The 268,771-nt window shown below is 51.5% G+C and overlaps 3 protein-coding genes, 6 long non-coding RNA genes and 2 pseudogenes across 14 annotated transcripts; 9 read left to right on the top strand and 2 right to left on the bottom strand.

The window, feature by feature from the left end:
• Positions 1-44,544: 44,544 nt before the first annotated feature.
• LOC135292716 (uncharacterized) lies at positions 44,545-48,246 on the top strand. Of its 3 annotated transcripts, XR_010354895.1 has the most exons (3): positions 44,564-45,895; positions 46,399-46,582; positions 47,822-48,246. It is a non-coding gene; the product is annotated as an uncharacterized LOC135292716 (long non-coding RNA). The 3 variants fall into 3 exon arrangements; XR_010354894.1 differs by having other exon boundaries at positions 44,545-46,582; XR_010354896.1 differs by having other exon boundaries at positions 44,545-47,661.
• A 4,768-nt stretch (positions 48,247-53,014) lies between these two features.
• Positions 53,015-232,581, top strand: LOC135292702 (zinc finger protein 135-like; annotated as a pseudogene).
• LOC135292678 (serine/threonine-protein kinase pim-1-like) lies at positions 84,674-97,345 on the bottom strand. The gene is made up of 9 exons (XM_064406785.1): positions 97,319-97,345; positions 88,615-88,731; positions 88,445-88,495; positions 87,879-88,245; positions 87,055-87,231; positions 86,657-86,806; positions 86,320-86,438; positions 85,572-85,705; positions 84,674-85,286 (listed from the first exon to the last, which is right to left on the bottom strand). Exons 1-6 carry the CDS (start codon positions 97,343-97,345, stop codon positions 86,700-86,702), a joined length of 846 nt encoding a protein of 281 aa, XP_064262855.1. The 3' UTR covers positions 84,674-85,286; positions 85,572-85,705; positions 86,320-86,438; positions 86,657-86,699.
• On the top strand, positions 120,567-121,436 carry LOC135292662 (uncharacterized). The gene is made up of 3 exons (XR_010354882.1): positions 120,567-120,682; positions 120,769-120,870; positions 121,329-121,436. It is a non-coding gene; the product is annotated as an uncharacterized LOC135292662 (long non-coding RNA).
• Positions 122,469-125,179, top strand: LOC135292651 (uncharacterized). The gene is made up of 6 exons (XR_010354872.1): positions 122,469-122,582; positions 122,725-122,796; positions 122,884-122,982; positions 123,428-123,541; positions 124,170-124,335; positions 124,865-125,179. It is a non-coding gene; the product is annotated as an uncharacterized LOC135292651 (long non-coding RNA).
• LOC135292634 (uncharacterized) lies at positions 139,578-147,990 on the top strand. The gene is made up of 19 exons (XM_064406771.1): positions 139,578-139,659; positions 140,017-140,088; positions 140,454-140,510; positions 140,712-140,783; positions 140,883-140,972; positions 141,133-141,240; positions 141,902-141,973; positions 142,062-142,133; positions 142,220-142,321; positions 142,751-142,867; positions 143,187-143,258; positions 143,347-143,418; positions 143,506-143,607; positions 144,066-144,173; positions 145,262-145,318; positions 145,520-145,591; positions 146,181-146,294; positions 146,923-147,088; positions 147,619-147,990. Exons 2-19 carry the CDS (start codon positions 140,031-140,033, stop codon positions 147,779-147,781), a joined length of 1,674 nt encoding a protein of 557 aa, XP_064262841.1. The 5' UTR covers positions 139,578-139,659; positions 140,017-140,030; the 3' UTR covers positions 147,782-147,990.
• Positions 161,019-165,543, bottom strand: LOC135292677 (serine/threonine-protein kinase pim-1-like; annotated as a pseudogene).
• LOC135292644 (uncharacterized) lies at positions 176,721-177,741 on the top strand. The gene is made up of 3 exons (XR_010354865.1): positions 176,721-176,961; positions 177,073-177,275; positions 177,592-177,741. It is a non-coding gene; the product is annotated as an uncharacterized LOC135292644 (long non-coding RNA).
• Positions 184,842-216,029, top strand: LOC135292635 (hydrocephalus-inducing protein-like). 2 transcript variants are annotated; one of them, XM_064406773.1, is made up of 16 exons: positions 184,842-185,137; positions 186,856-186,972; positions 188,083-188,205; positions 190,954-191,073; positions 193,418-193,552; positions 194,990-195,189; positions 198,788-198,971; positions 200,051-200,150; positions 201,379-201,497; positions 202,625-202,848; positions 206,980-207,212; positions 208,006-208,106; positions 209,324-209,459; positions 209,906-211,039; positions 211,546-211,708; positions 215,092-216,029. In XM_064406773.1, the coding sequence occupies exons 2-11, from the start codon at positions 186,901-186,903 to the stop codon at positions 207,011-207,013; spliced, it is 1,311 nt and encodes a 436-aa protein (XP_064262843.1). In that variant the 5' UTR covers positions 184,842-185,137; positions 186,856-186,900; the 3' UTR covers positions 207,014-207,212; positions 208,006-208,106; positions 209,324-209,459; positions 209,906-211,039; positions 211,546-211,708; positions 215,092-216,029. The 2 variants fall into 2 exon arrangements, with proteins under 2 accessions (XP_064262843.1, XP_064262842.1); XM_064406772.1 differs by lacking the exons at positions 206,980-207,212; positions 208,006-208,106; positions 209,324-209,459; ... (1 more) ...; positions 211,546-211,708; positions 215,092-216,029 and adding an exon at positions 204,776-205,266.
• Positions 232,582-252,751: 20,170 nt separating the features above from the next.
• On the top strand, positions 252,752-264,838 carry LOC135292638 (uncharacterized). 3 transcript variants are annotated; one of them, XR_010354858.1, is made up of 4 exons: positions 259,211-259,398; positions 259,467-259,608; positions 262,058-263,381; positions 264,698-264,838. It is a non-coding gene; the product is annotated as an uncharacterized LOC135292638 (long non-coding RNA). The 3 variants fall into 3 exon arrangements; XR_010354859.1 differs by lacking the exons at positions 259,211-259,398; positions 264,698-264,838 and adding an exon at positions 252,752-252,895 and having other exon boundaries at positions 262,058-264,668; XR_010354857.1 differs by lacking the exon at positions 264,698-264,838 and having other exon boundaries at positions 262,058-264,666.
• LOC135292642 (uncharacterized) lies at positions 255,959-256,874 on the top strand. The gene is made up of 3 exons (XR_010354863.1): positions 255,959-256,108; positions 256,221-256,398; positions 256,713-256,874. It is a non-coding gene; the product is annotated as an uncharacterized LOC135292642 (long non-coding RNA).
• Positions 264,839-268,771: the final 3,933 nt, after the last annotated feature.

Below are 268,771 nucleotides of genomic sequence, written 5' to 3'. Positions count from 1 at the left end.
TCTAGTTAGCTTACTATTTCTAGAACAGTCTCTTTTAGTCTTTTTTAGAAAGAGTAATTTTTCTTGTTAAGGTTATGGAGATTGTTTTACAAGGGGAAAAAATATGTTTTTTTTGTGGTTCCTCATTTTATCATGGATAACAGTGGTCTGGGGAACTTTGTTATTGTCAAGTTGTTTTTATTGCTACAAGCTTTTTTACAGCTTATTGATGGGCCATGTCGACTTATGGGGTATTGTGTTAAAGTTGAGTCCTTTAAAGGTAAAAGTTTTTATAATTTTGAAATTATTTTTATCTCTGGATATAGATATCTCTTTGGGTATTGGATTACTTTTTTTCTGTTTAAACTTTTTATGAAGTTACAGTTATTTTAACATTTGTTTATTTTAGTATGGGGGTTTTTGTTTGATATTAATTTGATATTTTTTTTTTTTTATAATTTTGTGTGCTATAAGAAAGAGTTTTTTCTTTATAGTTTATAAGAGGATTTTCATTTAAAGATTAAGGTTTTGTTCTGCTATTTTGTTTGGGATTTAATTTCTTCTTTACTGAATTTAATGGTTTTATGTTGTTTTTAAATATGTTTGTATTTTCTTTTTTTCTTTTACTCAAGGGAAGATTGAAGTATTGAAAGGATTAACACCTGACCTGCCAGTAACTTCTGGTGGGAGTTGTGGTTGGGTAGTGTTCGGATTAGTTTTGTGGTTGGTTTTGGCTTATTTGTGTTTAATTTTATTTGTAGAGTTACTTTGTATGGGTTCTAGGTTGTAGGTGTTTTGGTTTTAGTTGTGCTGGGGGACGGGGACTTGCTGGTAAGATTTTAACAGCTGTGGCTGCCTTTGTTCTGGTTAGGGTGTTGTAGCCTCTTGTTTTCCTGTTTGGTTGTTGTTGGGGTTTTGTTTGGTCAGAATGGGGCCCATGGGGGCAGCCTGGGGAGGGGGAAGGGGCTCGTCCCAGGGCAGGGCTGCTTGGTTTGTTCAGATGGGGGCCAGGGCTGGGGCCTGCTGCTTCTTTGTTGACTGGAAAAGAAAGAGAAGGTTCCTCAATTTTGTCATCTTTAACACATGTGTTTTACAGAGGTGTGTTCAGTATCTTAGTGGTTTAACAGATTGTCAGTTACACAAAACGTTCTGTATTACTTTTTTAAACTCTTCTCATGTTAAACTACAACAGACATTCAATCAACAAAAAACACTTCTCAAAGCATTGACTTGGCCCGTTCAACTTCACAAACTCTAAGCTTGTTCAATTTAATGTTAATCAAAATTTGCAAGAGCACAGAAACAGAAAAAGAAGACACAGAAGGAGAGAAAGACAAGAAAGATACAGAGAAGCACACACACAGCTACCAACTCCTGGATTCCAGCGGTGTTCAGACAGAAACACCAAGAGGAGGTAGGGTCAAGATGTGTGCTTGCCCTGTGGTCAGCCTTATATTCCCCTTGGTCTTGCTGGGCCCTTCCCCCAGGCGGGATTTGGGCTCATTTGGTCACTCAGGAGCTGGGCTGGGGCTCCAGAGGTGGCTGTGGAGCATTGCCTGTGCTGTGCCAGGGACTGGCAGCCACTGCTGGGCTGGGATAGAGGCTCTGGGGGGATTGGGGTTCCAGGGCAGGGCAGTGCTGGGGTTCCAGGGCAGGGCAGGGCTGGATCTGCCACTTCCTCCCCTACACATGAAATGTTTCCAGCCAACAATCTCCTCCAATCTGTCACAGTAAGGCGATGTTGGAGGTGAAATCCCAATTCTGGCCATGGACACCTGGCTGAGAATGACAGTTCTTTTCCACAGGAAGGAAAGGACAGAACCCCAGTGTTTGGAAGGCAGGCGTGAGTCTCAGTGGGCCAAGGCAAATCAGACTTGTCAGTAAGGACAGGTTTTGTCTGGGAGCTATCTTTGCATGTATGGAATTTTGGAGTTGGAAAACCAGTCTTGGCCATGGGTGCCTGGAGAAGCAGGACATTTTGTTCCAACAGGAAGGAAAGCATGGAGCCTTTCCCAGTGTTTTAGGGACAGATGAGAGATGACCCTTGTGAAACCACTGGCAGCCAGACTTTTCCTGTCAATATTCATATGGGAACAATCCCTGGATATAAGGAAATTTGGAGGTGAAACCCCAGTTCTGGCCATGTGTACCTGGAGAAGAAGGACAGTTCTTTTCCACTGGGAAGGAAAGAACAGAGCCCCAGTGTTTCAGCAGCAGATGACAACAGACCCTCAATATGCCAAGGTCAGTTGGAACAGTCAGGCAGTCCATGAGAGGCCAAACCAGCCAGACGTGTTCTGTGTTCCCTGGGTTTTATGGTGCCCCAAATGTCACAATGACCCCTTGCTTCCATGAGGTCTTGCAGTGTCACAATGGTCTCCATGGTTCCACAGGCACCACAATGTCATGTCACTCTTCTATTCCAGGAGCCCTGCAATGTCACAATCGACCTTTGGACTCTGGGGGTTTGCAATGTCACAATGATCTCCTCTGGCTCCACAGTCTCACAATGCACAACTGATGATATAAGGCCCTGCAATGTCACCCTGGAGCTTTGGTTCCATGCAGCCCTGCAGTGTCACAAAGGCCTCTTGGTTTCACAATGTTCCTCTTGGTTCTGTGGGGTCCCCCAGGGTCACAATGGTCTCACTGGTTCCAGGAGGACTCACAGTGTCACAATGCTTTGCTTATTCCATGTGGCCTCATAGTGTCACAATGATCTCCATGATTCCATGAGTCCCCTCAATGTCACAATGCCCCCTGGTTCCATGAGATTGTGAAGTCTCTTACCAGTGTCTCCATGGCTCCATGACACCCCAAAGTGTCATTATTGTCTCCACGGTTCCATGAGATCCTGGGGTGTCACAATGGCCTCTTGGTTTGATGGGGCCTCTCAGTGACCCAATGATCCCAGCATTCCAAGGAGCCATGTGGCGTCAATAGTCACCACTTGGTTCCTTGAGGTCCAGCACTGTCACATTGATCTCCATGATTCCATGAGGCCCCAAAGCATCACAATTGTCTCTTGGTCTCACAGTGTCACCATGGCCCCTTGGTGTCACAGGGCCCCACAATGTCACAATGGTCCCTTGGTCTCACAGGGCCCCACAGTGTCACCATGGTCCCTTGGTTCCATGGGCCCTGTGCTGCTGCATTCCCCCCTCCCCTTCTCAGGCCGCCCTGCCAGCTCAGAAATGCTCCTTGGGCCTCGGCCTTGGCCAACAGCCCCTGGGCTCAGCTCCTCTGCAGCTCAGAACAAACACTGTCTGCTCCAGGCACTGCTGTGCCCAACCAGCTCCTGGTTTCTGGAGGAGCAGCCCTGGGAACTGGTTTTGTTCCCTCAGTGGCACAGCATCCCTGTTCTCACACTGCCAAAGAAAGCTGTTGATGCCAAGTGCGGCCAGGATGAACCATTGCTGTGACTGCAGCCCCTCTCTTGGGGCCCTACAAACAGCGCTCCAAAAGGAGCCCCTTGGAGCTCTCCTGGGCCAGCGACTCCCTCTGAGTGGGGCCTCTCCCAGCCGGGAACTCTCCCGTTTGCTGCACTCGAGGATCCTGAACAACGAGGGAGCCTGGGCCGATCCCCCCACTCCTCCAGGCTCAACCCTTCACCCGCTGGGGAGATGCCAAAGCATCCACAGGGAGCATTTCCTGCCCTCAGGGGAATTTGTCACAGTGCCTTGCACTGACTCTTTGTGTCTGTGGGCACACAGGAGTGCCTGTGCTGGGGAGATGTGGCAGAAATGCTGCTCTCGGAGGGGTTGGAGTGCCTTGGATAGCTGAGTCAGTCAGGCCTGTAAGTGAGGTTAAGTCACAAGGTCTAAGCTAAGTTAATTGCTTCTAAGAGTTGCTCTTTTGCTAATTTGTTAGGTTTAATTTAAGTTATTAGCTAAGATGACTATTGTTAAGTGTTATTCCACTGTTAAATTATTTAGTCATAGGTTATAAATGAGGTTAAAGACTGTTAATTGTTGTTCTTTTATTAAATTGTTACGTTTACGGGAGAAGTTTAGGTTAAGGTATTAGTTAAGTCCTGTTAAGTTTGAGCTCTGTTCAGCTTTTAGATCATATTCCTTTTATCCTTGTCCTCACTGTCCTTGTGTCACACACACACACACACACACACACACAGGGACCGTTCTTGGTTAATTTCTGCTTTATTTGCCTGGATTTGGTTTGGTTTTGTTGTTGCTTTGTTCCCCCGGTGTGCCTGAAGTGTCCAGTCAGGAGCAGAGTGACTCTTGCCAAGGAATTTTGTGGTGCTGTCGCTTAATATTAAATCTGGTTGTTGCTGATCTTTTCCCAGGGATTTTTTCAGCGTTCTCAAGCCCTCGTTCATAACAGGGTGAAGGAGCCCTGGCCCAGGCTCTGGCCCTGGGGGACACACAGACACTGCTGGGGGGTCCCTGTGCCCCTGTCTCACCCCCAGGTCCCCGGTCCCCCGGCCCCGTGTCAGGCTCTGGGGTCGATCTCGTGGAACATCCTCTGGGGGAGGCTGCAGCGCCGGGGGCGGGGGGACCCGGGGGGACAGGGGACCCCGCTGTGCACGAGCAGGGTTGGACTGCTCTGGGGGAGCTGTGAGGGGGGGCTGGGGCAGAGTGACCTCCCCAGTGACCTCACACAACCCCCTGTGACATCACACAGGCCCATTGTGATGTCACACATTCCCTGTGATGTCACAAAGCCCCTGTGATGTCACACAGCCCATTGTAATGTCACAAAACCCCAGTGATGTCACACAGCCCATTTGTGATGTCACAGCCCTCATTATGATGTCACAGATAATGTTGTGATATCACACAACCTATCCTGGATGTCACACAGCCATTCTATGATGTCACAACCCCTCTGTGATGTGACACAGATACCCTGTGATGGCAGAATCCATTCTATGATGTCCAGCCTATGATGTCACAGAGCCTACTCTATGAAATCACTGGCAACTCAGTGATGACACACACAGCTGCTCTGTGATGTCACAAAACCCCTTCATGGTATCACAGGGCCAGTGCTGGGATATCAGTCTGTGATATCACAAAGCTGCTCTGTGATGTCACAGAAGATTTGGTGATGTCACAAAGTCACCCTGTGATGTCACAGTCTGTTCTGTGATTGCACACCTGGCTCTATGATGTTGCTCCATCACCTGGTGATGTCACAAGCCACTCTCTTATGTCACAGAGCCACCATCCATGACGGCAGACTCTGCTCCATGGCCTCACACCCTACTCTGTGACATCACAGACAGCTCTGTGATGTCACAGCACCCTCAGTGATGTCACAAAACCCTCTCTGTGATACCATATTGCCACTCTGTAGTGTCACAGCACACACTGTGACCTCACAGCCTGCTCTATGATGTCATACAGCCATGCCATGATGGCACAGCCTGCTCTGTGATGTCACAGAGAATCCCCTCTATGATGCTGTAGCTGCTCAATGACCTCACACAACAAACTCTGTGATGTCATAGCCCAACCTGTGACCTCACACAGCCCACTCTGTGCTGTCACACAGCCCCTTGCTGACATGACAGCTGCTCTGTGCCTCTAGGACACAGCCACAGAGGTGCCGCTGTGACACAGCCCCCTCTGGGACATCCCCCAGCCCCTGCCAGTGCTGAGCCCTGTCAGCTCTGCCTGTGCCCTGCTGGTGTCCCTGAGCTGCCCTGGCAGTGCCCCAGCCCTGCTGGGCTGTGCCCAGGAGCTGCTCCTGGCCAGAGCTGTCTCTCTGCAGCGCTGCCCTTGCCAGCAGCTGCCTCTGGGCCAGGAGCCCGGCCCAGCTCAGCAGCACAGACACAGCACCAGGACTTTAATCACCCTCTGGGGCTTTGCTGCTCTTTGTGTCTGCCACGGCCAAAGTGCTGCCCAAGGTGGCTCTGTCAGGGCCTTGCAGCTGCTGCCCATCCCTGTGCCCTGTGCAGCCCAGGCTGTCCTACGGTGTCCCTGCCCTGGCCTCTGTCCCTGCAGGCTGTCGTCATCCCCCGCTGCCCCACCTGGCTGGCCCCTTCCTTTGCTGACAGCTCTGCCTCCCCACACAAAGCCTTGGGCTGCTCCAGGCTCCTTCTGGGGGATGTGTTGTACCACAGCCCTGCACTGGCGAGGGAATTCCTTTCCCCTAGTGTCCAGTCTGGGCTTCCCCAGCTGCACTTGGGTTCTGCTGCAGTAAGCAGCGTAACAACTCCTCCAGGCCCCGGAGTCTCAGACCTCAGGCAGGCACCGATGACCAACAGGGAAAGGAAGGCAACAGGATGGCTCTTGGTTTAGCACTACCCAGGATCCTTTATTGTGCCAGAGCCCAAGAAAAGAAATTAAGGGGGTGGGGTCATGGGTTTAGGGGTGAAGCTTAGGGTTGGAGTCCAATAGCAGGAGGAGCAGGGGACTGCAAAGGGGACAATCAAGGAAAAAATCTAAGCTGGAGACATTGCAGTAGAACATAAACCAATGAGGGTACAGAAAAGGAAGAACATTGTGAGGCCATTCCTTATTGACCAGATGGGGTGGAGTATCTTTTCCTGGGCTTGAAAGGGCACACCCCACAGGGTGGAGAGTGGGAATCTTCTTTAAATCACACCCCTTGCCCGATGGTGGCTCTCTGGGTAGAATCCCTGCCTCCTGGGGTAGGGACACTCCACACCCTTGGTGCCATTATTTCTTTCTCTGGCTGTTTTATACAAGGAAGAAAAACTCCAGCCTCTCTGAAACCACCCTTCAATCCCTCTCAGGCAACTCCTGTTCTGTCCTCAGTCTCAACACCACTGAGCCCAGAGCCATCAGCCTCTCCCTGCTGGTTATGTGATGAGGCCTCCAAACCCCATCTTGGGAGATTTTTGGGTCCTCTCCAAGGTCTGTGAAAATGGAAATATAGTGGTCAAAGGTATTTTCTCCCAAATCTTGCAGTGACAGAACAAGGGTCAGTATCTTTAAACTGAATGAGGGTGGATTTACTTTGTTAAAAGGAGGAAATACTTTACAATGATGAGAGTGGCCCAAAACGGCAACTTTTTCCAGAGCAGTGGATTCCCTATCACAGCAATACTCCAAGATCAGCAGCTTTGTGCAACTGGACCCATTGAAACGCCCTCATCCCCAAGGAGAGAATTCCTGTTGTGTGGGTTCTCTGCTGTGCTGGGTGCCCTCACAAAGCTTCTGGCCAGAATGTCTGCTGAGGGCAGCCAGGCTGCTGCAGGGGCAGTGACCTCACAGCCATCACCATGACAGCCCTGTCCCCTGGGCCTGGCTCTGCCCTTTCCTCTGCCCCTGCCTTGTCTCTGCTGGCATGAAGAGTTTTGTCATTCATATCTTGTCCCCAGGGTGCTGGGGCCAATGGCTTCCCAGGCCGGCTCCTGGAGCAGAAGTGGCTTTTCAGAGCCCAGGCAGAAATGAGCCCTGAGGCAGCAGCTCTGCAGTGCTGGCCACCAGGCCGGGCTGCCAAGGGAGGCTTCTGGCCATGCCCTGCAAGCAGCTGCTGCTGCCAAGGTGCCTTTGGTGCCTCAGGCTCTGCCTGGCACAGCTCCCAGCACGGCACTCTGCCCTTGTGCCCGAGCCCTTCCCTGTGCTGGGGCTGGCCTGGGGCTTTTCCTGCAGCGGGACCTGCCGTGCTCCTGGCACAGGAAAGGCAGTTCCTGCTGGAGCAGGAGGCTCTGCCTGCAATGCGCTCCAGCAACTCCAGCCAAGCCCTGTTGACTTCAAAATTGCTTCCTGGAGCAGAATGCTCTAATAATTGCATAGCTCCTATACTGTGGAGTAAATACCTCTTCTCAAAAAATATACTCTGTGGTGTAAATAAGCCATTCTGACTAATCATGATGGCAATCAATCAGAACTCTATTTATATAAATTTATCTAGAATTCCATCAATAATCCTGTGGGACAAATTGAATTAAGGTTCCATTCCACCTGTCCAATCTTTTACACCTTTGACAAAGTCTGGGGCTGGGATTGGATCCAGCTGCTCCCAGTGTCCTCTCTTAGAAGGAATTTTAGAAGTCTGGGGGCCCTGCAGGGGTTTGAGCATCCATGGTGGCTGTTGGGTGGCATTTCTTCACTTCATGATGCAGTAGGAGTTTCTCCAATAAAGCAATAAAGCTTTTGCTTTAAGCTCCCACTCTGCCCATGACAAGAACCCCTCTGAGTGTCTGGGACATCCCGGCTCTTTGGCAGCCTGGGGACTCCTGCGATGTCACCATGGAATGGCTGTGACAGTCTCTGACCACAGAAGCTCTTTACCATTCCCAGAAACCCCTGGGAGGTCTCCATGGAGCCCTTGTATCTGCCTGTGACATTTCAGCTCTTGAACAGCCTGGAGAGTCTTGGAATGTCCCCATGGAGCCCCTCTGAGTGCCTGTGACAAATCTGATCCTTAGCAGGCAACCATCCCCAGCCCCCTGTTGCTATGGTCAGTTTCCATGGCAACCATCCCCAGCCCCCTGTTGCTATGCTCAGTTTCCATGGCAACCATCCGCAGCCCCTGTTGCTATGCTCAGTTTCCATGGCAACCATCCCCAGCCCCCTGTTGCCATGCTCAGTCCCTTGGCAGCTCCATGCACACCCCAGGCCAGGGGTGGGTGCCATGGACACCAGCTCAGGCCTGCAGCCAGAGCCCGTTGCCATGGCAACCATTGGCAGCCCCATCCCCAGGGTCATGGGATCCCAGATCCACAGAATTGGCTGAGCAGGGAGGGACCCATCAGGATCCTGGAGTCCAACTGCTGGCCCTGCACAGGACACCCCAACAATGCCAGCCTGGGCCTGGCAGCGCTGGCCAAACGCTGCTGGAGCTCAGAGAGCCCTGGAGCTGGGAGCCTTCCCTGGGGAGCCTGGACAGCGCCCCAGCAGCCTCTGGGGAAAAACCTTTTCCTGAGATCCAGCCTGAGCCTGCCCCGACTCAGCTGCAGCCGTTCCCTCCAGTCCTGTCCCTGGGCACCAGAGGGAAGAGGTTCCCACAGCCCCAGCCAGGGACCCGCTCCCAAGGCTGTTGCCATGGCCACCAGGGCTGGCACCAGCTGGGATGCTCGGTTTCCATGGGCTGGGGTTCAGGAATGGGATTCCCCAATTTCCTGCTCCCGCTAAAACCGCGCTGCTGCTCGCTCCCCTCCCACCTCCCATGGAAAGAACAAAAGGCAAAGATCCCAGGCTGGGATAAGAACAATTTACTGGGAACAGCAATGAGATAAGGAACAAACAGGAAAAAAAGCAATATTGATAACAGAAGGGATAAGAAAAACTATTTACAGGGAAAACTACAACATCACCACTGAGTGGCTCTTCCTGGCCACGTATTGCCTCCTGCCTGGAAAGGACACCTTTCTCCTCAGGGAGAGAGAGAGAGTCCCTTTCCTGCCCCTGGCAATGACCTGAGGTGAGAGTGAATGTAATGACACGGCTCTGGCCAGAGCCTCTTGTTCTTCAATCCTACATCAGGTCACTAGCAGGGGCAGGAAAAGTGGCAAGTGTCTTCCCACCATGGATCACAGGGAACATGGATCAGCAGGTCTCTTCCCAATGCGGGTTCTCCAATGGGGGATGAAGCTGGAGCAGCACACGAGGCTCTTCCCACACTCAGGGCACTTGCAGGACTTCCCTTACTGGTGACTCTGTTGGTGTTTGGTCAAGTTAGAGCTCTGGGTAAAGCTCTTCCCACACTGGGGACACTCGTAGGGCCTCTCCCCGCTGTGGATGCACCGGTGCCTGGCGAAGTTTGAGTTGCACTTGAAGCCCTTTCTGCAGTCTGGGCAGCGGAAGGGCCTCTCCTCTGTGTGAATCCATTGATGCTGGAGGAGACTGGAGCTGGTCTGAAACCTCTTCTGACACTCGGGACAGTCATAGGGCCTCTCCCCGGTATGGATGCGTTAGTGAGTGATGAGCTCAGAGCTGCACCTGAAGCCTTTCCCACACTCCCCACACTCGTAGGGCCGTTCCCCAGTGTGAGTTCTCTGGTGCACGATCAGGCTGGTGATCCACCAGAATCTCTTCCCACACTCCAAGCACCTGTGAGGCTTCTCCCCATCAGGAACCTCCTCATGGACCACCAGCTCCAAGCTCTGGCTGAAGCTCTGTCCACCTTCCTGGCACAGGGTGGATCTTTACTCCTCAGAGCAACATGGGCTGTGTTTGCAGCCCCTCCTCGTGCAGGATCTCCAGGGCTTTTCCTCCCCGTTGGGTTCCTGCGCCGTGGAGCCGCTCAAAACGGCCTCTGCCACGAGGTTCTGCTGCGGGGATTTGTCCTCCCTGCTCTCCATGCTCAGCTCCTGCTCTGGGGGAGGAAGGACAAGGACAGGATGGCATTTGCCTCCAGGCCACAGGCAAGGGCAAGGAGATGCCCCCAGGCTGTCCTGCAGCCGGGGCCCTGCTGGGCTGGGAGATGGAGCAGGAGAGAGGGGAACGGGACACTGACTTCCTCCTCACCTGCTTGCATGTTCTGGGGCATTTTCCTCACAGCCTCAATGGGGGTTGGCAATGGAAATCCTGGTTTGAGGAAAACAAAGGGTGAGCACATTGAGTTTGAAGGTCCCTCTGCCCAAGTCCATCTCTACAAGTCACCGGCCATCTGGGCTCCAGAAAAACCTCCCAAACACCAAGAGTCAGCCCTAAAAAGCCTCCCAGGAATTCTCCGTCCCTCCTCCCTCCCCTCTGGTGTTCAGGGTTTCCCCCTGTCCCAGCTGCTGGGGTCACGCTTGCATTGGGGGTCCCCCTTCTCCTCGGTGCCCGCCCTCCCCAGCCTGCTGGCAGTCCCAGCAATCCCAAAAGCTGCCCCCTCTTCGCTCTGCCCATTCAGGGATGCCGGGGCTTTTTGGGCTCCCTTTTGGGCTCCCTTCTCCCCTCATGCTCTGCTCCGGGCTGCAGGGGCTCCAAGGAGTCCCCCCTGCCCCTCTCCAGCCTCTGCAGGCTCCCGCCCATGGCGGCGCTCCCCCCTCTCTGGGCTCCCCACTTTGGGCTCCTGGGGGACACAGGGCTCTGCTCCTCCAGGCTGCCTCTGCCGCCAGCCGCCACCGCCACCCCCCGATGTCCCCCCGAGGGGCCTTTTCCGCTCAGCCTCGCACTTCTTCATTCTCCAAACATCCCCCCAAAAAACCCAACTGGGAGGAACTGGGAGTGACTGGGAACATGCTGGTGGTCACTGGAAAAAACTGGGCTTCTACTGGGACCAACTGGGATCACGCTGGAGGTGACTGGGATCATCCTGGCAGTGAGTGCCACTGCACTGAGGCTGACTGGGAGTGCTTGGCAGCAAATGGGATCATACTGGGGAATAAGGGGAGGGACTGGGAACATGCTGGAGGGAACTGGCATACACTGGGAGATACTGGGAGTGACTGGAACCAAAGGGAGGGTGAAAGAGAGCCACTGGAACCATGTGGAGCACAACTGGTTCATACTGGCAGGGACTGGGAGCACACTGGGCTCATCTCTGGATCATACTGGGAGGGACTGGACTAATACTGGGAGAATCTGAGAGCGACTGGGAACACACCCTGCACATCATCCCCCATACTGGGCCCGACTGGGAGCAACTGGGATTATACTGGGGCCACACTGGGAGGGCTGGCATGTGACTGGGATCCAACTGGAGCTTACTGGGATTATATTGGGATTGAAAGGGAGTGACTGGGATCACACTTTGGGCTACTGGGAGCACCTGAGAGAAACTGGGATCATGCTGCAAGCAAACTGGAGGAACTGGGCAGGACTGGATGCATGCTGGAGGCAGCTGGGATATTCTGGGCATGACTGGGGGATCACACTGGGAGAACTGACACCTTCCTGGGGCCCCTGGCAGCGCCTGGAAATGACTGCAGACATGCTGGGACAAGGTGGGAAATGTTGGGGGGTTTTGTGGATTTTGGGGGGTTTGGATTTTGGGGGTTTTATTGGTGCTTGGGGGGGGGGTGTTCTTCTGGGGGTGTTTATTGAAAATTTTTTTTTTGTATTTTGGGAGGTTTTACTGGGATTTTCCTGTTTTTTCTGGGATTCTCAGAAATTCTGGCAGTTTTATTGGGGTTTCTATGAGATTTTGAGGCATTTAACTGGAATTGTGGGGGCATTTAGTGGGATTCATTGGGGATTTGGTTTTTTTCAGAATTTCCGTGGGATTTTTGGGGTTTTGTGGGTTTTTTTGGTGTTGCCATGATTTCTTTGGGTGTTGGGGGGGGGGATTTTATGGGATCTTTATTATTTAGGGGACATTTTTGGGGGAATTTACAGGGTTTCATCGGGATTTTGAGGGTTATTGAGATTTCAAAAGATTTTGTGGGCTTTTATTGGGATTCTAGAGTGTTCTAATGGGATTTTGTGAGATTTATTTCAGATTTCATGAGTTTTATTGGGACTTCTGGGGCTTTTAAGGAGATTTTGATGCCTCTCAGCCTTTCTGCAAACTCTGGGACAACCCCAAAGGTCCCAGACGCCCAAATCCCCCACAGATTCCACTAAAAATCCCAAATTCCTCAAGAAATTACAATAGGATCCTCCAAAACCCCAGAGAATCCCACAAAATCGCAGTGAAACACACCAAAACTCAAAAAAACTCCCCAAAATTTCACTAAACCCCTTCAAAAATCAACCCCCCTACCCCAATAAAATCCCCCAAAATCCAAAACTCCCCAAATCCACAAAACCCCCAAAATCCCATAAACCCCCTGAAACACAATAGTTCTCTCCGAAACCCCTATAATATCCCCTCAACTTCCATCAAAACCCTCCAAAGCTCTAAAAAAGCCCTCCTAAAATCCCCAAAAACCCTCCCAAAATTGCCCCCCAGAACCTCCCAGACTCACTTGGGCCGTCCTGGGTCAGGGGCACCGGCCGGTGGAACAGGAGCCACCTCAGGGGCCCTCGGAGCTCTGTGGGGAGGGGGCACCATGGGAGACCCCCAGAAACGGGAGGGGGGGGCCTGGGAACCCCCAGGATCCCCAAATCTCCCCTGGGAACCCCAAATCCCCCTGAAAAGCCCCCAAGGTTGGCCCAGGACCACCCTGGAACCCCGAAGTCCCCCCAGCACCCCCAGGACCCCCCTCGAGACCCCTCTTGGGACCCCTCCCCACCCCCAGATCCCCCCACAGTGCCCCAGGACCCCTCCCCAGACCCTCCCTGACACCTCACGATCCCCCAGCCAAGACCCCTCCCCAGACCCCGCCCCACACCCCGGAACCCTCCCCAAAGCCCCCCCAGCCCCCCGGACCCTCCCACGCCCCCCGATCCCCTCTCAGCCCCTCCCGGCCCTGTCCCGGCCGCCTCAGCAGCTCCCGGAGCGCTCCGGCCGCTCCCAGCGCCGCCCCCGCTCTCTGCAGCGCCCGGCACGGCACCGCCGCTGCGGCTCGCCTCTGATTGGCTGCAGCGCCGCGGGGAGGCGGGCGCTGCTGAGGGGAGCCGCGCCCTCATTGGCTGGTTCGGGGCGGGGCGCGCCGCTATTGGCTGGGGAGCCCGTGCAGGCGGCGGAGGCGGGAGATTCAGAGGCGAGCGCGGCTGAGGAGGGCGCTGAGGGGAAACTGGGGGGGTTTGGGGCGGTCTGAGGAGAAATTGGGGATTTTGGGGAGATTGACGGGAAATAGGGGGGTGTGCGGTGAGTTTGGGGGGAGTGAAGGGGTCTGAGGGGGCTTTAGGGATCTTTGGGGACAGCTTGAGAGAGTCTGGAGTGTTCTCAGGTGGGTTTAGGGGGATCTGAGGGGAATTGGGAGGGTCTGAGGGGATTTTGGAGGATTCTGAGAGGAGCTGGGAGGTTCTGAGGTACATCTGAGGGCTTTAGCGGAGTGTGAGGGCATTTCCCAGGGTTTGGGGGGGATTGAGGGGTCTGAGGGGGATTTGGGGCAGTCTGATGGATTTGAGGGGGGTCTCAGGTGGGTCTGGGGTCAATTTTGTGGGGAACTGGGGGGTCTGAGGGTCTCGGGAAGGTTTTGGGGGTCCAGGGTGATCCTGGGCCAACCTTGGGGGGGTTTGGGGCTCCCGGAGGGGTCCCGGGGGAGATTTGGGGGTCCCGGGGGGTCCCAGGCCCCCCCTGAACCGGGGTCTGGGGGTTTCGGGGCGAGGGGGCACAACAGGGGTTCCACCCCCCCCTCCCGTTTCTGGGGGTCTCCCATGGTGCCCCCTCCCCACAGAGCTCCGAGGGCCCCTGAGGTGGCTCCTGTTCCACCGGCCGGAGCCCCTGACCCAGGACGGCCCCAGAGAGTCTGGGGGGATTTTGGGGGGCATTTTTCTGATTTTGGGGCAATTTTGATGAATTTTAGGAGGGTTTTTGGGGATTATCTTGGGGCTTCTTTAGGGCTTTATTGGGTATTTGATGGAAGTTCAGGAGGAATTATTGGGGTTTTGGAGAGAATTATTGGGTATTGGGGGGTTATGGGATTTTGGGGGTTTTGTGGATTTGGGGAGTTTTGGATTTTGGGGATTTTATTGGGGCTTGGGGGGGGTGGTTTTTCAGGGGGTTTAGTGAAAATTTGGGGAGTTTTTTTGAGTTTTGGTGGGTTTCCCTGGGATTTTGTGGGATTCTCTGGGGTTTTGGAGGATCCTATTGTAATTACTTGAGGAATTTGGGATTTTAGTGGAATTTGTGGGGGATTTGGGCATCTGGGTCCTTTGGGGTTGTCCCAGGGTTTGCGCAAGGGCTGAGAGGCATCAAAATCTCCTTAAAAGCCCCAAAAGTCCCAATAAAACTCATGAAATCTGAAATAAATCTCACAAAATCCCATTAGAACACTCTAGAATCCCAATAAAAGCCCACAAAATTTTTTGAAATCTCAATAACCCTCAAAATCCCGGTGAAACGCCGCAAATCCCCCCAAAAATGTCCCAAAAAACATAAAAATCCCACAAAATGTCCCCCCAAGACCCAAAGAAATCATGACAACATCCAAAAAAACCCACAAAACCCAAAAAAGCCTACCAAAATTCTGAAAAAAAACCTCAAATCCCCAATGAATCCCACTAAAAGCCCCCACAATTCCAGTAAAATGCCTCAAAATCTCATAGAAACCCCAATAAAACACCCAGAATTTCTGAGAATCCCAATAAAACCCAAAAAAAACTCAGTAAAACCTCCCAAAAGACAAAAATCTAAAAAAAATCAATAAACCCCCAAACACCCCCAGAACAACACCCCCCCCCCAATGTGCCAATAAAACCCCCAAAATCCAAACCCCCCAAAATCCACAAAAGCCCCCAACATTTCCCACCTTGTCCCAGCATGTCTGCAGTCATTCCCAGGCGCTGCCAGGGGCCCCAGGAAGGTGTCAGTTCTCCCAGTGTGATCCCCCAGTCATGCCCAGAATATCCCAGCTGCCTCCAGCATGCATCCAGTCCTGCCCAGTTCCTCCAGTTTGCTTGCAGCATGATCCCAGTTTCTCTCAGGTGCTCCCAGTAGCCCAAAGTGTGATCCCAGTCGCTCCCTTTCAACCCCAATATGATCCCAGTAAGCTCCAGTTGGATCCCAGTCACATGCCAGCCCTCCCAGTGTGGTCCCAGTATAATCCCAGTTGCTCCCAGTCAGGCCCAGTATGGGGGATGATGTGCAGGGTGTGTTCCCAGTTGCTCTCAGATTCTCCCAGTATTAGTCCAGTCCCTCCCAATGTGATCCAGAGATGAGCCCAGTGTGCTCCCAGTCCCTGCCAGTATGAACCAGTTGTGCTCCACATGGTTCCAGTTGCTCTCTTTCACCCTCCCATTTGGTTCCAGTCACTCCCAGTATCTCCCAGTGCATCCCAGTTCCCTCCAGCATGTCGCCAGTCCCTCCCATTATTCCCCAGTATGATCCCATTTGCTGCCAAGCACTCCCAGTCAGCCTCAGTGCAGTGGCACTCACTGCCAGGATGATCCCAGTCACCTCCAGCGTGATCCCAGTTGATCCCAGTAGAAGCCCAGTTGTTTCCAGTCACTCCCAGCATGCTCCCAGCCACTCCCAGTTGCTCCCAGTTGGGTTTTTTGGGGGGATGTTTGGAGAATGAAGAAGTGCAAGGCTGAGCGGAAAAGGCCCCTCGGGGGGACATCGGGGGGTGGCGGTGGCGGCTGGCGGCAGAGGCAGCCTGGAGGAGCAGAGCCCTGTGTCCCCCAGGAGCCCAAAGTGGGGAGCCCAGAGAGGGGGGAGCGCCGCCATGGGCGGGAGCCTGCAGAGGCTGGAGAGGGGCAGGGGGGACTCCTTGGAGCCCCTGCAGCCCGGAGCAGAGCATGAGGGGAGAAGGGAGCCCAGAAGGGAGCCCAAAAAGCCCCGGCAGCCCTGAATGGGGAGCGAAGAGGGGGCAGCTTTTGGGATTGCTGGGACTGCCAGCAGGCTGGGGAGGGCGGGCACCGAGGAGAAGGGGGACCCCAATGCAAGTGTGACCCCAGCAGCTGGGACAGGGGGAACCCCGAACACCTGAGGGGAGGGAGCAGGGACAGGGAACTCCTGGGAGGCTTTTTCCAGGCTGACTCGTGGCGTTTGGGAGGTTTTTCTGGAGCCTCAATGGCCCGTGACTTGTAGAGATGCACTTGGGCAGAGGGACCTTCAAACTCAATGTGCTCATCCTTTGTTTTCCTCAAACCAGGATTTCCATTGCCAAACCCCACTGAGGCTGTGAGGAAAATGCCCCAGAACATGCAAGCAGGTGAGGAGGAAGTCAGTGCCCCTTTCCCCTCTCTCCTGCTCCATCTCCCAGCCCAGCAGGGCCCCGGCTGCAGGACAGCCTGGGGGCATCTCCTTGCCCTTGCCTGTGGCCCGGAGGCAAATGCCATCCTGTCCTTGTCCTTCCTCCCCCAGAGCAGGAGCTGAGCATGGAGAGCAGGGAGGACAAATCCCCGCGGCAGAACCTCGTGGCAGAGGCCGTTTTGAGCGGCTCCACGGCGCAGGAACCCAACGGGGAGGAAAAGCCCTGGAGATCCTGCATGAGGAGGGGCTGCAAACGCAGCCCATGTTGCTCTGAGGAGTAAAGATCCACCCTGTGCCAGGAAGGTGGACAGAGCTTCAGCCAGAGCTTGGAGCTGGTGGTCCATGAGGAGGTTCCTGATGGGGAGAAGCCTCACAGGTGCCTGGAGTGTGGGAAGAGCTTCTGGTGGAACTCCGAACTGATCATCCACCAGAGGAGCCACACTGGGGAACGGCCCTACGAGTGTGGGGAGTGTGGGAAAGGCTTCAGGTGCAGCTCTGAGCTCATCACTCACTAACGCATCCATACCGGGGAGAGGCCCTATGACTGTCCCGAGTGTCAGAAGAGGTTTCAGACCAGCTCCAGTCTCCTCCAGCATCAATGGATTCACACAGAGGAGAGGCCCTTCCGCTGCCCAGACTGCAGGAAGGGCTTCAAGTGCAACTCAAACTTCGCCAGGCACCGGTGCATCAACAGCGGGGAGAGGCCCTACGAGTGTCCCCAGTGTGGGAAGAGCTTTACCCAGAGCTCTAACTTGACCAAACACCAACAGAGTCACCAGTAAGGGAAGTCCTGCAAGTGCCCTGAGTGTGGGAAGAGCCTCGTGTGCTGCTCCAGCTTCATCCCCCATTGGAGAACCCGCATTGGGAAGAGACCTGCTGATCCATGTTCCCTGTGATCCATGGTGGGAAGACACTTGCCACTTTTCCTGCCCCTGCTAGTGACCTGATGTAGGATTGAAGAACAAGAGGGTCTGGCCAGAGCCGTGTCATTACATTCACTCCCACCTCAGGTCATTGCCAGGGGCAGGAAAGGGACTCTCTCTCTCTCCCTGAGGAGAAAGGTGTCCTTTCCAGGCAGGAGAAAATACGTGGCCAGGAAGAGCCACTCAGTGGTGATGTTGTAGTTTTCCCGGTAAATAGTTTTTCTTATCCCTTCTGTTATCAATATTGCTTTTATTCCTCTTTATTCCTTATTTCATTGCTGTTCCCAGTAAATTGTTCTTATCCCAGCCTGGGATCTTTGCCTTTTGTTCTTTCCATGGGAGGCGGGAGGGCAGCGAGCGGCAGCGCAGTTTTAGAGGGGGCAGGAAATTGGGGAATCCCATTCCTGAACCCCGGCCCATGGAAACCGAGCATCCCAGCTGGTCCCAGCCCTGGTGGCCATGGCAACAGCCTTGGGAGCGGGTCCCTGGCTGGGGCTGTGGGAACCTCTTCCCTCTGGTGCCCAGGGACAGGACTGGAGGGAACGGCTGCAGCTGAGTCGGGGCAGGCTCAGGTTGGATCTCAGGAAAAGGTTTTTGCCCAGAGGCTGCTGGGGCAGTGCCCAGGCTCCCCAGGGAAGGCTCCCAGCTCCAGGGCTCTCTGAGCTCCAGCAGCGTTTGGCCAGCGCTGCCAGGCCCAGGCTGGCATCGTTGGGGTGTCCTGTGCAGGGCCAGCAGTTGGACTCCAGGATCCTGATGGGTCCCTCCCAGCTCAGCCAATTCTGTGGATCTGGGATCCCATGACCCTGGGGATGGGGCTGCCAATGGTTGCCATGGCAACGGGCTCTGGCTGCAGGCCTGAGCTGGTGTCCATGGCACCCACCCCTGGCATGGGGTGTGCATGGAGCTGCCGAGGGACTGAGCACAGCAACAGGGGTCTGGGAATGGTTGCCATGGAAACTGACCATAGCAGCAGGGGGCTGGGGATGGTTGCCATGGAAACTGAGCATAGCAGCAGGGGGCTGGGGATGGTTGCCTGCTAAGGTTCAGATTTGTCCCAGGCCCTCAGAGGGGCTCCATGGTCACTTTCCAAGAGTCTCCAGGCTGTTCAAGAGCTGGAATGTCACAGGCAGAGACAAGGGCTCCATGGAGACCTCCCAGGGGTTTCTGGGGATGGTAAAGAGCCCTGTGCTCAGAGGCAGTCACAGCCATTCCATGGTGACATCCCAGGGGACCTTGCGCTGCAAAGGCACCCATCTGTCACAGGCACTCACAGGGGCTCCACGGTGACATCCCAGGAGTCCCCAGGCTGCCAAAGAGCCGGGATGTCCCAGACACTCACAGGGGTTCCTGTCATGGGCACAGTGGGAGCCTCAGGCAAAAGCTTTATTTCTTTATTGGAGAAACTCCTGCTGAGTCATGAGATGGAGAAATGACACCCAACAGCCACCATGGATCCTCAAATCCCTGCAGGGCCCCTAGGCTTCCAAAATTTATTTTAGTACAGGAGAGTGGGAGTGGCTGGATCCAATCCCAGCCCCAGACTTTGTCAAAGGTGTAGAAGATTGGACAGGTAGAATTGAACCTTAATGCAATTTGTCCCACAGGATTATTGATGGAATTCTAGATAAATTTATATAAATACAGCCCTGATTGATTCTGATCATGATTAGACAGAATGGTTTGTTTACACCACAGATTAAATTTAAAAAAAGAGAGTAATTTACTCTACAGTATAGGAGCTATAACAATTATTAGAATATAGTGATCTAGGAAGCAATTTTGATGTCACCTGAGCCTTGCTGGAGTTGTTGGAGCCCATGGCAGTTCCTCCTGCTCCAGCAGGAACTGCCTTTCCTGTGCCAGGAGCACGGCAGGTCCCGCTGCAGGAAAAGCCCCAGGCCAGCCCCAGCACAGGGAAGGGCTCGGGCACAAGGGCAGAGTGCCGTGCTGGGAGCTGTGCCAGGCAGAGCCTGAGGCACCAAAGGCACCTTGGCAGCAGCAGCTGCTTGCAGGGCATGGCCAGAAGCCTCCCTTGGCAGCCCGGCCTGGTGGCCAGCACTGCAGAGCTGCTGCCTCAGGGCTCATTTCTGCCTGGGCTCTGAAAAGCCACTTCTGCTCCAGGAGCCGGCCTGGGAAGCCATTGGCCCCAGCACCCTGGGGACAAGATATGAATGACAAAACTCTTCATGCCAGCAGAGACAAGGAAGGGGCAGAGGAAAGGGCAGAGCCAGGCCCATGGGACAGGGCTGCCATGGTGATGGCTGTGAGGTCACTGCCCCTGCAGCAGCCTGGCTGCCCTCAGCAGACATTCTGGCCAGAAGCTTTGTGAGGGCACCCAGCACATCAGAGAACCCACACAACAGGAATTCTGTGCTTGGGGATGAGAGGGTTTCACTGGGTCAGGTTGCACAAAGCTCCTGCTTTTGGATAATTCCTGAGACGGGGAATCCAATTCTGTGGAAGAATGCAGTTGCAGTTTTGTGCCACTCTCATAATTGTAAAATGTTTCCTCCTTCTAACAAATGTAAATCCACCCTTATTCAGTTGAAAGATATTGAGCCTTGTTCTGTCACTGCAAGATTTGGGAGAAAATAATTTCCACCACTATTCTTGTATTTTCACAGACCTTGGAGAGGACCCAAAAATCTCCCAAGATGGTGTTTGGAGGCCTCATCACATAACCAGCAGGAGGAGGCTGCAGACTCTGGGCTCAGTGGTGTGGAGACTGAGGACAGAACAGGAGTAGTCCGGGAGGGAGTGAAGGGTGGTTTCAGAGAGGCTGGAGCTTTTCTTCATAGTGGGAATGAGCCTGAAGAAATAATTGTGCTAAGGGCAGCTGGGGAGGCCCAGACAGGACACCAGGAGAAAAGCATTTCCCTGCCAGGGCAGGACTATGGTGCAACACATCACCCAGAAAAAGCCTGGAGCAGCCCAAGGCTTTGTGTGGCAGGCAGAGGCAGGCAGGAGGCAGAGCTGTCAGCAAAGGAAGGGGCCAGCCAGGTGGGGCAGCCGGGGGATGAGGACAGCCTGCAGGGACAGAGGCACAGGTTTGCTCAGCATCAGAAACACCTTTCCCTTGCTTCTCCCCACCTGTCATCACTGCCTCCAGTGTTTTGCTTTATGTGGAGCTTGGGGACACTTTCTCAGTCCTGTCCCTCAGAAGGATCGATTTAAAGTATGAGAAACGTCTGTGTTTCACTCTCTTTTTGAGTTCCTGAAAAGTTCTCTGAGCACACTCTGAGGGACTGAGTCTGATGCAAAGAGCACCAAAGCCCCAGAGGGTGATTAAAGTCCTGGTGCTGTGTCTGTGCTGCTGAGCTGGGCAGGGCTCCTGGCCCAGAGGCAGCTCCTGGCAAGGGCAGCGCTGCAGAGAGACAGCTCTGGCCAGGAGCAGCTCCGGGCACAGCCCAGCAGGGCTGGGGCACTGCCAGGGCAGCTCAGGGACACGAGCAGGGCACAGGCAGAGCTGACAGGGCTCAGCACTGGCAGGGGCTGGGGGATGTCCCAGAGGGGGCTGTGTCACAGCGGCACCTCTGTGGCTGTGTCATGGAGGCACAGAGCAGCTGTGATGTCAGCAAGGGGGTGTGTGACAGCACAGAGTGAGCTGTGTGAGGTCACAGATTGGGCTACGACATCACAGAGTTTGTTGTGTGAGGTCACTGGGCAGCCACAGCATCCTAGAGGGGATTGTGTGACATCACAGAGCAGGCTGTGACATCATGGCATGGCTGTATGACATCATAGAGCAGGCTGTGATGTCAAACTGTGTGCTGTGACATTACAGAGTGGCAGTATGACATCACAGAGAGGGTTTTGTGACATCACTGAGGGTGTTGTGACATCACTGACGGTGTTGTGACATCACAGAGCTGTCTGTGATGTCACAGAGTGGGATGGGAGGCCATGGAGCAGAGTCTGCCATCATGGAGGGTGGCCCTCTGACATCAGAGAGTGGGTTGTGACAGCACTGGGTGATGGAGCAACATCACAGAGCCAGGTGTGACATCACAGGGTAACTTTGTGACATCACCAAATCTTCTGTGACATCACAGAGCAGCTTTATGATATCAGAAACTGATATCCCAGCACTGGCCCTGTGATATCATGAAAGGGCTTTGTGACATCGCAGAGCAGGCTGTGACATCACAGAGCAGTTGTATGTGTCACCACTGAGTTGCCTGTGACATGATAGAGTAGGCTCTGTGACATCATAGGCTGTGACATCATAGAATGGGTTCTGCCAGCACAGTGTATCTGTGTGACATCACAGAGGGGATGTGAGATCCCAGAATGGCTGTGTGACATCCCAGGGTAGGCTGTGTAATATCATAATGAGGGCTGTGTCATCACAAAGGGGCTGTGTGACATCACAGGGGCTGTGTGAGGTCACTGGGGAGGTCACTCTGCCCCAGCCCCCCTCACAGCTCCCCCAGAGCAGTCCAACCCTGCTCGTGCACAGCGGGGTCCCCTGTCCCCCCGGGTCCCCCCGCCCCCGGCGCCGCAGCCTCCCCCAGAGGATGTTCCACGAGATCGACCCCAGAGCCCGGCACGGGGCCGGGGCGCTGGGGCTGTGGGGGTGGGACAGGGGCACAGGGACCCCCCAGCAGTGTCTGTGTGTCCCCCAGGGCCAGAGCCTGGGCCAGGGCTCCTTCACCCTGTTACGAATGAGGGCTTGAGAGCACTGAAAAAATCCCCAGCAAGGGATCAGCAAAAACCAGATTTAATATTAAGGGACAGCACCACAAAGTTCCTTGGCAAGAGTCACTCTGCTCCTGACTGGACACTTCAGGCACACCGGGGGAACAAAGCAACAACAAAACCAAACCAAATCCAGGCAAATAAAGCAGAAATGAACCAAGAAATATGTGTGTGTGTGACACAAGGACAGTGATGGCAAGGATAAAAGGAATATGGCCTAAAAGCTGAACAGAGCTCAAAGTTAACATTTCTTAACTTACACCTTAACCTTTACTTCTACCGTAAACGTACAATTTAGCAAAAGAACAACACTTAACAGTGTTTAACCTAATTTATAACATATGATACAGCAATATAAGAGATTAATAACGCTTAACAATATTTAATTTAGCTAATAACTTATATTAAGCATAACAACTTAGCAAAAGAACAACTGTTAGCAGTATTTCACTCAGCTTAGACCTTGTGACTTAACCTCACCTACAGGCCTGACTGACTCAGCTATGCAAGGCACTCCAATGCCTCAGAGAGCAGCATTTCTGCCACATCTCCCCAGCACAGGCACTCCTGTGTGCACACAGACACAAAGAGTCAGTGCAAGGCACCTGTGAGAAATTCCCCTGAGGGCAGGAAATGCTCCCTGTGGATGCTTTGGCATCTCCCCAGTGGGTGAAGGGTTGAGCCTGGAGGAGTGGGGGGATCAGCCCAGGCTCCCCCGTTGTTCAGGATCCCCGAGTGCAGCAAACGGGAGAGCACCCGGCTGGGAGAGGCCCCACTCAGAGGGAGTCGCTGGCCCAGGAGAGCTCCAAGGGGCTCCTTTTGCAGCGCTGTTTGTAGGGCCCCAAGAGAGGGGCTGCAGTCACAGCAATGGTTCATCCTGGCTGCACTTGGCATCAACAGCTTTCTTTGGCAGTGTGAGAACAGGGATGCTGTGCCACTGAGGGAACAAAACCAGTTCCCAGGGCTGCTCCTACAGAAACCAGGAGCTGGTTGGGCACAGCAGTGCCTGGAGCAGACAGTGTTTGTGCTGAGCTGCAGAGGAGCTGAGCCCAGGGGCTGTTGGCCAAGGCCGAGGCCCAAGGAGCATTTCTGAGCTGGCAGGGCGGCCTGAGAAGGGGAGGGGGGAATGCAGCAGCACAGGGCCCATGGAACCAAGGGACCATGGTGACACTGTGGGGCCCTGTGACACCCAGGGACCATAGTGACACTGTGAGACCCTATAGTGCCAAAGGTCCATTGTGACATTGCAAGGCCTCATGGCACAATGGAGAGACCATTAAGAGACTTCACAGCCTCAAGGAACCAAGGGGCCATTGTGACACACAATGGAGTCAGGGGATCATGGGGACCATTGTGACACTATGAGGCCCCATGGAATAAGCAAAGCATTGTGACTCTGAGAGGCCTCATAAAACCAGTGAGACCATTGTGACCCTGGGGGTCCCCACAGAACCAAGAGGACCATTGTGATCTTGTGGGGCCTTGTGAAAGCAAGAGGCCTTTGTGACACTGCAGGGCTGCATGGAGCCAAAGGTTCATTGTGACATTGTGGGGCCTGGTGTCATCAGTGGTCCATTGTGACACTGTGGAGCCAAAGGAGACCATTGTGACACTGCAAAACCCCGTGGTCCAAAGGTCCATTGTAACACTGCAGTCTCATGGAATAGAGGAGTCACGTGTCATTGTGGGGCCTGGGGAACCACAGAGACCACTGTGACACTGCAAGGCCTTATGGAATTGTTGGGACCATTGTGACATTCGGGCCTTCTGCAACCCAGGAGCCATTGTGACATTGTGTGACCCCATTGAACCAAAGCACCATTGTAACACTGCAGGACCCCATGGAATCAAATCACCATTAGGACACTATGGGGCCCTGTGGAACCAAGGGGACCATGGTGATACTGCAGGGCCTCTTAAAACCACGGCAACACAGAAGAGGTCTGGCTGGTTTGGCCTCCCATGGACTGCCTAACTGGTCCAACTGACCATGGCATGTTGAAGGCCTCTTCTCTTCTGCTGTTGAAACACTGGTGCTCCATACTTTCTTTCATATGGAAAAGATCTGTCCTTCTCCTGCAGGCATCCATGGCCAGAACTGGGATTTCATCTCCAGATTTCCTTATATCCAGGGATTATTCCCATAGGAATATTGCCAGGACAAGACTGGCTGACAACGGTTTCATGAAGGTCACCTCTCATCAGTCCCCAAATCTCTGGGGAAGGCTCCATGCTTTCCTTCTTGTGGAAAGAACTGCCCTGCTTCTCCAGGCACCCATGGCTGAGATTGGGCTTCCACCTCCAAAATTCCCTACATCCAAAGACTGCTCCCTGACAAAATCTGCCATTGCTGACAAGTCTGGCTGGCCTAGTGAGACTCTCACCTGCCTTCCAAACACTGGGGCTCTGTGCTTTCCTTCCTATGGAAAAGAGCTGTCCTTCCTTTCCAGGTGCCCATGGCCAGAACTGGGATTTCACCTCCAACATTGCATCCTGTGACAGACTGCAGGAGATTGTTGGCTCAAAACATTTCATGTGTCGGGGAGGAATGGGCAGATCCAGCCTTGCCCTGCCCTGGAGCACTGCCCTGCCCTGGAGCACTGCCCTGCCCTGGAACCCCATTCCCCCCAGAGCCTCTCTCCCAGCACAGCAGTGGCTGCCAGTCCCTGGCACAGCACAGGCAATGCTCCACAGCCACCTCTGGAGCCCCAGCCCAGCTCCTGAGTGACCAAATGAGCCCAAGTCCCACCTGGGGAAGGGCCCAGCAAGACCAAGGGGTATTGAAGGCTGACCACAAGGCAAGCACACATCTTGACCCTACCCCCTCTTGGCATTTCCATCTGAACTGCTAGAGTCCAGGAGTTGGTAGCTCTGTCTGTGCTTCTATAAATCTTATTTTTCTTTCTCTCTTTCTGTGTCTACTTCTTCTATTTTTGTCCTCTTGCAAACTCTGACTAGCTTTAAATTGAACAGCTTTAGAGTTTGTGAAGTGGAACAGGGCAAGTTATTGCTTTGAGAAGTGTTTTTTGGTGATTGAATGATGCATTAAACATTTTGACTAAATTTCTCTGATTTTCTAAAGTTGCCAGTAAAGGCTGTTTTGTTGTTTTGAGCTCCTCAGAATCTCTTGTTGGTATTGTTCCCGTGCACCCAACTCAGAGTACTCAAACAACTGTAATTCCTTTTGAATGTCTCCTTGAGAGAGTTTTTTAGTGGATGGGGGTCAGGGCCTTTTCAATCCTGCTTGGCACAGCCCAGGCAGGGCTTTCCCAGCCACATTCCACACTCCATTGCCCAGCTGGAGCCGCTGGTGCCTCTGAGTTCTGCTGGCCCAGCCCCAGGGACGCTCTCCTTGTCTGCCCATTCCCCCACGGTCTCTGGGCAGGGATGGCCTCAGTGGGGGCTGCTGACATCCTCAGCAACTTGGAGGCTGCTGCTGGATTTCACTGCTCCAGAGGCTTGTTCAGCCTTCAGCTCTTCAGTGCAGGAATTCAGTGTCCCAGGGCTCATTCACATTCAGAACACCTTAACAAGCCAAGCCTCTGGGGATAGTTGTTTTCAAATCAATTTTTTCAAATAAACCTTTCAAATAATTGTGGTTAATTAGACTGATTTCAGGAGTGTATTCAAACTGAATACATTCTACTTTCAAGGACAGTGAGAAAACATTTTTAGGTCCTGTTTAGGGTTTTTTTCCTCTTAATAAATGGATATGTGCAATCTCCAATTGATATTGAATCCAAGTACCTCCTCATGCAGATATGAAAATCAAGGCCCTCCATGGCTGACAATCAATCAGACTCTGTCCCTACCCCCACCCCACCATTTCCCCCATCCAAGCCCTGGCACTCAGAGCAGCCTTGTGCAAATCTGAGCTCCCTCCAGCCCAGGCTGGACCTGCAGCTTTCAGCTCCTTGGCTCCAACTCCCACTTGCTTTCCTTGGAGAAGGAGCTGCCTGAGACACAGAGGGATGTTCATTTCTTGTCAGCCAACAAAGCCAAGGGAAGGCACAGCTCCATCAAATGCAAAAGTCATTCTTCTCCCTGGCTCTGCCCTGGCCCTGATCCCCACAGCCTGTCCTGTGTCCTTCATCCCTCATTTGCCAGGCACTTTCTGGGACAAGGGAGCTCTGCTCTGGCTATGGAGGGAGGTCCAAGTGCAGCCACTGGAGAGGGAACCACAACTCATCAGGTTTGTGCCCTTTGAGGAACCAGGAATTGGTGAGACTCAGAGGCACATAAAGGTTTCTCTTCATGACCAACATAAAAAATGTGAATGTGGTAAAATTTATGAAACAGCAAAACACTTTCCTCAGCTCCATTTGATATCCCAGAAACATCTGACATGTTCACCACCAACAAAGGATTGCCATACAGGAAGGATTTTAGACAAAGACATAAGAAGAGGTGATAGAAAAGATAAAACTGAAACTAAGATGTTGACAAAGGAGGTATTTAAACTTCTGAAAGATTGGGATACTCCCCAAGTATCCCAAAGAACCTCAAAGCATGAAGCCAGTCAAGGCAGATGCATTGGAATGACCAGAGAACATCTGCAGGAGGAAAACTGGGAGCAAGAGGAAGGACAAAGCTCCAGCTGCTCTAAATGAAGAGATGTCGTTAGACATGGCCATTTAAACAACAGAGCTGAAAACACCTTAAGGAAGGTGGTCATGTAATATTAGAGTGAATGTTAGTGCCAAAAGTAGAGGGGAAGATCAGTATTTTTCGTCCTGCCATCAGGAGAAGAATCCATGAGATCCAGGAAATTCCTGTTCCTCCCAGGAAAACTTTGCCATTTTTTCAAAACTCCAATGACCCAGATAAAAAAGATTTGCAAGTATATTATGAAAGTAATAGGTATTAAAAGCTGTGCCCCTTTCCAGGCAGACATCAGTTGTGTGCCCATGAACAGGCAGTGCCACTTGTGCCCTGAGGTGCCCAGCTGGGACTGGATCTCTCTGAGAGCACCTGAGGGAGAGCAGAGCACCTTGCAAGCTGCAGGTCCTTGAGAGCCCCACAGGGCTCCTGTCCCATCAACATCTGCTCTGCTCCAGTGTGAAACAGGGCCCAGCATGGTGCCGGGATCATCAGAGAGCTGAGGTGTGTGCTGGAATTCAATGCCCTCCCCATCCCACAGCAGCCCTGCATTTCCCTGCTGCAGCCTTGGTCTCCAGCACAGCCATGGAGGCTCTTTGGGCTCCTGACTGTTCCTGCAGCCCCCAAGGGCAGCTGAGCTCTGCCTGTGGCACAGTCAGCCCTGGCCAGCGCAGGCCATGCTCAGCAATTGCTTGTGTGTGCCTGGCCTTGCTGTCAGCCCCGGCAGTGGCTGCGTGGCCCCTTGGTGGACCTGTGCTGGCCCAGCCATGGTGGCCCAGCCCCTGTGCAGGCCCAGCCCAGGCCAGGAGCATTGCGGCTGGGAACGGCCCCTGTGCCGTGCTGCCCACAGCAGCCTTGGGGCTCTGTGCCCCATGGCCTCCCTGCTGGGCAGCCTCTGCCAGCTCCTGCACAGCCCCTGGCACCTGTGGGCCTGCACAGACAGCCCTGCCCCGGGCTCTGCCGGCCTCTGGGCCAGCAGAGAGGCCGGCCAGGGCTGGCCATGGCCAGGAACAGGCCCTGAGCTCCGCAGGAGGATGGAGCTGGGCCACAGCCAAACTCAGCCCAGGGCAAAGCTGGGCTCAGCAGCCAGGGCTGCCAAGGGCTGGGCACAGAGGCTGGCGGTGACAAATGTCCTGGGCCCCCTCCCTGCTCTGTCCGTGCCCCCAAGGGCACAGAGCAGCCTCCTCTCTGGGGCACTTGCCTGTTTTCAATGCCTTGCACAGGCGCTGGCCCTGCCCCACAAGGCCTGGGCTGAGTCCTGCCCCTGCACACTCAGCCAGGCTGAGATGGATGCTGATGGTTTCTGGGGCAGGCTCTCTGAGCCCAGCCCAGCTCCCTGCAAGCTCTGCCAGCTGCCCTGAGCTCTGGGCAGCACCAAGGGCCTCTCCCCAGCCCAGCCCAGCCCAGCCCAGCCGGCTCTGGCTCCACAGCTCTGCTCAGGCCAGGCTGCTCTGGCCACTGGCCCCACGGCCTCAGCCCCTGCCAAGGGCACAGCACCAGCTGCAGCTCACACAGGACTCAGCCCCAGCCATGGGGGAAGGTGCTGGGCCAAGGCCAAAGGAGGCTCCCTGGCTGCCCTGCTCCCCTCTGGCTCAGGTGCTGAGAGCTCTGCAGCCCCTGCTGCCATCCCATGTGCCCAGGGCAGCACAAGAGCCCCAGCCTTGGGGCCCTCAAGAGCTGCTCCTGCTCCAGGCCCAGGGCCCATCACAAAGCTGGGGCAGCCACAAAGCTGTGCCCATTGCTGATCATTGCTGCTCTGATGGGGATGGATCCTCAGCCACTTGGAGGTTGCTGATGAATTTCACCACTCCAGAGACCTTTTCTTTCTTGAGCTTTTCAGTTGAGAAATTCAGTGAGAAAGGCTCATAAACATTTGTTCAAAACACGCAAACAAGACAAGCCTGTGGGAGTAATATAAGTTTTCAATTCTTTCATAGCTTATTAGATAGATTTCAGAAGTGTATTCAAAGTGAATATGCTATATTGAAATCAATGAAGAGAGAACTGGTTTTTCCTCCTTTCTTTTCCTGTTTATAGATTGATGTCAGCAATCCCCAATTGATATAGACCCCCAGCACTTCATAATACAGTCTAAATACAGATGAAAATCAAGGTCCTTTATGGCTAACAATCAATCAGACTTTGTCCCTGCACCCTCCCCACCATTTCCCTCATCCACCCTCTGTCACTCAGAGCAGCAGTGGGATGGCGTCTCATCCAGGGGTGTCCCCAGGGCTCAGGACTGGGGCCAGGTCAGTGAAATCTCTTTACTGCTGATCTGGATGAGGCCATCGAGGGCATCCTCAGTCAGTTCCCAGGTGACTCCAAGCTGGGTGGGAGTGTGGCTGTGCTGGAGGGCAGGAAGCTCTGCAGAGGGATCTGGGCGGGCTGGAGCCATGGGCCCAGGACAATGGGATGAGGTTCACCAAGGCCAAGGACCTACTCCTGACCTGGGCTCACAACCACCTCAAATCCCTGGCTGTGCCCTGCCCCTGATCCCCACAGCCTGTCCTCTTTCCTTCATCCCTGCATTGCCAGGGACTTTCTGGGACAAGGGAGCTCTGCTCTGGCTGTGGAGGGAGGTGCAATGCCGCCACTGGAATGGGAACCACAACTCATCAGGTTTGTGTCCTTTGGGTGTCAGGAACTGGGGAGACTCAGAGGCACAGAATGTTTCTCTTCATGGCCAACAGACCATGGTTGAACAGGATACAATTTAATAACAATCACACTCTTCCCTGAGCTATGTGCAACATCCCAGCAGTGTCTGATGAGTCCACCATCCACAAGTGATTTCCATACTAGAATTAATTTCAGAAAAACGTGTTTCTGTGATAGATCTAAACACAATTAGTTTCTTGTATCAGGATGCTCCCACCAGGCCCCCTGGTGAAGAGCCTGGCTCTGTGTTCTCCATCACCTCCTGGCTGGCACTGCTCTGGGCTGGGATGAGGAGTGTTGCTTTGACTTGGACTCTTGGTGCGAGGACACGAGGCTTGACTCCATGTTGATCAGAAGGTTGATTTATTATGATATATATTATACTAAAATACTACATTATAACTATACTAAAAAGAACAGAGAGAAAGAGATCAGAAGGCTACAAAGACAAGAATAGAACAGGAATGAATAACAAAAATCCTGTGACTGCTCACAGCCTTGGCACAGGTGGCTGTGATTGGTCACTGATTGAAAACAATCCACATGAACCAATGGAAGATTCACCTGTGGCACTCTACAGCAGCAGATAGTTATTGTTTACATTTCTTTCCTGAGGCCCTCAGCTCCTCAGGACAGGAAAAATCCTAGCAGAGGCTTTTTCACTAAAAATCCTGGCAACATCTCACCCTTTTAAATTATTAAATTAAATAGAAAAAGAAATGTTTGCAATCTCTTCTACTGGGCCCTTGCAGAAGAGAGAACAAGCACCTCTTGAGGTTCATCTGTTGCCAATCAAAATCTCAATCATCTGCTGATGTGAAATGTTCAGGGAAATTCTTCACCTGTAGAACATTCAGGGAAATTCTTCACTTATCAAACATCTAATTATATCATATCACTAAAACAATCTTAAAATATATAAGAAAATGCAAAAAACATGCAGAGAAAGTTCATTGTTTCAAGTCCAAACAGCTGAGTTTCAGGACAGAGTCCATGGACTGAAGATGTTCTTCTTTGACATCTCTGGAAGTCCCCTTTGGTCCTGAAACAGGCTTGCAGAATTCTGAAACAAAGAACTGCTAAAGAAAACAAGAATTATGAAAAATTAATTGACAGTCATGAAACAATTCAGAGAAAATTTCTGGAATGCCCTGGCCACAGCCCTTCATTGAACCACTTGGGCTGAGGCTAATTTTTGGCTTTTCAATGCTTTTGAGCTGCTAGCTCTTTCCACTTTTCTTTATAAAATTTTTTTTTTTTTTTTTTTTTTTTTTTTTTTTTGAAAAGAAGAAGAGTAGCAGCAGCAGAGGGTCTCTAGGACCCTTGGGTGGCCCTGGTCCTGGTGGATGGACCAGAGAACCCAGACCTGGCTCACAGAATGGTGGCCCAGGTCCCTGTGGGGAAAGCAAAGTCCCCAAACCCAGCACTGGACGGGGCAGTGGCCCCGGCCCAGGGAAATGAGCCAAACGGCCCAGAACCAGCCTGTGAGGCGGGCTCTGTGTGCTCAGAACCTGGCAGGACCATGCTGCCAGTGTCTGCAGAGCAGAAATGACCCAATGCTTCTTCCCCCCAGCAGCACCGGTGCACACCGGCAGCTCGGGAAGAGAAGCTTTCTCAGGAATTGTCATCCCAGATCTGAGGGTTTCTTGTCCCCAGAGCAAGCGAGCAATGCTGGCTTTGCTCTGTCTCTCTTGCTCCTGCAATGAAAGTGCCACTGCTCCTGCATTCTGCCCCTCGGCACCCCCATCCCCACTGGGCTGGGAACCAGAGGCAGATGCCACAGGAGCCAACTCCCCCACGCCGCTGGGGCGCTCGGGGGAAGGCAGGCACCCCAACCCCCAGGGAGAAGCCCCCGACCACACACGAAGCGACCCAGAAACCACACTGATTTTGAACACAGCCAGCCGAACTGCTCCTGCAGTTAGCTGGAGGGCCACGCCTCCTCCACGGAAGGACAGGCTCTTCGCAGGGTCTGATGCGACTGATGGAACTTCGGAAACCTGCGGGACAACTGGGGTGGGCGGTGCGGGCAGCACGGGCGCTGGTGTCGACTCTTGAGACGATCCCGTGGGCTCAGCACCATTCTCGGCAAGCTCTTGCACTGCAATTGGGTCGGCAGGGAGCGGCGGGACAGACAGGGGCGGCGGGCTCGGAACGGGGTCGGCTCTCGCCGGCGCCGCCTGCACCGTTGCGAATTCAGTTGCCGGCTGGGATGCAGAAAAAGAAGAAGACACGGAGGCAGCTCCTGCAGCTCCCGGGAGCAGCAGCACAGCCGGGGAATCACTGTTGTTGATCGCGCTGCCTGGCAACACGGGCGGATCGGCGGGAGGCGGTTCCGGGTGCCGCGGCGCAGGCGCAGTTATCAGAGCCGGTGGATCTGGCTCGGGCGGCTGCGGGGCCGCGGGCGGAGCCGGCTGAGGCGGAGCCTCCGGCTGAGGCGCCTCCTGCGGGGCTGGCTGAGGCGGAGCCGCGGGGTCCGGCGCCTCCTGCGGGGCTGGCTGAGGCGGAGCCGGATCCGCCCCCTCCCGGGGTGGGGGAAGCGGAGAGTTCCGCGGTGGAGCGGGCGGGGCCGGCCCGGAAAGCGGCGGGCTCGGCTCCCCATCCCCCCCAAGAGAAGGAGCGGGGGGGGAAGGCATATCTGTTTGCTCCAAGGGAGCGGAGAAAAACTTTTGCTCAGCTGTGGGCTGTGCGGGGGGGCAGCAAACCCGCGGTTCGTCTTCTTTGAGAGGCTTCTTTCGTGCTGAACCTGGCGGGGACAGCAAGCGACTGCGCGCCTGAGCCAGGATGTCCCTCGCATTGTGCAATGTTTTCAAATTAAAAAGATAAATGTATATGTGCACTAGAAACACCTCTGGGTAGTCAACACCCTGGCCTAGTGCCCAATGAAAAGCAGCGTCCATGAGCTCCCATAAATCGAATTCAAGGGAGTAGACGACATTTGTAAAAAATCTATGAAATTTTGCCCATTTGAAAAACTCATAACAATCTCTCTTCCACTGACGGTAAGGAATTCTGTTCCTGTGTCCCCATCTGTACCAGAATTTAATAACTTTCTCCTCTGACGCAGTAAACGGAACCTGAGCTTCCGAAGGTACCTTTTCCCAACTTTCCTCCCACCTTTTGCGAATGGCAGGATCTTCAGAAAGGGAAAAAATAACAGTACCTCTAGACAGTGTCCTTGTGGATCCAGCTGTGCAGCTCTGCTGCTCTGCGGTCTCTGGACACAATCTCCAGGAAAGTCCAACAGGTTCTCCTGTTTGCCTTGGCTGTGAACTCTGCCCATCTTCAGGGTCTCGTTTCTTCAGCTCCAGGCTAGATTCCATGGTCACTCTTGGGGTGACCATCAGTTTCACACGTCCAGGGGTCACCAATTGTTGCTTTGACTTGGACTCTTGGTGCGAGGACACGAGGCTTGACTCCATGTTGATCAGAAGGTTGATTTATTATGATATATATTATACTAAAATACTACATTATAACTATACTAAAAAGAACAGAGAGAAAGAGATCAGAAGGCTACAAAGACAAGAATAGAACAGGAATGAATAACAAAAATCCTGTGACTGCTCACAGCCTTGGCACAGGTGGCTGTGATTGGTCACTGATTGAAAACAATCCACATGAACCAATGGAAGATTCACCTGTGGCACTCTACAGCAGCAGATAGTTATTGTTTACATTTCTTTCCTGAGGCCCTCAGCTCCTCAGGACAGGAAAAATCCTAGCAGAGGCTTTTTCACTAAAAATCCTGGCAACAGAGGAGCCCCTCAGCCTTCCCTGCTCTGGGCTGGACAAGCCCAGCTCCCTCAGCCTCTGCTCACAGCCCAAGGGCTCCAGCCCCACCTTGGAGGCCCTTCCCTAACCCTGCTGCAGATGCCAGACATCCTTCCTGCCCTGGGGAACCCAAACCAGGCTGCAGTGACCTGGATCATTCACGGCCTTGATGTCCTGGTCACACAGCCCTCGCCTCTTGTCCCCATGTCAGGCTCTGGGCTGGATCCTGTGGAACATCCTTTGCTGGAGGCTGTGGCTCCAGGTGGACCGGGGGGATACCGAGGGACAGGGACCCCACTGGGCATGAACAGCCTTGGACTTGTTGAGAGAAACTGTGAGGGGAGCTGGGGCAGAGTGAGTGACCCGGTGACCTCACACAGCCCTCCTGGGATGTCACACAGCCCCTCTGGGATGTCACAGGCAGCTCTGTGATGTCATAGTCTGCTCTGTGATGTCACAGCTCATGTGCTCATGTGACACACCTGGACTGTGATATCATAGTCTGCTCTGTGAGGTCACAACCCCTTCTCTAATGTCACACAGATGGTCTCTGATGTCACAGCCAGCTCTGTGATGTCACAGAAGTGGCCTGTTATTGTCATAGCTTCTCAATGACCTCACATACCCCAGTCTGCGATGTCGTATCCCACTCTGTGACCTCATGTTGCCAGACGATCAGTTGTCTACACCAGGTGAGCTCACATCTGTAGCTTGTTCCCCAAAACCCCAGGCCTATGGAAATCACTCAATGCCCATTGTGTGAGGAGGGGAACTGGAAATTCACCAGCCTCAGTGTCCTGCCAGCTCAGCCAGGCCCACTGGAATATTGGGGTCCACAACCACCAGGGACCACCAGAGAGACCCCCAGGACAGAAGAACGCATGGGTAAAGGGGAGGGAAAATATGTCAATGATTCTGGGGAAATGATTACCGTATGTGTGATGGGAATATGACCTTTTTGTTCACTGAAAACAGGAGAAAACATAAGGTTGTGATGGGAATGTGACCTTCTTGTTCACTAAAAACAGGAGGAAACATAATGTAAATAAGTAACGGCCAACTGCCATGCGATAACATATGAGACTAAACATTGCTGAGCTAATCAAAATACAAGTTGTTCCCAGCCCAGATTCCCAGAGAGGGGGGCGCCGAGGAAAAGTACCAGAGGCCCTATTCGACGACCACCAGGAGGCAGAAGGAGACCCTCTAACAACCTGGTGGACATGCGCGGAGAAGCACCGGAAATGCGACGGGGCTAGGAGCGCAGGAGGGTACAAAAAGGGGAACGGAACAGTTTTCGGCGCGGTAGTTGGTGGAGCAAGGACTCCCCCGCCGCCCAGCGCTGCGATTTTGCTTTCTCTTTTCTGTATTATTAAATTGGCTATATAATTGACCCGACTGGCCCATTGCGCTCATTTATAACAGTATGTGTGTTTAGTCCAGGACAATCAATGAATATGTGTGCAAAATACAGAATATAGACAGAAACTATCCTGTACTCAGCCTGCATGGCTTTGGGAGGAGCTCTCCCCCGTGCATCCGCCTGAATAAAGAATGCTGCTTCTTAATGCTGCATTGGGGTTAAGGGGTTTTCTGTTTTACCAAATTTTGGTAACACTTCCACTGCCAAGGAAAGCTCTGTCTCCTGCTGTTCACAAACAGAGATGGGCTGGTGGCAGATGGGGTGGTCAGAGGCTGCCTGGGGCACAGTGAGCATGAAATAATCAAATTTTCAATGTTCTGTGAAAGGAGGGGCAGCAACAAAACTTCTACACTGGAATGAGGTAGGGCAGACTTTGGCCTGTTTATGATGCAGATTTGGGGAGTACCGAATTTTTTTACTGATTTTTTTAAAGGGAAACAGCCCTTAAAAACAAAGGGGTCCAGGAAGGATAGACATGCTTCAGGAAAGTAATCTTAAGGGAGAAGGAGCAGCCTGTCCCAGTGTGGCAAAAGATGAGCTAGAGAGGAAAACAACTGGCCTGGCTGCCCATGGAGCTTTTGTGAGAACTCAAGGGGAAAAAGAGGGTGCATCAACCTTGGAAAGAGAATCAGGCAACTCAGAAAGTGTTTAAGGATGTTGTTAGGTTATGCAGAAAGAAAAGGAAAGAGGTGAAAGCTCAATTAGAGCTTTACCTGGCCACTTCTGTGAAAAATAATAGGAAAAGTTTCTATACATAAATTAATAGCAAAACACTGGATAAAGAGAAACTCTATTCTTTATTGGATGCACTGGGGAATGGAGTAACTAAATCTAAATAAAAGGCTGAGCTACTTAACATCTTGTTTGTCTCAATTTTCAATATTAGGACAGGTTGTCCTCAGGACAAGTGTTCTCCTGAGCTGGTAGATGGGCACAGGGAGCAGAACAGCCCCCTGGAATCCAGGAGGAAGCAGCTGGGGACCTGTTGAGCCACTCAGATGCTCACAGGTGTATGGGATCAGATGGGATCCATCCTAGGGGGATGAGGGAGCTGGTGGATGAGCTCCCCAAGCTGCTCTCCATCATTTACCATCAGTCCTGGCTCAGCAGGGAGGTCCCAGAGGAGTGGAGGTGCCAGTGTGAGCCCATCCCCAAGAAGGGCTGGAAGGAGGATCTGGGGAGCTCCAGGCCTGTCAGCCTGACCTTGGTGCCTGGCAAGGTTATGGAACAGATCACCTTGACAGCCATAACAGGGCACCTAGAGGATGGCCGAGGGATCAGAGCCAGCCAGCGTGGATTTAGGGGGGGCAAGTCCTGCCTGGCCAACCTGGTCTCTCCGTTTATGACCAGCTGACCCACTGGTGGATGTGGGGAAGACTGTGGATGTTTTGTGCCTGGAATTTAGCAAAGCCTTTAACACCATCTCTGACAGCATTCCCTGGAAAAGCTGCAGCCCACGGCTTGGGCAGGTTCTCTCCTTGCTGGGAGATTTAAGAGCTGGCTGGAGGCTGGGCCCAGAGAGTGGTGGGGATGGTGCTGCACCCAGCTGGTGTCCAGGCACTGTCCCCCAGGGATCTGTGTTGGGCCCAGTTCTGTTTAATATCTTCACTGATGATCTGGGTGAGGGGATCCAGTCCACCATTCACAAACTGCAGATGACACCAAGCTGGGTGAGAGTTTGGATCTGCTGGAGGGCAGGACAAGAAGACACAGCATTAAGCTACAAGAGGGGATGTTTAGGCTGGACAATGGGAGGAAGTTCTTCACAGAAAGAGTGATTGGGCATTGGAATGGGCAGGCCAGGGGGAAGGTGGTGGAGTCACTGTCCTTCTCCAGTGGCACTCAGTGGCATGGTCTGGGTGACAAGGCAGTATTAGGGCATTGTTTGGACTTGATGATCCCAAAGGTCTTTTCCAGCCAATCTGATTCTGTCATTCTGTGATTGGGACACTCTGGGGCCATTGTGACACTGCAGGGCTTTGTGGAACTAAGAGGACCATGGTGACACTGTGCAGACCCAGAGAACCAGGGGTCCATTGTGGTGCTGCAGGGCCAAATGGAACCAGGGAGTGCACTGTGACACTCGGGGTCCTCATTGAACCACAGAGGCCATTGTGACACTGCAGGGCCTTGTGTAACCAACGGGGTTTCGCCATTTTGACAGTGAGAAACCAAGGAGATCATTGGGAGACTCCAGGGCCCAGTGGAAACAAGGGGCTGTTCTGACATTGCAGGGCCTCATGGAACCAAGGGGACATTGTGACACTGCAGGATCCTGTGTAACCAAGGGGCCACTGTGACATGATGGGGCCTCAAGGGATCTGGAAGAACGCTGTGACACTGTGTGGCTCATGGAAACAAGGAGTCCATTGTGACACTGAGGGCACTTGTGGAACCTCAGAGACGTTGGTGACAGTGTGGGACCTCATGTAACCATGGGGCCATTGTGACACCCTGGGGCCCCATGGAACCAAGGGGCCACTGTGAAACTGCAGCACCAACGAGATCATTGTGACACTGTGAAGCCCCATGGAACCAAGAAGAGCATTGTCACATTTTGGGGACCCAGGGAACCAAGGAGAGCATTGTTGCTCTGCATGGTCTCATGGAACCAAGGAGAGCAGTGTGACAGTGCAGGGCCTGGTATAACCAAGAGGCCACTGTGATACTGAGGGGGCCCCTTGAAACCAAGGACATCTTTGCAGATGACACCAAGCTGGGTGTGAGTGTTGATCTGTGGGAGAATAGGGGGGCTCTGCACAGGGACCTGGACAGGCTGGATCCAGAGACCAAACCCAACCCAAGGTGAGGTTTAACAAGACAAAGTGCCAGGTTCTGCACTTTGGCCACAACAACCCCTGCAGCACTACAGGCTGGGGACAGAGTGGTTGGACAGCAGCCAGGCAGGAAGGGACCTGCAGGGACTGAGGGACAGCAGGCTGGACATGAGCCAGCAGTGTGCCCAGGTGGCCAAGAAGGCCAATGGCTCCTGGCCTGGATCAGGAATGGTGTTGCCAGCAGGACCAGAGCTGCTGTGCCAGCACTGATCTGCCCCCAGCTCTGCACACAGACATTGCTGCTGCAGCTCCAGAGAAGGCAACAAAAGGGCATCTCTGCAGAAAACTTTGCTGGGAGATCCTTTAGTTCCTTTAAAGCCACCAAGAGCACAGTCCCTCATTGACACAGTCTGTTGCCAGAGGGAAGGTGGAGAGAAACAAAATGAGAAATGATACAAACAATGACTCTGTTTTGTGGACAATATGAAAAAAAATAAAACAAAGGAAACAAATCTCCAAAATTAAACTAACAAGAAGCATCAAAGACAACTTTTATTACAAGTGATTTTCAGAAATTGCCCAGCAGTTTAATGTTTCTGAAAGCATCCAGTCATCAGTGTCCACACTGCAGCCTTGAGCTCCTGGTTCCTCAGGCTGTAGATGAGGGGGTGCAGGGCTGGAGGCACCACCAAGTACAGAACTGACAGAGCCATATCCAGGGATGGGGAGGACATGGAGGGGGGCTTCAGGTGGGCAAATATCCCAGTGCTGAGGAACAGGGAGACCACAGCCAGGTGAGGGAGGCAGGTGGAAAAGGCTTTGTGCCGTCCCTGCTCAGAGGGGATCCTCAGCACAGCCCTGAAGATCTGCACATAGGAGAAAACAATGAACACAAAACAGACAAAACCTAAACAAACACTAACTGCAATGAGCCCAAATTCCCTGGGGTAGGAATTGGAGCAGGAGAGCTTGAGGATCTGGGGGATTTCACAGAAGAACTGGCCCAGAGCATTGCCATGGCACAGGGGCAGGGAAAATGTATTGGCTGTTTGCAGCAGAGCATTGAGAAAGGCAGTGGCCCAGGCAGCTGCTGCCGTGTGGGCACAAGCTCTGCTGCCCAGGAGGGTCCTGTAGTGCAGGGGTTTGCAGATGGACACGTAGCGATCATAGCACATGATGGTCAGGAGATAAAATTCTGTTGCAAGAAAGAAGAAAATCAGAAATACTTGGGCAGCACATCCTGTGTAGGAGATGGTGGTGGTGTCCCAGAGGGAATTGTGCATGGCTTTGGGGACAGTGGTGCAGATGGAGCCCAGGTGGCTGAGGGCCAGGTTGAGCAGGAAGAAGAACATGGGCGTGTGCAGGTGCTGGCCGCAGGCTACGGCGCTGATGATGAGGCCGTTGCCCAGGAGGGCAGCCAGGGAGATGCCCAGCAAGAGGCAGAAGTGCAGGAGCTGCAGCTGCCGCGTGTCTGCCAATGCCAGCAGGAGGAAGTGGCTGATGGAGCTGCTGTTGGACATTTGCTGTGTCTTGGCATGGGGACCTGTTCATGGAGAAAGGACAGTGCCAAGTCAGGAGAGGCTGCTTTGAGCCAGACCTGGGCCATTCCCTGCAGACTGTCCCACTGAGACTCACCAACCCTTGTTCCTGCCCTGGGAAAACCTTTCCCCATGTCCCTGCCTGAGCTCCAGCTGTGCTGGCTGAGTGTGCCAGGAGCAGCCAGGGCTGTGCATGGGGGCTCTCAAGGAGCCAGCCCTGCCATCCTGCCCTGGGTTTGCAGCCATGTGGCAGAGGGACAAGGCTGGATATTCAGGATTTGGCAATGGAATCACTCCTAATGCAGAAAGGCTTGGTTGCATCTGCATTCCCAAGTCTAAAGGATGGCAGGAGCTGGTTTTAGGAATTGTTTTCCTACCCACACATCATTGTTCCTGGCTCTCTGAGGTCAGAAATCCCCAGCATTCCTGCTGCACTCCAAGTTTGCCACTGAGAGATGTGAGAGACGAAAGATTCCCTGTGGCTCAGGGAAGGTGAGGGGCTGGATGGGCTTGTTCCCAACTGCCCTGGCTTTGCACCTTTGGCTGCAATCAGAGCACAGTCACACTCCTGGGTCACTCTGGATAAACCAGACCAGAGGCATCCCTGAATATCTCACCCTCACTCAAGGTCACCGGGCAAGGTCTCAGCACTCCCTTTTGCCAAGAACACTCACGGCTCCCTTGGCAAACCCAGCAGCATTTCCCCAGCTCTGCCCTTCCCCATGGGACATTCAGGGAATGGCCAGAGGCTCTGGCACAGATTTGCACCCAGGAGGGCAGCTCAGAGCTTGGAAGGGCACAGCAAGGAGATCCCTGGCTGTGCCCATGATGGGATCTCAGGGAGGGGGCTCAGCTCATTCCCCTTTTCCATGGACTGCTTTGCCCACAGCCCCACAGGTCCCAGGGAAGCTTGGACACCCCATTGCCATGGACACCCCTGCCTGGCAGGAATGCCAAGGGCAGTGCCGGACTCAGCTGCTGCAAATGCCAGAGCCTCCCTGAGGGCAGCAGATAACAGTGACAATACCAGGGTAGGGCAGAAACAAGAGAAGATGCTGTGGTGCTGTGCCTGAGAGGGCAGGGCAGAGACAGCCGGGCACTCAGGACAGTGTTCCTGTGCCCAGCTGTGCCCGGCACCTCCCACACACCAACAGTGCCCTCCTGCCCCAGCACTGCTCTGTTCAGCCCCTCTCCTTCCCTGAGCATCTCCCTGGGCCTGGACATTCCCTGCTGAGAGGAGCCTTGTCCCTGCCAGCGCTCACAGAGCCCATCCCACCCTGTGTGCCCTGGCCCCGGCCCTACAGAAAGCTGCCTGTGTGCAGGGCCCTGGCTGGGGCAGGCTCTGTGTGCAGGTGGGCAAGGGCAGCTCAGGAGAGCCCTGCTGGGCCCTGCAGAGGTGATGCTGCTGCTGTGCAGGGCTGAGGAGTGGCTGAGGACCCTTTGGGAGGCTCCCAGCAGAGACTGACCACCCAAAGTTACAGTTCTGGTGTCCCTGTAAATGTTCCAACATTCCTTTGGTGATCCTGTGTGTCCCTTTCAACTCAGAATGTTCTGTGATTCTGAGATTACAATTCCTGTTCTGCCTCTCTCATCCCCCTGTTGCATATAACCAAAAGAGAAAAAAACCCCTTGCAACTGCGTTAGAACAGTAAAGTAAAAACCAGACATTTATTGGAAGCTTCCAGGTGTCTTAGTGGGAGTGGGGCACACCCAGCCCCTGATTTCAACAATTATTAAGGTTGATTAATTAGGGTATTTAACAGGAACATCCAATAGGACATTCAGTTAGCCCAGTTACACACCCCTGGCTCATCCCATTGGAGTAAGTCCAAGGGTTTCTTCACTTTTTGCTATGACTGCTCACATTCTGGTCAAAATCCAAAACATTTGTCTTGTAGATCCTCTTCCTTATAATAAGACTATAGAGTATTTCAGGAATGTATTTAGAAAGTCAGGTTATTGTTCTAAAATCTGAGAAAAAATTTAGGAAACCTACCAGAGTTAATTAAGGATTATGGTTATATAAGCATATAATAGTAGTTTAATTGAGTTAATTAAGTGTTTAATAGAGTTAAGTAAGGATTATAGTTTTATAACTTTATAATAGTAGTTGTTTACAAGGCTACAAATATATGAAAAATGTATAAAAAGCAAAAATCTTTTTCACATCACCCCAGTTTTCCCATCCTTCTTCAAGCAGGAAATTGAAAACACTCTCAGGAAAGCTCCTGATCTTTCCAGCAATGCCAGGCTTACCTTCTTTGGGAATTGTCCTCCGGAGCTGTGACCAGGCTGCTCTGGAGCTGGGAGCAGCCCTGCCCCGCCCAGCCCCTCTCAGCAGCAGCACCTGCCCTGCTCAGGGTGGCTCCTTCCCCCCACAGCTTCTCCTCAGCGCTGGGAGCAGCTCCTGGGCCGGCTGAGAGCTGTCCCTGGCAGGCAGCAGAGTCCCTGCCCCAGCACAGCGCCCTGGGCTGCAGGAGCCTGCTCTGCAGGACAGCCCTGGGCACCCCTGGCTGCACCTGCGGCTGCTCAGCCCTGCAGCAGAGCCTGGCAACAGGAGCTGCCCTGGGCTGTGCCTCGGCTGGGGCAGAAGGGAAAGCCAGCCCTGCCCTGGGGCCACATCCCTGCCCTGGAGCAGCTCTGAGAGTGCTCCTGAAAGCTCCTAAAAGCTGTGGGATGTGCCAGCTCCAGGAGATCCCTGCAGGAACTGCAGCTTCTCTTCCACAGCCAGAGAATGACTGTTTGAAACCCAGGATGATTTCTGCTCTAGTGAGCCCTGAGTGAGCTCTGCTCTGTGCTCCCAGCCCAGGCTGAGTTTAACCCCTCTGTGCCTCTGGGTTGTGTCCAGGTGGCTGCAGGCAGTGCCCCAGCCCTGCTGGGCTGGCAGAAGAGCTGCTCCTCAAGAGAAATGTACTTTTGAAGCTCTTCTTGCTTACCAGGAGCTGCCTCTGTGCCAGGAGCCCAGCCCAGCCCAGCAGCCCAGACACAGCACAAGGACTTGAATGACCCTCTGGGGCTTTGTGCTCAGGCCCTGAACATCAGTCCCTGAGAGGCAGCTGAAGAATCCTCTCCAGGACTGCAAGTCAGAATCCAAATCCAAAGTTTCTTGGACTTTTAATGGGTCCCACTGAGGGACACAACTGAGAAAGTGTTCCCAGGCCCCAGGCAGAGCAGAGAACTGGAGGCACTGATGACAGGTGGGAACAAAGAGAAGCCAAGTCTTGGTGGCCTGGGGCACAGCAGGGTCTGTGCCACCAAGGGCTGGGAGGAGACACCTTGTCCTGAGGCCCTGGGGCCTCCTGGCACAGCCCCAGCCAGGCTGGGCACTGTCAGCCCCTTGTCCTGCCCTCAGCATCCCCCCCTAGCCCACATCCCAGTGGCCTCAAGGATCTGCTGGAAGGAGTCCCTGGGGAGCCTTGCTCAGCAATGGCCCTGGGGGCTCCTGAATGCTCCCAGGGACTGCAGGATTTTCAAAGGACTTTGGGTTTGGCTTTTGCCTTGGAGTCTCTGAGAGCTTTGTGCAATCATGGCCTCCAATTATCTGCTGTAATTAGTCCCTGGAGAGGCTTTGTCAGTAACAATACTCAGTGGGGCTCATTAATGCTTCAGGGTACTTCAGTTATTTTAAGGTACTTGGTGTTTCCCTTTTGAACAAACTCTGTGAGAGGTTTGTGCAATCATGGCCCCAATTATCTGCTTTAATGAGTCCCCTGAGAGCTTTGTACTGACACTTGGTGGGGCTCATTAATACTTTGAGATACTCAAGGTTTGTTAAGGTACTTTGGATTTTCCTTTCCACACTGAGTCTCTGAGAGGTTTTTGTACCATCCTGGCCTCCAGTTCTGTGCTCCATGAGGAGCCTGTGTTGGGGATGGACCTCAGTGGGACCCTTTCATGCTTTGAGACACTTTGGGATTTTCTTCTGACTTTGACTCCTGGAAAGGTTTGTGCAATCTCCTCTCAGACCCTGAGGTACCAGGGCTCAGCTCCAAATGCACCATGGGGCTCATTAGGATCAAGCAAGTCCTGACAAACCATGGCTCTGTCTTGATTTCCCTCTGCTCTCGTGGAGTTCATTAGGAATATTTCTGTAGTGGCTTTGCTTTGCTATGTTGAGATTACTTGGTGAATGCTTTAATTATTGTGGTAGGTTCAGTGTTGGCTAATTACCATTGCACTCACTAGAATATATTTAATAATTTCCTGCTGTGAGATAGGATTAGAGAAGGGCAAAGTAGGCTCAAAAACTTAAGAAATTATAAAGAAAGGTTTATCAATATTAACTAAAAGAAAGAGTAATAAGAATTCAGAACAGTTCTCTGCCTACAACATTTTCTTTCTTACTGACAATGTAAGGAGACAAAACCTAAAATTTTCATCATTTTACCACCTCTAGAATAATCTTTCTTGCTTCTACTTAGGGAGAGGAGTCTCTCTTTAATTATATGGAGACTTCTCCGTAAGAAAACAGTTCTCTCATGGCTCTCACTTTCCATGAATAGTAACTGCCCAGAAAATCTGCAGTGGTGAAGTCCCTCCCATTTGTTCCTCCACAGGGTTTCCCACAGCTGTGTTTATGGGCCATGACAGCTTATGTGGTATTAGTTTCAAGATGAGCTGTTAAAGAGCAAAGGTTCTCTTAATCTATTTCTAAAATCATCTTTGTCTCTGAGAACAGAGATCTTCTTCTCTTCATGAGGACCCAGGGTCTCATCACTCTGCTCTCTTTCTCTGTTCAAACTTCTCAGCTACTTCAATATTTGCTTACTTTAGCATGGTGGCCTTTGCTGAACAAGTCGTCTCCCCATAGTTTTCAATGCATTATAGGGAAAAAGAGAGTCTGATGGATCAATTACATCCTTCTCCATAGCTTTACAAGAGGATTTCATCCCCAAGATCAAGGCATATCCTCATCCCTCTCATATGGGATGCAACTTCTCCTCACTGACCTCGGTGTCTTCATGTTGATCCTCTGTATGCCTGCACTTTGTCCATTTCTCTCACTCCAGGGAGGATGGAAGCACTGAAAGAGTTAATATCTCTCCCAGGGCCTGCAGATGGTTCCGTGACCCCGGCCGGGTTTTTACGATGGAGGTTTCTGCAGAGGCTGCGCTGGGGCTGTGTCAGGATGGGCCGCGCTGGGGCAGGGCCAGGATCTCAGCAGCCAGGCCAGAGCACAGCAGCAGCACGGCCGGGGCCCATGGCTTCTCCTCCCCCTGCCCGGGGCTCGCGGGTGAAGCCCAAGGGTGGCAGAATCTTGGCCGAGCCGGCCCAGCTCAGGGCTGCGCCTGGGGCCCGGCGGATCCTGGCTGGGCCCGGGCTGGCGGCGGGGCAGGGCTCGGCAGCGCCCAGGTGTTGGCAACCGCAGCCATGGCCCGGCCCGGCCTCGGCCCCGCGGCCTCCCCTGCCCTGCCCGGCAGCCGATGGGGCCTGGGGGGCTCCCTGGGAAGGGGCCCGGCCCCACGGCAGGAGCCGCCCGGCCCAGCCCGGCTGAGACAGGGGCTGGGCCAGCCTTGTTACCTCTTTGCTGGCCAGAAGGGAAGGAGACCCTCCCAGGCTTTCTTGTCTTTAACATGTGTCTTCACAGAGGCATGTACAGTTTCCTTAGTGGTTTAACAGATTGTCAATTCTCAAAGCTAATTACTGATTGTTTTTTTTGTCAGACATGGAGGAAACTGCTAGCACCTTCTCTTAGGACATGACTTCTGTGATGCAAAACCACCACAACAGCACAGAGCACAGAACTCCTTTGTCCATATGTAGTAGTCATGTGCCAAAGGCCTCAAAACCCCACCTTTGGAGATGTCAGGGCCCTCTCCAAGGTGTTTTGAAATGAAAACATGCAGCTCTTCGTCTAAGAAAATCACCAGAGGACAGGGCCAGCCTGACCTGTCTGTCCTGGCTACTTTTGTCTGGGAGCAATTCTTGGATATACGGAATTTGGGAGGCCAAATTCTAATTTTGGCCATGGCCTTTGGACATGAAAGCCAGTTTTTTTCCATAAGAAGGAAGCAACAGAGCCCCAGTGTTTCCCAGGCGGATGAGAGGTGACCACCAGAGGCCAAGGCCAGCCAGAGCTGCCAGGTTTTGTTCTGAGAGATGCCCTTGCATAGAAGAAATTTTTTAGGGAGAGTACCTATTTTGACAATGGGCACCTGAAAAGAGGGATGGTTCTTTTCCATAGCAAGGAAAGCATGGAGCTCCAGCACTCCAGGAGCTGATGAGAGGCAGCCCTTGACATCCCAAATCAGCCAGACCTGTCAGGTGGCACCTGGGAGGCCAAGCCAGCCAGACCTGCTCCATGTTCCCTCGGTTCCATGGGGCCCTACTGTGTCCCAATGGTCCCTTGCTTCCATAAGGCCCTGAAGTGTCCCAATGCCCCCTTGGTGACACAAGGCCTTGAAGGGTCAGAATGGTCTCCATGGTTCCATCAGGCCCCATAGAGTCATAATGGTCTCTGAGTTGCATGAAGCCCCGCTGTGTCACCATGGCCCCTTGGTTCCATGGGCTCCAGTGGTGCCACAATGATCCCCTTGCTTCCATGATGTCCCCACAGTGTCCCAGGGATCTCCATGGCAAGGAAAGAACCCAGCCCCAGCGTTGCAGGGGCAGTCACCAGAGGCAAGGCCAGCCAGACTTGACAGTACTGGCAGATTTTGCCTGGGAGCAACCCTTGGATGTATGGAATTTTTGAGGTGGAATTCCAGTTTCAGACATGGACACCCAGAGAAGGATGGTTCTGTTCCATAGGAAGGAAAGCATGGAACTCCAGTGTTTCGGGGCAGATGAAAAGCAGCCATCAGAGGCCTAGGCCAGCTACACCTCTCTGTCCTGGTAGCTTTTGTCTGAAAGCAACCCTTGGATATAGGGAATTTGGGAGATGGAAGCCCAATTTTGGCCACTTCTGTGTAGGTAAGATAGATCATTCTTTTCCAAGGAAAGTACAGAGCCCATATGTTTCAAAGGCAGATGAGGAGAGAGATGGCTCCTGGAATGATAGTAATGATATCCTCAGGCCAGGTCTTATGAGCTCTTGGGGACCTATATTACACCAAAGATAGTTCAGCCACCTCAGATGGCATAAAATCAGCATGTCTTCAGTGGTAGTGTTGGAAACAGAAAAGTTTAAAAAAAAGATAAAATAACAAAGGTCTTTACAGAGAAAACCTACACCAGCGGCAAGAGGCTCTTGCTTCCGGTAAAAACCCCACAAAAGTGTTTAGTTCCTTTGTTCCACTTTTTCTAGTAAATTGTTTAGGAAGGACCTTTTTGCTTCTGTCGAGTTATCTATCCTTAAGTTTGAAGTAAGGTCCCCAAAGTCCTATGAGGTGTCTTTTTACCAAAGTGAGGAGAGAAACTTCTGGGCTTTTTCCCTTTTTAAGGAGACAAGGATAATTTGGTTACTCCGTCAACAGGGGGCACATTCCTACACTGGGAGGCCAAGCCCGCCAGACCTGTTTGTCCTGGCAGCTTTTATCATGGAGGAATCCTTGGTTATATTGAATTTGGGAGGAGGAATCTCGATTTTGACCATGGACAGCTTGAGCAGAAGGATGGTTCTTTTCCATTGGAACAAAAGCACCAGTGTTTCAAAAGCAGGTGAGAGGCAGCCCCCAAGAGGCCAAGGGCAGCCAGACCTGTCTGTCCTGGCAGCTTTCATGGGGAGAAATCCTTGTATGTATGGAATTTTGGAGGTGGAATCCCAGTTTTGGCCATGGGCACCTGGTCAAGATGGATAGTTTTTTTCCTACAGGAAAGAGAAGTGCGAAGTCCAAGTGTTCTGGAAGAAGATGAGAGGTGGCCACCTTCAGGCCAAGCCAGCGAGACCTGTCTCTCCTGGCACCTTTTGTCTAGGGGCTATCCTTGGCCATAGGGCGTTTTGGAGGTGGAATCTCAGTTTTGGCCATGGCTGCCTGGACAGGAAGAAGAGTTCTTTTCATTAGGAAGGAAAGCGCAGAGCCCCAGTGTTTCAGAGGCAGATGAGTGCCAGCCCTCAGGAAGCCAGACTAGTCATCCCTGGCAGTTTTTGTCTGGGAGTTATCCTTGGATATAGGAAATTCTGGAGGCAGATCCCCAATTTTGGCCATGTGTGCCTGGTTGAGATGGATGGTTTTATCCCATAAGAAAGAAAAGCACATGGTCACAGTGTTTCAAAGGCTGATGAGAGGTGGCCCCCAGGTGGCCAAGGCAGCCAGAGCTGTCTCTCCTGGTGGATTTCATCTGGGAACAATTTTTGCATATAAGGAGATTTGGAGGAGGAATCCCAGCTTTAACAATGGGCCCCTGGAGGAGAAGGACATTTCTCTCCCATAGGAAGGAAAGCCCAGAGCCCCAGTGCTTCAGGGGCAGATGAGAAGCAGCCCTCAACATGCCAAGGTCAGCTGGACCTGTCAGGTGGTCCCCAGGAGGCCCAGCCAGCCAGACCTGTTCCCTGTTCCCTTGGTTTTGTGGGACCCCACAGTGTCACAATGGTTTCCTTGGTTCCACGAGGCCCCAGAGTGTCACAATGTTCCCCCTGCTTCTGCAGTGTCACAATGGCCCCGTGCTTCCATGAGACCTTGCAATGTCGCAATGGCTCTGTGGTTCCACAAAGCCCTGATGTGTCACCAGGGCCCCTCGGCTCCATGCACCCTCGCTGTGTCACAATGGCTCCTCTGTGACACTACGGGCTCCACAAGGTCACCATGGACCCTTGGTTCCTTGGGGCCCCTGAGTTTCACAAGGGAGACCTTCCTGGATTGCCAAACAGATTGCGTTCTCTTTGCAATCTGTGTGGCAGTTGTCTTCTGTTAAGTGAGCAGTTTTCCTTATCTCTTCCACACCCACTCCTCCCTCCAGGCAGACATCTGCTGATAACAGGCTACTGAATGGCACTGCATGACTGGTAAGAACTACAACATCCCATTGTGAGATGATCCGCCCAGAGGGGAGAGCCAAGCATTCCTACCAGATATAATATTAAAAATTCTGGAACACCAGCATGGCTTTCTCCACTGGATTTCCCAGAGGAACAGCAGCTGCCTCTTCCACTGGATCTTCAGAGGAAGACTACACCTTTCTAAAGGACCCCTGCTCCAGCAGAACCACACCTGACACTCCAGGAGGACTGCAGCCACCATTCCAATTGGACTGCTACCAACACCCTGACCAAGAGGGTGTCAGGTTGTGTTCTGACTCTGTCAGTGTTGTCTTGGTTTACTGCATTGTTTATTTCATCTTTTTATTTGTTTCCCTAATAAAGAACTGTTGTTCCTGCTCCCATATCTTTGCCTGAGAGCCCCTTAATTCCAAATTTATAACAATTCAGAGGAATGGGGTTTAAATTTTAGATTTCAGGACAGGCTCCTACCTTCCTTGGCAGACACCCGTCTTTCCAAACCAAGACAGGGAGTGACATCAATCTTTGCTTAATAACTGGTTTTGCTTTAACACAGTTACTTTGAAATCACTTCCTAGTATATGATATATGATATATGATATGATATGATATGATATGATATGATATGATATGATATGATATAATATAATATAATATAATATAATATAATATAATATAATATAATATAATATAATATAATATAATATAATATAATATAATGTGATGTGATGTGATGTGATGTGATGTGATGTGATGTGATATAATATAATATAATATAATATAATATAATATAATATAATATAATATAATATAATATAATATGAGTTACAGCTGTTATACCTAGGAGCAAATTTTTCTGATTAAGATAATATTGTTTAATCATTACCATAAGAGATAGTATATATTTATAGAAATAGCTCTGGTCTGCCGTCTTTAATCCCGTGGGACAAAGTCTATAAAGCTTTCCTTCCACCTTTATAATTCTTTACATACAAAATCTTGAAAGTCTGGGACGGGGATTGGAAACAGCTACTCCAAAGCTCCTCTCACAAGAAGGATTTTAGAAAGCTTGGAGGTCCTTGCAGGTGTTTGGGGAACTGTGGGGGCTATTGGGGGTCCAATTTACTTCCCGATTAACAGAAGATAACTGCCCTGCCTCTGACAGATGGCAAATAGAATACACACATTGTCTTTCAATCCAGAACAACAGGATTTCAAATTAATAGAATGTAACAAAACATTGCTGAAATCTAACAATAATGAAGTTTAACTTTGCTTAATCTTGTCAACCCTGAATTTGCATTAAGTTAAACATCATAGAATTAAAAATTAATATCCTTAAATGTTATACATACAAAAAAATTTAACTTATTCTGATGCTATTAAGGGAAATAAGGCACTGAAAAAGTTGAACAATCTGAGATTGAAATAACAGCATGAAGGATTTACTGGAGGGATTAAAAGGATGTGATAAGTATGTCAGGTTTTTATGTAATTTAGTTTTGAGAGAAACCCATGGAAGCTACAAATTTTAGGCAAGCATGAATTTACAAAGACTTTTTAAAGTGCAGTTTTATTGAAAGAAACAACAATGTGGAATTTGGCAAACTGCCCAGCAAACCAGCAGCTTCTTGAAATTGTATTTAGTGTGACTCCAGATGGTAAATTTACCAGCATTTCTGTTAAAGTGCCTCTGGCCAGTGCCGTGGTGGGGGGGCCTGGCGGAGCCGCGCCGGGGGCTCGGGGGAACCGCGCCGGGAGCAGCCGAGCCACGCACCCCAAACCGCCCGCGGCTCCCCCTCCTGCCCCAGAGCCTGTGAATGTGCCTCCGTGCCAGAGGGAAGGGGCAGGAGATCCCCCAGTGCATCCCCAGCAGAACAGCATCAGCAGCGGGGTTGTCCTGCAGCCAGGGCCGTGCTGGGCTGGGAGATGGAGCAGGAGAGAGGGGGAAGGGGGCACTGACTTCCTCCTCACCTGCCTGAGTGTCTTGGGGCATCCTCCTCTTCCTTGCAGCCTTCTCCTCCATTGGGCCAATATTTGGGAATGGGAAATCCTGGTTTGGGGAAAAACAAGGGATGAGCACAGTGTGTCTGAAAGGCCTCTGCCCAAGTCCATCTCTAGAAGTCACCTGATATCAATAAAAACCTTAAAAAAGCAAAAGAGAATCAAAAAAAGCCACCAGGAGTGTCCCATTTCCATTCTCATCCCTCTGGGCTTCTGGTGGTCCCCTCTCTCATGGCTGCCAAGGATCCCAGAGCACCTGGGGTTCCCCCCTCTCCAGGGTCCTGCTTAGGGATGCTGCGGGGTTTTGGGGTCCCAGGGTCCTTCTCTCCAGCCTCCCCCCAGTCCAGGCACTTGGGGCTCTCTCCTCTCCCCACCGCCCTGTCCTGGTTTAGGGCAAATTTGGGAGAAAACCTCCAAAAGGGGTTTCCTCTGGAAAGCAAATTCAAGCAGCCTCTTCCCCAATCAGTTTGGGAAAAGATTTCCTTGGAGAAAAGTGGAAAAACCCTGTTTATTTAACAGACAAAGCATTCACGAGCACAGCAAATGACCAATATTAAACAATAAAACCTCTTGCCGCTCCAAAAGAGATGACAAACTCAGAAAATCCCTCTGTGGGCTGTAGCTCTGCTCACTCAGTCTCTTATCAGTCTCTTCTCAGTTTCTCCAGCACTGGAAATGCTGTGGACCAGGCTCGGACCAATGGGCCACAGGTGGAGCTGCCAGTGCTCTTCTGGATGTTCAGAGCAGGTTTAAACAGCTCTAAAGTAAAAGAAAAACCACAGTCCAGGGCACTTATCTGCCTTAGAGAACTAAAAACTAACTAAAACCAAAGGAGAGTCCTGTCCTGCTGTCTGTCTGTCCAGCAGCCAGAATATGGAGGAGTGCAGTTTCTTAAAAAACTTGCTCACTTCCTCCCTCCCTTCGGTCTCAGAACCTGCCTTAAAGGTGCAGAACTCATTTCTGGGCTACACAGATGAAGAGGGTATGAGCATGATCCCAGGTTCCGCCCTTCTGGGGGTTTGGGGGTGTCTCTGTCCCTCTGACCTCAATGATGTTTGGGTGCAGTCACATCAGGGCTGAGAGGGACAGAGACCCCCCCCCGGGCTCCCCAGGGATGAGAAGGTCAGAGAGACCCCCCAGCCCCAAGCACCCTCAGCGGTGAGAGGGACACAGAGCCCCTGGTCCCCAGCCCTGCACAAGCATTCCCTGAGGCCAGAGGGATGGAGACCCCCTGAGCATCCCCCAGGGCAAGGGGACAGAGACCCCTGAGCATCCCCTGGGCTGAGAGGGACAGAGACTGCCCTGAGCATCCCCTGGCACAGGAGTGACAGGGAGGGAAACCCCCCCAGGCATTCCCTGGAGTGAGAATGATGGAGACCCCCTGAGGAATGGCGTGGGGTGACAGGGACAGGAACAGCCCCCACAAACCCCTCCCAAGCATCCCCCAGGGCAAAAGGCACAGAGACCCCTTGAGCATCCCCTGGGCACTGGACAAAATAAACTTGGCAGAAATCAAATTCAACTCTGCATAAACCACTTTCATGAATATTTGATTTTCCCACAAGTCGCATGTCATGAAAACGCAAACCAATCCCAAGCATTAATAAACTGGCAATAGAAGCAAGTGTGTGAAAATTCCAAGTTCCATCGGTTCCTGCACAGCTCCAGCTCAGCTGCTGGCAGGTTCCCATAAAAGAAAAGTGGAAATTCAGCCCAGTACAGATTATAAAAAGCAAGAGAAAGCTTTGTGTAACTATCACAAAGGTGACAGGGATGAAGAGAACAGTGATTCTCACATTTGGCAAAGCCCCTAAGCCTGTGAATTTGGGAGTGATTCAGGAAGTTAGCTACCTTAGCTGGGCTTCCTGTGGCACTTTAGCAGCCTTGTGTTCCTCACCTTGGGGTGAATGAACCTTGTCAGCTTCACTGGTAATATTTGTTCCCTTTTCTCCAGTGATTTGAACAAACTTTTCAAGGAAGAACAAGAAAATATTTTCTTTACACTGGCTACCCACAACAACCATTTTCTCCCATAACTCGCTTAGGGGAAGATGCGTCCAAGTTTCCAAGAGTTCCTCCCAAACGATCTATGACCTCCTCAGAGGAGGGAACCATGCTGTTGTCAAAGGCACTTGGGGTCAGACAACAGTGCCTAAACTCACTGTGCCAAAATAATGTCACAATCTGGTTAAGAAAATGGTTAGAGAGATGCTTCTGCCCCAGTTAAGGTGCTACCAAGACCAAATCCAAAGTGGATTTTATTGAATAATAAGTGTGAGGTAGAGAGAGATGGAAAAAGAGAAAAAGAGAGAAAAGGGGTTAGGGCAAGGTAGTGACAGGAACAGAGACTTCCCCTGGGCCAGGGCAAGAGTGACATTGTCCCCTGTGTGTGTGGCCTTCCCGGAGTGGGGGTTTTATACCTGAGCCAGTTTGGGTAAGCAGAGGTGGCGTTACCCCCCAAGCATGGATTACCCCACTGTTTCAGGTTACAGTGTAAGATGTAACCAAATGCATGTTTTCCATCATCATCTTTACAAACTGTTATAAACAGGCGGGGCAGTGTTCTTTATCTCTTCCATGACTCAGCCCTGATAACGCCCTCCAGGGGCTATCTTCTGTTAATGGGCCACTGAATGTCCCTGCAGGACTGATAAAATTACATCATGCTATTGTGGGATGCTCCACCCAGGGGGAGGAGCCACGCATTCCTACCTGGATATAAGATGAGGCTTGCAGCCCCAGGAGCACCTTGCCTACTGGATTCCCAGAGGACAAGAGCTCCATAAGCACCACTGGACCTTCAGAGGAAGACCAGACCCTTCTACAGGATCACTGCTTCAACGGAATCACGTTCATCACTGCAACAGGACTGCAGCCACCATTTAATGGGATTGCTGCTACCACCCTGACCAACAGGGTGCCAGGTTAGATCCTGACTCTGTCAGTTTAAGGCAGTGTATCATTGCCTCAATCTTAATTTTCTTAATTAATTGTAATTCTGGCCTAGAATCTCCCCCTGGTTTGCCTTTAAACCAGTACAAAACTCAATGTACTCATCTCTTGCTTTCCTCCCAGAACAGAATTTCCCATCCCAAAATCTTTCCCAGATGGAGGAGGAAGCTGTGAGGAAGATGAAGATGCCCTAGGACATGCAGGCAGGTAAGGAGGAAGTCACTGCCCTTTTCCCCCTTTCCTTTGCTCCATCTCCCAGCCCAGCATGGCCCCTGGCTGCAGGACAACACCACTGGCAATGCTTTCCTGCAAGGGATGAACTGGAGGGATCTCCTACCCCTTCCCTCTGGCACGAAGGCAAATCCCATCCTCTTCTTGTCCGTCCTCCCCCAGACAAAGACCTGAGGATGGAGACCAGGGAGGACAAAACCCCATGGCACAACTTCGTAGCAGAGGCCATTTTGAGTGGCTCCACAGCACAGGAATACAACAGGGAAGAAAAGCCCCAGAGATCCCACAGGAGGAGGGGCTGCAAACCCAGCCCAGGGTGCTCTGAGGAGGAAAGACCCACCCTGAGCCAGGTAGGTGGACAGAGCTTCAGCCAAAGCTCGGAGCTGGTGGTCCATGAGCAGCTTCATGATGGGGACAAGCCCCACAAGTGCTTGGAGTGTGGGAAGAGCTTCAGGCAGAGCAGCACCCTGATCTGCCACCAGATGATCCACACGGGGGAATGACCGTACAAATGTGGGGAGTGTGGGAAGGGGTTCAGCTACAGATCCACCCTTGTGACTCACCAACGCATCCACTCTGGGGAGAGGCCCTACGAGTGCCCCACGTGTGGGAAGAGGTTTCAGGCCCGCTCCAATCTCCTCAGGCACCAAAGGATTCACACAGATGAGAGGCCCTTCTGCTGCCCTGACTGCGGGAAGGGCTTCAAGCGCAACTCCCACCTCATCAGGCACCGACGCATCCATACTGGGGAGAGGCCCTATGGGTACCCCACATGTGGGAAGAGCTTCACCCAGAGCTCTGACTTGACCAGCCAGGAGTCACTGGTAAGGGATGTCCTGCCAGTGCCCCAACTGCAGGGAGAGCTTTGTGCCCTGCTCCAGCTTCTTCCCCCATTGGAGGATCCATATTGGAAAGAGCCCTGGAGATCTGTGTTCCCTGTGATCCATGCTGGGAAGACACCTGTCCCTCCTCCTGCCCCTGCCAATGACATGATGGGGGATCAAAGACCATGAGGGTCTGGCCAGGGCCATGTCATTACCTTCACTCTCACCTCTAGTCATTGCCAGGGGCAGGAAAAGGACTCTTTCCCTGAGGAGAAGGGTGTCCTTTCCAGGCAGGAGGAAATTGTGGCCAGGAAGAGACAGTTGCATTGTAGTTTTCCCTTTTGCATATCCCTTCTGTGATCAATATTGTTTTTGTTTCTGTTTGTTTCTTATCTCGTTGCTGTTCCAAATAAATTGTTCTTATCCCAGCCTGGGATCTTTGCCTTTTGTTCTTTCCATGGGATTCGGGAGGGCAGCGAGTGCCAGTGTGGTTTTAGCGGGAGCAGGAAATTGGAGAATCCCATTCCTAAACCTCAGGCTGTGGAGACCGAGCATCCCAGCTGGTCCCAGCCCCGGTGGACCTGGCAACATCCTTGGGAGTGGGGGAGAATCCCATTCCTAAACCCCGGCCCATGGAAACCGAGCATCCCAGCAGGTCCCAGCCTGCTGGCCATGGCAACAGCCTTGGGAGCGGGTCCCTGGCTGGGGCTGTGGGAACCTCTTCCCTCTGGTGCCCAGGGACAGGACAGGAGGGAACGGCTGCAGCTGAGTCGGGGCAGGCTCAGGTTGGATCTCAGGAAAAGGTTTTTGCCCAGAGGCTGCTGGGGCAGTGCCCAGGCTCCCCAGGGAAGGCTCCCAGCTCCAGGGCTCTCTGAGCTCCAGCAGCGTTTGGCCAGCGCTGCCAGGCCCAGGCTGGCATTGTTGGGGTGTCCTGTGCAGGGCCAGCAGTTGGACTCCAGGATCCTGATGGGTCCCTCCCAGCTCAGCCAATTCTGTGGATCTGGGATCCCATGACCCTGGGGATGGGGCTGTTGTATCGTGCTTTTTGGTTTATTAGTAGGTGTGAGAGTCTGTCTGAAACTTCCCTCATTTTTTGCCTCTCGATCGTCATGAAAGCCAAGACCACCGGGGAAAGGAAAAGATCCCGTTCTGAAAATCCAGGTCTGTCTGGTCCACCAAGCCAGATTATTGCCTACGAGTGTGTTTGCTCAACTCATGGAACACTGCACCCAAGAAGGGGCAGTGTGCTCTCCTTCGCCTGCATCACCTAGCAACGCTAGTGCTGGAATTTCTCCACCCTTCTGACTTGGCTGGACTTTCTCTCTGGAAGGACCTTCCCGGAGGTCACCACAAAAGGACCCTCCACTCACCGTACATCAACCACCGTGACAGAGGGACTGAGATGGGAGAGGGCTCTCCCCTCAAGGACTGAGACGTACGACCCCTACATGGAAAAGCTCCCCTCTTCTTCCCAAAAGGACTGAGACTGAAATCCCTACCATAGGGTGAAGGAAGGCATGTGTGGGGACCGGAGCAAGTTTTGCAAGCGACCACTGGACCGAGAAGACAATGGTTCTTGCCTACAACGTCTGCTGCTGACAACGCCTGCTGCTGATGGACTACTGATGGACTCCTTGTACCCTTTATCAATAGACTATTTTGAAGTGGGTCCCCTTCCCCCATTTCAAAAGGACTATAAAAAAGGTTAGAGCTGACTGATACCTTGGAGATCTCCCCTGACGTGAAGATGACAGGCTCTTCATTGACCGGACTTCGAGGGACTTTGTCATCCGCACGTCTGGTAGCTATATACCTCCATGCCCTCCCTCTCTTCTTTTTCTTTTTCTTATTCTTTCCCCTTTCTTCATTCCCCTTCTCTCTAACGCATCTTTGCTATGGCTACACAATAAAAGTATCTCTGTTTTGATTTTACTGCAAATGCCCTTGTCGTGCCAGTTTTTGCACCCTGAGATCAATGAAAAAGAACCTTCAGAAATCACGTCCTTAGGACGGATCCTGTCACCAGGGCCGGCCCGAGGGCCGAGCGGGGATCGAGAGCCCCAAAGCCGAGGGGCTCCTGGGGGTGCCCAGCTCCTGCCGCCCCCAGCCCAAAAGAGATGCTGGCCAATCAGAGCGCGCGGCGCTGGTGCCGATCCAGTTCCCGGGCGGGAGCTCGGCGCTTGGGCCCCGCCCGGCGATGTGCAGCCAATCAGCGCCCGGCGCGGCTGTGACTCATCAGTTGCCGGGCAGAGCCGCAGCGCCCAGCGCTCCCCGGCAGCGGAATTTGGGGAGGGGGGAGGTGACCCTGGGCATGGGGATGGGGCGTGCGGGGGCAGCCGGGGCCGCACTGGTGGCACTGGTGGTGCTGGCAGCGCCCCCGGCCGCGGGGGGAGCGGGGGGCGCGGGGAGAAGGGGCGCGGGGCCCCAAATTAAACCAAAGCGGGGTTGGGACCCCCAAACGGAGCAGGAGGGGCTGGAACCCCCAAACCCAAACACGGGGGAGGGGATTGGGGATGGGGGGAACGATGGGGAAGGGGCGGGAGCGCGGGGCAAAGAGGGGGATGGGAGCCCCAAACAGGATGAAGCCAACTTGATGTGGCCGCCCTTAGACGTGGATGGAGCCAAAGGCAGCCAAAGGCAGCCAATGCTTTTCCAGCCCGTCTGATCCCAGTGTGTGCAACCCCGGTGTGTGCAACCCCGGCGTGTGCAACCCCGGTGTGTGCAACCCCAGCGTGTGCAACCCCAGCATGTGCAACCCCAGTGTGTGCAACCCCGGTGTGTGCAACCCCAGCGTGTGCAACCCCAGCATGTGCAACCCCAGTGTGTGCAACCCCGGTGTGTGCAACCCCAGCGTGTGCAACCCCAGCATGTGCAACCCCAGTGTGTGCAACCCCGGTGTGTGCAACCCCAGCCTGTGCAACCCCAGCCTGTGCCATCCCAATCCATATTTGATCCCAGTCCATGTTTGATCCCAGTTTGTCTGGTCCTGCACACACACCTAGCATCTGGAATTCCATTTCCCAGCAAGGAAAACATTTTCCTCTCCTCGAACTTCCTTCCTATACTCTCAAGAAATGATAATAAAATAAGAAATCAATAAATTATAATTAAAATGAAATTAATTATAATAAAAATGAAATATAATAATTTTGACTCTTACTTACAATACTCCAATAATGAGTCAATCTAAAACAACAACTAGTAATATACAATTATCCATAAATATAAATAAGCAAATTATACGCCAGGAAATACCTGTTGAAAGTTTTAACTCAGCAGTAAATACACTTTAGATAAAAAATATCTAAGAAAACTAACACACAGTCTAACAAACCTTAGTAGAACAATTCATATTACAAACATACTAAACACAAAACCAAGCACCACTAGAATTTCTCCTACATTTTAACCAAACAATTAAACTTTAATAACACCCTTAACTACTCTAAAACAATTCAAATTATTTTTTTTTTAAATTTAATTGTGGGTGAGTGGTTTTATCTGGATATTGATTTCTGATTGTTTGGGTCAGATGATTTAAAAAATGGGATTTTTATATTACATACATCCCACCCAGCCAGCCCCCCACAATCCCCATCCCACCGCTCCCAGCTGGGATCCCACTTCTCCCAATCCCCTTCCAACCCCATCTCACCCTGGTGGCTGTGGAATGGAGTGAGTTTGGCCTGGGATTGAGTTTTTCTGAGGTGGGAACAAGCAATTTGAAGTGGGACTGAGCCTTTATGGGTTAAAATTAAGTTGTTTTCAGTGGGATTTGAGTGGTTTTGAGGTGCAGATCCATCCCTCTTGGCTTTTGGAGGGCAAAGAGAGGAAGAACAGAAAAAAATTAAAGCCAAACCAAAAGGAGAAGCAGGCAGGTGTGTTCCCACCATGGATCACAGGGAATGTGGGTCACCAGGGCTGTGCCCAGCGTGGCTCCTGCAGTGGGGGATGGAGCTGGAGCAGCGCACGAAGCTCTTCCCGCACTCGGGGCACTCGCAGGGCTTCCCTCACCGGTGCCTGCGTTGGTGTTGGGTCAAGTGAGAGCTGCTGGAGAAGCTCTTCCCACACTGGGGACACTCGTAGGGCCTCTCCCCAGTGTGGATGCGCCGGTGGGTGACGAGGTTGGAGTTCTGCCTGAATGCCTTCCCGCAGTCGGGGCAGCAGAAGGGCCTCTCCTCTGTGTGACTCTCATAGTGCCGGAAAAGATGGAAGCGGGTCTGAAACCCCTTCCCACACTTGGAACACTCGTAAGGCCTCTCCCCAGAGTGGATCTTTTGGTGCAAAATCAGATTGGTGTGATTTCTGAATCTCTTCCCACACTCCCCACACTCGTAGGGCCGTTCCCCAGTGTGGGTCCTCTGGTGCTGGATCAGGTGGGAGCTCTGCCTGAAGCTCTTCCCACATTCCTCACACTCGTGGGACCTCTCCCCGGTGTGGATGAGCCGGTGGGTGACAAGATGGGAGTTCTGCCTGAAGCCCTGCCCGCAGTCGGGGCAGCGGAAGGGCCTCTCCTCTGTGTGCGTGCGCTGGTGCTTGAGGAGATCAGAGCTTCTCTGAAACCTCTTCCTGCACTGATCACACTTGTAGGGCCGTTCCCCAGTGTGGCTCCTCTGGTGCCTGATCAGTTCGGAGTTCCACCTGAAGCTCTTCCCACACTCCTTGCACGTGTGGGGCTTCTCCCCATCAGGAACCTCCTCATGGACCACCAGCTGCGAGCTCTGGCTCCATCTCCGGCCGCCTTCCCGGCCCAGGCTGGCTCTTTCCCCCTCAGATCCCCGCCATCTGCGTTTGCAGCCCCTCCTCGTGCGGCATCTCCAGGGCTTTTCCTCCCCGTTGGCTTCCTGCGCCGTGGAGCCGCTCAAAACGGCCTCTGCCACGAGGTTCTGCCGCGGGGATTTGTCCTCCCTGCTCTCCATGCTCAGCTCCTGCTCTGCGGGAGGAAGGACAAGGACAGGATGGCATTTGCCTCCGGGCCACAGGCAAGGGCAAGGAAATGCCCCCAGGCTGTCCTGCAGCAGGGGCCCTGCTGGGCTGGGAGACGGAGCAGGAGAGAGGGGAAAGGGGCACTGACTTCCTCCTCACCTGCCCCAGTGTCCAGGGACATCGTCCTCTTCCTCACTACCTCACAAGAACTGGCAATGGGAAATCCTGATTTGGTAAAAACAAGGGATGAGGACGATGAGTTTGAAGGTCTTTCTGCCCAAGTCCATCTCTACAAGTCACCGGCCATCTGGGCTCCAGAAATATCTCCCAAACACCAAGATTCAGCCTTGAAAAAGCCTCCCAGGAATTTCCCGTACCTGGACCCTCCCCTCTGCTGTTCAGGGTTCCCCCTGTCCCAGCTGCTGGGGTCACGCTTGCATTGGGGGTCCCCCTTCTCCTCGCTGCCCGCCCTCCCCAGCCTGCTGGCAGTCCCAGCCATCCCAAAAGCTGCCCCCACTTCACTCCCCATTCAGGGATGCCGGGGCTTTTTGGGCTCCCTTTTGGGCTCCCTTCTCTCTTCATTCTCTGCTCCGGGCTGCAGGGGCTCCAAGGAGTCCCCCCTGCCCCTCTCCAGCCTCTGCAGGCTCCCGCCCATGGCGGCGCTCTCCCCTCTCTGGGCTCCCCACTTTGGGCTCCTGGGGGACACAGGGCTCTGCTCCTCCAGGCTGCCTCTGCCACCAGCCGCCACCGCCACCCCCTGATGTCCCCCCGAGGGGCCTTTTCCGCTCAGCCTTGCACTTCTTCATTCTCCAAACATTCCCCCCAAAAAATCCCAACCCAGGCACCGCCCAGAATATTTGGGCTGAGCTCCACCTCCCTGGGCACCTCCAGAGTTCCCGTGTGCCTGGCCCTGGGACGACCTGGAACACCTTGGAACCCCATTCCAGCCTTTCCCTGCCCCCAGGCCCATCCTTCTGCAAAAACCAGAGATCCCTGAACTCCCCCTTCTGGAATATCCAGGGTGTCCCTATTCCATGTCCCACCTTTTTTGGGAAACCCTGGAGCCCTCTTTACTGGGCTCCAGGCCCCCTGGAACTCCATTCGATCTCTCCCCGTCCCTGCCCCCCATTTCCGTGACCCTGAGCCTCCCCTGCACCCCCATTCCTGAGACCCCAGACCCCCTTTTACCCCATTGCCCAGCACTGAGACCCCCCTGCACCCCCTAATCCAGTGCTAACTCAACCTTTCCCTGGCCCCGCCTCTCCCAGCACCCAGCCCCACCCTTTTCCCTGACCTGGGATCCCTGGGCTCCCATTCCTGCATTTCCCAGCCCCCAGACCCCCCTTTTTTCACTCCCAGTACACCCTGGCACCCCCTTTCCTGGGCACAGGATTCCCTGCACACCCCATCCCAGCTCTCCCAGGCCCTGCACCCCCTTTCCTTGACTCTGAGCCCCTGAACCTCCTTCCCAGCTCGGCCAGCCCTTCAAGTCCCCCTTTCCTTGGCCTCTTGACCCCCCTGGATCCCCAGTCTCTCACGTTCAGCCCCCCAGCTCCCCGATCTCGCTGTCCCCCCAGTTCTGCACTCCCTGCAGTACCTGGCAGTGGCGCTGTCGCAGCCCGGCCCTGTCGCCGCGTCCTCTCAGTGCCCGTTGGGGCCCTGCCCGCCCAGCCCGACACGCTCGACTGCGGGGGACACTCCCCTGTGCCCGGGCTACAGGAGAGCGGCCGGGGCTGCCAGCCCTAAACCACAGGAGCAGCTGGCAGACGCTGCTGCAGGAAGAAAGGGCCCACTCTGGGCAGGGGAAAGCCAAGGTTTATTTCAGGGCTCAGGCCAGCTCTGACCCTCAGGGCAACCTGCTGCACACAGCACACACTCAGCCCCTGCACCAGCTTGGAAAGGGGGGGCGCAAACAAGGCAAAGATACATCCAACAACCAATGGGGGAAACGGGGGTGTGCAAACCGGGCAGATGGACATGAAGGAGCACAAATGAGGAAGCACCTTAAGGGAGGGCCCTGACCTCTGCCCAATCACTCCACGCCCCTGGGGGAAGATTCTGGAAAGAGGGGACGGCAGGCCGAGGGATTGACAGGGGCCCAGGGAGGAGACTGGGGAATGGCTCTGCAGCCACAGGGAGGAGGGAAGGCACTTGGGGCAAAGCATTGTCAGGAAAGAAGCGGGGCTACATCAGGGAAACCATTGCAAACTGAGAACAAGGAGAATAAAACACAATAGAACACGGCCCGGGGTCCCCCAGTCCTTGATTGTGGGGGACGTGGACGGGACCCCCTGCGAGCGCTGGGGCAGCGAGAGGGGCCGGATGGAGCCGCAGAGAGCGGGGATGGTGGGGGGAGCTGAGCTGGGATATTGGGATAGCCAGTGCTGGGATATTGGGATAGCCAGGGCTGGGACATTGGGATAGCCAGAGCTGGGATATTGGGATAGCCAGGGCTGGGATATTGGGATAGCCAGGGCTGGGATACTGGGATAGCCAGGACTGGGATATTGGGATAGCCAGGGCGGGGATATTGGGATAGCCAGAGCTGGGATATTGGGATAGCCAGCCCCGGCTCAAGGACAGGAACCGGCCCGTGGCCGACAGTGCCCTGGAGCCGGGGCCGGTACAACCAGAGCGGGGGGCACTGGGCTGGGATCTGTGGGAATGGAGGACTCTGAGGGGCTGGGATCTCTATGGCTTCAAGGGGTGGGATTTCATCTCCTTCCAGCTGGGACCCGGGAGCTTTGCAGTGTCCGACGGTGCCACCTGGATCAGCCAGAGGTGCTGGGAATGCAAAGGGATCATGGTGGAGCAGATGAAGCATTCCCTGAGACACAGATATGGGGAAGAGCTCCCAAAATCCATCAGACATGGTCGGGAGGCTCTGGAGCACAAAGGAGAGGAGGGGAGTTCCTGTGGAGAAGTGGGATTCAGGAATAAGGGCCTTGGGTATGCAGAAATTGCCATGGAATTTCCATGGCCGGATCTCTCTCATCCCAGCCAGGTGAGAATTCCATGCATGGATCTCCCACTAACCCATCGCCCTGGGAATTCCATGGGGAAATGATTTGAATGGATGACCAATGCCATGCCAGCAGTGCAATTGTGAAATACAAAGCTGTGTTTCTGTCAGGTTCATAGAGGCAACGTGTGTATTTGTGATTGTGATACGTGTGGAAACTGACCATGGGACAGTTATAAAGATGAATTCTAATAAATAACAGAGGAGGTAAAGCATGGAAGAAGGCCTTTGAACCAATCCTTTGTTCGCAATTACCCTTTGTAAGTCTTGAGTTGATTTAGGATCATTTGAATTAAAGCTTTAAGGATGTTGCTGTTTGACAGGAACTTTCTGCTTGTAGCTAAGCTTTAAAGAGTTTTGCAATAATAACCTCTTGAAGTATAATTTTAGAATATTGCTTGTAGTAAGGATCTTTGAAACGATAGGTTTAGAATATATAAAAAGGAAACATGCTTATCTTGATACATTAAAAAACAGTGAAAAGCAGGTTAAGAAAGGAAGATGAACATCTACTCAAGGATTGATAGTGTCGACCAAGGGAAGCTGGACATCACTGTTATGAGATTTGCAATTAAAAGGTGGACCCACGTCTGGAATCGGGACCTCACCAGCTGGGAGACTTCTTTCTTCTTTTGGAAGCCGGACCCCACCATCTGGGGATACTCCTTTCTGGGATACATCCTGAGAAAAACTAAATCATAATAGTGTATAGAATTGTGATGTAAAAATTGGGAATAGAAACTGCTGAGAAAGCTTATGAGTAGCTCTATCAATGCCTGTAAGCCTCAGCTATGGGTGTTGTCGTGGTTTGGCCCGGAAATGTGTTTCTGGAAAGGTCTAAGTCGGGCCAATCAGTGGCCAAATTCAAAATTGGCATGTGATGTGGCCATTGAGGATCTGGATACGCCTCTGAGAACACACGGGGGTTAAAAGCAGGAGATTCCCAGAGAACTTCCTCTTTGGGAATCCCGTGTTGGTGAGTAGAGTCCGACCTCTCCCCTGGCCAGCTGCGCCTGGGTGGGGGAGGCCATGACAGGGAGGAGGCCGGGAGCCCCAAAAGGTGCAGAGGTGGAGGAGAACATGCAGGGGTTGATGAGACTTGAGATGTCTGGGCAGCCCCCCCGGAGAGAGGGACAGAGATTGTGCTGGCAGCTCAGCCGGCCAGAAGCGGGGGATGCGGCAGAGAGAGGTGCCTGGCAGCTGTGGGAGTCCTGGACAGGCAGAAGTGAAGATTTTAACCCCTTTGTAGACTAATAGAAACCTTACAAATACTGAATCCTCTTGAATCAGGATGAGGTGAGAGAGAGATGAGAGATGGGCAAGCGTGAGGAAAGCTGGAAGAGGAGAGAAGAATCCTGAGTGGAAGAGATGATGGAGTGGCCTTGGGCTGGACTCTTTCTTGTATAGCCATGGACAGACCCGTGGTTTTTCCCTGTGACCCAGAGACTGTATTTAGGGGGAGGCAACACCTGGGAGTCAAGAGTGAAGCAGCAGCGTGAACAGAGACGGCTGAAGGGGGTGTGAGATGCCCTCTGTCTCCACGGAGAGGAAGATCTCTGTTCATGAGGCCCCTCGGCCCCAGGGGGTGAAATGTGGGGGGGACAGGTGTCCCAAAGTTAACACTGTTCACGAGGCCCCTCGGCCCCAGGGGGTGAAATATGGGGGGGACTGGTGTCCCAGAGTTGAGAGACTGCTGTTTCTGGAAGTGAGTGGAGCATCTTTAAATGGGGAGCCCTGAAAGCAGTCCTGGCCCGTGTCCAGTGGTGAGAGCACTGGACATGGGGGGAGAAGTCACGAGGGCCGATGTTCTCTGGGTGGGGCCATGGGTGACGCGGAAGCACAGGAGGTTTTAATTGTGCTTCCGGGGGAGGCCCATGAGGCAAGGGGGGACTCCTCTCTCCCTGATGGATTTGAGGGTTGATAATTTGAGGGGTGGTGAATCTGTGGAGAAAAGGGAGGGGGAGGAGGAAGGTATTTGGAAGGTTTTCATTCTTAGCTTGGTATGTGTTCCTTTCTAGATTTGTAATAAATAAAGTGTTGTGGTTTTCCCTCCATCCCCGAATGGGAGCCTGCTTTGTTCTGTTCCCGGGTCACATCTCACAGCAACCATTTAGGAAATATACCCTTCATGGGGGCCCTGGCATTGTGCCAGGGTCAAACCATGACAGCCACCAACTGCAGCTTTCCACACTGTGGGTGCAGCACAACACTTGCAGCAAAGCAGGACAAATATTTGAAGAATTTGGCAGCTTGTTCTTTTCTTTTCCTTGTGGGCTGGGCAGTTGTGCCATTGGTAACATTTTTATTGTTACTGTTCTACCCTAAGAAAATATGACAGGCTACCAGGAACTCTTAGGGAGTGCAAGCTTGACTGAATGCAAAGAAAGAATCTCCAGAGCCTGCAGCCAGAAGTGGAGAGCTGTGTGATAATCATTCCAACACTCCCAAGGACATCTTGAAAGTGATCTAGAAGATGAAAATGGGCTGACAGAAGGAGTTGGTTTCTGTGTTCAGTTCAGATTCTTCTACATCTGAAATCAATTCTACAGTCTCCATCTAAATCAAGAGTACAATCAGTTCATGAAAAGCCCCAGAACAAACAGTAACTCTCAAGAGATGACTGAAAGAATCTGAAAAGGAAAAATGCAGGAGGAAATGCATTTCTCAGCACTGCACTATTTGCCTGCCTGAAACCCTCCTCCATTTCTGCCCCATGCCTGGATCTGTTGGTGTCAGTTCTGTCTTCAGTGGTGCCTCCAGCCCTGAATGCCCTCATCTACAGCCTGAGGAACCAGGAGCTCAAGGCTGCAGTGAGGAGACTGATGACTGGACATCTTAGGAAGCATTAAACTGCTGGCCAATTTCTGCAAATCACTTGTAACAAAATCAATCTTTGATAGTTCTGTTGGTTTGGTTCTTTGATTTCCCTGTCTTTTTTTTTTTTTTTAATATTCTTCCTAAAGCTAGATCATTGTTTCTGCTATTTCTGACTTTTTTTCTCTCCACATTCAGTGGCTGCAGACTGTGACAATGAGGAGCTGTGCTCTCAGTGGCTTTAGACGAATTTAGAATCTCCCAGCAGAGTTTTCTGCAGAGATGCCTTTTGTTGCCTTCTCTGGAGCTGCAGCAGCAATGTCAGTGTGCAGAGCTGGGGCAGATCAGTGCTGGCCCAGCAGCTGTGCCCAGCAGCAGCAGCAGCACTTGGTGTTGCCAGTGCTGCTGCCGTGGCCCTGCCCCGCTGCCCTGGTGGCCCTGGTGTTGCTGCAGGGCCTGAGTGCTCTCGGGGCCGGGCACAGTCCTGGGGGTGGCAGTGCCGGGGCTGCAGCAGGGACAGGCCATGGGCACTGCTGGGGCAGCGCTGACGCCTCAGGCCAGGCCCTGGGGGCTCCAGGCTCCTTGCCCAGGCTCTCTCAAGAACATGGCCAGGCCAATGCTCAGCACAGAAAAGCCCCAGGGTGAGCAGCCCCAGGCTGGCCGTGGGCAGGCTGGGGGCAAACAGCATGGCTGGGGCTCTGCAAGGGCCCTGGGGGAGACGGGAAGGAGCAGCAGAGCAGGGGCTGATCCATCCCCAGTGCACTGCACAGCCCAGGGCAGCGTCCCAGAGCATCCTCATGGAGCTGCCAACAACATCCCCCCTCTGCAGCCCTGGCCTCTCCCCCAGCTCACACAGGTGCCGCATCCTTGCAGGCACAGCCACGGCAGCACTGGCTCAGGAGCCCCTGTTTGCATTGCACAGAGCAGGCAGGAGCACCCCCATGCTGCTGCTGTGGGGACATGAACCTGAGGGAGCACAAATGCCATCAGCCCCTGGGGCCAGCAAGGGCTGGGGGACACCAGGGAAACCACTCAGCTTTGTCCTGGCCTCTGCAGTCAGCCAGAAAGTTTGTTCCCATCAGCTGGGAGTTTCCTGTCCCACTGCAGACGCTGTTGCTCAGAGCCAGGGCTGCCTGGCAGCCATCCCCAAACTGCCCCGAGCATTTCCTTGGCTTCACCTTTGCTTTCTTTACCCATCCCTGATCCAGATTTCTTCCTATTCCCCATCTCTGTTCCCTCCCCTGCAAACAGCCTATCCCTGTTTGCCCTTTCCTCTCTGGCCCCACTCCCCATTGCAGTTCCTGACTTGGCAGCACGGGAACATCCCTTGGGGAGCAGGATCATCCTCCAAGTGCTGCAGGAATTGTCTGCAGGCTCCTGCAGTGCCTGGTGCTGCTCCCTTGCCAGAGGCACCCCAGGCCAGGGGGGCACATCTGGGCTGCTGTGTCTGCATGTGGGGCTCCCTGTTCTGGGCAATGAGGAGGAGCTGCAGAGGCTCTGCAGGAATGACAGGATGGGCTTTGGTGCTGGCAGGAGAAGCTGAGTGACCTGGGCTGCTGGAGCTTCTGAAGAGGAGGCCCAGGGCTCATTGTGGAACTGCTCCAAGCGTGGTTTCAGAGAATCCAAGAATCAGTAAGGCTGGAAAAGACCTTGGAGATCATCAAGTCCAACCTGTGCCCTGACACCACCTTGTCTCCCCCGGGCCTCCTCTTCTCCAGGATAAACAACCCCAGCTCCCTCAGCCTCTCTTCACAGGATTTTTGCTCCAGACCCTTCACCATCCTTGTTGCCCTTCTCTGGACACACTCCAGCCCCTCCACGTTCTTGCTAAATTTGGGGTCCCAGAACTGGACACAGCACCCAAAGTGCTGCCCAACCAGCGCCCAGCACAGGGGAAGAATTGCTGTGCTGGTCCTGCTGGCCACACCATTCCTGGTCCATAGGAGTGCCAGGGGTTGGATGAGGGAAATGGTGGGGAGGGGGCAGGAGACACAGTCTGATTGACTCTCAGCCATGAAGGGTCTTGATTTTCATAGCTATTCAGTCTGCATTAGAAGGTGCTGGGCGTCAATATCAACTGGACATTGCTGATATAAATCTATAAACAGGAGAAAAAATAAACAGAACAAACTGTTCTCTCTGCATTGTTTTCAATATAGCATATTCACTTTGAATACACTTCATATATCTGTCTAATTAATTACAGAAAACTTGAAAACTTCTGTTATTCCAAATGGCTTTTCTTCTTTGGGCATGTTGAACAAATGTTTATGAGCTTTTCTCACTGAATTCCTGAACTGAAGAGCTCAAGAAAGAAGAGGCCTTGGCTGTAGGAAAATTCATCATCAACCTCCAAGGGGCTGAGGGTCCATCCCCATCAGAGCAGCAATGAACAGCAATGGGCACAGCTTTGTGGCTGCCCCAGTTTTGGGATGGGCCCTGGGCCTGGAGCAGGAGCAGCTCTTGAGGGCCCCAAGGCCGGGGCTCTTGTGCTGCCCTGGGCACATGGGATGGCAGCAGGGGCTGCAGAGCTCTCAGCACCTGAGCCAGAGGGGAGCAGGGCACCAAGGGAGCCTCCTTTGGCCTTGGCCCAGCACCTTCCCCCATGGCTGGAGCTGAGTCCTGTGTGAGCTGCAGCTGCTGCTGTGCCCTTGGCAGGGGCTGAGGCCGTGGGGCCAGTGGCCAGGGCAGCCTGGCCTGAGCAGAGCTGTGGGGCCAGAGCCGGCTGGGCTGGGCTGGGGAGAGGCCCTTGGTGCTGCCCAGAGCTCAGGGCAGCTGGCAGAGCTTGCAGGGAGCTGGGCTGGGCTCAGAGAGCCTGCCCCAGAAACCATCAGTGTCCATCTCAGCCTGGCGGAGCGTGCAGGGGCAGGACTCAGCCCAGACCTTGTGGGGCAGGGCCAGCGCCTGTGCAAGGCATTGAAAACAGGCAAGTGCCCCAGAGAGGAGGCTGCTCTGTGCCCTTGGGGGCATGGACAGAGCAGGGAGGGGGCCCAGGACATTTGTCACCACCAGCCTCTGTGCCCAGCCCTTGGCAGCCCTGGCTGCTGAGCCCAGCTTTGCCCTGGGCTGAGTTTGGCTGTGGCCCAGCTCCATCCTCCTGCGGAGCTCAGGGCCTGTTCCCGGCCATGGCCAGCCCTGGCCGGCCTCTCTGCTGGCCCAGAGGCCGGCAGAGCCCGGGGCAGGGCTGTCTGTGCAGGCCCACAGGTTCCAGGGGCTGTGCAGGAGCTGGCAGAGGCTGCCCAGCAGGGAGGCCATGGGGCACAGAGCCCCAAGGCTGCTGTGGGCACCACGGCACAGGGGCCGTTCCCAGCCGCAATGCTCCTGGCCTGGGCTGGGCCTGCACAGGGGCTGGGCCACCATGGCTGGGCCAGCACAGGGCCACCAAGGGGCCACGCAGCCGCTGCCGGGGCTGACAGCAAGGCCAGGCACACACAAGCAATTGCTGAGCATGGCCTGCGCTGGCCAGGGCTGACTGTGCCACAGGCAGAGCTCAGCTGCCCTTGGGGGCTGCAGGAACAGTCAGGAGCCCAAAGAGCCTCCATGGCTGTGCTGGAGACCAAGGCTGCAGCAGGGAAATGCAGGGCTGCTGCGGGATGGGGAGGGCATTGAATTCCAGCACACACCTCAGCTCTCTGATGATCCCAGCACCATGCTGGGCCCTGTTTCACACTGGAGCAGAGCAGATGTTGATGGGACAGGAGCCCTGTGGGGCTGGCAGGGACCTGCAGCTTGCAAGGTGCTCTGCTCTCCCTCAGGTGCTCTCGGAGAGATCCAATCCCAGCTGGGCACCTCAGGGCACAAGTGGCACTGCCTGTTCATGGGCACACAACTGATGTCTGCCTGGAAAGGGGCACAGGTTTTAATACCTATTACTTTCATAATATACTTGCAAATCTTTTTTATCTGGGTCATTGGAGTTTTGAAAAAATGGCAAAGTTTTCCTGGGAGTAACAGGAATTTCCTGGATCTCATGGATTCTTCTCATGATGGCAGGACAAAAAATACTGATCTTCCCCTCTACTTTTGGCACTAACATTCACTCTAATATTACATGACCACCTTCCTTAAGGTGTTTTCAGCTCTGTTGTTTAAATGGCCATGTCTAATGATATCTCTTCATTTAGAGCAGCTGGAGCTTTGTCCTTCCTCTTGCTCCCAGTTTTCCTCCTGCAGATGTTCTCTGGTCATTCCAATGCATCTGCCTTGACTGGCTTCATGCTTTGAGGTTCTTTGGGATACTTGGGGAGTATCCCAATCTTTCAGAAGTTTAAATACCTCCTTTGTCAACATCTTAGTTTTAGTTTTATCTTTTCTATCACCTCTTCTTATGTCTTTGTCTAAAATCCATCCTGTATGGCAATCCTTTGTTGGTGGTGAACATGTCAGATGTTTCTGGGATATCAAAAGGAGCTGAGGAAAGTGTTTTGCTGTTTCATAAATTTTACCACATTCACATTTTTTATGTTGGTCATGAAGAGAAACCTTTATGTGCCTCTGAGTCTCACCAATTCCTGGTTCCTCAAAGGGCACAAACCTGATGAGTTGTGGTTCCCTCTCCAGTGGCTGCACTTGGACCTCCCTCCATAGCCAGAGCAGAGCTCCCTTGTCCCAGAAAGTGCCTGGCAAATGAGGGATGAAGGACACAGGACAGGCTGTGGGGATCAGGGCCAGGGCAGAGCCAGGGAGAAGAATGACTTCTGCATTTGATGGAGCTGTGCCTTCCCTTGGCTTTGTTGGCTGACAATCAATGAACATCCCTCTGTGTCTCAGGCAGCTCCTTCTCCAAGGAAAGCAGGTGGGAGTTGGAGCCAAGGAGCTGAAAGCTGCAGGTCCAGCCTGGGCTGGAGGGAGCTGAGATTTGCACAGGGCTGCTCTGAGTGCCAGGGCTTGGATGGGGAAAATGGTGGGGTGGGGGTAGGGACAGAGTCTGATTGATTGTCAGCCATGGAGGGCCTTGATTTTCATATCTGCATGAGGAGGTAGTTGGATTCAATATCAATTGGAGATTGCACATATCCGTTTATTAACAGGAAAAAAAACCCTAAACAGGACCTAAAAATGTTTTCTCACTGTCCTTGAAAGTAGAATGTATTCAGTTTGAATACACTCCTGAAATCAGTCTAATTAACCACAATTATTTAAAAGGTTTATTTGAAAAAATTGATTTGAAAACAACTATCCCCAGAGGCTTGGCTTGTTAAGGTGTTCTGAATGTGAATGAGCCCTGGGACACTGAATTCCTGCACTGAAGAGCTGAAGGCTGAACAAGCCTCTGGAGCAGTGAAATCCAGCAGCAGCCTCCAAGTTGCTGAGGATGTCAGCAGCCCCCACTGAGGCCATCCCTGCCCAGAGACCGTGGGGGAATGGGCAGACAAGGAGAGCGTCCCTGGGGCTGGGCCAGCAGAACTCAGAGGCACCAGCGGCTCCAGCTGGGCAATGGAGTGTGGAATGTGGCTGGGAAAGCCCTGCCTGGGCTGTGCCAAGCAGGATTGAAAAGGCCCTGACCCCCATCCACTAAAAAACTCTCTCAAGGAGACATTCAAAAGGAATTACAGTTGTTTGTGTACTCTGAGTTGGATGCACGGGAACAATACCAACAAGAGATTCTGAGGAGCTCAAAACAACAAAACAGCCTTTACTGGCAACTTTAGAAAATCAGAGAAATTTAGTCAAAATGTTTAATGCATCATTCAATCACCAAAAAACACTTCTCAAAGCAATAACTTGCCCTGTTCCACTTCACAAACTCTAAAGCTGTTCAATTTAAAGCTAGTCAGAGTTTGTAAGAGGACAAATAGAAGAAGTAGACACAGAAAGAGAGAAAGAAAAATAAGATTTATAGAAGCACAGACAGAGCTACCAACTCCTGGACTCCAGCAGTTCAGATGGAAATGCCAAGAGGAGGTAGGGTCAAGATGTGTGCTTGCCTTGTGGTCAGCCTTCAATACCCCTTGGTGTTCTGGAGCCCTTCCCCAGGTGGGACTTGGTGTCATTTGGTCACTCAGGAGCTGGGCTGGGGCTCCAGAGGTGGCTGTGGAGCATTGCCTGTGCTGTGCCAGGGACTGGCAGCCACTGCTGGGCTGGGAGAGAGGCTCTGGGGGGAATGGGGTTCCAGGGCAAGGCAGTGCTCCAGGGCAGGGCAGTGCTCCAGGGCAGGGCAGTGCTCCAGGGCAGGGCAAGGCTGGACCTGCCCATTCCTCCCCAACACATGAAATGTTTTGAGCCAACAATCTCCTGCAGTCTGTCACAGGATGCAATGTTGGAGGTGAAATCCCAGTTCTGGCCATGGGCACCTGGAAAGGAAGGACAGCTCTTTTCCATAGGAAGGAAAGCACAGAGCCCCAGTGTTTGGAAGGCAGGTGAGAGTCTCACTAGGCCAGCCAGACTTGTCAGCAATGGCAGATTTTGTCTGGGAGCAGTCTTTGGATGTAGGGAATTTTGGAGGTGGAAGCCCAATCTCAGCCATGGGTGCCTGGAGAAGCAGGGCAGTTCTTTCCACAAGAAGGAAAGCATGGAGCCTTCCCCAGAGATTTGGGGACTGATGAGAGGTGACCCTCATGAAACCGCTGTCAGCCAGTCTTGTCCTGGTAACACTCCTATGGGAGATATAAGGAAATCTGGAGATGAAATCCCAGTTCTGGCCATGGATGCCTGCAGGAGAAGGACAGATCTTTTCCATATGAAAGAAAGTATGGAGCACAAGTGTTTCAACAGCAGAAGAGAAGAGGCCTTCAACATGCCATGGTCAGTTGGACCAGTCAGGCAGTCCATGGGAGGCCAAACCAGCCAGACCTCTTCTGTGTTGCCGTGGTTTTAAGAGGCCTTGCAGTATCACCATGGTCCCCTTGGTTCCACAGGGCCCCACAGTGTCCTAATGGTGATTTGATTTCATGGGGTCCTGCAGTGTCACAATGGTGCTTTGGTTCAATGGGGGTCACACAATGTCACAATGGGTCCTAGGTTGCAGAAGGCCCCGAATGTCACAATGGTCCCAACAATTCCATAAGGCCTTGCAGTGTCACAATGGTCTCTGTGGTTCCCCAGGCCCCACAATGACACGTGACTCCTCTATTCCATGAGACTGCAGTGTTACAATGGACCTTTGGACCACGGGGTTTTGCAGTGTCACAATGGTCTCCTTTGGCTCCACAGAGAAACAATGGACCACTGATGACACCAGGCCCCACAATGTCACAATGAACCTTTGGCTCCATGCAGCCCTGCAGTGTCACAAAGGCCTCTTGCTTTCACAAGGCCCCACAAGATCACAATGGTCCTCTTGGTTCTGTGGGGACCCCCAGGGTCACAATGGTCTCACTGGTTCCATGAGGCCTCTCAGAGTCACAATGCTTTGCTTATTTCATGGGGCCTCATAGTGTCACAATGGTCTCCATGATCCCCTGACTCCATAGTGTGTCACAATGGCCCCTTGGTTCCATGAGGCTGTGAAGTCTCTTAATGGTCTCTCCATTGTGCCATGAGGCCTTGCAATGTCACAATGGACCTTTGGCACTATAGGGTCTCACAGTGTCACTATGGTCCCTGGGTGTCACAGGGCCCCACAGTGTCACCATGGTCCCTTGGTTCCATGGGCCCTGTGCTGCTGCATTCCCCCCTCCCCTTCTCAGGCCGCCCTGCCAGCTCAGAAATGCTCCTTGGGCCTCGGCCTTGGCCAACAGCCCCTGGGCTCAGCTCCTCTGCAGCTCAGCACAAACACTGTCTGCTCCAGGCACTGCTGCTGCCCAACCAGCTCCTGGTTGCTGGAGGAGCAGCCCTGGGAACTGTTTGTGTTCCCTCAGTGGCACAACAGTTCTCACAGTGCCAAAGAAAGCTGTTGATGCCAAGTGCAGCCAGGATGAACCATTGCTGTGACTGCAGCCCCTCTCTTGGGGCCCTACAAACAGCGCTCCAAAAGGAGCCCCTTGGAGCTCTCCTGGGCCAGCCACTCCCTCTGAGTGGGGCCTCTCCCAGCTGGGAACTCTCCCGTTTGCTGCACTCGGGGATCCTGAACAACGAGGGAGCCTGGGCCGATCCCCCCACTCCTCCAGGCTCAACCCTTCGCCCGCTGGGGAGATGCCAAAGCATCCACAGGGAGCATTTCCTGCCCCCAGGGGAATTTCTCACAGGTGCCTTGCACTGACTCTTTGTGTCTGTGTGCACAGAGGAGTGCCTGTGCTGGGGAGATGTGGCAGAAATGCTGCTCTCGGAGGGGTTGGAGTGCCTTGGATAGCTGAGTCAGTCAGGCCTGTAAGTGAGGTTAAGTCACAAGGTCTAAGCTAAGTTAATTGCTTCTAAGAGTTGCTCTTTTGCTAATTTGTTAGGTTTAATTTATTAGCTAAGATGACTATTGTTAATTGTTATTCCACTGTTAAATTATTTAGTCATAGGTTATAAATGAGGTTAAAGACTGTTAATTGTTGTTCTTTTGCTAAATTCTGAAGTTTACAGTAGAAGTTAAGGTTAAGGTATAAGTTAAGTCCTGTTAAGTTTGAGCTCTGTTCAGCTTTTAGATCATATTCCTTTTATCCTTGCCCTCACTGTCCTTGTGTCACACACACACATTCACAGAGACAGTTCTTGGTTCATTTCTGCTTTATTTATCTGGATTTGGTTTGGTTTTGTTGTTGCTTTGTTCCCCCGGTGTGCCTGAAGTGTCCAGTCAGGAGCAGAGTGACTCTTGCCAAGGAATTTTGTGGTGCTGTCCCTTAATATTAAATCTGGTTGTTGCTGATCTTTTCCCAGGGATTTTTTCAGTGCTCTCAAGCCCTCGTTCATAACAGGGTGAAGGAGCCCTGGCCCAGGCTCTGGCCCTGGGGGACACAGGGACACTGCCGGGGGGTCCCTGTCCCCCTTCCCACCTCCCACAGCCCCGGCCCCCCGTCCCCGTGTCAGGCTCTGGGGTCGATCTCGTGGAACATCCTCTGGGGGAGGCTGCGGCGCTGGGGGCGGGGGGACCCGGGGGGACAGGGGACCCCGCTGTGCACGAGCAGCCTTGGACTGCTCTGGGGGAGCTGTGAGGGGGGCTGGGGCAGAGTGACCTCCCCAGTGACCTCACACTGCCCCTGTGATGTCACACAACCCCCTGTGACATCACACAGGCCCATTGTGATGTCACACATTCCCTGTGATGTCACAAAGCCCCTGTGATGTCACACAGCCCATTTGTGATGTCACAGCCCTCATTATGATGTCACAGATAATGTTGTGATATCACACAACCTATCCTGGATGTCACACAGCCATTCTATGATGTCACAACCCGTCTGTGATGTGACACAGATACCCTGTGATGGCAGAATCCATTCTATGATGTCCAGCCTATGATGTCACAGAGCCTGCTCTATGAAATCACTGGCAACTCAGTGATGACACACACAGCTGCTCTGTGATGTCACAAAACCCCTTCATGATATCACAGGGCCAGTGCTGGGATATCAGTCTGTGATATCACAAAGCTGCTCTGTGATGTCACAGAAGATTTGGTGATGTCACAAAGTCACCCTGTGATGTCACAGTCTGTTCTGTGATTGCACACCTGGCTCTATGATGTTGCTCCATCACCTGGTGATGTCACAACCCACTCTCCTATGTCACAGAGCCACCCTCCATGACAGCAGACTCTGCTCCATGGCCTCACACCCTACTCTATGATGTCACAGACAGTTCTGTGATGTCACAACACCCTCAGTGATGTCACAAAACCCTCTCTGTGATGTCATACTGCCACTCTGTAGTGTCACAGCACACACTGTGACCTCACAGCCTGCTCTATGATGTCATACAGCCATGCCATGATGGCACAGCCTGCTCTGTGATGTCACAGAGAATCCCCTCTATGATGCTGTAGCTGCTCAATGACCTCACACAAAAAACTCTGTGGTGTCATAGCCCAACCTGTGACCTCACACAGCCCACTCTGTGCTGTCACACAGCCCCTTGCTAACATCACAGCTGCTCTGTGCCTCTATGACACAGCCACAGAGGTGCCGCTGTGACACAGCCCCCTCTGGGACATCCCCCAGCCCCTGCCAGTGCTGAGCCCTGTGAGCTCTGCCTGTGCCCTGCTGGTGTCCCTGAGCTGCCCTGGCAGTGCCCCAGCCCTGCTGGGCTGTGCCCAGGAGCTGCTCCTGGCCAGAGCTGTCTCTCTGCAGCGCTGCCCTTGCCAGGAGCTGCCTCTGGGCCAGGAGCCCAGCCCAGCTCAGCAGCACAGACACAGCACCAGGACTTTAATCACCCTCTGGGGCTTTGCTGCTCTTTGTGTCTGCCATGGCCAAAGTGCTGCCCAAGGTGGCTCTGTCAGGGCCTGGCAGCTGCTGCCCATCCCTGTGCCCTGTGCAGCCCAGGCTGTCCTACGGTGTCCCTGCCCTGTGCCTCTGTCCCTGCAGGCTGTCCTCATCCCCCGCTGCCCCACCTGGCTGGCCCCTTCCTTTGCTGACAGCTCTGCCTCCTGCCTGCCTCTGCCTGCCACACAAAGCCTTGGGCTGCTCCAGGCTCCTTCTGGGGGATGTGTTGTACCACAGCCCTGCACTGGCGAGGGAATTCCTTTCCCCTAGTGTCCAGTCTGGGCTTCCCCAGCTGCACTTGGGTTCTGCTGCAGTAAGCAGCGTAACAACTCCTCCAGGCCCCGGAGTCTCAGACCTCAGGCAGGCACCGATGACCAACAGGGAAAGGAAGGCAACAGGATGGGTGTTTGTTTAGCACTACCCAGGATCCTTTATTGTGCCAGAGCCCAAGAAAAGAAATTAAGGGGGTGGGGTCATGGGTTTAGGGGTGAAGTTTAGGGTTGGAGTCCAATAGCAGGAGGAGCAGGGGACTGCAAAGGGGTGGATCAAGGAGGACAATCAAGGAAAAAATCTAAGCTGAAGACATTGCAGTAGAACATAAACCAATGAGGGTACAGAAAAGGAAGAACATTGTGAGGCCATTCCTTATTGACCAGATGGGGTGGAGTATCTTTTCCTGGGCTTGAAAGGGCACACCCCACAGGGTGGATGGGGGGAATCTTCTTTAAATCACGCCCCTTGCCCGATGGTGGCTCTCTGGGTAGAATCCCTGCCTCCTGGGGTAGGGACACTCCACACCCTTGGTGCCATTATTTCTTTCTCTGGCTGTTTTATACAATGAAGAAAAACTCCAGCCTCTCTGAAACCACCCTTCAATCCCTTTTGGGCTGCTCCTGTTCTGTCCTCAGTCTCAACACCACTGAGCCCAGAGCCATCAGCCTCTCCCTGCTGGTTATGTGAAGAGGCCTCCAAACCCCATCTTGGGAGATTTTTGGGTCCTCTCCAAGGTCTGTGAAAATGGAAAAATAGTGGTCAAAGGTATTTTCTCCCAAATCTTGCAGTGACAGAACAAGGCTCAATATCTCTGAAATAAATGAGGGTGGATTTACATTTGTTAAAAGGAGGAAATATTTTAAAATTATGACAGTGGCACAAAACTGCAACTGTTTTTCCAGAGAAGTAGATGCCTCATCCTCGGAATTGTCCAAGAGCAGGAGCTTTGTGCAACCTGACCCAGTGAAACCCCCTCATCCCCAAGCACAGAATTCCTGTTGTGTGGGTTCTCTGATGTGCTGGGTGCCCTCACAAAACTTGTGGACAGAATGTCTGCTGAGGGCAGCCAGGCTGCTGCAGGGGCAGTGACCTCACAGCCATCACCATGGCAGCCCTGTCCCCTGGGCCTGGCTCTCCCCTTTCCTCTGCCCCTGCCTTGTCTCTGCTGGCATGAAGAGTTTTGTCATTCATATCTTATCCCCAGGGTGCTGGGGCCAATGGCTTCCCAGGCCGGCTCCTCGAGCAGAAGTGGCTTTTCAGAGCCCAGGCAGAAATGAGCCCTGAGGCAGCAGCTCTGCAGTGCTGGCCACCAGGCCGGGCTGCCAAGGGAGGCTTCTGGCCATGCCCTGCAAGCAGCTGCTGCTGCCAAGGTGCCTTTGGTGCCTCAGGCTCTGCCTGGCACAGCTCCCAGCACGGCACTCTGCCCTTGTGCCCGAGCCCTTCCCTGTGCTGGGGCTGGCCTGGGGCTTTTCCTGCAGCGGGACCTGCCCTGCTCCTGGCACAGGAAAGGCAGTTCCTGCTGGAGCAGGAGGCTCTGCCTGCAATGGGCTCCAACAAATCCAGCCAGGCCCTGTTGACTCCAAAACTGCTTCCTAAAGCAGAATATTCTAATAATTGTTATAGGTCCTGTACTGTGAAGTAAATAACCGTGGTTAAGTTCTTTCTTCTAATCATGATCAGAATCAATCAGAGCCATATGTATAAAAATATATCTGGTATTCCATCATTAATTGTATGGGACAAATTGTATTAAGGTTTAATTCCACCTGTGCAGTCTCTACACCTTTGACAAATTCTGGGGCTAGGATTGGATCCAGCTGATCCCAGTCTCCTCTCTTAAAAGGAATTCTGGAAGTCTGGGGACCCTGCAGGGATTTGAGGATCCATGGTGGCTGTTGGATGTCATTCCTCCATCTCATAACCCAGCAGGATTTTCTGTAATAAAGAAATAAAGCTTTTGCCTGAGGCTCCCACTGTGCCCATGACAGGAACCCCTGGGAGTGTCTGGGACATCCCGGTTCTTTGGCAGCCTGGGGACTCCTGCGATGTCATCGTGGAGCCCCCGTCAGTGCCTGTGACAGATCAGTGCCTTTGCAGCCCAAGATGCCCTGCAGGTAGTTTTATTGAATGCATAATTTAACTTTTGTGTTGCCTTAACACTCACAGTAAAATAAGACCATTCTTCCCATTGGTTTCTGTGTTCTTTAAATCACCCCTGTCAGCTGGCAGAACAGGTATCAGAACCTGATGAAAGCCAGGCTCTGCTGTGATCTAACTGGGCCCCGTGGAATGCAGAGGGCCCCTGTCAGTCCATGGAACCCATGGAAGCAAGGCTCAGGTGTGAAAAAGGCCGGCACCATGGAAGCCAAGAGCCCCTCATGGAACCAGGGCTGCAGTGTGTCACCGAGGGAGGGACCTCATGGCAGCAGGAGAGCATTGTGAGGCTGTGCAACAACAGGGCACCAAGGTTCCACTGTGACTTGACAGAACCCCATGGACGTGAATGGCCCCAGATCGGGCCAAGAGACACTTCCCAGACAAAGCCCGAGGAGGGGATTTGCTTTATTCAGCCTGCTGGGTGTGCAGGGATATCTCCTCCTAACAGCGCACACAGGCAGGCAGCAGATTACAATATACAGTTACACTCTATGCATATTCATATTTCTCCTCAGAAAAGGTGTGGTTATATAAACGATTTCTCAGTACTCATTACAATCATTAGCATACACGAGGCACAGGTGCAGTGCACGCTGGTGGTGGCACTGAGGAAGGCTCTGCGTCTTCCTCGGGGGTCTCCTGATGAAGGCTGGACATCTTCATCGCCGTGCCCTTTTCACCTTTCTCCTCTAGGCATGCGCAGTCTCTTGTTGGCTGTTTCAGCAATTTCCTCACTGGTTTTAGCAAGCTCTGCCCTTCATTCCTGCCAGTTTTGTTCCCTATTTCTTGCAAAGTTTCATCCTTTGTCTTTAGCTTGTGGCTGAATTTTTGCAAGCGTCCATACTGGGTGCAATGTCTCTTATTCTTGCCCAAGTATGCCTGGACACAGTGCTTTTAACCCTTTCACAGCCACAGACTGGAGAGCCACTCCTGGACACTGGGAATTCCTGCAGGTGCCTCCACCTTTGCAGCCAGTGAGGCTCCAACCTCACTGTGAGAGGCCACAGCTTTTACACTGTTAGACAAACAAGCTGACATCAGTGCTAGCGTGGGAATAACAGGTTTAATTGTCCTGTTTGGCTTCTTCCAAAGCCTGGCCAGGGCTCAAGGAGGAACCAAGGGAGGTGACTTTGATCCCACAGCCCCAAACAAAGCCAGATGGGGCCTTGTCCAGTTTCCAAACACAGAAAGGTAAATCCATGTTTCACCAATGAACACATACAGAGATCATATTGCTAATAATGATTCATTAATGAGCAGATACAAATATAACATTTGGTTGGAAGGTTTATCTAAAGGTCAGCTTTGGCTCGGGGCCTGTTGTTGAGGCTTCAGTCAGGCAGGGTCTGACTAAAACAGCCCTAATTAGTTGTTATTCTCTATGTTCTTTATTACAGCCCACTTTTTCTTGAGACTGTGTCTCTTTTTAGACAAATCTCAGTACTCCATTTCCAGCACAAGGTGTCACAACAACTCTAACATGGAACCATAACACACCAAGTGCTCACACCGCAATGATCACAGTGACTGCCATGAATGCATTTCACAGCAGCCTCCAATTTGGGAGCCAATCCCACCAGGAAGAATTTTCTTCTTTCTGCCACTCTTCTCCTGATCTTTCTATCAAGGAGATTCCTGATTGCTGGACCTCAAACCCAGCACTGATAAACATCCCTGCAACATTCCTGTCCTACAATAGCCCAGGTTCCTCCCTGGCCAGCAAGCAGATAATCCAAGGCCATGTGGTTCTGCAGAGCCCCATTTGTGTTTGTTGGAGCTCACAGGATGTACTATTGGATATTTTCACAGCATCATTTCTTACTTCTTCTAATAATCAATTTAGCTTGTTAATGTAAATTGGGGGCAGCCGTGCACAGCCAGGGGATTCCATTTTCCCAGTGGGCCATTGTTAAGGGCATGGAGCACATCTGGGAGATGGGGTCTCCATGGGGACAGGTTCCCATCTCCTCATTTTGTCAACTGCTCTTTTAACAAACCTTCACCCATTCAACCAATGCTGCAGCTTGTGGATGGTCTGGGATATGAAAAACCCAGCAGTCTTAATCACTGTATTTTTTACAGTAACAGACAAAGCATTCCGCATCACAGTATAAACAAATCCTATAAAAAAATGCCAATTTCATCCCTTCCTCCTTTATTCATTACACACAATTCACAAAGTTTACCACTGACATTTGGGTCTTGGCCAGTCCTTTTCTCTAGGGTATTTAGTGTTTACAGTGAGCAGCCAAAGCTGACAAATTATTGTCAGCCTTATTTCACATTATCAATTTTTAATTATACAGATATAAATATAGATTATTCTGTTATATATAATTATTATTATTATTATATCACTTGCACAAACAAACCTGAGCTCAAGATTGAAACCTTCTTCTGTCACTCTATGTGGGAGTGTTCCAACAACAGTTTTTCCTTCAGTTAGTGCTGTTTCCAATGTGTCATTAACAAAATTCACCCTTGTCTTCCAAAAATGCAAGTTTTTTTCCTTTTTCCGTATGCAATTTTTGGATGCATTTTAAGACATCCAGGGGTTCAGCTTCTTTTAACCAGCTGCCCCACTGCTCACATCTGCTCTGACCTCAGCCCACTCCAGAGCCAGCCAACTCCAATGAAGGGCTTCCCATCTGGGAATTTCTGATGGGACCGATTCCTCATATTTACATTTAAAAATGACATTTTCTTGTCATCTGGCCCGACTGTGCCAGTTTTGTTTTACCAGTGGGCAGGGTCAGCACCAAAGACACAGACTCCAACTGAAGGAATCAGTGTCATTTACTGCAGCTCAAAGCAGCAAAGGATCACAAAAGGAGCAGCTCAGCAATGCAGCCAATCAAAAGAACCAAAGATTGCAGCAGTGATTAAGAAAGATCCAGCACCTGTTACCCTCAGACTTCAGCATCCCCCAGATCCACACAGCAGCGGGGGAAGCTGTCCCAGCCAAGGGCTGCAGAGCCACTCCTGGACACTGGGAATTCCTGCAGCTGCCTCCAGCCACAGGTGAGGCTCCAAGCTCGCTGTGAGAGGGCCCAGCTCTGAGAGTGCTGAATGAACAAAGTGACAGCACTTCTAGTGTGGGAACATGTGGTTTCATCCTGCTCTTGGGTTCCTCCCAAAGCCTGGCCAGGGCTCAAGGAGGAACCAAGGGAGCTGACTTTGATCCTTCAGCCCCAAACAAGGCCAGATGTCAGATTTCATGGCCCTGTCTGGCTTGCAAATACAAAAAGATCAATACATGTGTCAGCTACATCTATCACAGTGCTAATGACCATGGATATTTCATTAATGAGCAGATACAAAGATAACCTTTGGTTGAAAGGTTCATCCAGAGGCCACCTTTGGCTCAGGGCCTGCTGTTCAGGCCTTGGCACTTCAGGGACATGGTTTAGTGCTGGGCTTGGCACTGCTGGGTGACCGGCTGAACTGGATGAGCTCAGAGGTCTTTTCCAACAGAGAGGATTCTGTGATTCCAGGATTCTATCTGCTGAATTCAGTTAGGTCCAGGTTAGCAGCACTCATTTGCTCAGAAAGTCTCCTCTTGCTCAACTCTTGTGGCCTGAGGCTTCAGCTCCTTCAGCTCCTGGTGCTAAGCTGCTCATGCTGAACGAGACGACTTGGAGAGAAAAACACAGTCCATCCAATTCCTTCTGGGACACGGGGAGGGGAGGGTGTGGAAACAGGAGCATTGTTTGGTGAGGCCTCCTCTCTGTCCTTCATGGCTTTCAGTGCTGTGAACCAGCAAGAGCTTTCTCCAAGAGTGCAGTGAAGCAGCTATTCCTGCTCCCAGCTCTGGCTCTCTCCAGTCTCTGACCTTGCTTGGCTTTGTCCCTCTTGCTGTGCCCTCTCTTCCCCCAGGGCTCGGTGGCTGCTGCCCAGGACTGTGGGACTGGCACAGATCCAGTGCTCAACACCCTCCTTGCTGTGGCCTTGGAGCTGCCTGAGCACAGCAGCCTCTTCCATCTGGAAGCTCCCCATGGACAGGGAGTTCCCAGCTCTGTTCCTTGCACAATCTCCAGGAGCCCAGGGCTGTCATCTCAAGTCCCTGCTGGCACTGGGGGCTCCCAGGTGCCTCAGGCTGCTGTGACACCGCTGCACACAGGAGGGAAGAGTGGCAGGGGCTGTGCTGAAATGTCACTATAGGACACAAGACAACACGACACAGAGACGCTGTTGGTCTCAAGGCAGGAAAAAGGGCAGGTTTATTTATTTACTCCAACATTTATAGATTTCCAAATATGACAGTGTATTGGAGGATGAAAGCGCCACCTCTCCGAGGACAAACAAACAGTCCATCAAGTTTCTCCTCCTCCATAAAAGAATGCAAAACAATAAGTTGTTTACAGAAAGTGTGTGAGAAAGTTTGGTACAAGAATGCAAACATCAGAACACTTAGAAAATCTTAAAAAGTTAAGGCGACATTGAAAGTCAGCTCCATGTGCTGCTGCTGCTGCTGCTGCTGTGGGGTCATTTGTCCAGCCGTGTCCCAGAGTCAGGGATCAGATCCAGGCCCTGCTGCTGCTCTCTCGGGATCAGCCTCAGTTTGGGTGTTGCTGTCAGGGCCAGCAGGAGCGGTGGCTGGAGCAGCAGGTGCTGACAGTGCCCCAGGCCCTGGGGCTGGAGGGGTCCCTGGGCTGGGCCGGGAGGGAGCTGCCCCTTGTTCTCCCTGTGCCCCAAGCAAAGCTGGGCCAGGCACAAGTGGGGCAGCACAGCCACCAGGGAGCCTGCGAGTCTCTGCCAGCCCTGGCTGCTCAGAGTTTGGGCCTTGGAGCCTCAGGTGGCCAAAGGCAGCTGCTCCTGGTCCCTCTGTGTGCCCCTGTGTTCAGCAGTGCTGCTCCATCAGTCTGTGCCCAGCAGTGGGGAAAAGCCTCAGCCCTGCAGGGTCAGGAGCTGCTGGGCTCTGCCTGAGCAGCTCAGCCAGCGGGAAGGGAGCTGCTCCACACGGGAACCAGGAGCAAAGGGCTGCAGCACCTCGTGCTGGGGCAGAGCCCGAATTCTGAGAGGGAATAACAGAGTTATTCACGTGCATTGCTGCATCGGCACTGTGGGTGCTGTGCCAGCAAACACAGAGTTCAAGATGTGCAACAGAATTCTGCAGCTCTTGACTGGATCAGGATGTCAGCAGTGCTGAACTCCAGCTCAGTCCAAATGAAACACTTCACACCTCTGCTCATATCTGCTAGATTTTTTTCTTCAGGGTATCCAGAGAAAAGTAAACAGAGGAGGAGCCTACGTTTTTCATTGTTTATCAGAAATGTATCTCATTTTGCTGTACATTCCTTTTGTAGGACGAGTTCTCTGTTAAAAACACTGGACAAAAAAGAAAAGAAAAAATATGAAAGATAAAACCAAAAAACAAATGTGTAGTGAAAATCCTTGGTAACTTTGGATTAAGAGGCAACTGATCTTTTTAAGAAGAGAAATCAGTTACTCTGTAAATGTTCTGATGGCATGGATTCATCTTACTGACCTGGGCATCCCTTTTTTAAAACATTCAGGGTTTTGTTTGCAATACTATGTTCTTCTAAATTGTGATTGAATCAATAGGAAATTGAAAGATCTATTATGCATTTATGCATTACTGTGTCTGGAGTGTAAAAATATTGCAGTTGGAAATTTGGATTTAAAGTGTTGTAAATGGAAGTTATAAATCCCAGTGGATTGTCTGACAGCAGCTTTTCCTAGAGGATGTGCAGGACTCTAAGGACTTCATCAGTGGGGTTGGGGGTACTTGGACCTTTGTCCTGTGCCACTCTGAGATGTCATGGAATGGAACTTTGCCTGCCACCAGCCCAGGTCACCCTCTGCCACCAAACCTCCTTGGACCTTGTGTCGCCCAGGCAGGCACAAAGTGTTTGTGCTGCTCCCACTTTTGCACAAACCCACAGAGAGCTGGGATTTTTCCAAGTCTCATGTCTGCATTGGGCCATATTCCTAAAGAAGCAGCAGCCCATCCCAATGAATATGGTGAGTTATATGGATGGTTGTGAGCTCCACTTCCTACCTGGAAATCCTGAAACTGCTTCTGAATGCTGCTCCTTCAGCTCTTGGACATCTTCTCACACAGAGCTGGGGAAAAAAATCCCCTGGTCTCTGGCTAAAGGGTGAGTTGTGCCAAAGTTGGAGCTCTGTGCGAAGTCTCTATCCATCCCTATCCTATTAATATACCAATATGTGGGGGTGTGCATGGATGTGTCTTGTACACAGAGGAAGGAGTGTGCAAGCAATGTGACTGACACTTTCACTGTCCATGTTCATCCCATACCCATGGGTACAGAGACGTTATGAAAACCCAGGCACACACAGACCCTTCTGTCCATGGATACAGAGACATCCAGGAGCCCCTGGCACACACAGACCCTTCTGTCCCTGGATACAGAGACATCCAAGAGCCCCTGGCACACACAGACCCTTCTGTCCATGGATACAGAGACATCCAAGAGCCCCTGGCACACACAGACCCTTCTGTCCCTGGATACAGAGACATCCAGGAGCCCCTGGCACACACAGACCCTTCTGCCCCTGGATACAGAGACATCCAGGAGCCCCTGGCACACACAGACCCTTCTGTCCCTGGATACAGAAACATCCAAGAGCCCCTGGCACACACAGACCCTTCTGTCCATGGATACAGAGACATCCAGGAGCTCCTGGCACACACAGAGCCTTCTGTCCCTGGATACACAGACATCCAAGAGCCCCTGGCACACACAGACCCTTCTGTCCATGGATACAGAGACATCCAAGAGCCCCTGGCACACACACAGACCCTTCTGTCCCTGGAGGATGGAGTGTGGTGGGTGGGGGCGGTTGGTGGGCAGCGAGTCCCGGACAGCAGGCCAGACCCAGCTCCAGTCCTGCCAGGGCTCAGTACCAGCTGCTCTGGAATAGGAAAGCCCTTCAGCCTTGTCCCTGCCCAGAGGGGCAGTGCTGGCCTGGCAGCACAGGTTGTTTTCCCCTCAGGCTGCAGGAGATGAGAACACAACACTTGCCAGCACTGAGTGCGAGGCACAGCTCCGGGTGCTCCCCATGAACCTCAGCTCTGGGAGCACTGTCTGCCCCAAGCTCCAGGGGTGCAGTGGGAGCCTGGCTGGGCTCTGCCCTGGGGCAATCCTGCAGGGACAGCTGGAAACACGGAGCATTCAGCTGCCACAAACATCCAAGCCAGGGCTGCAGGGCAGCTGCTCCAGCCCGGACTGCACTGCTGTGTGCTGTGCTCTGGGGCTGGGGCTCCCCACACAGGGGACTGGACTGGTGTGCCATAGGAGACAGAGAAGCTTCAGCTTCAGCCTCACTGAGGTGGCTGCGTGGGCTGGGAAGAGTGGGGAGGCTCAAGGGGATTCACAGAGCTCATCCTGCTGCAAGGATGAAGGAAAGGGAGTGGGAACTCAGCAGTGAGGAGAGCTGAGGGCTGGAGAGTGGCTCTGAATGACACTAAAATCCCACTGGACCTCTGAGACATTGCTGCTCCTCAGCCAGTGACAGCATGAGTCCCTAAACCTGGGGCTCGGCCTTCCTTGTGGTCAGGGGCAACACGGAAGGCCAGCAAGTAAAGGAGACTGCAATGGGCTGGGAATTCACTGGGGGAAAAAAGGGAGCAGTTGAGAAGTAAAAGGCAGGTGGGGGAGAGAACTGTTCAGAGAAGGGCTGAGCTACATCTTGAGAAAGCTGAAAAATGTCATTTGGAGTCATCCCAGATTGATTTGATTTCAGAAGGTATTGAACAAGTTTAATTTTTGGGAGGTGTCATGTTTTCCCTTGGAGGCGTACACTCTGCAAACTTGAGCTGTGTTGCCAAAATGCTCAAGCAAGTCTGTGCTGCAGGTGACACCATTTCTTCTTTGGTTGATTCTGGCCCCGTGCTGAGCTCCAGCAGAGCCCTGGCAGAGCCCAGAGCAGCCTCAGCATCTGCAGAGCCTGGCTGCAAGGAGAGAAAGCAGAAACTGCCCGTCAGCTGAGGGTACCTGTCCTCTAATCCCAGCTGCCCGCAGTGCCCAGGCCGTGCTGGCTGTGCTCAGAGCTGTGCCCAGAGCTGCCCATCAGTGCTGCCTTTGGGAGCAGGGCAGGAGAGCAGGACATGTGCCCAGCCTGCAGCCAGCCATGGCACATCCACCTGCTCAGCAGCTGCCCAGAGCAGGATGCTCCTGTGCTCGCTGCCATCTCCCAAAAGCTCTGATCCCACCCTGCCAAGCAGACGGGCACCCACCTCACGCCATCCACGGCTGGAAGAAAAGCTGGTCCCAAACGATGTTCTCAGCCTGCTCCAAGGGCACGGCCCATCCACGCCACAGCTGGTCCCAACATTTCCCAATCCAGACTGGACCACCTAGAATGCTTCCTCTAGAAAAAAACAAACAAATTGTTGAAAAGAGGTTAGAGACAAAAAGGGAAAAGAAGAAGAAAGGTCAAAACTCCTAGCTCTGTCAGGGCCTTGAGGAAGGCCCAACCCCTACATGCTAGGGAAAAATCCAGCCATGGGTGAGGGAGGTCCACACTTTCTCTCTTTCCCTCTGCACTGCCCCCCAAAATAACAGTGATCCCAAAGCAAACAAGGGCAGTGGAGCAGCCCAAGGCCTTCCTTGCCTGCACAGCAAAGCAGCCCCTGCACAGGTTCTGGAGTCCCACCTCTGCTCCCACCATGGGGGTTTGTTTGTGTTGGGCTGGCTGCCCCAGCCCCAGCCCGGGGCACGGTGGGTGCTGGGGGCTGTTGGCAGGACCAGGAGCCCACTCCCATTTCGTACCCACCCCAGCCCAGCCCACCAGCCCTGCCAAAAAAGCAGCTGGGCAGCTGACTGAAGATTTAGTTCCATCTGCCCCAGCAAAGGGGGAACCTTTGCTTCCCAGCCAGGCTGGGCAATGCCCAAATCTGGGAGCATTTCCCCAGGTGTGGACTCATCTGCAAACTCCCTGTGGAGTTTGGCTTTGAAGAAGGTGCCACAATCATAGTGCATCACCTTCAACTGCTGGTGGCCAGGTCCAGGGAGAGGTTGTCATCCTTGATGTCATCCTCGCTGTCTCCTGCAGCAGCAGCCCCACTCCTGGTACAGCTTCTCTGGGAGCTCTTTCTCCTTCCCTGGGGTGAGACCAGGCTGTCAGGGCTCTGCCCAGGGCCCCAGCTGTCAGGGAACCAGGACAAGCAAAACCTGCTTGGATGACAGCTGCCAGGGCTGGGCAGAGCGGCTCAGCTCCAGCACAAGGGCTGCGTGTTCCCATCCCATGACCCTGGTGCAGTGACACGGGCTGGGTTCCTTTGCTTCTCATTGCCAAGGCATGTGTGCAGCTGTAACTTACCAGGGCCCTGGATCAAAGTGTGCCTGTGGCTCTCTCCCTTCTTCTATGGCAGAGGAATATCCTGCATCCAAGGATGACAGAACACCTCTTCTAATGAGGGTCTGGCCAAGGAGTGCATGGATAAACACCACCCGATCAGATTTTGGCACTCTGGGGAGAGAAACCAGAAACTGCCCGTCAGCTGGAGAAGGCTCCTGTCTGCTTTGCCCCACTATTCCCATGCCCAGGCCATGCTGGATGCGCTCAGAGCTGGGCCTGAACTTTCCCATCAATTCTTGGTTTTGGGGGAGAGCAGGACATGTGCCACCTCCTCAGCAGCTGCCAGAGCGGGATGCTCCCGAGCCTGCTGCTGTCTCCCAGCACTGGTATTGCACCCATGCCCAGAGAAGAGGATCCACCTGGAGAGAGCCGTTGTGGCAGCGAGAGCTGGCCCCAGCTGAAGTTCCAGCCCCTCCTGAAAGGCATCTTCCCACAGACCATCTCGTGCAGCAGGATGCCCAGGGACCAGATGGTAGCTGGCTCGCCATGGTACCAGCCAAAGCGGGTCCATTCCGGGGGGCTGTATGATGGTGTTCCTGTGGAATACAGATGGAGTTCATCAGGGGGATGCTGCTGCTCCCAGAGCCTGGCCCCAGCATCCCTGGGCGTGCGGGGGCTGCATCAGTGGCACACGGGGTGACCACTGTCCTCTCACCAGCATCTGGGACTGGTGTACAAACTTGGGATTGCAAAAGAAGCCACTGGTGTGGGAAGGGGACAGTGGAAGCCCTGGCTAGGCCTGACCATGACATGCAAAGGAAATACCCACTGCGTGCTGGGGAAAAACCATGCCCTCATTCTCCCTGCCTGCATTGCCCCAAACATATTATAAAGGCAAGACAAACAGGGCAAGTGGAGCAGTCCAAGCCCTTCCTCTTTCCTGCACACAAACCGGCTGGGACACAGGTTCCGACCTCCCTCTCTGCTACCCCCACCCACGGCTGTTTTTGTCAGGCTGGCTGTCCCAGCCCAACCCCAGTCCTGGGCACAGTGGTGGGCAAAGCCTGCCAGCAGGGCTGGAAGATGGCTCCCCACCCAGCCCTGCTCTAAAGCAACTCAGCTGCAGATTCAGTCCCCTGAGTGGCAGCAAAAGGGAGAATCCCCGCTGCCACAGCCAGCTTGGGCTGTGAGATGTTGGGCCATGAGATGCCAGGAGCGGGAACACAGCCCTGTGTAGGCTCACCTGCAAAGTGAGTGTAGGCTGTGTCTTGCAGGTAGGTGCCACAGCCAAAGTCGATCAGCTTTGCCTGCCCGGTGGCCAGGTCAACCAGGATGTTCTCTGGTTTGATATCCCTGTGGAGGACCCCGCAGCTGGTGCAGTGCCGCACGGCCTCCAGCACCTGGCGGAACAGCTGCCGCGCCACCTCCTCGCGCAGGAACCCCCGTGCTTGAATGAAATGCAGGAGGTCCTGAGACTTCTCTGGCCGCTCCAGCACCATGACAATGTCGCTGGGGAGCTCAAGCCACTCCAGCAGCTGGATGACACCGGGGAAGCCAGTGGACACCTTGTCCTGCAGCACAACCTCCAGGGGAGCGCTGGTGCCGTCGGGCTGCGGGAGGAGCACGATGCCATCAGTGGGGCCAATGCCGGGCCAGGGCTGGCCCTCAGCCAGCCTGGGATGCTCTGCACCCTGCGCTGGCCCCACGCCCGCTCCCCCTCGAGATGTCCTGGCGGCTTCCACCCTGCCGGGGCTCGGCTCATCCCCGCCCGGCACGGCCCGGCTTCTCCCGCTGTCCCGGCTCACTCACCAGCTCGCTCCAGTGCCGGATGCGATTCCGTGGCACCCTTTTGATGGCCACCTGCAAGCCAAGGGGAGCAGCGGGCTCAGCTCAATGCCCGCCCTGCAGAGCCCCATACTCCTCCTCCTCCTCCTCCTGCGCCCCCTCCTCCTCCGCCCGCCGCCGGCCCCGCCACTCACCGGGCCGCCATCCGAGAGCCGCGTCCCCGACCAGACGCTGCCGAATCCGCCGCGCCCCAGCAGGGAACCCAGGCGGTACCGCTGCTGCAGGGCCTCCTGCGCCTTCCCTGCGGGCGGGACGCGGCTGTCAGCGCTCGGTCCGGGGCCAGCAACGGCCCCCGAGCGCCCCTCACCTGCCCCGGCCCGGCCATCCCCCGGCGTTCGCTCTTTGGAACGCGACACGGGAGGCTCGGGGCCGGCGGCTGCGCTGCCGAGCGGCGGAGCTCGGGCCGGGCAAGCCGCAGTGGAGGCGGCGGGAGAGGCAACGCCGCCTGTGTCCTCCGCGGGCCCCGGGAGGAGCCGGGGCCGGGGCCGGGGCCGGGGTCGGGGTCGGGGCCGGGACTGGACCCTGCGTCGGGGCCGGGGCCGGGGCCGGGCTCGGGCCAGGCGGAGCCAAAAGCCGGCGATGCCGCCCCAGCCCCAGGCATTGACGCCCGCCCAGCAGCGCCAGCGCCAGCACGGCCAGAGCCGGGCTGAGGCCAGGCGGCGGCGGGACGGGCGGGGGCGGGCACGGGGCAGCCCCGCCCGGGGCCGGGGGCGGGCCGGGGGCATGGCCCGGCCGGGCACGGGGAGAGGGAGGCGGGGAGAGGAGGGGAGACCGGGAAAGGGAGAGCGGGAGAGGTACGGGGAAGCGGGAGAGGGAGAGGAGAAGAGACTCTCAAGTTTCTTCTGTCACTGCCGCTGCCGCCGCTGCTGCTGCTGCTGCTGCTGCCGCTGCTGCAACTGAAGCTCCGGGGCCGTTTGTCCCCGTGTCCGTTTGTCCGTTGCCCGCTCGCCCCCGCCCCGAGCCCCACGTTCCCCGAGGGCAGCCCCTGAGCCTCTGCAAACACGGGAACTTTGCCGAGTTCAGCCAAGAGCCAGAGTCTGGACTCCTGCACAGTGGCTCAGGAATCCCCTCGGTCACTGCTGTGCATTGTCCCTGCTGAGGGTCAAACACTCCCAGAGCGCATTCCCTGAATGCAGAATTTGTACCTGACCCAAACACTGCGCTTACCTCTCCAGCATTGATTTCCAAGAAAAACAGGGGAAGCCAAACTGTGTCTAGGTCATGGTGTCTTAAAATGTCTAAAACTTGCCAACTCATGGATCTTAGAAGTGAGATCTGTTTGGAATTAATGGGATGGACAACTAGTGCAAGATGGAAAAGGGGAGCATAAAAATAAATTGAGAAAAACGTCTTGAATTGTTTCAATTTTCATTTAATTTCTTAAAAGCTCTTTCAGTTTTTCCAGAATCTTCTCCTCAGTCCTGTTTGCTTTTTCCAAGAACCTTTCCCAGAGAACGAGGTGCAGCTTCTGTCACAAGGTGTGCCACCAACTGCAGCTTTCCACACTGTGGGTGCAGCACAACACTTGCAGCAAAGCAGGAGAAATATTTGAAGAATTTGACAGCTTGTTCATTTCTTTTCCTTGTGGGCTGGGCAGTTGTGCCATTGGTAAGGTTTTCATTGTTACTCTTCTACCCTAAGCAAACATGACAGGCTACCAAGAACTCTTAGGGAATGCAAGCCTGACTGAATGCAGAGAAACAAACTCTAGAGCCTGCAGCCAGAAGTGGAGAGCTGTGTGATAATCATTCCAACACCCCCAAGGACATCTTGAAAATGATCTAGAAGATGAAAATGGGCTGACAGGGAGTTTGTTTCTGTCTTCAGTCCAGATTCTTCTACATCTGAAAACAATTCCACAGTCTCCATCTAAATCAAGAGTACAATCAGTTCATGAAAAGCACCAGAACAAACTGTACCTCTGAGGAGATGACTGAAAGAATCTGAGAAGGGAAAATGCAGGACAAATGCATTTCTCAGCACTGCAGTACTTGCCTACCTGAAACCCTCCTCCATTTCCTCTGCATGCCTGGATCTGTTGGTGTCAGTTCTGTATTCGGTGCTGCCTCCAGCCCTGAATCCCCTCATCTACAGCCTGAGGAACCAGGAGCTCAAGGCTGCAGTGAGGAGACTGATGACTGGACATCTTAGGAAGCATTAATCTGATTCCAATTTTGGCAAATCACTTGTAATAAAAATCATCTTTTCTAGCTCTTTTGGTTTGGTTCTTTGATTTCCCTGTCGTTTTCCTTTTAAAATATTCTTCCTAAAGCTAGATCATTGTTTCTGCCATCTCTGACTTTGTTTCTCTCCACCTTCCCTGTGGCCACAGACGGTGACAATGAGGAGCTGTGCTCTCAGTGGCTTTAGACGAATTTAGAATCTCCCAGCAGAGTTTTCTGCAGAGATGCCTTTTGTTGCCTTCTCTGGAGCTGCAGCAGCAATGTCAGTGTGCAGAGCTGGGGCAGATCAGTGCTGGCCCAGCAGCTGTGCCCAGCAGCAGCAGCAGCACTTGGTGTTGCCAGTGCTGCTGCCGTGGCCCTGCCCCGCTGCCCTGGTGGCCCTGGTGTTGCTGCAGGGCCTGAGTGCTCTCGGGGCCGGGCACAGTCCTGGGGGTGGCAGTGCCGGGGCTGCAGCAGGGACAGGCCATGGGCACTGCTGGGGCAGCGCTGACGCCTCAGGCCAGGCCCTGGGGGCTCCAGGCTCCTTGCCCAGGCTCTCTCAAGAACACGGCCAGGCCAATGCTCAGCACAGAAAAGCCCCAGGGTGAGCAGCCCCAGGCTGGCCGTGGGCAGGCTGGGGGCAAACAGCATGGCTGGGGCTCTGCAAGGGCCCTGGGGGAGACGGGAAGGAGCAGCAGAGCAGGGGCTGATCCATCCCCAGTGCGCTGCACAGCCCAGGGCAGCGTCCCAGAGTGTCCTCATGGAGCTGCCAACAACATCCGCCCTCTGCAGCCCTGGCCTCTCCCCCAGCTCACAGAGGTGCCGCATCCTTGCAGGCACAGCCACGGCAGCACTGGCTCAGGAGCCCCTGTTTGCATTGCACAGAGCAGGCAGGAGCACCCCCATGCTGCTGCTGTGGGGACATGAACCTGAGGGAGCACAAATGCCATCAGCCCCTGGGGCCAGCAAGGGCTCGGGACACCAGGGAAACCACTCAGCTTTGTCCTGGCCTCTGCAGTCAGCCAGAAAGCTTGTTCCCATCAGCTGGGAGTTTCCTGTCCCACTGCAGACGCTGTTGCTCAGAGCCAGGGCTGCCTGGCAGCCACCCCCAAACTGCCCTGAGCATTTCCTTTGCTTCAACTTTGCTTTCTGTACTCTTCCTTCTACAATTTTCTTACTGTTGCTCAGCCCTGTTCCCTCCCCTGCAAACAGCCCATCCCTCTTTGCCCTTTCCTCTCTGGCCACACTCCCCATTGCAGTTCCTGACTTGGCACCATGGGAACATCCCTTGGGCAGCAGGATCATCCTCCAAATGCTGCAGGAATTGTCTGCAGGCTCCTGCAGTGCCTGGTGCTGCTCCCTTGCCAGAGGCACCCCAGGCCAGGGGGGCACATCTGGGCTGCTGTGTCTGCCTGTGGGGCTCCCTGTTCTGGGCAATGAGGAGGAGCTGCAGAGGCTCTGCAGGACTGACAGGATGGCTTTGGGGCTGGGAGGAGAAGCTGAGGGACCTGAGCTGCTGGAGCTTCTGAAGAGGAGGCCCAGGGCTCATCGTGCAACTGCTCCAAGGGTGGTTTCAGAGAATCCCAGAACCAACAAGGCTGGAAAAGACCTTGGAGATCATCAAGTCCAACCTGTGCCCTGACACTACCTTGTCTCCCCTGAGCCTCCTCTTCTTCAGGATAAATGAACTCAGTTCCCTCACCTGCTTCTCACAGGACTTGTGCTGCAGACCCCTCATCAGCCTTGTTGCCCTTCTCTGGACACGCTCCATGTCCTTCCTAAATTGGAGGTCCAGAACTGACACAGCATTAGAGGTGTGGACTCACCAGCGCCCAGCAGAGGGGAAGAATCACTGCCCTGCTCCTGCTGGCCACACCATTCCTGACCCAGGCCAGGAGCCATTGGCCTTCTTGGCCACCTGGGCACACTGCTGCCTCATGTCCAGCCTGCTGTCCCTCAGTCCCTGCAGGTCCCTTTCTGCCTGGCTGCTGTCCAGCCACTCTGTCCCCAGCCTGTAGCGCTGCAGGGGTTGTTGTGGCCAAAGTGCAGGACCCGGCACTTGGTCTTGCTCAACCTCACCTTGTTGGATTTGGGCCCTGGATCCAGCCTGTCCAGGTCCCTGTGCAGAGCACTCCTGCCCTCCAGCAGATCCACACTCACACCCAGATCGTGTCATCTGCAAATGTACTGATGCTGGACTCAGTCCCCTCATGCAGATCATCAGTGCAGATACTGAAATCCACGCTGGCTGGCTCTGATCCCTCAGCCATCCTGTGGGTGCCCTGTGATGGCTCCCATGGTGATCTGTTCCATAACCTTGCCAGGCACCAAGGTCAGGCTGACAGGCCTGGAGTTCCCCAGATGCTCCTTCCAGCCCCTCCTGGGGATGGGCTCACACTGGCACCTCCACTCCTCTGGCATCTCCCTGCTGAGCTAAGTCTGATATTAAATGATGGAGAGCAGTTTGGGGAGCTCATCCACCAGATCCCATCTGCTCCCAGAGACACCTGTGAGCACCTGAGTGGCTCAGCAGGTCCCCATCTGCTTCCTCCTGGATTACAGGGAGCTGTTCTGCTCCCTGTGCCCATCTACCAGCTCAGGAGAACACTTGTCCTGAGGATGGCCTGTCTTATTGTTGAAAACTGAGGCAAAGAAGGGGTGAAGTAGCTCAGCCCATTCTTCATCTTTGGTAACCATATCCTTCACAATAAGAAATGCAGGTTGTCCTTACCCCTCCTTTTGCCATTAATGTGCTTATAAAAACATAATAATTATCCTTCACAGAAGTATCCATATTAAGTCCTAACTGAGCTTTCACCTCTCTCATTTTCTATCTGCTCAACCTATCAACATCCTTAAACCTTTCTTGATTTACCTGCCTCTATGTCCAAAGGTGATGCACCCTCTTTTTAACCCCTAAATTCCTTGAAAAGCTCCATGCCCAGCCAGGCCAGTCATTTCCCCCTCTGGGTCATCTTTCTGCACAAAGGGACAGCCTACTCTTGCTCCTTCAAGATTTCTTTTTTGAAGTGTTTCCTTCAAAACAAAATCCTTCCTGGAACTCATTGTTTTTACGGGCTGTTTCTCTTTAAAAAATCAATACCCCAAATCTGCATCCTCAGTAGGCCAAACTCTGCTCTTATAAGTCCAGGGCAGAAAAATTTTGATGCCCTGTAGCAGGCACAGGGCCTGCACTGCCTCCTTGGCGGTCAGAAGCCTGAGCTAGGAAATACCAAAGTCAGCATGACTAAGGTTTTAGAAACCCCTCTCTTCCGCCTTTTCGGACCCTGTTTATCTCCCTGTATATCCATAGGTCACTTTTCCCCTGACCCTTACTATTGGACAGTTTTCAATACCCCTGTAAGGTATAAAAACCCCTAACTCTGCCCGGTTCAGCAGAGGAGAGCTGTCACTGGACCCTTCGCGGAGACCCGAATAAAAGAACCCTGCGGAACCCACACAGCGCTGCTCCCTCTCTCTCCGCGTCTGCTGGGACGGCGGTACCGACAGCACCAGGCAAGCTAAAAGAGCTGAAATCACTAAAGAGCTGAGCTGCAAATCACTATAGCTTGCCTGGGTTGCCTGAGCCCTGCCCCCGCTGAGCTATCCTGGCCCTCCGCTGAGCTATCCTGGCCGGCCGGCATTCCCCGCTGGGCTTCTGCCCTGAGGGTGAATACCCAGCCATAGCTGGCGCACCGAACATAGCGGACGCCCGAACAGCGAGGGGCCCCTGGGCCGACATCTGAACCGCCGTGATACCCTGGCCGCGGAACTGAATGCCGGACCTGGCATTTCAGAGGAGCAGCATTTCTTCGTGAAATTGTCACTGCCTCCGTTCGCCAGAAATCCTGGAAGGAGAAGCTCTTCGTTCTAGAAGGACTCTTCTGGACAGGAGGTCAGCCGACCCGCACCCCGACACCTGAACACTTGTTCGTGGAGGCTGACGAGCAGACGACGCCCAGCAGAACTTTGACCCACAACTGGCTGAAAAGTGTAAGTTTAACACAGCCTTTCTTGCGCGCAAAATATTTTTTCCTTGGGTCCTTTTTTTTTGTTTTTTTTCTTTTTTTTTTCCTTTCTCTTTTTTCTGCTGGCGGGAACTGAAAAATGGGATCAAAGCTTAGTACGTTTAAGTGATCCCAGAATGAGAGAGATTTATATTCACTAATCCTAGAAATCCTATCTTCTAACAACTTTTCTTTTTCTAAAGGTAACCTTTCAAAAACTAACCTGAAAAAATTTATAAAGTGGATTCTCTGCCACTTCCCAGACACTAATACACAGACTATTACCTTAGACTCCTTTTGGGATTCAATTGGGACCACGATATATAAGTTTCAAACTAACCAAGACTTTTCTGTAACCCGGTTTTTACCTATGTTTCACGCTATCACTAAAGCTGTAGAAAAACCTAACAAAAAGATAGTAACTTCAGGGCTAACTTCTGTCGAAGGAAATGGGAAGTTCTTATCTGACTTAACAGAAGCGCCTATTTCAAATGCTAATGGAGGAGATAACACCCCCTCCACCCTGGATTCCAGCACTCCTCGGGATCCAAGCGTCCTGCTGTCTGTGCCGCACCCCCCCGACCCCAAGGCGCCCATGGCCCCTGCCCACCCCCTCCTCCCCCCGCCTGCCCGCCGGGAGCCACACCCTGCACGCCTCCTTGCTCTGCGTTATCTCCGAGAGCATCTGCGCCAGTTCCCGCCGGGACCGACCCAAACCCCACCCCTCCCCCAGCTCCCCCCGACCCTGCTGGGGCCCCCCCCCACCCCCTTTGCCGTCCCTCCTGTCCCTGCCGCGCCCGCCCCCACTCCCTCTCCCACCCTCGCCCCCCCCGCCACCATCGCGTCTTTCCCTGCCCCCGGCATCATCCAGGCTGCGGCAGGGGATCAGCCCCCCTGGGTACCCGCGCCCCCCCCCACCATCGCGCCTTTGCCTGCCCCCGGAATCGTGCCCGCCCGCGTATCGGCCCCAGACCCAAGCCATCCTGTATCCGCCGCACCCTCCCTCAGTCCCGCCGCCTCCTACATCCAGCACCCCCCCCTGCCCCCATACCCACGCTCCGCCGCCCCCGGTCGGGACCCCCCAGACTTCCCTCAGTTCTGCCCCCCCTCCCCACGCCCCCCAGTCCTGTGCCTGCTGTATCACGCATTGCACGGCCACCCCGGCCATGCGGCCTTCCTGTAGCCACGTTCTGCCATGTGCTGCCCTATACCCGGTCCAGCCACATGCACCTCTGCCAAATGCAGCTCCAGCCAGCCATAAGAAACATAAGGCAAGGCCTGATAGCTCTCACTTCTCGTCATCTGATGACAGCAGTGACAGCGATTCTGATTTGGAAATAGAATATGTAGATCCTTGGGCAAAAATAAAAATGGAAGCCACACAGGCAGGGGACTGGCAATTAGCTCAGAGAATTACTGCCTTTCCAGTAGATTATAAGAAGGGAAAACGAGGAGGTGCCACCACTAGAAAGACATGGGAACCTATTACAAATAAAGAACTTGTGCAATTAAGAAATACAGCCACAGAACATGGTAGAAGTTCACATATTTTCAGAAACTTCCTAGAAGCTACGTTCTCAGCACATGTTCTGGTACCCCACGATATTAAAAATATTGCCCAGTGCCTCCTTTCTCCCGCCGAGTACATGCTTTGGGAAAGGCATTGGAAAAAGCAATTAAAAACATTATCAAATAACTATGCTGCAGATGCTGATAAGTCAAATTTTACACTCGAACAGCTGGCTGGTGAAGGGGATTTGCAGAAACCCTCTGACCAAGCTGATACTTTACCTAAGGCAACATTACAAGACGTGGCTATAGCAGCAAAAACCTCCTTACTCCTTACCCCTGATGACTCTACCCCTACCCAATATTTTTCTACTATTAAACAAGGAATAGATGAAAGCTTTATCAAATTTGTGGATAGAATTAAGGATGCTCTGGAAAAACAGATAGAGAGCTCAGAGGCAAAGAAAGAACTGTTGTGTAAGCTTGCCATGAGTAATTCGAATGAAAAATGTAAAGCAATTCTGAGAGCCTTACCCTTAGACACAGAACCTTCCATAGAGCAAATGCTGGAAAGCTGCACACGCCACTTGTCCACTGAAGATACAGTGGCCCAAGCAGTTACTAAGGGTGTTGCAGAAGGAGTTTCTAGTGCATATGCAATAATAGCTTCTAAAGACCAGGTCCACTGCTACCACTGCGGAGATTTTGGACAATTTTATAAAAGACTGTCCAGAGAGGTCACCTACCAGGTACCCTCGCAATTTCTACCAAAGGCCCCAGAATCAGCAGTACCATCAGCCGCGTCCGGGAAACTTCCATCGGTGCGTGGTGGAGCCCCATGCAAAGACACCAAATCAAAGGCCATCCAGACCCAGTCACGTACCATCCCAGGAGATTCCAGACCACATGAGGAGGATCCAACACACGGAGCGATACCGAGGGGAACCCGCCGCCAACTGGTAACTGCACTGTCCATTGACTTTAAAAATGACAATGTTTATCGTGTTCCCACAGGCAAACGTGGGCCAAAAGGGGTCCTTCTAACATCCTAATTATAGGTGATACTCTCCATAGCCCAAAGGAAATACTTGTTGTTCCAGAAGTACAAATAGTGTACCTGGGACAAGAAATCTCTGTCCAGGTGTACTGCACAGACTTACCATACTTTCTTCCAAAGGGTACTCCATTCGCACAGGCCTTTCTACTCCCTAAGAATCACAGGGAACAGCTTCCTCTAAACCCCACAGCAATGTGGACACAAGTTGTGGGACCGAGTAAGCCTGTCATCGAATGCAGTGTTACCTGCAGAGGAGAAAAGATCCACCTACCAGGGATGCTGGACACCAGTGCAGACGTGACCATCATCGCTCGCTCAGAATGGCCAGCACACTGGGAGCTATAACCTGTGGCAGGCATGATCACAGGGATCGGTGGAGCTACAGTTTCCATGCAGAGCAAGAACAACATCCTCGTCGAAGGGCCTGAAGGCAAGTTGGCAACCATCCGCCCATTCGTGGTAAGGGCCCCCCTCACCTTGTACGGACGGGACATTTTATGTCAGTGGGGTGCTTCCCTACGTATATTCCCAGTCCGGATTTCTAATTGGGGCCACTGAGGAGCGCGCACTGCCAGACACTCCTCGTCTCACCTGGAAATGCCATAACCCGATCTGGATCGAGCAGTGGCCCCTCTCTAAAGTCAAACTGCGCGCACTGCATGCCCTTGTGGATGAAGAGCTCGCCAAAGGCCACATCGTAGAGACCACCAGCCCTTGGAATTCTCCAGTCTTCGTACTACAAAAGCCTGGAACGGACAGGTGGAGGCTCCTCCACAATCTTTGCAAAATCAACGAGGTCATCGAGGACATGGGTCACCTCCAGCCTGGCCTGCCCTCACCATCGATGCTGCCTAGAGACTGGACACTTGCTATCATTGATATTAAAGACTGTTTCTTCAGCATCCAGCTGCATCCCCAGGACGCCCCACGGTTTGCCTTCTCCGTCCCCTCTCTTAACAAAGAGGCTCCACTCAAAAGATATCATTGGCTTTTCCTTCCTATAGGTCTCAAGTGCAGTCCCACTCTATGCCAGTGGTATGTTGCTCACATCCTGTCGCCTGTTCGGAACCTATTCCCAGATGCAATCATCCATCACTATATGGACGATATCCTGGTCTGTGCACCAGAAAAAACGTACTTGGACAAAGCAGTTAAAAGGACTATTGAAACCATAGAAAAGGCAGGATTCGAGATCCGTGAGGACAAAATACAGTACACCAACCCATGGACTTACCTTGGACTCCAGATCTGGGAAAGGACCATCGTACCCCAGCAGCTCGCCATCCGAGACGACCCAAAAACCCTGAGAGACTTACACAGTCTGTGCGGATCCATCAGCTGGGTACGTCCACTGCTAGGAATTACAACAGAGGACCTCGCTCCACTGTTCAACCTTCTTTGGGGCAAGGAGGATCTGGACTCTCCATGCACTCTTACAGCAGAAGCCCGAGATGCCATCACCAAGGTCCAAGAAGCCCTGTCTTCACTCAAAACCCATCGCTTTGAGCCCAGCCTGCCTTTCCAGTTCGTCATTCTGGGAAAAGCACCTTGGTTCTATGGACTGATCTTCCAATGGGACACTCAGCTTCGAGACCCTTTACTAATACTGGAATGGATCTTTACAAATAACCAACCCACAAAAACAATCACCACCTTCCAAGAAATTATGGCACATTTAACAAAAAAGCTACAATTTGCCTCCGCTCCCCTGCAGGGTGTGAGTTCACATGCATATATTTGCCAGTGACCACTGGGGACCTGGAACATTTGCTCCAGACCAATGAAAATCTCCAGTATGCCTTAGACAGCTATACAGGCCAAATTTCAGTACATATCCCAAAACATAAGCTTTTTAATAGTGATGTAACATTTCATCTGACCTCAAAATTAATCCAAAGTAGAACACCTCTCAAAGCTCTAACCATCTTCACAGATGGCTCAGGGTCATCCCACAAGTCGGTAATAACATGGAAAGACCCTAAGACCCAAAACTGGGAATCTGACACGGAAATAGTGGAGCGCTCTCCACAGATTGCAGAATTAGCAGCTGTTATCAGAGTCTTTGAGAAATTCAAAAACGAACCTTTTAATCTGGTCACAGATTCAGCTTATGTTGCTGGCATAGCTATGAGAGCAGAACATGCTCTTCTCAAAGAGGTTTCCAATCCAAAGTTATACCAATTGATTTCTACATTAACACGCTTAATTTCCCACAGAAAACAACCTTACCATATAATGCACGTGAGGTCACACACTGACCTCCCAGGTTTCATTACAGAAGGGAACAGGAAAGCAGACACCTTAGCCATGGCAATAGAGACTGCTAATGTCCCTAACATCTTTGCCCAGGCAAAGTTGTCACATGCGTTTTTTCATCAAAATGTGCCTGTCCTTATCAGAATGTTCAAGCATTCAAAAGATCAAGCAGGAGCTATTGTTGCCACGTGCCCGAACTGTCAAAACTACCAGATACCATCTATGGGGATGGGAGTCAATCCCCGAGGTTTAAACAGCTGCCAGCTGTGGCAGACAGATGTAACCCACTTTGCACCTTTTGGAAAGTCAAAATACTTGCATGTATCGGTCGATATATTTTCAGGAGCAGTACTTGGATCAACACAACCAGGAAAAACTGCGCAGCACACCATAAAACATTTTTTCATGGCCTTTGCTACCCTGGGAGTACCAAAGGAGATCAAAACAGACAATGGACCTGCCTATACCTCTCACAAGTTGAAAGAGTTCTTCAGTGAGTGGGGAATAGAACATAAGACAGGTATACCTGCAAACCCCACAGGACAATCCATCCTAGAAAGGACGCATCAAACCCTCAAAAGAGTCCTCAATCAGCAATAGAGAGAAACAAAAATCATTTCTCCAGTTGAAAGACTTTGCAAGGCTCTCTATGTCATCAGCTTCTTGAACTGTACAACATCAGAGCCTGATCCACCAATACTTCGCCACTTTGCACATACCACCCAAGCAAAGCTCACTGAGAAACCACCTGTGCTCCTGAGTGGGAGGCAGAGCTGAGGGAGTGCCTTGGAGGGCACCAGTCACCCAGGTGCCCTCACTGCCACTCAGGCCTGAAGGAGAAATTGAATCACTTTCCATTAAGGTCCTCCTAGATGGAAGAACCAAGACACAGGAGACAGCAAGTCGCTGGAGGCAGCCAAATTTCTGGACAAGATGCTGAGTGATCTGGAGAGGTGCCATGGTGAGTGCATTTCCCTCATGCTTCCCCTGGGACTCAGCAGCCGGGGGCTTTGGCTGCACATCTGGACACACCGTTCCCGGCACAGCGGGAAGGGATCCATGGCAGCCTCGCTGCCCCGCTGCTGCTGCTGCTGCTTTGACGCCCTGCAGGGCTGTTTCCCAGCCTGGCCTGGCTGCAGCTTCTGCCCAGCTTCTGCAGGAAGGCATTTGGCATCAGCTGCCAGGGAGCCCAAACTGCACCATGGGCCATGTCGACCCTGAGTTCCCCTGCAATTTCCCAGTCTCCAGGCAGATCACGAGAGGTGGTGGTTTGGAGAAGGCAGGGCCTGTCCAATCCCAAAAGCTCATCTGATTTCCTCATCCTTGTCCATGACTTTCACCAGTGTTAGCTTCTGAAGACGACAGCTCCCCAGGGGGAACTGTCCCATCTGATCCATCTGTCGCTTTTCTTTCTCCAGTAATTACCCAAAAGCTGGCACAAGAAGGTGTCTGTTCCAGGATGAAGCAGCGGCTCAGTGGCAGCCTCTTCTGCAGGAGAACAGGCAGTTCCAGGCACTGGCACAGCAGGTGATTGCTCCAGTGTCTCTTGAGAGGGCCTGACTCTGTCCCCTGGGGCTGGGGGAGCTGTCATGGGGCAGGGAGGGTCAGGGGTGGCAGTGGCTGCTCAGGGATGGCTTTGGCCCGTGTCCCTGGCAGCAGCCACTGCCCAAGCAGCTGCGCTGCCCCCGGGCTCTCCTCCCGGCCTGCTGGGCTTTGTTGGCTGGCACAGCCTGTGCCAAGGGCCGGCAAGGTGCCTGCAGGCCCCAGCTCTGGGGGAAACAGAGAACGTCCTGCCCGTATCCACCGTGCTGCCATCTCAGCAGTGCAGCACAGCACGGGCTCACGCTCCCCATTGCTCCCACAGACGTTATCAATGAAACAGGAATATATGCCCCGGATCCAGTGCGTCTCCCAAGAATTGTCTGCCTGCAGGATGTGTTCAGGACCTGCATGATAGGCACGGTAGTGACAGTGTTCACTGTGCCACTTGTGCTGATAGGCTGCTATTTTGGCATTCACAAGCTGTACGAGCTCAGACGGTCAGTTGTTGATTTCTCTCCACAGTTTTCTTATAACTCTTATAACTCTGCTTCTGGCATTGGTAGCATGACTGGGAGTCATATTGCTGTGGAATTGTGGCCAGTCCATGGTTGTCCAAATAACTCTGCTGAGGCTTCTGCTGCTGCCCAGTGCTTCCATTGGCCTCTCAATTGCTGGGCCTTGTCCTGGGGGCCCACTGGGGCTGCAGCCAGTGCTGGCTCCCACTGAGGCTGCCTGGCCAAGAGCAGCCCCAGGGGCACAGGGCAGAGGCAGAGCAAGTTCTCAACAGCATTTGGGCAGCACAGCTCAGGACAGGACAGAACAGTGCTTATTTAGTGGCTCATGTAAAGTTTTACAGTAAGAGTGGTGTTGCAGGAGAAGCAAATTTACTCCAGATCAGTGTTAAAACAAATCCAACGTGATGAAGGTTTGGCTTTGGCCTTGAGACTTTGCTCTTTGTGTGAGCCCTGCTCTGGATTGATTCCCAGTCAGTCCTAGAGCAGGTTTTGGGCGAAGGCTCATCCCAGCCCTGAGCCTTGGCAGTTCTCTGGCCTCAAAGGGACAGCTGAGGCTGCACTGCACATGACTGGGGTTCAGGGCTCCATTATCAAAGAGCTTTGAGATATATAAATTACTGTATTCTTACTACATGGTTTTTGTTATGAAATTCATTCATTAGTTTTTAAAACTTAATTGTAATAAAACTTCTTTCCCAGTGCTTTTTCCAGTTATTTGATATAGTCACTGATGGCCTAGGTATCCCATGGCTGAATTAGAAGACTGTAAGTATTATAAAATGAAATAATGTTGACACTCTTATGTCTTTCACAGACTCCTGAAACTTACGTTGGTTTGATGTGACCAACAGAAGAGTTTGGCTCTGCTTTTAATTTAGACAAGCAGAAGAGCTGGAACCTGTAGAAGAGAGTCTCTTCACAGCTAAAGCAAACTGCCAGGGTTCTTTTATTCCAGCTCTAAGCAGGAAGATAAAAATCTCTCTGCAGTAAATTCTCCGTACCAGTAACTGATATAAACTAGGCATTTGGGCTGTTTGCTGCCTCACCCCTGAGTTCCTCAGAGCTGCAGCTCCCTGTTCTCTTGGCAGACAGGGGCTGGCTATGGATGACAGTCACGTCTCTGGCCTGGTGCACACCAGGTCCACACATGCGCTGAGGGATCATCCTTGCACACCCCATCATGGAAGAACCCAGGTCATTGATGAGTCTGACACAATTTGATACATGGCAGCAAAAGAAGGCAAAATAAAGGCTAGAATTGGTACCATTCTGTAATATGTGATATAGGTAATTTGTGCTTATGTAGAATATGAGAGGAAGATCTGTTACAATGTTTAAAAGAAATACTCAAAAGCATTTTCAAATCCACATGGAATTGCTTCATGCCTAGAGACTGCTGCATGTCATTGCAAAACTGCAGACAGCAGCGAGGAGTGGTCTAATTTGCAATTAAAAGAGCCTAGCTGGGGAAGGAGATGGATCCTTACTCAAATGCCACCTGGGCGGTCAACGCTCATCAAGCACTGAGATTGAGATAGCAGAAGTTATCAGGGAACTTGCATCCAAATACCAGGTTTCCCCTACTCTCAGCATTCACAGCTTGCCAGGAACCACATTGTCCAGTGCAACTTGGAGAAAGATGACATCATGTACGTGTTTGACTATGAAAAGAACAAGAGAGAAGCTGTCTCCAGCAACAGAAAGGGTATAAAACCTGACTGTACCAGACTGCCTTAGTGAACAGAGCGGGCCTGATGCGATAGAGGTCGGATCAGTGTTCACCCAGTGTCCATCCAGGCTCAACGCTGTCCCTTTGATTGTGGATCTCAAGACTGTATATCAGTCATGCAATACATTCCATTCTTTTTTTTTTTTAATTCTTATTAAATTGGCTTGATCAATTTTTATCTATAACAATTCCAACCACTTGACATTCAGCTGTGTGTAATGGAGATAGGTACTACAAGTTTCCTATTCATGCACAATTTGCTGTCTGAGAGCACTCAGTTCTCAAAGTCACAGGAGCTTGCAGGTCTGTGTCTGAGATGACTTTAAAAACAAAAACAACCTTTATGTGCTACACCTGTATATCAAAACTTCATAATAGAAATCACAAGCTGATTCTGCTGTTGAGTGGATTAAAAAAAACCCACAAAAAACTATAGCAAAACTGTGACCAAATAAAATAGGTAAACAAAACAACCACCAAGAAAAACCCAAACCAACAGAAAAATCCCCACAAATCCAGAAAAAGGTAAAAATCAGGTGAAGGAGGCAGAGATCCAAGAGCAACAAAGGGGCAGAGCAACTACAAAACTGCAGAAAGGAAAGATAATAAGAAAGGAGAGATAATAAGTGGGTATGACACCAAACTAGTCAGGGGTTCTGAGATACTGTTCTCACCCTTCTGGAAACAATCTGACATCAAAATACACTGAAAATCAATGATGATGATTGTGATAATGGGAATCTCCACGTTTAGCTTTCATATATGCATTGTGTGTCAGTTCTGTTTTCCTTGTGAAGTCGCATCATCTGGCAAGGGGGCTTTTCTGTCCAAAAAAAAACACTGCAGTGGAAAAGGAGGCCAGCTTGGAAAAGATTAAAAATAAGAGGTAAAAATAAAGTAATTTTTAATAATATGTTGTTTGTTTGGTTTGCTGTTTGTTCATGGGTATTTTGCCTGTCTTTGAAAGCAGCCCCTCAGATGTTAATGCACACAGCAAGTCCTTTATAACGGGCTGTCTTTGCAAAAAATTTGCCAATTTTGTTATGCAAGACAGAAACAGCTTCCCTTGGGCTACAGCTGGAAGGCTTAGAAATGTGTTCCAGAAACTCAGGATAGGGCAGAGTCTGAGTAAACACAATTTAATGTCATGGAGTGCAAGATGCAAGTTACCCAATAAAGTAATCAGAGTATTTAAATGCCAAGCAGCGGGAAAGGGCTGTGCATTGGAATGACAGGGAGCAGCCACAGAGGCAGGTGGACAAGTTTCCCAGCCAAACCAGACCAGAAGTGTTATGAATAAAAAGTTATCTTTTTTTTTTTTTTAAGGTTGCAGAGTTAAAACAAGTTGGACCAGTTGCTGTTAAGTTGGATTCATTGTTAAAAGTTCTTCTTCAATTACCTCTTAATGGTTGGCGATTAACCATTGTCCCCATGAGGCTTGCCAGGGAGTGACACAGGGACCCTGCAGGTACCAGGAGAATGGGAGTGGCATCAGAGCTGGTATGCAGATGAGAAATGCATTGCACCAAATTTTGCAGTTTTCCAGGAAAACCCCTAAAAACAAGGAGCCAACATAGAACTAGGGGACCTAGGTGACGTCTAAGGATAGGAGCATTGTCCCGTACCTGCTTGGATCCTTTTTGCTTCTCACCCTAACCTGAAAAGATGTTGATTAAAGAGAAGCCCCGGGGTGTTAGACAAAAAAGATAGGAATCTCCTAATCTCTGGTGAGGACGGAGTCCCCAGCTCTGCCTGCAGACCAGCGGACACAGCTGCATCATCCTCCTCCTCCGTGCCACGCCTGGGAGCACCGGCGGCGTGGGCGCGACCTTTTGATTTCTCCCCACCTGAGCTGATTCTTTTTAATTAAGGCATTAAAAAGGAGAAAGATCTCCTGCCCATTTATTTCAAGAAGCACTGGGAGCACAAAGGGACACAGCCAGGAGGCCCAGCAGCTCCTTGCTGAGGACCCACTTCATGCAAGAGCTGGCACTCAGAATATGAAATGAATTTAAAATAAAAGGGTGTGGGGAGGCAGCAGGGAGGTGTCCTCAGAGGTTCAACTCTGCACTCTGCTTTTTCCACCAACATTATCCAAGTTCCTGTGCTTGTTTTCCTGAAGAATTTGCACTCAACAGAGCTTCAGTGCCTTTGATCAAATCAGTCTTAAGAGCAGCTTGGGGCTGGTCAGTCATTTAGATGTGAGCACTGAAATAAATGGACAGGAGATCTTTCTCCTTTTTAATGCCTTTATTAAGAAGAATCGGCTCAGGTGGGGAGAAATCGACGGGTTGCGCCCACGCCGCCGTTGCTCCCAGGCGTGGCACGGAGAAGGAGGGTGATGCAGCTTTGTCCACTGGTCTGCAGACAGAGCTGGGGATTCCGTCCTCACCAGAGAATAGGAGATTCCTATCTTTTTTGTCTAACACCTCGGGACGTCTCTTTAATCAACATCTTTTCAGGTTAGGGTGAGAAGAAAAAAGGATCCAAGCAGGTATGGGACTATGCTCCCATCCTTAGGCGTCACTTAGGTTACTTGTTGGTTCGTAATTTTAGGGGTTTTCCTGGGAAAACTGTAAAAATCCGGGGCGCAATGCATTTCTCATCTGCATACTGGCTGTGATGTCACTGCTATTTTCCTCCTACTTGAAGGGTCTGTCCCGTGTCCCTCCCTGGCAAGTGGCCAGCATCAGGGGGACAATTGTTAATCACCAGCCATTAACAGGTAATTGAAGAACTTTTCTTTGGCAGTGAAACTAACTTACAACAACTGGTCTGACTTGTTTTTAACTCTGCAACCAAAAAAAAATGTATAGCTTTCTATTCATAACACCCACCTTAGGAAGGACTCAGCTCCTCTCCCACACCTTGATGGCAGGCACTAAACTGCCACGTTAATCACGAGGAACTCAAGCCCCTGCCAGCCTTACAGATGTCTCCAGTCACCTGTATGCCACAGATCTCAAATCCCCTAAGAACCTGACGAGGAACCCCAGCCCCACGCACCACTTACAAAGGACGCAAAGCCCTGCATGCCTTCCTGAAAAACCCAACACCTACAAAACCCCCCCTCCAGCTGGTGTGCCTCATGAGGGACCCCGGCCAAGTGCCATTCTTACAGGGGTCCCCCAATCCCCTGCATGCCATAGAAAAGCCAGGCTTGGCATTAACTCTAGCCAGCAGTGTGTTCCCTGGCAGAAACCAATTCCCTTCTGGGCATCGGGAAGACGTGTCGTGGTGCCGGCTGCATCTGTGGGAGCAATGGGGAGCGTGAGCCTGTGCTGTGCTGCACTGCTGAGCTGGCAGCACGGTGGATACGGGCAGGATGTTCTCTGTTTCCCCCAGAGCTGGGGCCTGCAGGCACCTTGCCGGCCCTTGGCACAGGCTGTGCCAGCCAACAAAGCCCAGCAGGCCGGGAGGAGAGCCCGGGGGCAGCAGGAAGCTGAGAGAAGCCACTGCTCTGGAACTGAGGCTGTTCTTGCAGAAGCAAACAAAGATGGTGACTTGAAGAGATTCCCACTGTGCTCAAAGTTTGCCTCTGAAGACTAAGAGGTGAGCTTGTCAAGAATCCCAGGAAATATCTGGGAAAAGGTTTTACATAACATGGTTGTGAGTAGGTACAAAGTTCCTGTGGGAAAAGATCTTTGCCTCTGCAGCAGGCTGGGTGTCTTAGGGTGCCTTACTTCTTTGCAGAGTAAACATTACCACTGAAATGCCACTTTATTTTTTATTGTATAAGTGTAAAGAATTTTCCAGAACTGTAAGACTACTTTCAAAAATAGAAACATATTGTGGAAAAAGGGATGAACCATGTGGCGAACTGTCTCTACAAGAAGCATTTCTAAATATTTCTAAAAATTAGAAGTGAAGATAAAATAGGATTGCTTTTTCAGGATTCTAAAACTGCTTTAGGAGTGAAGTCCTTAGTCCTTGAAAAGTCCTTAAATTCTGTAGTACTCAGGAATAAATATTTCAGGTAGTCTCTCTACAATAAATAAATTTTAAAATATTTCTAAAACTTTCTCATTTCTAAAAATTCAAAACAAAGGCAAAATGGGGTGGCTTGTTCTCAGGAGCCCCATGCTGCTGCCTGCCCCCTGGGCTCCCCCATCCCCTCGGGGCCCCACCGCTGGGCACAGCAGCCCCTGCCTGGCTCCTGCCTGCCCACACCGTGGCCATCCACGGCTGCTCCTGGGCATGGAGCTCAGCCAGTGCTGGTGCCGGGTGGGCTTTGCTGCTGCTACCACCCAGACACTGGGGTGACAGCTCCATCTCTCTATTGCAACAGAAGAAGGGGCCATCACCTACTGATTCATAGAATCACAGAATCACAGAATTTCTAGGTTGGAAGAAACCTTTAAGATCATCGAGTCCAACCCATGTTCTAGCACCTCAACTAGATCATGGCACCAAAGTGCCACATCCAGTCTTTTTTTAAACACATCCAGGGATGGTGACTCCACTACCTCCCTGGGCAGATGATTCCCGTGTTTGACCACTCTTGCTGTGAAAAACTCCCTCCTTAAGTCTAGCCTGTATCTCCCTTGGTGCAGCTTGAGACTGTATCCTCTTGTTCTATCTCTTGTTGCCCAGAGAAAGAGACCGACCCCCAGCTCACCACAGCCACCCTTCAGGAAGTTGAAGAGAGTGGTAAGGTCACCTCTGAGTCTCCTTTTCTCCAGGCTAAACAATCCCAGCTCCCTCAGCCGTTCCTCGTATGGCTTGTGTTCCAAGCCCCTCACCAGCCTCGTTGCTCTTCTTTGGACACACTCAAGCATCTCAACATCCCTCCTAAACTGAGGGGCCCAGAACTGGACACAGTACTCAAGGTGTGGCCTCACCAGTGCCGAGTACAGGGGAAGAATGACCTCCCTGCTCCTGCTGGACACACTACTCCTGATACTGGCCAGGATGCCATTGGCCTTCTTGGCCACCTGAGCACACTGGTGGCTCATGTTCAGCCGACTGTCAACCAGCACCCCCAGGTCCCTTTCCACCTGAGCACTGTCCAGCCACACTGTCCCCAGCCTATAACGTTGCAGGGGGTTATTGTGGCCAAAGTGCAGGACTTGGCACTTGGACTTATTAAACTTCATCCCATTAGATTCTTCCCATCCATCCAACCGTTCCAAGTCCCTCTGCAAAGTCCTCCGTCCCTCTAAGAGATCCACACATGCTCCCAGCTTAGTGTCATCTGCAAATTTACTAATAAAAGATTTTAAACCCTCATCCATATCATCAATAAAAATATTAAACAGAACTGGCCTCAGCACAGACCCCTGAGGGACACCCCTGGTGGCTGGCCGCTAGCTGGATGCAGCACCATTCACAACCACTCTCTGGGCTCGGCCATGCAGCCAGTTCCTAACCCAGCACAGAGTGCTCTTGTCCAAGCCACGGGCTGCCAGTTTATCAAGGAGTATGATGTGGGAGACAGTGTCAAAGGCCTTGCTGAAATCCAAATAAACAACATCTACAGCCTTCCCTGCATCCACTAGGCAGGTTACATGGTCATAGAAGGTGACCAGGTTGGTTAAACATGACCTACTCCTCCTAAACCCATGCTGATTGGGTCTGATACACTGGCCATCCTATTAATTCTGTGTGATGGCACTTAATATAAACTGTTCCATTATTTTGCCAGGTACTGAGGTCAGGCTGACTGGTCTATAATTACCAGAATCCTCCTTTGTGCCCTTTTTGTGAATGGGTGTCACATTGGCCAGCTTCCAGTCATCTGGAACCTCACCAGTGAGCCAGGACTGTTGGTAAATGATGGAGAGTGGCTTTGTAAGCTCATCTGCCAGCTCTCCCCTTACCCTGGGGTGGATCCCGTCAGGTCCCATAGATTTATGAACATCCAAGCATTTCAGTAGTTCTTTGACTGCCTCCTCTTGGATAATGGGGGGGACCATTCTGCTCCCTGACACCATCAACCAGCCCAGGCGGACAGGTGTCTTGAAGGCAGGTCCACTTCCCACTAAAAACTGAGGCAAAGTAGGCATTAAGCACTTCTGCCTTCTCCTCATCTGCAGATACTAAGTTCCCTCCCTTGCCCAATAAAGAACAAAGGCTGGTCTTACCCTTCCTTCTAGCATTAATGTATTTGTAAAAATATTTTTTATTATCCTTTACAGAAGTTGCCATTCTATGTTCAAACTGAGCTTTGGCCTCCCTAATTTTTTTCCTGCATGCTCTAGCAGCCCTCTTGAATACTTCCTTAGAGACCTGACCCTCCTTCCAAAGCTGATACATCCTCTTTTTATTCCTAAGTTCCTCCTAAACCTCCTTGCCCAGGCAGGCTGGACGTTTACCCCACTGACTTATCTTTCGGCACACAGGGACAGTCTGTTCCTGTGCCCTCAAGATCTCTGTTTTGAGGCATGCCCACCCTTCCTGGACTCCTTTGTTTTTAAGGGCTGCCTCCCAAGGGACGCTCTGAATAAGTATCCTAAACAGGCCAAAGTCTGTCCTCTGGAAGTCCAATGCAAGAGTCTTACTGGTGCTCCTCCTGACTTCACCAAATATTGAGAACTCTATTATGTCATGATCACTCTGCCCCAAGCGACCTCCAACCACCACATCTCCCACCAGCCCATCTCTATTTGCAAACAGCAGATCTAACGTAGTCCCTCCCCTGGTGGGTTCACCCACCGGCTGCGACAAAAAGTTGTCCTCCATACACTCTAAGAATTTCCTGGACTGCCTCTTTACTGCTCTATTAAGTTCCCAGCAGATGTCTGGTAGGTTGAAGTCACCCACAAGAACAAGGGCTGATGATCCTGAAACATTACCTAGCTGCTTATAGAATAAGTCATCTACCTCTTCTTCCTGCTTGGGTGGACGATAACAGACTCCCAGTAGGGTGTCAGCCTTGTTGGCCTTCCCCTTAATTCTTACCCATAGACATTCAACTCCAGCTTCCTTAGTTTCAATTGCTACAGCATCAAAAGTCTGCTTAATATAAAGGGCCACCCCTTCACCTCTTCTTCCTTTCCCGTCTCTTCTGAAGAGCTTGTAGCCATCCAGTGCAGCGCTCCAGCCATGTGAGGCATCCCACCATGTTTCCGTGATGGCAGCTACATCCTAGCTCTGCAGCTGCACCATGGCCTCCAGCTCATCATGTTTGTTGCCCAAGCTGCGTGCATTGGTATACACGCATCTCAGCTGGGCTACTGACTTCATCCCTAACTTAGCCTTGCAACCCTTGGGCCTGCTTCCAGACAGCCCAGCTGCATCCCCTTCCCCCTTCAAACCTAGTTCAAAGCCCTCTCAATGAGCTCTGCCAGTTCATGAGCTAAAAACCTTTTGCCCTTAACAGAGAGATGTACCCCATCTGGTTCCAGCAGAGCAGATGCTGTAAAAGTTTCCCCATCATCAAAGAATCCAAAATGTTGCCGATGACACCAACCCTTAAGCCATTTGTTGGTGATGCGGATTCTCCTGTTTCTTTCATCATTTTCCTCCGCCACCAAAGGGACTGAGCAGAACACTACCTGTGCTCCTGCCCTATCAACTACCTGACCCAGTACCCTAAAGTCCTTTCTAATTGCCTTGACACTCCTCTTTTCAATCTCATCATTGCCAGCCTGGAGTATCAGCAGTGGATAATAATCAGAGGGCTGAATCAGCCCAGGAAGTCTCTCAGTGATATTTTGTACCCGGGCCCCAGGGAGGCAACAGACCTCCCTGTGGGATGGGTCTGATCGACATACGGGGCCCTCAGTTCCCTTCAGAAGGGAATCACCTACTACGATTACCCTTCTTTTCTTCTTGATGTTAGAGGTAGTGATCCATCTTACAGATGAATCATAATTGGGGGGGCTCACTGGGCAGACAGTTTTCTTCTAAATCATCTAGTTGGGTCTTTAGTTCCAGGACCTCATACCTATTCTGTAGTGGGACTTGCCAGGATGATGGGGATGGGGAGGAGTTTTTGTTATTACTTCCCCAAATGGGGACCCATTTCCACTCCTCTTCATCCACCAGGTGCCCTTCTATTGCCTGACAGCGGGAGGCATAGAAGTCCTCAGTCTCTCGGTCAGAGGCCTCCCTTAAAGATGGAAGGGCCGAGCTCCACCAACCTATTTCCATTTCACTTTCCCTGATACTCCTTAACCTTTCAACTTCCTCCCTAAGCTCAGCCACCAGTGAAAGGAGGTCGTTCACCTGTTCACACCGCAGGCAGGTCTCCTCCACAACACTCCCTGAAGCCACCGATAAGCTCAAACATTCTGGGCTTGGATGGGTCTGTACAGACACATCCTTTTTGGAGGGCTCAACTCACTTACACTTATACCAGCCACAGTTTTTGACCGTGTAGAAACCATTACTAACAGACACCTCAAACACAAGCAGGCAGCAGAAAAACCTCAAACAACACAGAGGACTCCTTACTAGCAAGAAAGTTGGCAACCCTGCCTGTTTGCCCTGCCTGTGGGAACTGCCATGCAAACTGCCTTGTATAAGCCCCAGAGACTCACCACACCCCTGTTTGCTCGCTCCTGTTCGCCCCGCTCCCCAGACACCTCTTATAATCAGCCACTCAGCAGCAACTCAGGTAGCTGCACCCCTTGCTCCTCACTGACTCACAATGGCCCAATGGCGGGGCAGCAGGGCTTAACTCCAGTGTTGTTTAGAGGGCAAGGCCAGGGAGCTCAGGGGCAGAGGAAGGGATGCGTTGGTCTCAGGAGGGGCTGGAGGCTGCTCGGCTAGTCTTGGGGTCTCTAGAAGAACTTGAGAAATGGCTGGGACAGGATACAGGGAGACCAAAAAAGGGATGAAGGCATCTTGGGGAGACCTATGGGGAGAGCAGGTGGCAGTGGGATCTACACGGTAGGAGGAGGTTTCCTTGCAGATGGCTGTTCTGGGGTCCCCTTCACAGACCACCTGAGAGGGCTGTCCAGGCCCTTATTACTGCTGGAGGAGCTGCTCACGCTGTCTGGGTGTGAGGTGCAGCCACCGTCTTTCAACTCCTGTCCCGAACTGCCCCTGTGGTGAGAGGAGGTGGCTGAGGCCCCAGCTGCCAGTGGCACACAGGGACCCTCCTGCACAGCAGGGCCCAGAGCTGGCAAGGCTCCCCAGCACGGCTGCAGCTGCTGGCACAGCTCGGCTCAGCTGGACAGCTGCCCCTTATTGCTGGATCTGGATCTATGTAGAAATCACAAACAGGACAGTACTACTCAGGAATGTGCCTTGAGCAGTTTCATTTTCCAGCACCAGTCTCATTATATAGTTATGACAATGGGAAGATGCAAGCATTTCACATCCCAAGCAGCAGACCAAGAACTTAATGTTGCAACTTACTTTAAAAGTTTCCTGGCCAATCACAAAACCCAAAACCTATTGACAGTAGTTCCATCCAATTAATGTAAGCACACATTCCTTTGGCTAAAGTAATGATGGCTTATTTCAAATACAATATCTGCTTAAAATACAACGCACAGAGCTCCATTATTAAGCTTAGAACTTCCTCACGTTCAACTAGATAGACGTTTCTGCAGGTTAGGGAGTTGTTTTAGACAAGTGTTAATACATAGACCACTGCTCTCTAAGTCTTTACTTGCCTACTTCTTATACAATTTTTCTGCTGGGAAATCTTATGATTACTTTTTAGCTGTAATTGCAGTTCTGCTGTCACTGAGGCTTGCCTTTTGCAGCTTTCCCAAAACTCTCAGATTCTATGGATTCCCACAATTCCCCCTCTTGGTTCAACTAAAAAGAAACTTTCCTAACTGTCTCCTTTATTAACTCCCTTGCATTTTGTAGATTTCCTATAATATATCTGCTTGTTACTTGCTTAAAGCTTCCTTTTTGCTCACATTAAGTATTGCTATATTACAACACAGCAATTTTAATGCTGTGAAAGTCCAGTCAGTTCAAAGGGCATAAGTCATGTCTGATAACAATTACAAGTCATTGTTCAAAAAATCTCGCCTGTTCTAAGGTTTTAATTCAAAACATTTTTTCTATGGCTATACCTTAATCTACCATCTCTGTAAGATTTTGACAACTTTCTGTGAATCTATTTCCTACTTTTCTCTCTTGTATGACAAAAACTTCTCTGATAGTTTTCTCCATCATTTGTCGCACCAAAGTCTGCAAGGTGTCACTACTAGTATGGCCACCAAAACACTCAGCACATATAGACCTATCTTACAGAGTTCCCTTAGCCAAGGTGCAAAGCTCCATTCTTGGAACAAATCATCTAACTATGACAGACCATCTTCTTTAATTTGAGCTGTCAAATCTTTCAGCTTTTGTATGCTGTTTGGATGGATTCAGAATGCTCTGACAGGGTCATGCCACAGAATCCTTCAAATTCCTCACAACCGTGTCCATGTGCCAGTAAAAGAAAATCTACTGCTGCCCTGTTTTGAAGGGTAGCATGTCTAACACTAGTAACATCTGTCAGCATATCACTGATTGCAGTGGATGTGGCATTAGTTTCTTTACTCAGCCAATATCCAACTCAATCTCATTGTTTCAATGCCCTTGCTGAAGCCAGTTGGGGTAAAAACAAACCTGGCAGCCTGGGCAGGCCTGGCAGGCAGTGCCACGGCCAGGAGCAGCAGGAGTAGGAGGCGCAGAGCAAGGGCCATGGTGCCTTGCCCTCTGCCAGTCCCGCAGCTCTTGCTGCCACCGCTGTCCTGACACCGCTGTCCCAACGTCAGCACCGCTGCTGCCACCGCCACTGCTGCCGCAACAGTTGTGCTCAGGGACTGACTGCTGGCTCCTTGTGCTGCTGTGCAACCACGGGGCTCTGGGACCTCAGAGCCTGCTCTGACATCATGGCCAGGGTGGAATTGTTTGGGAAGGTGGATCTGCCTTCTTCGGGAGGGAGCTCATCCTGCCCAGCTGCTCTGCCCAAGGGCTGTGACACAGTCCCAGCTCAGCTGATCTCACAGGCTGGGGCATGAAGGGATGCAGAGCAGCTCTGCCAGGATGGACTTGGGGTTGCTGCTAGAAGAGAGGCTGGACGTGAGGCAGCCATGTGCATCCAAAGGAGAGTGCGCAGCAGGTTGAAGGAGGTGATTCCACCTCTCTGCTCTGGTGAGACCCCACCTGGAGTACTGTGGAAGAGGTTTTACAGTGGCCTCTGTGAGCCATCAAGATGTTTGATAAGAGGATCCACGTTAACCCTGGAAATAATTTTCTGCCAATTTTCTATGTCATTGACATAGAAACCAAGAAAGAAAGAAGGATAAATAAGAGAAACCTGCAATGGCCTATTCCAAGAAGAGCTTTGTAAGAATGTAGAAAAGGCATGCAGGCTAGAATAAAAACAGGGTTTGAAGCCTTCTGGAAATGGAGTGTGTTGCTTTGTAGTGTCTCGGTCTCTACCACGACAGAGTACTGCATCCTGCTCTGGGTCCCCAAGGCAGGAAGGACATGGACATGTTGGATCTAGTCCAGAGGAGGGGCAAAATGCTCTGAGGGCTGGAGCCCTTCTGCTTTGGAGACAGGCTGGGAGAGCTGGCAGTGTTCAGCCTGGAAGAGAGAAGACTCCAGGGACACCTGATTGCTGCCTTTCAGGGCCTTCTGGGGGCTTGTAAACAGATGGGACAGAATTTTTAGTAGAGCCTTTTGTGACCAGACCGAGGGTCTTTTAATCTAAAAGATGGTCAATTCAGACTAGATGAAAGAAGCACATATTTTACACTATTGCTTTTGAAACCCTGGCACAGGTTGCCCAGAGAGGTGGACATCCATCCCCGCAGACATTCAAGCTCCTGCTCTGAGCAACCTGACCTAGTTCAAGGTGTCCCTGCTCACTGCAGGCCATTGGGACTAGATGGCCTTTAAATGTCCCTTCCAAGCCAAGCCATTCTGTGCTTCTGTGCACCATCAAAGCAGTGCTGCATTAGTGCTGGGCTGATTGTGCTGGCACCTGTATTTTGGTACTTGTGCCATTTAGCAATTGGCCACAAGAGGATTGATGGGCTGGACGGTGAAGTCTGCAAATAACACTCAGTGTGCTCAAGGAGAAAAAGGAGAGGAACACAGCTTCCAGTTCAGATAAATGCCAGCATTTTGCTGCCCATTCCTGGTTAGAGAAATAAAGGAATGTCCTGAAGATCCCTTCATGTGGGTTCATTATTGGCCGTATCAGTACTTGTGTTCTGTAAAACAGGTAAGTTGTTATAGCTTCTTGCCACATTTATCCCTGGATAAACCCCAAATACTGCATTGCTCCTTGTCTACTTTCTTCCAAGTCAAGGCAAATTTTGTTCATTACTGAGTGGGACATAGTCATCTGTTCACAAGCAAATTCCTCTTGCCATTCACACAATGGCTAGACTGCTTTGTTGATTTGCTCCAATTGGACTGTAATTAAGGCCTACCTTTCACTAGAATTAAAGCTGATGCATTGGGAGGCAAAGTGTTCAGTCATTTCTCCTGGAGTCTGACACTGTAGAGAGTTGTTCTGTAACTAAATGACATTTGAATACAGGTGTAGTCTATCATACTTCTGGCATGCTAAAAGTGAGAAAAAACCCTTTGAATCAGGATTTTATCCTTTCTTCCTCCACCTCCTCCTCCCAGGAATTTTAATCTCTGAGGTCTAAGCTCTTCAGCTGCCTCACAAACATTGTTTTAATTCAGACAGTCATCCATGCAGTGAGCCACAAATCAGGACCATGGTGTGAACCTTGAAGCAATGTAGGTTTATAGCACTGAAAATAATAATCCAATACCCAGGTTAAGCCAAGCCTATTGGTTATTTCCCAAATAACTCTACCTATCCTTAGAGATGTTTCAAAAACGATCATTGTGAAGGCTAGGAGCGGGGAGAGATAATGTTATCAAAATTAAAAATAGAGCTTTCTGAGATCTTTATATTCCTATAAAAAGAGAGTCCAAACTATTCATCTATGGAACATTAAGTAAGAAGTGAACAAAAGACTGTCAAAATAATTGCTTGGGGAACAAAAAACCCATAAATAAAAACAAGCTTAAATGTAGATAATAAGTAAACCATCTGCAAAGAAAAAAAACAGACCTGCCAAAACTAAAACCAATAAGGCTGTTTCATCTGTCTCAATTAAAAAAAACAAAAAAAAAAAAAAAAAAACAAAAAAAAAAACCAAAAAAAAAACAAAAAAACCCAACCTGAAATAATCAGAGATTCTCAAGGGCATTACTATATATAGAAACTTCCTGGTATTGGGAAAAACATGAAGGAAAGTGTAGCATGCAATTCACAGATGTAACCTAGAATTTGTTAGGGAGGGCCAGGGGTGGCAGTGGCTGCTCAGGGATGGCTTTGGCCCGTGTCCCTGGCAGCAGCCACTGCCCAAGCAGCTGCGCTGCCCCCGGGCTCTCCTCCCGGCCTGCTGGGCTTTGTTGGCTGGCACAGCCTGTGCCAAGGGCCGGCAAGGTGCCTGCAGGCCCCAGCTCTGGGGGAAACAGAGGACGTCCTGCCCGTATCCACCGTGCTGCCAGCTCAGCAGTGCAGCACAGCACGGGCTCACGCTCCCCATCGCTCCCACAGATGCGGCTGACCCCACAACACGTGTTTCCCATGCCCAGAAGAGCCTCAGAATGGGTTGCTGTTGGGGAACCCTCTGTTTGCATGTGATAAGGGCAAGTCTGGCTATCTGTTTCTGCCAGGAAATTATTTGGAAGTGCTCAACTGAACCTCAACTCAGAGTTTCGGCACTGCAGTTCATGTCTTTGATTGTAATTCGGTCCTAGCAGTCAGTTTTATACCCCTCCCCTTATTTTCTATTGTTATAGCATATTTTATTACCAAGGGCTTGCTCCTTTACCCCATGTGTTGGTTTTGCCCCACTTGTCCATCTCCCCAAAGACCTGCCCTTTTGTTCACTGTTCCTCCTCCCATTGCATGTCAGTCCCTCTCCAAGCCTGCCCCTTGCTCTAGAAATTTTCCTATCAATTTTGTATCCTTCGGAACCCCATTGGTTTGTTTAAGTTCTTCCCCTCCCCTGTAATCCCCAATTGGTTTAAACCTTGTATTCCCCGCCTGGTGTTCCACCCTCAGTTTCTCCCAATTGGCTAAAGATTGGATCCTCCCCTGGGACCCTGCCAAGTTTGAAAGTTGGTGTATGCCTTTAATGCAGTGTTGGCCTGCCCCTGATGGTCTGTAGAGTAATCACCTTAGGAAAACATAGAGCAGACCTCACCCTGTTCCTTGTCCCTACCCTCAGGACAGTCCTACCCCCAAGGCAGTCCACCTGTGCTGTAGAGCAGCTGTGCCCTGCAGCCACAGCCCAGATTCGACAGTTTTCTGGGGGCGGCCCAGTGCCACTGTGGGTGTGGGCAGCTAGTGGGGCTGAAGAAATGGGGCAGCACAGCACTTCCCAAATCAGCTCTTCTGCTGCAATAAAGAGATGCAGCTGTCACGCGAGTGCCTGGGAGGTAGCACCAGCAAAGCCCACCTGGCAGCAGCACTGGCTGAGCTCCATGTCCAGGAGCAGCCGTGGAGGCCAGGACTGGGCCCAGCTGTGCATGAGGGTCCCTGTGTGCCACTGGCAGCTGGGGCGTCAGCCACCTCCTCTCTTCACAGGTGCTCCTCTCCATCTCCAGAAGAGCAGCCTAACAACGCAGGCAGCAAGAATTTGAGCCATGACCTCAGCTCTCCACTTCTGCCCCTATCTGCCCTGCCATGGCTGCAGCAGTCACGAGGCCATCCCAAAACCCACCGCTCCTCAACGAGAACCTCTGCCCCTGAGCCCCCTGGTCCTGTTTCCCGGCCAGGACTGAAGGTGGGCAGCCCTTGCCTGGCAGGGCAGGGCATGGCCCAAATTTATATTCAAATAAAGAGTTGGAGTTTTCACAGTTATGTCCGGGTGGTAGCAGCAGCAAAGCCCACCCGGCACCATCAGTGGCCGAGCTCCATGCCCAGGAGCAGCCGTGGATGGCCACGGTGTGGGCAGGCAGGAGCCAGGCCGGGGCTGCTGTGCCCAGCGGCGGGGCCCCGAGGGGATGGGGGAGCCCATGCTGAGCGTCCCTGGGCTGAGGGCACATTTCCTTCCGTGGGATCATCTGGGCCTGGACCTGAAGAGGCACACTGGGATATTTTGGGGTGCCTGATGAGGGTTCCAGGAGTCCCGGATGTTTTAAATGAATTAGCTTTTTTTGATTAATAAGGAGAATTTATTCCATAATTAAAATTCAGTCGTAGAAAATCTAGAAGCAAATATCAGATTTGCCTTGAACCAGGCTAACAGCGTCAGGTGAGACAGGTGGGGCATTTCTCTCCCCTGTGCATCACGAAGGGACAGCTCTCTCAAAGTGTTTTTTGTTCATTTCCAAGCTCCAAGCGGTGTGGAGGGCAGGAGTTTTTCTGCTTTCTTATGGTTGTTTTTATCCTTTTTGCATATTCATGTATTTTTTCCTTTCTTGCTGCAGCTCTTGCTGAGAGTTTCCCCAAAACTGGTAAAAAATTCACTTTTTGTTAGAGGAAAATCTCCTGCAATATGCATTCTAGGAGGCACACATTTATCTTACAGATGATGCAAATCGAATGCACATTGCTGAGGTTTGGTCAGAGAAATAATCTTCTGGAATCAGCATTTCTGGGGACGAATATTCAGGCTAGGATTTTGGTGCATGTTGATTGCCCTGAACCCTCCTTTGTTATGCTAGGATTTTCATTAGGCGAGATTACTGTAGTCTCAGCATGAATTTGTGCATACAATCTATCAGAATCCCTCCCTTTCTCTATTAATTTATTAAATTTGTACTTTTAGGATACACTTTGACAAAGCTAACTTATTTTCTAATTTTATGTTTAGTATTTATAAAACTTAACAACTACGCTTTTATACTACAAGTCAGGGTATAAAATTAACAGCTCTTCTCATAAGGTAGATTATTCTAAATCTTTAATTTCTTTTCTTTGGATTGTCAATTATATTTTTTTATATCAATGCATGTGCTTATTGTAATTTAGATATATTTTGACTCCTTAGTCGTTTAAGGCTGGTAATATTTGTAAAATAAGTTTTTCATGTTTTCTTATGTTGCCTGCTAAAATGTGTCTTTATAACTGTCTCATGTTCTTGTTTTCTACTTCTTGAGCAATTTGCTTTATTCTGCTCTCAGGATTTATTTCTTCTCTAGCTCTTCCAGAACAAAAAGTTTTAATATATTGCTTACAAATTTTGCCATTTTATTCTTTTTGCTCTATTTCACATTTTCTTTATTCCAGTGTCTTTTACTACTCATAGTGCACCTTCTGAATTTGTTAAAATTATAGCGTACTACACTAACTTGGGAGTGTGCATATGGCTCATTCTTTTTGGGCTTGGATGACTAATACAGTGACAATAATCCTCTGCAGTTTTAACTCTCTAGCTCTCTCAAAGCCCCTTTGGATTGCAGCCAAAGGGCCAAGATGTGTATCTTCTTGGTAGCAGAGCTTACACCTTGGGATCTAGTCACTGGTGTCATTCGTCTCATTATCAGTATTTACTTCATAAGATTTATAAGAGCCTTTTAAATTGTTTTTCAGGATTTAGGATAGCATCTGCTTATTTCTAATTGTTATAGTTTTATTTCTTTGACATTTTAGCTCTAAAGTTGTAATTAGTCTGTACACTTCTCTTTCTTTCAGCTATACTTGGCTTTTTTCCTTTATTTTAATTTGATCCTTATTAAATATCTAACGGCTTTTGTTATATCCTATCTGATTTAATGTAACTTTTAGTGTTTCTTGGAACTTAAATCTGGTTTGTATCTTATATACTTATTTTTTTTTCCGATTTTTCACGAATCATATTATTGTTCTAATATATTCTTTACAGTGTTTCATTAGCTTTTACTTCTATTTCTTTAGTCTGTTATGACAAAAGCACTAAAATATTTTATTTTTTGAAATAAATATGCATATCACACCTTAAATATTCAGTTCACTTAAAACAACCTCATGAATAATACAGTTTAAAATAAAATATTTTACTTTTCAGACCAATGGGTTTTACAGCTTACAAGCTTAGGTATTAACATGCATCAGTCTATTTTACTTCAAGGAGTAGTGGTGACTTTTTAGTGAGGTTTGGCTGGTGTTTCTGTTGGTGGATTTACAGGTCTTCTGTCATGTCTTTCTTTGCAGCTGAACCTGCTGGTGAAGGTGGTGCAGCTTCCCAAGCCACGTCCAGGACTGAGGATCTGGGAGATGGTGAGGGTGGGTCAAGGCCTTTCCCCTGGGAGAGCTGCCAGCTCAGAGCCCAAATCTTGGCCAGGGGGGCATTGCTGCAGGTGCCAGCACAGAACCATGCACGTGTGTGCCCTCGCCCTGCACGATCCCCTCACCGCTCCTGCGGCTCAGCGGTGCCCGTGCAGATCAGCAGAGATGGCAGAAGCTTCTGTGGCTGTTGAGTTACAGGTGTGTCTGCAGGGAGGACTTCTCCAGCTCCTTTGCTGATTCCTACACAGAAGCCTGGCTCCCATCGCAGAGGTGAGTAGGTATCCCTGCTGACCCCACAGGCTGAGCCCTGCTTTTGTGGCATCCATTCCTGGGAAATGGAACTACTTTCTCTTAAGGTCCTCCACCAGAAGAGATCAAAGACATGGCAGACAAGAAATTCCAGAATCCATTAGAAATTATGTGGCAAATGCTGAAGGAAGTGCTGCAGGGAGGACAAGGTGGGTGCATTTGCCTCATGCTTCACCTGGCACACAGGAGCCGGTGGCTTTGGCTGCACATCTGGACACGCCGTGCCCGGCACAGCAGGAAGGGATCCATGGCAGCCTCGCTGCCCCGCTGCTGCTTTCACGCCATGCAGGGCTGTTTCCCAGCCTGGCCTGGCTGCAGCTTCTGCCCAGCCTCTGCAGGAAGGCATTTGGCATCAGCTGACAGGCAGCCCCAATTGCACCACATGCCATGCCCACCCTCAGATCCCCTGCAATTTCCTGGTGTCTAGGCAGATCAGATACTGGGGCTGTTTGGGGAAGGAAGCAGCCTTGGGTTGTCCCAAAATCCTGGGTGTTTTCTGATCCTCATCCATTCCTTTCACAAGTGATGCCTCCTGAAATTGTCACCGTCCCCATTCCCAGTGAGGAACGTTACCATCTGATCCAGCTGTTTCTTTTCCATTCTCCAGAAATGAAAGGAGAGCCTGTGCAGATGGAAGCACTCCCCAGAGGAAGCAGTGGTTCCATGCCAGCCTCTGCTGCAGGAAGGGAGGCGATGCCAGGCACAGGCACAGGAGGTAATTGCTGTGCCTCTGGGCCTGAGCCCTGCTGAGGCTTGAGCTGCCCTCTCTGCTGCTTGGCAGTGCAGGCACAGCCTGGACTAGAGCGGCACAGCCCAGGGGAATTATCCTGAGCAGGCTCAGGGCACTCGGGTACTGAGCAGTCCTGCTGGGGTCCCTCCATGGGAGACATGTCCTGAAACCTGGCAGTGACTGCACGGGGTGCCCACGGTGGGGAAAGGACAGAGGGGGAGAGCAAGGCTCCAGTGTGTCCTGAGAGGGCCTGGCTGTTTGCCCTTGGGATCTGGGAGCTGTCCCAGCAGAAGGAGGGCAGGAGGGACAGAGGGAGGGAGCGACAGCTGTGGCACTGCCTGCTGCAGTTTTCCCCAGGGCTTTTGTGAGGATTTCTTTTGTATGTGAAGGAGAGAGGCCCGGGGCCATGCGCTGCTCCAGCCACCCCTCCCAGGGATGTTGCTGAGGGCAGGGAAAGAGTGTGGAGAGTGACCAGGAGCCAGCCCAGAGCTCCCCAGGCCCCTGTGCTGCTTTGGCCATGTCCATTCACATCTGGCTCCCATGGCCTTACCCGACCCCCTTGCAGTGCCCTTTTCCCTGTAGCATTAGGGGTTCCCAGCATGCCACAGATATGGTTGTGATCTCTGCTCCCTTTTAGACTGGAATCGTGACATGGGTTTTCAGGAAGTCCTGATGAAGGATGGTTTGAAGTTCCTGGAGGATGCTGGAGGCAAGTTTTCATTCTGCCTTTCCTGAGTGAATAATCAGGATCAATGCAACAAAAGCTCATTTATAAACCATTTCCCTTAACATTATGTAAGGGCTGAAGGATTCTGAGAATCTTTCCCTGCTCCCTTCTGCATCCCTGAGGGATCCCACAGGATCGCTGTCAGTGGGAGGAAGGGGCATTGATCTTTCAGTCCTCCTCCCGTGTGCTGTGCCAGTGTGTCCTTCCGTGTGCTCTGTGCAGTCAAAGAGAAGAGCAGAGAGGGAAGGGGCCGGGCCCAGGGCTGTGCCCCGGGGCTGAGCCTTGTGGGCAGCCTGAGGATCTCCTGCAGTGCCACAGGAGCTCTTCTGTCCTGCCTTTCTTTGCAGCTGAACCTGCCGGTGAAGGTCCCACATCCAGGACTGAGGCTCTGGGAGATGCTGAGGGTAGGTCAAGGCCTTTCCCCTGGGAGAGCTGCCAGCTCAGAGCCCAAAGCTGGGCCAGGGAGGCAGCGCTGCTCCTGCGGCTCAGTGGTGCCCGTGCAGATCAGCAGAGATGGCAGAAGCTTCTGTGGCTGTTGAGTTACAGGTGTGTCTGCGGGGAGGACTTCTCAAGCTCCAGGGCTGGATGCTTGGCCCCAACCCAGCTCCCATGGCAGGGGTGAGTAGTGTGTCCCTGCTGACACCACAGGCTGAGCCCCGCTTTTGTGGGATCCATTCCTGAGAAATGGAACTACTTTCTCTTAAGGTCCTCCAAACGGAAAGACCCAAGATACTGCAGCCAAAACGTCTCATGAGGCAGATGAATTCCTGAGACAAACACAGAAGGAAGCACCCCGAGGACAAGGTGGGTGCATTTCTCTCATGCTTCCCCTGGGACTCAGCAGCCGGGGGCTTTGGCTGCACATCTGGACACGCCGTGCCCGGCACAGCAGGAAGGGATCCATGGCAGCCTCGCTGCCCCGCTGCTGCTTTCACGCCCTGCAGGGCTGTTTCCCAACCTGGCCTGGCTGCAATTCCTCCCCAGCCTCTGCAGGATGGAATTTGGCATCAGCTGATAGGGTGCCCCAACTGTACTGTGGGCCTGAGATCCCCTGCCATTTCCCAGTCTCTGGAAAGATCAGGAGGTGCAGCTGTTTGCACAAGGGAGTGCACTGGCCCAGCCCCAATTACCTGGGCTTTTTCCTGATCTTTACCTGTGACTTAGACAAGCATTGCCTCCTGAAGGTGCCAGCTCCCCAGTGGGGAATGTTTCCATTTGATCCAGTTGTCCATTTTTTTCCTTTTTCAAGTGACAGACCAAAAGGCTGTGCAGAAGGAGGAGCACCCAGGGAGAAGCAGTGGCTCAGTGGCAGCCCTAGCTGCAGGAAGGAAGGCGATGCCAGACACGGGCACAGGCACAGCAGGTAATTGCTGTGCCAGGCTGAGCCCTGGCCGGGGCTGTGTGGCAGCAGCTCTTCCCCCAGGGCCTGCCCTTGCCCGGCCCAGCAGCAGCCAAAGCTGGAGGTGCCTCGGCTTCCAGGCCTCTGGAGCTGGTTCAGAGCCCCGGGGAAACGGGACTGGTGCAGCAATGTCCCTGGCGCTGCAGCTGCTGCGGAGCTGGCCCTGAGTGCCCAGAGGCCCAAGGCACAGGAGCAGCCCCGAGCGGGAGCCCTGCCGCCAGCCCAGGGCCAGAGCCAGCCCTGGCTCCCGACTGGGCAGGGGCTGCACTGGCTCCTGACAGGGCCTGAGCCTGTCCCCTGGGGCTGGGGGAGCTGTCACGGGGCAGGGAGGGCCAGGGCTGGCAGTGGCTGCTCAGGAGTGGCTTTGGCCCGTGTCCCTGGCAGCAGCCACTGCCCAAGCAGCTGCGCTGCCCCCGGGCTCTCCTCCCGGCCTGCTGGGCTTTGTTGGCTGGCACAGCCTGTGCCAAGGGCCGGCAAGGTGCCTGCAGGCCCCAGCTCTGGGGGAAACAGAGAACGTCCTGCCCGTATCCACCGTGCTGCCAGCTCAGCAGTGCAGCACAGCACGGGCTCACACTCCCCATCTCTCCCACAGATGCAGCCAGCACCACAAGACCTGTTCCCAATGCCCAGGATGGCCTCGGAAGGGGTTTCTGTCAGGGAACCGGCTGCTGGCTAGGGTTTCTGGCAGGCATGCTTTATTTGGAGCTTGTCTTCATGTTGTTCTGCATTGGAATCTGGTATTCCTGGAACAGAAAACAGTGAGTGTTTTATTGCCTGCCCCCTCCAACAGCTTCTTTTCAAAGTCTAACGTGGACAGGGAACATTCCCATTGAGGCTGCAGTGGAGTTGCAGCCAGTCCATGATTGTCCAAATAACTCTGCTGAGGGTTCTGCTACTGCCCAGTGCTTCCATTGGCCTCTCAATTGCTGGGCCTTGTCCTGGGGGCCCGCTGGGGCTTCAGCCAGAGCTGGCTCCCACTGAGGCTGCCTGGCCAAGAGCAGCCCCAGGGGCACAGGACAGAGGCAGAGGGAGGTGGGGAGGAGAAAGAGCAGGGCCGAGGTTGCCCTTGAAAGGCAGAGGCGCTCTGGGGCCCGCTCCTGGCCAGGGACCCTGCCCAGAGCCGTGCCCTGCTGGCCGGGGCCTTGAGGGGCAGCTGTCCAGCTGGGCCCAGCTGTGCCAGCAGCTCCAGCCGTGCTGGGGAGCCTTGCCAGCTCTGGGCCCTGCTGTGCACGAGGGTCCCTGTGTGCCACTGGCAGCTGGGGCCTCAGCCACCTCCTCTCTTCACAGGAGCACCTCGGGACACGAGTTGGAAGACCTCACAGCCAGACAGCGTGAGCAGCTCCTCCAGCAGCAGGAACGGCCCGGACAGCCCTCTGAAGTCTTCTGTGAAGAGGACCCCAAAACAACAGTCTATGAGGGAACCTCCTTTTACCCTGTAGATCCCACTACCACCTGCTCTCCCCATGGGCCTCCCCAAGCTGCCTTCATCCCTTTTTTTATCTTTGTCTGTCCCATCCCAGTCGACTCGAGTACCTCTAGGGACCCCAGGACCAGCCCAGCACCCTCCAGCCCTTCCTGAGACCAACACATCCCTTCCTCTGCCCCTGAGCCCCCTGGCCTTGCCCTCTAGGAATCACTGAAGGTGACCCCCCCCCCCCACCCCTCCCCCCCACCCCCCCGGCTTGCAAAGTAGGCAATGGCCTATTCTTCTGTTGAAATAAAGAGAAGGATCTTTGTTCTGGTTGGAAAGCAAAACCAGTGAGAGACTCCAAGTCAGAAATACAATTTATAAGAAAAAGGGAAAAAAACCCAAAACACATGCAATAATACAAAAGAAAAACCACTGACAGGCTCAGAATACAGCCTGCTGACACCCTGCTAGTTAGGGTGGTGGTAACAGTCCAGATGAAATGGACTTGTGGAAGTGGTGATCCTGTAGAAACAATCTGGTAGCTCTCATCCTCTGGAAAAGCAGTGGGTAAGGGCCACGGTTCCTCTGGGGATCCAGTGGAAAGACTGCTTGTTGTGTCCCAAAACCCAGATTATATCCAGCTGGGGATGTTTAGCTCCTCCCCCATGGGCAGAGCATCTCACAGTGGGCTGATATCATTCTGCCTCATGCTGTGGGTCCTTGATTAGCCACTAAACAGAAATGGCTCTGGGAGGGAGTTATCTCTGAGTCATGTGGCAAGACACTGATGGGCCCATTAACAGGAGATAAGGAAGAAAACAATGCCCCTCCTGGTTTCAGCAGCTCTTGAGGATGGGAATATAATACATGTTTAGACTGCAACCTAGGACAAGCGGTCACCCCAGTGTCCAGGTGGCAGCAGCAGCAAAGCCCACCCAGCACCAGCACTGACTGAGCTCCATGCCCAGGAGGAGCCGTGGATGGCCACGGTGTGGGCAGGCAGAAGCCAGGCAGGGGCTGCTGTTGAAATGGAGGTTTTTGGGGGGGTTTAATTAAGTTAGCAATATGGACTAAGCATTTATATTTTACATTGTAGAATTATGTGTTGAATTTTAACCTTTTACTTAAGAAACCTCTGCCAAGGTACAAAGGGCATAGGAAAATGCAAATTTCTGAAGCTTCTTGCTATGAAGGACAATACCAGTGTCATAAATAGGGCAGGAGATCTTTCTCCTTTTTAATGCCTTTATTAAAAAAATTCAGCTCAGGTTATGGGAAACGACAGGTCGCCTGCATCCCCGCTGCTCCCAGGAGTGGCACGAAGGAGGAGGATGATGCAGCTGTGTCCGCTGGTATGCAGGCAGAGCTGGGGCTTCCATCCTCGAGGGAGTAGTGGGAATTCCGCTTCTTTGGTCTAACATTCCAGGTCCTCTTCCTAGCTGACATCCTTTCAGGTTAGGGTGAGGAGTAAAAAGGATCTTAGCAGGTACTGGATTGTCGTGGGGACAGGACATTTTCATGCTTATTATCCCAAATCGTGGTTTCTGTCCCCTGCTCCGTTTGTTGTGTCTATCGTTTTGTCCTTCCCCCGCCCCCTGCCTTGGGGCTCGGCTTTTTGCATGCTGCTTGGCCGGCTGGCTGCTTGCTTGCTCTTCTAGCTTTGCTTCTCTTTCTTTTTTTTTTTTCTTGCTTTTTTAGCTCGCTTGCTTTTTCGCCATTTTTTTTTTCCTTTCCCCGGTTTCTGTTGTTCCCTTTCTTCCCTTCCCCCCCCTCCTTTCCCCCCCCCCCGAAGATATCGAACCGGCGCCGGGCAAGGGGCTCTGTCCGGGGTCTGCAAGAGAAGCTTCGTACCCTCCGCAGCGAAGAGAGAAACGGCTCGACCCCTTGGACTGGTGAAACATCTGTTGCCATCTCGGGCTATTTCTCTTGTGCTGGGAGTTTTTTTTTGTTGTTCTTTAATAAACAAGCTTTTTCCACTTCCCCTCTGAAGAAATTCTTCCCGAACCCAGTGGTGGGGAGGGGGGAAGGTGCGGAGGGTTTTTTTTCCTATAAGGGGCTCCTTTGGAGATATTTTCCCCTAATTTGTCCTAAACCAGTTCAAATAATTTGGTGGCCCGTATGGGGATCGACCGGACGAAGTGGAAAAAGCTTTACTCTAATAATATTTTTGGCTTTAACTGTTTGTGGGAATATTGGTATGTCTCCTTTTAAAGTTGTAATGTCATTTGGAGTGAAAGCCTGCCTCTATCTCTGGTCATTAGGGTTCTTTGAAGTTTTCATAGCTTTATGGTCACTGGGTTATTTTCTTATCCAGAAATAGCTCCGGCATTGTCCCTAATACGTAGCTTTTGTAGCAGAGGGGCACTAACCAGAATATTCATCGGGCTGGGCTTGGGTGTGATACTTTGCAAGGGGCTTATAAAAATGTTGTTATCGGTTCCAGGAATGTATAATTCGTGGTTGCGGCTGTGTGTTAAATTTGTTTTGGGGGAGGAGGTTATTCAGCCTTTGCTTTCCTTTTCCTCCTCCGAATTGTTTACATTTCTATTAGAAAATGTTCAGTTCTCCCTGACTGCCAAGGACACCATCTTTCTGTTATTTAATTTAACAACCTTGCTCTATACTGTCTGCAGTTTATATAAGATGAAGGCTGCAATTTCTAGAGGGGCTGGTGAGACCCCTGATTTAGGGGTACAACCAAGGGTAAAAAGTCCTGAGTGGTGTGGGAAATGGGAGGATATGGGCCAAATTTTAAAGGAGTTTTCTGATCCGGTAGACTGGGACTTTCCATCTGAACAAATTCAGAACCCGGCTGAGGTGGCGAAGTACCTGAAAGGGAAATGCCAGGATAACCCTAAGGAGAAAAGGATCCTTGCAGTGAGCTGGGCCCTGGCATATGCTTATCGTACCCTGCTAGATACTGTAGGGCAGCAGACAGAGGCAGGGGGGCAGGGAGATAAATCAGCAGCTATCCCAGTTACTCAGGCTGCAGCTAACACCCCAGGCTCGAAGCCAGCAGTTAAATCAGACAGTGAGCCTCAACCAAGGGCTGTTGCTACTAGTACAAGAAGTGGAAAGTGTACAGATAAGACTGACCGACCAGTGGAGGATGATGATGATTACGATGCAGGAGAAGGACCCTCAACACCTCCTGACATAAAATCAGGAGTCAAAGCAACTGGCACAAGATCAGAGGCCACTATTGATTCCTTCTCCCTGAGGGACCTTCGAGGCCTAAGGAAGGATTATCGGCGACAGCCCGACGAATCTATAATTAGTTGGCTGGTCCGCCTTTGGGATGCGGCAGGGGAGGCTACCATTCTGGATGGCACTGAAGCGAGGCATTTGGGATCCCTGTCACATGATCCTGTCATCGACCAAGGCATGATGAGGGGGGCTAGCCCTCACAGCCTCTGGGAACGGGTCCTGGACAGCGTGGCACAGAGATATCTGTGTGCCGATGACCTCTATGTTCAGCAGACATGATGGAAGACCATAGAACAGGGGATCCAACGCCTGAGGGAGATGGCAGTGGTGGAGATCATTTTTTCAGACGATGTAACAACTAGGAATCCGGACTTTGTACCATGCACACCTGTAATGTGGAGGAAACTGGTGCGACTTGGGCCACCTGAATACGCTTCTGCTCTAGCAATAATGAAGCGGGAGGAGGTATATGAGACTGTACTCGATATGGCGAAGAAACTTCGGGCATATGCGGATGCTGTACATGGCCCGACTCATGCCAGAATTGCAGCTGTGGAAAAACGACTGCAGGAACTAGAAGACAAAATAGAGGAAAGCAGCAAGAAACTCAGGGAAGAGATTAAGGAAGACCTCCTCCAAATTTCAGCTGTACAAATTAGAGGCCCTGGTACCCAACGCAGACGTTCCCTTGTTGGGGAGAGAAGGTACACCCCACGAGCTGAGTTGTGGTTCTTCTTACGTGAGTCTGGAGGAAACATGAGGAAATGGGATGGGAAGCCTACTGCTGCTCTGGCACAACGGGTGCGTGAATTGAAGGAAGGTAAGAAAAGGAAAGCAGCCCCAGTTGCCCGTTGCCGAACAGCCAGGTATGATGATGATGACATGTCTGATCCCCTTGAGGGAACCTCCAAGACATATGCCCCAGGAAAGAAGGATAAACAGGCGTAGAGGGGCCCTGCCTCTAGCCAGGTAGAGGCATGGGAAAACCGTATCTTTTGGACGGTGTGGATCCGATGGCCTGGCACATCAGAACCACAAAAATATGACGCTTTAGTGGATACTGGTGCACAGTGTACTCTGATACCATCGGGACATGTGGGGGCCGAGCCTGTTTCCATTGCTGGTGTGACAGGGGGATCACAACAACTGACCCTGGTGGAAGCTGAGGTGAGCCTGACTGGGAAGGAGTGGAAGAAACATCCCATTGTGACTGGCCCAGGGGCTCCGTGTATTCTGGGCATAGACTTCCTCCGGAACGGCTATTACAAAGACCCAAAGGGACTCAGATGGGCTTTTGGCATAGCTGCTGTAGAGGCAGAGAACGTTAAGCAATTGAACACCTTGCCTGGACTGACAGAAAACCCATCTGCAGTAGGACTCCTGAGGGTAGAAGAGCAGCTCGTGCCAATTGCGACCTCGACAGTGCATCGCCGGCAGTATAGAACGAATCGAGATGCCGTGATCCCCATCCACAAAATGATTCGTGAGCTGGAGAGCCAAGGGGTGGTTAGCAAAACCCACTCACCCTTCAACAGCCCCATCTGGCCTGTGCGTAAATCTGAAGGGGAATGGAGATTGACGGTGGACTATCGTGCCTTGAATGAAGTGACACCACCACTGAGCGCTGCTGTGCCGGACATGCTGGAACTCCAGTACGAGCTGGAGTCCAAGGCAGCGAAGTGGTATGCCACTATTGATATTGCTAATGCGTTTTTCTCCATTCCTCTGGCAGCAGAATGCAGGCCTCAGTTTGCTTTCACCTGGAGGGGCGTGCAGTACACCTGGAACCGACTTCCCCAGGGGTGGAAACACAGTCCCACTATCTGCCATGGACTGATCCAAACTGCATTAGAGGAGGGTGAGGCTCCAGAACATCTGCAATACATCGATGATATCATTGTGTGGGGGAAAACGGCAACAGAAGTGTTTGAGAAAGGAGAGAAAATAATCCAGATTCTCCTGAAAGCCGGTTTTGCCATCAAGAAGAGCAAAGTCAAGGGACCTGCTCGAGAGATCCAGTTCCTTGGAGTGAAGTGGCAAGATGGACGGCGTCAGATTCCCACCGATGTCATCAATAAGATCACAGCTATGTCCCCACCAACCAGCAAAAAGGAAACACAAGCTTTTCTAGGCGCCATAGGGTTTTGGAGAATGCACATTCCGGAGTATAGCCAGATTGTGAGCCCTCTCTACCTGGTCACCCGCAAGAAGAACGATTTCCACTGGGGCCCGGAACAGCAGCAAGCCTTTGCCCAGATCAAGCAGGAGATTGCTCATGCTGTAGCCCTTGGCCCAGTCAGGACAGGACCAGATGTGAAGAACGTGCTCTACTCTGCAGCCGGGAACCATGGCCTGTCCTGGAGCCTTTGGCAGAAGGTGCCTGGTGAGACTCGAGGCCGACCATGAGGATTCTGGAGTCGAAGCTATAGAGGGTCTGAAGCCAGCTACACTCCTACAGAGAAGGAAATTCTGGCAGCCTATGAAGGAGTCCAAGCCGCCTCGGAGGTGATTGGCACGGAGGCACAACTCCTCCTGGCACCCCGACTACCAGTGCTGGGGTGGATGTTCAGAGGAAAGACTCCCTCTACCCACCATGCCACCAGTGCAACATGGAGCAAGTGGATTGCTCTCATCACACAGCGCGCCCGTATTGGAAACCTGAATCGACCTGGGATTCTGGAAGTAATTACAAACTGGCCTGAAGGTGAGAATTTTGGTCTCGCTGATGAAGAAGAACAAGAAGTGACACGAGCGGAAGAAGCACCACCATACAACCAACTGCCGGCAGAAGAAACACGGTATGCTCTTTTTACTGATGGTTCTTGCCGCATTGTGGGAATGAAACGGAAGTGGAAAGCAGCTGTATGGAGCCCCACACGACAGGTCGCAGAAGCCACTGAAGGAGAGGGTGGATCAAGCCAACTCGCTGAACTTAAGGCCGTTCAGCTGGCTCTGGACATTGCTGAAAGAGAGAAGTGGCCAAAGCTCTACCTCTACACTGATTCGTGGATGGTAGCCAATGTGCTGTGGGGCTGGCTGGAGAGATGGAAAGGGGCTAACTGGCAGCGTAGAGGAAAGCCAATTTGGGCTGCTGAAGAATGGAAAGATATTGCCACCAGGTTAGAGAAACTACCTGTGAAGGTTCGCCACGTAGATGCCCATGTCCCCAGAAGCAGAGCTAATGAAGAGCAGCAAAACAATCATCAGGTAGATCAGGCTGCAAGGATAGGGATGTCAAAGATAGACCTAGATTGGGAACACAAGAGAGAGTTATTCCTAGCTCGATGGGCCCATGATGCCTCAGGCCATCAGGGTAGAGATGCCACCTACAAGTGGGCACGAGACCGAGGGGTGGATTTAACCATGGACAGTGTTTCTCAGGTTATCCATGACTGTGAGACGTGTGCTGCCATCAAACAGGCCAAGCGAGTGAAGCCCCTATGGTATGGTGGGCGGTGGTCCAAATACAAGTATGGGGAGGCCTGGCAGATTGATTACATCACACTGCCTCAAACCCGCCAAGGCAAGCGCTACGTGCTCACAATGGTAGAAGCCACCACAGGATGGTTGGAAACCTACCCTGTGTCTCATGCTACCGCCCGTAACACCATCCTGGGCCTTGAAAAGCAGGTCCTTTGGAGGCATGGTACCCCTGAGAGGATTGAGTCAGACAATGGGACTCATTTTAAAAATAATCTTATTAACACCTGGGCTAGGGAACATGGCATTGAGTGGGTATACCACATCCCCTACCATGCACCAGCTGCAGGTAAAGTGGAGAGATGCAATGGATTGTTAAAGACCACCTTGAAGGCATTGGGTGGGGGGTCTCTCAAGAACTGGGAGCAGCATTTAGCCAGGGCCACCTGGTTAGTTAACACTCGAGGTTCCACCAACCGAGCAGGTCCTGCCCAGTCTGAGTCCCTCAATATAGTAGATGGAGATAAAGTCCCAGTGGCCCATGTCAGAGGTTTGTTGGGGAAGACAGTATGGATTAATCCTGCCTCGAGTACAGGCAAACCCATTCGTGGGATTGTCTTTGCTCAAGGACCAGGTTATACCTGGTGGATAATGCAGAAAGATGGGACAACCCGTTGCGTACCTCAGGGAGATCTGATTGTGGGATGATATCATTGTTTGTTAAGCCTGACCACCATTGTCTGTACATTAGATCATACAGACATGAAACAGAAGGAAATATGAAAGTGTCGAAGGTCTGAGCAAGTAAGAATGAAAGAAAACGTGTAAGTGTGGAAGGTTGGAGCAAGTGAGAAGAAAGTTTACGTTGTTCAATAACATGTTCACGATATGGGATAAGGGGTGGAATGTCGTGGGGACAGGACATTTTCATGCTTATTATCCCAAATCGTGGTTTCTGTTCCCTGCTCCGTTTGTTGTGTCTATCGTTTTGTCTTTCCCCCGCCCCTGCCTTGGGGCTCGGCTTTTTGCATGCTGCTTGGCCGGCTGGCTGCTTGCTTGCTCTTCTAGCTTTGCTTCTCTTTCTTTTTTTTTTTTCTTGCTTTTTTAGCTCGCTTGCTTTTTCGCCATTTTTTTTTTCCTTTCCCCGGTTTCTGTTGTTCCCTTTCTTCCCTTCCCCCCCCCCCCCTTTCCCCCCCCCCCGAAGATATCGAACCGGCGCCGGGCAAGGGGCTCTGTCCGGGGTCTGCAAGAGAAGCTTCGTACCCTCCGCAGCGAAGAGAGAAACGGCTCGACCCCTTGGACTGGTGAAACATCTGTTGCCATCTCGGGCTATTTCTCTTGTGCTGGGAGTGTTTTTTTGTTGTTCTTTAATAAACAAGCTTTTTCCACTTCCCCTCTGAAGAAATTCTTCCCGAACCCAGTGGTGGGGAGGGGGGAAGGTGCGGAGGGTTTTGTTTCCTATAAAGGGGCTCCTTTGGAGATATTTTCCCCTAATTTGTCCTAAACCAGTTCATGGATTAAGTTCCTCACCTTTAGATATTACTTAGGTTTCATAATTCCATGTTGGCTTCTTGTTTTTAGGAGTTTTTTTCCTGGAAAATTGCAAACTGTGGTGAAATGCATTCTCATCTGCATACTAGCTCTGATGTCACCACCCCCACCCTGCTACCTGCAGGCTCTGGGGAAGCAGCAGGGGGACAATTGTGCTTGATTTCTAACCATTAACAGGTAATTGAAGAAAAACTATTAACAAGAGGTGATTGCAACATGAAGCTATCAACAACAAATAGTCAACATTTCAACTCGCAACAACTGGCCCAACCTGTTTAACTTTGCAGCCTAAAAAAAATGGATAGTTTGTTGGGGAGAACACCCCAGGTGTGGAGACACGAGGCTTGACTCCATTTCAGAAGGCTGATTTATTATATATTCTATTAAAATACTACAGTAAAACTATACTAAAACAACAGAGAGGAAAAAATGACCAGAAGGCTACAAAGAAGAAGAACAGAATGGAATGCATAACAAAAATCTTGTGACTGCTCACAGGCTCAACACAGTTGGCTGTGATTGGTCATCAAGTGAAAACAATCCACATGGAGCAATGGAAGATGCACCTGTTGCATTCCACAGCAGCAGACAGTTATTGTTTACATTTCTTTCCTGAGGCCCTCAGCTCCTCAGGAGGGGAAAAATCGCAGGAAAGGATTTTTAATAAAATATCATAGCTACAGATAACTGTTTTACTCATAACACCAGGAGAAGACCAGGGAATGCAGGAAGCCTAGACTAAGGAGCTCCTCTGTCTCCAAGCTGATCCAAACCAACAGACGTACTCAGATAAGCACCAAGGGACCACAGTGCACGCACAAAGGAGAGAAGTTCAAAAGTTCAGTCATGAGGAAGACCACAGCCTTCAGCCTCAGAGACCACCAAAGACCCCAGTGTGACCACCACAGGAAACAACGTGTGCCCAGAAGGGCGTGGATCTCATCGCCATGTGAGGGGAGGACAGGCGGGGCCAGGGGTTGAATATGCATGAAGAGATTGTGTAATGTATTGCATATGGAACATGTTTGTGAACAAAGATGTGGCTCGGACCAGGGCTCAGGGCACAAGTTTTCACGAGAGCCATCTCGCTTGTGCCAGGCCCTGACACACATACCCACTTCATAACTACATCAGGTTGTGGAGTGTCGCTATAGGACATGAAATAAAACACAGACATGCATCTCTCCAAGGTAAAAAAGAGGGCAGTTGAATTTCTGACTCCAACATTTACAGATTTCCAAAAGTGACAGTGGATTGGAGGGTGAAAGTGCCACCTCTCCAATGACACTGGACAAACCAACAGTCCATCAAATTTCTCCTCTTGCAGAAAAGAATGCATAACAATACGTTATTTGCATAAAGTCTGTGAGAAAGTTTGCTACAAGAATGTAAACATCAGAAGGCTTAGAAGAAGAACTTGTCCTAGGGTGAGGTTATGATGCTTGCATCCCCAGTCGTGTGTCGTGTTAATGCTGGATATCACATACTGTGCCTTCACGACTGGCCCTGAAGAGCAAGGTTTGTTTTGGTTTGTTATCAGCCTGCTCCCCCACGGCTGGCAGGACAGACAGACGGCGCAGTTCATAGTGCAGCTTTTGCTTTTTGCTTTGCTTTCTGTTGCTTGCTTTGCTCTTGCTTCTGCTGTGCTCCTGCTTTGCTTTTGCTTTTTGGCTTCTGCTTGTTAGTTTAGCTAAGCAGTCCAGATTTTTCCCTGGACTGTTTTTCCTTTCCCTTTTTGGAACCACTCACACCTGCTCCAGACTGGGACCTGGGAAACATTGAGAGTTTGCATCCTGTGGCTGCAGCAGCTATCCCCAGCGCCGGAGGGAGCGACAGCAGAGCCACCACTGCCAGGAAAGACTTTCTGAATTTGTCATCCTTTTCAGATGGGTGAAAGCATTGTCATCTGGTATTGTTCATTTTGTGTGCTGGGGGTGTTTTGCCTGTCAAATAAACAGGTTCTTTCCACTTCTCTCCAAGGAATCCTTCCCGACCCGCTGGGGGGAAGGGGCCATGTGGGGTTGCTTTCTGGGGGGGCCCCTTTGGAGGTTTTCTCCCAGATTGACCCTAATCCAGGACAGAACATTAAAAACCAGGGCAACAGTGGAGTCTATTTATTCTGCAGATGGCTTCACTGTGACCAGCGGTGGGGCCCCGAGGGGATGGGGCAGCCCATGCTGAGCGTCCCTGGGCTGAGGGACATTTCCTTCCGTGGGATCATCTGGGCCCAGACCTCCTCCAGTGCCATGCCCAGGAAAAGAGGGAAGCCATCAAGAGTATCTCCAGGGACACGGCCTGACCAGCAACGTCAGCAGGCAATACAAAGCTCCTCCCTAATTAACACACACTGGATAGGACCTAATTGATGGGCCATCACCAATGCAGGGTGCTGCACAGGGTCTGCTGCTCTCAGCCAGGGCAGAAGGGAAGGGAAGGGAAGGGAAGGGAAGGGAAGGGAAGGGAAGGGAAGGGAAGGGAAGGGAAGGGAAGGGAAGGGAAGGGAAGGGAAGGGAAGGGAAGGGAAGGGAAGGGAAGGGAAGGGAAGGGAAGGGAAGGGAAGGGAAGGGAAGGGAAGGGAAGGGAAGGGAAGGGAAGGGAAGGGAAGGGAAGGGAAGGGAAGGGAAGGGCTGTGTGGCCTCGGGGTCCGACAGGGCTGGTGAGCAGCCCCAGAGACACAACAACCCAGGTGCAACCAGGCTTGATTTCCAGGTCAAAACACTCGGTGTAGCTGGCCTGGACTTCCCTTTAATGCACGTGGGGGCTTTGGAGTCCCCCGTAAGGTGCACAAGGGGGTGGGGTCCCTCGTGGCACACCCAGGGATATTTTAGGTTTCCTCTGAGGCATGGAGGGCACTGGGGTCCACTTCAAGTCATGCAAGGGATTTGGAATCCTGTGTGAGGCATGCAGAGGGTTTGGGATCTCTCCCAAGGTGTGCAGGGTGCTGGGATCTCTCCTGAGGCACATGTCGGGGTTCTGGAGTCTCATTTCACATGTAGAAAGGGCTGTGGACTCTCGTAAGCATGCAGGTGCTTTGTGTCCCTCCTGCTGCACGCAGTGGGGCTGGAGTGTCTGCTGAGGCACGCAGGGGACGGGGACCTCCAGCAGTCCCTCCCGGGCCCGTGCGGCTCGGGGCTGCCGCGGCCCAGGGCCAGCCGCCGTGCCAGGATGTCGGTGGCGAGGCACAGAGGCGGAGCTGCCCCGCCGGGTCACGCTGCACCGACACGGCACGGGCGGTGCTGAGTGCCGGGCAGGTGGCACCGCCAGCCCAGGGGCCACAGCCCCGGCCCTGCCTCCTTTGGGGCCGGGCACAGACAGCCCCGCGGGACAGGCACCGCTCAGCACCCGAGGTGACGGAACAGATGCCAGAGGAGCCCCAGGAGCCCTGGACAGGGCCCTGGCGTTGCCCGCCCGGCTCCCCCGGGCCTGTGGCCATCCCGGGCAGCAGGGGCTCGCTCTGGGCCGTGCTCTCCCTGGCCAGCGGGGCTCCGGGCCAGCACCCGGCTCCTGCCACTGCCCTGAGAATGCTGAGGGGCTTTCGGGGCAGAACTGAACTTGACAGGGACAGAATTCATAGGAGCCTTGTTTTGGCCTTTTACAAGGTTAACTGAGAAACAACTTAAAATCCCAGGCTAAATCGTGTGCTTTAACGCGTGGGGATTCCTTCAAGACCCTTCGTAACTCCCGTGGTGCCGGGCCGGGCCGCGTCCCAGCGAGCACCAACACCCAGCAGCTCGATGTATGCAGCACGGCTGGCACCAGGGAAACGAGTCAGTATCCCTACAGCTGCCCGCTCTGCCTGCACGGCTGTCACGCAACAGCAATGTTCCAGAAGGAACAGGCATTTTTACATCCTCACGACCGTGTGATCTTTGGTCCTGGTGGTGGATCAGAGAGAAAAGCCAAATGTGACAGACTAAACTTGACTCTTGGAGAGGGATGCCTCAGCAGAGTGTCTGGGGACCTGTGGTGCCAGCCAGTGGCCCGGCACTCGGACACAGCAGCAAGACCCCAGACTATCACACTTCACCTGGGAGGGTAGAAAAGCTCAGGGGTTCTTTGTTCAAGGTCCCCCAGAGGCACCAGCTGAAGCTGCCACAGTTCCACCTTGATAAAATTGTTTAAAAAGAGCCAGAGGTCTGACACTCTGCTGTGGAGGACATTCCACAGGTCATATTTGCCCAATTTTCCAATTAAAAAAAAAAACAAACGAAAAAACAACCAAACAAAATGAAACAAAACAGCAATTTGAATTATGTAGCTTAATATATATACAATTGAATACACTTAAAATATTGACAGTATCGTTTGCTGTAAATAACGAATAATTTCGTCCTGATAATAGCGTATAAGCAAAAATAACCTCGCGGGGTATGCATGGGGTACGGAGTGCAGGGCTTTTGGACCCCCCTCACCTCACGTACAAGCTTGTCAAGCCAACATTCCCCTTTTTATGCTGTATTTGGCCATTACCATCTCCTCCCATTTTCAATTCATCACACTTGTATCACCGCCCTCATCATCACCTTTACCACTCATGCTCCACCATTCTTTAAGTAAGTTGCACCACTCTTTGGGGATCTTCTTTGAGGAAGGCCTCTCCTCTTCCTCGATATCCTGTAGTTCACCTTTTGGATTACACATGCACACCAAGCTGCTACAGTATAAGCCAATATTGTGTTCTAACATTAAAGCAGTGAATCTCATATAATCAACATTTGCCTGGTGTCCAACCAAATTCTCCTCTCTTCCAACTAAATTTAGTCATAGTTATCTCTTGCTTCTCTCTTTTCTGAACATCTGCAGGAGACCTGTAGGGAGGGGGGGGGACACCCTCCTCTCCCTTTCTTGCTTGGCATTACACCTTTAAATGTTTTATTATTTCCAAATATTAATTACTTTATCAATATTGATTACTCTTTCAATGTTGTCAGCATAAATCATACCTATTTACCACACACAGTTCTCATCTTTTGGGCATTTAGGAGCTTTTCATTTTGCTTTGCACCCAAGAAAAATATAGCCCCAAATGTGCACAAATAACTCCTTTAGCACGTCCTCCTTTCAGCTGTTTTTTCCATTGTTCTCTGCTATCTTGTCCTCATCTTTCCACAATTCCTGTGCCTATTCAAGTCCAGCCTGGGACCGTGCACGCATTTGCTTTAGCTCTGTAGTGATTTATGCCCAGCCATCCTGCCAACCACACCCATTTCAATGTTGCAACAACCTGACTCTGGGCTGCAGTATGTGAATCACACTCTGCTGTGTGAGATGGCAGAGCACCAGAGCAGGCACTGAAGAAGGGGCATTCGGTACATTAGTGAAGTGAGTGCTGGAACCTGGGCTAGCTCTTACAACTCCGGCACTACGGCAGGAGTCGGGAACTGCCTCGCTATGGGGATTTACCAGAGGCAGAGCCTTTAGTGCCACTTGCTCTCCAGTGCCAGACACAAGCCACGACAGGGACGAGGCACAGGAGAAAGGAGGAGGCGTCCCGTCTTCAGGTTCCGCAAGGAACAGCTTAGTCCAGGTGAAGAGAACAGGATGAAAAGCCCCTAGCTGTACTGCCCAAGGGGTTTTGTACACATACAAGTCATGGGGTGGATGCAAACAATGAACCAATAGGGAATGCTCAGGAGAGGAGTGAGGGTATTACATCAAGTGTCTGGGGCCAATTGGGGTAGGAGGGTGGAGAGGATGGGTCACAAGGGCCAATGGGGCTTCCAGGAGTAGGGGAATTCCAAAGGGGAGTTGCAGTCAGGGATTGGCCCAAAGGTTTGGGAACCAAGGGTCTGGGTTGCCTTGACAGGCAGGGAAAGAGCTGGAACAAGGGGTGGGGAAGGGCACAAGGGACAGTTTGGAGGGAGGGTAAAACCCACAGGTGAACCAACTCAGGAAAAACATGGGGACACAACAGAGCCCTTAAACAAGACTTGAAATGGAATCAATAAAATAAATTTGAACTGCAACAATCAAGAGCATCTTGAGGGACGCAGCCTGACCAGCAATGTCAGCAGGCAAAAGAAAGGTTTTGCTGAGCAATGGCCCTTTGATGAAGCAAAACATTTACAATCAGGGCAGTCCATTCATGCAGACAGGCGCACACTCTGGGGGTACAGCTGAGGCCATGAGGTCACAGCAGGGCTCTGGGGTCACAGCAGGCTGAGCTCTCAGCAGGCCCTGAGGTCACAGAGGTGCCAGAGGTGCCAGAGCCCCGTGGTTGCACAGCAGCACAAGGAGCCAGCAGTCAGTCCCTGAGCACAACTGTTGCGGCAGCAGCGGCGGTGGCAGCAGCGGTGCTGACGTTGGGACAGCGGTGTCGGGACAGCGGTGTCGGGACAGCGGTGTCGGGACAGCGGTGGCAGCAAGAGCTGCGGGACTGCCGAAGGACAAGGCACCATGGCCCTTGCTCTGCGCCTCCTACTCCTGCTGCTCCTGGCCGTGGCCCTGCCTGCCAGGGCTGCCCAGGCTGCTCCGCTGCAAGCGCGGCGAGCAGGTGAGCCGGCAGCCTGGCTGCCCTTTCCCGGCACAGCGCTCCCTGCTCCCTGGGAAGCGCTGGGGATGGTTTTGCCCAGGGCTTTAGGGAGGGTTTCCTCTGTGGGAGGGAGAGAGACCCCACGGGCCCTGGTCTACTCCAGCCACCCCTCCAGAGATGTAGCACAGGGCCTGCAAAGAGGTTGGAGAATGACCAGAGCCAGTCCAGAGCTCCCCAGGTCCCTGTGCAGCTTTGGCCATGTCCATTCACATCTGGCTCCCACAGCCTTACCCAACACCCCTGCAGTGCCCAGTTCCCCGTGGCAGAAGGGGATCCCAGCACACCATGGAAATGTTTCTGATCTCTGCTCCCTTCTAGCCTGGAATCATGACATGGGTTTTCAGGAAGTCCTCATGAAGCATGGTTTGAAGTTCCTGGAGGATGCTCGAGGCAAGTTTTCATTCTGCCTTTCCTGAGTGAATAATCAGGATCAATTCAACAAAAACTCACTTATTAACCAGTTCCCTTAACATAAACTTAAGGTTGAAAGAATCCGGAAACCTTGCCCTGCTCCCTTCTGGATCCCTGAGGGGTCCCACAGGATCACTGCCAGTGGGAAGAAGGAGCATTTAGCTTTCAATCGTCCTCCCGTGTGCAATGCCAGGGTGTCCTTCCGTGTGCTCTGTGCAGTCAAAGAGAAGAGCAGAGAGGGAAGGGGCCGGGCCTAGGGCTGTGCCCCGGGGCTGAGCCTTGTGGGCAGCCTGAGGATCTCCTGCAGTGTCACAGGAGCTCTTCTGTCCTGCCTTTCTTTGCAGCTGAACCTGCCGGTGAAGGCCCCACATCCAGGACTGAGGCTCTGGGAGATGCTGAGGGTAGGTCAAGGCCTTTCCCCTGGGAGAGCTGCCAGCTCAGAGCCCAAAGCTGGGCCAGGGAGGCAGCGCTGCAGGTGCCAGCACAGAACCATGCACGTGTGTGCCCTCGCCCTGCACGATCCCCTCACTGCTGCTGCGGCTCAGTGGTGCCCGTGCAGATCAGCAGAGATGGCAGAAGCTTCTGTGACTGTTGTGTTACAGGTGTGTCTGCAGGGAGGAGATTCATACGTCCTTTGGTGGTTATTGCTGACAAGACCAGCTCCCATCACAGTGGTGAGTAGTGTGTCCCTGCTGACACCACAAGTTGAGCCCTGCTTTTGTGGGATCCATTCCTGGGAAATGGAAGTATTTTTCTCTAAGGTTCTCCGACAGGGAAGATCCAAAACACAAGAGACAAGATATCCCTGGAACCATCCAAACAGACGAGGCAAGTGCTGAAGAAAATGCTGCAGGGAGGACAAGGTGGGTGCATTTGCCTCATGCTTCCCCTGGGACTCAGCAGCCGGGGGCTTTGGCTGCACATCTGGACACGCCGTGCCCGGCACAGCGGGAAGGCATCCATGGCACATTCCCAATGAGGAATGTTTCCATCTGATCCAGCTGTCTCTTTTCCATTCTCCAGAAATCAAAGGAAAGTCTCTGCAGAAGGAAGCATTTGCCGGAGGAAGCAGTGGTTCTGTGCCAGCCTCTGCTGCAGGAAGGGAGGCGATGCCAGGCACAGGCACAGGAGGTAATTGCTGTGCCTCTGGGCCTGAGCCCTGCTGAGGCTTGAGCTGCCCTCTCTGCTGCTTGGCAGTGCGGGCCCAGCCTGGACTAGAGCGGCACAGCCCAGGGGAATTATCCCGAGCGGGCTCAGGGCACTCGGGTAACTGAGCAGTCCTGCTGGGGTCCCTCCATGGGAGACATGTCCTGAAACCTGGCAGTGACTGCACGGGGTGTCCATGGTGGGGAAAGGAAAGAGGGGGAGAGCAAGGCTCCAGTGTGTCCTGAGAGGGCCTGGCTATTTGCCCTTGGGATCTGGGGGGTGTCGCCGCAGAAGGAGGGCAGGAGGGACAGAGGGAGGGAGGGAGGGATGGATAGCTGTGGCACTGCCTGCTGCAGTTTGCCCCCATGTTTTAGGGAGGATTTCCTCTGTGTGTGGGGGAGAGAGCCTCAGGGCCCTGTGCTGCTCCAGCCACCCCTCCCTGGGATGTTGCTGAGGGCAGGGAAAGAGTGTGGAGGGTAATCAGGAGCCAGTCCAGAGCTCCCCACGTCCCTGTGCACCTTTGGCCATGTCCATTCATATCTGGCTCCCACGGCCTTACCCGACCCCCTGGCAGTGCCCAGTTCCCTGTGGCAGAAGGGGATCCCAGCACACCCTGAAAAATGTTCTCATCTGTGCTCCGTTCTAGATGAGGTTGCTGGGAAGGCGTCTCCATCAGCTTGGATGAATAAAGTTTTGAAGCCCTTGGAGCCTCCTGCAGGTATGTTCTCAGTGTGCTAGCAAGGAAGAATTGCTGACAACCGGGCAGGAACCAGGTGACAGAAGCTTCTGTGGCTGTTGTGTTACAGATGTGTCTACAGGGAGGACTTCTCCAGCTCCTACCTTGGATTTTGCACTCAAGCCCAGCTCCCATCACAGGGGTGAGTAGTGTGTCCCTGCTGACCCCACAGGCTGAGCCTGCTTTTGTGGGATCCATTCCTGGGAAATGGAACTATTTTTCTCTAAGGTTCTCCGACAGGGAAGATCCTAGACATAACAGATAAGATATCCCTGGAACCATCTAAACTGATGAGGCAAGAGCTGAAGAAACTCCTGCAGACAAGAGAAGGTGGGTGCATTTCCCTCATGCTTCCCCTGGGACTCAGCAGCCGGGGGCTTTGGCTGCGCATCTGGACACGCCGTGCCCGGCACAGCGGGAAGGGATCCATGGCAGCCTCGCTGCCCCGCTGCTGCTTTCACGCCCTGCAGGGCTGTTTCCCAGCCTGGCCTGGCTGCAGCTTCTGCCCAGCCTCTGCAGGAAGGCATTTGGCATCAGCTGACAGGCAGCCTAAACTGTAACACACCCTGAGATCCCCCACAATATCCAGCCCTGCAGATTAGGAAAAGGGTGGCTTTTTGGAGGTGGAAGTGCTCTCATCATGCCACCATAACCTGACCATTTTCCTGCTCCATAAATTTCACAAATATTACCACTGATGCCACCACCCTAGTTGGGAACATCCCCATCTGATGCAGCTGTCTCCCTTCCTTTCTCAAGAGATGGACATAGTGCTTCAGTGGAAGGTGGCATTTCTTGAAGGAAGCACTCCATCTTCGGTGCCAGCCCCTGCTGCAGGAAGGAAGGCAATGACAGACACGGGCACAGGCACAGCAGGTAATTGCTGTGCCAGGCTCAGCCCTGGCCGGGGCTTTGTGGCAGCAGCTCTTCCACCAGGGCCTGCCCTTGCCCGGCCCGGCAGCAGCCACAGCTGGAGGCACCTCGGCTTCCAGGCCTCTGGAGCTCGTTCAGAGTCCCGGGGAAACGGGACTGGTGCAGCAACATCCCTGGCGCTGCAGCTGCTGCGGAGCTGGCCCTGAGTGCCCAGAGGCCCAAGGCACAGGAGCAGCCCCGAGCGGGAGCCCTGCCGCCAGCCCAGGGCCAGAGCCAGCCCTGGCACACAATGGAAACAGTTCTCATCTTGGTTTGCTTCCAGACTGGGATGCTGGGAAGGATTCTCCATTAGCCTGGCACTCTGAAGTTGTGAAGCCCTCCGAGCATTCTGCAGGTATGTTCTCACTGGCCCACCAAGGCGTAATGTTTGACTGATTGGTAAGAACCAGGTGACAGAAGCTTCTCTGGCTGTTCTGTTACAGGCGTGTCTGCAGGGACGCCTTCACCAACTCCTACCTTGGATGCTGCACAAAAGTCCAACTCCCATGGCAGGAGTGAGTAGTGTGTTCCTTCTGACCCCACAGGCTGAGCCCTGATTTTGTGGGGTCCATTCCTGAGAAATGGAACTACTTTCTCTTAAGGTCCTCCAACAGGAGAGATCAAAGACATGGCAGGCAAGAAATTCCAGGACCCATTAGAAGTCATGTGGCAAATGCTGAAGGAATGTCTGCAGAGAAGGCAAGGTGGGTGCATTTCCCTCATACTGCCCCTGGGACTCAGCAGCCAGGGGCTTTGGCTGCACATCTGGACACGCCGTGCCCGGCACAGCAGGAAGGGATCCATGGCAGCCTCGCTGCCCTGCTGCTGCTTTCACGCCCTGCAGGGCTGTTTCCCAGCCTGGCCAGGCTGCAGCTTCTGCCCAACCTCTGCAGGAAGGCATTTGGCATCAGCTGACAGATGGCCCCAATTGCACCACAGGCCATGCCCACCCTCAGATCCCCTGCAATTTCCTGGTGTCCAGGCAGATCAGATACTGGGGCTGTTTGGGGAAGGAAGCAGCCTTGGGTTGTCCCAAAATCCTGGGTGTTTTCTGATCCTTATCCATTCCTTTCACAAGTGATGCTTCCTGAAGTTGTCACCTTCGCCATTCCCAGTCAGGAATGTTTCCATCTGATCCAGCTGTCTCTTTTCCATTCTCCAGAAATCAAAGGAGAGCCTGTGCAGAAGGAAGCATTTCCCGGAGGAAGCAGTGGTTCCGTGCCAGCCTCTGCTGCAGGAAGGGAGGCCATGCCAGGCACAGGCACAGGAGGTAATTTCTGTGCCTCTGGGCCTGAGCCCTGCTGAGGCTTGAGCTTCCCTCTCTGCTGCTTGGCAGTGCAGGCACAGCCTGGACTAGAGGGGCACAGCCCAGGGGAATTATCCTGAGCAGGCTCAGGGCACTTGGGTCCTGAGCAGTCCTGCTGGGGTCCCTCCTTGGGAGACATGTCCTGAAACCTGGCAGTGACTGCATGGGGTGCCCACGGTGGGGAAAGGACAGAGGGGGAGAGCAAGGCTCCAGTGTGTCCTGAGAGGGCCTGGCTGTTTGCCCTTGGGATCTGGGAGCTGTCCCAGCAGAAGGAGGGCAGGAGGGACAGAGGGAGGGAGGGATAGCTGTGGCACTGCCTGCTGCAGTTTTCCCCAGGGCTTTTGTGAGGATTTCTTTTGTATGTGAAGGAGAGAGCCCCGGGGCCCTGTGGTGCTCCAGCCGCCCCTCCCAGGGATGTTGCTGAGGGCAGGGAAAGAGTGTGGAGAGTGACCAGGAGCCAGCCCAGAGCTCCCCAGGCCCCTGTGCTGCTTTGGCCATGTCTATTCACATCTGGCTCCCATGGCCTTAGCCGACCCCCTGGCAGTGCCCAGTTCCCTGTGGCAGAAGGGGATCCCAGAATGCCACTGATATCGTTCTGATCTCTGATCCCTTCAAGACTGGAATCATGACTTGGATTTTTTGGAAGCCCTGCTGGAAAATGGCTTGAAATTCCTGGAGGATGCTGGAGGCTATTCCTCCGTGTGCCTTTCTTGACAGAATAATCAGGATCAATGTGACAAGAGCTCACTCATAAGCCATTTCCCTTAACATTATGTAAGGGCTGAAGGATTTTGAAATTCTTGCCCTGCTCCCTTCTGGAGCCCTGAGGGGTCCCACAGTATCACTGTCAGTGGGAGGAAGGAGCATTTAGCTTTCAATCTTCCTCCCGTGTGCAATGCCAGTGTGTTCTTCCATGTGCTCTGTGCAGTCAAAGAGAAGAGCAGAGAGGGAAGGGGCCGGGCCCAGGGCTGTTCCACCGGGCTGAGCCTTGTGGGCAGCCTGAGGATCTCTGCAGTGCCACAGGAGCTCTTCTGTCCTGCCTTTCTTTGCAGCTGAACCTGCCGGTGAAGGCCCCACATCCAGGACTGAGGCTCTGGGAGATGCTGAGGGTAGGTCAAGGCCTTTCCCCTGGGAGAGCTGCCAGCTCAGAGCCCAAAGCTGGGCCAGGGAGGCAGCGCTGCAGGTGCCAGCACAGAACCATGCACGTGTGTGCCCTCGCCCTGCACGATCCCCTCACTGCTGCTGCGGCTCAGTGGTGCCCGTGCAGATCAGCAGAGATGGCAGAAGCTTCTGTGGCTGTTGAGTTACAGATGTGTCTGCCGGGAGGACTTCTCCAGGTCCAGGGCTGGATGCTTGGCCCCAACCCAGCTCCCATGGCAGAGGTGAGTAGTGTGTCCCTGCTGACCCGACATGCTGAGCCCCGCTTTTGTGGGATCCATTCCTAGGAAATGGAACTACTTTCTCTTAAGTTCCTCCAAAAGGAAAGACCCAAGTTTTTGCAGCCAAAAAGACTCATGACTCAGATGAATTCCTGCATTTGCCTCATGCTTCCCCTGGGACTCAGCAGCTGGGGGCTTTGGCTGCACATCTGGACACGCCGTGCCCGGCACAGCAGGAAGGGATCCATGGCAGCCTCGCTGCCCCACTGCTGCTTTCACGCCCTGCAGGGCTGTTTCCCAGCCTGGCCTGGCTGCAATTCCTCCCCAGCCTCTGCAGAATGGAATTTGGCATTAGCTGATAGGGTGCCCCAACTGTACCTTGGGCCTGAGATCCCCTGCCATTTCCCAGTCTCTGAGAAGATCAGGCGGTGCAGGTGTTTGCACAAGGGAGTGCACTGGCCCAGCCCCAATTACCTGGGCTTTTTCCTGATCTTTACCTGTGACTTAGACAAGCATTACCTCCTGAAGGTGCCAGCTCCCCAGTGGGGAATGTTTCCATTTGATCCAGTTGTCCATTTTTTCCTTTTTCAAGTGACGGACCAAAAGGCTGTTCAGGAGGAGGAACACTCAGGAAGAAGCAGTGGCTCATTGGCAGCCCTAGCTGCAGGAAGGAAGGCAATGACAGACACGGGCACAGGCACAGCAGGTAATTGCTGTGCCGGGCTCAGCCCTGGCCGGGGCTGTGTGGCAGCAGCTCTTCCCCCATGGCCTGCCCTTGCCCGGCCCGGCAGCAGCCAAAGCTGGAGGCGCCTCGGCTTCCAGGCCTCTGGAGCTGGTTCAGAGTCCCGGGGAAACGGGACTGGTGCAGCAACGTCCCTGGCGCTGCAGCTGCTGCGGAGCTGGCCCTGAGTGCCCAGAGGCCCAAGGCACAGGAGCAGCCCTGAGACGGAGCCCTGCCGCCAGCCCAGGGCCAGAGCCAGCCCTGGCTCCCGACTGGGCAGGGGCTGCGCTGGGTCCTGACAGGGCCTGAGCCTGTCCCCTGGGGCTGGGGGAGCTGTCACGGGGCAGGGAGGGCCAGGGCTGGCAGTGGCTGCTCAGGGATGGCTTTGGCCCGTGTCCCTGGCAGCAGCCACTGCCCAAGCAGCTGCGCTGCCCCCGGGCTCTCCTCCCGGCCTGCTGGGCTTTGTTGGCTGGCACAGCCTGTGCCAAGGGCCGGCAGGGTGCCTGCAGGCCCCAGCTCTGGGGGAAACAGAGAACGTCCTGCCCGTATCCACCGTGCTGCCAGCTCAGCAGTGCAGCACAGCACGGGCTCACGCTCCCCATCTCTCCCACAGATGCAGCCGGCACCACAAGACCTGTTCCCAATGCCCAGGATGGCCTCGGAAGGGGTTTCTGTCAGGGAACCAGCTGCTGGCTAGGGTTACTGCCAGGCGTCCTTTGTTTGGAGCTTGTCTTCATGTTGTGCTGCTTTGGAATCGGGTATTCCTGGAACAGAAAACAGTGAGTGTTTTATTGCCCGCCCCCTCCAACAGCTTCTTTTCAAAGTCCAGCATGGACAGGGAGCATTCCCATTGAGGCTGCAGTAGAGTTGTGGCCAGCCCATGATTGTCCAAATAACTCTGCTGAGGGTTCTGCTGCTGCTCAGTGCTTCCATTGGCCTCTCAATTGCTGGGCCTTGTGCTGGGGGCCCCGCTGGGGCTTCAGCCAGAGCTGGCTCCCACTGAGGCTGCCTGGCCAAGAGCAGCCCCAGGGGCACGGGGCAGAGGCAGAGGGAGGTGGGGAGGAGAAAGAGCAGGGCCGAGGTTGCCCTTGAAAGGCAGAGGCGCTCTGGGGCCCGCTCCTGGCCAGGGACCCTGCCCAGAGCCGTGCCCTGCTGGCCGAGGCCTTGAGGGGCAGCTGTCCAGCTGGGCCCAGCTGTGCCAGCAGCTCCAGCCGTGCTGGGGAGCCTTGCCAGCTCTGGGCCCTGCTGTGCATGAGGGTCCCTGTGTGCCACTGGCAGCTGGGGCCTCAGCCACCTCCTCTCTGCACAGGAGCACCTCGGGACACGAGTTGGAAGACGGTGGCTGCACCTCACAGCCAGACAGCGTGAGCAGCTCCTCCAGCAGCAGTAACGGCCTGGACAGCCCTCTCAAGTCTTCTGTGAAGAGGACCCCAGAACAACAGTCTACGAGGGAACCTCCTTTAACCCTGTAGATCCCACTGCCACCTGCTCTCCCCATGGGCCTCCCCAAGCTGCCTTCATCCCTTTTTTTATCTTTGTCTGTCCCTTCCCAGCCAACTCGAGTACCTCTAGGGACCCCAGGACCAGCCCAGCACCCTCCAGCCCTTCCTGAGACCAACACATCCCTTCCTCTGCCCCTGAGCCCCCTGGCCTTGCCCTCTTGGAATCACGGAAGGTGACACCCCACCCCACCCCACCCCCCCCCCCCGCTTGCAAAGTAGGCAATGGCCTATTCTTCTGTTTAAATAAAGAGAAGGATCTTTGTTCTGGTTGGAAAGCAAAACCAGTGAGAGACTCCAAGTCAGAAATACAATTTATAAGAAAAAGGGAAAAAAACCCAAAACACATGCAATAATACAAAAGAAAAACCACTGACAGGCTCAGAATACAGCCTGCTGACACCCTGCTAGTTAGGGTGGTGGTAGCAGTCCAGATGAAATGGACTTGTGGAAGTGGTGATCCTGTAGAAACAATCTGGTAGCTCTCATCCTCTGGAAAAGCAGTGGGTAAGGGCAGTGGTTCCTCTGGGAATCCAGTGGAAAGACAGCTTGTTGTGTCCCAAATCCCAGATTATATCCAGTTGGGGATGCTTAGCTCCTCCCCCATGGGCAGAGCATCTCACAGTGGGCTGATATCATTCTGCCTCATGCTGTGGGTCCTTGATTAGCCATGAAACAGAAATGGCTCTGGGAGGGAGTTATCTCTGAGTCATGTGGCAAGACACTGATGGGCCCATTAACAGGAGATAAGGAAGAAAACAATGCCCCTCCTGGTTTCAGCAGCTCTTGAGGATGGGAATATAATACATGTTTATATTGCAACCTAGGACAAGCGGTCACCCCAGTGTCCAGGTGGCAGCAGCAGCAAAGCCCACCCAGCACCAGCACTGACTGAGCTCCATGCCCAGGAGGAGCCACGGTGGATGGCCACGGTGTGGGCAGGCAGAAGCCAGGCAGGGGCTGCTGTTGAAATGGAGGTTTTTGGGGGGGTTTAATTAAGTTGGCAATATGGACTAAGCATTTATATTTTACATTGTAGAATTATGTGTTGAATTTTAACCTTTTACTTAAGAAACCTCTGCCAAGGTACAAAGGGCATAGGAAAATGCAAATTTCTGAAGCTTCTTGCTATGAAGGACAATACCAGTGTCATAAATAGGGCAGGAGATCTTTCTCCTTTTTAATGCCTTTATTAAAAAAATTCAGCTCAGGTTATGGGAAACGACAGGTCGCCTGCATCCCCGCTGCTCCCAGGAGTGGCACGAAGGAGGAGGATGATGCAGCTGTGTCCGCTGGTATGCAGGCAGAGCTGGGGCTTCCGTCCTCGAGGGAGTAGTGGGAATTCCGCTTCTTTGGTCTAACATTCCAGGTCCTCTTCCTAGCTGACATCCTTTCAGGTTAGGGTGAGGAGTAAAAAGGATCTTAGCAGATACTGGATTGTCGTGGGGACAGGACATTTTCATGCTTATTATCCCAAATCGTGGTTTCTGTTCCCTGCTCCGTTTCTTGTGTCTATCGTTTTGTCCTTCCCCCGCCCCCTGCCTTGGGGCTCGGCTTTTTGCATGCTGCTTGGCCGGCTGGCTGCTTGCTTGCTCTTCTAGCTTTGCTTCTCTTTCTTTTTTTTTTTCTTGCTTTTTTAGCTCGCTTGCTTTTTCACCATTTTTTTTTTCCTTTCCCCGGTTTCTGTTGTTCCCTTTCTTCCCTTCCCCCCCCCCCCCTTTTCCCCCCCCCCGAAGATATCGAACCGGCGCCGGGCAAGGGGCTCTGTCCGGGGTCTGCAAGAGAAGCTTCGTACCCTCCGCAGCGAAGAGAGAAACGGCTCGACCCCTTGGACTGGTGAAACATCTGTTGCCATCTCGGGCTATTTCTCTTGTGCTGGGAGTGTTTTTTTGTTGTTCTTTAATAAACAAGCTTTTTCCACTTCCCCTCTGAAGAAATTCTTCCCGAACCCAGTGGTGGGGAGGGGGGAAGGTGCGGAGGGTTTTGTTTCCTATAAGGGGCTCCTTTGGGGATATTTTCCCCTAATTTGTCCTAAACCAGTTCAAATAATTTGGTGGCCCGTACGGGGAAACCGGACAAAGTGGAAAAAGCTTTACTCTAATAATATTTTTGGCTTTAACTGTTTGTGGGAATATTGGTATGTCTCCTTTTAAAGTTGTAATGTCATTTGGAGTGAAAGCCTGCCTCTATCTCTGGTCATTAGGGTTCTTTGAAGTTTTCATAGCTTTATGGTCACTGGGGTTATTTTCTTATCCAGAAATAGCTCCGGTATTGTCCCTAATACGTAGCTTTTGTAGCAGAAGGGCACTAACCAGAATATTCATCGGGCTGGGCTTGAGTGTGATACTTTGCAAGGGGCTTATAAAAATGTTGTTATCGGTTCCAGGAATGTATAATTCGTGGTTGCGGCTGTGTGTTAAATTTGTTATGGGGGCGGAGGTTATTCAGCCTTTGCTTTCCTTTTCCTCCTCCGAATTGTTTACATTTCTATTAGAAAATGTTCAGTTCTCCCTGACTGCCAAGGACACCATCTTTCTGTTATTTAATTTAACAACCTTGCTCTATACTGTCTGCAGTTTATATAAGATGAAGGCTGCAATTTCTAGAGGGGCTGGTGAGACCCCTGATTTAGGGGTACAACCAAGGGTAAAAAGTCCTGAGTGGTGTGGGAAATGGGAGGATATGGGCCAAATTTTAAAGGAGTTTTCTGATCCGGTAGACTGGGACTTTCCATCTGAACAAATTCAGAACCCGGCTGAGGTGGCGAAGTACCTGAAAGGGAAATGCCAGGATAACCCTAAGGAGAAAAGGATCCTTGCAGTGAGCTGGGCCCTGGCATATGCTTATCGTACCCTGCTAGATACTGTAGGGCAGCAGACAGAGGCAGGGGGGCAGGGAGATAAATCAGCAGCTATCCCAGTTACTCAGGCTGCAGCTAACACCCCAGGCTCGAAGCCAGCAGTTAAATCAGACAGTGAGCCTCAACCAAGGGATGTTGCTACTAGTACAAGAAGTGGAAAGTGTACAGATAAGACTGACCGACCAGTGGAGGATGATGATGATTACGATGCAGGAGAAGGACCCTCAACACCTCCTGACATAAAATCAGGAGTCAAAGCAACTGGCACAAGATCAGAGGCCACTATTGATTCCTTCTCCCTGAGGGACCTTCGAGGCCTAAGGAAGGATTATCGGCGACAGCCCGACGAATCTATAATTAGTTGGCTGGTCCGCCTTTGGGATGCGGCAGGGGAGGCTACCATTCTGGATGGCACTGAAGCGAGGCATTTGGGATCCCTGTCACATGATCCCGTCATCGACCAAGGCATGATGAGGGGGGCTAGCCCTCACAGCCTCTGGGAACGGGTCCTGGACAGCGTGGCACAGAGATATCTGTGTGCCGATGACCTCTATGTTCAGCAGACACGATGGAAGACCATAGAACAGGGGATCCAACGCCTAAGGGAGATGGCAGTGGTGGAGATCATTTTTTCAGACGATGTAACAACTAGGAATCCGGACTTTGTACCATGCACACCTGTAATGTGGAGGAAACTGGTGCGACTTGGGCCACCTGAATACGCTTCTGCTCTAGCAATAATGAAGCGGGAGGAGGTATATGAGACTGTACTCGATATGGCGAAGAAACTTTGGGCATATGCAGATGCTGTACATGGCCCGACTCATGCCAGAATTGCAGCTGTGGAAACACGACTGCAGGAACTAGAAGACAAAATAGAGGAAAGCAGCAAGAAACTCAGGGAAGAGATTAAGGAAGACCTCCTCCAAATTTCAGCTGTACAAATTAGAGGCCCTGGTACCCAACGCAGACGTTCCCTTGTTGGGGAGAGAAGGTACACCCCATGAGCTGAGTTGTGGTTCTTCTTACGTGAGTCTGGAGGAAACATGAGGAAATGGGATGGGAAGCCTACTGCTGCTCTGGCACAATGGGTGCGTGAATTGAAGGAAAGTAAGAAAAGGAAAGCAGCCCCAGTTGCCCGTAGCCGAACAGCCAGGTATGATGATGATGACATGTCTGATCCCCTTGAGGGAACCTCCAAGACATATGCCCCAGGAAAGAAGGATAAACAGGCGTAGAGGGGCCCTGCCTCTAGCCAGGTAGAGGCATGGGAAAACCGTATCTTTTGGACGGTGTGGATCCGATGGCCTGGCACATCAGAACCACAAAAATATGACGCTTTAGTGGATACTGGTGCACAGTGTACTCTAATACCATCAGGACATATGGGGGCCGAGCCTGTTTCCATTGCTGGTGTGACAGGGGGATTACAACAACTGACCCTGGTGGAAGCTGAGGTGAGCCTGACTGGGAAGGAGTGGAAGAAACATCCTATTGTGACTGGCCCAGGGGCTCCGTGTATTCTGGGCATAGACTTCCTCCGGAACGGCTATTACAAAGACCCAAAGGGACTCAGATGGGCTTTTGGCATAGCTGCTGTAGAGGCAGAGAACGTTAAGCAATTGAACACCTTGCCTGGACTGACAGAAAACCCATCTGCAGTAGGACTCCCGAGGGTAGAAGAGCAGCTCGTGCCAATTGCGACCTCGACAGTGCATCGCCGGCAGTATAGAACGAATCGAGATGCCGTGATCCCCATCCACAAAATGATTCGTGAGCTGGAGAGCCAAGGGGTGGTTAGCAAAACCCACTCACCCTTCAACAGCCCCATCTGGCCTGTGCGTAAATCTGAAGGGGAATGGAGATTGACGGTGGACTATCGTGCCTTGAATGAAGTGACACCACCACTGAGCGCTGCTGTGCCGGACATGCTGGAACTCCAGTACGAGCTGGAGTCCAAGGCAGCGAAGTGGTATGCCACTATTGATATTGCTAATGCATTTTTCTCCATTCCTCTGGCAGCAGAATGCAGGCCTCAGTTTGCTTTCACCTGGAGGGGCGTGCAGTACACCTGGAACCGACTGCCCCAGGGGTGAAAACACAGTCCCACTATCTGCCATGGACTGATCCAAACTGCATTAGAGGAGGGTGAGGCTCCAGAACATCTGCAATACATCGATGATATCATTGTGTGGGGGAAAACGGCAACAGAAGTGTTTGAGAAAGGAGAGAAAATAATCCAGATTCTCCTGAAAGCCGGTTTTGCCATCAAGAAGAGCAAAGTCAAGGGACCTGCTCGAGAGATCCAGTTCCTTGGAGTGAAGTGGCAAGATGGACGGCGTCAGATTCCCACCGATGTCATCAATAAGATCACAGCTATGTCCCCACCAACCAGCAAAAAGGAAACACAAGCTTTCCTAGGCGCCATAGGGTTTTGGAGAATGCACATTCCGGAGTATAGCCAGATTGTGAGCCCTCTCTACCTGGTCACCCGCAAGAAGAACGATTTCCACTGGGGCCCGGAACAGCAGCAAGCCTTTGCCCAGATCAAGCAGGAGATTGCTCATGCTGTAGCCCTTGGCCCAGTCAGGACAGGACCAGATGTGAAGAACGTGCTCTACTCTGCAGCCGGGAACCATGGCCTGTCCTGGAGCCTTTGGCAGAAGGTGCCTGGTGAGACTCGAGGCCGACCATTAGGATTCTGGAGTCGAAGCTATAGAGGGTCTGAAGCCAGCTACACTCCTACAGAGAAGGAAATTTTGGCAGCCTATGAAGGAGTCCAAGCCGCCTCGGAGGTGATTGGCACGGAGGCACAACTCCTCCTGGCACCCCGACTACCAGTGCTGGGGTGGATGTTCAGAGGAAAGACTCCCTCTACCCACCATGCCACCAGTGCAACATGGAGCAAGTGGATTGCTCTCATCACACAGCGCGCCCGTATTGGAAACCTGAATCGACCTGGGATTCTGGAAGTAATTACAAACTGGCCTGAAGGTGAGAATTTTGGTCTCGCTGATGAAGAAGAACAAGAAGTGACACGAGCGGAAGAAGCACCACCATACAACCAACTGCCGGCAGAAGAAACACGGTATGCTCTTTTTACTGATGGTTCTTGCCGCATTGTGGGAATGAAACGGAAGTGGAAAGCAGCTGTATGGAGCCCCACACGACAGGTCGCAGAAGCCACTGAAGGAGAGGGTGGATCAAGCCAACTCGCTGAACTTAAGGCCGTTCAGCTGGCTCTGGACATTGCTGAAAGAGAGAAGTGGCCAAAGCTCTACCTCTACACTGATTCGTGGATGGTAGCCAATGCGCTGTGGGGCTGGCTGGAGAGATGGAAAGGGGCTAACTGGCAGCGTAGAGGAAAGCCAATTTGGGCTGCTGAAGAATGGAAAGATATTGCCACCAGGTTAGAGAAACTACCTGTGAAGGTTCGCCACGTAGATGCCCATGTCCCCAGAAGCAGAGCTAATGAAGAGCAGCAAAACAATCATCAGGTAGATCAGGCTGCAAGGATAGGGATGTCAAAGATAGACCTAGATTGGGAACACAAGGGAGAGTTATTCCTAGCTCGATGGGCCCATGATGCCTCAGGCCATCAGGGTAGAGATGCCACCTACAAGTGGGCACGAGACCGAGGGGTGGATTTAACCATGGACAGTGTTTCTCAGGTTATCCATGACTGTGAGACGTGTGCTGCCATCAAACAGGCCAAGCGAGTGAAGCCCCTATGGTATGGTGGGCGGTGGTCCAAATACAAGTATGGGGAGGCCTGGCAGATTGATTACATCACACTGCCTCAAACCCGCCAAGGCAAGCGCTACGTGCTCACAATGGTAGAAGCCACCACAGGATGGTTGGAGACCTATCCTGTGCCTCATGCTACTGCCTGTAACACCATCCTGGGCCTTGAAAAGCAGGTCCTTTGGAGGCATGGTACCCCTGAGAGGATTGAGTCAGACAATGGGACTCATTTTAAAAATAATCTTATTAACACCTGGGCTAGGGAACATGGCATTGAGTGGGTATACCACATCCCCTACCATGCACCAGCTGCAGGTAAAGTGGAGAGATGCAATGGATTGTTAAAGACCACCTTGAAGGCATTGGGTGGGGGGTCTCTCAAGAACTGGGAGCAGCATTTAGCCAGGGCCACCTGGTTAGTTAACACTCGAGGTTCCACCAACCGAGCAGGTCCTGCCCAGTCTGAGTCCCTCAATATAGTAGATGGAGATAAAGTCCCAGTGGCCCATGTCAGAGGTTTGTTGGGGAAGACAGTATGGATTAATCCTGCCTCGAGTACAGGCAAACCCATTCGTGGGATTGTCTTTGCTCAAGGACCAGGTTATACCTGGTGGATAATGCAGAAAGATGGGACAACCCGTTGCGTACCTCAGGGAGATCTGATTGTGGGATGATATCATTGTTTGTTAAGCGTGACCACCATTGTCTGTACATTAGATCATACAGACATGAAACAGAAGGAAATATGAAAGTGTCGAAGGTCTGAGCAAGTAAGAATGAAAGAAAACGTGTAAGTGTGGAAGGTTGGAGCAAGTGAGAAGAAAGTTTACGTTGTTCAATAACATGTTCACGATATGGGATAAGGGGTGGAATGTCGTGGGGACAGGACATTTTCATGCTTATTATCCCAAATCGTGGTTTCTGTTCCCTGCTCCGTTTGTTGTGTCTATCGTTTTGTCCTTCCCCCGCCCCTGCCTTGGGGCTGGGCTTTTTGCATGCTTGCTTGTCCGGCTGGCTGCTTGCTTGCTCTTCTAGCTTTGCTTCTCTTTCTTTTTTTCCTTGCTTTTTTTAGCTCGCTTGCTTTTTTCGCCATTTTTTTTTCCTTTCCCCGGTTTCTGTTGTTCCCTTTCTTCCCTTTCCCCCCCCCCCCACCCTTTTCCCCCCCGAAGATATCGGACCGGCGCCGGGCAAGGGGCTCTGTCCGGGGTCTGCAAGAGAAGCTTCGTACCCTCCGCAGCGAAGAGAGAAACGGCTCGACCCCTTGGACTGGTGAAACATCTGTTGCCATCTCGGGCTATTTCTCTTGTGCTGGGAGTGTTTTTTTGTTGTTCTTTAATAAACAAGCTTTTTCCACTTCCCCTCTGAAGAAATTCTTCCCGAACCCAGTGGTGGGGAGGGGGGAAGGTGCGGAGGGTTTTGTTTCCTATAAGGGGCTCCTTTGGAGATATTTTCCCCTAATTTGTCCTAAACCAGGTCAATTCCAAAAACGCAAGTTTTTTTCCTTTTTCCATATGCAATTTTTGGATGCATTTTAAGACATCCAGGGGTTCAGCTTCTTTTAACCAGCTGCCCCACTGCTCACATCTGCTCTGACCTCAGCCCACTCCAGAGCCAGCCAACTCCAGTGAAGGGCTTCCCATCTGGGAATTTCTGATGGGACCGATTCCTCACATTTAGATTTAAAAATTACATTTTCTTGTCGTCTGGCCCGACTGTGCCAGTTTTTTTTTACCAGTGGGCAGGGTCAGCACCAAAGGCACAGACTCCAACTGAAGGAATCTGTGTCATTTACTGCAGCTCAAAGCAGCAAAGGATCACAAAAGGAGCAGCTCTGCAATGCACCCAACCATCACCACCAAAGATTGCAGCAGTGATTAAGAAAGATCCAGCACCTGTTACCCTCAGACTTCACCATCCCCCAGATCCACACAGCAGCTGGGGGAAGCTGTCACAGCCAAGGGCTGCAGAGCCACTCCTGGACACTGGGAATTCCTGCAGGTGCCTCCAGCCACAGGTGAGGCTCCAACCTCGCAGTGAGAGGGCCCAGCTCTGACAGTGCTGAATGAACAAACTGACAGCACTTCTAGTGTGGGAACATCTGGTTTCATCCTGCTCTTGTGTTCCTCCCAAAGCCTGGCCAGGGCTCAAGGAGGAACCAAGGGAGCTGACTTTGATCCTTCAGCCCCAAACAAGGGCAGATGTCAGATTTCATGGCCCTGTCTGGCTTGCAAATACAAAAAGATCAATACATGTGTCAGCTACATCTATCACAGTGCTAATGACCATGCATATTTCATTAATGAGCAGATACAAAGATAACCATTGGTTGAAAGGTTCATCCAGAGGCCACCTTTGGCTCAGGGCCTGCTGTTCAGGCCTCACTCAGGGCCTGCTGTTCAGGCCTTGGCACTTCAGGGATGTGGTTTAGTGCTGGGCTTGGCACTGCTGGGTGACCGGCTGGACTGGATGAGCTCAGATGTCTTTTCCAACAGAAAGGATTCTGTGATTCCAGGATTCTATCTGCTGAATTCAGTTAGGTCCAGGTTAGCAGCACTCATTTGCTCAGAAAGTCTCCTCTTGCTCACCTCTTGTGGCCTGAGGCTTCAGCTCCTTCAGCTCCTGGTGCTAAGCTGCTCATGCTGAACGAGACGACTTGGAGAGAAAAACACAGTCCATCCAATTCCTTCTGGGACACGGGGAGGGGAGGGTGTGGAAACAGGAGCATTGTTTGGTGAGGCCTCCTCTCTGTCCTTCATGGCTTTCAGTGCTGTGAACCAGCCAAGAGCTTTCTCCAAGAGTGCAATGGAGCAGCTGTTCCTGCTCCCAGCTCTGGCTCTCTCCGGTCTCTGACCTTGCTTGGCTTTGTCCCTCTTGCTGTGCTCTCTGTTCCCCCAGGGCTCGGTGGCTGCTGCCCAGGACTGTGGGACTGGCACAGATCCAGTGGTCGAGACCCTCCTTGCTGTGGCCTTGGAGCTGCCTGGGCACAGCAGCCTCTTCCATCTGGAAGCTCCCCATGGACAGGGAGTTCCCAGCTCTGTTCCTTGCACAACCTCCAGGAGCCCAGGGCTGTCATCTCAAGTCCCTGCTGGCACTGGGGGCTCTCAGATGCCTCAGGCTGCTGTGTCACCGCTGCACACAGGAGGGAAGAGTGGCAGGGGCTGTGCTGAAATGTCACTATAGGACACAAGACAACACGACGCAGAGACACTGTTGCTCTCAAGGCAGGAAAAAGGGCAGGTTTATTTATTTACTCCAACATTTATAGATTTCCAAATATGACAGTGGATTGGAGGGTGAAAGTGCCACCTCTCCGAGGACAAACAAACAGTCCATCAAGTTTCTCCTCCTCCATAAAAGAATGCAAAACAATAAGTTGTTTACAGAAAGTGTGTGAGAAAGTTTGGTACAAGAATGCAAACATCAGAACACTTAGAAAATCTTAAAAAGTTAAGGCAACATTGAAAGTCAGCTCCATGTGCTGCTGCTGCTGCTGTGCAGCCATTTGTCCAGCCGTGTCCCAGAGTCAGGGATCAGATCCAGGCCCTGCTGCTGCTCTCTCGGGATCAGCCTCAGTTTGGGTGTTGCTGTCAGGGCCAGCAGGAGTGGTGGCTGGAGCAGCAGGTGCTGACAGTGCCCCAGGCCCTGGGGCTGGAGGGGTCCCTGGGCTGGGCTGGGAGGGAGCTGCCCCTTGTTCTCCCTCTGCCCCAAGCAAAGCTGGGCCAGGCACAAGTGGGGCAGCACAGCCACCAGGGAGCCTGCGAGCCTCTTCCAGCCCTGGCTGCTCAGAGTTTGGGCCTTGGAGCCTCAGGTGGCCAAAGGCAGCTGCTCCTGGTCCCTCTGTGTGCCCCTGTGTTCAGCAGTGCTGCTCCATCAGTCTGTGCCCAGCAATGGGGAAAAGCCTCAGCCCTGCAGGGCCAGGAGCTGCCGGGCTCTGCCTGAGCAGCTCAGCCAGCGGGAAGGGAGCTGCTCCACACGGGAACCAGGAGCAAAGGGCTGCAGCACCTCGTGCTGGGGCAGAGCCCGAATTCTGAGAGGGAATAACAGAGTTATTCATGTGCATTGCTGCATCGGCACTGCGGGTGCTGTGCCAGCAAACACAGGGTTCAAGATGTGCAAAAGAATTCTGCAGCTCTTGACTGGATCAGGATGTCAGCAGTGCTGAACTCCAGCTCAGTCCAAATGAAACACTTCACACCTCTGCTCATATCTGCTAGATTTTTTTCTTCAGGGTATCCAGAGAAAAGTAAACAGAGGAGGAGCCTACGTTTTTCATTGTTTATCAGAAATGTATCTCATTTTGCTGTACATTCCTTTTGTAGGACGAATTCTCTGTTAAAAACACTGGACAAAAACGAAAAGAAAAAATATGAAAGATAAAACCAAAAACAAAATGTGTAGTGAAAATCCTTGGTAACTTTGGATTAAGAGGCAACTGATCTTTTTAAGAAGAGAAATCAGTTACTCTGTAAATGTTCTGATGGCATGGATTCATCTTACTGACGTGGGCATCCCTTTTTTAAAACATTCAGGGTTTTGTTTGCAATACTATGTTATTCTAAATTGTGATTGAATCAATAGGAAATTGAAAGATCTATTATGCATTTATGCATTACTGTGTCTGGAGTGTAAAAATATTGCAGTTGGAAATTTGGATTTAAAGTGTTGCAAATGAAAGTTATAAATCCCAGTGGATTGTCTGACAGCAGCTTTTCCTAGAGGATGTGCAGGACTCTAAGGACTTCATCAGTGGGGTTGGGGGTACTTGGACCTTTGTCCTGTGCCACTCTGAGATGTCATGGAATGGAACTTCGCCTGCCACCAGCCCAGGTCACCCTCTGCCACCAAACCTCCTTGGACCTTGTGTCGCCCAGGCAGGCACAAAGTGTTTGTGCTGCTCCCCCTTTTACACAAACCCACAGAGAGCTGGGATTTTTCCAAGTCTCATGTCTGCATTGGGCCATATTCCTAAAGAAGCAGCAGCCCATCCCAATGAATATGGCAAGTTATATGGATGGTTGTGAGCTCCACTTCCTGCCTAGAAATCCTGAAACTGCTTCTGAATGCTGCTCCTTCAGGTCTTGGACATCTTCTCACACAGAGCTGGGAAAAAAATCACCTGGTCTCTGGCTAAAGGGTGAGTTGTGCCAAAGTTGGAGCTCTGTGCGAAGTCTCTATCCATCCCTATCCTATTAATATACCAATATGTGGGGGTGTGCATGGGTGTGTCTTGTACACAAAGGAAGGAGTGTGCAAGCAATGTGACTGACACTTTCACTGTCCATGTTCATCCCATACCCATGGGTACAGAGACGTGGAAACCCTGGCACACACAGAGCCTTCTGTCCATGGATACAGAGACATCCAAGAGCCCTGGCACACACAGACCCTTCTGTCCATGGATGCACAGACATCCAAGAGCCCCTGGCACACACAGACCCTTCTGTCCCTGGATACAGAGACATCCAGGAGCCCCTGGCACACACAGACCCTTCTGCCCCTGGATACAGAGACATCCAGGAGCCCCTGGCACACACAGACCCTTCTGCCCCTGGATACAGAGACATCCAAGAGCCCCTGGCACACACAGACCCTTCTGTCCCTGGATACAGAGATATCCAAGAGCTCCTGGCACACACAGACCCTTCTGTCTCTGGAGGACGGAGCGTTGTGGGTGGGGGTGGTTGGTGGGCAGCGAGTCCCGGACAGCAGGCCAGACCCAGCTCCAGCCCTGCCAAGGCTCAGTACCAGCTCCTCTGGAATGGGGAAGCCCTTCAGCATTGTCCCTGCCCAGAGGCAGCACAGGTTGTTTTCCCCTCAGGCTGCAGGAGATGAGAACACAACACTTGCCAGCACTGAGTGCGAGGCACAGCTCCGGGTGCTCCCCATGAACCTCAGCTCTGGGAGCACTGTCTGCCCCAAGCTCCAGGGGTGCAGTGGGAGCCCGGCTGGGCTCTGCCCTGGGGCCATCCTGCAGGGACAGCTGGAAACAGGGAGCATTCAGCTGCCACAAACAGCCAAGCCAGGGCTGCAGGGCAGCTGCTCCAGCCCGGACTGCACTGCTGTGTGCTGTGCTCTGGAACTGGGGCTCCCCACACAGGGGACTGGACTGGTGTGCCAGAGGAGACAGAGAAGCTTCAGCTTCAGCCTCACTGAGGTGGCTGCGTGGGCTGGGAAGAGTGGGGAGGCTCAAGGGGATTCACAGAGCTCATCCTGCTGCAAGGATGAAGAAAAGGGAGTGGGAACTCAGCAGTGAGGAGAGCTGAGGGCTGGAGAGTGGCTCTGAATGACACTAAAATCCCACTGGACCTCTGAGACATTGCTGCTCCTCAGCCAGTGACAGCATGAGTCCCTAAACCTGGGGCTCGGCCTTCCTTGTGGTCAGGGGCAACACGGAAGGCCAGCAAGTAAAGGAGACTGCAATGGGCTGGGAATTCACTGGGGGAAAAAAGGGAGCAGTTGAAAAGTAAAAGGCAGGTGGGGGAGAGAACTGTTCAGAGAAGGGCTGAGCTACATCTTGAGCAAGCTGAAAAATGTCTTTTGGAGTCATCCCAGATTGATTTGATTTCAGAAGGTATTGAACAATTTTAATTTTTGGGAGGTGTCATGTTTTCCCTTGGAGGTGTCCATGCTGCAAACTTGAGCTGCGTTGTCAAAACGCTCAAGCAAGTCTGTGCTGCAGGTGACACCATTTCTTCTTTGGCTGATTCTGGCCCGGTGCTGAGCTCCAGCAGAGCCCTGGCAGAGCCCAGAGCAGCCTCAGCATCTGCAGAGCCTGGCTGCAAGGAGAGAAAGCAGAAACTGCCCGTCAGCTGATGGCTCCTGTCCCCTTGTCCCAGCTGCCCGCAGTGCCCAGGCCGTGCTGGCTGTGCCCAGAGCTGTGCCCAGAGCTGCCCATCAGTGCTGCCTTTGGGAGCAGGGCAGGAGGGCAGGACATGTGCCCAGCCTGCAGCCAGCCTTGGCACATCCACCTGCTCAGCAGCTGCCCAGAGCAGGATGTTCCTGTGCTCGCTGCCATCTCCCAAAAGCTCTGATCCCACCCTGCCAAGCAGACGGGGACCCACCTCACGCCATCCACAGCTGGAAGAAAAGCTGGTCCCAAACGATGTCCTCAGCCTGCTCCAAGGGCACGGCCCATCCACGCTGCAGCTGGTCCCAAGCACTTCCCAATCCAGACTGGACCACCTAGAATGCTTCCTCTAGAAAAAAACAAACAAATTGTTGAAAAGAGGTTAGAGACAAAAAGGGAAAAGAAGAAGAAAGGTCAAAACTCTTAGCTCTGTCAGGGCCTTGAGGAAGGCCCAACCCCTACATGCTAGGGAAAAATCCAGCCATGGGTGAGGGAGGTCCACACTTTCTCTCTTTCCCTCTGCACTGCCCCCCAAAATAACAGTGATCCCAAAGCAAACAAGGGCAGTGGAGCAGCCCAAGGCCTTCCTTGCCTGCACAGCAAAGCAGCCCCTGCACAGGTTCTGGAGTCCCACCTCTGCTCCCACCACGGGGTTTTGTTTGTGTTGGGCTGGCTGCCCCAGCCCCAGCCCGGGGCACGGTGGGTGCTGTTGGCAGGGCCAGGAGCCCACTCCCATTTCATACCCACCCCAGCCCATCCCACCAGCCCTGCCAAAAAAGCAGCTGGGCAGCTGACTGAAGATTTAGTTCCATCTGCCCCAGCAAAGGGGGAACCTTTGCTTCCCAGCCAGGCTGGGCAATGCCCAAATCTGGGAGCATTTCCCCAGGTGTGGACTCATCTGCAAACTCCCTGTGGAGTTTGGCTTTGAAGAAGGTGCCACAATCATAGTGCATCACCTTCAACTGCTGGTGGCCAGGTCCAGGGAGAGGTTGTCATCCTTGATGTCATCCTCGCTGTCTCCTGCAGCAGCAGCCCCACCTGGTACAGCTTCTCTGGGAGCTCCTTCTCCTTCCCTGGGGTGAGACCAGGCTGTCAGGGCTCTGCCCAGGGCCCCAGCTGTCAGGGAACCAGGACAAGCAAAACCTGCTTGGATGACAGCTGCCAGGGCTGGGCAGAGCAGCTCAGCTCCAGCACAAGGGCTGCGTGTTCCCATCCCATGACCCTGGTGCAGTGACACGGGCTGGGTTCCTTTGCTTCTCATTGCCAAGGCATGTGTGCAGCTGTAACTTACCAGGGCCCTGGATCAAAGTGTGCCTGTGGCTCTCTCCCTTCTTCTATGGCAGAGGAATATCCTGCATCCAAGGATGACAGAACACCTCTTCTAATGAGGGTCTGGCCAAGGAGTGCATGGATAAACACCACCCGATCAGATTTTGGCACTCTGGGGAGAGAAACCAGAAACCGCTGGTCAGCTGGAGAAGGCTCCTGTCTGCTTTGCCCCACTATTCCCTGCCCAGGCCATGCTGGATGCGCTCAGAGCTGGGCCTGAACTTTCCCATCAATTCTTGGTTTTGGGGGAGAGCAGGACATGTGCCACCTCCTCAGCAGCTGCCAGAGCGGGATGCTCCCGAGCCCGCTGCTGTCTCCCAGCACTGGTATTGCACCCATGCCCAGAGAAGAGGATCCACCTGGAGAGAGCCGTTGTGGCAGCGAGAGCTGGCCCCAGCTGAAGTTCCAGCCCCTCCTGAAAGGCATCTTCCCACAGACCATCTCGTGCAGCAGGATGCCCAGGGACCAGATGGTAGCTGGCTCGCCATGGTACCAGCCAAAGCGGGTCCATTCCGGGGGGCTGTATGATGGTGTTCCTGTGGAATACAGGTGGAGTTCATCAGGGGGATGCTGCTGCTCCCAGAGCCTGGCCCCAGCATCCCTGGGCGTGCCGGGGCTGCATCAGTGGCACACAGGGTGACCACTGTCCTCTCACCAGCATCTGGGACTGGTGTACAAGCTTGGGATTGCAAAAGAAGCCACTGGTGTGGGAAGGGGACAGTGGAAGTCCTGGCTAGGCCTGACCATGACATGCAAAGGAAATACCCACTGCGTGCTGGGGAAAAACCATGCCCTCATTCTCCCTGCCTGCATTGCCCCAAACATATTATAAAGGCAAGACAAACAGGGCAAGTGGAGCAGTCCAAGCCCTTCCTCTTGCCTGCACACAAACCGGCTGGGACACAGGTTCCAACCTCCCTCTCTGCTACCCCCACCCACGGCTGTTTTTGTCAGGCTGGCTGTCCCAGCCCAGCCCCAGTCCTGGGCACAGTGGTGGGCAAAGCCTGCCAGCAGGGCTGGATGATGGCTCCCCACCCAGCCCTGCTCTAAAGCAACTCAGCTGCAGATTCAGTCCCCTGAGTGGCAGCAAAAGGGAGAATCCCCGCTGCCACAGCCAGCTTGGGCTGTGAGATCTTGAGCCATGAGATGCCAGGAGCGGGAGCACAGCCCTGTGTAGGCTCACCTGCAAAGTGAGTGTAGGCTGTGTCTTGCAGGTAGGTGCCACAGCCAAAGTCGATCAGCTTTGCCTGCCCGGTGGCCAGGTCAACCAGGATGTTCTCTGGTTTGATATCCCTGTGCAGGACCCCTCAGCTGGTGCAGTGCCGCACGGCCTCCAGCACCTGGCGGAACAGCGGCCGCGCCACCTCCTCGCGCAGGAACCCCCGTGCTTGAATGAAATGCAGGAGGTCCTGAGACTACTCTGGCCGCTCCAGCACCATGACAATGTCGCTGGGGAGCTCAAGCCACTCCAGCAGCTGGATGACACCGGGGAAGCCAGTGGACACCTTGTCCTGCAGCACAACCTCCAAGGGAGCGCTGGTGCCGTCGGGCTGCGGGAGGAGCACGATGCCGTCACTGGGGCGATGCCGGGCCAGGGCTGGGCAACCCCTCAGCCAGCCCGGGATGGTCTGCGCCCTGCGCCGGCCCCACGCCCACTCCCCCTCGAGACGTCCTGGCAGCTTCCACCCTGCCGGGGCTCGGCTCATCCCCGCCCGGCACGGCCCGGCTTCTCCCGCTGTCCCGGCTCACTCACCAGCTCACTCCAGTGCCGGATGCGATTCCGTGGCACCCTTTTGATGGCCACCTGCAAGCCAAGGGGAGCAGCGGACTGAGCTCAATGCCCGCCCTGCCCAGCCCCATCCTCCTCCTCCTGCGCCCCCTCCTCCTCCGCCCGCCGCCGGTCCCGCCGCTCACCGGGGCGCCGTCCGAGAGCCGCGTCCCCGACCAGACGCTGCCGAATCCGCCGCGCCCCAGCAGGGAACCCAGGCGGTACCGCTGCTGCAGTGCCTCCTGCGCCTTCCCTGCGGGCGGGACGCGGCTGTCAGCGCTCGGCCCGGGGCCAGCAACGGCCCCCGAGCGCCCCTCACCCGCCCCGGCCCGGCCATCCCCCGGCGTTCGCTCTTTGGAGCGCGACACGGGAGGCTCGGGGCCGGCGGCTGCGCTGCCGAGCGGCGGAGCTCGGGCCGGGCAAGCCGCAGTGGAGGCGGCGGGAGAGGCAACGCCGCCTGTGTCCTCCGCGGGCCCCGGGAGGAGCCGGGGCCGGGGTCGGGGTCGGGGCCGGGGCCGGGACTGGACCCTGCGTCGGGGCCGGGGCCGGGCTCGGGCCAGGCGGAGCCAAAAGCCGGCGATGCCGCCCCAGCCCCAGGCACTGATCCCCGCCCAGCAGCGCCAGCGCCAGCACGGCCAGAGCCGGGCTGAGGCCAGGCGGCGGCGGGACGGGCGGGGGCGGGCACGGGGCAGCCCCACCCGGGGCCGGGGGCGGGCCGGAGGCATGGCCCGGCCCGGCACGGGGAGAGGGAGGCGGGGAGAGGAGGGGAGACCGGGAAAGGGAGAGCGGGAGAGGTACGGGGCAGCGGGAGAGGGAGAGGAGAACGGAATCTAAAGTTTCTTCTCTCGTTGCTGCTGCTGCCGCTGCCGCCGCTGCTGCTGCTGCTGCTGCTGCCGCTGCTGCAACTGAAGCTCCGGGGCCGTTTGTCCCCGTGTCCGTTTGTCCGTTGCCCGCTCGCCCCCGCCCCGAGCCCCACGTTCCCCGAGGGCAGCCCCTGAGCCTCTGCAAACACGGGAACTTTGCCGAGTTCAGCCAAGACCCAGAGTCTGGACTCCTGCACAGTGGCTCAGGAATCCCCTCGGTCCCTGCTGTGCATTGTCCCTGCTCAGGGTCAAACACTCCCAGAGCGCATTCCCTGAATGCAGAATTTGTACCTGACCCAAGCACTGCACTTACCTCTCCAGCATTGATTTCCAAGAAAAACAGGGGAAGCCAAACTGTGTGTAGGTCATGGTACCTTAAAATGTCTAAAACTTGCCAACTCATGGATCTTAGAAGTGAGATCTGTTTGGAATTAATGGGATGGACAACTAGTGCAAGATGGAAAAGGGGAGCATAAAAATAAATCGAGAAAAACATCTTGAATTGTTTCAATTTTCATTTAATTTCTTAAAAGCTCTTTCAGTTTTTCCAGAATCTTCTCCTCAGTCCTGTTTGCTTTTTCCAAGAACCTTTCCTGGAAATGAGGTACAGCTTCTGTCACAAGGTGTGCCACCAACTGCAGCTTCTCTTGGCTTTCCACACTGTGTGTGCAGCACAACTCTTGCAGCAAAGCAGGAGAAATATTTGAAGAATTTGACAGCTTGTTCTTTTCTTTTCCTTGTGGGCTGGGCAGTTGTGCCATTGGTAAGGTTTTCATTGTTACTCTTCTACCCTAAGCAAACATGACAGGCTACCAAGAACTCTTAGGGAATGCAAGCCTGACTGAATGCAGAGAAACAAACTCTAGAGCCTGCAGCCAGAAGTGGAGAGCTGTGTGATAATCATTCCAACACCCCCAAGGACATCTTGAAAATGATCTAGAAAATGAGAATGGGCTGACAGGGAGTTTGTTTCTGTCTTCAGTCCAGATTCTTCTACATCTGAAAACAATTCCACAGTCTCCATCTAAATCAAGAGTACAATCAGTTCATGAAAAGCACCAGAACAAACTGTACCTCTGAGGAGATGACTGAAAGAATCTGAGAAGGGAAAATGCAGAAGAAATGCATTTGTCAGCACTGCAGTACTTGCCTACCTGAAACCCTCCTCCATTTCCTCTGCATGCCTGGATCTGGCAGTGTCAGTTCTGTATTCGGTGGTGCCTCCAGCCCTGAATGCCCTCATCTACAGCCTGAGGAACCAGGAGATCAAGGCTGCAGTGAGGAGACTGATGACTGGACATCTTAGGAAGCATTAATCTGATTCCAATTTCGGCAAATCACTTGTAATAAAAATCATCTTTTATAGCTCTTTTGGTTTGGTTCTTTGATTTCCCTGTTGTTTTCCTTTTTAAATATTCTTCCTAAAGCTAGACGGTTGTTTCTGCCATCTCTGACTTTGTTTCTCTCCACCTTCCCTGTGGCCACAGAGTGTGACAATGAGGGGCTGCAGTCTCAAAGGTTTTAAAGGAACTAAAGGATCTCCCAGCAAAGTTTTCTGCAGAGATCCCTCTATTCTTGCCTTCTCTGGAGCTGCAGCAGCAATGTCGGTGTGCAGAGCTGGGGCAGATCAGTGCTGGCCCAGCAGCTGTGCCCAGCAGCAGCAGCAGCACTTGGTGTTGCCAGTGCTGCTGCCGTGGCCCTGCCCCGCTGCCCTGGTGGCCCTGGTGTTGCTGCAGGGCCTGAGTGCTCTCGGGGCCGGGCACAGTCCTGGGGGTGGCAGTGCCGGGGCTGCAGCAGGGACAGGCCATGGGCACTGCTGGGGCAGCGCTGACGCCTCAGGCCAGGCCCTGGGGGCTGCAGGCTCCTTGCCCAGGCTCTCTCAAGAACACGGCCAGGCCAATGCTCAGCACAGAAAAGCCCCAGGGTGAGCAGCCCCAGGCTGGCCGTGGGCAGGCTGGGGGCAAACAGCATGGCTGGGGCTCTGCAAGGGCCCTGGGGGAGACGGGAAGGAGCAGCAGAGCAGGGGCTGATCCATCCCCAGTGCGCTGCACAGCCCAGGGCAGCGTCCCAGAGCGTCCTCATGGAGCTGCCAACAACATCCCCCCTCTGCAGCCCTGGCCTCTCCCCCAGCTCACAGAGGTGCCACATCCTTGCAGGCACAGACACGGCAGCACTGGCTCAGGAGCCCCTGTTTGCATTGCACAGAGCAGGCGGGAGCACCCCCATGCTGCTGCTGTGGGGACATGAACCTGAGGGAGCACAAATGCCATCAGCCTCTGGGGCCAGCAAGGGTGGGGGACACCAGGGAAACCACTCAGCTTTGTCCTGGCCTCTGCAGTCAGCCAGAAACTTTGTTCCCATTAGCTGGGAGATTCCTGTGCCACTGCAGACGCTGTTGCTCAGAGCCAGGGCTGCCTGGCAGCCACCCCCAAACTGCCCCAAGCATTTCCCTGGCTTCACCTCTGCTTTCTTTACCCATCCCTGATCCAGATTTCTTCCTATTCCCCATCTCTGTTCCCTGCCCTGCAAACAGCCCATCCCTTTTTGCCCTTTCCTCTCTGGCCCCACTCCCCATTGCAGTTCCTGACCTGGCACCATGGGAACGTCCCTTGGGGAGCAGGATCATCCTCCAAGTGCTGCAGGAATTGTCTGCATGCTCCTGCAGTGCCTGGTGCTGCTCCCTTGCCAGAGGCACCCCAGGCCAGGGGGGCACATCTGGGCTGCTGTGCCTGCCTGTGGGGCTCCCTGTTCTGGGCAATGAGGAGGAGCTGCAGAGGCTCTGCAGGACTGACAGGATGGGCTTTGGGGCTGGCAGGAGAAGTTGAGGCACCTGGGCTGCTGGAGCTTCTGAAGAGGAGGTCCAGGGCTCATCCTGCCACTGCTCCAAGGGTGGTTTCAGAGAATCCCAGAATCAGCAAGGCTGGAAAAAACCTTGGAGATCATCAAGTCCAACCTGTGCCCTGACACTGCTTTGTCTCCCTGAGCCTCCTTTTCTCCAGGATAAACCACCCCAGCTCCCTCAGCCACTCCTCACAGGACTTGTGTTCCAGACCCCTCCCCAGCCTTGTTGCCCTTCTCTGGACACGCTCCAGCCTCTCCATGTCCTTCCTAAATTGGGGGGCCCAGAACTGGACACAGCATTCGAGGTGTGGACTCACCAGTGCTGAGCACAGGAGAAGAATCACTGCCCTGCTCCTGCTGGCCACACCATTCCTGATCCAGGCCAGGAGCCACTGGCCTTCTTGGCCACCTGGGCACACTGCTGCCTCATGTCCAGCCTGCTGTCCCTCAGTCCCTGCAGGTCCCTTTCTGCCTGGCTGCTGTCCAGCCACTCTGTCCCCAGCCTGTAGCGCTGCAGGGGTTGTTGTGGCCAAAGTGCAGGACCTGGCACTGGGACTTGCTCAACCTCACCTTGTTGGATTTGGTCCCTGGATCCAGCCTGTCCAGGTCCCTTTGCAGAGCCCTCCTACCCTCCAGCACATCCACACTCACACCCAGATGGTGTCATCTGCAAATGTACTGATGCTGGACTCAGTCCCCTCATGCAGATCATCAGTGCAGATACTGGAATCCACGCTGGCTGGCTCTGATCCCTCAGCCATCCTGTGGGTGCCCTGTGATGGCTCTCAAGGTGATCTGTTCCATAACCTTGCCAGGCACCAAGGTCAGGCTGACAGGCCTGGAGTTCCCCAGATCCTTCTTCCAGCCCTTCTTGGGGATGGGCTCACATTGGCACCTCCACTCCTCTGGCATCTCCCTGCTGAGCCAAGTCTGATATTAAATGACGGAGAGCAGTTTGGGGAGCTCATCCACCAGATCCCATCTGCTCCCAGAGACACCTGTGAGCACCTGAGTGGCTCAGCAGGCCCCCAGCTGCTTCCTCCTGGATTCCAGGGGGCTGTTCTGCTCCCTGTGCCCATCTACCAGCTCAAGAGAACACTTGTCCTGAGGATGGCCTGTCTTACTGTTGAAAACTGAGGCAAAGAAGGGGTGAAGTAGCTCATCCCATTCTTCATCTTTGGTAACCATATCCTTCACAATAAGAAATGCAGGTTGTCCTTACCCCTCCTTTTGCCATTAATGTGCTTATAAAAACATAATCATTGTCCTTCACAGAAGTATCCATATTAAGTCCTAACTGAGCTTTCACCTCTCTCATTTTCTATCTGCTCAACCTATCAACATCCTTAAACCTTTCTTGATTTACCTGCCTCTATGTCCAAAGGTGATGCACTCTCTTTTTAACCCCTAAATTCCTTGAAAAGCTCCATGCCTAGCCAGGCCAATCATTTCCCCCTCTGGGTCATCTTTCTGCACAAAGAGACAGCCTACTCTTGCTCCTTCAAGATTTCTTTTTTGAAGTGTTTCCTTCAAAACAAAATCCTTCCTGGAACTCATTGTTTTTAGGGGCTGTTTCTCTTTAAAAAATCAATACCCCAAATCTGCATCCTCAGTAGGCCAAACTCTGCTCTTATAAGTCCAGGGCAGAAAAAATTTTGATGCCCCTCCTTCTTTCACGGAATATTGAAACAACTCAATAATTTCATGGTGACTGTGCCCCTAACAGCCTCTGACCAGCACTTCTCCCACCAGCCCTTCTCTGTTTGTGAGCAGCAGGAGACAGGGCTTTCCTTGGGAGTGGGAATTGCAGGAAACCTCCCCAAAGCACAGCTTGGAAGGTTGAGCCTGGAGCTGAGGAGAAAGCAAAGTCCCTGCCAGGGTGGAATTGTGGTGCTCGAGGTGTGGCAGCGTGAGTCTGGGCCATGGCCGGCTCTGTGTGCCAGGAGCCAGCAGCGCTGGGTGCAGGGAGCCCAGGGAGGGCACAGAAACGCTGGCTGAGAAATGCTGGGGCACAGCGAGATGGGCGAGTGCAGCCGGCCAGGGCACAGGAGCAGCACGCACAGGGGGCACAGCCTGCAGGACAGATGGCCGAGGGCTGGGCAGGGCTGGCAGGGCCACGGGCACCCAGGCCTTTGTGCCCTGGGCTCGGGCAGCGCCTCTGGAGGCCCCACAGCAGGAACTTTCCTGGCAGGGGCTGCACTTTGGCTCTCCCTCGGCCTCCCTGGCCAGGCTGGCAGGGGCTGCAGGTTGATGGCATTTGTCCTTGCTGCCCCTCACATCGCCCTGCCCCACAGAGAGCCCCGAGCCACCCGTGAGGGACAGGCCCTGCTGGCCCAGGCTGGGCTCAGGGCTTGGCCTTTCTGCTTCCCCCAGCCAGCCCAGGCCTTGCTCAGCATTGCAGTTCCCTGCCCAGAGCCTTGGGCTCCCTGCACTCCTGGCCTCAAGGATCTGCTCTCATCATCCCTGGGGAGCCTTTGGCACTCCCTGCCCTCAGTGGGGCCCAGCCATGCTCCAAGGCACTTGGAGTTTTGCTGCTGACTCCTTGAGCAGCTTCCTCATCCTTCTCTCAGTACCTGAGGCTCCTGGACCCAGCCCCAAATCCACCCTGGGGCTGATTAAAATACAGAAAGTCCTGGGGGGCTCTTTCTCTTCCTTCAATTTTCCTCCAAGTCTCCAGGGCTTGTGAAGCTGCTTGGAGTCAGTCTGGAGTCCTGTTAAGGAGGGAGATTTCAAAGTGCACCGACAGCATGATGTTTGGTTTTAATCACGTGTGTGGTTTTTTATTTTTCAGTTCAGAAAAGAGGTGAAAGAACGATTCCCCAGGTGATCTTGATGCTGAATGTCTCCCTAGGAGATCTGGGCATGGAGAGGAACAAGCCCCTTGCAGGCTGATCCATTTTGGACAACCTACTCCTCACCCCAGCCTCACCATGTCTGACATGGCCCACCTGGGACTGACATCCCAAAACATAAAAAAGTATGCATATTTAAAATAAATAAGATTGACTAATTTATAAAATTATAATTATAGTTTTTTAATTTATATTAGTATTACTGTATATTTCTATTACCTTTGATATTTATGTGAAAAATTGAATACATTTTTAGCAATCAATAAATTATTTGTCATTGGTTTTAAATAAAACAATTCCTTTCATTAAATCATTGACCACTACTGGCCATTTATTTCTCCTTCTTAATGCTAATTAGTGCTATTTTTAGATCTTTTGACATATTTTTTAATTATTTTCATGGACAGGGTAAAAGGGTCCACTTTGGGGTCCCTGGAGACATTTGTGGGGCACATTTGGGGCAGTTTTGGGTCTGGGCAGTATGATAAACAAGTCCACTGAATTTAAGGATCAAATAATTATCTTTATTATTTTGCAAGCAAGAATAAGCAAGGACAGTGCTGGGCGGCCCGGAGTCTCCGCTCCACTTTGGCTCACAAAAATCCTATCCCCTGAGTCCACCCTTTATTGCCTTCTTCTCCGGGTTTAGGGATGACGTGATCTGTCTTCTGCGCTTGCTCGTTCAGTTGCTAGGTGGTCTTTTTCTGCCTTCTGGTGGTCGTGGGATGAAGGCTTAGTCCCCCTTAGTCTTCCTCTTTGTGAACGCTGGGTGAACTTATGCCTTATAAGGCATATCTATACAGAACACTATACACTTTCTGCAAGCTAAGCACATCTTGCTAGTACTATACACTTTCTGCAAGCTCAGCAATTCTAGCGAGTTTAAGGATTGCTATTACAGCTGCTTCTCATTACTTTACTTTCACAAGGCATAATTTTACAATGGAATTCCCAAAGCACTATAGTAAACCAGCAACCATATGTATCTGCACAAGAAGTTTTTTTGGCTATTTAACTATTGTTTTATATTGTATAGTTATTTAGCTATTGATTTAATTAATGAACAAACGTATTACTACTTATCATAAATCCCCCATTTCTTTTTTTACCAATTTTGTTCATTAAATCTTTCTAGTTCTTTCCTAGCAAGCATTAAATGAGCTGCCTCATCAGTTAAGCTATGTGCACTAATAATAGGTGCTAACTTCCTTAGTTTCTTCATCATATTCCAATTCATAATGAAGAGAACTGCTGACAAAATAAAACCAAGCACAGTCAATATCAACAGCACAACAATGGGATGGCATATACTGTTTAGGACCCCTGTGGCATTAGGAGACCAACCGAAAAGGGTATCCCACTGGATGTCACTCTGCAAATGCCAGTGGCTCAGCTGAGAGCTCTGGCAGTGACTGACACTGCACTGAGAGGGGTCACAGTCCTGCAAGGGTCTTTCATCAGGAGCAAAGAGCAGCCTGGAGGGTGGGCAATGCTGGATCTGTACCACTGCGTGCTCATCTTTCACCTGAATGTGGAGCTGCCCCCAAAGTTGCCATCGATCACTTTTTCTTTTTCTCCTCTTGGGTATATTTTGGAGCAGCTGTTCTCTGTGGCTTTTGATGGTGATCCTGTGGCAAGCAGCCATTTGCCTGCTGTGCTATCCTCACAACTAATACTAACTCCTCATTCCCTGTAGTTTTATTTGGGGTTTTTGATCTATTTGTTCAACTGGTTTGCATGGGTTTGTTTGTTTGTATGGGTTTTTGTCTGATTTGGTTTGAGGATTTTGTTTGCTTTTTTATAAATGACTGGTGAAGTTTTCCAAACTCAAGAAAATGTAAAGCAGGCTTGAATTTGCAGAAATTCCTTTGGGCTGGGTTTAGCTGCATCCCCCAGGCTCAGGATCACTAGTATATTTTCAGGTTTTGCTCTGCATATCAGCCTGCCCAGAAGCTGCTTGGTGTTTCACAAATGGAGAAGACAATGGACATTGTGCCAAGCTTCCTTTCAAACAGAAAACCTGGGTCAGCATGACAGAAAAGAAGAAACAAAAAATCACCAGTTAGAAGAGAACCAGTGTCCCACCATCTTCCTCTCCACTGTTATTAATTTTGTACGTTTAGAGGCAAACGTGGGTCTAAAGCTTGCATCTCTCAGTTCCTGATGCTATTTGCTACCCTGCAGCCTTGACTGGCCCTGATGTGACTGACTGCTGGGCAAGTGGGACTGGGGATGCTCAGCCTGGAGAGAGGAGACACTGGGAGGCCTCACTGTGGCTCTGCAGGACTGGAAGGGTCCCGCAGGAAAGAAGGGGACAGAGTGTTCAGCAGGGCCTGTGCTGACAGGACAAGGGGGGATGGCTTTCAACTGCAGCAGGTTGATTGAAGCTGCATCTAGGGAAGCTGCTCTTTTCCACTGGGGGTGGTGGGGCACTGGCCCAGGCTGTGCACAGAGGCTGTGCATGCCCCATCCTTGGCAACAGGGCTCTGAGCAGCACGCTCTGGGGGAAGACTGCTCAGCTGGGAACAAGATGTTGTTCTTCAGGCTCCCTTGCAAGCCCAACCCTTCAGGGACTCCATCATTCCATGGTCTCCACTGTCCACTTCAGATGGAGCCTGGGAACTGTGATGTCACAGCCCACGCTCCAGCTGGAACGTCCATCGCCCAGCAAAGGGCACAACACAACCCTTGGCCGCTGTGTTTGCACACTCTTCACCTTGCTCCTGCCCACTCTGCTTGTCACCTGCCCCCTGATAACCCCATCACTCCTGAAAGATCCTGAGTGCCTGGATTTTGTCATCCAGCCCTGCAGGATGCTCCCATTTGTCCTGAGGAAAGTATGGTGCCATTCCATGGAGGTGGACACTCCCCACCTGCCTGGGTGGGCTGGAGCTCTGTGGGCATGGAGTGGGACAGGGACCCCACTCTGAGGTTTTGCTACCTCTGCAGGCTGTCCCAGACAGAGAGGAGGAGATGGAGGTAGATGCCAAGATTGATATGGAGGAGGAGATGGAGGTGGATGTGGAGGTGGAAGAAGAGATGGAAGTGGATGTGGAAGAGTCCATTGAGGACATGGACATTGATTAAAAAGGTGAGGAAGAGGCCATGATCTTGGCATGAAGAGCAATGCCAGCAGCAGGACAGGCAGAGTGGGTCTCCTGCTGCCAGGCTGGGGCTGGGCTGGGTGCTCCCTGCTCAGGGACATTGTAGCCAGGGCACTGGATTCTGGTGGCCATCCACAGCCTGTCCTCTTCCTGCTTTGCTCCACACAAGCTCCATGCCAGACCCAGCCAGGCTCAGTTCTGCTAGCAGAGTCCTGCTGCTGGGCCAGCTGTGCCAGCCTGGGGGCACATGCAAGAGCCCTCTGTGCCTGACTGGAGTGACCGTGGCATTTGCTTTTCTTCCAGGTGCGATGGACATCACAGAGACATCACCCTTTTGTATATATGTTCTACAGTTTGTTGTTTTTCTTTAGTATATAGAGTTTAGGGCAATTTTTGACTTCTGTAAATACGTTTCCCATAGTTTTGCTAGGTACGTTTTTCTCTATATATGTTCTATCGATTGTTGTTGTCACAAAGATTCTTACAATGTAAACATGTTCTGTATTTTTGCTGCTGTTCTTCTGTAATAAACAAATTTTATTTTTCACACCCCAGTTCTCCTTGTATTTGCTTCAGGCACAGGCAGCATTTTGCCGAGTTGTAGCTTCCACTTGCTCCAGGTTCCCAGGGCTGGAGGTCACAAGTAGATGAAGGGGAAAAAATCCACAATTAAGAGTGTCCATGACACCCAGAGCCAAAGAAGCCCAGGGGATCAGGAAAGAGGGAAGCACGTGCTCCAAACAACAGCAGAAATGTAGAGAGAGCTCTGGAGGGAACAAAAGAAAGAGGCAGCCTGAAGAAAGGACAAAACGTCTCCCCACAAGTTGTTTTGTTTTTTTTTCATTGAGAGTCTCTTGTATCATGTGGTGGAAACCCAGAAAAATAAAGGTCAGGAGAAGCATGGTTTCTTGGGAACATTGCTGCATAGTAGACAATCCTTGTGCAAATCAGTCTATGCAGCACTCACATATTGAATTGCTTCTCTTCCTGGGGATGCAGAGTTGCTTTATTTACTCCAAGCAAGATTTTCTCCCTCCTCCCTGGCAAAGAACAAGCTCCCATCCTGGCAAGCGCTCGCTGCTTTCCTTAACACTCATCACAGCCATGCTAAGGAGAGTGGAGCAGGTTAATTAATCACTTGTTGCAAGTTCTAAGTCCTTCTTAGATAAGGACCATGCTCAGCTGAGTGACAGTGAAGCAAAATGGCAAGCCAGGAATACATTGCCCTGCACATAACATCCTCCATTCCCATGGATGGTTTCTCACTGGCACACAGGAGGAAGGAAGGAACCCAAATGCATCATTGTACAGCAAGTCATACGTGTTGAGGGATGAACAGATCTCACGGGGATATGGAAACCCCGCCTGAAAACCAGTTCAGAGAAATCCTGAGCTGTTTTGTTGTCCTAGGCATGAAGATTTAGGCTCAGGATCTTCCACAGGTGCTCAGCAGGCAGTAGGATTGCGGCTGGATGTCACTCTGGAAATGCCAGTGGCTCAGCTGAGAGCTCTGGCAGTGACTGACACTGCACTGAGAGGGGCCACAGTCCTGCAAGGGTCTTTCATCAGGAGCAAAGAGCAGCCTGGAGGGTGGGCAATGCTGGATCTGTACCACTGCGTGCTCATCCTTCACCTGAATGTGGAGCTGCCCCCAAAGTTGCCATGCATCACTTTTTCTTTTTCTCCTCTTGGGTATATTTTGGAGCAGCTGTTCTCTGTGGCTTTTGATGGTGATCCTGTGGCAAGCAGCCATTTGCCTGCTGTGCTATCCTCACAACTAATACTAACTCCTCATTCCCTGTAGTTTTATTTGGGGTTTTTGATCTATTTGTTGGACTGGTTTGCGTGGGTTTGTTTGTTTGCATGGGTTTTTGTCTGATTTGGTTTGAGGATTTTGTTTGCTTTTTTAGAAATGACTGGTGAAGTTTTCCAAACTCAAGAAAATGTAAAGCACGCTTGACTTTGCAGAAATTACTTTGGGCTGGGTTTAGCTGCATCCCCCAGGCTCAGGATCACTAGTATATTTTCAGGTTTTCCTCTGCATATCAGCCTGCCCAGAATCTGATTGGTGTTTCACAAATGGAGAAGACAATGGACATTGTGCCAAGCTTCCTTTCCAACAGAAAAACCTGGGTCAGCATGACAGAAAAGAAGAAACAAAAAATCACCAGTTAGAAGAGAACCTGTGTCCCACCATCTTCCTCTCCACTGTTATTAATTTTGTACATTTAGAAGCAAACGTGGGTCTAAAGCTTGCATCTCTCAGTTCCTGATGCTATTTGCTACCCTGCAGCCTTGACTGGCCCTGATGTGACTGACTGCTGGGCAAGTGGGGCTGGGGATGCTCAGCCTGGAGAGAGGAGACACTGGGAGGCCTCACTGTGGCTCTGCAGGACTGGAAGGGTCCCGCAGGAAAGAAGGGGACAGAGTGTTCAGCAGGGCCTGTGCTGACAGGACAAGGGGGGATGGCTTTCAACTGCAGCAGGTTGATTGAAGCTGCATCTAGGGAAGCTGCTCTTTTCCACTGGGGGTGGTGGGGCACTGGCCCAGGCTGTGCACAGAGGCTGTGCATGCCCCATCCTTGGCAACAGGGCTCTGAGCAGCACGCTCTGGGGGAAGACTGCTCACTGGGAACAAGATGTTGTTCTTCAGGCTCCCTTGCAAGCCCAACCCTTCAGGGACTCCATCATTCCATGGTCTCCACTGTCCACTTCAGATGGAGCCTGGGAACTGTGATGTCACAGCCCACGCTCCAGCTGGAACGTCCAGCGCCCAGCAAAGAGCACAACACAACCATTGGCCGTTGTGTTTGCACACTCTTCAACTTGCTCCTGCCCACTCTTCTTGTCACCTGCCCCCTGATAACCCCATCACTCCTGAAAGATCCTGAGTGCCTGGATTTTGTCATCCAGCCCTGCAGGATGCTCCCATTTGTCCTCAGGAAGGTATGGTGCCATTCCATGGAGGTGGACACTCCCACCTGCCTAGGTGGGCTGGAGCTCTGTGGGCATGGAGTGGGACAGGGACCCCACTCTGAGGTTTTGCTACCTCTGCAGGCTGTCCCAGACAGAGAGGAGGAGATGGAGGTGGATATTGAGATTGATACTTGAGATTGATGGAGGTGGATATTGAGAAGAGGAGATGGAGACGGAGGGAGCAGACACTGGAGAGGAGGAGATGGAGGTGGATGTGGATGTGGAAGAGGAGATGGAAGTGGATGTGGAAGAGTCCATTGAGGACATGGACATTGATTAAAAAGGTGAGGAAGAGGCCATGGTCTTGGCATGAAGAGCAATTCCAGCAGCAGGACAGGCAGAGTGGGTCTCCTGCTGCCAGGCTGGGGCTGGGCTGGGTGCTCCGTGCTCAGGGACATTGTATCCAGGGCACTGGATTCTGGTGGCCATCCACAGCCTGTCCTCTGCCTGCTTTGCTCCGCACAGGCTCCATGCCAGACCCAGCCAGGCTCAGTTCTGCTAGCAGAGTCCTGCTGCTGGGCCAGCTGTGCCAGCCTGGGGGCACATGCAAGAGCCCTCTGTGCCTGACTGGAGTGACCGTGGCATTTGCTTTTCTTCCAGGTGCGATGGAAATCACAGAGACACCACCCTTTTGTATATATGTTCTGCAGTTTGTTGTTGTTCTTTAGAATATAGAGTTTAGGGCAATTTTTGACTTCTGTAAATACGTTTCCCATAATTTTGCTAGGTAGGTTTTTATGTATATATGTTCTATCGATTGTTGTTGTTACAAATATTCTTACAATGCAAATATCTTCTGTATTTTTGCTGCTGTTTTTCTGTAATAAACAAATTTTATTTTTCACACTCCAGTTCTCCTTGTATTTGCTTCAGGCACAGGCAGCATTTTGCAAAGTTGTGGTTTCCACTTGCTCCAGGTTCCCAGGGCTGGAGGTCCCTGGCATAGCCACCCCAGGAGTGGGGGTCCCTGTGCACAGAGGGTTCCCACTGACAGACGTGAGCCTCTCTTTGCAGTTTCTCTGGACACACTTGGGAGTTGTAGGGGCAAAGCCCAGCGTGCCCTGGCCCACGGATCCCATGCTGGAGCAGGGCTGAGCCTGTGTGCTCCTGCAGAGCCTCAGCCATGGCTCTTCCCTGGGCAGCCCCAGGGCTAAAGACGGTGCACTGGGCTGTGGGCAAGCCCTGCTCCTGGGCACCCTGAGGGGCTGGAGCCAGCCTGGAGGGACCCTCAGCCCTACATGGACCAAGATTTCCTTTGGAAAACCCCCTCTGTCCGCAGACTCTGGTGAGCACAACAAGAATTGATCCTCCTAGTTCAAGGTGTGACGTTCATTGGCACAAATGTGTCCCTTGCACTTTCTAGCACAGCAAATGTCAGTGCTTGTAATCCCTGTTCTGCACACTGTGCTCAGGCAGCAAAACATCTGAACCTGAGGGAACATCTTGAATTAGCACCAACCTGCAGAGAGCTCCAGGGGGAGAACCTACCCCCAAGCACCCTGAGAAATACTTGACACTGATAGTCTGGGGCAGAGCTGAAACTAAAGTATTTTAATGCCAAGAGAGAGGAATTTTTATTGCTGAATTCATTCTCCAAGAACAAGAATGGGAGCTTTTGGTCTCCTCACCTGCCACAGATGTGTATTGCCAAGGTTTGCTTCTGGCTTATGACTGATTTTGATGAATCTGTTCAGAACTCTGATGCTGTTCCTGGCTAAGGTGCAGAGATGATATTTCAGAGCCAGATGAGCTCAGCACATCTTGTGCAATGCAGAATGTCCAGAGCCAGACATTCAGGCCATGCAAACTGATACTTTTTCATCTCTGTGCAAAGATCAGTATTAGGACATCAATGATGTACCACACACTTCTCAGAGCTGTCCCTTTCATCCAGCTCTCCCCAGTCACTTCACAGACTTCACTCCAAGCAGTTTCTGATAGAGCTCAGTAGCACATGGGATTTAATCCTGGTTTTTCTTCATCTTCTCCAGAGCTACCTCCAGACACGGTGTGTGGGCACTGTCTGACAGCAGCAGCATTAACGTGTCACCTCCCTGACACTGAGGTTCATGCCACAACTTTCCATCAAAAGCAGCAAATCAATGATTCCCACTGGGTCCCACACAGCTCCATGGGGAGTTTGTGTGGCTGCAGTACCAGCACCATCCCTGGTCCTCAGGAATTTCAGGAGGAGATAGAGCAGGAACCAGCCATTCACAGGGAAGAACATCCGTTTGCAGGGCCCAGATCCCCACAACAGAGTCCCCAGACTCTGCATTTACACTTTGGCCCCTGTGCCTTACTTTTCCTCTCACTAAAGTCCTGCCAGTTTCCCTCATGCTCAGGTTCCTAAGATAATTCAAAGCAGCTTTAGGAGCAGGGATAGGTGATGGGAACTGTCCCAAGGCTTGACAAATTCTCAGGCCTCACAATTCCAGCCAAGGAGAGAGGAAAATCATGCATGAAAGAGGTGTGAAATCAAAGCAGTAATCAAATTGAGGTATAATGAGAGCAGCTGAAGAGGTTTCCAATGTTCAGAACAAGATTAGCAGCTCCAGGCACAGGAGGGATGTGACATTTTCCCTGCTGTAACAACTCTGTGATGCAAATTGCATCTCAAATCCTCCTCCCCAGCTCTGGGACCTGTTCAGCCACAAAGGTAGTGCTGAATTTTTAAAGCAAAGTGGAAGCTGGTCAGAGAGCTGGTTTGCAAATAAAAATCACAGAGGGCAGTTTGGAAGCACCAGCTGGAGCAGAGAGAGGCAGAGCCTGGCCCTGAGGTGCAGCACAGCCAAACATGCCTGGAACTCTAAGAAATTAAAGAACTTGCCACTTGTTTTCCCTCAGGAGCTACAGAAGGTGCTTTATGGAATCCCTGCCTCCTTCACACTGTATCAGTATGCAGGAGAGTGCAGGGATGAAGATTACAGCACCTTCTGCTGCTGCTTCCATCTCCTGACTCAAATCTCACCAAAATCTGTCACTACTGGGCCTTCCCAAAGTCTCAGATTCACTTGGTCCTTGCAGGATTTTGGTTCTGAGGAGCATGAAGGGAGATAAAGCACTTGCAGATACCAGAGATGCAATTGGTGCCTGAGGTGCATTTCACTGCCCAGGTCAGTGCCTCTAGAACCATCAAAACCAGTCCCTTGGACAGCACCAAGCCAAGAGCAGAAGACCAGGGCCTGCACATGGCTGGAAATGCCATTGTTTAATATTCCTCTCCCAGTCTCTCATTTCATGGTGCCATTGCAGGGGTTAATCCCATCACTCAGCAGCAAGTCTTGGCAATCAGCTTCAGATGGATTTTTAGTGCTGAGCAAATAAGAGGCAATTTTACTTTGTCTCCAATGAATGAAATTTCACCCAAATCAGACAAACTCTGTGTTCTGAGGCTGGCCAGGCACTAACCACGGCCAGGTCCCCAAGCCTGGATGTCAAACTGCTCTGATATTGAAAAGTTAAATTTATTTATCTTTGTGTACAAGGTTATTCTTTCTCAAAGCAATTGGGATCCATAGAATTGTATTTCCAAGCACTAAACTCAGACCAGCCACAAAGTGCACAAGAGACAAGAAAAGAAATAAAGATTTCTAAGGAGATGGAAATTGAAAGCTGAGTTTTTCCCATTATAGAAAGTTCCATAAATTATCACCTGCCAGTTCCTTGCCTTCACTTCTGTGGCCACCACTGAATACACTCACAGATAAGAAAATGTTTGTCCTCCTGAAAACTGGGACTAGAAGTAGAAAAAGGCTCAGATATCTGAATTAAAAGGCAACATAATGAAAAGAGCTTCCTCATAAGAGCAAGATATGATGGACAGCAGGAATGACTGAAGCCAGCAGAGATAAGTCCATGAACTGTTCATGCTACAAAGATTTCTGACAAAACCTCCAATAACCCAAAAGCAATGTTTTGTCGGGCACAGCTGATAGGAACCCTGTGCATTTAATTCAGTCATTGACAGCAAATGGAGATCAGCTTGAAGCTCCTTTGGTCCACTACTACTTATTTTTTTTCACCCAGAAAATGAAATTACATCTACTTTTTGGGAAGAAATTACTGCTTTGAGTGGTTCAAGGCAAAGAGTTTCTTCCCATACCCACTCGTAATCAGTCACCAAGAGAAATATTTTCTAAAAAGGTCTCTTCAAAATTTTGGAGTGACTTTCAACATAAATAACTTGGTTATTTTGCTGAAAATGATAAGGGAATTGAATTGGGCTCCCTCAGCTTAAAAAGAAGTGTTTCTTCCTAGTTCTTCACAAAGACAAACAAAACACTTTGTTGCAGCAAACTGAAGGGAGGAAGAGGTTCCTTTCCCCCTGAGCTGCACAATAGGAGACAATTTTGTCGCCAAGAGGGAATAAACCCCAGCCAATTTCCAGTTCTTTTAGTGTAAGGGAAAAGCTCTGAGGATCGCAGCTGTGGGAGACACAGAGAGGGAGGAGCAGGGGATCTGCTGGGGGTTTTTGGGCTGGGGGACTGATTAAAGAAGTGTTCAAGCAAAACCTGTGAGAGCTCAAGACTCCATCCCTCAGAGGAGAAACTCAGTTTGACCCAAATGCCATTCAAATCCAACAAACATTGAGGCATTTCCCGAAACTCTGCTGGGCCATCAGGTACCCCCCAAATCACTCTGTGGGACCAGGGCAGCAGGTCCCTGGCACAGGACAGAGATGCTCCCCTGGGAAGCTGCCTGCATTGCCCGTGGGACTCAAGATCTACTTCTGAAGACCCCAACATCCAAAAAACTCCACACTAAAAGCCTTTAATTTGGGCTTTCACTTCTCCACTTGTCTGTTGTCACTAGGCAGCTGCTCCAGTTCAACACCCTTCTGATGGGTACAAATGTTCTCCTAATTTCCAGCCTAAACAGGAAGTTACTTCCATTCATTCTTCTCTAAGTACTGGGAGCTTGTACCTGATTTGCTCTTCCTCTCCTAGTGTGCATTTGTGCAGATAAAATGCCTAAGCCAGGAGCATTGCCTTCTTTAAATCATGTCATTTATTCCATTCCCATATAGTTGCACGGATTTAGCACTGGCTCAACACTCAGAATGTTGACAGCACAAAGTCCAGTTCTCACACCAACTCCTCCAAGTTTTGGACCAATTCTGCAAAGAAAGAAATACAGCAAAAAAATTCCAAACAGGAGCCCTAATAAAGATAATAAAATGCCACATGCCTATGTTTGCTGCAGGGAAGAACAGTGCTATTTGTTAAATCATTACAAACAATTAAAGCAGCAGAGGGGAGGAAGACAGTGCTATCGTTGGCAGCTCCCCAGCCCTCTGCCCCTGGCATGAATTTCATAAAGCACAAATCTCCCAGCAGAAAGCCCTCAGCAATTGATTTCCTCCTCGTGGAACACAGCAGGCACACACCCTGGCTTTCCTGGCCAGAAAAGAAGAATTTGCCTCGATGTTTTTCCCAGGCACGCAGCTGTGATGTCAAATCCCCCTCTCTGCCCTGCCAGGAGATTCCTCAAGTGACAAGTTTCTGTAGGGTGACAACCCTCTGGAGAGGCACAGAGAGCTTTGTGTCAGTGTAAGGCACCCCCACAAGGGCACATCCCTCACTCAGGCTCCATCTTTGTTCACAAGCAGTTCCTAGCAGAAAATTCGCAGTGATTGCATTTCCCCAGAACAGGTAATTTCAAGCACATTTTTCTCTTGAGCTGTTCTGCCTTTCACAAAAGCAGCGTGCCAGGGATTGCTTTGGAGCATCAGGAAACACAGCAACACCCAACAGCCAAGACCATCCAAAGCCACTTATCAGCTCATCCCTACATCTCCTGGACTCACTTGAATGCCCGGGAGAGTCTGAAAAGCCAACTGTTTTCCAAGAAACTTGTTGTTTGTTGTGCAATTGAAAGGTAAATGACAGGGACAACCAGCCCCACACAGGTGCCTCAGGCAGGGGAAGGAGCAGGAGGGATCCATCCCTAACTGGCAGAGGTGCAGCTCAAGTGATGCTCACTCACTATTTGGGTTGCTTTTTGTTGCTTTTACATTAACAACACATCTCCACACCACAACTGTTCTCCCTCCCTGCAGCCACATGGAAAAAATTCAGTGGTCTCTCACCTCTTTCTGTCCTCTCTCTGCCTGAAATAATTTTTTCCCTCATACAACCAGCAAAACAGGGTTTGTTCTCATGCTGGAAATAAGTCCACAAACTCTTGACTGATTTCAATAAGGAGAACATCACTACAAACCACCCATTACTCAGATGCCCCAAGGCAGCAAGGGAGGCAAATTTGATACCAGAGGTGGCAACACCAGCCGTGGGTAACAGCATCACATTCTGCCTCTCTCACGGATGCTTTTCTTTCCAGTCCAGAAAATTCCCTGTCCTTTTTAGGGCTGTAGAAGGCTGCTGTCTGCCCCACAAAATGAGGAGCAAACCAAGCAGCAATGCTGCAGAACATCTCTGTTCCTATGATATTATTCTGCTGAACCCATAAATTTGCAGAAGAATGGGCACTGCCAACTCCTGATTGCAGAGGAGGGAGTTCATCACATGCTCCTTGTAAATTAGGATTTATCAGAGATGGAGAATTGATTGCCAAGTAACCTGCAGAGACACAATACTGCTCTGCAGTTTTCCAGGACTCACTGAGCAGTACAAAAAGGTTATTGATGCAGTTGGGGAGTGTTTCTGTACAGGAGGTGCACCTCCTGACATCCCAGGCAGGGAAAAATTTACTTAACATTTGCAAGGAGAAAGCAATTCTTATTTAAAAAAAAAAAAAAAAAAAAAAAAAAAAAAAAAAAAAGGAAAAAATAAATAGAAAACCAACTTCATGGCAAAGAGCCTCAATAAGTGTTTGCAGAATTTGGTGAAAACAGGTCATTTACAAGGAAATAATTTTCATCTGCCTTCAAGTGGAGTTGTGAAGCAGGTGGAGATGGAGATGTCTCAGGCACTGAGTGTGCTCCTTACTGACAAAATGACACTGATATTACCAAGTATCAGAAGTGAAAAACTTCAGTGATAACTCAGCCCTCCAACACAAAACACCTTCTCCCACGCAGTCAGCACTTGTCTGAAATCATTCCCCTTGGCAGGAGGCCCTGCATGGCCTGGCTGCAGCCATCGTGCTGCTCCTACTCCCTCCCAGCATGATCCCAGTATGGTCCCAGTACAGCCCAGTCACTCCTACTCCTGGCATCCCCTCTCTGCATTCCACCCTGTCCCGGCTCCATCTCCGCTCCTCCCGCGGGCTGCGAGGGCTTCGGAAACGGGGGAGGAGGAGGAGGGAGGGAGGAAGAGGTTGAGCGGGAGAGGAGAGAGGGAACCACGCCGCTCCAGCGCTTCCTGAACCCGCAGCGCCCTCCTGCCAGGGAGCTGTGCAGAGCCACAAGGTCCCCTGAGCCTCCTCCTCTCCAGGCTGAGCCCCTTTCCCAGCTCGCTCAGCCCCTCCGGCTGTTCCAGCCGGGACAGAACACCAGTGCTACACAGAGAGCAAGGGACAGACCTGACAGAGGCGCCTCTAGCACCACATTTTAGGCTTTCGCTAATACTTACAGAAAGACTCTTCAGAAAGTTACGGCAGTAGTTCAAGTGACAATCTCCTTTGAAAATCACTGCGGCCCGGTCCCGGCCCGGCCCCGCCGGAACCCGGCCCGGCCCCGCCTGAACCCGCCCGGCCCCGCCGGAACCCGCCCGGCCCCAGCCCGAACCCACCCAGCCCCGCTGGAACCCGCCCGGCCCCGCTGGAACCTGCCCGGCCCCGCCGGAACCCGGCCCGGCCCCGAGGTTTGGGCGCCGCGGTTGCCTGGTAACCGCGCGGGCGGCAGCGTCTGTGACAGCGGCGCGGCCTCAGTTGCCCGAGAACGCGGCCCTGGCTGGGTGTGCGCAGCCTGGGCTCGTACAGGCAGCTACACTGGGCCATTCGCCAAGTGAATTGTTCGCGGAGCATTGGTCTCTGCCAGCGAGTCCTTTGAATTCGCGGAGCATTGTGCCCCGCTGAGAATTCCTGCACGTGCAGAGCATTGGCCTCTGCAAACAACATCCTGCACGTGCAGAGCATTGGCCTCTGCTAGGAGTCCTCAATTCACGGAGCATTGGTCTCTGCAGAGGATTCCTCAACGTGCAGAGCATTGGCCTCTGGAAAAGAGCGTGGATTTCCTTTGAAGGTAAAGATTGACTAAAGTTGAACTGTTTGGTTTTGTCTCATGTGCACTCTGAGAGAGAAGGCCAAAGGGAAATACAGGATGGGATAATGCCAGTCTTCTGGTGCAGCAGTTCAGTGGCATGCACAGCTGAGTGGATGAACAATAGTTCGTCTGCTGATTGTGCTTTTTTTTTTGCACTGAAGAAATGCAACATTTTCTAAATGTACTCATCTATACTTTTTTTTCCCTATAGTGATTGCTTAAACTGCTTCAAGGTGAATGAGTTCTGTTCAAGTTTCCGTGGGTTGTTATCATCTGGTTATTAAAATTATTAGGGAAAGGCCTCTGAATTGAGGTGCAAACGAGGCAATTTGCCAAAGTCAGTAGTCTGGATTTTATGGAACAGTAAATGTGAGGAAGAGAGAGAAAGGAATAGAAAAAGGTGGGGGGGGGGGGGTGAAGGGGGTGGAGATAGGGTTGGGAAGAGGGGGAAGAAAGAGAATGACAGAGACAGATTAAGTAAAAAATATCACCATTCCATGGATCCCATTGGCATACCATAAAATCCTCTTCTGGTCTTCTCTGTGGTGAGGTATTGCAAAATGTAAGATTCCAATGGATGAATGCAGATTTGGGCAAGGTGGGACCTCCCAGGTACCTCCCTGGGGTGGGGCAAGTTTGACTGTCTATTGCTACTTTCAAATAATAGAAAATCTTCAGCACCAGTATATCCTTTGAGTCTGCCATGAATTGGGTTGTGGATTTTCAGATCTGTTGTGTTACTTTGCATGCCCTGCAATCATCTGGTGCAAGGGCTCAGGAATGGCTCTGGGGGCACTTTGGGGGTCTTTGATGGGCTATGACACCCCCTGAGCTGCCCCTGATGGGAATGTCCCCTGGATGTGGCCTTCTGGGGGTGGGGGGTTTTAGAGCTGAGCCAGTTTGTGGGAGGGAGGATGGGTGTCCACTGCCCCTTACCAGAGGTTGCGCCACAGACCCTAAATTTCCTGCTGCCCCTCTGTTGATGGGAGGTTTGTGTGCAAACCTGGCCTCAGCAGAGGAGTCTGTGGCTATGACCTGCCCAGCCTGAAGGCAGACAGAGCTGATTTTCAGGAGAGCTGCTGGCTTTGGCTTTGTTGTGGATCTATTTTTCTCCCTTGGCCTTGTTCACTTGTGCCCAGACCTGAGCTAATGGGACAATAGTGTCACCTTTATCTTGTCTCAAGTTCCCTTGTGGGGCTGAACTCCCAGTCCCAAGTTCCAGTCAGGAGGCATTTTCAGGGAAGGGTGGGCTTGGGTGCTCTCAGCTTCTTTAGAGAGTTTTGTCACAGTGGGCAAAACGTCCTTTATAGCAATATTTAAGCCATGAGCCATAACATTGCAGTCTCTCCCAAGTCCAGTGAGGAGCAGCTGAGAGAGCAGGGGGTGTTTAGCCTAAAGAAGAGGAGGCCCACTCAAGCTGATTTTAAGTAATATTTAAGCTACAGCTGTGTCTGCTCTAAGCATTATTAATGTTCAGCTTTTTAGCTCCAGGTTTCAGTATGATCCATCTTTGAATTGCACAAGGTGGCCATCTAGTCCAAATAAAGTCCAACTAGAGTCCTAACAATACTAGCTACTTATGCCAAGCAAGCACTTAGCTACTTTCAAATGATATAAAATGTTTAGCAGCAGTGTATGCCTTGAGTGTGTCATGAATTGGGTTCTGGATTTTCAGAGTTCCATTGTTCTCCTTCCAGTTTTGCTGAGGCCTTGTTGCTCCTCTGTGACATCCTCCCTTCAAAATGGCTTCTGGGTTCCCAAAAAAGACACCAACACCTCGTCTTTTGCTGAGGGAAAGACTGCAGCCTAACACTGTGAGTAGCCAGTGGGGCTGTGCTCAGGCTGGCAAGTGCCCTGGTGTCCCTGGTGTCCCTGCCCCTGTTGTCCAGCAGCACTGGGAAGCTGCAGAGCCCCTGCCCAGCTCTTTGTGCCGTGCTGCTGTTGGTGGGGCTGTCCTGGTGCAGGAGGGAACACTGTGTGATGTTTCAGGGACAGCCCAGCGCCTTGCCTGGCTGTGCCACGGGAGCCAAGTGAAAGCAACGTGCAGCTGAAGCCCTCAGCATGTGCTTCTGTGCCTGCCCTTTGCCACAGGAATTCCTTCTGTCAGGCTGGGCACTGCCCTGTGCTGCTCTGACCAACCTGCCCTTGGGCACCTGGGCATGTGGGGGGAGAGCTCAAACTGTGCCCAAAGCCTTGAGAGCCACGGCTGGTCCCAGCCAGAAGAGCTCCCAAAGCAGCAGTTCTCTCTCAGCTCCTGGGTGGGCACAGCTCCAGCCCTGCAGGCAGCACTGCAGTCAGGGCCACCAAGGTCCCTTGCTGTCTGGAGCTCACTTGGCTGAAGATGCCCCAGTGCTGAGGCTCTGCCAAGGAGATGCCTCTGTTTTCTTCTCTGGAGGGCTCTGTCAGCCCAGACAGAGGAAACAAATGCTCATTAACAGAGAGAGCTAAAACTTGGACACATTCCTGTGCACCTCCCTCTTGGTACAGCTTTTCTTTCTTGCTTCTCTTGGACTCAGCCAGCAGTGCTGTCTCCTGCTGTGAGTTGTGAGTGTTGTGCAGGGATGGAGTTGGGGCAGTTCTGAGAGCTCCTCCCCACTCTCTGTAAAGGTCACTGCGTCAATCCAATGAAATGTAAGAGAAAACAAATGGCCAAAGAGCAGAAATCCCCAAACATGTCAGATCAGATCACAGAGAGACTAATGGGCCACAGCCATGTGGTTGGAGTATGTGTATTGCACCCTGTATTATTAATTTATTCTTGCTATGCATTTCAGCAAGTAACTTCCAGGGCTTCCTGAACTATCCTAGTGGCTGTGATCACAAATTATTCACCAGTGCCACTTGCTCAAGAAATGCCTTTCTGAACAAGCACATCTCTGAGCTTCTTGCTCATTTGGTTTTTTGGGGTTTGTTTTGCCTTTCAGCTGCTTCCCTCTAAGTTCCAGCAGGACAAGTTTGCAAACACGAAGAAGAAGGAGGCCAGCACTGGGGGGAGGATTCTGCCCAGAATTGGCCCATGGATAGACCTGAGCAAGACTGGTCCAAAGGTAGCCTTTTCCTGCTCTTTTCCTTTCTGTTTGATGGCAAGTTTGAAGAGGGTGTGTGCTTGTGACAGGCTTGCCTCCAGCAAAACACCTCAGTGTCCAGGTGCTGTTGTCATTGCAAGCTGCTGGCAGTGGTGGACTGGGAGTCCTGATGTGCACTGGGGCAACACAAATAACCTCTGCTGCAGCTGCTGGGCTGTGCTGGAGTGTGGCTGCCATTGCTAAAACAATGGGGGAAGGCTGGGGACACAAAGGCACAGCATTGCCATGTGCCATTCCCCTGCTGAAGGAGCCACCTCTTGCTTTGGTGTGGCCACCATCAAACGCTCGGGGTCACAGGATTCCCTCCACAGTGGCAGCATTGGCCTTGGAAGGCCCAGGACTTGCAGGAATTCCTTCAGATTTAGCAAAACCAATTGCATTCCTGCTTTGGGTTGGAACAATGTGTTGGACCCTGACGGGGTGTTAGATTTTGCAGGCTGCCAGATGTGCAGGGGACTGGCCCTGGGCAGAGGGGAATGGATGTGCTTTCTGTGGATCAGTGCCTACTTAGAGGTGTGTTTCAAGCTGCTTTTGTGACAGAACTGGCTCAGTAGAAAGCACAGTCCAAAAGGGTAGGTGACCAAGGTGGGCTGTTGTTATGAATGAGGTCCTATATGTCTAATTTAATAAACCACAAAATTAGAATTTAGCAGCAATTTTAATTGAGCATGCAATTTTATATAAAATTATGCAATCAAATATAATCAAATAGATACAAAATAATTTGGCAGTGGTTAGGATAAAGCACAAGCAAAACTGATTGGGGTACAATCGGGGTATGGGGGGGTTTCTCACCCTGCCTCCCGTACAAAAGAGAAAAGAACCCAAACACAACTTATATACTGGATGCTAATACATGTTCATCAACAATTTTTTGTAAATCTCCTCCTATTTTCAATTCTTGAAATCTATGTCATTGTACTGCACAGTGCATGCTCAGCTTGTTTCCAAGGGGTCTTTTGGCTTTTCACTGGTTGCTTCCGACGAAGGCTTCTCCTCATCGTCACTGTCCTTTGAACAACCCCACAGGCTGCACATGCGTCCCAGGTCTTGTGTTACAGAAGCCAGCATTATATTCCAAAAATAAGCTATATTATTTCATAAACACCTAGAATCATCCTAATTTTGTCCATTTCAAGGCCAATTCTTTAATTATCCCGAGGCCTATTCCGTTTTGGGATTTTATTTATCTCACACTACATCCCGTCTCCTATTTTCTCATGAACATCTGAAAACATCTGTTTTGTGACACTAATTACATATCCTTTTCATCTATGACTTTTTAACATATATTTTCTAAAATATCAATATAGTTACAATTGTTAGCACGAATCCCATTCATTTATCACACTGCTGAGCAGTGAATTGGCAGCAAGAGACATTGAACACACTGGTTAAGGATTGCCTTGGAGAGGGGCATTGGGAACACCTCAGGGCAGGGCACAAGTGGGGGACAGTGTGCTGCAGGCACTCCCTTCAGCAGGCTGTGTCTGCCCTGGAGTCACACAGGAGAGCTGCTGGTGTCTCTGCAGTGACAGCAGTGTGCTGGAGAAGGGGATAATTTTCTCCAAGTAATGTCTCTGCTCCAGAAGCATTTGCTGCTGTTGTGTCATTCCAGACATGCCTCTACAATGGTATCAAGTAAGGTAGCAATAATGACAAGAAAGCACCTATTTAAAGCTCATGGAAAAAGGAGATACCAACTCTACTTTTACCCAAGTTGCTGAGAAAATAACTGAACCTTATCCTCATTCAGCATTCACTTCATTTGTCTTTTTCCTAACTTCTGTGGTACTTTATTTTTGCCTTTACCTCTGTTAGAAATGCACTCACTTTTAAATACAATGAAAGGGGACAAAATCATTGAAGCAAAAGGAAACTGTTTATTAGTAAGGACTCAGCTGAGCCGGGCGTGTCTCCCTCCTCCTGGAGATGAACAAACACACCCTCTGAGAAAATGGCAATCTTTCTATCCCCTTTATACCGGTGAGGGCTGTTCTGTCCCCTTTCCCTTTGGATGGGTACTTGGGAACTTCCATTCCCTCCAAACGCCAGTTTTTCTGTCCCCTCCCCTCTCACCCTGCTTCCTTTTGGTCAGGTCTTCAACCCTGTTCCTCTCACAGCAACACCCAACAAACCAACCTGAACAAATCCAACCCCCAAACAACACAGAGAATCAACAACTTTCATTCTTTAACTTGATAACCTTTTGGCTTCAGCCAAATATCACCTCATCTCTCACACCTCCTCTGCTACTGCTGCCTAAGTTCTAGATCAAAAAAGGTATTTGCAGTTGTGTGGGCCTCGGTTTCCCTGTGTCAGAGTGAAGGACATTGCAAAATCGTTTCCCATGGAATCTGATGTAAATGTATGGGTTTTACTTACTCCATGAGTGCTCAGGCAGTGCCCCAGAGCTCTGTGACCGCATGGGCACAGGGCTGTGCTTAAGGTAAGTGCTGCCTGGCATTGTGGAGAATGAAAGCTGGAGAAATACATGTCAAAAGAGCAGCTTGGCTCGAGCCTGCTCTGTGTGACCAGCAGCTCTCCATCAGCTCAGAGCAGAGGTGGGTGAGCCACTGTTTGCCCAGTGTGGGCTGGGCAGATGTGCTCCCCCAGAGTCTGCACTTCACTGGGGTCAGTGTAAGATTGTCCTTCATGAGCCTTCCTCCCAGCAGCTGAAGCTGTCCCTGCTCTCTCTCGCCTCTCCAGCTGCCGTCAGCTCCCCCAAAGCAGAACTTGTTGCAGATTTCCCCACCAGAGGTGATATTTCAGAACTTCAACACTCATGATGTCTCTGAAATGACAGTGTCTCTCATGAATGTGGACAAGGTAAGTGCTGGGATATGGAGCTTTATCAGTTTCTCTGGGTTGGGATTGAAGGCACTCGAGATGGTAGTTCATGTTCAGACTCAGGTGTTTATTATTTCTTATCGGTAAAACATTCTCACAACCATGAGTTTGGCAGCTTGTCATTAGCAAGGCACAAAATGGCTAACAATCTCTTGTTACAAAGTCTTTTAAGACTAAGCTATCCAATTCAGAAAGGACACCTGGATTATTTTCCCTTTTAAGCCAATAACTGATCCCTGGAAGCATGCAATGCGGACTTTTCTGCCCAATTACACAATGCCACCCAAACCCATGAAGAAGAAGGAAGAAGAAGCATGAAGAAGAAATTCAAGATGACACTCTGTGCCCTCCATCTTGCTTCTATCCACAGAAATCCCAAAACCTAAATTTCTCAGCAAGTGATACACCTACACTACTCTCTATAATCTATTTCACGCTTTTGTGGATTCTAGCCTATATTGACGTATAGGAAAGTTTCTCCATGAATGAGGGTCAAAGTCAGTGCTCCCCCGGGGGTCAGGACAGCCCAGAGCAGACAGAGAAATATTCCCAGTGCCCTGGCCTAGGTTTCTACAGAGCTTTAACACTGTGCTGGAAGAGGAGAGAGCTGTAATTCCCAAAGTGTACAGCAAAGCAGGGTATCTGCTGCAGCACGTCCAGAAGAAAATGTCTCAGTACCTTTGTTCTGCAAGATGGTGGAAAGCTTCCTGTGCTGGGAATTCTCCCCAGACTTTGGCCATGTGTTGACGGTATCTGTCCCAAAGGAGGTGCCTTCTCTTGAAAGCTCTGGATTGGTGGGAGTGTTGAGGCCTGTACAGTTCTTATCTGCTCTTGTGCTTTGCCTTGAGTGTTTACCACCTCCTGTGTCTCCTTGGTTAATCTTGGCTCCTCTGCCTCTCTCAGCCTGTTGGGCTCCCTTTGTGCAGCTCACAGTCAAAGCTCAGGGGCTGAGTCTTCTGCACTTTATGCTGGAATAACTTTTCATTAATGGCATTGGCACTGCAGGAGGTGTGTTCTGAAGCAGCCCTGGAATCAGACTGACGTAGCAGAAGCAGAGGGAGCCCTTTAGGTGCCACTTGAGGCTCCTGCTAAGCTTCATCCAGCTCTGCTCAGCTTTTCCAAAAGCAACACTGTGCTCTGCTTTCCCTTTGGAGAACCACAGCACATCCAAAGCCATGTGCTCCTGGAGGTTTTCACCTTCACTTGTAGAAATTGTGGTTGTTTTGCAGTTTGCCAAGACAGCTTTGAGGGGAAAAGTTGAAAAATGTCAGCAGTTGTGTTCCATTGTAAAGAGGAAAACGGAGACCATTGGAATTTCAGTCAGGGAAAACATTTTCTAAAAAGAGGCTTGTGCCAAGAGTGGGCTGGTGAGAAGAGACAGGAGGGAGTCAAAGTCATCTGGTTTAGACTTGTTGAGAGCATTTTGGTGCTCATTGGTTGATGATATCAGTGTGCTAGAAAATGCTTGTTTGCTGTGTCTGTGTATCCCAGAGGGCAGAACCTGGCATGATGGCTGCAGGCAGGAATGCCCAGCAGCCCAGCTTGCCTGCACAGGCAGCAAGAATCCCTGGAGAGCCAAAATTGTCTTTCAGTATTGGAACCACACTGCTGGTCCTGTTTCTCCAGGCAGAAAATGCCTTTGAAGCCCATAGTGATAGGCACAGCCTGTCTGTGTTTCTGTCACTTTTGACAAGCTGATTGCTCTCATGGTTTTATGACTCTTCCTTGCTGCTTTACTGCCCATTTAAATTCTCTTTGCCATCTCCTTGTTTTAGGGGTTGTCCTGCTGTGTTCCTTCTTTGGCTTTTCAGGTTTGCTTTTATTCCCAGTAAGGCCACAGTGTTTGGTCTCCTTTCTTGCTGGTCTGCCTGCATGACTGTATCCTCAGAACATCCCTACCCAAACCTGATGTACTAGAAGGGAATTTCTTCCTTCCCCCAGGACAATGTGCTGGTTTGCTTTCAGGGAGCACATTCCCCCTCTGGAACACGACTGCATGGCTGTGTGCTGGCAGGAGCCAGCAGGTTTTTTGGCCTTGTTGAATGTGCAGATGACTTGGTTCAGGTGCTCTGTCTCCATCCTGCTGCTGCTGACCTGCTCGGCCCTTCCTTCCCACCAGGCACCGCCCTACTGGGCCTGGTCAGAATGCTGGAGCCAGACAGAAGGAATTTGAGTTCACCCTCATGAATTTTGTGCCTGTACATGCACAGCTGAAAGTGCTTTGGAAAAGGGGTCAAGGAGGGATGACACCAGGGCATGGACAGGTCTCCTCTCATCCTGTTTCCACAAGTGACAAAATCATTGTTTCATGTCTTTCCTGCAGTTTCCTCATGTGGTGAAGGTCTCCATGGAGAGATCACCTTACTTCCAGGTCATGGGCTCCAACGATGCCTACCGTCTCCTGGTGCCGGCCGTGTCTGTCCCTGTGCGCATCCGCTTCAGCCCCGGCGAGAACAAGGTGAGCCTGGAGGAGCCAAAACACAGAATGCTCTCCAAAGCCACTGTTTTCCCTGCACTCTGGGTGCAGCCCATTCCGTGCTGGGAGCTTGGCTCCAGGCCGTGGGCAGGCAGCCTGCAGCCAGTCCCAGCTTGGCACGGGCTGCCAGGCACTGCAGCCAGGCCTGACAGGCTCTGCTTCCCCTCCCTGCACATCCCTGAGCATTGCCAAGGGAAGATGCCCAGGGAGCAGGATGAAAATGACAGAGGGCTGTTGATAGATGTTGGGCCATCTCTAGGTACAGTGGAAGAGGGTTCATGATGATGGAAAACACTGGAGGAACAAAGAGGTCTGAGAGCTTTCCTCCTTCCTGCCTGGCAACAGCTTCCCTGCCTCCCCCTGGGCTGGAGCAAGGACGGTGCTTTTTCCCAGCCTCTGTTCTGCAGCCTTGCAGCTGTGCTGTGCCAGAGCACAAGTGAGCATGGTGCAGCTGCAGGGCCAGGGCAGAGGATGTGCTGTGCCCGTGAGCCCGGCCTGGCACAGGCACCCTGGGCTCTGGGTGCCCTTGGTCAGCAGGAGGTTGCTGAGCTGCAGGGACTTGGACAGCTGCCTGCAGGAGCTGGTGTAGGGCAGGTGCAAGCTGCAGGCAGAGCTGTGAGCCCAGAGCCCGTGGCAGTGACGCTGCTGTGCCTCTGTCTTCATGCCTGTGCCTGTGCTTGCTCTGTCAGCTGGCACCCATTGCGTGCCAAAGGTGCTTTTGCCTGGAGGTTTGAACAGCAGTGCTGAGGCCCTGGCAAGTCTGATCTCAGTGCTGGGATCTGGGGGGTCAGTGTTGTGATCTGGGGGCTTGTTCATACAGAAGGGTTGAGGACATGGCATGGAAGGGAGGAAGCCTTGCAGGGAAGCCAAGAGAGGTTCTTTCCAGCAGCATCCTGCTGCCTCTTAGCACTGTTCTCCTCCTGACTTGGTTGGAGAGGCAAAGTTGGAGGGGAGTTCTGAGGCAGCTGATGTTTCTACACCAAGCCAGAGGTGCAGGATCTCTTTGGGTGCAGCTGTTTTCTCATCTTTTTTTTGCTGCTTCGAGTCAGTTGAACACTTTGTCCTATTCTCAAACAGTGGGAATATAGAAAGCTAAAGAGGAATGTCCTGTGTTCCCTAGCTCCATGTTCCTTAGAAGGGGCTTAGGAATTCTTTAACATCATTAAAATGTAGAGTAAAAATGATGGTGGCCTAGGGCAGTTCTCTGGATGACCAAGTGACAGAAGAGCTTAATGCCACTGAGATAGGTTTTGCAAAGTGCGCTAGTGCCTCTAAAATGTGACATATCAGTAGAGCTTAGTGTTCACTTAGGGTGGGATAGGTAAATTGATGCCCTTGAAGGGTTATAGGAAATGGTTTTTCTTCTGCCATGGGGACAGCACTAAATGCCCTGTGCTGAGGCAGTTTCTTTTCCTGCAGGATTATTCCCACCAGCTGCTCTGTGTCACTGAAAGGGAAAGGATAGTGGTGCCAATTCGGGCCATTGCTGCCCGAGCTATCCTGGACTTCCCTGACCAGCTGGACTTCTCCACATGTCCAGTGAAGTGCAGCACCCAGCAGACTCTGCTGCTCCGCAACACCGGGAACCTGGAAGCTCGTTTCCAGCTGAGCACCCAGAGGTGAGGATCTGTCCTTGTGCAAAACACCTTTGGGTGATAACAGGGCTGGGAAAGAGCAACAAAAGGAGCCTGAGCATCCCTGCAGCCCTGGCTGGAAAGGAGCAGAATGGATGGCATCTGCTCTCGCTTTCGGTCTTCTGAGCAGGATGCAGCCTTTGAGCTTTCTCTGTCCCAGCTTTCCTGGAGGCTGCTGCAACATGTTGGCAGCTGGCTTGCACCCTGCTGAGCACAAGCAGCTCCTGAAATGCTTTCTCAGCACTGTCAGCCAAACAGAGCCATTCTCTGGGAGGCCACAGGCACGTGGCTTTGCAGGGGTCCCTGCATCAGATGCCCAACATGAGCTGTGCTGCAGGCAGCCAGTGCAGTCCTGTTCCTGAAGCTGATCTGCTTTCCCTTGTCAGCTGAGGGCATCAGTCACCTCTTGTGTTCCATGATGAACCTTTGAAAGCCAGTTTAAAATTTCATACCAGATGATTTAAATCTCTGAATAAGGTTGTGCCCCCTTTTCATTGAGATTTCTTTTTGAATACACTGAAGTTCCTGTGTTTCTGCTGGTTTTTTTCATTTTGGTTTAAGTGTTTGCCAAAAGATCATGAATTCTTCCTTGGGAACTTTCATGAAGGTCGAGCTCCTCTAATGCCTATCAATATACCACATGCCCATGGGTACTTGCAGAGGTGTGTAGGAAATATGAGACATTTAGTGAATATTTGAAAAGCAATTGGGCTGATTTAGAAGATAAAAGTATAGAATAACTTTTGGAGGGGAGCTCTGGCAATCATCTGAGCAGACACACTGCTCAAAGCAAGAGCAGTGTCTGGGGATTGCCAGGTGCCATTGGGAGATCTGGACCTGCCTTTAGATGCCATGCAAGGAAACAAACATACAAAGGGCCCTAGTTAAAAAGCAGAAGAAAACGACCTATTCAAACCCTCTCCATACCTTATCTTTTCTGCCTGTCAGTAGTGCGGTAGTGCCTGTCAGGGTGCAGTAGTGATTCATTGAAAGGGTAGCTCTAACAGGATGAGAACTATCTTAAGGAACAGCTCACAATTCACAGATAAAAGGCCAAAAATTTAGCTTGCCAGCCCCATCTATTGGCACTGGTGTTTTCATTTGGTTATTCCAATGTCAGGGATGTCTCCTTCACAGCTCTTCTATCTGTGGGCTCAGGGAACAGCTTAGTGATGTTGGCTGAAATTCAGAGGAGTTAAGTTCAGCTGTAGAGCTTGTGTCCTTGGGTCTTGGGGAGCCAGGTCTGTGTGAGAGATGACTGCTCCAGCAGGAACAGAGGAGTCTGGTGGGTACAGCCCGGGGTGGGATGTAGGAGATGCAGGGGCTGATTTGCACTTGGTTTTTCAGTCCTGAAAACTGAGTGCTGAACTTGGCTGGATCCTCTTCTCCTGATAATTTGAAAAGAAGAAGATCCCTTCTTTCTCAGGCAAGCCCTGAAGTCTCCCCCAGGAGTGTTATTGCCATCCTGCCATCTGAGGGCAGGAGCATGTAACATGGGGCAGCAGTGGGAATGGAATGGAATGGAATGGAATGGAATGGAATGGAATGGAATGGAATGGAATGGAATGGAATGGAATGGAATGGATTGGAATGTAGTGCTGAAGTGTGGCCAGGAATTCCCTTAACTGGCAGCTTCTCTGTTCCAGTGAAATTTTTGGCAGAAGAATAAGAACAGAATGCTGTGCCTTGCCCAGAGCAGGCACTGATCCCCGAGCCCCAGCAGAGAGCTGCAGCAGCCCTGGCCTCAGCCCTGGAGCACATGCAGGAGCTCTGGGGCTGCTGGGGCCTTGTCTTTCCACCCCTCTCTCCAAAGCCTCACATCCAGCACATAAGCACTGCTGTCCTAAGGCTTCTCCCTCAGCCAGCAGGGATGTTCTCACCAGTGGTAATGGGAACGGGTCAGGCCCATCATTGCAGCAATAGGTCCTTCATGAGCTGAACCTGAAGCAAGTTCATCACTGCTGACATGAACAAAGTTCAGCTTGGCAGATGTTCTCTTTATTTTTGTGTGTGATGCATTCATCACCAAAGTCCCCAGAAGACACTTGGAAGTGACAGATTGAGCAGCAGCAAAGCACCAAGGCCAGGAACTTTTGTTTCCTCAGTGGGGCTGTACAAAAGCACAAAGGCCAGCAGCTGCTGGGCAGAAGCACATTTCCCCTGAGCTCTCCCTGAGCATCAAAGCAGAGAGTCTTGTGTTTGTCAGGCAAGAGCTGTTCACCTGGTGACCAATCCTGATTGCTGCTGTTAAATCCAAAGTGCACCAACACATCTGCATAATTATTTCCAACACATTGCACAGAGTTTCTCTGCTGGGCCAAGCAAACAGTTACCAGCGTGGGTGACAACCCACAGTCCCAGACTGCATTGCTGGTAAATACACAGAAACCTCCTGTTCTGCTTCCTTGATGTGCTCCTGTTCATGGTGCTTCATTGAGCTGGGATTGGATCCTTCAGACTGGAAATGGCATCCTCCTTTTGGGTTTCCATGTCACTGTATTACTCTAATGTGCATTTGCACTCTTTCAGAGTTTTGACTGCTCCCTTTCTTAGCGTACCTTTCATTGAAGTACTGCTAAAATGTGCCCTTTTTAGGCTCAATCAGGATCTTTTCAAGGTAAAACACACCAAAGAACCACACTGCAAATTCAACAGTTATTATTCCTTGGTCTGTAAAAAAGGATTAATACAACATCACTTTCCAACATCACACATATAGTATTCATTTTACTATTTGCAAAAAGCCAATAATATAATAGGCATTTTTCACAGTGCTGGTAACATGGAGCTGCAACCCAGCTCTGTCTCCCCTTCCCAGGGAAGTCCTGCTCCATAATCTTTATCTGCCTCCCCCAGCAGCTCAGTGGGAGGAAAAGCCACTTGAAGTGGCTGGTGGATTGTCCCTCAGTTTTGGCAGAGGCTTTGAGCCAGGAGGTTCCCTTGAGGGATTCTGGCTTTGGAAACCTCTCGCCAGCCTGCAGGTGTGGAGTAAAACTACCTGCTGTGCCAGTGAACAGCAAGTTATCCTGTGATCCCTCTGAGACCCCCAGGGCTTGGGGTCAGCCCTTGCTGGGGAGCGGCTGCTTGTGAGAAATAGCCACTCACTTTTCCTAAGTTTAGAAAGGTTGATTAAACCTTATCAAAAATACAACAGAAGACTGGATAGAGAAGATGTTACGGAAGGATTTTCCCCAGGTGTGCTCACCCACACAATGGAGGTTTTGCCTTTTAACCCTTTAGCCTCTCCCAAAATTCTGACCATCGACCCCTTCTTCGCTGTCCTGTGGTGGAGTTCACTTCCTCCATCTTGATTGGAGGTCAGATGTCACCATGGTGACAAGCTGACCCTCCCAAATACCCCAACCCCGGCTGTCCCTTGATAACAACTCAGGGGGTAAAAAACCCTTTTCTTAACCTATAGACATGGTATTTGTCTGTTAATGGTGAGAGTCAGTCGTGGCATTGCTCATCAGTCACACTGCTGCTCCTTCCCATGTGCTTTGCTCTCCTGCACTCACACTTCTCTCTGCAAATCTGTGGCTTATTAAACGACCTGCTGGCTTTGTCTCTCCTCTGGCTGCAGGCAGAGTCTTTTTGGGCAGTCACAGAGAGAGCTGTGGCTGGAAAAATTAATGGAGGAGAAAGAAACAGGGAAGGAGAAGGGCTCTTGTGAAGATCGTGCTGCCAGCCTGAGAGCCCCAGGGGAGATGGCAAAGGTGCACCAGGACCCCATGTTCTCTGATGACGTTTCTGTCATTGAGCCAATGGTAAGTGATAGCTGAGAACCTCATTTTCCTCCTCTTCCTCCTCTCCCTCTTCCTCCTCCCACCCACTGCAACCCTGGCTGTGGTCACTGGGCAGATCCTCAGCTGGCCCCACATGCTGGGAGGGAGGGCATGGAGTTTCTGGTGCAGCTGCAGAGCTCACCTAAAAATGCTAAAATGCTCAAAGCATTTCTGCCCTGGAGGGTCAAGGCAGGGCTGGGAGCCTGACAAAGCCGAGCTCTGCTGCCAGGGCTGGAGCTCAGGGCACTCCATGCGTGTCCTTGCAGTGTCACAGGGAGCAGTTCTTGTAGGCAGGGGCTGCCCCCACACGTGGGGCTCAGCAGAGGCTGTTGCAGCACTGCCAGCTCACACACTGACCTGAAGCTGGCAAGGTTGGCTGGGAAAAGGAGGCCAAACTCAGCCCAAGGTTAATCCCAGAAATGCCAATGGCCTCCTGTAACCACGCCTTGCACTATTTCTGAGTCTGCCTTCCAGTGCCATCTGAGAGCCTGGACACAAGGCTGGAAGGTTTCACTGGGCCTTTTGAGTTCTCCTGCACACAGGGACAGAAAACCTTTTCCTTTTCTGTTTGTGCAAGCAAACTGCCACGTGCTGCCATCAGCCAGAGCCCTGATTCTGAGCACTGGCATTGTGAGAGATGATGAATGCCTGGTGTCTGCACACTGCAAAATCCCTTCTCCCCTTGGAGTAAAGCCCAGAATAATCCCAACCTCTGCTTTCTTTCAAAACAGGTTAAACTAATATTTTTATTTCTGGGGGAGGGGATCATGATCTCTCCTTGTGAAGAGCCACCAGTGCACATTGGCAGTTACATCCCACTGCAGCTGACAGCAGCATGGTGTGAGCAAGAGCTTGTGTCAGAGCAGTAGGAAATTGTGGAGAGTGGGACCTGACCAGCATTGAGAGCTTCCAGCACTGTGTTGAGCTGGATTTGGAGGGTTTCCTTGGGCTCCTTGTGTTGTTCACTCATCACTGATGCTCTAAACAAAGGCTTACAGGACTATGGTTGAAAACAAGAAATGTGAAGTTTGAAGAGAAATGTTTTGCTGTTTCTGTTGTAGGAGGGAGAAATTGAGCCGGATGGTTTGGCCAAAATCAAGATGACTTTCAAACCCCTGGAAGCAGTGGAGTATCAAAGTGTGGCTTGTTGCAGCATCTCAGGTGCAGCTCCTGTGCCCTGCTTCTCCCCCTCAGTGCAGCCATGGTGCAAGCCTGAGCCCACTGGGCTGCCCTGGCAATGCTGGGAAGAGTCCCTGGCCAGCAGGGCAGTGCTGGCACATCCCCAGTGGCCCTGCAGCTCCCAGGGAGTGTCCCGTGCAAGGCCAGGGCTCAGAGTGCTGTGTCTGGGCTCCTGATCCCAGCACAGCCCAGGCAGTGCAGGGAGAGGTTTTCATGCCATGGCTTTGCCAGCATTTCCTCAAAGGCCAGAGAGCTGCAGAGCAGAGCAGCTTCAGTGAACAAGCACTAAGCCCCTGCAGGCCCCTGGCCTCCAGGATGGCTCCACTGGACATGGATCCATCATCAGGTGGCAGGAGCTGGGTTAGAAATGTGCTCCCTGAGCCTGGATCAGCTCCCACTGGCCAGACAGCACCAGAGCAGAGGGGGCTGAGCCCCACTGAGCCCAGGCTGTTGGTAGAAGGAGCAGCCTTGGCCAGCAGCTGCTTCTCTCCCTGTGTGGGAGCTGTCACCTTGCAGCTCTCAGTCTGTGGAAACAGAGCCCAGTGCTGAGGGTCAGAAGGTGAGGACTTGGGCAACAAAGTCCTGTGCTGCTGGGCCAGGTAGTTTGTTGATTGCCAAGCTCTGGATGAGCTTTGTGCCTTCCCTGAATGGATTTCCAAGCTCCTCTAGGTGCATGGGAAGGAAAGCACAGAGTCCTAGGATGTTAAGGATGGAGTGGACCTTAAAGATCATCTAGTGCCAAGGCCCCTGCCATGGGCAGGGACACCTCCCCCTAGAGCAGGTAGCTGCAAGCCCCATCCAGCCTGGCTTTGAACACTTGCAGGGCTGGGACCTGCACAACTTCCCTGGGGAACCTGCTCCAGTGTCTCACCACCCTCACAGGAAAAAATGTCATCCCAAATATCTAACCTAAATTTCCTTTCTTTCAATTTCTACCCATTACTCCTTGGTCTGCCACTCCAGGACCCCAGAGATGTTTGAAACTCAGCAAACTGGTGGCTCCAATTGGAAACCAGCCCGAGGAATGGGTTAGGAATTAGAAGTCAGCCCCAAGGGATATCTGCTGAGGGAAGAGAAGGGTTCATATCTTGTCCTGCAGCATCAGGAGCTGGTGGCATCCAGCTCAGAGTCAGGGACTAGCACTGAGGCAGCCTGGAAAAGACAGTGTGACAGAGGGAATGCTTGTACTGAAATGGACATCTCTCCCCAGGCCGTGAGAGCAGGCTGCCCCTGCAGCTCAGAGGGGAAGGCCAAGGACCCTTGGTTGAGCTCAGCTCTGACACTCTGGAGCTTGGGGACATTTTTGTCAACACCCCCCATGTCTGTGAGGTGAGCAGCAGGGCTGGGGATGGATGCTGATGGCTCCTGAGGCAGCAGCAAGCCTGGTGGAGCTGTGGAATTCCTGCCAGCCTGGGCAGTTGTGAGCAGGGAATATTTGATGTGCTGGTCCAGTCTGGGGGGTCAGAAAGGTGTGTCTGTTGTTCATGAAGCCCCAGCCCCTGCTTTTGGGCAGCCTTCCTTAGGGATCAGCTGGGAGGCTTCCTGCAAAACAAGGCCTTGGCAGGTGAAACCAGCACTGGGTGCAAAAGCTGCATGTTCAGAGGCTTTTGTGGCAGTGCCAGACACAAGGCACCTTTGGACTGGGCTCTGCAGAAGCAGCTGGAACCAACTGGCTGCCTTTGAGCTTCAGTCCACTGCCAACAGCTTCCAGTCAAGGGTCTCCTGCTCATTCCTGGAAGTCCCAGGAAAGCCTTGGGAGTTCTGTCCCTTGCTGACCAGTCCCACACTTCAGCCTTGGTGCATCTCTGGCTCTGGAAAGAGAAAAGTGTTCCTGGGAATAAAGAACAGGATTTTTCTACCTATTTGCCTCCACCCCCCAATAGTGTCAAGCCTGTAAAAAACTCATGAAAGAGCAACTGAAAAGAGGCAGGAAATGAGGCACTGCATCAGGGCAAACACTTTCAAAAGCTTGGCTGGGGAAGAGAAAGACACCCTGAGTTCTCTCACCAAAAGATGGTGCTGTCTGTACATTTTTATGCTGATGCCTCATTAGCAATGTCTTGTTTTCATGGTGTGGGAAAAGGTGACTGAGGTGATGGTGCTGTTGGAGCTGTGCAGGCTGGGCCAGCAGCAGCTCAGTGCTGATTCACTAGGCAGCTGCAATCACCCCACGTTGCTCTCAGGGCCAGGTCTCCATGAGCTGGGTGATGCTGCCCAGAGGTGCACTGCTCTGTGTCCATGGGATAACCCCAGGGTGACTGCAGCTCTGTGCAGCTGCCACTGCATTGCATGCAAACCCAAAGGCAGAACTTGTCCTCTTGTATCTTTTGACTTGTGCCATTCAGCAGCACAAAGCATCTTCTGCCTTTTCTGGCTGTTCATTGCATCCTTAGACAATAGCTCCCAAGAAGGGAATATTCCACATGGATTTCCACTTTGCTTTCTTGCTGCTGCAGGTGAACCTGATCAACCAAGGAGCTCTTGATGCTCCCTTCAGATACATCCCTGCAGCCACAAAGGCGGGCTTGGGCTTCAAGTTGGCACCCCAGGAGGGCATCATTGCAGCAGGTGGGAGCCAGACTCTCCAGATCTCCTTCAGTGCCACCGTGTTGGGGAGGTTTGAGGAAGAATTCCGGTTCAGTGTGGCTGGATCTCCTACGCCTGCCATCCTGACCATCAGGTAAGGACCCTGGGAGCTTGGTGGGCACATCTGGAGCTGTCTCTGGGACATGCCCCACCTATCTCCTGTTGGGGTGGAGCAGAGAGAAAAGGTGTTTGCTGAGGTCTTCATCTCTGCTCTGATGCTGGCACTGCTTTAGTGGGAGGATGCCTCCTGCCCTGTGTGGTACCTGGAGCTGGAATGACTCCTCCCTGCAGGGATCTCCCTCTGCCCTGGGCCATGGCAGGCAGTGGGATGGATCAGCTTTGGGCAGCAGCTGCTCTGGGATGTCCCAGCTGAAGAGCCAGCAAGGCCCCCAGGGCTTTGGAGATGGGCCAGCCTGGGGCATTCTGCAGCAGCAGCAGTGCTTTTAAAAACTTCTGTCAATAATCCATGCCAGATGGGCAGCAGCAGCCTCACCTCCCCTCCCATGGCCATGCTGTGGGGGACAAGCTGTGCTCCCAGCTGCTGTGCCCAGAGGGCTCTGGTGCCTCCTGTGCACAGCCAGGCAAGGGCTGATGTGGGAGTCAGGGAACTGTGCAGCAGGAACTGTGCCAAGGACTTGGGCACCATCCCCTGGGCTGGTGCCATGGCAAGAGATCATCCTGGCCCAGCACAAGGGACAAGGGGTGATGATAGGGGAGGCAGAGCTCAGTGCTCAGCACCACAGCAGCACGAGGCCTTGTCCCTGCCAGCCTGAGCCATGGGCTGCTAGGATAATGCAGTGGGAGCAGGAGAGCTGATGCTGGCTGCTCTGCAGCTTTGGAGCTAGGCTGCTGCTCTTGGGAGGCACTGGGGCAAGGCAGTGAAGAAATGAAAGCAATCTGCACTGGATTATGGCAATAAGATAAGGGAGATGGATGAAAAAGAACAAGGAAATTATTACTTAGCAAGAGCAAAGTGGTGAGTAGGTCTGCCCCCAGTGGAGAAAGAATGGTGATGGCTTTGATTTTGGAGGAAAAGTGCTGCTTTTTTATTTTGGAGATCAAGAGGGAACCTTCCACCATCCAATAAGTGATTCTCCTCTGTCCCTCCCCCAAAGTGGCCATGGGATGTTTGTGCATCAGCAGCTTTCTCCTTGAGCAAGGGCAGGTGTCTCTTGTTGAGATGTGTGGAGCAGAGCCAGGGGCAGTGCTGTGAATCCAACAGAAGGCACAGGTCACTGGGCCTTGATTTTTAACCACAAGGCAGAGAGGGCATGGATTGGCATCAGCCATGAAATCAACTGGTGAGTGTTGTGCAGCTCCAAGTGCTGCTTTCAGTGGGCGTTGGTGACTTTTGCAGTGTGTCTGCTGAGTTCAAGGACAGGTGAGGTGCTGTGCTAGATTCAGGACCCCCTTGTTTGGTTGTTGAAGCTGTTGCTCTTGGCTGTGCCAGCTGCTGCACTGCTGACAAGCTGCTCCTTTCCTCTAGGATTCATCTGTGCCCTGTGTAGAAGTGTTGCTGCTCTTTTCAGAGGATGTTTGGGGCTGCCCTGGGTTCATGGCTCACAACTGTGTCTGTAATGATGGTGTGGGTCAAACTCTGCTGAGAAAGCTCCTCCATGGGAACAGCAGTTCCAGCTAAGAAGTAGCAAAGCAGGAACCTGTGGCTGGAAGGGCTGGTTACAGAAGTTTGTGGGGACACCTTGATGCCCATCCCATTGCAGATGGGGAAACTGAGGCCCGGAGCCATGTCTGGCTGTGTGTTCAGGGTCCTTCATGGGACCAGCAGCATCCCGGGGGCTTTTCCTGCCTGCCCTGTGCCCAGAGCCCATCAGTGGCTGCTGGCTGCTGGCCACTTGGCTTTAGCTGCCTCCTGTGCCCCGGGGCACTGTGCTGAGCACATGGTGTGTGCAGGTTTGAAAGGCACGGTGCCCTGACACCAGGTTTGTGCCCCCGAGCCACGACAGCCGGAGCTTTGCAATTCCTTGAACCAAGGCATTTCCTGCTCTGTCCTCGCCATGCAGGGGCAGCGTCACTGGACCCAGTTTGCACTTCGACCTCCCTGAGCTCGACTTCGGGGACATCTCCTTTGGTGAGTGCTGCCTGGGCTGGGACACAGCGGGAGGGATCTGTGCCTTCCAAGGGAAAAGCATCCCTCCCTCCTGCTCTGCCCCAGCAGCCTCTTCAGGGTGGGAACTGCAGGGCTGCTGGTGCCGCAGGGAGCATTTGGCCATTGTCAGATCAAACAGAAGCAAGGCAGAGAAAGTCAGGATTTTCTGGTGTCTCTGTCCTGCTTGAAAAGACAGATATCTGCCAAGAAAGGTGGGGATCTTCCTGGAATGGAAAGATGAGCCCCTCCCTCCAAATGATGATACCTTTGAAATTACAGGGCTCAAACGATGGGGAAAGGAATAACAGTTCTTTCCTAGACTATGTCAGGAGAGCCCAGAGAACAAGAGCAGATGTTTGCCAGCCGCCAAGTCCCGTTTTTTCCCTTTGGTGCAGTGAGGATCCCAGCAGGAGGAGCTGTGGGCTCTGGCAGGGCAGTGATCCCCTGCCAGCCGGCAGCGGCAGGGAAGGAGGGAAGGAGGGAAATGCTCCTTTTGCAGAGGGACAGAGGGCAGGGGGATGTGGGCAGTGGCTCAGAGCAGCAGGCAGCAGCGGGGAAGGCAGGCAGGGTGGGTGCCAGGCTGAGCTGCAGCCAGGGCAGCCCCGGGGCCAAGCACACAACCTCCCGCAGCAGCACGCGGCCGAGCTCCCATCCCCGAGCGGGAGGAAGGGAAGCTCCGCTCCCTGCCCAGCCTCAGCTCCCACTGCACAGCGCCCACGGCATCGCGCCACAGCTGCCAAAAACCCCCGAGGGAAAAGCCCACCCCCAGGGCCAAAACCCCCAAACCCCCTATCCCCCTTCCCAGACCAAGGGGAGCATTCACTACCAAGCCTGAACCCAGAACAAGGAAGGTCATGGACTTTTTAAGGAAACTACTTGCCTTTCCTGAGCTGCTTCTTCCCCACCCTGCATCACCATGGAGGCACTTGTCAAGTTGCCTTTTTGAAGAAATGAAACAAGAAAGGCAACCAATGGAACTACGGTTCTGAACCAGGAGATTGATCCTGCTGGATCTGCTTTCATTCCTAAGGTCTCTTCAGCTGAAGGCAGCTGTTGTATCTTTGCTTCTTTGGAACTGTTGACTGTTGTCTGCATGCCGTGAGCTCAGTCTCATTGCAGGTTTTGCCATCTGTGTTTGTCCTTGTTGTGCCTCTCTTGCCTCCCTGCTGGAGTCACTGCTGGAGCTGGCAGTGCTCACTGGGATGGGCACAGAGGAGCTCTGGGCTGCAGCTGCAGTTGTTTTTTCTCCCCATCTGTGTTCCAGTGCCTCTTGGTGAGCAGGCCTGGGGAGAAGTCTCCTCCCCACAGAGCTGCCAGCCCAGCCAGATGTCCACTGCAGAGCAGCTTGTGGCTGCTCTCCAGGCTCTGCAGGACATCCCCACCATGAGTGGCTGCATCTCTGGCTTTCCAGCATGGAAAGCAAATCCCAGAGCTCCAGTGGGGTAAAGCCTTGCAGGCAGCAATCCCAGTGAGCAGCATGGGTGCGATGTCCCCGTTTGTTGGGTGAGGTGGGACCTGGTTCCTCATTGCCAATCTCCACACAAGGCTTGGTGTGCCCCCAGTTGAGTGGGCTCTGAGCTGTCTCGTGCTCAGTCTGTTTGGCCCAAACCAAGAGATGCTTTAAAGATCCTGCAGAGAGAAGCTGCATTGGGCTGCTTTGCCTCACGTTCTAGTTCCTGATTCCATCCTCACATTTGCTGTAGCTTCTTCTCAATGCTGACTCACTGTTTATCTATCTTGAAAAGGGTGGGAGTGTTGGCAGGCTGAACAGGGATTTTGACAGCTTGAATTCTCAGAGGAAATGCTCGGTCTGGGTGCACACTCATCACTGGGAGATCACTGGTGCTGGTTTGGGGCAGGTGAGGCAGCTCCTCCCCATCGCCAAGAGAGAAGCTTGCAGTGTTCAGCAGGGCTAGGAGTGGGCATTTTCAAGGCTGCAGTCTGCAATCTGTGTCAAAGGGAACTGAGTGACGATTCATTCCTCATGCAGCTTCTGGGTGAGCTGTAGTTCAGATAATCCAGAGCTAAACTCCAGTGCCACTTTCATTGTGCCAGGCCATTCCCAGCAGGAGTCAGGCCACAATGGGAGCCTCAATGGATGTTGGTGTCCTTTCCTAGGCTTTCCCTACACCCAGCGCTGCCGGCTCACTAACAGCTCCCCGGTGCCCGTGACGTTCCAGCTCCGCATGTCGTTCGATGGCACGCAGCCGGCCGTGGACAGCGTCGATCAGATCCGCTGCCACAGTGACCCAGCCTGGAGGAAGGGCATTCACTTGTATGTGGAGCCCCGGGAGTTTACAATCACTCCCAGCCAAGGGACCATCCTGCCCCAGGGACACCAGGACATCCAGGTACGGGCAGAGTGCAGCCAGAGACGCTTCAGCACCAGGGCTGCAGCTGCACTGCAGTGTGGGAGGGCTTTAGCTCTGGGGCCAGCTTTGAGCATGGTGTGAGTGAGAGATCTGCACTGCTCTGAGGCCTCTGCCAGCTGCCTTACTCGGGGTGTTCCTCAAGGAGCACTGTTTTCTTTCCAAAATCATATGCTGAGGTCACATACCGTATGGTCAAGGCCAGAAGTCACTCTTGTGTTCTTGAGAGCCATTTATTTGATTGCAAGTGGGCAGAGCAAAGATGAGGGCAGAAGGTGGCTGTTAGAGAGATGTCATTGTATAAAACAGTTAGCTTTTCTTCTTGGTCTCATTTCCCCTCTCCTGGGGAGCAGAAGGATTTGTGTTCACTGCAGGAATCTCCAGTGGAGACAAAAATCTCTGCAGCCATGAACTGCCCAGCACCTGCTGGGCCACACTTTGCCCTCAGCTTCCTGCTGTAAAGTTGAACTCATTGTGCTCAAGTCAGATTTCTTCTGCATTTATGTCATTGTAGTCAGATGAGAAATTGGCCCCTTAATTTGAATACAGTGGTTCATAGAGCTTTAGTCTAATGTTTTAATGTAGCTATGCCCTGATAGCAAGGTGTGTTTAACACATCTGCTATTGCCAGAAGGCTTTTGTTACTTTGAGACTGTGCTCTACACATGGAGCAGCAGCAGAATCAAGACAAAATCTTCCCTCAAGGACTGGAGGATATCACACGTGGATAATGAGCTTTGGTAAGGAAGAATTTCCTGTTCTTCTCTTCCACCAGGTGACCCTGTGTTCCAACTCGGTGATGGAGTTCTATAGGAAAATGCTGGTGGATCTGGAGGGTTTTGGCAAGGGAGTGGCATCACTGGTCATCACAGCCAGGTACCAGCCCTTGCCTGGCCTCCCCCAGCCCCTGCCTTGCCCAGGCTTTGCTGGCTGCAGCTGCCAAGGAGAAGTGCTGGTTCATGAGCTCATGTTGTGCCAGCTGGGCATGAGAAGAGCAGAGCTTGGACAGCAGCCTGTGGTGAAAAGCAGCCCTGCTCCCAGCCCAGCAGGGTCCTGGGCCCTTTTCTGAAGGCACCAGGAATGAGATCATTTCTTGGCCTGGCTTTTGGTGCTTGAGGTGGAACAAATTTCCCCAGGGCCTCCTCTCCTTCTTGCTGCAAGAGGTGGAGTTGTGCTGGGTGCGAGCACCGTGCATTGGTTTGGGACACAGCAAGCAGCCTGCTGAGAGCCAGGCTCTGGTTCTGTTCATGAGGGCACATGGCAGGGGGGAAGTGGCTGCCAGCAAGAGTGCTGAGGGCAAGGGCTCAGGAGGGGAAAGCAGCCCTTGGTGTGGCAGCTCAGCTCTAGATTTTCTCCTTCCCTCTGCTTCCCACTCTGAGCCTGAATGTTCTCAGAGCTGAGAGCAAAAGTGGTTGTTGCTGCAGCAGAATTCCATCCTGCTGTGCTGCTGTGGGTGTCAGTGGAATGCCAGGAGGGATGCAGTTCCCTGGGGCTGTTCCCTCTCCCAGGCAGAGCCATCCAGGCAGTGCCTGGGCTGGCATTTTGTCAAGCAGGTGGGGCTGGGGACAGTCAGTGCCTGGAGCTGTGGAGGGAAGGAGCCAGGGAGCTGTAGGGCCTGGGAGGGGCTGATCAGCCACTCTGGAGGGCAGCTGGTGTCTCGTGCCCTCCAAGGCTGGGGCAAGCAGCTGAGTTCCCAGGCAGGGCAACAGCACCATGGCAGAGAAGGGAGTCATTTTTCCTGGGACACTGGAGTTGTGTGTTCCTTGAGCATTAGTGAGCTCTGATCCTTGTTGGGATGGCTCCCCTAGAGCTCATGGGTCACTGGGAGTGTTACAGGAGTCCTTGCAAGGCTTCCTGGGGAAAGGAGGGGCTGAGGCAGCTGTGGGACAAAGTGCTCTGCCTGGGGCACTTGGCAGCCTCTGGGTGCTGCCTCTCAGGGTTTGCCCCTCCTTGACAAGACCTGTTGGAGCGGGAAGACGTAGAAGGCAATTTATCACTGCAGGGCTGTTATGCTCTGTTTTACAATCTTTGGGGGTAAATGTTCTCCATTCTCTCAGTATCTCTGATTCCCCTGGGCTCATCTCTTTGTCCAGATGTCTCGTTCCAAAGCTGCAAGTGTCCCCCCATGTGCTGCAATATGATGAGTGCCTCCTGAAGGTGCCCTATGAGAAGAAGTTCATCATTAGGAATCCCAGCCACCTGCCTGGCTGCTACGGGCTTATTGAACAGGTTTGGCATCCCATCCACCTCCCCCTCTCAAATATTATTGAGGAGCTTATTAGGGGGAAAAAGGATTTGGACATGACCTTGCTGATTTCTATTCAGTCTTAAAGATCTGCTGAGAACAGGATCCTACCCGAATGTAAACTTGAGGATGCAGTTTAACCTGCTGAGGGAACAGTTGATGTTCTAGTCTTCAGGGTGTTTTCTTGTGGGAGATCTTAGAGGGCTGTGAAAGCTGCTGCATCCACAGACACCAGTGCCTGTGCTGGCAGCCTCCTTGCAGGATCCCCTGGGAATGCTAAGCCTACAATTCTTGCATCTTGTTTGTGCCTTTTACCTTTGTCCTGGGCATTTTTAAACACGTGTGTCAGTTGCTGTTGCGGTGGATGTTAGGGAGTGTAAAGTTTCTTCAGAGGTGCCTCTGAAGCTGCATTTCATTGTGTCTCTTGCAGAAACGCAAGGAGGACGCTGCTGTGCTCTACTCCAGCCCCAGGCCCTGTGGGATTGTCCAGCCTCACAGCACTGCAGAGATCCCAGTGCTGGTGGAAGTGCAGGCGCTGGGCACGCATCGCACCAATGTTCTCATCGGCGTGTTCGGGGATGAGAGAAACCCACTGGTGAGTGCAGGGGAGATGTGTGCCTCTGTGCAGCTGCTCCTGGCAGGCTGCAAAGGGCACAGGGATTCTGCCGGGGAAAACAGGCACAGGCTGCTGTGGAGAAGGCCAGGAGGGATGGGTGGCACAAACAGCTCGTGCCTCACGGGTGGTAATCTCAGTGTCTGGCACAGAATGTCGTTGGTCTGAGCTGGAATCCAGGGCCACTTTAGTGCATTACTCTTGAAAATGCTGTTAACTTTGGAAACATCTGTTTGGAAATGGTATCTCTCTGAGCGCAAAAGGGGATGTCAGAATATTTCTGGGAACCTTGAGCTTTCTGTCAACGAAAGGAAAGCTGGCATTTGAAGAGTGGTTGCAAGGATTGAAACTTACATTAAAACATAAGGAAATGACAATGCCAAATTCCCTGGATGGCACCAAACATCTGAACCTGGGCCATTGTGGCACTGCATGTAAATCAGTGAAGAGGAAGGACAGGCAAGGCAGGCTGTGCCAGGGAGCCTGAGGTTTGACAGAACAGTTGCTTTCAACTCTCAGACTGCTTACCTTAAAGAGGAGGGTTTCTCCCCACCAGAGGAACCAGTTGTTTAACTGTCAGCCTGGTCTGAACTAGAGATTTCTTGCAAAGCTTTTACCTTTGGGCCAATAATTTGTAGTTTGAAAGATTCTCTTACCTTGATCCTTTTAAATTTGGAGGTGAACATGTAATTATCTATTTATTTTTTCTCCAAAAGCCCAGCATTTCAGCTGGAGAGTGGTAGCTGTCCCTAAAGAAATAACTAGAGCAGGGTTGAGCTGTTGAAGGATTTTTAGGTTTCCCTGTTGTGGTTTGCTTTGGGTTTTTTTAAAAATGTTTCTTGCCTGCTTCCTGGGACAGAGAAAACAGTTATGGAGCTCTGGACAGCTGGCAGAAACCTCGCCAAGCCCAAGGCTGATGGAGTCTGGCAGGATCCCAGCACTACAGCCCATGTATGTATGTCTGGATGCATGGGGAATGCCACCTGAGTCCCCTGGGAGTGTTGGAAAATGTCAGCCAAGCCCCCAGCAGTGTCAGGGAAACATTCCTGATAAATACCTGGTGGAGCTGCAGAGTTTCTGCTGTTGGGCCCTGGGGGGGCTGTGCTGGCTGTCACTGCCTGGGTCTGCCCCTGGATGTCTCAAATCTGCCCTTTTTGCTTGCCTTCTCTGTCTTTTCCTCTCCCACTGTGCTTTCTGCATGCCCACAGGGTGTTCATCCCTGTCCTCTGCAGTTCCTCAGTGCAAGCAGTTGCAGCTGCTGCAGCAGCTCAGTGTCGTCCCTGGGCTGCCTTTAGAGCAGACCTGCTCCAGCCTGGATTGGGAAGGGCTGGATCAAAGCATTTCTCAGTTCAAGGTGCCAGCAGCCAGCCAGGGGCTGCATCCTGAGCAGGAGCTGCTGGTGCAGGTGTCCCTCCCTCCCACTGCAGGTCCCTGTTCACAGTTATCTTCTTTTCCAGAGATGAGCTTCACCCACCTCAATTCACTCCCCAACCACCAAAGGAGATGAGAACATGTTTGCATTGCCCAGCGTCTCGATGGAGGCACTTCAAGGCTGGAAAGCAGGAGGCAGCCACAGCCCTGACTGAAGAGCAGGATTTGACCCAGTCTTCAGGAGTAGAGGTAGATTTTCTTGTACACCTACTGCTTGTGCTGCCTCCCCAGCCTGCCACCAGCAAGTCATGCTCCTGCTGAGCTCCCTTTTTGCTGCCCTGCTGTCCTGTGCCCTGACAGTGGCTGGGCAGCAGGGCCAGTGGCTGGACATGGGGCAGTGGGAGGGAGAAATAGGAGAGTTTTCCTTGGAGAAGCTCACTCAGATCCTACAGGCCTGTGTTGAGTGTGGCATTTTTTGCCTTGTTGCCTTCCCAATGCAAGATGAGGCTTTCATCTGCATCATGATGGGAAGAGCTGCAGCTTCCTTGGCAGAGCAAGCTGGGATGAATCCTGATCTCCATGTGCCCTCTTCCCAGCCCAGCCAGACTCCCTGTTTGCAGGTCTCTGCTGTCACCCGAGAGCTGCTCTTGCACTGCTGGCCCTGAAGCTGTCTTACAAACTGGGACTTGGCAAAGTGGCTGTCTCTTCCTGCAGGCGTAGGGAATGGCTTGTTTTTCAGGTGCCACCACAAGCTCCTGCAAACCCTCACCTCCCAGCAGGCCTGGAGGGATTCAGGTGCTGCGTGGACGCACCGCACACTGCCCTGGGAGCGGAGAAGGGAAGAGGGAATCTGTCTCCCTTGCACACTGGCAGTGTGGCAAGCAGGGCTGGAGCTGCCAGTGCCACTGGTGGCCCTGAGCATTGGCCACAGAGGGGCCTCCCATCCCTGCAGGCCCAGCACAAAGTGCTGCTGGAGCAGCTGGGTGTTGGAGAGGCCGTGCAGGACACGTTGTGGGGCTGCCCAAGGACGCTGTGCAGCCCCTATGGAGGGCACTGCTCCCCCTGCAACTCCTCAGGTGGTCCAGAGGAAGGTTTTGCAGGAGCTTTTGCTGTAGCACCTTGAGGGAGCAGCATTTAAATCAGAGAGGGGAAGAGCCTCAGGAGTCAGATGAGCTGGGCTGGGAGTCCTTTGCTCAGCTCCAAGAGCTCTCACTCTGAGTCTCCTCCTTTTCTAAAAGCAGTAAGTTTTGAAACTTTTTCAAGGCAAGTTGTGCATCAGAGAGAATTTCTAGTGCCAGGAGACATCCCAGTTCACTTTCATGTCATGTACTCATGAATGCATTGACCCGTGAGGATGGGAGGAGATTTTCCCCATGGTCCCTGCACTGGTCAGTGGCATGGATGCAGGATGAGATCAGGGTGATTCTGGCAGTGTTTGGGGAATAGGCCCCTCTGGCTGCAGCTGCACTTTGCTCCAAGCTGCTCTTCTGCATCCATTTCCATGCTCAACACCTCCATCTCTCCTGGCTTCCATGCAGGCTTCCAGTATCCTGCCAGTGTCAGGTGTGCTGCAGCCAGGAGAGAGCCAGCAGGTCTCCTTGCCCTTCTCTGGCCACCTCAACAGCATCTCCAGTGCCACGGCGCTGTGCCACGTGGAGGAAGGCCCCAGCTCTGAGGTGCTGGTGCCCGGGGAGGCCTCACGTGCCAGCTGCTCCCCGAGCCCCCAGGAGATCAACTGTGGCTCTGGGGCACCTCTCAGGGAGAGGTGAGTAAGCCTGCCATGGGTTCCTGCTCTCCATGGCTTACTGTCCCTGCAGGGCTTCCCTGCTCCAAGGACTCTGAGCTCAGAGGTGCTGCATAGCAAAGGCCAGAAGCAGCACAGGGATGGCCACTCTTGGCTCCCTGGCTCCCAAGAGAGGAAGCACCTTCTGTTGGGACAGAACATCTTCTTCTCTAGTTTAATTGTGAGCCCTCCTGGCTCAGATGCTGCCTGCAGGGAGCTGGGCTCTGGCCCTGCCTTGGCACTGCCTCTAGAGGTGTCTTTAGCTCCATGGTGTTGAGTCACATCTTCTTCATCATCTCCCTTCTTCACCAAAACAGTGGGACTGTGGTGTGGGCAGGCGTGGGGCACAGACCAAACCTTGGTTTGGGTGCTGGTGCTGCCACAGATGAAGTCCTTGCAGTGCTGATCTGCCAGGGTTCTCCTGATGGTGGGGCAGCAGCCATAAAAGCTCCTGTCCTTGGGGCTCCCCTTCAGCTGCAGCAGTAGGCAAGCACAGGAGAAGCTCTGCTCCAGCAGGGCAGCCCAGCTCAGGACACACAGGCAAAGTGTGAGCTGGGAGTGGAGGCTGCTAAAAGCAAGGCTGTGCATCAGGACTTCCTTCAGGCCAGGCTGAAGTTGGATTCATGGGGAGGAGAGGGACGAGGCTGCTTCAGATGGTTTCCACGGCAGACAGCACCAGCTGGCTTGGTCACAGCTGGCTTCCAGCAGGAAATCTGGCTGACAAGAGCCTGTCTTGCAGGAGAGCAGTTCCTGCAGCCTTTGCTTTCTGACTGATGGGATTATTCTCATTTAGGATCAGGCTATGAGTTGTTAAACCGAGGCTCACGGACAGAGACTCTCTAACTCATTAAAGTTAGAAAGTGGTATGTTTATTAACCCCGGCGGGCGGCACCAGAGTCGTCCCTACAAGGTGTGACTGCGCTGTACAAGGTTCTTTGCCCTCTCTTTATTTCCCAGGATCTTACACACAATACATGTGCACAACCCCAGCACCTTCCCTCCCCGCTCTGTATTAAAATGAGGTCATTAGTCCTTCACACCTGTGCAATTCTTCTCTGGAATTGGGTCGGTGGTCTCCAATTGGGCCAGTGGTCTTAAGGGATGAAGTCAGGAATGTCTTCATCAGGTCTCTGTGACCCTCTGGCACCATCCAAGGTCCCCTGCTTAGTGACTGATTGACATCAAGCCCAGGTGCTAACCATTGTTCTGCTGGTTTCAAGATGTTCTTCTAACAGTTCACTTACTCCACTTCCTTCTATCAAGAAGCTCATCATGGTAAACAATACAACAATCAGCTCTGGCTGAAGCATCTCATCATCATTAACCTGTGGTCTACCTGTCTAACTGACATCCTGATCAATGTGAATTGCTTCTAAGCCTCAGGTGAAATCTGAACTCATTGAAATCCTGCTTCAGCTCTGCCCAGGCAGAAGGGAGCTGAATGAGCTGAGTAAGAATTGCAGGAGAGATCAGCAGATGTTGGCAGTCTGTGCTCTGCTTGAAACTGGGAAGTCAAGAGACAAAGGGCGTTTTCAGGCACAGTGCAGAGAGCTGGTGGATCAGCCTTTGGCAGGGGGCTGGAGGTGTCTGGCTGTGCCTGGAGAGGGAGCTTGCACAGTCAAGCCCTTCTGATGGCAAGGCTCAGGCTTGGCTGGTCCTGGAGGTGCCCTTCCACCACTGCCCTCCCTTGGGATGTTCCCAACCTCCGTGGGTTGAGGAGAATTCACGGAAATGGTCTGGCGCTGCTGCCTGGCCTCAGGGTCAAGGAATGAAGTGCAGGGCCAGCCAGGACGAGTGAGCCCAAGGTTCTGGTGCTGACTCTCAGCCATGTTTTCTGTTTTGTCTGCAGAAGGGAGCTGAAGGGGCCGGCTCCAAAGCTTGAGGAGGAGACAAAAGCCTTGGAGGAGGAAGAGAGGCAGAAGGAGAAAGAGAAGCAGAAGAAAGAAAAGAAGGGTGTCTCTGTGGGGAAGGAACCTCCAAAAGCAGAGAAGGGGAAAACCAAACCCACAGAGAAGAAGGAAAGCAAGGCCCCAGAGAAGAAGGACACCAAAATCCCAGAGCGGATGGAAACCAAAGCCCCAGACAAGATAGAAACCAAACTCCCAGAAAAGAAAAACAAACATCCAGAAAAGAAGGAAATCAAATTCCCAGAGAGGAAGGAAAGCAAGGCCCCAGAGAAGAAGGACACCAAAGCATTATTAGAGAAGAAGGAAACTAAATTCCCAGAGAAGAAGGAAACCAAAGCTCCAGAGAAGATTGAAAACAAACTCCCAGAAAAGAAATACAAACCTCCAGAAAAGAGGGAAACCAAATTCCCAGAGAGGAAGGAAAGCAAAGCACCAGAGAGGAAGGAATTGAAAATCCTAAAGAAGGAAACCAAATCTCCAGAGAAGAGAAGCAAAGCTCCAGAAAAGAAGGAAACCAAATGCCCAGAGAGGAAGGAAATCAAAATCCCAGAGAAGGAAAGCAAGGCACCAAAAAAGAAGGAACCCAAAGCCCCAAAGAAGGGGGAAGCCAAAGTGCCAGAGAAGAGAGAGACCAAAGCCCCAAAGAAGAAGGAACCCAAAGCCCCAAAGAAGGGGGAAGCCAAAGCCTGAAAGAAGGGAGGAACCAAAATCCCAGAGAACCCAGCTGAGCTGGAGAAGAACTCTTTCTTTTATTCACACAACTTATTTTATACAGTTTGACAAACCTAATGTGCCACTTTAGTTAGTTGATAGATTTCTTATTATTAGTTATGCCAATTATTCTGTTGGATAATAAAATATATTTTACTTGTGCATCAAATCTCTCTGTTGTATTGTTTGTATTGTTACCTATTCTCTTCACTGATTCTCATGGGACAAATCCCTTGTTCTTGCAGGTGCATTTGTTTTTCACCCTCAGATCAGATTGTTCACCAAGTCTCATTCTCAAAATAACTTCACATGGGAACTTGTGACTGCTTAGCTGCACTTAGAAGAGATGACAGGCCAGCTGTTAATATAGCAGAACAAGGCCTGGTTTCATAAGGCCTTTCTTTTATCATTATTCTACCTGTCTCTGACATCTCCCCCTTTTTGTTCATTTAAAAAAGGCTCCTATGTTCTGATGTTGAAACAGCTCACTCTTGGGAGGGTATGATCTCATGAAGGTTTTCACTGGTTATCTGTTAGATATGGGGTAAGATACATGAAAGACCAATTACAATCAACAAAACTTACCCAGTTCTGTCAAGTCATTGACACAGGGTTTTGCAGCATGAGCAAACAAAAGAATAATGTCCAGTGTCTCTTAGAGAAATGGAAAGAAATGGCCATTGTTTCCAATCAGCTGAGAAGTAGGAGAAGGTCCATTAGCTGGAAATGTTGATCTTGGACATCACTGAATGTCCTCCTGGAGCTGGAACAGGGAAGGACTGAAGAAGGTTGGGAGGAGCACTGTCCCATGATGATGCCATGAGGCTTTTGTTGGCCAATTGCCTCTGTCAGTTTCCAGGCACAGCTGTGTCTTGGCAGTCCTACTCCTGTTCCTGTTCTGGCCACAAAGGCTGCAAGGGGATGAGGTTATTTCTCTTTCCACTGGGCCTCATTTCTTCAGAGCTGATCAGTATCTGATGGAATGAACAGGTGACTGCTTTGAGCTGTTGGTGATAAAACACAGGCATCTCTTCTCCTGAAGTTAATGAATCAATTAGGCTTCCCTGTGGGACACTCCACTGGGATTTAGATGGGATGATCTTTTCTCCAAATTTCTAATGTAAATATTGCATGATTCAAAATGATTAGTCGTCCAAATTTCTCATGTACATATTGCATTATTTGAATGTTCTTAAGGCATTCATTCCTCTCCTTTTTTGTTTTTTAAGAATGAGATGCATGTCTTTTATGAGTATGAAAAAATATCATAGTAAAATAATACATGTAGTGGACAAGTAACTTAGAGCAATTAGGAATAATTTGGATACAACGATCAGGAATATTTCAAATAGCAGACAAAACTAACATCATAGGTGGAATGAAATAAATAGCAATCTCTGAAATAATGTACCATCACCCCAGAGTCTGCAAACAGCTGACAAACCTCGATTCAGTGGGGACTTGGATAATTATTTCCAGATCATAATTCCCAAGTTCCCTTTAAAAATAGTTCTACTGTCATGTATGGAGGGTCAAATTGCAAAGTCAAAGCAACTCAAATCTAGTTTTGATGCAGAAAACATCTGGGTCTGTTGGCAATTTCCTGTCCAGGCAGAGCTAAGGCCTGGCCACCACCCAAGCTCTAAGTGGGAGAGAATTCCCTAAACGTAATTTAAAACAAGGCTCCTAAGAATAGCACTTAGGAGTAAAGGTCTAGGGGTGAAAGACTGATGGACCATCCAATAGCTGTCTCCTCCAGAATTTCCTCAGCATGGAGATGCTTTAAACACAGCCAACTGTTGGAGTGGTTCTGTTATAACAATTGGGACTGCATCTGATTGCTTAGAGTAGATGTCACAATACCATCAGTTTAGAGGAGGCTTCTGACAAAGCTGAGATATCATTTCCTGGAACTCTGAAAAATACTTGAAAATCATGAGGCAGCACTGGGTCAAACCATGGAGCCCCAGTGCAGAGCCCAGCTAGAGGGGTAGTCTGGTCTAAGAGATACATGAGCAGCTAGAGAACAAAGGAGGGATCCTGAAACGACACGTGTCTTGTAGATAATTACACCAAAAGATGGTAAAACATATGAAAAGCTGGCTATAAAAACAGGAATACAAACATGAATGTATTTATGACAGAAAAAATGCAACAAAGGAAAACACTGAACAGCTCACTCGTAAAATTTATGATACCTCAGATTAAATGACACTGAAATCTGATATAAATTCCTTTGGACAGTGATAGAGCTTAACAAGATGAACTTGATAAAACTCAGCCCTAAAAGGATTTCTGTCGCCAGCCGGGGCTGTGTACAAATCCCGAACGGGACGGGACTGCTGAGGAACGTGCCTTGAGCTGTTTTATTTTCCAGCATCAGTCTCGTTACATGGTTATGACAATGGGAAGATGCCAGCAGCTCACATCCCAGGCAGCAGACTAAGAAATTAATGTTACAACTCTATAAGTTTTTTGACCAATCACACAAAGCAAAAGCATATTTGACAGCAGTTGCATCCAACCACGATAAGCACACATACCTTTGGTTAAAACAATGCTTGCTTATTTCAAATACAATACCTGCGTCTAAGCATTAAACACAATGCACAGAGCTCCATTATTCAGCTTAGAACTTCCTAATATCTCGCTAGATATACTTTTCTGTAGCATAGGGTGTTATTCTAGCCAAGCATTAATACACAAACCATTATTTTATTTGGCCTTACTTTTCTACTTCTTACCTAATTTCTCTGTTGACCAATCTTATGGCTACTGTATAATCACAGTTCTGCTGTCTCTGAGGACTGCCTTTTGCAGCTTTACCAAAACCCTCTGATTTTAAGGATTCCCACAATTCCCCCTCTCAGTTCACCTTAAAGAAACCTTCATAACCATGCCATTTATTAACTACTTTGTGTTTTGTAGCTGTACTATAATATATCTGCTTATTACTTGCTTAAAGCATCTTTTTGCTTGCACCAAGCATTGCTATATTACAACAGAGCAATTTTAATGCAGTGAAAGTCCAGTTAGTTCAAAGGGCATAAGTCATGTCTGATAACAATTACAAGACATTGTTCACAAAAGTCTCGTCAATTCCAAGGTCTTAATTCAAAACCTTCCTCCATGTCTACACCTTCATCCACCATCTCTGTGAGATTTCAAGAACTCTCTGTGAATCCATTTCCTACCTCTCTCTCCTGTATGATAGAAATTTCTTTGATAGTTTTGTCCATCATTTGTCACACACACCAAAGTATGCAAGGAATTACTACCAGTATCACCACCAAAACACCCAACACATACAAACCTATTTTACAAAGTTCCCTTAGCCAAGGTGCAAAGCTCCATTCTTGGAACAAATCACCTAACCAGGACCCACCATCTTCTTTAATTTCAGCTGCCAAATCTTTCAGCTTTTGTATGCTTTTGTGGATGGATTCAGAATGATCACACAGGTTCATACAACACAATCCTTTAAATTCTTCACAACCGTGTCCGTGTGCCAGTAAGAAAATCCATTGCTGCTCTGTTTTGAAGGGCAGCATGTCCAACACTGTTAACATCTGTCAGCATATCACTGATTGCAGTGGATGTGGCATTAGTTTGTTTACTCAGCCAACATCCAGCCCCATCTAATTGTTTCAGTGCCATTGCTGAAGCCAGCTGGGGTAAAAACAAACCTGCTGAAACCCTTTTGGCAGCATTCCAAGGCATGAAATCCCTCTTACAGTTCTCATCATAACAGTGAGCAGATCTTGTTCCCTATGTTTCTTCTTAATGACTGCTTTAGCAGTAGGGGCTATCCCAGTGAGCATTCCAGTGCTACATGGGCCACCGTCAAGGCGTGATGGAATGCCCTGCCCAGCCTTATCTCCACCAATGAACCAACATCCTTTTGGGAATTGTCGTGGATATTGGTCAGCCTCGGAAAGCACATCCCAACTGTTTGAATAATTACACCAACAACTTGAATTTCTGTATGCAAAACAATGGGGAGTAACTTTGTACTTTGGAGGATCACCTTCTTGCCAATCATTAGCTGTAAACGTAAGGCAGAAATCCATTGTTAAAGGACCAAGAATTTGTAATTCTTGGGTTTCAGACACTGCTTTGGGAAGTTCTTTGGCCCAAACGTTCCAATTCAATACAGGATTACTCCCATTGTCAATTTCACCAGCCATACTATTGAATTGCTTTTTGATCACAGGCAAATCCTTTACTGGCACTGACTAGACAGGTTGAGAAAGGCTTTTCTGGTTCCAAGTTAGGCAAACACATGGTGTTTGAGCCTGCTGCCCTGGCTAAGGTCACCCAAACATTTGATTTTGGTTGTTCCACAGGAAAATCTGTACTACAAGAAGCAATTAAAACCAACCAACACTAGTGTAACATTTGATTTTGCTCCATCCTTTTCATGAACTAATTTTTGGCAAAAAATCCTCCCATATATATCAATTTAAAAACTTTGCTTTTGACCTTAAAATAAGATTTCACCTTTGAAAGTCTAATAGAGGGGATAAAACAAAAAACACACATTTGCCAAAAATCAGCTCTACGAAACCAGCAATTGACACATCTATAACTAGCATGCAATCAGAGTTTGCAGGCTCCCCGATGAACGAGGCGCGTCAGGCGTGCCCCGGGATCCCTCTGCTGGGCTCACGTCTGCGCACTCGCTGCTGCGGGCTGGGACTCGCCAGCACCTTCTGGGGTGAGAGAGGGTTTGACGTTTTTGGCTGGGACCCACCTAATTCCTGCACCTCTAGAAACACAAACATGCCATTTTCCCCAAATTATTAATTGGAAAGGACCTTTAATTTGTCCTGTCTCAGGGTTTCTAATTAAAACAGGGAGATTTTCCTTCAGTTTTGCCTGTGTGTTATTTGAAAAATGCCTAAAAATTGGTGGATAGGGTTCTGCAGCAGAGCTGTTTAAGAAATTAAGAACATATAAAGCTTTGTTCAACCTCATCTGTGGTGTGACCTTTACTCCCCCTTCTGTTGATCAAGAATGCATTTTAATGTCTGATGTGCCCTCTCAACAATCGTTTGACTTGTGGGACAGTGAGGAATTCCAAAGATGTGAGGAACATCCCAATGCTTTAAAAATGTGGCCCATTTTTGAGATATAAATGTGGGACCATTGTCAGTTTTTACTTCTTGGAGCACACCCAATGAAACAAAGGCTTGCAAGAAACGGTGACAGGCATGATTACCTGTTTCACCTGTGTGAACAGAAGCAAAATCTGCACCAGAGAACGTGTCCACTGAGACATGAATATTTTTAAATTTACCCAAGGAAGAGTATTCAGTGATATCTGTTTGCCATAACTGCAGGCTTTGCAAACCCCATGGATTGACTGCTCCTGTAGAAACAGGAGGCTGCACAAGCTGACAGCCAGGGCAAGTACTAATGCTAGCCTTAGCCTGACTTTTGGAAATTTGAAACATTCACACAAGTGCTTGAGCGTTTTGGTGAAAAAAGGCATGACTCAGTTTTGCTTATTCAAGAATGTTTGGCAAAGTGTTTGAAATAACATTGTCAGTTTGAATGCTCTTGCAATTCCTTCCACTAAAAATCCAGGAAGCAAAGAATGAGCCCTAATGTGAGAATCAAAATATGGATTAGTTCTATAGTGCAAAGTTGTATAAAGACATGAAAGCCAATGATATAAAGTGTCCTTACTAACATCCTTTAAAACTGATCCTTCTAATCTTTTAATCACATTAGCAACATAAGCAGAATCTGGAATTAAATTGAAAGGTTGTGGAAAGAGCTGAAAAGCCTGAACCACAGCAGCAAGCTCAACAATCTGAGGAGATCCTTCTATTATTTGATTATCTGATTCCCAAATTTTATTTGTTTGGTTCAACAAAGTTACAACTGATTTATGACTTTTTGCCAGATCCATCAGTGAAGAGAGCAGCTGCTTTTAAAGGTTCTTCACCTAACATAAGTTTCTCTCTAAAACTCAATTTTGCCTGCAATAATTTGTGAGCTGGCGAATGAACAGAACAAATACTGCTCCCCCCTCATCTCCTCTTTGAGGTCCTTAACCACAGCAGCGACATGAGCCTGCATGGGGCCATTGATCACACTCATAATTTCTAAGCTTGTTGGTGGCAGAGCCCACTGTCTCTCGGCTGGTATGGGCATTAATCGTTGCAGTGAAGGTGGGGTATTGAGATGGCCCCAGATCTGCCAGACTCCACAGCATTTGCCCAGGGCCCCTGACCTTGTCGGGGTCATTATCATGCTGTCCATCCCTCCCAAAGAGTCCCTCCAGTACTGCCACTTCTCTCAGCTGCTGGATCCCTTCCTCAAGGCTCTTCCAGCACATTCCATGGTGGTGCTCCTGCATTCTCTCCCTGTGGACAAACCTCTCTCTGACTCTCATTAAAAGCCACTCCCAGAGGGAAAAGAATCCTGGCTCCCTTTTGGATACCTGATTGACGCCTGAGTCCTGGCTCAAGGATCCCAAATTCCTTGCCTCACCACATCCAGTTGCAGGCCTGCACCCATAAGGTCCCAGACCCAAAGCAGCCAGGTTGTATAAGCCTCACACCCCTTTCATACAATGTCTTTGTGCAGATCACAGACACTTTCATACATCAGGGACTCAGTGATGATCTCAGCCTTTGGCTCCCCTGGGGGTTGTGAGGGCCCTCCTTTCTTATCCTTATCTGGGTGCTCTGATTTCATCTTGGGCTTCCTTGTTTCTACAGGGGCGACTGCTGCTGGCTGTGGCTGCCCTTGCAGTTCAGCTGGAGCCTGGATGGTTGTAATGTCTGTGTGTTTCACTCCTGCACCATCAGACTCTCCCTCTTTGAGGCCAGGGGAGGGTTTTCCACCACAGGGAGATGTACTCCTTCAGCCTCTGGCCAACTTCGTGTTAACTCCTTCACCAGAACCCCCACCCAGTCTGGTGGTTCATTTCTGAGGTGGGCTGTGGGGCAGGGCCAGGCTCTGGGGCAGCATCCCTGTTCTCTGGGGCAGGGCCAGGCTCTGGGGCAGCATCCCTGTTCTCTGGGGCAGGGGCAGGCTGTGGGGCAGCATCCCTGTTCTCTGGGGCAGGGCCAGGCTGTGGGGCAGCATCCCTGTTCTCTGGGGCAGGGCCAGGCTCTGGGGCAGCATCCCTGTTCTCTGGGGGAGGTGTCAAGGTGCTTATCCAGGTTAATCTTCCCTTATCTCTGAATGCTAAATAGAACAGGCCTATCAGCAACACCAACCACTGCATGGTATCATAGCATTTAGAGTGGATTTGAACCCTTCAAAAACTGGTGGGGCAGACCCAAAGAGATGGTTAAAGGATTCACAGAAAATTTCCCCTGGTGTAATTTCCTCACATTTTCCATTATTAAAGTAACCCCAAAAACATACAGTTAGTGTGTGATGGCTCTGAATCCATGTGCTTGCTTTCCAGGAGAAGTTAAATATCCATGAATTCCTCACCCTATCCACCCATCAAACAAACCAGATAACAGCCACAGTAGCCTTGGTTACAGGATCCATGTTTAGATAAGGGCCTGCAAATGGCACGAGACTGCCACCCAAACCAGGGTAAGCTGGACCATGTGGTGACCCTTAACAAGGTGTCAATATCAGCACACAAAAATTAGGTTACTCAAGAACTGTTATTCCCTTTTCCACCCTCTTTCCCTTGATGGCCTCGAGTCTCACATTGGTTGCCAAAATCTGTCTTGGTTTGGTGTCACTATAGGACATGAAACCACACGACGTGGACACACTGCTCTTCCAAGGCAAGAAAAGGCTTTTTTTATTTCTGACTCCAACATTTCTAGATTTCCAAAAGTGACAGTGGATTGGAGGCTGAAAGTGCCACCCCTCCAATGACACTGGACAAACCAACAGTCCATCAAATTTCTCCTTCTCCATAAAAAAATGAAAAACAATAAGTTATTTACATAAAGCGTGTGAGAAAGTACGTTACAAGAATGCAAACATCAGAAGGCTTAGAAAATCTTAAAAAATCAGGGTGACAGTTTGGAAAGCCAGGTGTCTGCTGAGGAAGGCAGGAGCCTCCCCTGAAATGGAAAATGTCAAGCCCCTCCCTCCAAATTATTATAATTTTGAAATTAAAAGGCTCTCAGGCAAAGATATGGGAATAGGAATAACAGTTCTTTACTAGGAAAACTAAAACTACAAATGCAGTAGCACAGACAAAAAAACCCCTGGCAGGGTCAGAACAGGAGCTGACACCCTGAGGGTCAGGGTGCTGGCAGCAGTCCCACTGAACGGGGGCTGCAGCCTCCTGCAGTGCCAGGTTGGCTCTGCTGGAGCAGGGATCCTGTGGAAGGGTGGAGTTTTCCTCTGGAGCTCCAGGGGGGCTGTAGCTGCCGTCCGGGGGCAGCTCCGGGGGCGGGAGGGGCAGGATCCGGGAAACGGCGGCTGGGAAGGGACCGGCACGGACTGGGACAGGCTGGGATGGACTGGGACAGGCTGGGATGGACTGGGACAGGCATGGACTGGGACAGGCATGGGCTGGGACAGGCTGGGATGGACTGGGACAGGCTGGGATGGACTGGGACAGGCATGGACTGGGACAGGCATGGACTGGGACAGGCTGGGATGGACTGGGACAGGCATGGACTGGGACAGGCACGGACTGGGACAGGCATGGACTGGGACAGGCTGGGATGGACTGGGACAGGCATGGACTGGGACAGGCTGGGATGGACTGGGACAGGCTGGGATGGACTGGGACAGGCACGGACTGGGACAGGCTGGGATGGACTGGGACAGGCATGGACTGGGACAGGCTGGGATGGACTGGGACAGGCTGGGATGGACTGGGACAGGCATGGACTGGGACAGGCTGGGATGGACTGGGACAGGCATGGACTGGGACAGGCTGGGATGGACTGGGACAGGCTGGGATGGACTGGGACACGCCGGGATACACCAGGATGCACCAGGTTACACCGAGACTCACTGGAACACACTGGAATACAGCACGCCCAGGACAGGGATCCACTGGGAGCAGGATCAGAGCACTGGGACCCCGCAGGACCAGAACTGGGGCAACAGGGATAATAATGGAAGAAACTGGGATATACTGGGAGTGTCTGTAACCATACTGGGGGTGACTGGTTTGACTGGGACCGTGCTGGCGGAGAATGGGATCACACTTGGAATGACTGGGCCTGTGCTAGGGGCAACTGGGAGCAACTGGGATCCGACTGGGAGCAACTGGGATCATCGTGGCATCAGAGCAGGATCATACTGGGAGTGACTGGGTCTGTGTTAGAGGCAACTGGGATCATCCTGGGACCAAATGGGACCATGCTGGGGACAACTGGGATCATACTGGGAGCAACTTGGACCACACTGAGGGTGACTGGGGTCATACTGGGATCATATTGGAAGTCACTAGGAGCAAGCTGAGAACAGCTGGTACCATGTTGGGGCAACTGGGATATACAGGGAGTAACTGGAATCATGCTGGAGGTGACTGGGAGTCGCTGTGAGCAACTGGAACCATGGTGGAAGCTACTGGGAGCAACTGGGAGTGCGTGGAAGAACACTGGGGGCAACTGGGATATACTGGGAGAGGCCAGGAGTGACTGGAATCACAGAGCAACCATAAAGGAAGCTACTGGAATAGTACTGGGACTATCTGGGAGTGACTGGGATCATACTGGGAGAGGCTGGAGCCATCCTAGGAGTGAATGGTAACACCTGGGACCATGCTGGGATCATTCTGGGTGTGACTGGGATCATACTGGGTGTGACTGGGAGCCACAGGGCCCATGCTGGGAGTAACCTGGGCACCCCTGGGGGGAACTGGGGCAACTGGCCCAGCTGGGGCTCAGGGTTGTTCTCCCCCAGGGTCCTGCTGCCACCTCTGACCCCACAGAGCCAAGGGACAGGGGACAGGGACTGGAGAGGGACAGGGGACAGGGACAGGGAAAGGGGACAGGGGACAGGGACAGGGGAGAGCTGAGGGACAGGGCAGAGCCAGGGAACACGGCCTGGCCGAGGGACACTGAGCTCCAGCACTTGGGGCTGTTGCCCTTGGGCTCCCAGCACAGGCCCAGGGGCAGAATCCCCTCCAGAAACTGTTGTTTGCTTTCAGCTTTGCTCTGCAACATTCCCCAGGAGCCCCTGCAGCGGCTGCAGCCCGGCCGGGTGCCCGGGGCCACCAAAGTCGCTCCGGCAGTGCCCTCCTGCCCCGGGCAGGGCACACAACAGCCAAGGAAAGGCTCCTGCTGGGCTCAGGGCAGGCACAGGGCACTCCCCTGGCGCTGCCACGGGCACAGCAGAGCCGGCCTGGGCACAGCATTGGCATCCATGTCCCATGCAATCCCAGCAGGGATTACGGCTCATTGCACTGCTGGCATTGCATTGGTCATCCATTCAAATAATTTCCCCATGGAATTCCCATGGCTGTGGCTTGGGGACAGATCCATCCATGGAATTCTCACCTGACTGGGATGAGAGTGAGATCTGGCCATGGAAATTCCATGGCAATTTCTGCATTCCCAAGTCTCCCATTCCTCAGTCCCACATTCCCACAGGAACTCCCCTCCTCCTCCCACATCCACCTTTGTGCTCCAGAGCATCCCGACCATGTCTGATGGATGTTGGGAGCTCTTCCACACAGCTGTGTCCCAGGGAATGCTTCATCTGCTCCACCATGATCCCTTTGCATTCCCAGCACCTCTGGCTGATCCAGGTGGCACCGTCGGACACTGCAAAGCTCCCGGGTCCCAGCTGGAAGGAGATGAAATCCCACCCCTCGTAGCCTCACCCAGGGGATCCATGGACATTCCATGGGACAGGAGGTCACAGCTGGAAACCACCTGCAGCCTGTGGAGACCTGGGAACGAGGAGAGGACGGACCCAGGGAGTCGTGTCCCAGCACCAGGGAGCCCCTTGGAGCTCCCTGCATTCCCATTCCAGCCCCACGGATCCCCCCCATCCCCAGAGATCCCATCCCAGCCCCTCAGAGTCCTCCATTCCCACAGATCCCAGCCCAGCCCCCGGCTCCCCCCAGTCCCACGGGACGTCTGGAGCCTGGGAGCCACGGGATGGGGAGAAAAAGGGGAGCAGGGGGTCCTGATGTCCAGAAACGGGGGATTCAGGGGGGTCCCTGTGCAGGATACGGGGAGCAGGGGGGTCCCGGTGCCGGCAGTGGCAGCTCAGGGTCCCGGTGCCGGGGGTCCCGCTCCCCCCTCGCCCCCAGGAGCGCCCCCAGCCCCAGCGCTGGAGCATCACTCAGGAGCTGCTCCCAGTACGGTCCCAGCACAGCCCAGTCTCTCCCAGGGATCCCACTGCTGGCATCCCCCGCTCTGCGTCCCGAGCTGTCCCGGCTCCAGCCCCGCTCCTGCGCGGGCTGCGAGGGCTCCGGGAGCGGGGCAGGAGGAGGAGGAGGAGGGAGGAAGGGGCGGAGCGGCAGCGGGAAGCTCCGGGAGGAGGAGAAAAGGAATCTCGTGGCCCTGGCGGTTCCTGAAGCCGCCGCAGCCCCGGGAGCATCGCCCCCCATCCCGCAGGTGCCCGGGGAGGGGGAGCTCGGCCCGAATATCCCGGGGGTGCCTGGGTTTGGGGTTTTTTGGGGGGATGTTTGCAGCTGGCAGGGCTCCCAAGCCCAGCCGCAGATGGCCCTCGGGGGCACATCGGGGGTCCCCGGGTGGGGTTGTTGGGGGGTCCCGGTGCGGGTGGCGGCAGAGCCCCGGCGGGGGGCGGGGGGATGCGGGTCCCCCCGGGTGGGGGTTGGGCTTCCCGGCCGGGCCCCCCGAGCTCTGCCGGGGCCGCGTGGGGACCGGGGAGCGGCGGCAGCGGCGGGGGGACACCGGTTTGGGGAGCCCCGGGAGAGCCGCGGCTCCCCTGAGCCGAGCCCAGAGAGAGGAGAGCCCCAGGAGGGCACAGCGGGACCCCGAGAGGGGGGGACCCCTGGGATTGCCGGGACCCGGCAGTGGGGGGTGCTGGGGCTGGGGGGGCGGGATGGCCGGGAAAGGGGTTCGGGGGTGCCGGTGCCGGCAGTGGCTGCTCCCAGTATGAGCCCAGTCACTCCCAGTCATTGCCTGTGATGATGGAATGTGCCCCCAGCAAGGTCCCAGTTGATCCCAGTTCCTGCCACTTCCATCCAGTGTGTTCCCAGTTCTCCCAGTTGCCCCTAGCATAGTCCAGGTAACCCCCAGTATGATCCCAGTCTCTCCCAGCAGGGCCCCAGTCACTTCCACTTGCCCCTGTCATGTTCCCAGTTCCCCCAGCACATTCCCAGTGGCTCCCAGTCTGGTCCCAGTCACCACCCAGATGGTCTCAGACACTCCCAGTATATCCCAGTTGCCCTGAACATTCTCATCGTCATTGCCAGGCACTCCCAGTTACTTCAGCATGGTTCACTTGCCCTCAGTTTTATCCCAGTTGCTCCCAGTTCCTCTAATTATGTCCCCAGTTGGCTCCCAGCATGGGCCTGGGAGCTCCCAGTAACCCCCAGTCAGGGTCCAGTCACACCCACTCTAATCCCAGTATGATCGTAGGCACTCCCAGTATGATTCCAGTCTGATGCCAGTGCCCTCCCCCCCAGTGTGATCCCAGTTGCTCCCTGTCAATGCCAGCACAAACCCAGTAGCCTCCAGGATGATCTCAGTGACTCCCTGTCTCTCCCAGTACATCCCAATTACTTCCAGCTTTTTCCCAATCTCACTTTCTTCCACTTGCTTTCAACACGATTGAAGTTGCTCACAGGCACTCCCAGTCAATCCCAGCATGATTCCAGTCACCCTCAGAGGGTTCCCAGTTGCTCCCAGCATGGCTTGAGCTGTTCCCAGTGTGGTTCCATCACTCTGCTATGGGTACAGACACTCCCAGTATGGTCCCAGTTGGACCCAGTTGCCCCTGCTCTAGTCCCAGTCACTCCCCATATGATCCCAGTCCCTCCCAGCACGGTCCCACTCACTCCCAGTTGTCCCGAGTGCTCTCCAGCATGGTCCCAGTTGTTCTCAGTGTAGTTCCAGTCCCCCCAGGATGGTCACAGACACTCCCAGCATATCCCAGTTGCCCCCAGCATGTCTGTCGTCATTTCCAGGCACTGCCAGTGGCCCCAGGAAGGTGTCAGCTCTCCCAGTGTGATCCCCCAGTCATGCCCAGAATATCCCAGCTGCCTCCAGCATGCATCCAGTCCTGCCCAGTTCCTCCAGTTTGCTTGCAGCATGATCCCAGTTTCTCTCAGGTGCTCCCAGTAGCCCAAAGTGTGATCCCAGTCACTCCCTTTCAACCCCAATATGATCCCAGTAAGCTCCAGTTTGATCCCAGTCACATGCCAGCCCTCCCAGTGTGGTCCCAGTATAATGCCAGTTGCTTCCAGTCTCTCCCAGTATGGTCCCAGCTGCCTCCAGCATGGTTCCAATTGCTTCCTGGATCAACCCAGTCAGGCCCAGTATGGGGGATGATGTGCAGGGTGTGTTCCCAGTCACTCTCAGATTCTCCCAGTATTAGTCCAGTTCCTCCCAGTGTGATCCAAAGATGAGCCCAGTGTGCTCCCAGTCCCTGCCAGTATGAACCAGTTGTGCTCCACATGGTTCCAGTGGCTCTCTTTCACCCTCCCTTTGGTTCCAGTCACTCCCAGTATCTCCCAGTGTATGCCAGTTCCCTCCAGCATGTTCCCAGTCCCTCCCATTATTCCCCAGTATGATCCCATTTGCTGCCAAGCACTCCCAGTCAGCCTCAGTGCAGTGGCACTCACTGCCAGGATGATCCCAGTCATGTCCAGCGTGATCCCAGTTGATCCCAGTATAAGCGCAGTTTTTTCCAGTGACCACCAGCATGTTCCCAGTCACTCCCAGTTCCTCCCAGTTGGGTTTTTTGGGGGGATGTTTGGAGAATGAAGAAGTGCCAGGCTGAGCGGAAAAGGCCCCTCGGGGGGACATCGGGGGGTGGCGGTGGCGGCTGGCGGCAGAGGCAGCCTGGAGGAGCAGAGCCCTGTGTCCCCCAGGAGCCCAAAGTGGGGAGCCCAGAGAGGGGGGAGCGCCGCCATGGGCGGGAGCCTGCAGAGGCTGGAGAGGGGCAGGGGGGACTCCTTGGAGCCCCTGCAGCCCGGAGCAGAGCATGAGGGGAGAAGGGAGCCCAAAAGGGAGCCCAAAAAGCCCCGGCATCCCTGAATGGGCAGAGTGAAGAGGGGGCAGCTTTTGGGATTGCTGGGACTGCCAGCAGGCTGGGGAGGGCGGGCACCGAGGAGAAGGGGGACCCCCAATGCAAGCGTGACCCCAGCAGCTGGGACAGGGGGAACCCTGAACAGCAGAGGGGAGGGAGCAGGGGTGGGGAACTCCTGGGGAGGGTTTTTCAGCACTGAATCTTGGTGTTTGGGAGATATTTCTGGAGCCCAGATGGCCGGTGACTTGTAGAGATGGACTTGGGCAGAAAGACCTTCAAATTCATTGTGTTCGTCCTTTGTTTTTCCCAAACCAGGATTTCCAACTCCCATTGAGGCTGTGAGGAAAATGCCCCAGAACATGCAAGAATGTGAGGAGGAAGTCAGTGCCCCTTTCCCTCTCTCTGCTGCTCCATCTCCCAGCCCAGCACAGCAGAACCTCGTGGCAGAGGCCGTTTTGAGCGGCTCCACGGCGCAGGAACCCAACGGGGAGGAAAAGCCCCGGAGATGCCGCACGAGGAGGGGCTGCAAACGCAGATGGCGGGGATCTGAGGGGGAAAGAGCCAGCCTGGGCCGGGAAGGCGGCCAGAGATGGAGCCAGAGCTCGCAGCTGGTGGTCCATGAGGAGGTTCCTGATGGAGAGAAGCCCCACACGTGCTTGGAGTGTGGGAAGAGCTTCAGGTGGAACTGCCTCCTGATCAGGCACCAGAGAAGCCACACTGGGGAACGGCCCTACGAGTGTGATCAGTGCAGGAAGAGGTTTCAGACCAGCTCCCATCTCCTCCTGCACCAGCACACGCACACAGAGGAGAGGCCCTTCCGCTGCCCCGACTGCGGGAAGGGCTTCAGGCGGAACTCCCATCTTGTCCTGCACCGGCGCATCCACACTGGGGAGAGGCCCCACGAGTGTGAGGAATGTGGGAAGAGCTTCAGGGAGAGCTCCCACCTGATCCAGCACCAGAGGACCCACACTGGGGAACGGCCCTACGAGTGTGAGGAATGTGGGAAGAGCTTCAGGCACGGCTCCCACCTGATCCAGCACCAGAGGACCCACACTGGGGAACGGCCCCACGAGTGTGGGGAATGTGGGAAGAGCTTCAGCCGGCGTTCCCACCTGATTGTCCACCAAAAGATCCACTCTGGGGAGAGGCCCTACGAGTGTTCCGAGTGTGGGAAGGGGTTTTGGATCCGCTCCCATCTCCTCCAGCACTATCAGAGTCACACAGAGGAGAGGCCCTTCTGCTGCCCCGACTGTGGGAAGGGATTCAGGCAGAACTGCCACCTCGTCAGGCACCGGCGCATCCACACTGGGGAGAGGCCCTACGAGTGTCCCCAGTGTGGGAAGAGCTTCTCCAGGAGCTCTCACTTGACCCGACACCAACGGAGGCACCGGTGAGGGAAGCCCTGCGAGTGCCCCGAGTGCGGGAAGAGCTTCGTGCGCTGCTCCAGCTCCATCCCCCACTGCAGGAGCCACGCTGGGCACAGCCCTGGTGACCCACATTCCCTGTGATCCCTGTTGGGAACACACCTGGCTGCTTCTCCTTTTGGTTTGGCTTTAATTTTTTTCTGTTCTTCCTCTCTTTGCCCTCCAGAAGGCATGAGGGATGGATCTGTCACCTCAAAACCACTCAAATCCCACTGAAAACAACTGAATTTTAACCCATAAAGGCTCAGTCCCTCCTCAAATTGCTTCTTCCCTCCTCAAAAAATCTCAATCCCAGGCCAAACTCACTCCATTCCACAGGTCCCAGAGTGAGATGGGGTTGGAAGGAGACTGGGAGCAGTGGGATCCCAATTGGGAGTGGTGGGATGGGGATTGTGTGGGGCTGGCTGGGTGGGGTGTATTTGACAGCAAATAAAACTTTCAGAGTTACTGATTTCTGTCCCATTCATTTTCAGTCAGTTCTGTTTGCAGAGTGCCGCCTTCTCAGCTGATTAATTTGCTATAGAAATGCAAATTTTTAAATCATCTAACCCAAACAATCCAAAAACCAATATCCAAACATAGCACTCACCCACAATTAAATTTTAAAAAATAACTGGAATTGTTTGAGAGTACTTTAGGGTGTTATTAAAGTTTAATGGTTTGGTTAAAATGTATGAGAAATTATAGTGGTGCTTGTTTTTGTGTTTAGTATATTTGTAATATGAATTGTTTTACTAAGGTGTCTTAGATTGTATGATAGTTTTTTTAGATATTTTTAATCTAAAGTATATTAGTTACTGCATTAAAACTTTCAGAAGGTATTTCTTAGTATATGATTTGTTTATATTTATTGGTAATAATTGTTATTGTTGTTTTGGCTTAAATCGGTGGAGTATTGTAAGGAAAAATATTTCATTTTTATTATAATTGATTCATTGTAATTATAGTTTATTGATTTATAATTTTGTTTTCAGTTGTTGAGAGGAGAGGAAGGAAGTTCAAGGGCAGGAACATTTTTTCCCCAGCTTGTGCAGCCCAAGTCTGGGTGCCATTCAGCCCAGAGCTATGGGATAATATTGTAGTGCCTCCCACACACATTCTGCCTCCAAGAAAAGCTTGGCTTGGCTTATTAGAGTGAAATAAATAGAAGAGTAATAAAATGGACAGTTAAACTCATCCCTCTTGAATGACTCTCTTGCTTTCCAGTGTCAATCCTGCACCTCATGCTCCCAAGGCTTGTTACGAACAAGTGTCTGAGATTGCTTAAAAATTCCCAGGCAAGGTTCAGTAAAAACCAGCTTGAATATTAAGCAACAGCTCAAGAAAATTCATTGGCAACATTCACATTATTACTTACTGCTTGGTTAAGGAACAACATGGGGAAAAAAAGCAAGGAACGAAATTCAGTCAATCAAATGAGAAACATTCTGAGAATTATGTGTGTGTGTGTATGTGTGTTTAGGTGCATTTGAGAAAGGGACAGAAAGGACAAGGATCAAAAGGAATACGGCCTAAAAGCTTAACAGCACTGGAGCTGAGCAGTGGTTAAACTGGAGCCTCCAGGAGTGGGCTCTTGGCCCAGGATCCATGGCTGCTCAGTCATGCTGCCAGTGCAGCAAGCTCGGGAGCGCGCTGGCTCTGCGAGGCCCCACTCAGAGGGAGGTTGCTGCTGGCACCTCTGGGCTCCAGGAGAGCCCCAAGGGCCTCCTTTGGGAGCGCTGTTCATGGGCCACAGGCGAGGGGCCTCAGCCATCAACGCTTCATCGTGGCCGCACCGTGGGTCAGCAGCCTGGCTCTGAGAGCGGGAGAAGGAGGATGTCATGCCATTGAGGCAGGAAAAGCGGTTTCCAAGGCAGTTCACAGGACACCCCAGGAGCTGGTCAGACAGCACAAGTGCCTGGCAGCGCTCGGTGTCTCTGGGAAGCTCAAGAGGAGCTGGGCCCAGGGGCTGCTCAGCAAGGCCCAGGCCTGACAAGCGTTTCTCAGGTCACCGTGTGGCCGGACAAGGCCGGGGCCATTCACCACCACAATCTGAAGCACGAGGTTTTGATGTAGGGTAAAAAGCCATGGCCCAGTGGAAGTGGGCCGTGTCCTCAGGCCTGTGGGAGAATCACAATGCAGATTCTTGTGCTACTGATTCCATCTCTCCCATTTTTCTGAGTTCTTGGTGGCAAGGTCACTTAGGTTAGACACACAGCTCTCTGAAGCTTTCTGCACAATGAATTAAAGTGAGATTACACATCCCAAATCGTGTTCTGTTACAGTTTAACTGATTGATTTAAGAAATTTCTGGAGTAGAAAACTCGCTTCCTCAGATATTTACTGTGTGTGGCACCAAGCACAGAGGAGAGATTTAATGTCAAAGGCATGGCCCAGGCAATGCTCTTTTGACAAGTTCTGTCCGGAGCTTTCCTGAGGAAGATCTGAAAGGTTCCATGTCACTGGCACAAGCTCCTGCAGTGGCTGCTGGCCAGCAGAGCAGGGCTGGCAGATGTGCAACAAGTGTTGCCACAAGCAGCAGCTCAGCCAGGGCAGCAAATCAAGAGCTGGGAAGGAGCTAATCTGAAGGCCAAACCTCCTTAGCTCCCAAAAGAGCTGGAACAGTTCTTCATTCCAATGAGGTGCAGTGTTGGACACAGCTCTGTGTGAGCACTGGACACAAGTTGCTCCCACTGAGTGCTGTGATGGTTTCTGCAGGAGCTCTGGGCTCCTGTGTGTGCTGGACACAATGAGGAGAGAAGGAGCCAAGTGCACTGACACACCTTTGCCTTGAGCATGACCCGGCCTGGACCAGACACACTGCAAGGTTTCCCCTTTGGCCCATGTCTCAAAATGTCAGGTCAGCTGTTGGACGACACAGGTTGGTTTGGTGTCAAGGAATTTCCCTCAGAAATACTGGGTTTGTCTTCTTCTGTGCCTTCCCCTCAGCAGCCTTGGGGCTGCTCCTGTGAGAAGCCATGGGGCTCACACAGTTTGGGAGAACTTAATACAGGACACTCTGCAATGAGTCGTCTCCTCTAAAGTGTTCAACAATCCCCTTGCAGTAACAGGAAATTAATACTAATAGATGAAAGTGGAAAAAAATTGCAACAGTTTATTAAGAAGCGGAATAGCTGAAAAGCAAGCAAAAAGGCCAGTGAGTTCTAGATATCAAACTGCCAGACCTCACCGTCCCCCTGCTGGGACAAAGACCCAGAATGCCGGAGGAAAATCCCCCCAGGACACGCGTTACAAGGTGGTGCTGGGTTCTCCCTCAGGAAGAGCAGGAGCTGTCACGGAGCAGCTGCAGCAGCAGATGAAAGCTCCATGCTTGTCCAGCGTCGACTTTCTCCCAGAGGCAGAGCTCTGTGGAGCGGTCACGGCAGGTGAAGCAGCTGGGCTGGAGCCCCTCGGTGTCTTTTCTCCCCGGCGTGGCTCAGCTCACGCTCTGGGGCTGGGAGCAGGGCTGCTCCACTCCTGCCGGCACCATGTCCCTGGGCTTGGAGAGTTTTCTGCCAGGAGAGCCCAGCATGCTGTTACACAGATCTCTCATAAAGGCCCAAACCAACTCCAAACACTCTGCCTACAGCAGCGTTTCACAAAGGGCTGCAGAAATCCAGGACAGCTGCAAGTGAGTGTCAGACGGCTTTTGTCTTGTTCTTGCCAGCAGAATTCTTGATGATCTGATGCAATTTTATTCAGATGTAACACAGGAGCTGTGATTTTTTATTGAAATATTTCATGATGAGTAACAAGCCTTGGGAGCATGAGGTACAGGACTGATGTGTGAAAGCATGAGCATATCCTCCAAAGTGACCAGTTTAATTGTCCATTTTATTACCCTTGTATTTATTCCACACTAATAAGCAAACTCAAGCTTTGCTTGGATATAAAACAGGCACGGCATACCCTACGGTCGCTTGCAGGGTTGCCAGGGCTGGCAGTGACAAAGCAGGCAGTCTGCTTCATTGGGAATCACTACAGATCTGCATCACAATGTGTTTTTAAGTAGCATGGTATTATTAAGATCTCCTTTTCTGCACGAGATACAAAAAGGAGGTTCTGAAATGATTTCCATGCAAGCAGGCAGTAAAGAACTGACCCTGCTATCCTAACGAAGCTTTGGCTTTGGCAATTGCACTCTTCCCATTCATCTTTTGTCGCAGACACTCCAGGTTTCCCCCACACCCCTGCAAGGCTGGCAATCGCTGTTTCCCATTTACTGTTCTTCCCTAGAGCAAGTACAGTGGCTGCTTTGAAACTAAAAGCCCTGAGATCTGGGCAACTTGAAGGAGCATGAAATGCTAATTAAGCGTTCCTATTGGTAATACCCAGGTCTGCACTCCCCAGAGCTCTGAAGCAGCAGCAGGAGGGCCATGCATCATTCCTGTTGGTGGATGTTCATGTTTCTGGTGTGCAAGAGCAATGGCTTTGAGGAGGGACAAAAATGCCCCTATTCAAACAGTGGCTGTGCAAGGAGATGTGAAGTTTCACTGCCTTTTTTAGGATAGTTTAGAAAGATCTAAAGATCTAAGAGATCCATACTGTGGCATGGAGCAGGTCCCTAATTTTGTCTCCAGAGAAATCCCCAAAGGACACATCTGCTCTGCTGGTGATGGCAACCCCATAAGCTCGTGGACTTGTTTTCCCTGCAACATGCCAGCCTGCCTGGGCTTTACTAGGCCAGGACTAGACCCATAGCTATGCCAACACATGCAGCCACGTGACAGAGTCAGACAAAGTTTTCCTTCAGAAAACTCAATTAACACATTCACATGCAGTTTCTTCTAGAACATCAGAAGCTGGCAACCATGAGGACTTTGCTGTCAAAAGGTTACAGTTTGCACTGGGCCCAGAAGTATTTTTCCCTAAGGAAAAACAAATTGAAATGTGAAGTTTAAATCTTCAAATGACTATGAAAGGAAACTGTGGAATAATTTCTGGAAAGGCAGCATTGTCAATGATCATGCAGCCCAGCAAGAGCTGGAGCGGAATCCAGAATTGCTTGTTCCAGCTATGCAGGAGTCCATTACCCTGGCAAGCACCAGTCCATGGGAACAAATGATCCCATAGACCTGGGCTGAATGGCACCCAGGCTGCAGTGGAAATAGATTTCAGGAACCCTTGTCACTTGTTATTGGCCTCACAGCCCACTCATCCCTTGGCAAGCAAGTTGCAAAAAACACTGTTGGACTGCTGTCCTGGGTAAATCTACATACAGATGACTTTTCCAAAGCAGGGCATCTTTTCCCAGTGAAATACACATCCTCTTCTTACCTATGAAATTGTGCCTGAAGTCACCTGTGAGCCAGATCTGTGTGAGATTGCAAAGGAGTAAAGCTTTGGCATTTGGGCACACTTCTCTTGGTTTCTTTGCTCAGGGCTTTGTTGAGCACAGAACACATCCAGGTAGAAAACTTTTGACTCTACAGGATCTTTTGTTTCTATTGTCCCCCAAACATGTCAATGTGTGGCCCTGTTGTAATGCCAAGTAACAAAGAGCAGCACAAATGACACAAAGAAAACGTGGCAAAAGAGGAAGAGGAGATGCGCAGTGAGGAAAGGATGTGGTGAGACACTGGCACATCAAGCAAGCTGCACTCCCATAATCTCTAGGCTGGCAGGTCCTGGTCTCACATTCTCCTTTTGGCTTATTTAAATTAATATTTTTTTCTAATCATCAAAATAAAATATATACAATTATAAAGATGTCATCAATATTGAAAGATACAATCAAAACCTTTATTCAAAACGACATCTAAATATCAGAATATAAATCCATCTCTAACTATGAAGCCTAACACATAAATCCTATTCTTGTGACACTCTTCAGACAGGCAGCAGCTTCTTCCTGAGCTTGGAGGAATTAGAGCTCTTCTGGATGGGAGACAAAGACTTTGTGGGTAAGAGAACATTGGAAGTGTCCAGAGAAAATTATTTGGTAAGGCTGTAGGCAGTCAGATCTGCAAATGGGAGACACAAAGTGTAACAGAGCCAGCAATACAAACCTAAAGCACCTGAAGCTCCATATTTCATGGAACACATTTCCTGGAAACTTCTAAATAGCTGCATATGGAAACATGCTCTTGCTGGCAGACACTTGGAGTAGGCCACAGGAAAAACCCTGCCCCACTTCCAGAGAGGCACCCCAGGAACAGCCTGGCCTCTGGGCTGCCCTGGGACAGCAGGGAGCCCCGAGCCCTGTGCTCTCCAGCAATGGCTCAGCTGCACATGCACCCTCCTGCTCCTCTCCCTGCCCCACAGCTGAGCAGCCCTCCAGCTGCACGGGGCACTGGCAGCAGCACAGCTCATTGCAGGGCCACATGCAGGGCACAGCTGTTCCCTGGCAATGTGCACAGCCTGGCTGGGCTGCCACAAGACCCTTCCTCCCAGCAGAGAGCGGCCCAGCTCCCCCCTCACCTCTGTGTGAGGCTGAGCCAAGCTTGGCCCTAACCTAACTCAGTCTGGAGTTGCTTCAGGCCCCACACGCCATGACTAGGAAGGGCGATGGAGAGAGAGGGGGCAGATGCACGCCCTTCCTTAGTGTTTTGTCATTTTTGGCACAGCTAAGAAGTCACATCCGGAGGTGTCCAACTCAGCTCTTGGTCAGCTTTCTGGAGAACACGATGGCGTCACCAGCCCAAAAGGCTGTTGAGGTTTTCCCGCATGTGGGGAGGCTTGCTGGCAGCACACTTCCTCAGCTGGGTGCCCATCACCTCGCAGAGGGCACAGGCCAGCTTGGTGAGCACCGTGCGGACGCTGGCGCTTGGCACAGGCAGCGCCTTGTTCTCCAGGCAGGACCAGAGCACGGGCAGGGCGCAGCGCTGGACCACTGCAGGGCTCCTGGCATGAACCCACTCCACCAGCACTGCCGGGAGAGAGACACAGCTCCTTACCCACCAGCCTCAATGCCAACAGGGATCTGCCTCTGCTTGTGCTTCTTGGGAGCCTCTCTGGCTGAGGTCAGTGAAACAGCACACAGAGCCCCATGACCCAGAAACGGGCAATGCAGCTGGTCATCCTGGAAACAGAACCACCAACCCCTCAGGACTAATTTCTCCAAGCAGAGCCTTGTCCCTGTGGCAGACTTTGTACCTTCCTAAAGCATTTCACAATCTGTTTCTGCAAGAACAATAACTGAAATGTCAAATTGCTTTTTATTTCCACTAAGAAGTTGTCTAAACCCACACTGAAGATTTGGAAATGCACCCTAGAGAGGCAATTGAGAGATTTCTAATAAGAAGGATGATTCAATTTTTGTAACTTTGATGTCAAGGGCCAGAAGTCTAACCTGGCTCTCCCCTTTGCTCAGTGGTGCACAGCAAAGGGCAGCATTAGAACCCACTTCAAAACTCCAGCCCACCAGAGATGGGTGCTGCCTGACAGCTGGATGAGAAACACCAGTGACTAGCTGGTGGCTTTGGCAGAATGCTTTTGAGGCTTCCAACAAAATGCTGTTTGAAACCTCAGGGTGTCTTAGAGAATTACCCAGACCCCATTGCCGTGGCATTTGGACATCTCCACATTTTAATGGCATTTCCACTCCCAGTGTTAATGGCATTTTTTCTTATAATGTCCACTGAAATAGGGGCATAGCAGGAGAAAAATGCTGCACAGCGGATGGAAATTGAACCAAAACACAAGTGTTCTCTCACATTGTCTCTGAAATTTGCACTCTGCTCATTTTCTGATCTGAACCATATCAAACACAGACAAAAAGATACTACCAACAGGCTTCTTGCATGGCAGATTTGGCTGGGAGATCAAAACCTGAAGTGCTCTGGAGACCATTCTTCTTTTCTGATCAGGCAAAATGTTATGTAGTAGCCATTTATTATCCTGTGCTGGAAGAGACTTCATTTTCTCTATGCTGTTAATCCACCAGCACCTTAATGCAACCATTCAACATTGAAACAGCTCCTGAAAGACCCCAAACCAATTCTGCTATGCAGGGAAAGGGTTATGGTACCCCTTTCTAAATGGGACTTCATTTGAGTTTAAATGTAATTAAAGACATTGGTGACTATTGAAGTGAGGAACAGCTGTCTGTTCCTACTAAATCTCAGAGAGAACATCTGCTCTTTCTAAAGTAGTCCTAATTTATGCTTAATTCCTTTATTTGAAAAAGAGATCAAAAGAACTGCAGAACTAAATTCCCTATTATTTAGGGATATTTAGCATTTAAAGATGGTGGCATAATTAGCAGTGGATTTAGCCCCAGCTAAAGCAAGGCTAACAATTGTCTTCTCTGCTATATATTGAGATTATAATTTTTCCATTCTTTGGCTACTGCTGACATAGCAAGCTCCTCTGAGGAATCCATTTACAGCTGCATTTGTAGCATTTGGGACAGCGCTGACACAGGCAGACACTGCACACCCTGAAATGCTCACTCCAATGCCACTTGGATTCCAGCACAGGCAGGGAGCCCCAGCACTCTGCTTCTGCCCCTGTGCCCCCAAAGGCTGCCTTGCACTAAATCCCTGCCTCTAAGACATGTGTTGAGTTTTGACCTAAGCTGTGACCCCCAGGCTCTGCACGGCTCAGCCTCAAAACTTCCCAAGAGAAAAACAAGAATTCTGTGAGAATAAAACAAACTGATTCCCTGAAACAGCGTTTGCCACCATTTTCCCTAAAGGATCACAGATGTCCCTGAGCTCCCAAGAGAGGAGCCAGCTGGGGTATTTGAGCCCCTCCTTTCCTGCAGGTGGGTTCTGAGATGCCCCAGTGAGGGCTCAGCCCTGAGGCCGAGCGCTGCCCCAGCTCAGGTGCTGCACAGCTCTGCAGCAGCCAGGGAAACCTGCCAAACACACCTGCCTTGGCTGCTGGGCAGGAGGGACAAGCTCAGCACCTCCTGATGTGGAGGAGCTACTCTGCTGTCTGCTCACAGGCATTCCCTGTAAATACTCCCTCGGAGACCTCTTGGCTTAGAAGGGGAGGTCATACCTGCGATACTCCCGGTGACATCCAGCAGAGCTTGGCCACTCAGATGACTCCACTGGTGGCTGAACTCTTTCAGCAGTGATACTTTATCTACAAGTGAAACATGTTTCTGCTCACTTGTCTGAGGTCATAGGAGAAAGGAGAGTGGGGAGGGAAAGGGCAGGGGCAACCCCATTTTATCAAAGAAAGTAAATTTCTGCTGATTTCTGAATTGTTATTGACTTTTCTTCCTGCCTACTTGGCAGGGTTTCAAATTCCAAAAGAAAAGCTCTCCTTTCGCATCTGCAAATCCAAACTCATCTCCTGTACCAGGAGCTATGTTAAAGCATTTCACATCAGGGACCTCAAGAGGAGTTCAGTCACATGTAAGAAGCAGTGAAAAGGTTTTGCATCCCAGAGCAAAAAGGAAGAAGCCCATCCTTGGCACACAGAAAGGCACTGAGTCAGGCAGTTCAGGACTTCACAGAGCAGCTGAGGTGGAGAAAGTGGAAACTCCCCTTGAACATCTGCCTCCCCAACACTCCAATTTTCAGGCATTTTCAGACCTAAGTCTATGTGGCAAAGGAATTTAGAGCAGCCCTTGCCTATGTAGTTCTTTGCTATTGCCACCTTGCCCCACACAAAACAACATGTAGAACAAGGCATCGCTGCAGCTGGATTTAGACTTGCTTGTTACAAAGAAATTAACTTGGTGAATCATAAATTCCCCTTTGAAAAAAGAAGAGAAAGAAGAAAGGTAGAACATAGGCAGCTAATGCCTATAATGTAGAGCCTGCCAGGTGGCTGCTCTGCAGAAGCTCTGATGGGCCAGTGTCCCTGCATGCCAACAGCAAAGCTGTTCATTTGGGAATTCAAATGGGGACCAAGAAAACTGCAAAACCCCTTTCCCTCTGAATTGTAGCAAAGTTGTAGTCCAGGACTTGCTCTTCAGAGCTGCAGCACAGAGCCAAGGGCTGCTGGGACTGTTGGGCAATGCTGCTGCACATTCCAGCCTGCTGGGGATGGTGCATAAGGACTGCACCTGCACAGCTTCTGGTGGCTGCCAGCTGGAGCCTTCCACAGACAACAGCAGCTGCCAAGGCACTCAGCGCTCTCTTGTGTGGGAGAGACAGAGGCACAGGACAGGAGAGTCCGTGCCAGGGCTCAGCCTTACCCAGATGAGCAATGGATTCTTCCAGTGCGCTCACAGCTGTGGCATGAACCCCGGGATCCTTTGAGTTCAGGTTCTTTGTTATTCCCTGCACCAAAGGGATCATCACCGGGTTCAGGGCATCTTCCAGGAGGCTGATGATTTCAGCCAGCACGTCCAGCGCCTTCTGCTTCACTTTCTTGTGGCTGTCAGATATTCTCAGGACAAAATAATCAAAAATCTGTGAAGAGAACAAGCAACATGAAAGCTGGATTCATATGTCCTTGTTTGAAGAGTGGATATAGCACTCAGCAATGTAGGAGATGAAAGTGATCCTCTCTCTCAGGTCAGCACTTGCTTGCACAATTTCACTCTTTTCCTGTGGGCCACTCACTGGAATGGTAGCGCAACCTCATGCTGCTTGAAAGATTGTCTTCTGTTTTTAAGAGGTTTGGCTGGGGACAGAGTAGTTCCTATTGTATTTCTCTCCATCTAGAAATCATTAAATCAATTCCATTTGTTAATGCAAAAGGCTAGCTTTGCTTTGCAAGTATGTAAGCAGATATTTACAATGCCCATTTTTCTATACAGTTGCCTCAATACTGAGGGCAGCTATGATTTTGGCAAAACTATGGCTGGAGAAGATCTAAGTTTGATGTTGTCTGTCTCAAAACCTGTGTCTGGAGAAGGGCAGGGCTCTGATCAACTCTTCCAGGATCCAGATCATTTCTCTAAGAGGGAGACTTGTGAAATGAAATGTGCTGTACAGCTCTCATTAGAGCAGGTTCAGTCCCTTGACAGCCACAGCATCAGGCACCGTATTCTGGAAAAAGGGAAAAAGCAGCTACTGGGAGGAGAAAGGATGGATCTGTCCTTAGCTGTTTTCTTCCTTTCCAAAGAGAACAAAAGGTCCCCAAGTAGGGTGAGCACTGTCTTTACCAAGAGGAATAGGGACAAGTGGAAATGAGTTCCAGAGTTGTGCCTGAGTAGACAAGATGGAGTTTACAGAAAAATTCTTTCAAAAAACTGGGTTTAAACCAACCCAGCCTAATACTTCTCTTCCCCATGCAAATCCATCATTTCTCTAGAGAACAACAGCCACGCTTTCAGTGGCTGGATTCTCTTCACTTAACCCAACTAGCAGTAGGAGACAGCAGCAATTACAGCAGCAGAAAATGCTGCCATCATCTGATGAACAGCATCAATGGGCACCTGCCAGATAAATGCAGCTGGACTGAAAAAACTTGTCCTGAAGCCTGAACCTGGTATAAATTTGTCTGGGTAAGAGGGACCAGCCTGTCCCAAACAGCCAGGATGGAGTGCCAAGACTCACTGAATTAACTTTACTTCTGCAGCCTTAGGAAAGGGGCTAAAGGAAAGGGACAATGAAGACACCCTACATACTTGGACAATGTTAGTGGAGATGAGCTGGGGGCTGGTTTTGCACAGGTCTAGGAGGAGTGCCACTCCTTCCATGCGTGTCTGAAACCCCCTGGCTTCCAGGAGATGGTAAAGCTTCTGGAGCGGCTCCGTTTCTCCCACAGCTGCAGACAGCGTGACCTGGGCTTTGGCACAGTGTGCGAGGCATCCATCAGAGGTAGGTTTCACCCTGGAAAATAAATCCAAATTAGGACCTGTTGGTGACAATGCCTTCAGTTAATTGTGAGCAAAACAGCTTGAGGAGCTTTCCTAATGATGTTATTTCAAGCTAGAAAATCATGAGGCTCGGAAGAACAACATGGATCTCGTGATTATCATTAAGGGAGACAATCTGCAAGGAACATTCTCCCAGTGCTCACTCAGGAAAACCAAGGATGAGATGCATCTGATCTATCTTCAGATGGCTTCCAAGGCACATGGGTTACATTGCTTTGTGGGGAAAGAGAGACACTACTTCCAAGTTTAAATGCCTCTTCATATGGGACGTGTGTGCCTTATAATAAGGAAACTCATCACTCTGGAGAAGTGTCTCTACAACCAGGCATGGCAATCTGCAAAAGCAGCTCAGATGCATCTGAACAGATGAACAGGGGCATATCTGAAGGATCCAGAAAATCAGTAATAGAGATAAAACCAGAAGCCAGACATCCCAGAACTATGCTCACATTTTGTTTGCTTCCCTAGAGACTAGATGCACAGCTCAACAACCCCACAGGGAACAATTCTCCTGGATCAACCTGTCACTTCCATGAGCATGGAAAGATGCTAGAGCCATGCTGATGAGGCATGTGGTCACGTTCCTGCCACTGCTGAGCATGACAGAGCTAAATAAATCCCCTCTGTTATCAGAGGAGCATAGGTAGCTCTGCCACTGGCATGAAGAGACAGCAAGGACCAAATTCCTGTCTTAAATGCTGATTGCAGCACAGGGGGAAATAAGCCAAACATGCTTTCCATCGAGCAACATATATAAAGGACGGGAATATCAAGAGAAAACGTCCACTTTGAGACACCTGTTGACCAAAGTTGCAAAGGAATTGCCTTGCTACTTCCTACTCAAACTTGGTACTGTCTGAGGGTAAGAAAACCATGATTCAGCCAGGCCAAATCACATGGATGAGACCTGCATCTTTGAGGAATGGCACCTTGCTTCTAGTCTGGAACTCCTCATCAAAACACCCATCTGAAAAAGACACCACTCAGATTAAATAAAAAACCACCCTAGTTCAATTTACTTGTCCCAAGTCAGGCAGCAGAAAAGTGGACCTCTCCTAGCCTCCACAACCCTGCCCTTGCCACTGCACTGGATCATCTGAGCTGCAACCAATGGATGTCTTTTTGTCTCTCCATTTTTTGTGGAAAGCCCTCCAGAGAAGTTGTGTTCAGCGTAATGCAGAAGTAGACATTTTTTATCCTAGAGCATTTGTAGGGAAAGGAAACAATCTCTGGCACTGGTCATCTCTGCCAGAAAGATTTGCCTGAGGAAGAGGCATGTAAAGCTTGTCATGTACTTTGTCACATCTGACAGAAGTGCTCAGTACCGTTTGCTAGAAGGCAATGTGGCCTGGGGCTTCTTGGAGCCATCGTTCCTCTTCTCCACCGGCTCCTTGACAGATGGGCGTTCACCCTTCTGGTTTTCCATCCCCTAGAGAGACATAAAGAAACCCCATCAGTCTTTAGGATATAAAACAGGAAATCCCTGTCTAAAACACAACTTAGAACCAGAATCACTGCTACCAAGCCCTAGGGAAACATTTCCTAACTTACAGAAATAAACAGACCAGAGATTCAGTGATGCCAACTCTTTGTTTTCAATAGCCCAAGGCAGGTTATGGGTGCTACCACACTGAGCAGCAGTCTAAAATCCCAAATTCATTAGTCGTGAACACAAATGGGAATAATGCAAACTGGTAGGCAATGAATGGTCTTAAAGGAAGCAGCAGAAAAAGTTGGGCTCTTTGGGGGTTGGCCCATTGTGTTGGAAGTTGATTGGTTCAACACTCACTCTCCCTGTGCCTGCACAAAGGCACACTCCCTTCTATAATGTTGATAAAAAAAATAAAATCCCCCTCCTAACAAACAAAGGATCTTTCACTGGATGCTGCTGAATTCACCAAGCTTCTTCCAGCTCTACAGGGCTTGACAGCAGGGCAGTATTCCCAAAAGACAGACAGTAATTGTAATAACTAGGATTGACTTGGACATCTTTTGTATATTTGGAAATTTTCTTGGTACTACTGCTTCCGTGTCTTTTGCAAAGACTGTTATTTTCAGACTCTGTTATGTCCAATTCTCACTTAATTGCTTTACTGGCGGCAGAGTAGGGAGAACGTGGTGGGGGCTTACTCTTAAATGTAAACCCATTTTCTCCTCTTTCCCTTTCCTCTTTGTGACCCATTATCAAAGTATTCAAAACGCCACTTATTCCCTAATATTAGCAGTTCCTTTGTGGCCTGCAGATGATCACGCTGAGGATTAACAGCTCATTCCCAGGAGTAAAATGATTCAGCAGAAGAGGAATGAGATAAAGACACATTGGGTATGCTTGACCTCATGTAAGCAGTGGCAATACTTGCACAAAGGAGACATTTCTCCTGTCAAGCACTTACTTTCTTCTTAATTCTTGTCAGAATATCTTCCAGGTCACGCATGGAGAGAGATTGTTCCAGAAGCATTTTAAATTTTTGATGGCTCAGCAACATCTTCACCATTTCCTGTCCATAATGCCTGAGGAAGGATAGAAGGAAGGGCAGGAGAAAGGAAGACGAGGGAGGGAGGGAGGGAGGGAGGGAGGGAGGGAGGGAGGGAGGGAGGGAGGGAGGGAGGGAGGGAGGGAGGGAGGGAGGGAGGGAGGGAGGGAGGGAGGGAGGGAGGGAGGGAGGGAGGGAGGGAGGGAGGGAGGGAGGGAGGGAGGGAGGGAGGGAGGGAGGGAGGGAGGGAGGGAGGGAGGGAGGGAGGGAGGGAGGGAGGGAGGGAGGGAGGGAGGGAGGCAGAAAGGAAGGCAGGCAGGAAGGAAAGAAAAGTGAAGAAAGGAACAGTGTTAACAGAAGAGGCTGACACCTTAAACTCATCAGGTGCAACCCCTGCATGAGAAGGAATTACCTACTCAGCAAAGAGGGAGATTTACCTGCACTTGACACTGCACAGTGCTGTCAGCTGAACACAAGAGGCAAGAGGAGAATGTGGGGCCACAGAAAAATACCATTTCACTCTGACACTGTGGGTGTTCCCAGGGAATAAGCAAAACACATCTGCTTTGTTGTCAGAGCCTATTAGCAGTGTCTTGCTGCCATTGCACAAAAATTTGCCTTTCTTTAACTGGCAGGGAAGCCAGGACAAAACACCTCCTGCATCCTGTTGATTATTCTATACTATATGTACGCACAGGGGTAGCTAGTTTCTCTGGTGTTCTTGGCAGCTATTAATGGGAATTTCATCATCAAAGTAAGGGGATTTTGGTGGTTTGGGTTGATTTTGCCACTAGGAAACCACAGTTTTCTTCAAGAAGAAATTTGGAGGTTGGTGAGCCACAGATAACAGCATTCTAGAAATCTGCAGAAGGGGTTTTAGAAAGAGGGAATACATTGTCTAAAGACCCCTGAAATATTTCTAGGAATGTCTTAAGTTAATGAGAAACAGATGTTTGGGATCCTTCAGTGATGAATATTAGCCAACACTTTGGCTTTGTGCTTTGCACCTAAGGCAAATCAGAACTGTTGGACTGGCTAATCTGAGCTCTTTTGATCTCAGTAAAGAATCCTTCAAGTCACAGGAAGTTGGCAATGCTCCTTCTTGCTGGCCAACCTCGGGTTACCCAGTACAGTCACTTCCCCAGGCATTCCAGAGCAGTGGTCACAGCACCAAGTCTGACTGAACTCGAGAAGCATTTGGACAATGCTCTCAGGCACATGGAGTGACTCTTGGGGTGCCCTGCACACGGCTGGGAGCTGGACTGGATGACCCTGATAGGTCCCATCTAACTGGGCATATTCTGTGATTCTATGACCCTTATCCACACAGTGAGGTCACTTATTATTGCCTTGAGTTTCCGCACTTTTCTGGTTTTACCTTTAAAGCCAAACACAAAACGGTTTTCCTGTTTCAGGAAGTGAAATGAAGATCATTACCTTGTGTCTTGGTGACAGTCCTGAGCAAGCGTCCCTGCCACCTGTGCCAGCCTCTCAGCCCTGGCTGTGCCTGCCAGCTTCGTGACTCCCATTTTCTGCATCAGGGACAGGAGGAGTTGGGCCGCACACTTCCGCACCTGGGCGTAGCGGCTCCTGGGAAGGAGAGAGCAAACCCTGGGGCACGGGGAGAAGGAGCAGCAGCAGCACAGGCCTTGGCCAGAGCCTGCTCCCTGTCCTTGCTGGGGGAAGGGGGCCTGGCTTCTCCCTGCAGCTGCCGACACCTGCAGAAGGTTCTGTCCTCAGATAAACACAAAGTTAGCATTGGGCTGCTCTGTGCAATGATCCTGATGATCCTGAAGGACCCCTTCCAACTGGCCATATTCTACAGTTCTGTGATTCTGAGAACTAATAGGCTGCAGGAGGGCAGAAATAGGTGACAAGAGGAAAGAAATGAGGTTGATCAGAGAATGAAGTCACTGAGTTCCCAGAATGTTGTATTGTGCTTTTTGTTTTATTAGTAGGTTTATGGTTTGATTTGTGATTTGGTGGCTTTCCTTGGTGCTGTTTTCCTTTTTTTTCCGCCTTTCCCCAGCTATTTCGTCAACTAGTTTCTAGTTTCTATTTCTCCAAACTTTAGCCGCTTATTGAAACCCCTTTTCCTCCCTTGGAATGTTATTGGTTCACTGCTGTTATCTCCGCCTAGGATTTTTACTCCCAACACTCCTGATTTGTTGAAAGTTGTGCCTTCCCCTGAGACCTGCCCACACTTAAAAGTCTTTGTTCGCCCCTTGATCGGGGTCCCAGGAGAGGAAAAGGGGAAGTTTACCATCAAATAAAGTTTCCCTGGGACCCGTGTGCGCTGCCTGTATTTATATTGCACCAAAACAATTGACAACTGGGATTCAGCGGAGCTCCAGGGGGAACCTGCCACCACCCCCCTCTTGTCATCAGCTAGCCGGGAAGCGGCAGTTTCGCGTTCCCAACGTGGGGCAAGATAAGATCATTTACGAGCTCCTTTTATGACTCTAAGAAGAGCCCATCGGTGAATTTTATGGTTCTATGGACTTTCTCCGCCCTTCCTTCTCACTCAGAAGCAGAGAAAGAAAGCTTGCAGAAGACTCGACTGAGTCAGGACTTTGCGCAGACAGCAGGAAAAAAGCTGCTGGGCTCCTGCAGCAAGGCAAGGTGTGTGCACTGGGACAAGCACACCAGGGACCCACAGTGGCCGCGCCCTCAGTCTTGGGAACAGGCTTTGGAGCACCAGGAACACCCAATCCCTGGAGGCAGCAAGCCAAGAAAGAGAAAGTCCCCAGTCTGTCAGCGATCAGAACATCAGTTTCAGCACACCCTGATGAGAAGTGGAACTGCCGTGGTGGTCAACCAGCGTCACTCATCCTGCAGAAGAGGGCTGGCTGGACGGATGTCTTGTCTCCCAGGAAAAATTGGCCAGAGGCCCGGCGCCAGTGGGTGAGATGTGCCACAGCGGGGGTTTTTCTCTTTTTTCTTTTTTCTATTCCTGGCGGGTGGAATTTTCTCAAGGGCCCGTGGCCAGGCCCGTGAGGATCTTTATCTCTGGCACGTTTCCCTCTCCCACCTCATCAGAAGGTCCTCCTCTTGTCCTTCTAAGAAGGACAGGAGCAAGACAAAAGACTTTCACAGGTCAGCAGCACACTGGAATTCCCCTGTTCCCTTGTCCCTCAGACTTTCCAAAACAACCCTTCCCCGCCCCACCTCCCTGGGAGCTGGCTGGCCGCACTGCTCCGAGCGCCCGGCCGCTCGCTGTCCAGGCCTCAGTGGGGAACTGCAGCGAGTCAGGCCCCCCACCCCGCTCTTTGTCTGAGATGGAGGATGGCCACTCCACCTTAGACATGCTTTCCCCCCTGCCTTCTTTTCCGCTCCTGAATCTCTCCGGCAGCCCATCCTCCCCTGTGGGGCCACATTCCACGGGGAAGGTGTCAGCCCGTTCCTGCTGAGGGGGAGGCGTGGGTCTGAAGCAATGTCTGCTCCTTCTCCCAGTTCCGCCTCTGGGGACGAGGACCCCAACCCGGCCCCTGCCCAGAAACCGCTCTCCTTGAGAGCCCCCTCCCCTCGGGAGGGGAGCCCTGCGGGGAAGAGGGAGAATTGGAAACCCGATCTGGTAATCGCAGTCTTGCTTTCCGCCACAGGGCAGCGGTGCCCGGATCCATCCCCTCACATAACCCGAATCACTTGAGCAGCCAGCAATTGCTTTACAACATCTTCTGTGAAATTCAGATTGAATTAGCATTTAATTTTTATAAAAGACCTTTTAAATAATTTAGGATTTTAAAAAACCCTTGTAAGAAATTTTCAAATTATAGACTTGTGAATTTTAGTGATTGCAAGAAAGAATAAGTAAGCAGAGAACCAAAAGAACAATTTAGAAGGTTTTGTTATTTTTATGCAACTTTATATATTTTTAATAATTAAAGTATTTTAATTTTTAACTCTAAGAAGTGCTGCTCAAGTTTCCCTGTCCAGTTTCCTAGTCAAACCTTACCCAATGTTCCTTTTAATTTTATATTACTTTAAATTGGCAAAAGCACAAATTTTAATTCCGTTTATATTTTTACAAAATTGACAAGTTTAAAAATTCAATTATAGAATTATCCTTTAAACCCTGGGTATTGCCTTTTTGCAAAGGGCCCTGCAAAGGCCATAAAGTGATGATATTAAAGGGTGAACTGAAAGTTTTTGCTTTAAATTAATTAGAGGTTTTATAAAAATTGAGTTTTAATAATAATTAGTTTGTTAATTTGAAAAGTTGTTAATGTCATTTGAAAATGCAAAATACCTTTTTAAAGGTTTTTAAGCAGTTTTTTTTTTACAGAAGTAAACGATTATTCATTTGATTAAATTTATAAAAGTTCAATTACTGTACAGGTTTTCAGTTTTGAAGAATTAAGTGGTTTTATTTTGAACATATGTTTTTGTATGGTTTTTAAAAAAATGAGTTGTTTGTCATATTTGAAATAATTTTGGAAAACTAACCCCGTTGTTCAGTTGTATGTTATGGAAAGAAGAATGTTATAACTACACCGAAGTCTACTATGCTACACTTGATCATGACCATTTTCTGAACGGAATTTCCTTGAAGAGAGAAAACCTTCAAACTTGAGTTTCCCAACAGAAGAACAAGATAACTGAAGTTTTGAAACAGAGAAGAAGATCAGCCAAATTGATGTGAAGAACATCTCATTGCTTTGCTTTGTATTATGAAATAAATTGTAGTTGTATTAATAAAAGAAATGTTAAATTGTTAAAAAATTAGTAACCAGGAGCCAATGGGTATTTAATCAATTTAATACCATACCTTCAAGTTTTAAATCATAAGTTTTGAGTCAAAATGAAAAGAAAATTTATATTTATTTAACATGAAATAAATTTGTTTGTTTTACACATTGAACTCTGGGAAACGATGAAACATCTTTCTATGGAACATCCTTTTATGAAATGGTAAGCTTTCTATGAAATGTTAAATTCTTTTTAAGTTTGTCACTTTTGAGTTTTTGTTTGACAATTTAAAACAATTTTTAATTACCTTTTGAGCCCAATTTTTACCAGCTAATTATTCAAAAATTAAGATATTATTTCGCAGTGAATTGAAGAAATGAATAAAATGATAGTTAAAATACATAATCAGTGAAAAACAAGACAAGTATAAGCTAAATTAGACATATCCAAAATTATTTGAGTTTTTGAAAAATTTTTAAATTATAATTAGTTTTATTTTACGTTTGTAAAATTTTATGATTTATTACACTAATACCTTTTGTTCTTTTAGATAAACTTTAATGTCCTTTTTGTATTTAAGAACGGGCAGATGTTGTATTGTGCTTTTTGGTTTATTAGTAGGTTTATGGTTTGATTTGTGATTTGGTGGTTTTCCTTGGTGCTGTTTTCCTTTTGTTTCCGCCTTTTCCCAGTTATTTCGTCAATTAGTTTCTAGTTTCTATTTCTCCAAATTTTAGCCGCTTATTGAAACCGCTTTTCCTCCTTTGGAATGTTATTGGTTCACTGCTGTTATCCCTGCCTAGGATTTTTACTCCCAACTCTCCTGATTTGTTGAAAGTTGTGCCTACCCCTGACCTCCCCCCGCATAGAAGTGTTTGTTTGCCCTTTGATCGGGGTCTCAGGAGAGGAAAAGGGGAAGTTTACCATCAAATAAAGTTTCCCTGGGACCCGTGTGCACTGCCTGAGTTCTATATTGCACCAAAACAATTGACAACTGGGATTGAATGAAGCTCCAGGGGGAACCTGCCGCCACCCCCTCTCTTGTCATCAGCTAGCCGGGAAGCGGCAGTCCTAGGCATGAAGATGCTCAGGATCTTCCACAGGTGCTCAGCAGGCAGTAGGATTGTGGCTGGATGTCACTCTGGAAATGCCAGTGGCTCAGCTGAGAGCTCTGGCAGTGACTGACACTGCACTGAGAGGGGCCACAGTCCTGCAAGGGTCTTTCATCAGGAGCAAAGAGCAGCCTGGAGGGTGGGCAATGCTGGATCTGTACCACTGCGTGCTCATCCTTCACCTGAATGTGGAGCTTCCCCCAAAGCTGCCATGGATCACTTTTTCTTTTTCTCCTCTTGGGTATATTTTGGAGCAGCTGTTCTATGTGGCTTTTGATGGTGATCCTGTGGCAACCAGCCATTTGCCTGCTGTGCTATCCTCACAACTAATACAAACTCTTAATTTCCGTTGGGTTTATTTGGGGTTTTTAATCTATTTGTTGCATCAGTTTGCATGGGTTTGTTTGTTTCTTTATTTGTTTGTGTTTTTGTCTGATTTGGTTTGTGTTTTTTGTTTACATTTTCATAAATGACTGGTGAAATTGACAAAGCCAAACTCAAGACAATGTAAACCAGGATCAGCTTTCCAGAAATTACTTTTGTCTGGGTTTAGCTGCACCCCCCAGGCTCAAGATCACTAGTATATTTTCAGGTTTTGCTCTGTGTATCAGCCTGCCCACACTCCACTTAGTGTTTCACAAATGGAGAAGACAATGGACATTGTGCCAAGCTTCCTTTCAAACAGAAAAACCTGGGTCAGCATGACAGAAAAGAAGAAACAAAAAATCACCAGTTAGAAGAGAACCAGTGTCCCACCATCTTCCTCTCCACTGTTATTAATTTTGTACATTTAGAGGCAAACGTGGGTCTAAAGCTTGCATCTCTCAGTTCCTGATGCTATTTGCTACCCTGCAGCCTTGACTGGCCCTGATGTGACTGACTGCTGGGCAAGTGGGACTGGGGATGCTCAGCCTGGAGAGAGGAGACACTGGGAGGCCTCACTGTGGCTCTGCAGGACTGGAAGGGTCCCGCAGGAAAGAAGGGGACAGAGTGTTCAGCAGGGCCTGTGCTGACAGGACAAGGGGGGATGGCTTTCAACTGCAGCAGGTTGATTGAAGCTGCATCTAGGGAAGCTGCTCTTTTCCACTGGGGGTGGTGGGGCACTGGCCCAGGCTGTGCACAGAGGCTGTGCATGCCCCATCCTTGGCAACAGGGCTCTGAGCAGCACGCTCTGGGGGAAGACTGCTCAGCTGGGAACAAGATGTTGTTCTTCAGGCTCCCTTGCAAGCCCAACCCTTCAGGGACTCCATCATTCCATGGTCTCCACTGTCCACTTCAGATGGAGCCTGGGAACTGTGATGTCACAGCCCACGCTCCAGCTGGAACGTCCAGCGCCCAGCAAAGGGCACAACACAACCCTTGGCCGCTGTGTTTGCACACTCTTCACCCTGCTCCTGCCCACTCTGCTTGTCACCTGCCCCCTGATAACCCCATCACTCCTGAAAGATCCTGAGTGCCTGGATTTTGTCATCCAGCCCTGCAGGATGCTCCCATTTGTCCTGAGAAAGGTATGGTGCCATTCCATGGAGGTGGACACTCCCCACCTGCCTGGGTGAACTGGAGCTCTGTGGGCATGGAGTGGGACAGGGACCCCACTCTGAGGTTTTGCTACCTCTGCAGGCTGTCCCAGACAGAGAGGAGGAGATGGAGGTAGATGCCAAGATTGATATGGAGGAGGAGATGGAGGTGGATGTGGATGTGGAAGAAGAGATGGAAGTGGATGTGGAAGAGTCCATTGAGGACATGGACATTGATTAAGAAGGTGAGGAAGAGGCCATGATCTTGGCATGAAGAGCAATGCCAGCAGCAGGACAGGCAGAGTGGGTCTCCTGCTGCCAGGCTGGGGCTGGGCTGGGTGCTCCCTGCTCAGGGACATTGTAGCCAGGGCACTGGATTCTGGTGGCCATCCACAGCCTGTCCTCTGCCTGCTTTGCTCCGCACAAGCTCCATGCCAGACCCAGCCAGGCTCAGTTCTGCTAGCAGAGTCCTGCTGCTGGGCCAGCTGTGCCAGCCTGGGGGCACATGCAAGAGCCCTCTGTGCCTGACTGGAGTGACCGTGGCATTTGCTTTTCTTCCAGGTGCGACGGACACCACAGAGACACCACCCTTTTGTATATATGTTCTGCAGTTTGTTGTTTTCCTTTAGAATATAGAGTTTAGGGCAATTTTTGACTTCTGTAAATACGTTTCCCATAGTTTTGCTCGGTAGGTTTTTCTGTATATATGTTCTATCGATTGTTGTTGTCACAAATATTCTTACAATGTAAATATCTTCTGTATTTTTGCTGCTGTTTTTCTGTAATAAACAAATTTTATTTTTCACACCCCAGTTCTCCTTGTATTTGCTTCAGGCACAGGCAGCATTTTGCCAAGTTGTAGTTTCCACCTGCTCCAGGTTCCCAGGGCTGGAGGTCAGAAGTAGATGAAGGGGAAAAAATCCACAATTAAGAGTGTCCATGACACCCAGAGCCAAAAGAAGCCCAGGGGATCAGGAAAGAGGGAAGCACGTGCTCCAAACAACAGCAGAAATGAAGTGAGAGCTCTGGAGGGAACAAAAGAAAGAGGCAGCCTGAAGAAAGGAAAAAACGTCTCCCCACAAGTTGTTTTGCTTTTTTTCATTGAGAGTCTCTTGTATCATGTGGTGGAAACCCAGAAAAATAAAGGTCAGGAGAAGCATGGTTTATGGGGAACATTGCTGCATAGTAGACAATCCTTGTGCAAATCAGTCCATGCAGCACTCACATATTGAATTGCTTCTCTTCCTGGGGATGCAGAGTTGCTTTATTTACTCCAAGCAAGATTTTCTCCCTCCTCCCTGGCAAAGAACAAGCTCCCATCCTGGCAAGCGCTCGCTGCTTTCCTTAACACTCATCACAGCCATGCTAAGGAGAGTGGAGCAGGTTAATTAATCACTTGTTGCAAGTTCTAAGTCCTTCTTAGATAAGGACCATGCTCAGCTGAGTGAGAGTGAAGCAAAATGGCAAGCCAGGAATACATTGCCCTGCACACAACATCCTCCATTCCCATGGATGGTTTCTCACTGGCACACAGGAGGAAGGAAGGAACCCAAATGCATCATTGTACATCAAGTCATACGTGTTGAGGGATGAACAGATCTCACGGGGATATGGAAACCCCCCCTGAAAACCAGTTCAGAGAAATCCTGAGCTGTTTTGTGGTCCTAGGCATGAAGATTTAGGCTCAGGATCTTCCACAGGTGCTCAGCAGGCAGTAGGATTGTGGCTGGATGTCACTCTGCAAATGCCAGTGGCTCAGCTGAGAGCTCTGGCAGTGACTGACACTGCACTGAGAGGGGCCACAGTCCTGCAAGGGTCTTTCATCAGGAGCAAAGAGCAGCCTGGAGGGTGGGCAATGCTGGATCTGTACCACTGCGTGCTCATCCTTCACCTGAATGTGGAGCTGCCCCCAAAGTTGCCATGGATCACTTTTTCTTTTTTTCCTCTTGGGTATATTTTGGAGCAGCTGTTCTATGTGGCTTTTGATGGTGATCCTGTGGCAAGCAGCCATTTGCCTGCTGTGCTATCCTCACAACTAATACTAACTCCTCATTCCCTGTAGTTTTATTTGGGGTTTTTGATCTATTTGTTGGACTGGTTTGCGTGGGTTTGTTTGTTTGTATGGGTTTTTGTCTGATTTGGTTTGAGGATTTTGTTTGCTTTTTTAGAAATGACTGGTGAAGTTTTCCAAACTCAAGAAAATGTAAAGCAGGCTTGACTTTGCAGAAGTTACTTTGGGCTGGGTTTAGCTGCATCCCCCAGGCTCAGGATCACTGGTATATTTTAAGGTTTTGCTCTGCATATCAGCCTGCCCAGAAGCTGCTTGGTGTTTCACAAATGGAGAAGACAATGGACATTGTGCCAAGCTTCCTTTCAAACAGAAAAACCTGGGTCAGCATGACAGAAAAGAAGAAACAAAAAATCACCAGTTAGAAGAGAACCAGTGTCCCACCATCTTCCTCTCCACTGTTATTAATTTTGTACATTTAGAGGCAAACGTGGGTCTAAAGCTTGCATCTCTCAGTTCCTGATGCTATTTGCTACCCTGCAGCCTTGACTGGCCCTGATGTGACTGACTGCTGGGCAAGTGGGGCTGGGGATGCTCAGCCTGGAGAGAGGAGACACTGGGAGGCCTCACTGTGGCTCTGCAGGACTGGAAGGGTCCCGCAGGAAAGAAGGGGACAGAGTGTTCAGCAGGGCCTGTGCTGACAGGACAAGGGGGGATGGCTTTCAACTGCAGCAGGTTGATGGAAGCTGCATCTAGGGAAGCTGCTCTTTTCCACTGGGGGTGGTGGGGCACTGGCCCAGGCTGTGCACAGAGGCTGTGCATGCCCCATCCTTGGCAACAGGGCTCTCAGCAGCACGCTCTGGGGGAAGACTGCTCAGCTGGGAACAAGATGTTGTTCTTCAGGCTCCCTTGCAAGCCCAACCGTTCAGGGATTCCATCATTCCATGGTCTCCACTGTCCACTTCAGATGGAGCCTGGGAACTGTGATGTCACAGCCCACGCTCCAGCTGGAACGTCCAGCGCCCAGCAAAGGGCACAACACAACCCTTGGCCGCTGTGTTTGCACACTCTTCACCTTGCTCCTGCCCACTCTGCTTGTCACCTGCCTGCTGATAAGCCCAGCAGTCCTGAAAGATCCTTAGTGCCTGGATTTTGTCATCCAGCCCTGCAGGATGCCCCCATTTGTCCTGAGGAAGGTATGGTGCCATTCCATGGAGGTGGACACTCCCGACCTGCCCGGGTGGGCTGGAGCTCTGTGGGGATGAAGTGGGACAGGGACCCCACTCTGAGGTTTTGCTACCTCTGCAGGCTGTCCCAGACAGAGAGGAGGAGATGGAGGTGGATATTGAGATTGATAGAGAGGAGGAGATGGAGACGGAGGGAGCAGACACTGGAGAGGAGGAGATGGAGGTGGATGTGGATGAGGAGGAAGAGATGGAGGTTGATATGGACGAGTCCATTGAGGACATGGACATTGATTAAAAAGGTGAGGAAGAGGCCATGATCTTGGCATGAAGAGCAATGCCAGCAGCAGGACAGGCAGAGTGGGTCTCCTGCTGCCAGGCTGGGGCTGGGCTGGGTGCTCCCTGCTCAGGGACATTGTAGCCAGGGCACGGGATTCTGGTGGCCATCCACAGCCTGTCCTCTGCCTGCTTGCACACAGAAGCTCCATGCCAGACCCAGCCAGGCTCAGTTCTGCTAGCAGAGTCCTGCTGCTGGGCCAGCTGTGCCAGCCTAGGGGCACATGCAAGAGCCCTCTGTGCCTGACTGTAGTGACCGTGGCATTTGCTTTTCTTCCAGGTGCGACGGACACCACAGAGACGCCACCCTTTTGTATATATGTTCTGCAGTTTGTTGTTTTTCTTTAGAATATAGAGTTTAGGGCAATTTTTGACTTCTGTAAATACGTTTCCCATAGTTTTGCTAGGTAGGTTTTTCTGTATATATGTTCTATCGATTGTTGTTGTCACAAATATTCTTACAATGTAAATATCTTCTGTATTTTTGCTGCTGTTTTTCTGTAATAAACAAATTTTATTTTTCACACCCCAGTTCTCGTTGTATTTGCTTCAGGCACAGGCAGCATTTTCCCAAGTTGTAGTTTCCACTTGCTCCAGGTTCCCAGGGCTGGAGGTCAGAAGTAGATGAAGGGGAAAAAATCCACAATTAAGAGTGTCCATGACACCCAGAGCCAAAAGAAGCCCAGGGGATCAGGAAAGAGGGAAGCACGTGCTCCAAACAACAGCAGAAATGAAGTGAGAGCTCTGGAGGGAACAAAAGAAAGAGGCAGCCTGAAGAAAGGAAAAAACGTCTCCCCACAAGGTGTTTTGCTTTTTTTCATTGAGAGTCTCTTCTATCATGTGGTGGAAACCCAGAAAAATAAAGGTCAGGAGAAGCATGGTTTATGGGGAACATTGCTGCATAGTAGACAATCCTTGTGCAAATCAGTCCATGCAGCACTCACATATTTAATTGCTTCTCTTCCTGGGGATGCAGAGTTGCTTTATTTACTCCAAGCAAGATTTTCTCCCTCCTCCCTGGCAAAGAACAAGCTCCCATCCTGGCAAGCGCTCGCTGCTTTCCTTAACACTCATCACAGCCATGCTAAGGAGAGTGGAGCAGGTTAATTAATCACTTGTTGCAAGTTCTAAGTCCTTCTTAGATAAGGACCATGCTCAGCTGAGTGACAGTGAAGCAAAATGGCAAGCCAGGAATACATTGCCCTGCACATAACATCCTCCATTCCCATGGATGGCGTCTCACTGGCACACAGGAGGAAGGAAGGAACCCAAATGCATCATTGTACATCAAGTCATACGTGTTGAGGGATGAACAGATCTCATGGGGATATGGAAACCCCCCTGAAAACCAGTTCAGAGAAATCCTGAGCTGTTTTGTGGTCCTAGGCATGAAGATTTAGGCTCAGGATCTTCCACAGGTGCTCAGCAGGCAGTAGGATTGCGGCTGGATGTCACTCTGGAAATGCCAGTGGCTCAGCTGAGAGCTCTGGCAGTGACTGACACTGCACTGAGAGGGGCCACAGTCCTGCAAGGGTCTTTCATCAGGAGCAAAGAGCAGCCTGGAGGGTGGGCAATGCTGGATCTGTACCACTGCGTGCTCATCCTTCACCTGAATGTGGAGCTGCCCCCAAAGTTGCCATGGATCACTTTTTCTTTTTCTCCTCTTGGGTATATTTTGGAGCAGCTGTTCTATGTGGCTTTTGATGGTGATCCTGTGGCAAGCAGCCATTTGCCTGCTGTGCTATCCTCAAAATTAATCCTAACTCCTCATTCCCTGTAGTTTTATTTGGGGTTTTTGATCTATTTGTTGGACTGGTTTGCGTGGGTTTGTTTGTTTGTATGGGTTTTTGTCTGATTTGGTTTGAGGATTTTGTTTGCTTTTTTAGAAATGACTGGTGAAGTTTTCCAAACTCAAGAAAATGTAAAGCAGGCTCGAATTTGCAGAAATTACTTTGGGCTGGGTTTAGCTGCATCCCCCAGGCTCAGGATCACTAGTATATTTTCAGGTTTTCCTCTGCATATCAGCCTGCCTAGAATCTGCTTGGTGTTTCACAAATGGAGAAGACAATGGACATTGTGCCAAGCTTCCTTTCCAACAGAAAAACCTGGGTCAGCATGACAGAAAAGAAGGAACAAAAAATCACCAGTTAGAAGAGAACCAGTGTCCCACCATCTTCCTCTCCACTGTTCTTAATTTTGTACATTTAGAGGCAAACGTGGGTCTAAAGCTTGCATCTCTCAGTTCCTGATGCTATTTGCTACCCTGCAGCCTTGACTGGCCCTGATGTGACTGACTGCTGGGCAAGTGGGGCTGGGGATGCTCAGCCTGGAGAGAGGAGACACTGGGAGGCCTCACTGTGGCTCTGCAGGACTGGAAGGGTCCCGCAGCAAAGAAGGGGACAGAGTGTTCAGCAGGGCCTGTGCTGACAGGACAAGGGGGGATGGCTTTCAACTGCAGCAGGTTGATTGAAGCTGCATCTAGGGAAGCTGCTCTTTTCCACTGGGGGTGGTGGGGCACTGGCCCAGGCTGTGCACAGAGGCTGTGCATGCCCCATCCTTGGCAACAGGGCTCTCAGCAGCACGCTCTGGGGGAAGACTGCTCAGCTGGGAACAAGATGTTGTTCTTCAGGCTCCCTTGCAAGCCCAACCGTTCAGGGACTCCATCATTCCATGGTCTCCACTGTCCACTTCAGATGGAGCCTGGGAACTGTGATGTCACAGCCCACGCTCCAGCTGGAACGTCCAGCGTCCAGCAAAGAGCACAACACAACCCTTGGCCGCTGTGTTTGCACACTCTTCACCCTGCTCCTGCCCACTCTGCTTGTCACCTTCCCCCTGATAACCCCATCACTCCTGAAAGATCCTTAGTGCCTGGATTTTGTCATCCAGCCCTGCAGGATGCTCCCATTTGTCCTGAGGAAGTTCTGGTGCCATTCCATGGAGGTGGACACTCCCCACCTGCCAAGGTGGGCTGGAGCTCTGTGGGGATTGAGTGGGACAGGGACCCCACTCTGAGGTTTTGCTACCTCTGCAGGCTGTCCCAGATAGAGAGGAGGAGATGGAGGTAGATGCAAAGATTGATATGGAGGAGGAGATGGAGGTGGATGTGGAGGTGGAAGAAGAGATGGAGGTGGATGTGGAAGAGTCCATTGAGGACATGGACATTGATTAAAAAGGTGAGGAAGAGGCCATGATCTTGGCATGAAGAGCAATGCCAGCAGCAGGACAGGCAGAGTGGGTCTCCTGCTGCCAGGCTGGGGCTGGGCTGGGTGCTCCCTGCTCAGGGACATTGTAGCCAGGGCACTGGATTCTGATGGCCATCCACAGCCTGTCCTCTGCCTGCTTTGCTCCACACAAGCTCCATGCCAGACTGTTGAGAGCTTTGTAACCAGCTAGCTCCGAGCTAAAGCTCACAGTGAGATTAATTTGACCAAGATAGAAAACGAGGGAGTTGCTATTCCAATTAAGCTGTGTCCTTGGCCCATGGATGAAGTAATGCACAGACACAGGTGGTGGACCGGCATAGCCTGGGAAAGTGGAATAGTTATACTAAAAACAGCACGTAGTTAGCTGATAACTAGTTAGCCAATGGTGAGCTGGGATTTTGCACTATGCATGAGCTAATTAAAAGGTGTATAATAATCGGTGATTCGGGAATAAAGACGAGACTTGTCGTTCATCATATGGTGAGCAAGTCTTCCTTCTCCATCAAATGGCTGTCCCCGACGTCGACCGTAAGACGACTACGGACGGATACGGCTGCCACGGATGGGGAAGTAGGAGTGGGTCTCTCTGAAGCAAGGGGGGGTACGGCAAACGAACCACTGCGTTCGCGGCCCTAGGAGCCATATAGGTGTTCCTAGCCTACGTGCTTCCGAAGCCTGTAAGCCTTGCAACAGCGCTGATTAGAAATGGAAAGGCAAGCAGCATATGATTTATTTATTTGCTTTTTAAAAAAGCAGCAGATTAAGGACATAGACTCGCAGAAAGAGCTCCCACAGTTGTTAGCTTACGGGTATGCACAAGGACTTTCTCAAGATCCTTGTACAGTACGTGAGTTAACAGAGTGGCGTAAGTTCGGGACCAGGAGGGCGGTTACGCGCGCCGCGGGAGAGCCCGGGGCAGACGCGGCGGTGAGAACGCGTATGGTGGCGGCGGCATGCTCGGTGCTGGCGGCGGTCCCAGCGGTGCAGTGGCGGAGCAGACCGAGCGCTGAGGCGGTGGCATGCTTGGTGCTGGCGGCGGTTACGTGCACCGCAGGTCCAGTGACACGCACGGTGACAAAAACTCGCACGGCAGCTGTCCGTGGGGAAAGCGCACAGATCGCGAGGGGGGTGCCGGCTAGGGCCAAGCCGGCCAAAGCGAGACGCGGCAGCCGAATACGTGGCAGCGATAAGCACAGTGCCAATGGTAGTGGCGGCGGACGCGCACCAGTAACGCGAAACCCGAAAGCTGGAGCTGGGAGGGCTTTTTCACTTTTTGCAAGTGCACAAGAGCACCAGCGGTGTGGGACATTCTCCTGCTGGCTGCGGGTGTTGGCGCAGAGCCAGGGGGAACCAGCCCGAGCGGAAATCCAGGCAGAGCAGAGCCCAAAGGAGATCGGGGCTGCGCGGGTTCGGGCGAGGGCATTCCTTTCTGCACCCCCGGGATAGCGCAGACTGAGGCTGTGCCGGAGCAGGCGGAGACGGGGCGCTGGCTGACATTCCTCAAGGCACCGCCCTGTCACAGCTGCCCGGCAACCACAGCAGCCAGCCCATGGCAGCAATTCAAACAAGTGTCTGAGAAAAAACAGGTCAGGAATTTTTCCTTCAAGATCAGGATAGAAAACTTCTGAAACTTCACACAGTGCATCATACAGCAGATGTTATACAAGGCATTTCACCCAACTGTTCCACAGACTTTACAATTAGTTTACTAGTTTTTTTTTTGTAAATGTGTTTGCTTTTCTAAAAGTGATTGAGTATTTGGGTTTGATGGCTTTAAGTTTGATGACTTTATTACCTTTCCCTTGCCTGAGGCAAGAACAACCTTTTAGGTCTTAGTCAACCTTAGAGTCTAAGTCTAAGTCAACTTTCTAGTTTCTGTTTGGACTACATGTGAGAAGATTTAAATTGTAATATTTCTGTATACTATGGGCTTTATAGTCTTTGCTCTCTTCTATTCATTAAGAGATGGCATTAGATAAATGGATGTAAATGTGCTAATTATTTTGTACTATCCTTATTTTAAGTGAAATTATTTGTGTTTAAGATTATCTGTCATCTTTCTCAGTTTTAAAATATCTATCCAAGATTCAAAGTTTTAAGAATTATTGATATTAAGTTTATAATCTTTGTTATTTCCAGTTTTTGTAGGTAATGCTCATAAATGGTGATTGTTGTTAATATTAAATGAATACTTTGAAAAGGTTGTCTTAACCCCTTCAAGCACTTCTTGTTAAGGAGTTTTCAGATTTTTGTAGTGTTTGCAGCTAACTTTCATGTGTTTTTCTATTTTTTTTGTGTGATCACCTGCAAGACACGTGTCTCTTCAGGATCCTGTCTTTTTATTTCCTAACTATTTAGATGTTTCTGAAGGTTTTTAGCCAAATCACCAGTTTTGTGGTTCTTTTAATTATTATTACAGGGATACTCCAGCAGGGAATTCAAGAAGTTTGCTGTATTTGGAAAATCTCTGTCTTGACAGAAACTTCAGAAGGATTCAGTTATTTGCTGGTTTGATTGGTTTGCAACCCTAAGGTTTCTTATAAGTAACAGTTGTTTTTAAAAGTCCTGTTTAAAAGGTGTGTTAAGTGACACTCACCAATTAGAGTTCGGGCTCTGGCCAAGTTCTAACTCTATTTGGATGGAGTGACTGATAATCAACCCAGATGTTTTCTGCATCAAAAAGTATTCAAGTCCTTTTGACTTGGCAATTTGACCATCTATGACGGCTGAGCCATTTTCAGAGGGAGTTGGGGGAAACATGAATCCGGACATGATTTCTCCAATTCTCTGTCATTTTAAAGTTTGTCAGCTGTCGCAGACTCTGGGATAAGAGTTCAGTGTTGTAGTGTTTAGTAATTTTTTGATTTTGTATGTGTTGTTGATTGTGTGTATTATCTAAATCAACTCCTAATTACTTTTATCTTAATATTTCTTTATGTAACATTGCAAAATGAAACCAGGACCCATTCTTCACCTCCAAGATTTTGACAAGATTCTTTAGTCCTGCAGGGATGTGGGATTTGTTTCTGTTTTAACAGGTGCCCTGTCTCAGCTTGAAAAGAAAACGGGGGAGCTCAGGGTATTGGAGTGGCTCTCTCCACCACTACAGCAACAGAGAACTTTGAGAATGAAAATTGAAATGATTGCATCCCTCATAAAGAAAGGACGTCTTAGAGCAATCCAAGTTACAGGTGCGGAGCCTTCCACAATACGATTGCCCATCAAAAAGGACACGCTTGACTGGTATTTGGTGAACTCTGGGGAGCTCCAGGAAGCCCTTTTAGGAGCTGGAGCTGTCGTGGAGACTGGGAAACTGCATCCTAGTCCCCTCCAGTGGATGACAGAATGGGACTGGATAACAAAGCCCATTCGGAGTCTGTCACCATTAAGGGGGGCTATCACGGCCTTTACGGACGCTGGTAAAAAGTCCAGGAGAGCAGCCGTGACATGGAAACAGCAAGGACAGTGGTGACAACATTTGTTAGATGCAGATGCCAGGGACAGTCTACAGACATTGGAACTTTTAGCTGTAGTATAGACAATGATGAATTTAAAAGGTCCTTTGAATATTGTGACTGACTCCCTTTATGTAGCAGGAGTAGCTGCCAGGGTACTATACTGTGGGAGGGGATATCTTTGTGTTTCCTCTCCAACAGGACCCTTGTGGATCCCCGCAAAGTGGACTCGAGCTGTACCAGATGTTGAGGACCGTCACGGCCTTGTCACCGGAGGACAAAGAGAAGGTGCACAACAAACTGACGCTGATATTGCGACCCTATTTGCAACGCCTCCAGCCCTACTCTAACGACGCGCGACGTGCCTGCGTTCATCTTCCTGACGATTGGATCGAGTGGTGTCAGGACCTTACAGTAGAAGTAAAAGCTCCTCAATCACAGCCATGCCTGGACTGTGGGGACAATAAATGCGCTGCATGGATCGCGCTAGACTGTGGAGGCTGTAATAAGGTGTTTTGGTTGGAGCAATCGACCATTCGGCAAAAACTGGTGCCCAAGCTGCCAAGTCTCCTGGAACTTGCAGAACTCGTGGCAGCGAGCACTAAGGGATTTTACAGGGCTTGATTTGGGAGGATCGTTAGGCTTATATGAAGCCCCGGAGCAAATTATCTTGGCATATGTTACTTAGCAACTTAAGACCTTGTGTGAGCGAGCTGAAACAGGTAGTAGTAGCCACACTTTTACCTGGAGGGGCAGCGAATAAGGCCATGAATTTGGCCAAGCAATTAGGCTGCTGGGCCAAAGACGAACTGAACGCCACCTCCCAGGTATTGGACATGCTGTCTCAAGATGTACAAAGTGTAAATCATGCAGTATTGCAGAATAGAGCAGCAATCGATTTCTTATTATTAGCTCAAGGCCATGGTTGTGAAGAATTTGAGAGTATGTGTTGTATGAATTTATCAGATCATTCTGTATCAATATGCTATAGAGATATTGTGTGATAGTATTGCTAATGTTTGTATTACCATGCTTGCATTACCATGCTTGCCTAATTGCATACAAAGAATAGTGAGTCAGATGATAGAAAGGGCTTAGAAAACAACACTTCTGGCCCAAAAAGAAAACGGGGGAAATGTTGAGAGCTTTGTAACAAGCTAGCTCCGAGCTAAAGCTCACAGTGAGATTAATTTGACCAAGATAGAAAACGAGGGAGTTGCCTTCCAATTAAACTGTGTGTCCTTGGCCCACGAATGAAGTAATGCACAGACACAGGTGGTGGACCGGCATAGCCTGGGAAAGTGGAATAGTTATACTAAAAACAGCACGTAGTTAGCTGATAACTAGTTAGCCAATGGTGAGCTGGGATTTTGCACTATGCATGAGCTAATTAAAAGGTATATAATAATCGGTGATTCGGGAATAAAGACGAGACTTGTCGATCATCATATGGTGAGCAAGTCTTCCTTCTCCATCACCAGACCCAGCCAGGCTCAGTTCTCCTAGCAGAGTCCTGCTGCTGGGCCAGCTGTGCCAGCCTAGGGGCACATGCAAGAGCCCTCTGTGCCTGACTGGAGTGACCGTGGCATTTGCTTTTCTTCCAGGTGCGATGGACATCATGGACAGAGATGCCACCCTTTTGTATATATGTTCTACAGTTTGTTGTTTTTCTTTAGAATATAGATTGTAGGGTTATTTTTGACTTCTGTAAATACGTTTCCCATAGTTTTGCTAGGTAGGTTTTTCTGTATATATGTTCTATTGATTGTTCTTGTTACAAATATTCTTGCAATATAAATATCTTCTGTATTTTTGCTGCTGTTTTTCTGTAATAAACAAATTTTATTTTTCACACCCCAGTTCTCCTTGCATTTGCTTCAGGCACAGGCAGCATTTTGCAAAGTTGTAGTTTCCACTTGCTCCAGGTTCCCAGGGCTGGAGGTCCCTGGCATAGCCACCCCAGGAGTGGGGGTCCCTGTGCACAGAGGGATCCCGCTGACAGAGGTGAGCCTCTCCTTGCAGTTTCTCTGGACACACTTGGGAGCTGTAGGGGCAAAGCCCAGCGTGCCCTGGCCCACGGATCCCATGTTGGAACAGGGCTGAGCCTGTGTGCTCCTGCAGAGCCTCAGCCATGGCTCTTCCCTGGGCAGCCCCAGGGCTAAGGAGGGTTCACTGGGCTGTGGGCAAGCCCTGCTCCTGGGCACCCTGAGGGGCTGGAGCCAGCCTGGAGGGAGCCTCAGCCCTACATGGACCAAGATTTCCTTTGGAAACCCCCTCTGTCCACAGACTCTGGTGAGCACAAGAATTGATCCTCCTAGTTCAAGGTGTGACGTTCATTGGCACAAATGTGTCCCTTGCACTTTCTAGCACAGCAAATGTCAGTGCTTGTAATCCCTGTTCTGCACACTCTGCTCAGGCAGCAAATATCTCAACCTGAGGGAACATCTTGAATTAGCACCAACCTGCAGAGAGCTCCAGGGGGAGAACCTACCCCCAAGCACCCAGAGAAATACTTGACACTGATAGTCTGGGGCAGAGCTGAAACTAAAGTATTTTCATGCCAAGAGAGAGGAATTTTTATTGCTGAATTCATTCAGCAAGAACAAGAATGGGAGCTTTTGGTCTCCTCACCTGCCACAGATGTGTATTGCCAAGGTTTGCTTCTGGCTTATGACTGATTTTGATGAATCTGTTCAGAACTCTGATGCTGTTCCTGGCTAAGGTGCAGAGATGATATTTCAGAGCCAGATGAGCTCAGCACATCTTGTGCAATGCAGAATGTCCAGAGCCAGACATTCAGGCCATGCAAACTGATACGTTTTCATCTCTGTGCAAAGATCAGTATTAGGACATCAATGATGTACCACACACTTCTCAGAGCTGTCCCTTTCATCCAGCTCTCCCCAGTCACTTCACAGACTTCACTCCAAGCAGTTTCTGATAGAGCTCAGTAGCACATGGGATTTAATCCTGGTTTTTCTTCATCTTCTCCAGAGCTACCTCCAGACACGGTGTGCGGGCACTGACAGCAGCAGCATTAACGTGTCACCTCCCTGACACTGAGGTTCATGTCACAACTTTTCATCAAAAGCAGCAAATCAATGATTCCCACTGGGTCCCACAAAGCTCCGTGGGGAATTTGTGTGGCTGCAGTACCAGCACCATCCCTGGTCCTCAGGAATTTCAGGAGGAGATAGAGAAGGAACCAGCCATTCACAGGGAAGAACATCCGTTTGCAGGGCCCAGATCCCCCAACAGAGTCCCCAGACTCTGCATTTACACTTTGGCCTCTGTGCCTTACTTTTCCTCTCACCAAAGTCCTGCCAGTTTCCCTCATGCTCAGGTTCCTAAGATAATTCAAAGCAGCTTTAGGAGCAGGGATAGGTGATGGGAACTGTCCCAAGGCTTGACAAATTCTCAGGCCTCACAATTCCAGCCAAGGAGAGAGGAAAATCATGCATGAAAGAGGTGTGAAATCAAAGCAGTAATCAAATTGAGGTATAATGAGAGCAGCTGAAGAGGTTTCCAATGTTCAGAACAAGATTAGCAGCACCAGGCACAGGAGGGATGTGACATTTTCCCTGCTGTAACAACTCTGTGATGCAAATTGCATCTCAAATCCTCCTCCCCAGCTCTGGGACCTGTTCAGCCACAAACGTGGTGCTGAAGTTTTAAAGCAAAGTGGAAGCTGGTCAGAGAGCTGGTTTGCAAATAAAAATCACAGAGGGCAGTTTGGAAGCACCAGCTGGAGCAGAGAGAGGCAGAGCCTGGCCCTGAGGTGCAGCACAGCCAAACATGCCTGAAACTCTAAGAAATTAAAGAACTTGCCACTTGTTTTCCCTCAGGAGCTACAGAAGGTGCTTTATGGAATCCCTGCCTCCTTCACACTGTATCAGCATGCAGGAGAGTGCAGGGATGAAGATTACAGCACCTTCTGCTGCTGCTTCCATCTCCTGACTCAAATCTCACCAAAATCGGTCACTATTGGGCCTTCCCAAAGTCTCAGATTCACTTGGTCCTTGCAGGATTTCGGTTCTGAGGAGCATGAAGGGAGATAAAGGCACTTGCAGACACCAGAGATGCAATTGGTGCCTGAGGTGCATTTCACAGCCCAGGTTAGTGCCTCTAAAACCATCAAAACCAGCCCCTTGGACAGCACCAAGCCAAGAGCAGAAGACCAGGGCCTGCACATGGCTGGAAATGCCATTGTTTAATATTCCTCTCCCAGTCTCTCATTTCATGGTGCCATTGCAGGGGTTAATCCCATCACTCAGCAGCAATTCTTGGCAATCAGCTTCAGATGGATTTTTAGTGCTGAGCAAATAAGAGGCAATTTTACTTTGTCTCCAATGAATGAAATTTCACCTAAATCAGACAAACCCTGTGTGCTGAGGCTGGCCAGGCACTAACCACTGCCAGGTCCCCAAGCCTGGATGTCAAACTGCTCTAATATTGAAAAGTTAAATTTATTTGGCTTTGTGTACAAGGTTATTCTTTCTCAAAGCAATTGGGATCCATAGAATTGCATTTCCAAGCACTAAACTCAGACCAGCCACAAAGTGCACAAGAGATAAGAAAAGAAATAAAGATTTCTAAGGAGATGGAAATTGAATGCTGAGTTTTTCCCATTATAGAAAGTTCCATAAATTATCACCTGCCAGTTCCTTGCCTTCACTTGTGTGGCCACCACTGAATACACTCACAGATAAGAAAATGTTTGTCCTCCTGAAAACTGGGACTAGAAGTAGAAAAAGGCTCAGATATCTGAATTAAAAGGCAACATAATGAAAAGAGCTGCCTTATAATAGCAAGATATGATGGACAGCAGGAATGACTGAAGCCAGCAGAGATAAGTCCATGAACTGTTCATGCTACAAAGATTTCTGACAAAACCTCCAATAACCCAAAAGCAATGTTTTGTCGGGCACAGCTGATAGGAACCCTGTGCATTTAATTCAGTCATTGACAGCAAATGGAGATCAGCTTGAAGCTCCTTTGGTCCACTACTACTTATTTTTTTTCACCCAGAAAATGAAATTACATCTACTTTTTGGGAAGAAATTACTGCTTTGAGTGGTTCAAGGCAAAGAGTTTCTTCCCATACCCACTTGTAATCAGTCACCAAGAGAAATATTTTCTAAAAAGGTCTCTTCAAAATTTTGGAGTGACTTTCAACATAAATAACTTGGTTATTTTGCTCAAAATGATAAGGGAATTGAATTGGGCTCCCTCAGCTTAGAAAGAAGTGTTTCTTCCTAGTTCTTCACAAAGACGAACAAAACACTTTGTTGCAGCACACTGAAGGGAGGAAGAGGTTCCTTTCCCCCTGAGCTGCACAATAGGAGACAATTTTGTCGCCAAGAGGGAATAAACCCCAGCCAATTTCCAGGGTTTTTTTGTGTAAGGGAAAAGCTCTGAGGATCGCAGCTGTGGGAGACACAGAGAGGGAGGAGCAGGGGATCTGCTGGGGGTTTTTGGGCTGGGGGACAGACGAAAGACATGTTCAAGCAAAACCTGTGAGAGCTCAAGACTCCATCCCTCAGAGGAGAAACTCAGTTTGACCCAAATGCCATTCAAATCCAACAAACACTGAGGCATTTCCCGAAACTCTGCTGGGCCATCAGGTACCCCCCAAATCACTCTGTGGGACCAGGGCAGCAGGTCCCTGGCACGGGACA

The sequence above is a fragment of the Passer domesticus genome, unplaced genomic scaffold (assembly GCF_036417665.1).
Source record: "Passer domesticus isolate bPasDom1 unplaced genomic scaffold, bPasDom1.hap1 HAP1_SCAFFOLD_44, whole genome shotgun sequence".
NCBI lineage: Eukaryota > Metazoa > Chordata > Aves > Passeriformes > Passeridae > Passer > Passer domesticus.
This window is presented reverse-complemented; position numbering and strand designations above follow the sequence as displayed.

Bases quoted from the DNA above. Each gene is read 5' to 3' on its own strand.
- LOC135292678 (XM_064406785.1), bottom strand. From the start codon at position 97,345: ATGGAGTACCCTTTGGAAGAAAGTATG. The intron at 88,496-88,614 runs GTGAGTGGCGGG...CTTGGCTTGCAG, and splicing joins GGCTCTCGGATGGCGGCCCG to GTGGCCATCAAAAGGGTGCC. The intron at 88,246-88,444 runs GTGAGTGAGCCG...CTCCTCCCGCAG, and splicing joins TCCGGCACTGGAGCGAGCTG to CCCGACGGCACCAGCGCTCC.
- LOC135292634 (XM_064406771.1), top strand. From the start codon at position 140,031: ATGGGTTTTCAGGAAGTCCTCATGAAGCATGGTTTGAAGTTCCTGGAG. The intron at 141,974-142,061 runs GTATGTTCTCAG...GTTGTGTTACAG, and splicing joins GCCCTTGGAGCCTCCTGCAG to ATGTGTCTACAGGGAGGACT. The intron at 145,592-146,180 runs GTGAGTAGTGTG...TCCTTTTTCAAG, and splicing joins ACCCAGCTCCCATGGCAGAG to TGACGGACCAAAAGGCTGTT.
- LOC135292635 (XM_064406772.1), top strand. From the start codon at position 186,901: ATGGCTTCTGGGTTCCCAAAAAAGACACCAACACCTCGTCTTTTGCTG. The intron at 188,206-190,953 runs GTAGCCTTTTCC...TCGCCTCTCCAG, and splicing joins TGAGCAAGACTGGTCCAAAG to CTGCCGTCAGCTCCCCCAAA. The intron at 193,553-194,989 runs GTGAGCCTGGAG...CTTTTCCTGCAG, and splicing joins TCAGCCCCGGCGAGAACAAG to GATTATTCCCACCAGCTGCT.